The sequence below is a fragment of the Limanda limanda genome, chromosome 13 (assembly GCF_963576545.1).
Source record: "Limanda limanda chromosome 13, fLimLim1.1, whole genome shotgun sequence".
Lineage (NCBI taxonomy): Eukaryota > Metazoa > Chordata > Actinopteri > Pleuronectiformes > Pleuronectidae > Limanda > Limanda limanda.
Window position 1 is genome coordinate 9093505 of NC_083648.1, and position 288358 is coordinate 9381862.

The 288358-nt window shown below is 41.1% G+C and overlaps 13 protein-coding genes and 1 long non-coding RNA gene across 15 annotated transcripts in view; 4 read left to right on the forward strand and 10 right to left on the reverse strand.

Moving 5' to 3' along the window:
* Positions 1-13326: 13326 nt before the first annotated feature.
* LOC133018584 (chemokine XC receptor 1-like) lies at positions 13327-14597 on the reverse strand. The gene has a single exon (XM_061084980.1). The coding sequence runs from the start codon at positions 14595-14597 to the stop codon at positions 13521-13523; it is 1077 nt and encodes a 358-aa protein (XP_060940963.1). The 3' UTR covers positions 13327-13520.
* A 2306-nt stretch (positions 14598-16903) lies between these two features.
* Positions 16904-35443, forward strand: LOC133018585 (FYVE and coiled-coil domain-containing protein 1-like). The gene is made up of 17 exons (XM_061084981.1): positions 16904-16958; positions 17566-17672; positions 17909-18034; positions 21149-21255; positions 21970-22113; positions 23109-23205; positions 23840-26263; positions 26734-26826; positions 27247-27365; positions 27508-27675; positions 27870-28010; positions 29581-29789; positions 29950-30085; positions 30593-30697; positions 31681-31891; positions 32667-32776; positions 32890-35443. Exons 1-17 carry the CDS (start codon positions 16904-16906, stop codon positions 32963-32965), a joined length of 4428 nt encoding a protein of 1475 aa, XP_060940964.1. The 3' UTR covers positions 32966-35443.
* Positions 35444-59886: 24443 nt separating this feature from the next.
* adcyap1r1a (adenylate cyclase activating polypeptide 1a (pituitary) receptor type I) lies at positions 59887-76390 on the forward strand. Its single transcript, XM_061084569.1, has 13 exons — positions 59887-59932; positions 63371-63467; positions 68679-68789; positions 68898-68998; positions 69095-69192; positions 70064-70196; positions 71172-71325; positions 71704-71764; positions 72408-72477; positions 72603-72694; positions 75207-75336; positions 75788-75829; positions 76187-76390. Exons 1-13 carry the CDS (start codon positions 59891-59893, stop codon positions 76388-76390), a joined length of 1335 nt encoding a protein of 444 aa, XP_060940552.1. The 5' UTR covers positions 59887-59890.
* A 6089-nt stretch (positions 76391-82479) lies between these two features.
* On the reverse strand, positions 82480-102418 carry LOC133018280 (pituitary adenylate cyclase-activating polypeptide type I receptor-like). The gene is made up of 13 exons (XM_061084600.1): positions 102335-102418; positions 101483-101591; positions 93694-93801; positions 90799-90893; positions 90447-90544; positions 89252-89384; positions 88354-88507; positions 86166-86226; positions 86016-86085; positions 85643-85737; positions 83905-84034; positions 82773-82814; positions 82480-82626 (listed from the first exon to the last, which is right to left on the reverse strand). The coding sequence occupies exons 1-13, from the start codon at positions 102416-102418 to the stop codon at positions 82480-82482; spliced, it is 1326 nt and encodes a 441-aa protein (XP_060940583.1).
* A 5004-nt stretch (positions 102419-107422) lies between these two features.
* On the forward strand, positions 107423-114522 carry eef1da (eukaryotic translation elongation factor 1 delta a (guanine nucleotide exchange protein)). The gene is made up of 7 exons (XM_061083705.1): positions 107423-107512; positions 111459-111564; positions 113073-113148; positions 113246-113340; positions 113447-113629; positions 113806-114000; positions 114400-114522. Exons 2-7 carry the CDS (start codon positions 111466-111468, stop codon positions 114436-114438), a joined length of 687 nt encoding a protein of 228 aa, XP_060939688.1. The 5' UTR covers positions 107423-107512; positions 111459-111465; the 3' UTR covers positions 114439-114522.
* On the reverse strand, positions 114262-118316 carry LOC133017591 (tripartite motif-containing protein 16-like protein). Its single transcript, XM_061083702.1, has 7 exons — positions 117725-118316; positions 116605-116691; positions 116265-116498; positions 115532-115691; positions 115391-115441; positions 115257-115316; positions 114262-115107 (listed from the first exon to the last, which is right to left on the reverse strand). Exons 1-7 carry the CDS (start codon positions 118292-118294, stop codon positions 114581-114583), a joined length of 1689 nt encoding a protein of 562 aa, XP_060939685.1. The 5' UTR covers positions 118295-118316; the 3' UTR covers positions 114262-114580.
* An 896-nt stretch (positions 118317-119212) lies between these two features.
* Positions 119213-123796, reverse strand: ftr67 (finTRIM family, member 67). The gene is made up of 7 exons (XM_061083703.1): positions 123023-123796; positions 122159-122254; positions 121761-121994; positions 121491-121650; positions 121287-121388; positions 120568-120666; positions 119213-119969 (listed from the first exon to the last, which is right to left on the reverse strand). The coding sequence occupies exons 1-7, from the start codon at positions 123617-123619 to the stop codon at positions 119902-119904; spliced, it is 1356 nt and encodes a 451-aa protein (XP_060939686.1). The 5' UTR covers positions 123620-123796; the 3' UTR covers positions 119213-119901.
* A 1333-nt stretch (positions 123797-125129) lies between these two features.
* Positions 125130-129768, reverse strand: si:ch73-52e5.2 (protein THEM6). Its single transcript, XM_061083706.1, has 3 exons — positions 129717-129768; positions 127826-128330; positions 125130-126905 (listed from the first exon to the last, which is right to left on the reverse strand). The coding sequence occupies exons 2-3, from the start codon at positions 128324-128326 to the stop codon at positions 126798-126800; spliced, it is 609 nt and encodes a 202-aa protein (XP_060939689.1). The 5' UTR covers positions 128327-128330; positions 129717-129768; the 3' UTR covers positions 125130-126797.
* A 1014-nt stretch (positions 129769-130782) lies between these two features.
* LOC133017920 (protein THEM6-like) lies at positions 130783-133202 on the reverse strand. Its single transcript, XM_061084175.1, has 3 exons — positions 133075-133202; positions 131427-131932; positions 130783-131336 (listed from the first exon to the last, which is right to left on the reverse strand). Exons 2-3 carry the CDS (start codon positions 131928-131930, stop codon positions 131229-131231), a joined length of 612 nt encoding a protein of 203 aa, XP_060940158.1. The 5' UTR covers positions 131931-131932; positions 133075-133202; the 3' UTR covers positions 130783-131228.
* A 3579-nt stretch (positions 133203-136781) lies between these two features.
* On the reverse strand, positions 136782-173385 carry LOC133018492 (uncharacterized). 2 transcript variants are annotated; one of them, XM_061084862.1, is made up of 19 exons: positions 172807-173385; positions 150145-150274; positions 144323-144490; positions 143973-144110; positions 143434-143585; positions 142945-143048; positions 142652-142838; positions 141849-141974; positions 141584-141727; positions 141232-141367; positions 139716-139866; positions 139302-139438; positions 139100-139211; positions 138401-138464; positions 138035-138238; positions 137777-137922; positions 137363-137481; positions 136951-137074; positions 136782-136851 (listed from the first exon to the last, which is right to left on the reverse strand). In XM_061084862.1, the coding sequence occupies exons 1-19, from the start codon at positions 173314-173316 to the stop codon at positions 136842-136844; spliced, it is 2862 nt and encodes a 953-aa protein (XP_060940845.1). In that variant the 5' UTR covers positions 173317-173385; the 3' UTR covers positions 136782-136841. The 2 variants fall into 2 exon arrangements, with proteins under 2 accessions (XP_060940845.1, XP_060940846.1); XM_061084863.1 differs by lacking the exon at positions 172807-173385 and adding an exon at positions 151245-151689.
* On the reverse strand, positions 159378-165047 carry LOC133018493 (uncharacterized). Its single transcript, XM_061084864.1, has 13 exons — positions 164940-165047; positions 164068-164131; positions 163301-163504; positions 163040-163185; positions 162675-162793; positions 162360-162481; positions 162163-162260; positions 161516-161652; positions 161198-161322; positions 160870-161015; positions 160687-160789; positions 160432-160571; positions 159378-160302 (listed from the first exon to the last, which is right to left on the reverse strand). Exons 1-13 carry the CDS (start codon positions 165005-165007, stop codon positions 160188-160190), a joined length of 1587 nt encoding a protein of 528 aa, XP_060940847.1. The 5' UTR covers positions 165008-165047; the 3' UTR covers positions 159378-160187.
* LOC133018494 (uncharacterized) lies at positions 165148-170313 on the reverse strand. The gene is made up of 10 exons (XR_009682813.1): positions 170247-170313; positions 169904-170041; positions 169294-169445; positions 168809-168911; positions 168533-168719; positions 167112-167240; positions 166847-166990; positions 166495-166630; positions 165554-165704; positions 165148-165278 (listed from the first exon to the last, which is right to left on the reverse strand). It is a non-coding gene; the product is annotated as an uncharacterized LOC133018494 (long non-coding RNA).
* Positions 173386-192691: 19306 nt separating the features above from the next.
* Positions 192692-194703, forward strand: zgc:113531 (uncharacterized protein LOC541359 homolog). Its single transcript, XM_061083728.1, has 3 exons — positions 192692-193030; positions 194218-194347; positions 194513-194703. Exons 1-3 carry the CDS (start codon positions 192692-192694, stop codon positions 194701-194703), a joined length of 660 nt encoding a protein of 219 aa, XP_060939711.1.
* Positions 194704-202188: 7485 nt separating this feature from the next.
* Positions 202189-288358, reverse strand: part of b4galt2 (UDP-Gal:betaGlcNAc beta 1,4- galactosyltransferase, polypeptide 2) — a 96902-nt gene continuing 10732 nt past the window's right edge. The window contains exons 2-7 of the mRNA XM_061084828.1: positions 260210-260328; positions 257715-257831; positions 222501-222688; positions 220237-220359; positions 209140-209244; positions 202189-202339 (exon numbers count right to left, since the gene is read on the reverse strand). Of these exons, the coding sequence (XP_060940811.1) occupies positions 202189-202339; positions 209140-209244; positions 220237-220359; positions 222501-222688; positions 257715-257831; positions 260210-260328 (803 nt within the window). The remainder of the gene's footprint in view (positions 202340-209139; positions 209245-220236; positions 220360-222500; positions 222689-257714; positions 257832-260209; positions 260329-288358) is intronic.

Below are 288358 nucleotides of genomic sequence, written 5' to 3' on the forward strand. Positions count from 1 at the left end.
CTACATTCATGCAGCTCATTAAAGGGATAGTTCACCCCAAAAACGAAAATTCACTCATACTTACCGCTATGATGATGGAGGTGGCGGGTGAAGTGTTGGAGTCCACGAAACACTGCTGGAGTTTCAGGGGTAAACGGCGCAGCAGCCAAATCCAATACAATTGAAGTAACTTGAAAACACTTTTTTTTTCTTTTTTTTTTTTCTCATATATGTTTATTAGTTTTACAACAGGTAAAACAACACAAAACAAAACAAAAACAAGACAAACATTTGGCTCACACACATATTCAAATCCATACAGGCAGAAGATTCAGGGGTCACGTCCTATACAAGTAAGAAAACATTAAAAACAGATAAGTAAAATAAAAGTATACAGAAATAAAAGTAAATCGATTAAATGGTAAAACAGAGTGCCTCTTTTGAGGCAGAGCATTCTGAGAACACAACATCCCTACGTACTGCTCTTGTGGTCTCACCCAAGTGTCCATAAGCCCCGACATTCAAACAGAGTCATTTACATCATGTTTTTAGCGTAAATATCCTCGGATATTCTTCTCCGGAGCCACAGTCATGCACTGATCACGGACGACATTTAGGCTAAAAATATTGTGTAAATGACCTTGTTTCAAGTCGGATTTGAATGTCGGGGCTTACAGACACTTGGATGACACCACATGAGCAGTATGGAGGAATTTTATGTTTAATCTGATACATTTTTTACGTTCTAAGAAGTCGTTGCCATTTACTTACAACCCTCGTAGTATTTTCATATATCATTTTTGTTTCCTTTCTTACATTTCTTATATTTATACATGCACAAACACACCACAGCAAATGCCTTGTACAATATGTGTAAACCTGCTTGGCAATAAAACCTGTATCGGATTGTGATTATTTTATTGGATTGGATTTGGCTGCAAGGCTGTTTACCCCTGAAACTCCTAAAGTGGTTTGTGGACTCTTAAGTGAGTTAATGAGTGGATTTTTCATTTTTAAGGTGAACTATCACTTTAAACTGGATGGAGAGTGAGAGAGAGAGAGAGAGAGAGGGAGAGAGAGAGAGGGAGCATATGGCCCAGCGCTGTGTGGGAGGTGAAGGACAGGAGTGGAGGATACGTATCGTATAGAGGTGCATTCACGATCTGAGCTGTGGTGTCACAGTCGGTGCAAAACAAACACCTTGTTTTTCTGTGGGGAAAAGTTTCCCAGGCTCGGTAATCAGCTCGGAAGTTGAGGAGGAAGTTTTGCGCAGTCACCAATCGCAACCCAGGAGCCATCTTTATATGTATTTTACTTTGTGATATATTATGATAATTTATTGTAATCAGGAGCCTCTTTTCCCTGCGATGTCGGAGAGTCTGAGCACCAGTCAAGACCAAAAAAATGAAAATAATGTTCCCCCCACCATGCACGTCGGCAAGCCTCCTCAAATTTCGTGCCATTCCCAAACCCCAGATGGTGTGGGATGGGAAACGTTCCCCCATTAAATTCCTAATAATCATTTCTCCTGCGGAATCGGGGGTGGTGGGTGGAGGAGGGTGGGGGTGCGAGTGTGTGTGTGTGTGTGTGTATGTGTGCGTGTGTGTGTGTGTGTGAGCGTGTGTGGCTGGGAAGTGAGGATTGGGTTGGTGGGTGAGGGGAGTAGAGGGATTTGGTGTTTTAATTAGACAGATTTAAGGAGCTGAACCCCCCCTCTCAAAGTGTCTGTGTGCAAGTGTGTGTGTGTGTGTGTGTGTGTGTGTGTGTGTGTGTGTGTGTGTGTGTGTGTGTGTGTGTGTGTGTGTGTGTGTGTGTGTGTGTGTGTGTGTGTGTGTGTGTGTGTGTGTGCGTGCGTGTGTGTGTGTGTGTGTGGAGAAACTCAGTGTCATTTGTACTTGTGTTTCTCTGGGTGCATGTGTGAAAAAAATTACAAATCTGTGCGTGTGTGTGCTGCGGGTCACGACAGGGCTGATGCTGCAGTGGAGGAGGCCTGACACTCACAGTACCACGGGCCAGGATCTCATTAACGTGTCAGATTGGTGGATCAGTCTCTCTGGCAGCCGGCCCGGCCTCTCACAGGAAGTACTTTCTCTCTATCTGTGAACTTGGCACTGAAAGGTTAGTCGGGGGCGGGAGGGGGCGGTGGGTGGGGGATATATTGGCCTGGAGGAGACGGAGGCATTAATTATAATATTTGGTCAGATTGGATAAATATTGGGTGAGGGATCGCGGTTTAAGAGCTGCTCTTATCTGTCAGATAAGAGTGGAGATGAATGCGTCGGGAAGAGTGGCACTGGTGGTTTCCATGGAGCGATGGAGGCACTTCAACTCCTCCAGTTGCACTGTCTTGGAGGTGGAGATATGCTAAGTACGTGACAGGAGCATCTGTCACTACATCACCTTTGTGCTCTGTGCTCTTTGTCTGTAGAGGTGCTCCGACTGGGTGTATGCATATGTGTGTGTGTGAGTGTGTGTGTGTGTGAGTGTGTGTGGCTACATCATGAGACAGTATAGGGTGGGTTCTGGAGCAGGTGGGAAGCATAAAGGGGTGTGATCCTCTGACACCCCAGCAACACCCTATTTCAGGGGCAGACTGTGCTACTGGGTAAGGTGGTTTCAAATCCCTCGACTGTGAATGTGAGCATCTGGTCGTCATGACTGTGGCACATGAGGGACAGACAGTCAGACAGAGAGACAGACAGACAGACAGACAGACAGACAGACAGACAGACAGACAGACAGACAGACAGACAGACAGACAGACAGACAGACAGACAGACAGACAGACAGACAGACAGACAGACAGACAGACAGACAGACAGACAGACAGACAGACAGACAGACAGACAGACAGACAAACTGATAGACAGACCAACAGACAGGTATAATAGATGCATCGCACAGATGAAGAAACACTTTCAAGAGATCCAGTGATGCCTTGTGTGTGGATCTGTGGACAAAAGGAATGAAACTATACTTTTAATGAATGTAGGATTATTACATCGTCATCATGGACATGTGCAGAATTCGAAGGACCCTCAGTAGAGAAGAGCCAACTGTCAATCAAGCTTCACCAAGCTGTACACTTATAGATATCTGTTCCCTAAATATGCTTTTGCTACGGCTGGTAGATAGATAGATAGATAGATAGATAGATAGATAGATAGATAGATAGATAGATAGATAGATAGATAGATAGATAGATAGATAGATAGATAGATAGATAGATAGATAGATAGATAGATAGATAGATAGATAGATAGATAGATAGATAGATAGATAGATTGATTGATAGACAGACAGATATATAGATAGATAGATAAATAGATAGATAGATAGATAGGTAGATAGATAGATAGATAGATAGATAGATAGATAGATAGATAGATAGATAGATAGATAGATAGATAGATAGATAGATAGATAGATAGATAGATAGATAGATAGATAGATAGATAGATAGATAGATAGATAGATAGATAGATAGATAGATAGATAGATAGATAGATAGATAGATATATAGACAGACAGACAGACAGACAGACAGACAGACAGACAGACAGACAGACAGACAGACAGACAGATAGATAGATAGATAGATAGATAGATAGATAGATAGATAGATAGATAGATAGATAGATAGATAGATAGATAGATAGATAGATAGATAGATAGATAGATAGATAGATAGATAGATAGATAGATAGATAGATAGATAGATAGATAGATAGATAGATAGATAGATAGATGGATAGATAGATCAGTTTCCATATCACACCGTAGATAGATAGATAGATAGATAGATAGATAGATAGATAGATAGATAGATAGATAGATAGATAGATAGATAGATAGATAGATAGATAGATAGATAGATAGATAGATAGATAGATAGATAGATAGATAGATAGATAGATAGATAGATAGATAGATAGATAGATAGATAGATAGATAGATAGATAGATAGATAGATAGATAGATAGATAGATAGATAGATAGATAGATAGATAGATAGATAGATAGATAGATAGATAGATAGATAGATAGATAGATAGATAGATAGATGGATGGATGGATGGATGGATGGATGGACGGACGTAGGGACAAACGGACGGACGGACGGACAGACAGACAGACAGACAGACAGACAGACAGACAGACAGACAGACAGACAGACAGACAGACAGACAGATAGATAGATAGATAGATAGATAGATAGATAGATAGATAGATAGATAGATAGATAGATAGATAGATAGATAGATAGATAGATAGATAGATAGATAGATAGATAGATAGATAGATAGATAGATAGATAGATAGATAGATAGATAGATAGATAGATAGATAGATAGATAGATAGATAGATAGATATATCAGTACCTTCCTGTGGCCCCACAGAGACTAATGTTAGACCACCATCACCCACATTCCCATTTGGAAATGAGAAATCACCAACATTAAACATGTAAGAACAAGTAGGAACTTTCTCGGCTCATCTAGACTAATTATATAGCGCTTTGTGAGGAGTCATTAGGTACATAATTAACTATCTATTAGTATGGAGAAAGAATCCATTCATAATATCTATACTTAAAGGTCTCACTGCTCTTTCTTAACTTGTTTCATAATCACTCCTCCTCATGATTAATAAGAATCTTGATCGACCATCAAATATCACTTGTGCAGATCAATTCAGACGAGGTAAAGACGGCCGCGGCACCGCTCGCTGTCTGCAACAACTCATACGAATCTCATGTGGAGCTTCTTTCTCCTCCTCCTGCACAAACTGTTTGGAAAATAGAATTTGGTACACAAGCATCAGCTGGCCAAGACCATCAACAAACAACAATGTGAATCTGCAGAATCCAATTAAAATGTTTCTACGACATACTCCGAAGCTGTCGTGAGACGCAGAGGACGCACGATGGAGGGTTTTTGTGCAGGTTACGGATGTAAGAAATGTCCGGAGCTGGCAGCAGACTCATCTTATCGATGTATGAAATGTCTACTGTGGAATATCTTTGCGTTTCTTTTTAGTATTCTAGTCCATTCTGCGCCATCACCAATCTGGCCCATACTGCCTTTCAAGCTTTTCCTGTGGGACTCATACTGTGTTCACAAGGCCTCTCTCTCTCTCTCTCTCTCTCTGTCCCTCTCTCTCTCTTTCTAACACACACACACACGCACACATTGTGGTGACTGCAGAGGGAAGTGAGCTGTCTGCGGAGGGTTGGATTCTTGGTGCCGGTCCAAAAATGTGTCACTCGGGACACGCATGGCCTGCTGGAGGCAGGAATTCTGTCGCTAATGGGCCCCGCAGCCGTCGACACCACCTGGGGATATGGGAGACGGGATGGATGGATGGGGGAGGATTGAGGAGGGAGGGAGGGAGGGAGGGAGGGAGGGAGGGAGGGAGGGAGGGAGAGAAGAGGGAGTGCATGCAGCATAATGTGTTGGTTACAAACAGGGAGATATGGTGTGATATGGAAAGTGATCTATCTATCCATCTATCTATCCATTTATCTATCTATCAATCTATCTTTCTATCTATCTATCTGTATATCTGTCTATCTATCTATCTATCTATCTATCTATCTATCTATCTATCTATCTATCTATCTATCTATCTATCTATCTATCTATCTATCTATCTATCTATCTATCTATCTATCTATCTATCTATCTATCTATCTATCTATCTATCTATCTATCTATCTATCTATCTATCTATCTATCTATCTATCTATCTATCCATATATCCATCCATCCATCCATCTATCTATAATATCTGTATATGACTATCTTTCTTTCTATCTATCTATCTATCTATCTATCTATCTATCTATCTATCTATCTATCTATCTATCTATCTATCTATCTATCTATCTATCTATCTATCTATCTATCTATCTATCTATCTATCTATCTATCTATCTATCTATCTATCTATCTATCTATCTATCTATCTATCTATCTATCTATCTATCTATCTATCTATCTATCTATCTATCTATCTATCTATCTATCTATCTATCTATCTATCTATCTATCTATCTATCTATCTATCTATCTATCTATCTATCTATCTATCTGTCTGTCTATCAGTTTGTCTGTCTGTCTGTCTGTCTGTCTGTCTGTCTGTCTGTCTGTCTGTCTGTCTGTCTGTCTGTCTGTCTGTCTGTCTGTCTGTCTGTCTGTCTGTCTGTCTGTCTGTCTGTCTGTCTGTCTGTCTGTCTGTCTGTCTGTCTGTCTGTCTGTCTGTCTGTCTGTCTGTCTGTCTGTCTGTCTGTCTGTCTGTCTGTCTGTCTGTCTGTCTGTCTGTCTGTCCGTCCGTCCGTCCGTCCGTCCGTCCGTCCGTCCGTCCGTCCGTCCGTCCGTCCGTCCGTCCGTCCGTCCGTCCGTCCGTCCGTCCGTCCGTCCGTCCGTCCGTCCGTCTATCTATCTATCTATCTATCTATCTATCTATCTATCTATCTATCTATCTATCTATCTATCTATCTATCTATCTATCTATCTATCTATCTATCTATCTATCTATCTATCTATCTATCCCTTTATCTGCAAAACAACACTGTCTTGCTCGGTAAGCTGCTCCAATCCATGTATACATTTTAAAATCCAGTAATAAAGAGGAGAGTTTCCAAATTCAATTAGACATAAACCAAGTTGTCGGCGTTCAATATGTTCTTTGAACTTGTGGAATTAATGTATTTAGAAGGAAAAGTCAACATTTTCCCCTGCCATGAAAGGCAGCTTATAAAAAAAATGTGAAGGCATAAACAGGCAGGGCAGGTGTTGACGATGCAAATGAAACGGATGACAGATGGTGAGCCTTGCGATTGCTCACTGTGCAGATAATGGATGGAGGTAATCAAATTCCTCTGAGGCTCTGGGACTTTCTTCAGAACTTTCCCATCAATTGCGCCATCAAACGGTGGCGTCGTCAAATAGGGCCCCCCCGCTACCTCAAAAGAAGAGATACAAAAGAAGTAATAAGATATTTTATTTTCCAATAGACTTGGCCAAGTTCTGTGGATATAATGTGGAACATGCACGTGTCTGTTAACGTTTGTGGGAACAACAGACAGCACAGACAGAAAGACACGAGATGAACCTGGAAGACATGATCCCCATCGCTTCATGGCAAATCCAGGTGTTGTTTTATTTCCATACATGTCTCTGTGTGTGATTGTGTGTGTGTCTGTGTGTGTGTGTGGATCAGATGAAGTTTTTATAATAATGTGCTGCAGCTACTATATAAAAAAAGCAACAATCACATCAGCATGCCAACAAAACAAGTCTGCAGGGGGGAGTGTGCTGTTGTTGTTGGTTTGTTTTCATCCGTGCAAACTCTCCTTTCATGCTCTGTGATCGAGGCTTTTAAAGATTTGTTCACTCGAGCTGCGAGAGTTGCTGCCACCTCAAAAAGGGAGGACCATGAAAAACAAGCATCTAATGTTTATTTTTCATATTTTGTCACTGGAGGGAAAAGGCTGCCGTCGTGTAAATCTCCCCATCAGCGCGTTGACAGCCATTCGATTTTTTCGCACGGCCCAGTTTGAAGGTCAGTTTAATGGTCCATTTGTGTTGTGTATTCGTCTTGCTTCAGTGGAAGCTTCAAAACAAAGAGGGTCAGACAACACAATAAATGAGTTTCTTTTACGAGTAAAACATGTCGTTAAAAACGCAATAATTCTCCCGATAAGCGAGGAATTTATTTTATCACCCAACTTCTTCCCCGGAAGAATCTATCAGAGCATCTCGGGAGTGAATAATGTGAGAAGTTGGCTTCACTGCTATCGGGAAGGAACACAAACGCTCTTGTGTCAGACACGACTTGAAAATGCCAGTTCTGTGTTTGAAAGGCATTTTCCTGTCATAACACTCAAGGGCGACAGATTATTGCAACAATTCTCTTTCACACTTCCAGCTACGATAACAGCTTCAAGTGTCACACATATGTCTGCATAAAAAGCGTAGGAGAAAAGTATCACAGAGGCAAAGGGAGGAAACTATGCTGAATATCACAAGTTTGTATGTGTCAGGTGTTTTTTCTTTCCTTCATACATGTGATAATTGCTCCCGTAAAATCTCAGGACCATGCACCATATTGCTTATGTTAAAGGTGCAAAAGCATTTGCTCTGCATTCCTTTTTTTATGTTGGCAGAAAAATGTTGGTGGTGCAGCAGTTTTCTGACAGGTCGGGAAGTAGCCTGCTGGGAGGCGTCTCTTTCGAACAGTGTTTCGGTGGCATCGGAATCGGAGGAAGACTCCATGACGACGAGCAGAAGCGTGTAGTTGGAGGAAATATCCTGCCCAAGCTCCTGTAAAATAACTTTTCTCGTCGTTCCCTGCCCAATCACATCAAGGGCACACACAGCCAAGTGAGTGTAAACGACTTTTCCCAACTCATTTGGATAATCTCTCCCCCAGTTACCTCAGCTTGTGTGAAATTCCCAATTAACCATAACTCGGGGAAAAATCACAAAACAACGCCATGTGAAATTTTTCCTAATGAATTCCTTTGTCTCCGAATGCACAGATGAGGCATGAGCAAGGCACATGTACGGTGAGCGTATTAGTTAGGCGAGCCCATGTGATGGTGCCCGTTCACGGCTGACGGAGTGTTGGTATCCTCGGGCATGGCTGCCAAGCTGCCAGTCTGTGCCGTCACACCTTGCTGCCTTTAAAGATTGCCCTGCAGAGACGGGGAGGGGGTACGGAGGGCCTCACGTTTTTTAACAACGCACAGTCTGGCAACCCAGGAGGGTTTACGACTCAGGATTGGTGCCAAGAACTGCCCACCAGAGAGATGGGGGGAGGAGGGGTGGAGGTGCAAGGAGATATGGGTGTATGGCACACACGTACACTTGTTTTATGTATGTGTGTGTCTGTGTGTGTGTGTGTCCTAGTGTGCGAGAGGCTGGGTCCAATATTGGGGTGTACATCCAACAAAACAGTATGTCAAATCAATTCATCAAACTTTCTCAGTGACATGTTAAGGGAGAGAGGATAGCGTGTGCATATATGATGTACCACCAGCATCACACACACTCACACACAGACACACACTCACACACACACACACACACACTTTGCCTTTTCTCGGTAATCCACACAAATGGCAGTGGATGGCAGAATGTAAATGAGCTGGTTATTACACAGCAACGTTCATCAAGCTGAGCTGGAAAGACTTCAATGGCCCTGATGAATATGCATGCAAATTTGTTAATTAAGTTAATTATTCTGCTGAAAATTCATTTGTCTTCCCAAGGACATTTCTGCGATGATTTTAACATGTTTCTACCATTAGTCATGCACGGTGCTATTGAAAATCACTTCTGTTCACCTTTTGGAAAGTTGCGGCCAAACGGGGGGATAGAACACCTACAAACGAGGAGGAGGAGGGTCGCGGCAGGTAGAGGACAACATATCAGGGGCGTGGAGTGTGGTCGGAGGTAGACGGCAGCTGGTGCAGCCTGAGGATAAGAGATGGGAAGCCAAAAAGCAGGGTCTGGATATTAGCTCAGTGGGTAGAGCGTTAAAGAGTCGGTGCCAGGTCTGGAGGTCCAGCTCGCACTGGGACCAGCACAGCTACAAATGGTTCCAGGCATTGTAATGCAAAGCACTGTGGTCGTCAATGTACAGTATGTTGTGTTGTGTTGTGTGGTGTTTTGGGTGTGGTGTGGTGTGGTGTTATATTATGTTATGTTGTGTTTTGTTAAGTTATGTTATGTTGTTAGATGTTATTTCGTGTTATGCTTTATATCGTGTGATGTTATTTTGTGTTGTGTTTTTCTATATTGTGTGATCTTATCTTTTGTTATGTGATGTGGTGTGATGTGATGTGATGCGATATTATGTTATGTTTTGTTGTGTTATGTTATTTTGTGTTATGCTATATTATGTGATGTTATTTTGTATTATGTTATGCTATGTTAAGTTATGTTGTGTTATGTTTTGTAATGTTATGTTATTTTGTGTTAAATTATCTTATTCAAGATTTTTTATTGTCAAATGAACAGAAATAACATGAAGTGGTCAATGTTATGATATATTATGTTATGTTGTCTTATGTTATGTTATTTTGTGTTGTGTTGTGTTATTTTGTGTTATGCTGTTATGTGATTTGTCAATTGAGTCTCCTTGGCTGTTATCTGCTGTGTTTTTTCTTTCTGACAGCAGCAGGTAAGTAGAGGAGGGTGATCCAGACACATAGAGATGTGACGGTGTGGGACAGGCAGACTCAGGTTTACATTGCTCTATGTGTAACATTTGTGATGAAAAACATAATTTCAGCCCAAACAAGTTTTTCAGTGAACAAAAGAAAAGCTTAAAATGTATTAAAAGCAGTTGAAGTCTTTTGTAACTTCTTAGGCGACGACCGGGACGTACATGTCCATGTTAATTCTTTCAATGGAAAGTGCATCAGTGTATAATCAATCATGTGGCCCAGCAATAATAAAACAAACTTCATCACGCCAATACCCATGTCCCCTCTAGTGGGGAAATGTGGAATAGTTGTGTATGTAAAACATAGATGCAGCATGAGAGATGGATTATCATTAAAGTCAATGAAATTATCATTTTTTTAAGAATGGATCCCACGACACGTCACCCTCCTGCATTAAAGCAAAGACATGTGCACATGCATTAATGTGTATAGTAAGTGTGTGCTAAACAGTGGATCTAATCCCTTTTTAAAACATTTCATTCCCGTGACAAATTTGATCAGTATGAGGTGCATTAGCGAAATGTCACACATGCCAGTGTGTGTCATACCAGGATTAAGTCATCTATATTTGTTCACTAAAACAGTTGTTTGTAATGATAAGCCAGACACACTGAATCGATTTGCACACATTTCCCTGACAGTCCAGATTAACAAGAAACAAGACTTTATTAGCAATGTGCAAAAAGTACACACACACACATTTACGCGTTTCCAAGGCATCAATTAAATTCACATATGGTCCAAGCAATTATCGTTATAGATAACTGGAATCAAAGGAGCGATATCAATGTGAAAAAGGAGGGTGAGTCGCCCTGGAGAAAAGAAGCGCACCGAGTGAATGTTAGGGCCAGGGAGGGCTAGTAGCAGAGACTACATAAGAAAACAACAACAGCTGTTTAGCTTGTGGCTAAAAACAGGATTGAACAACAACATCATTTGCTAAGAAAATGATCTGGGAAGAAGAGATGGTAGTGACTCGGAGATAAGAAATGAGATGCCTGAGATTGCCTTTTCTGTTCGGGCTCTGCAGGGTGGAGATTCTTCGGATTCTTCTTTTCTCTCCTGTATTTTGTGTTATTAATTTATTACAATAAACTTCTTAAATTTAGTTGGGATGCATATTTATTCGAGTCAAATTTGAGACAAAGGTTTGACAATTTCTCTTTTTCTAGACTCTTTTCATTCTAATCAGTAGACTTTTGATGAATGAATTGCTTTCTCATGGAGAGCCAATGTGTAGAGTTGTGGGATAAACTGCCTATGTACAATGCAGGTTTAAATCTTGAATCTGTGAATAAAAATGTGAATAAGTCACTTGCAGCTCGTGTTTACCAACTGCATGAAGGTCCTTGTACATGCAACTTTTCCATTCATCCACAATATATTTATTTCGTGCCACGCTTACACACACATACCGATAATATTCGTCATAAAACCCTTTTTCCCGGTGGCTGCCAGAGAACGTGTGGGCACACCCGTGACTGCTCTGCCCTTGACTTGTATCCATTCATCCAAGCGTGCTGGATGGTTTAGTTAATTAAGCTTAATCTACCCCCAGAGACAGATATGAGTGCTGTTACAGTGGCCCACTGAGCTGTCCCTGTACACTCTTCTCTGGACCCCCCGTGGAGCCATCAGGGCCCCACTACTCAACCATGTTCGGCTATATTGACAGGGCTCTGGAGAAACACGTTATGTATGAAAGATCTGAGAGATTTGGACCAGAAAAAAAAGGGGGGGTTTGCAATATTTTAAATACTACAGCATACTGAAGGAATTTGGGACAGACATATTTTCTAACGGAAAGCGGACAAAATGTGCTTGGATGTGGTGTGAGCCGTATGTGGCTGAATGATGTTAATCAGAAATACTTTTGTGTAATTTTGTTTGTTTAGTTGTCACACACAAAGTCAGTTAACGCATTGGCCTGGGCTGATTTGTAAAGAGGCGGAGAAAGAAATAAATTATCAAGACTCAGAATTGCTTTATTTGCCGTTGCAGTGGGGCCATGTGGGAACACTACCTGGTTAATTGGTGCTTTGCACATATGAAGACAAAGAATAAACAGATGTGGACAGAAATATAACATCTGATGTGCAGGTAATAATTTTTGACAAACGGCTTGTGAGGGGGATTTTTATTTACCTTTGTGTGAAATATTGTGATGACAAAAATATACGTACACCTAAAATATGTATTAACCTAAATGTTATTTAATAAAATGGTGTGAAACATTTATAACAGGTTCATTTTGTCATATTGTCCCATCTTTGTAGAAACATCTTTAAGTGGAATAGATTTTTTTTGACAGATTTCTCCTTCATCTTCATCATTGTTAGGATGTCACTACTGTAGACGATCCCCTTTAGGCTTTGAGTCGACCTCAGCTTTTATCAAAGCGGCGTTAAAGCAAGATATAAATATTTGGCGAAATAATTAATAATCAAATAGTTTCAATATGTTTGTTTTCCTTTTTGAAATTGAAATACCGAACTGATTTATTTTTGTTGCCATCATGTGGTCTGATTTGTTCAGTGCAGTTCACTTCTCAAATAGGATCTGAATTATTTAAACCCGGTTATGACATGCTAATGCCTCACAGGGTTTTCTTTCAGTTCAACAGAAACATTGAATGTCAGTATCGGATCTATATCATTTGACTGCTTGAATAAAAATGCACCAATGGAATCTTCCAAGTCAATCAGTATTTTTTGGGGATTTTTCATCCATTGTTCTTATTTTGTCTTTCACAAGTGGCAACATTTTCAATTGATTAAATGTCATTCCTGTCACTCTTCACAACACATTCATAAAGGCAATAAAAAACATACCTGCTGTACTGTTTGTTTTTACAATTCATTTATTTGGCATCATGTATGGAATTGTGCCTATTACAAGCCTGGATTTCTTGTTATAAGCATTTTAAGTCAGATGATTTTGGAAAATTATAATAATAATAAACTCTTTTATATATCACCTTTCCAAAAATGATTTGCTTTAGAACTGAAAAATACAAAATTCGAAGGCAAGCAATAGAACACAGCTAAAAAGGAAACAATAATAAACCATTTAAAAGCAATTTGAAGATCTCACAGCAGTAGAGCACAGATACAGAAATAAAAAAGGTTGCAAAAGTAAAATACGACCAAATAAAACATGATAAAATGATTAAAAGAGAAAGCTCATCAATAAGAATGTGTTAAAATAGGTTTGTAAGAGGATGAGGAGTTTGCCAGACGGAGATGGTTCCAAAGCGGGAGCCCTGACAGAAAAGGTCCATCATCTCTTCCAGAGCTACTGCGACTACACGGAGAACTCTTCCCCACTCGTCACCGAGGTGATCGTAAGTCGGCTATGTCTACTGCGGATGTTACTCGTGTTTTGGGCCCTGCGCTTCAGCATTTTCTTCAGGTGATTCTTGAATTTAACCCCCACAAACACATAAAACACAGGGTTGAGGCAGCAGTGTGAAAAGGCCAAAATCCGGCAGACGTAAAAAGCATAGTCCAGGGGTGTCTCTGCCTCACAGGCTGCAGCCGAGACCGCTGAGACAACAGGTTGTTGCTTCCAGAGAGAAAACGACTTTAGAAATATCACTATGTTGTAAGGTGCCCATCCCACAAAGAAAACGACCATGAGGGTGAAAATGAGCTTCAAGGTTTTGTTCTTTCTTCTTCGGGCAGTTGGACGCACCAGCCTGCAGATGATCTGACAATAGCAGAAGGTGAAAACCAGAGCACTCAGTAAGAAGAGAATATTCTGCTGGTAGATTCCAACTAAGCTCCAGTAAGAACTTGCGAAGACACAGTGTTTCTCGCCCACGACTTGGGTGAAGATGAAGGCCGGACTGGCAATGATGATGCTTGCTGCCCAGATGATAACAGACGCTAAGACGCTGTAGAAGCCTGAGGTTGACACTATGTCAGACAGAGGATTCATGACAGCCACGTAGCGATGAGCGGTCATCAAGATGAGGAGGACACCGCTGCTGTAGAAGCCAACGTAGAAGACAAAGTTCACTATTTTGCAGGCAGCTTCCCCTAAATTCCATCCGTCCACGCTGTAGTAGGCCCAGAAGGGCAGACCGGCGGTGAAGAAGAGGTCCGACACAGCCAGGTTCAGGATGAAGGCGTTGGTGAGCAGTTTGAGATTCTCATACTTGGCGAGGATCACAATCACCAGGATGTTGCCGAACAGACTGAGGAGCACCACGATGGAGAGGAACACCGGAGTGAAGATCGATCCAAACAGCACGGTTTTTGTTTTGTCACAGACTTCATCTACATAGTTTTCGGAATAATAACTCGGGTCGAAGGTTGTGTCGAAGGTTGAGATGATGCCAGTGGTGTCTGTGCTCATGAAGTCTTCATCCGCAGCCATTTTCCTGCAAGAAGAAATAAATCTAAATGAAAAGGAGTAACCAATAAATAACCTATATGTTGTTATGTTTTGTTATCATGTAGGAATCCATCACAATGTTTTCGGGGAGTTTAAACATTTCGATTATAATCATCACTTTCCATAATGATTGTTTCTATTGTGCAGTCACAGGGGATTGACTGGCCAGACGTAAAGCATTTTGTTTATTAAAGATAAGATAGATTTTTCTTATTATTATTTGAATGCCTGGATAAAATTTGAAAAAAACACAACACATGCCTCTCTCTGAGTTGGAAATTATAAAAATGAATCCACATTATTATCATAAATATTATTAATAGAAAATACAAAACATTGTGCACAAAATTCTGTATCCTTAGATTCAGACTCATGAACCCCCCCAGTGAACAAACACTTAAGAAATATGGAAGCATACTTTGCCTCCACGTAATCGTGCAGCCGCCAGCGTCCTTTCTGCAAATGCCAGTGACAGCTTGTTGAACTCGGGACGGTTCCTTATGTATCGACCAAAAAGGTGAACAGAGAAACAGATCTCGTTTTCAGATCATCACGTGAATCAACCATGTAACAGGACACTGGTCAGACTTTCAGAATTACTACTTATTCCAGTTTGTGTGATTGTAAGCTGACTCCAACACTATTGATTAACTAGTTCAATCTCACTAAATTGACTGAGTCACTAAAAGAAGAAAACAAGATTCATGCCTGGTTTATGTGGTAAGATGTATTACCTGAACCATAAGGGCTAGGGAGGAAAACAAAGCAGTAATCATTTAGTACTCTTTTCTTGTAATATTGTTACTTTATTTTTGTAATTTTTTGATATTTACCACTTGTTTGCGCTAATATTACAACCTTGAACTCATTTTTATACAATTTCAACTTCATTGTTGTAATATATCACTATAATTTTGTTATATTACAACCTTATTCCTGTAATATTATGACTTCATTTGTATAATATTTAAACTTTGTTTTGTAAGATATGCCTTAATTGTTCTTGTGTAACAACCTCATCTTGTAGTAGTCTGGTTTTATTTTTGCAATATTAAAACTTTATCCTTGTTCTATTGCGACTTTATTTTGTAATACTAGAACTTAAATCTTTAGTAACATTACAAATGTATTATTTTATAACTTAACAACTTTTTTTCTTGTAATATTGAGACTTTATTCTCGTAAATTTACGACTTTATTTTGTAATACTATAACTTTAGTCTTGTAATATTATGACTTCTCTCTAGTAAAATTACAAATGTATTCTTTTAAAAGTTTACAACTCTTTTTCTTGTAATATTAATACTTTATTCTAGTAAATTTTACGACTTTTCTCTTGTAACCTCACAACCTTATCTCAGATGATGTTCAATTTGAAGTTTCCCTCTTACATTAAACTATTCTAACATAATATTTCAGTTTAAAAATCACTTTTATAAAATCCTGTTTATCTATCGTTTGTCTCTCAACCAAACTTGAAAGAATCCCACCAGAGGCGGGCGCCTATTGGTCCGTCAGACCCGTCAATCACTGACAGCCCCCGCCCCCTGGTGGTAGCAAGTTCCTGCGGGTTTCAGCCTCCAACCTGGATCCTGAACAACTGACAAGCGAACAAGTACGTTTCTCTATCGACTCTTTATTCAACATTCAGGTGGTTTCATTGGGACTTGATGTCCGGAGGAGTCCCGGGAGGGAGAAGCCCTGGGGAGGGAAGAGCCGAGGAGGGGAGAGCCGAGGAGGGGCAGGAGCAACTGGGAGCAGGTGCAGCTCCTCCTGGTTTCCATGAATCCCAGTGTTTACGTCGCAGCTCGTCGTGTCAGGAGGTTCGACCCAGATCGGAAATGTCTCCTGTGGTTGGTTGTGTGTGCAGATGAGAGTGGGTTGTGTCACTGAGCTCTGATAAGGACTCTGCTGTAAACCTGGTTCCTCACCGAGGTCTCTCCAGTCCTCTCAACACATTCATTCAGGCTCCACACATTTAGCTTCTCACTAACAGGACTGATCAGCCTTGTGTGTCACTCACTAGTCTCTTGTTTAAGTTAGATCAGCAGTATTTTAAATGTTTACCTCCCTGTGGTTGCAGCTCTGTCCCACTTTAACACTCACATGCTGTCAGGTATCATTGTTTCTGTTAATAATATGTTCTTAACATTTCAGGTACAATGTTGACATCCTGAGATCATTTCAGAAACGTGCACAAATTAAATTAAAATGTCTCTTGTTTTAATCCCATGTGCAGAAGTCCCTGACATCCATCCATCCCCCCCGCCCCCCAAACCCACCCAACAATGGCCTCCTCGGTGGGAGATAATCAACTGCAGAGGATAATCAGAGATCTGGATGGTAATTAAGACGTCCACACATAGCACCGAACATAAACAACATATGTGTGTTACAGCACGCCGTGTTGCTGCATGTGTGCCACGCAACGTGGACCCGCAATTAAAAATAGAATAAAGATGGGAGACATCGAGGCAAAACACAGGACAGAAGGAAAACAGCATTTTAATCCCGGGAATAATTATTCACTGCAACATCTGGATCGGCCATAGATCTCTGTCAGGAGGTGTTTTGCAATTGATGAGGGGATCCATGAATAATAGAAATGTGGCAAGGAGGATTTTGTGCGAGTTAGGGCTGGGCAACAAAGCAATATCAATAATGATCACAATATATTTCTCATCAGTAGCAACTGTACACTGTTTACCAGGTGTTTGACATTCTTTGTTCATATAGAAGAATTTAAAACATCAACCTTTACTCAGGAGTAAAAATCTGTCTTTAAACCTACGAGGAATAATAATGTGACATATATCCACTGATAAGAACATTTTGCTAGTGAGAGTAAAATAAAACATTCCTCAATTTTTTAGGCCTTTTGTGTGTACACAAGGATATAAGATGGTATTTGTGTGTGTGTGTTAATAACATTATGAGTATTTTTGTTTAGATGCTGTGTTGGAGTTGAGTAAAGAACACAGGGAGTGTGGTGAACCCATCACTGATGACAGCTCCAACCTGCACAAGTTCTTCTATAAACTTGAATACCTGCTACAGGTAGGGTACCCACCTACTGTATTGATTGACCTTTTAATCCCTAGTACAAAGTGAAAAGTGGCCAATCCTAAATTGACTTCAGATTGCATCTTTGATCCAATCTTTGTTTTCCTTGAATGTTCTTATTTAAGAGGCTGGAACCAATCAATGTTTTTTGTTTTTTTTTTCTGATAATTGACTGATACCACGATTCACATTGAGGACTTTCCTATAATAAGACAGTTTTTGTTTCTTAGTTCGACCAGAAAGAGAAGACAACCTTTCTCGGCCAGAGGAAAGACTACTGGGATTACTTCTGCGACTGCCTGATTAAGATCAAGGGAGCTAATGATGGCATCCGTTTTGTTAAGTCCATCCCTGAGGTAATCTTCCTGTGCAACACACACATGGCATGCAACACATATACACACACTCAAATGCGCAGTGACAGTGCAGCCATGTTGGTAATCCTCTGGCCAGTCAGGCACAGTAAGTCTCTGTGCTGCTAATTCACTGCCTCACACACTCCTGCCCTGTTTCCTCCTCTCCTTCTCTCCCGAGGATTCACAGTGGTGAGCTTCACACACTCGACTAACTGCACTTGACTTGACCCTAGTTTGTACTGTCTTTAATTTGTGGCTTGTTTCATTTTCTGTTGGCCTGATATTTACGTTTTTGTGCTTACAAACATTTAAACTGTTTACAAATGTATTGTTTTTATTAGTTTTGCCTCATGAGACATTGTTTAGTCTATAAAAATGTAGCTTTCCGAATTATTACCATTGAGATGCGTAGATTATCGACAGCAGGGCAGTGTGCGTGTGGGATGTGATTCCTCTCCTGCAGTGGGCGAGCCAAACGTTTTTAGCTTTCGTGGTCACAACAATGGCTAAAAACGGCGCTCCTGCCGGTCGTTCACAGCCTGTCGGAGAAGTAGAAGCAGAGCCGACAGCGAGGACGAGCACAGGGACTCCACATCTGTCAAAATAGCAAGAAAACAAAAGGTTCTGACAGCAGCATTGAGGATGAGAGTCAACACATGGAGGGTTAGCTAGCATGATAGCATCTCAACAACAGACTTGTTGACCTGGTTAGGGATTTTAAAGAGCGACGTGTTATTGAATGTGATCAAACATAGAACAGCCAGTGAAGTCAGTGTTTCCTATATAGTGTTTTTTGTATGCTCAATATGACTGAGCAGGGATTGATAAGTACTAAATGATGGGTAAATTCTTGGACAATATTTTAATAATTTTTCTTTTTCTTATAACCATTTAAAATGTGGTGCAACCGAGGCTTTTTGTTGTTGTTGCCGACCAAAGAGAAATATTACCAAGAGAAACACTGATTAGATATTTGCTGTCACATACCTGAGACTCTCTTAGTGTTGAGTTATCACTGGTGAGGACACAGTTCCCAGCGTCTCTTGTGTTGAACTCTAGCAACAGTGGAAATTGAGGGTCAACCCAAAATATAGCAAACCAGTCAACTTAAATGGTTTGTGTTGCACCCACCAATGATATTTTCTCGCATTCGGTGAATGGCTGTTGCTACTTTTCTCTGTTGATTTAGGGTTTTTTCTTCAACAGTAACATAGTTCAGTTGATAGAGGCTGAAGGCTATTTACTCTTTATTTGAAATATATTATCATGATATAATATAATACTAGATTATCACTCAGTAGAGTACATACCTCCGGCAAAAACCAACAATCCCCTTATAAAACCATATTTATATCTTATATATTTCGATCAGACTCAAATAGCACACACTGCTATCAGTCCCCAAAATATGTCTCATTTTATTCTCTGAGAGATCAAGGGAAGTGTTGGAAACGTTTAGAAAGTGAGTGAAAAGAGAGAAAGTGAAAATTAATTTGTGGATCCGCTCCCTCAACCAGATCTGCTCCATAATAAATATCATGGAAACGCCACTGATCCATTCTACATGCTTCCACCAAGTTTGTGTAGCTCTGCTAAATATAATATAATGTAATATAATATTTTGACTCTTCTTGTGTCTTGTTGGTTAGTCACAGACATAAGGGAGCCTCCAGCTGGTGTCCTTATGGTAGATCTGTGAGTCTGTTGTCTTACCTAAAGCCCCCATCTGTCAACGGATTCCAGAGTCTGGGCAGGAGAGTGTCTATGCTGCGATGACCCTTTAACGTCTAAACTGTTTTTGAACAAAATACACTTTCTCCAGGGTTATTTTAAAACAAAAGCGTACATGTCTGTGGAGCTGTACAACATTAAAACCAGGAGGAAACCAGCAACCGTAATTCAAGATTCTTAACACCATTGTCAAAATTTGAGGACGTTACAGCAAAGAGAAACATTTTTATCTTTTATTCGATCCTCTGTCAAATATTACTATTAAAGCCTCAATTATGTACAGTATTTATTGCATTTCTTGTTATTTTATCATGTATTCAAGCCAGCTGAATATATTAGTTTATGCTTGTGTGTATGATCTGTCTTTGTCATGTGCTTTTGGCCTTTTCCCAGTTTTGTTGCACCTGTCCAATCTCCACCTAAGTGCACAAACAAGATTTAGATACAAAGATACAATTAGTTGATTTTCAGAAAAATTAACAACTATTTAGATTTGATTTGAGTAATTTTTCAAGCCAAATTGAGCTTTCTGCTTTTCTTTTGTTTTATGTCAACATAAGCTCAAACTTTTGGGTTTCCAGTTGTCAGAAGAATCAACACATTTGAAGTAAACATTTTAGTCTCAAACAGTTTAAGCTGTTTTCTGACACTTTATAGACTAAATAGGTAACTGATATAGAAAGAAAATAATTCACTGGTGAATTGTTGTTGAAAATAATTGATAGCTGTGGGATGGCAATTTTACCATTTGGGCTTTGATTGATGGAAGGAACCTCATTGATGTATAGAAAGATGAGCTAATGGATTCCCTTACATATCAGGGTGTTGCTCAAGCAACTGATGTTATGACTTCCTCACTCACATGGTCACCTAACAATGACTTCACAGGACAGGGGATGTGAGTGGGTTGTAAAACATTGATAAGAGATCTGAAAACAGATGTTTCACTCAAGGGCTCTGAGATAGAGTAGGAGACAGGATACTGATCACATATTTCTAAAGTTTAAAGAGGTTAATCGATAACATTTGTTTCCTCTCCAGGAGGAGCTTGGAAATGTATAAAAGTGCTGTGTGTCTTGTATGTCATTGCTCATTGTATGAAATCTGTGCCATGGTTTTGTACGGTGATGCCCATCTGCAGATGTAGAATTAAACTTCCACAGAGAACAATTGTGATGACTTGTGCTTGACTATTGAGAAATTCCCATGACAGCTGCATCCTCAGTTAAAGACATAACTGAAAATGTGGTTGCATTCACTTGGCCTGAAAAGGCCAGAAAATATTCTGGTAGGGGCACCCCTATTCACTGTATGAGCCTGTAGAGTATAAATCACTATAAAAAGGTTAAGTACACTAATTTTTATATCTTTGTGCGTCCTCAGTTGAAGACGTCGCTGGGGAAAGGACGGGCCTTCATCCGCTACTCGCTCGTTCACCAGCGTCTTGCCGACACGCTGCAGCAGTGTCTTATAAACCAGAAAGTCACAAGGTCAGAGGAGACTGATCTACGCACACACATCTCTTTTTTTTTTTACCACACGTGTGCTCTCTCGAAATGAGCTCGATGCTTTGTGTTTTTTACAACACGGAAGATGGTTTGGTGGCAACGTTTCTCAAGAAGTGTGACCTTCCCTTTCGGATTTAGGTCCTGCCACACCTCTCACTCTTTCATTTAGCTGTTTATTTGACTAATATTTGACCAGATATCATTTTTCCATTGAGAAGAAATTCATTTTAGACAGCTTGTCCTTAAGTTACTCATGATAATGTGCCTATTTGTGTGTCAGCTCTGGTCTGGTAAGGCAACACTTGTTGTACAGTTTAATCAGTCACACACAATCTATAGAAACCATCTAATTAAATTAAATGGAATAATTTGACATTTTTGCGATTGTGATTTTTATTTAATGTCGTGCAGAAGGATCAATGAGACACTTATCACCACTCTCATGGCGGTACATTGTAAATATGAATCTACAGGCAATGTTAGGTTAGCGTAGCTTTGCTTGGCTAGACAACCTGTCACACGTGTCCCTGGGAGGAAGCTTTAAAGCTCTTCTCACATAAAATTAACTAATCTTAGCAGAAATTGCATGATAGGAGGTCTAAATTGTATAAATTTCATTGCTTAACATTGTTTTGCATCTATTTAAACGTGTGTGCTTACAATATTGTGGTTTATTGTTTGTTTATTCCAATGCAGTGACTGGTATTATGCCCGGAGTCCATTCCTTAAGTGTCACCTCACCGCTGACATAATCAACCATCTTTATGAGCTCAACCAGATCCAATTTGACGTGGCGGCCAGAGGTTATGACCTCGATGCGGATTGGCCATCCTTTGCAAGGTAACAATAACCTGCACTCACGACTGTTTGCTCTTTGACAATGAGCAGCTTCCTTTTGTTTTTGTACAGGAAGCACAGGTGTATTTCTCTATGTTTCAGTCATTCGTTTTGCTATGTTGTGACAGAGACACTTGGAAGGTTATAGATCCTCCTAGGGTCGGAGGTTATTAGCAAATTGATCAGAGAAAGAACTAAATTGGGACACTTTGTACTAACACACCAATTTAGTGCATTTAATGTAAGATAACGGCGCTGTGGGTATTTCGGAACGTGAAGAAACACTTAATTATCTGATCATTCTGCACCTTCACAGCCCTTTTTTTCCCGCCTGAGGGTGTGTTAATGTGTGTCTAAGAGGATGTGGGTGCCGACAGTGTGTGAACATTAGTCGCCATTGTTCGTGTCAACACCTTTGCCAAAACTTTTCACTTCCTTGTCATCAATTTTCAGTCGCTCCACAGGCAATGGCCACAATTTTCTGAAGGGTAATTTTAAATTCTGTTGTATAATGCAGTGCAATGACGCCTACAATCACATAAGCTGAGGCATGAAGAATTACTTACAAATGGTTGAAGTGACGTAAATGGAGCATTACCTCCGTCTGACAGATATTCATATTTAGTAGCATATAGCAGTGACATCTGTTCTCTAACATTTATCTTTACAAAGCTCATGTTGTTTAGTTTTCTTTGACATTGTCAGAACATTTTTGAATTAGATGTTTCTTATTGAGGTCATAGTGGAGGGTGCGGTGAATCTGTGAATATAATGCATGAACATACCTAACTATCATTAACAGTTATATTTGAGTGCATTAGATTGTACAGAATACTGTAGGTTTCTATCAGATAGATCAATATCTGTGCTTGAAAGGGATCTTCTTTAATTTTTTTAAGTTATCAGGTACACCAAGATTAAAATAAATGTTAATTAACACACATTTGGTTTAACAGGTGTTGACTGATCTTGACGTTTGTTTTTTCATTGTGCTAAAGGCGAACACTAAGCACAGCCTCACCAGCTTTCCTGTGGAAGCCTCCGACTCGCTGCTCCAGCATCAACAGTTTGGTTAGCAGCTATTCACACTCACAGGTACTTGCACATACCAACAACATACCTAAATATAGCTGCATCTAAAAGTTGGAGTAATTAATGGTTTGGACTTTAAATAAGTAAATATGACCATTGCGGCAAACACACAATGAAATGAATCTCCTCTATTGCCAATGCATTCGTAATGTGTTTCTTTTTATTTCATGATCGTGAACTCATTAGACCATAATTGACTCATTATAGTTTGTAAGGCAGGTGAAGATTTGTCAGTTGGAATGTTCAGCTGATGACATTTCCAGAGCTGACAACCATGGGTTCCTCAAAGCAGCAGACTGAGGAGCTGCCCTAAATTTCATTTGCAAATATCAGCTGTAGGGATCCGGGGAAGGCAAAACTAAATTTGGGCTGAAAAACAAAGTAAAACGCCCACATTACAGCAAAGGGGCTTCTACAAGTAGTACAATGATCCAAAGCAGACCGTATGAGAAAACACCTGACTCTACAAAAATGTTTTCAACCTGTGTAATCTGCCGAAGATCCTGAAAATACAGCTTATTTTACAGATTTTTTGCTGGAGGGATTGTATTTACTTATATTCACGTCAAAAATCTGGAAAATATATAAACTGTTTGAAGCATCTGACCACAGCTCTCTTGTTCCATCCACTTACCAGGCGCAGGAGTATCTTCCAATCCCAGACTTCAGTCACAGTCTCCTTGGGGAACTGGGAGAACTGGGGGAACCCTCTCCTTGCAGTATTGCAGAGAATCTCCGCATTGAGCTCGACCAGTCCGAGCTCAGACAGCAGGAGCTTCTGGTGCAGGTTCAGGAGTTAAGCAACGAAGCTGCAGAGCTGAAAGGTGTGGTTAAAGACCTGCAAGGAGAGCTGGCCACTCAGAAGTCGTCTGGACACTATGCAGCAGCTGAACCCGGTGATGGGGAGAAAACAAATCACCTTCACACTTGTAGGGAAGCAATAAAAAGCGATATACAAGACAGAATCACATCTGCAGAGAACAGAAATATGGAGCTTCTCTCTAAGTTGGATGAAGCACTGAATGAGAAAGGCCAACAAACAACAAGCTACTGTGACTCCGCCTGGAAAATTCAGGATCTTCTGGATAAACTTAAGACGGCAGAGGAGGAGAGACTGGTAGCAAAGAGAGAGTCCGAAGACAGGGCAAGAATCTCCGAGCGTCTAGCACAGGAACTCAAACTCAGGGAGCAAGAGTTGAGAGACAGTGAGGAGAAGCTAGCTGAAGTGAAAGCTGGGGCCCATGACGAACAGGAGGAGGCGCTGAGACGCCTGGAGGAGCTCCAAGGGGTCGTTGGTCGAATTCAAGGGGCGTTGAGTTTGAAAGAGAAGGAGACGGGGAACCTGAGAGCCCAGCTTCAGGGTCTACAAGCATCCCTGGACTGCAGGGAGCGGCAAGCAGAGGACCTGAGGAAAAGGCTGTGGGAGGAGAGGGTGGAGGTAGAGCAGATATGTAGCAGGGGTGCCAGCCAGAATGAGGAGCTCGAGAGCCTAATGCCGGATTTAAGTAAAGCCCTAAAAAGCAGAGAGAAAGAGCTAGCTGTTAGTTCAGAGAGAATAAAACACTTAGAGGAGCAGGTGGAGAAGTTAAACGTTGAGAAAGAAAGTCTGAGCTCAAGACTCACTGATGATGAAGTCAATGCCTGGGGTCAAGCCGAGAATGTTGAGGACTTCAAAACACAATGCAGCAATCTCATGGAAGGTAACACAAGGCTCCTTGAAACAGCGAAGAAGAGTGAGGACAATGTCACAGAGCTAACAGAGAGCAGGACAGCCTTGTTAGCTCAGCTTGCCACTTTGAGGGCATCGGAGAAGCACTTAAAAAGTAGAGTAGAGGCTACAAATGTGTGTGTGGAGGCCCGGGAGAAGAAGCTGCTAGATGAAAACCTGCATTTGGAAGAGACTGTTCAAAATGCACTTGTCCAGAAGGAAGTGTCAGATGCTCAGTTGAAGAAGCTTGAGGAGGAGAACAGAGACCTTCTCGAGGTTCAATCCTTGTTGAGGAAGCAGTTAGCGAGAACACAACAGGAGTTGGACTCTCTCGCCACCGAAGTTGCAAAGTTGGACAAGCACCTCACAGTTTCGCAAAGAACCCAAGCGGAGTTACTGGAAAAACTAGAGGAGACTGAGGCAAAGTTCAGAGACAAGACTGTTAAATGTGGACTTCTTCAGGCTCGAGCGGTGGAACTGGAGAGCATGAGCGGAGAGCTGCACGACGAAAAGGGAGCTGCAGAGAGTAATGAGAAAATGCATAAGCTTGATCATCAGCATCCGAGTTCCTCCATGGAAACCAAAGAGGGTTCATTCAGGCTGGTGATAGCTGAGGCTCAGCTGGAGCTCAACCTGAGGGAGGTGCACCGGCTCCGGGAGGAGGTGGTGGAGCTCAGGGCTCAGCTGCTGGCCGGATCTGAGGAGAGGGTGAAAGTTCAGGCCCTCCAGGAGGTGACGGAGTCCTCCAGGGAAGACCTCCGAGCTTTAGCAGAGCAACTCAAGGCCCAGGTGGAGGAGCTGAACCGCAAGCACGTGGACGAGATTCTCCAATCCCGAGAGCGAGAAGAATCTCTCGTCCGCGAGCGAGACGGTGAGGCCCAGGCTCGAGCCGGTCTGGCTGCAGAAGTGACCGCCTGCAGAGAGGAGCTGAACAAACTGAAGAAGCGCTACGAATCCCTGTGTGTGGAGAACAGTGATTCCAGGGAGGCGCTGCACCGAGCCAACACAGAAACAGCTGAGCTCGGCGTGCATGTTTGTATGCTCACCGCTGACAATGAAGAGGCCCGTCTGCGCTTCGAGGGCCTGTCGACAAGGCTGCAAGAGCTGGAGGACGATGCGTCTCTGGAAGCTAAGAGGCAGGAGAGCTGCCTGCAGGAATTACGGCAACAGAACCAGCAACTCCTCAATCAGCTCCATAATGAGGACGGTCTGTTGGCAACCAAGCAGAAGCTGCAGACGCTGAGCGACGCCCAGCAGGAGGCTGCATCTCTGCAGGACACGAACCAGGAGCAGATCCAGGCCCTCCGCTTCCAGCTCAGCAGCCAGACCATGAGCCACGACAGCCGGCTCCAGGTCAAATACAAACAAGATAACTGTGTTCACTGTATAAATGTTGTATTCGTCATTGTATTCAAATGCTGTTAAGTAACAATGTTAGAGAGCTAGAGGATGAGAGAAACCTGATATTTCAGAGTGTTGATTTGTTGGCCATGTATTTGCAAAATATTCTACATGTGAACACGCAGAATTTCTGGGCAAGGGCAAACATTTTGGGTCTGGAAACAAAAAGTCTGTGTTGAGAACAAAAGAAGTGCGACACATTGACCAAGATGCTTTAGCCGACAGTTTTTTAATTTATCTTGCGTTGCCATTCGGACCCCAAGCAGTGCACAGTGAACAGAAGAGTCTGGATATCCACTGTCTGCTCCGGAAGCCCCAAAATATTGGCCGCTGCCCCCAGAGGCTAATATGTCATCAAATGAGAGCTGATGAGCTTTTGAGATTGTGTATACTAATAATCTGTGATTCATATTCTCACCCAGAGTGTGAACCAAGAGCTACAGGAAGTGAAATTACATCTGACGACAGAGCAGGAGAAAGTGGTCGATCTGGGGAACAAACTCAAAGAGATAATGGTGAGAGGATTACCTGCTTCTGACAAAGTTTAGTTCCATGGTAAAATGAAACACAGGCAGCAACTCTGGCACCCGTCCACATTCCACATTTTACTTTGACATTAACTAACAACGTTGTCTAGGAGTCAGAAGCAGAGTTGATGCTTTACTGCACAAATCTTCAGTGGTTGTGGACGTGGAAATGAAACCTTGTGAAACGTGGTCTATGCTGCAGACAACACTGGGATAGAAAGCCTCTAACAGAGTGCATATACATTTATCTTTATGTAAACATGTGTGTGTCAGATTGATGGATGAAAATGCTAATCTGCAGATGAAACATTGTTTTTTTTTGCAACTGAAGTAATCAAAATGTTATGGTCACAAGCATAATTCACAAAGAACCAGAAATAACGCCTCGCTTTGCTGTGCTGATCGCAGGCTGAGAGTCAGAGATATTGCCAACAGATTGAGGAGAAAAACATCCAGATGGCCGGGTCTGAAAATCTCATGCAGCAGAAAGAAGACGAGATAATCCATCTGAAAGGGAATTTATCAAGGTGAGATACTGTATTCATAATCACACATTCTGGACCAAATTAAAGCTCTGTGAAATTAAATGTTTCCAATCCCGGGTGGTTGTTTTTTTTATTTAGTTTGCCTTTTTCTTGAGGAAATCTGCATTTTTTTTCTCTCACGCAGTTCTGAGTCAGCTCTCGAAGCCGCTCAGCGGACATGTCAGGAGATGAGTGAAAATCTACGGAGAGTCACGAAGGACAAACAGAGCTTTGATCTGAAGACAACTGCTGAGCTCGATGACCTCTACCGCACCAAAATCAATCTGGAGGAAAGACTCATAGAACTCATCAGGTATAAAACAGACTTAAAATATATAATTTAGTCTCTGATCTACTTTTGCCTACGATTTGTTATTTCTCTGATCCAATCTGAGTCGAGCTTTAGTTTGTCTCTAGATCTCATGTTTTTAAAATGGCTTCCACCAGAAACCCAATTTATATAATCTACATTAAGAGTTTAATTGTGGTGGATTTTGCTCTCTGCAGGGAGAAAGATGCACTTTGGCAGAAATCCGACGCCTTGGAGTTTGAGCAGAAGCTGCGGGATGAGGAGACGGAGAGGGACGTAAACTACTGCCTGGGCTGTCACAGTCAGTTCAGCTGGTGGCTGCGCAAGTACAACTGCAGGTCAGAAGCTACTCTGTGTAATAAACACATACACATGTCACTATGGCAACCATTTACAGTACCATCAGTGCTACTGGCTTTTTAACTAGTAGTGTAATGATAGTAGATAGTTTTTTTTGGCCTGTGGTAATGCTGGTTGCAGCTTTTATTCTGAAATGGCAAAAGTGACCTGCAGTAATAGAGCCTCCACAAATAATGACCAGCTTTGGTACTGTGGAAAACCCTGAAGCCACTGCTGCTGCAGAGCTGTTCATCTGTTTAATCAAAGTTTTGTGAAGCTCCACTCAGAACGCAGCATCCGGAACTGGAGACTCCCAGCCGCTCCTGCTACAGAGCGCTGGTCACATGTTTATCAAAAGCCCTTTCAATATTAAATACATCGCTTGTCCAACTCGCACTAAATTAAACTCTGCACTTCTTTGACCCCTTAATACACATTATACTGTGTGAACACTCAGTATTCAATCTAAAAGACTGTCTCCTATCCCCATTCTACTAATATGTCATAAGTATGGTTATGTGCCTTGTTGCCCCGTAAACAAGATTTTTTTCCTTGTCCTTGCTCATGTAAAAACACACAAGAGGAACTGAGTCCGAGACGTCCAGTGGCATTTTGTTTCTGTATTTCACTTCTCATTTTGACTTATCAACTCTACTATTATTGGGAAGTCAAACATCCCCAACAGGCGACTCCGTGGTATCCATCAAAGCTCCACATTCAGGAACCGTTATATCTCCTGCACCTCAACTAAATTAGTCAACATGTGATGGCTGTCAACAGTTCTCGTATTAAGAAGAAGGGCACTAAGTAGAGCTCATACCTCTCCATACATCCCCTTGTGAAACAACATTTAAAGTCACTACATTCACAATTTTGTGGGGATATGCGCCACCCTCATAATTATTAGTCCCCCAAACGTATCTGATTTCTTTTATCTACATGATTAGTTTTCTGAAAATGGAGAAATATTTGAAAAACGTCATTGCTATTTATACTTTAGGAGTCTATGTGAAAGCAACAAGGAAATCACACACTGTTTCAAGAAGATTAGCAGTGGATTCAACGGTGTTTAGCAAATTAACATTTAACAATAACATATCGAACATTACAATAGCAACTATTTTAACCAGAACTACCCCTCGATCAAACATTATATTTATTATATCCTGTTTCCACTGGTTTTCCTGCCTGAAAAAAATGTTGCATTCGTCTTACACAATCAGACCAGACTCTACTCACAGAGAGAGAGAGAGACTTGTTAGTCCTTAGTATCACGGAAGGGACTCAAGTTATCACTACTGACCAGTCTGAGGCTATAACTATAAATTACTGTACTTATGTAACTTCTTAGATACCTTTTAAGATGTGTCTGTGGTTTACTTATCCTCTTTTTATGTGTTTAAAGTCAAAAAATATATATTTTGGGGAATTGATTTAAAAAACGACCCAAAAAGCTTCACTTACTAACACACTAATTAATCCTCGACACTGTAATGCATTTAAAAAAGATAATGAGCCTTTCTACTCGCTCCCTTCATCTCCATCACGTTGTATCTGCTGTTTTTCTAGACTGTGTGGGCGTCCCTTCTGCTACTACTGCTGCAGCAACACGGTGAGCACCCAACAGGGCGGCAACAGAGAACGCTGCTGCACGGACTGTTACAACCAGCACAGCGCAGTGGTGGAGCGCCACCCGCAGGAGGAAGTGATGCACAGCACACCGGGGACTCCATTCAGCCGCTTGCTGCAGGCGGGGAGAGCTGTGACTGCTGGGCCAGGTGAGAGAACACACAGACAAAAAAAAACACACACACACAAATCTCTGTTAAATAATAAGGTATTGGCACGCTTGATTTAAAACTCACTCATGTGTGGATAATGGGATTCACGGCACAGTGAGAGTGCAATGAAAACACAAAGATATTGTTTGTTTTCCAGGACCGGATGAAAATGAGAAACAGGATGATGGTGTTTTTGACATCATCACAGACGAAGAAGTGAGCGTCGTCAGTGACTCCCTCTCTTTTGCCACCGCTTGCTCTTCTGAGCACGGACAGCAGGGGGCAGCACAGCTGTAAGTATCTTGCATGAAGCCACTGAGGGGGCAAAGAGATTGAGGAACATGGAGTTTACACATGACACCTTCTCCTTAGTGTGTCTCAGCTTAATTCTTGAATGTTCACAGCAACACAACCAGAAATATTTGCAGCAGTGAAGAAGAAATTCTGCAGAAAGTATCTTTAAACATTAATTTGGATTATTGTTACTCATGATTAAATTGTATATTTTCAGCTTATAGGTTTTTGTATACATTGTCTTTATCTAAGGCTTACTACTCTAACACACATCTTGCACTTTGGCATTCCCTGCACAGGTCCACAATACAAATCTGTTTATTTTATAACAAATTTTCCAATTTCAGATCTTTTAAAAAAGGTTTTCTACTCCATTTGTTTTTAATTTTCCACAGTAGATGTACTTTTCTTTGACACACTCATCATCAGAATATATATTAATGTGGAAGTGAAACCAATTCCCCACAAACAATTTAAAATGTCAAGTATCTATCTGTTGTTTCTAGAAGCAGCAGTGCCAGTGCAGGAGACATCACATCAGAGGACACTGAGGACCTCGGGGCTTCGGTGCAGGATGCAGAGATCTGCCTGCTGAAGTCTGGAGAACTCACGTGAGTTCATCACATGCAGTGAAAGTTACACTGAATCCGGCAGTTTCGAGTTAAGCTATGGATTTGATCACAAGTTACAGATAAACTCTCAGAGGAAGTTTCCTAATAATAGCAAGTCCTGGAGAAAACTGAAAGCCAAGAGCAAAAAAACAGGAAGTGATATATGAAACTACTCTACAAGCTGCATGAGAAGCTTCCCTAAATGTTACCTGGGTCATTTGTGTGACCTCTGTTCTTATATGGACTTGTTATTGACCTGGTGTCTTTTGTAGCAGTTGTAAAGTATGGATGTTGAGCTCATTTTTGCCCACTGGGATTTTAGAAAGTACTCACCTCAGCCCAGTCCTTTTCTGTTCTTGTCAAGCTTTAGTCTTTTTTCTTACTTGTGTTAGATAGTTTAATTGCATTTTTAATCAGTTAAATTAATTTCATTTCAGTATAATTCACTAAAGATACAACATCTCGTCCTCAGACAGAAACGTAGGAAATAAAACAGGATTTAATTCATAAATAATTGTCATAATTATAAAATAACCCCAGTGGCATAAAGCAATAAACAAAGCATAACATTAACTATAACAAGCACATAAGGGCTCTTCCATAGTCCTTAATCACACACCCACTACATCCCCAGTGTCATTTGCACAAAACTAGATATAATATAAACAGACAAACAAAGCAACATTATGTCAAAATAACAAATGTACTCACAGACTAAATAAATAAACTTTGACAAGTACATTTGAGGTAAACAAATAAATCTTAAAGCCCTGAAAGGAACAATAAAGCGATTGATTTATTTATTTCTGCTTCAATATTAGTTAATGAAATTTTGTTGGATTGTTGTTTGGAAGCAAGCGATATGATCAACCTGATTTCCATCTTTATATTATATATTTTATTTAGATAGTAGTGAAAATAAAGCTCTTCAACTTTATAAACTTCTCTTGTTGTGTCCTGGTATTTTTCCCCCCGCGCTTCAGACTCTCTGTCCACTTCTCGATCGATGACATCTCCGGGTTCGGGGACAGCTCCCAAGAGCTCTTCATCAAATCCAGCTGTTACAGCACCATCCCCATCACCATGAGCAGCCCTGGTCCCACTGTTTCCTGGACCTTCACCTCTGAGCCCAAGAGCATCTCCTTCAGTGTGGTGTACAGGGAGAGCGCAGAGACGCCGCTGGAGCAGGCCAAGGTGAGACTCTGGGACGGGCTCCGGTTGTTGGTTCAATTCTGTAGGCCAACAAATCCCTTCTCAAATCTTTTGCTTGTCTCTAACGTTACAGATTACAGGTTACTCTGTGACCCTCTTAGGTAAACTGATGGACTGAGCATGCCGATTTATAAAAACTATATGACAAGGCTAGGGGTCACCTGAAGTCCCGAAACACCATAGATTGCAGTTTAGCATTTGAAGAGCCAGATATTTCCTGCAGGAGTTGGTAGAGACCAGAAACAAAGCCAGAACGGTTACAAACAGGATCCAAAGGGATGCTTATTTTGCTCTGTAATGTGCTGGATGTGTATATAAACACCTGTTGGCATGTAAACTTTGAGGGTGATGATGTGTCAGTGTTGTGTTCACAGTTTCTAATCAGCACTTTGGATTATCGCACTAATGTCAGACTTGAGTCAATACCAGTATTTACAAATGCTGCATTTGTGGAAGGAGGGATTTGAGTGTCTTTAATATTCATCTACCCTCCAACTTGAGATGGACGAGTTGTCTGCCTCAGAATACAGCTGGTGTTACACTCTAATCTGTCCCCCTGTCAGATTCTGTGACCTATAGTTTAACAACGACAGCAGCTACAGATTACATTTTCTGCACCATGCATGTAGGATTCCCACGGATTCAAAGCCGGAAGCAGATTTGATAAATATGTCGTCTACCATCCCCACATTCGTCTTTCATTCGCTCATCCTTTCAGATTTGTCCTTAATGTATCGAATCCGATTCCTCTTTGCAGGTTTTGATCCCACTGACTCGCTGTAACTCCCACAAAGAGACGATCCAGGGGGAGCTGAAAGTCAGGAACCCCGGAGAATACACACTCATCTTTGACAACTCCTTCTCCAGGTGAGTCACCCCTTCCTGTCATACAGTTCTTTATCACTCGTAAAGGAAAAACTAGACCAGGAGGAGCAATTTCAAACGTAAAGCAAACATTTCTGTCTTTTACTGTGAATCAGGTTCATCTCAAAGAAAGTGCTGTATCACCTGAGTCTGGACAGGCCGGTGGTCTACGACGGCACTGACCTCCTCTGAGCAGCTGTGAAACTGACTCTGGAAACGTTCACTCTGGGTGTTTCAAGCTCATGCACATGATATCGCGGTCCCTGGGTCGGACTCCACTGACGTTCATCAGCCACACGGGAAGGTTCTGGCTTCTTTCTTGTTTTTAAACGTCTCTCTCAGCGTGCGGCTTGCTGATTATTTCTGATCACAGGAAAGCTGAACAAAGGCAAAAATCTGTGGCGTAAAACAATGTTGTTCTAGTGAGTGTGAGCATGCACTACCTTTATAAAAGCTGGTTTAAATGTAGCATTAAAGACCCTAAAAGTTACTCAATGAATAAAGGTTTGTGGCATATTTAAGTGTGAAGAACTTAACTTACGTGGCACGTTTGTGAGACGCAGGTCATGTGGCAACTTTATGACAAAGTAAGGCTGCAGTTGAGGTCGACTTGTTTGATTAAATAAGTTTTGTTCCCTTTATTTGCCTCTCATGAAGACTACTGTTGAATAGTACAATATACTGTAACCACAGGATTAATGTGCAGAGTGAGAAATGTTCCACTAGAAGTGGGTGAAATGGTTAAAGTCCTTTATTAAGGCGTTTATAATGTTATGTTAGTATATCAGCATTTATTCTGATTTAACACATTTATGGAAAATCAATAGAGAAACTGTATATAGATAAGAAGAAGCAGAGAAGAATCTACTTATACTTTATTATAATTAAGCTAGAATATAATATACCATCTCAGAACTGATTAAAGTCAGTGCTGCTCAGTGATGCTAAACAGAGAGTTACGAACCATAGTTACCAACATGTAATGTCCATGAGACATGATGGCAAACAGAGTTGATTTGTGTGTCTTTGCATGCAGGTGTGTGTGTGTGTGCAGGTGTGTTGTGGATAATGAAGTTGAGTTTCAGGTTTACTGTGTTGTCAATAGAGCCCGACTGATACGGATTTGATGAGCCACATATTAGAAAATAAAAAATTTCAGATGGCGATAGAGCTGCTGATATATATGTAAACAGAGTTTAACCATTTCTTCTAAATTTTTATTATAACTAAATAAAAACAGAAATATAACCAAATATGAAGAACTTAAATTAGAAACTTTTTTTTTTAATCCAAAATATCAAGATAAATGCACATCTCTTCTGAATTATTTTTGCTGTAAACTAAAAGTTTTCACATGTCCTGACGATCTTTATTGGCTAATATATAAATTCGTCAGGCTCTAGTTGACAACGTGAGATTAAATCCCAAGATTCTGTTGAGCAGTTTGTTTTACTTACTGATTTGACTATGGTTTTACTTTCTTAAATGTTAACAAACTATTTCAAGTAACTGTTTATTGGAGAAACACATCACAATATGCACTGTAGTCTGTAGTCTGACTGTTGCCTTTGCATTTTTGGGATTTTTGTTTTTGTTTTTGCAATGATGATAAAGAATGGGTGGAAGAAGCAGGACTCCTGCAGAACCAGCACATGGCTCAGTTTTAATTGTCTTAACTAAACAGGCTTTAATTCAGTGCAGGGTTTCTGATGATGCAGATGAAGAAGGAGAAGAATGTTGTTTCTACAGATGGAAACACTTAGAACATGCACATGTCCCCAGTCTAACCCATGAAGGGGTTTAAAAGAGGGAGCACATATCATATTGGACATTTCAGTGCTTTAAATATTTAGTGTTTAATATGAATCATCATCAATCTTTCAAATAAATAGATGATTTAGTTATCAGGATATATAGATGATACCAGTCAATAATACTTTTATATAGAGAGCTTTTCTAGATGTTTGCCGCTCAGTAGATGTTTACTGTTGCTGTGTGATGTTCTGGATGCGTTTCGCAGTGTGTCACAGAAACAGTCTTCAAATCATACAAATCCAAAAATCTGCTTTATACTTGAAGTCCGACGTGGACTTTTTCTGTTTTCAATCAATAATCCTCTTTTGAGTGTCTTAGAACTTGAAGTGTTACACTGACTCATTTCCAAGGTGTCTTCCAACATTTTGAAACCATTTTGTAACTTTAATATATATTTTCAGCACAACTGACATGAGGAAGACATTTTACTTTCTAAGAAAATTCACTTTTTATACATGTCGAAATAAGAGGAGTGATTTGTTGCCAAATATTCTGGGGGAACATATTTGTCTATTTTATTGTTCTTGAAAAGGGAGTTTGTGTTTTGAAGACATTGCGACATAACTGCCGTGTCATGCACTTTTGAAAAGGGCTTCTTTTTTTCAGTTTTTCTCGGTCTGCATCCCATGAGCCTTTGTGCCAGTCGATGAATGGTTTTCTTTTCCTGTGCATCTAGTGAGTGTTTAGAAGTTTACAGATGGATTCACCAGAGAGAAGCTCCAACTCTCTGACTTAACCTGTGAATCATTGTTGGCAATGTTTTATTTGAAATGTTATTTACCCACTAAGCATTTATGATAGAATGGATTCATGACTGTGGTCGAATAAATAAGGATTGTGTGATAACTGCTTGTGTGTGCTGGTCAGTTTTTGATTTGTTTATTAAAAAGTGTTTTTTGACACTAAGATCCTGCACAGCCTGGTGTTTGCATTAAGTTTATACAATATAGTATTTTTCATAGTGTTTTTCCAGTTAGCTAGAATTGCACTGAGTAGAGCACACACCTCTTTTCCTAAATTTAATCAAGCTGCACCCGAGTTCCCACACTCAGGAATCAGTTCCCTCAATGTCATCAAGGGCCATTAATCATTCCCTGGGAAAACTGTCCTAGCTCACAATGCTAAAGAAACTGATGAAACAAAGTCCTGGGTCTGTCCCCTGAGGCTGTCCCTCCTTCCACCACATCCTTCCATCGAATTACATCGAAATCCCCCCTGTAGATTTTGTGTAATGTTGCTTTAAACAAACATAACCAATGAACAAACAAATAGGGGGGGGGAGTTATACAGAAAATGATGCGTCACATGCAGAAATACGTGTTTCATCAAATATTTATTTTCCATAAGTTCCATATAGTGCATTGCATCATTGGACAATTATGTCCAACAACAGCACACACAGTGATTATTATGTGTATCATTTATCTTATCACTTTCCAATGCAAACACATAAAAGCCTGTGTTGTGTTAGGGACACATTTGACGTCTTTTACGGATCGAATGAGTCGACAGCGTTTCTAGTGTGTGCGTTTGCGCGGTTGTTGTGACGTGCACACCCACTTGCGTTCATTTGTTTTCCAGAGCGTCCACGAGTGTATTGTTCTCACGAGGTGTCCGTCTTAGAGATAGTGTTTATGTCACAGACGCCATTCTGTTCCTCAAGGTTAATGATCTCATTGTAAATCATGTCACATCCTCCTCCTCCTCCTCGACTCCCCCTTTCTCTCACTCTCTCCTGCTTTCTCTTCCCTCCTGCCGACCGCCTTCACTGAATCTGTGATCTGCTCTGTGGCCGTGCACATGTATGAACGTGTGTGTGTGTGTGTTGAGGGGGCTTGTTTATGAGATTGTGTCTGTGTGTGTCTGTGTGTGTCTGCGTGTGCTGAATGCTAATGCAACAAAAAATGCACCCACACATACACAGATGGGGTAATTCATACACATAAGTATGCAGAAGTAACTGCATTCTTGCATTCACAGCATAAAATACACATCATCTTCAACATCAGTTCCCACAACGTCTACACACACACACACACACGCACACACACACACACACACACACACACACACACACACACACACACACACACACACACACACACACACACACACACACACACACACACTCTTAAAGCATGATGAACTTGCCTCAACCTTTCTTTCCTCCTCAGTTCAGGATATTGTTGCAAAAGGGGAAACACTTTTATTGTCGTTGCCGTGCAGCTTGTCGAAGTCTCCCACACTTTGAACAATGGACACACAAGACGTTGTGCGACAACTTCCCACAGAGGATCGATGAACGTGCAGAGAGCTTCGTCACATTTGTCTCTTAACGGCCCGAAATGTGGCATAAATCATTCGAAGTGTTCTTGTGTGAAGTGGTGTTCTCTTCACTGATCTCAACTCTACACAGCCAATTCCACTTAATATTTTTATTGGACATACTTTTGTTGTGAATTTCAATTTTTTACATTTATGATTCATGATGTTTGTCATCTTGATTTTCCTATTACTTTGTATAATTAGTTCAATATGCAACAATGAACCTGTTGCCGGCTCAAAGAATGTGAGGACTCCAACAAAGAAGAGATTGGGAAACTTGGTTTAGATTTCAAACAAGGAACGGAAACAGGAAGTCAAACTGAACTGTCACCAGGGACCTCTGTCAAATCACAAACTGTAGAAGTGTTGTACAACCCTGACCCAAGATCTGAAACGTTGCAGTCAGGGCCAAGTCACATACACTCAGAGTCAGTGAGCTTTAAAAAACTGCAGAAATGGACCAAACCCTCGAACGGTAGATTTAAAGTTAATTCTCCGAAAGACCGAATCTCAGGCAGCGCTTTGTCGACAGTAACCCTCCCAGTGCGAGAGCTCTCATCCTCTATTTAAACTTACCCCTCAGACACCTGAACATAATCTGTGCCTGCGTGACACTGCATTATCATAACTGAATAAAGATGGGTCAGAGGGAGCCGCTCTGTGTGCGGAGGGCAGAGCGCTGATATGAACTCACCTCTGTGTCCCTGCTCTGTGAGTTTACCCTCACAGCCAGGCTGCTGTGTGTGTCTGTGTGTGTGTGTTTGTGAGTGTTTACCTCCACCTGTCCCCTCACTGTGTGTGTGTATGTGTTTTCCTCTCTCGACAATCTCTCTCTGGAGGCCTTGGGGCCCCCAGAGTGGTCATGGCGGATCCTGTCGGTCCCCTCTCAGACAGTTTGCTCCTGTCAAACATGGTTTCACCCTGATGGTTACGGCTCCTCTGCACTGGGACCCTCCATCACAAGCTGCCGGCCTGTCAGGGACTCCCCCCCCCGACAGCATGACTTGTCCCCTCCACAGGACTCCCCCACCTTTAACTATTTATTTTTAACTTCACGCTGTCTCGAGTTTTCACCTGATTCTTTGAGGGGGAGAGGGAGATGAAGATCAGTTATTTAAATGTGCCTTTTTTCACGGAGATCCTTAGATTTATTGTTATTTCTCTCTGGGAAAATTTATGAAAATGTTCAAGAAAGTAAAAAATAAAATCCTGGATCCGCCCCCTGATCCGTATCCCCACCTAAATTTGATGCTTTTCTCCCTGAGCCTTCAGCGCATCCTCCCACAAACGTTGGTTGTAATCTGTTCACAAATGTCTGCGTAACACTGGTCATAAACAAATACACCAACCAACAAACAGACGGGTGACAACATGACCTCCTTGGCCGAGGTAAACACATGTATGGAACTGTTCTCACAAAATGTGCCGAAAAGGGAACATTTCTACCTGTTGTACATGAGAAGATTGACACCTATATATATATATATATATATATATATATATATATATATATATATATATACCTACATTGTACACAAAGCTGCAGCCAGCAGGGAATTAGCTCAGCTTGTCATAAAGGCTGAAAGTAGGTCGTTGGTCTGGATCCGTCCAAAGGTAATATATGTGATGCTTAATGTTTATAATTAAAAAAGTCCCTATCCATGCAGGGTTATGCGCTGAACTTATTTCTTGGACAGGACGTGGATCTAGTTGTAATTACATACAGTTATATATTATATAACACACAGTTTGGTTTTTCCAGTGATTCACATTTTAAAGGTTGGCACTTCTCCAACGTGTCACAAGTGAAATCTGGGGGATCTTGAAATGAATAATTTGCTTGGAAAGAAGCCAAAAACAATGAGTCTGTTTGCTACTTATTGATCTTTGCTTTCTTTTTTAATATTGGACACTGTCAGGGCGGCATTGTGGACGAGCGGCACGGTCGCCTCACAGCAAGAAGGTTCTTGGTTTGAATCCTTGCTCAATGTGTGAAGTTTTCATGTTCTCCCCTGTGTCTCTGCATATCGTCCCTGTGATGCGTAGGTGACAGCAGCATGGACAGATATTCTCTGAATACTACAACCCCAAAAATGTGAGGAGTCACTGATTTAATCTAAATAACTAATATATTTAAAAGTGCATCACATGTTTTTATGTCAAATCTTTCCCTGCAGTGTAAATACAGCTGTCAAATGAATGTAGTAGAATGTCTGTTCTGTTAAATGTAGAAGAGAAGACGTATAAAGTATGAAGTATGAGTAAGTCCAGATCTCAGAGTACTTGAGTAAATGTTCTTATTCTCCACACTGAGCGACTGCTATGAGTCATGACGATGGCGACCACATCACTGTGTCTCTCTGCAGTTTCCCCCCCGACTGAAGCATCATCACTGCAGCTTTTTCTGGCAGAGCAGAGCGATCAGCTTCTCCTACATGTACATTTCTACTTTTATGTCTTTGTCACAGGCATCACATGAAGACACAATGTATTGTTTTTATCCCTGTCTAGCTCTTTTACGACTCGACGTGTCTGGAGTCCCCCCCCCCCGCAGCTCCTCAGCCAGCGACGTCAGCCTTGCTACAGCGGATGTCTTAAGAGCTGCAGATATAGATCCAGCAGCCGGCTGCTCCACACACAGAGCACATCCATGAAGAGCAGCGGCGGACGGTTAATCGGTCCCATATGTGCTGTGTGCATGTGTCTTCATGTGTCTTCATGTGTCTTCATGTGTCTTCATGTGTCTTCATGTGTTTTCATGTGTGTTCATCTAGATGTGCGAGTCTCTGCTGATGTAACGCAGCTCAGCCGTGATTATTTATTTGTTTCTCCAATCATACATTGATCCACCCACAGATCCACATGCTCTTCAGTCACATATAGAAAGGAAGCAGCAGGAGGAGGGAGAGGAGCATGGTGGGTGAGGAGGGGGGGCCGGGGGTTGGTGGGTGGGCATATTTGTTCATTATAGCCTTTCTTCTATCTGAGGTATGTAGTGAAATGGTCGCTTGATGGCCACTGTTTCCATGGCAACTCTGTTAGAGCAACCTCTGCCCACAACATTTCAAAAGATCAGAGATGTTATTTTTAAAGTATCCCTGAGACAAGATGATGTCGAAGGCTCCAGAGGAGGAAAGTCTCTGCAGGAAAACAACCACGTCTGCACATGTGAAGACGACGTGTGTCCGCATAAACAAGTTGTGTTATTTTTTGCGTGATTTGCACGTGTCGCTGCACAACAGGCAGTCAAGAGACTCAGTATTCGGGGTTTTACTTTCCCTATTTAATATTTAGGCGGCATTTGTTGTTTTGCAAGTGGGCGACTCTCGGCTCACATCCAGGCCACAGGAAGGCCAGAGGTGCTGCATCATTGCCTGAAGTGACCCACATCTGTATGCTATGTGGGATTGAGCCAGAAGACACTAGGTGGCCTCAACTGGCACAAAGTGTTAACTGTGTGTTGTGTAAGTATGATCTCATTAGAGCTTTATTACAGCTGACAAGAGGAAGGAGTATAAAGCGGGATGATTGGTTAAATGAGGGAATTTTCAGACCGATCCTTAATCCTTAAATCCAGGAGCTGCTCTGGAGCTTTTGATCGTATCACACACTTTCCCCTCAGGACACACTCGACTCCTGCTTGTCACTGAACTGCAGATGATGATTTTATATATTGCTTTTAATTGTAAACATGCTAATGAATGAACAATTCAAATCAAAATGTTTAACTGTTTGCTTGTTGTTTTCTATTGGTTGATTATAACTTTGTATGTTACTAGTCTTAATCTAGTTTAGGGCTGGATCTGTCTTTCACTTTAAGTTTTTCCTGTTTCTCCTCGTCTGAGTTCGGGTCAGGTTGTTCTTCCAATGTTCCAATCTTCTTGTGCACTTTCTTTTGTTCCCTTACATTCATCAGACGTGACTCATTCGACGTGGATCATGAATGCACCTCAGGTTTTTGTCTTTGATCCCATTTCCAGGAGGTCACACATGTCTGCAGGATGAAGCTTTGTCAAGAGTCCTCATTTCTGTGTCTGAGCCTGATAATCGCCCTCTCTCTCTCTCTCTATCCCTCTCTATCCCTCTCTCTCTCTCTATCCCTCTCTCTCTCTCTCTCTCTCTCTCTCTCTCTCTCTCTCTCTCTCTCTCTCTATCTCTCTCTGTGTGCATACAGTCATTCCAAAGTAGCGCTGCATGCTCCTCTGTGGACACACTTTCCAGCATGTGTTTCCATGGAGACACAATTTGTTCACGCGCCCCTGCAGCTTGTGTCATTGACTTCAATTAGTGCAGGAGGCCGTCTTGCCTAAGCACATACTTACACAGAGAGCCGGCCTCAAAGGGGCTGGAGAAAATTGCGGCAGGAGATCTGAGAGCGTGGGATTCGTCGCCGAGGACTTCAGGGCGGCAGGAAAGGTTGATGGTGTAACAGCATTCGTTTACACGCCGGAAGACTGTCGAAACAAATTGGAGGACATTTCAATTAAGATGGAGACCTTACTGTGATGTAATACAGACTGCAAACATTTGAGAAAGTGTCCAGTCCCTTAGATAAATAATTAATGAAATAGCTCTGTAGATACCTGTTACTCCAACTGATAATAACCAGTGATCAGTGTCAGGGTTACTAATGCATAGAGCAAGTGCATGTAGGACGTGTCCAGATCTACTTTTGTCAGTTTGATATTGGAAAGGTTGTTTTCACACCTGAAAATTCAGACCAAGGTTCATAGTTTTTGTTTCACATTGCAATTTTGGGATTGGACTTGAGACTTTTCTCTGAAATATGTAGGTCCTGTTGTCATCACCCATGTGGACTGCGTCAATCTGTACTTCACATTGATTAGTTTGCAGACAGATGTGTGCCTGACACTGGCGTGTTGTCAATTTGGATATTGTTTTAGCCTTTTTGAATAGAGTGTGTTAAACAAAGTCTTCCCGTATAAATTGAGAAATGTCTCAAATCATGCAACCCGCCCCCTTGACTCTCCACTTTGGCACAATTGCTATTTTAGCCAAATGCTAACTCTCTCAATATGATTTCATTATAAATCAAATTGTGTTAAATAAAGATTTTGACCCAGGTTATGGTGCTAAATTTAAAAAAAGACAGACAAAGCAATTGCCAAAGCCAAATGTAATTCCTATAAAATGATTTTCTCTCAGAAGTCAGAACCAAGTTTCAGGGCAAACCTGCCAATAGTTGTCATGACACATTGTAACAACCTCGCGGTGGCGCTAGAGGAAGAGGATCCCCAAAGTAATCAGGATACATTATCTGGGGAATAGATATGTCTTTGCAAAATTGAATGCCAGCCCAACATGAGTTATTGGAATTTATCCTCAATAAGGATCGAAAAACCATTTGAATTTCACGGCGTTCAAGCTGATTCACAGTTATTCTGCAGCTTTAGAATCATGTGTGTTTTCCAGAGCCTCATTCTGTTGACTCCAGTTTGCATGTAGACGGATAAAAACATTAGTGGCTGTAAGTGGTGGGAGGGGCTTTTAAAGTGATTCAACCTTGACTATCCCAACTCATTACGAGTTCACTCCCAGGCTGCATCTGTAATTACAGTGAACAGGTGCATCACTCAGCCGCATCGCAGTGGAGTTGGAGATTTAATTTAGTGATGCTGCCCGGGATATTAACCCGGCTAATTACAAACGGCGAGCTCCACGTTCAACCACAGGGACGAAGCATGGTGGACCTCAGGGTGGGGAAAAGCACACAATTACTTTGAGGGGAGTGCAGGTGGGGGGGGGGCGTGTTGTTTACACAGAGGACTTTACCAAATTGAGCTCTTGAGCGCAAATTGTGTGATCGCCGGGGATGATGGGTTCTTTTTGTGCGGATGGCTGCGTGTGAACAGGAGGTTTTTGGACTTTGAATGGAAAATCCAATCACTCGTAACCTGTGATTCACCAGCTGGAGGTTGGCAAGGCCACAGGTTTGCAATACTAGAAATTAGGATTTGGGTTCACTGGTCTGTGCATGTACTGTATATAGGCTTGTGAACACAGCAACACAATATGCAGCTGTCTTTGGTTTCTGATGATGAGCTTAGATATGTACTGTACCATATTAGAAAAACTTTGGTTGAGTAGAATACCTGGATGTGTACTTCTGTTTTTAAGTGAACCTAGCACCAGGGTATTGTGGTTTACATAATTTATGGAATCAAATGTTTGTAATCAAAATCATTTAGGAAGCTATGTTTTTAACCCACCATATTAGACTGAGTTTAAAAGGAGATTGGTTCCTTTTACTTCACAGATTTTTTGGTCTCTTCGGGGCACAACATTGACTTTTCATCACTTTTGAAGATAGTCCAGTACATTCATTTAACCACAATATGTAATTTCATTTCATTTCTGGACATCCACTAAAGAATAAAACAGTAAAGTATATGGATCAAAATTAACATAACATGTGACAGGCACTTAAACACCTCACATGACTGACACACATACACGTAAAAGAGAAAAAGGGAGTTTCAGGCTTTGTTAGGAATAAAGCAAATGAATGAACATGTTAGTCATTGAACTGAGGTGACTGGCAAAGAGCTGTGTTTATTGATGTTTGCCCACAGAAAATATCAGGTAAAATGATATGAAGCACAGCGACACTGACTGTTTACCATCTGATCTGATGACAAAGAGGCAAAAATCTAACAAAAAACGGTCATTTCAGTTCTTGTGTTACATGACCTTAAGATGCTTTGAAGAATCCTTTGAAGTATTTCTGTGTTTTTCTGAAACTGAATATTTTTCTCCTCCTGACACTCCATTCTCCTTTTTTTCTCCCACAGTCTAGGACAAGGTGACATTTTTCATTTCATGTACATCTGCACCAATATTTTTCTTTTTTCACCTACATTGGAGAACAGAATAGGCCGATCGCTAGCCTGTGATCTTTTATTCATCCATTCGTCCTCTGTTCCTCACTCGCCTCCGCACCAGGGAGCTCAGCATCTGACAGCCTTCACCGAAAGCCACCAGCTGGAGTGACAACAAGAGGAAGACAAGGAAGGAAAGAAAAGGAGAGGAAGTCCGTGTGTGTGTGTCTGTGTGTGTTTGTGTGTGTTTGTGTAAGGAGTGGAGGGCAGTCAGGGGCACAATGTACTGACAGCATCCCGGCCCTCAGAGCACAGCAGATGGTTAGGACAGGACTCTCTGTGGCTCCAGATCAAAACTTCACGTCTCCAAAGTCACAGGCTTTGAATAAAATCAAAGTCCAGGGTCCAGGTAACTTTGTCCCATTTTATTCATGACCCCCTTTTTGCTAAATCCCTCCTGAGAATCTCTGAAACACATCCTCGTTTTTCAAATCTCGCTAAACATAGGCTTAAGATGACTGGATGTTATTAGTTCACAATACTCCATAGAGTCAACAGTCATGCTAGGAGCAATGAGCAACTGTTACTGTTGATGGCGCTAAAACACCAAAATCATTCGAATTCATCCTGAAGGGAACGTGAACGTCTGCAGCAGAAATAACAACAGACAACCCATCACCATGACAGGAGGGTTTGTCATGAATGTCTGGGTAAGCCACTTTACCTCTGACTTTCTATCGGGCTGTCCATCTGTTTTTAACTTCTCAAAATAGGTCAAATAGAATTGTAGCATTAACAAATTCTGTGTGAATGTGTATTATATGTAACGTGTCCTTCTCAGAGGAGTGTTTTTCAAAAGAACAGAAACAGACTTGTTTTCAAAACAAGACTTTCTCGCGATATCCTGAAGCTGTCCTCATCACACAATAAAAATGTGTTACATAAAGTGAATTTACAATCTCTCCACTGTCTCACTTTCTTTCCCATCATCTCTCCATCCATCGTTTATTTCCTGAACTTTACAGACCAGACAGGTGACAGCTTCTCGGGTTTGTTCATCTGACATCAATGTCACTAAAATGATGAGAGCCAGTCTGTTTAGACATTTCTGACCCACACACACACACACAAACACAAACACACACACACACACACACACAAACACACACACTGAGAGCTGCAGGTTGTCATGGCATTCGGATGATAATGAGTTATGATTGAATGGCTTCACTTTAACGTAACTACAAAAGCAACACAACGGAGACACAACCACAACTGACGTGAGCGACGACAGAGTTACTTTCTGCCGTCAATTTTTTTTCTTGGGAATGAACTGTCGTGAAAGCCCTTGTTTAAAATGTGATGATTGTCTTTTAGAGGTATTACGGTAAAGTTACCTGCCTGAAGCGTCCAAAACAGCAGTTCACACCTGTACCTTAACACTTGTAATTGACGTTCGATTTTGAGCAGCAGCTGGTTTCTTAGAACGTGTAAAATGTTGGTCCAGGTTTTAATTTCACACACAAACCCACAGTAAGTAACTGGTTTCATTTTCTACATCTGTTATCACTCATTTCTGTTGTGGTTGTGCATCAATCATGTGGCTTTTGTGTTTGACTTTTGCAGTTGTGTTATGAATTTTGCAGTATTGTTGTGGCTCTTGTTGTGTTGTGAAAGAGAGCTCGCACTAAATTGTTTTGTAGGTTACAAGAAACACAACAGTTATAGGCATGAGAAAGTAGTGGAAGTGACAAGTTGTACAAAACACAACTCTCTTAATAATTTAACTGGAGAGTGTCAAAATCCTCCTGAGATAAATCAATCAATCAATCAATCAAGTTTTATTTGTATAGCCCACATTCACAAATAACAATTCGTCTCATAGGGCTTTAACATGGTGTGACATCCTCTGTCCTTAACCCTCAACAAGAGTAAGGAAAAACTACTAAAAACATTTTTGAAGGATAACTTCAATACTATATGTCAAGTAGTCCTGCTGCAATCATAGTCTCGATCTGCACTTCTCTGTTGGCTGTGATATTATCTATGACTCTATAACTGCTGGGCAAAGTTACCAAGTGTGTGTCCACACACACACACATACACACACACACACACACACACACACACACACACACACACACACACACACACGAGTGGAACAGCTGCACCACAGAGCCCTCATACACAGTGTTTATTCCTAAATATTGGCAGATTTGAACAAAGACCAGGCCAAAACACAAAATATTTAGGATAATCTTTGTGTAATGTTGAGCAACAGCAGTGAGAATGTGTCATGGTTCCTCTTTTGTTAAACAACAGCGGTGGCCAGTTCTGCAGCGTATTTAAATTTCCTAACAGGTCAAACAAGTTGATCTTCCATTTTAACAACCTCTAACGTTAGTCACTAATTCAAACCATGCACATTCTCTTATTGTTTCAAAGTACTGTGTGTACCAGAGATGCTCGTTTTTTCTGTTGTATTTATTCAAGTATAAACATCAGCATATTTTACTGCAAATTGATAAAAATAAAAACACATTCATTATTTTCCCCGGTTGCAGCCATATGCACTTAGTTGTATTTACTGCACAGACACCCTGTGACCTCGGCTGATTAAATCCTGTTTCCCCAGGAGTCTGTTACTGAAATAGCAGCATCACAGTGTGAGCGCCACATGGGTTAATGAGGCCCAAGTTTAAGATTTAATGAATTACATGTGTGCTGTGACCGTGCTTCTGAAATCCACTGGGAACAATAGAGATTTATTGGTTGATGAGGTGTATTTACACCTCATTTTTAAATCACACAACGCAAATATTAGAAGTCCCTGTTTAGCATTGACAAACTCACGCAATCTGGTGTTGATAATAAGTCCAGTTGACTTGGCTTCATGTGCGTGTAAATAGAAGGAATATGTCCTCTGATCGTAAATGTAACGTGACAACAACAATACCCCGGGAGCTGCTGTGATATGTTTTTACAGGTGAGGGCACAGTCACTGATTTCATTACGACCTCATGTCGACTAAATAATAAATGTCTGTCTGCATTATGAAGTCGGGTATACAGGGATGAGGGAAACACCAGCTCCCTGTAGTTTTGTGTTTCCCGACAGGATGTGAGTTCTGGAAATGATATGTCTGTAACACAGTGTGATCGTATGCTACAGACACTAGTTTACTTTTTGCTGGTAATATCCAAACGTTTTTAAATGACCCTTCACGTGACATCTTCATGACCTCAGTGACGTGGTAAATGCTGTTTTCTTCCGTCAGCATTTTCCTTGTGCTCCTGCACTGAACCTGATCCTGCACATTCTTCAGACTGGGTGTGCTGTACGATTCGGAGCCTTTGAGCCTTGTGATCGATTTTCTCCCATCTCCACTTTGTGTGCACTCAGACTTCGGCGCACATCGCAGCCTGCCAACATTTCATGCTCGCTCGCATCACTGAGCTTTAGAGTCGCACGGCTTTTCTTCATCTAGATCTGTGTGTGTGTTTGTGTGTGTGTGTGTGTGTGTGTGTGAGAGTCTTTTGGTACATTTCTTTGAAGAATAAGATCTTGGCATGCCTATTAGTGTCGAGCACAGATTCACATACGTTACACCACTGAGAAATGTACATGATTGTCGTTATTTGTCGGAGTAGGAGCAGAACAATCGTGATGAGCCTATTCTCAGCAGCACCCGATGCAACACTGCACACTCTGGAAAATCTGAAAATAATTGGCATGTGCAGTCCTCTTCAATGCCTGGTTTTATAATCTACCCTATGATTGTAAGAAACAGATCCTAACCATAAATTGGATATCACAGACTCGATGCTTTGAGGTCTTATTTTGTCAGAATCTACAGTCCAAGAAAAGCTGTTACGGTCGTAATAATATTTCCCCTTCACTTTTTTTTTCAATTTTGAACTTAGCGATCTACTCCTTTAAGCTTTCAAATGCTTTTACGCCTTGTGTATCCCTTTGTGTTTGAGCCTGTAAGTTTAAATTTGTAAAGCTCCATCTGCTTTCTCCTGTGCTGCCCACTTTCTTTTCCCTACTACACATCAGCCAAATTAATACAAATTACAAGATGAAGTAATGGTGTGATTTAAAGCAATGCCCCAACCACTGTGATTGGAATTGCTAAACTAGATTCAAGTGTTTACATGGGTGAGCATAACCTGATTTCCACAACAACCTGAGTTCATGTGATGTTCTTGTAATGCAAATTGTTATGTCACCAGCTTGTGCATGTGCAAAATGAAAGAAATTAGACTTATAATTTTAGATTCATGACTAACTCAGATTCGTAAACTGGACTGTGCTCGCTCCAATTTCTTACCTTAATTACACTAATGTAACCTAGTTAGGTGCAGAACGCCTGCAATAAATTGAGTATTGCCTTAATCTGGTTTAAATTCACATTATGAGCATGCGTGTAAACATGAAGGTTCACTTATTAAAGGGGCACTCCACTGATTTTACACATGAGCTGAAGAAATGTTCAGCCTGCAGCAGCGTAAAATTCAAAGACTCAAAAAACCCCTCCCTGGTGATGTCATCACCAGCAATTGGTATTGATGACGCACGACACACGCAAAACTGGAAAAAAAAACAAATTAAGACCTGGTGAAAAAAGTGGTGTCACACACATGGAAGACCCCGGCAAAGATGTCAAGCTGACGACAGTCTCCGTCTCCTGCACCCGGCTGCTCCACCTCTCGCCTGAATCACACGGAGGATTTGATGCTGTTGTGAACGCGACCGTGCAAATAACCTCCCGCTGCGTTGTGCATGTGTGGAAAGCAAACTGCAACTAAACTCCGTAGCCAATTCTCAGGATTTTACCTGGAGGGCATTTCTAAAAACGGCTTTAGTCAGTTGGGTCCTTTGATAAGTTGTTATACTCAGAAATCCCTGTTGGTTGCAAAACTTGTGAAATGAGAACATTTAAAACATATGCGAGACATGTGCACACACATGCTACCAAAATGTATTTACGTTGAATTTTGATTTTGATACTGTCAGACGTAGATCTCTCACATGTATTGTATGGTATGTCGTGTATATATATCTCATACAGATTCTCTATCTGTTGCATATGAGAAAAACAAGTTCTATCAATAAAGAGCAGCAGAGGCTTGTGAGTGTCTCCTCTTGATCATCCGTATAATGTGATTTCTCCTCATCTCTGATCTAAAAGGGGAACAGTGATCTCAATTCCGCTTATATTCAACAAATGCTATATATGTAAAGCACTGGTCTCCATGACAACAGGAACATGTCATCCCTGGATCCTTCAGATGTTGCGGAAGACGTATCCAAACTGTATGTGACTTGATGGAATCTGTGCTATTTAAAAACTGTTCACATGCAGTTTGTCTTTGTTTCCTCCCGTTCCGGTTAAAGAAGCTATATTCTTTTTTTTTTGTAACAAGCTGTGTTTTCCTTAAATGGACAATCAGAAATTATTTCTGGCTGCCAACATTGTAAAAACCTTGAAAATGTTCAATAATGCTTTTTCCTTTTAACCATATTAACATGTAGGTAACTGCTACAGCTTTTATTAATAGAATTGGAAAAATGTCCATCATCTACCCAAATCATTGGCAATTGATCAATCTTGCATATCTAACTTCTTCCTGGTTATTTAAGGAATCCTAAAGATGAGAAGGCAATTTTACTCTTGACTTTTGTTGATTTGACAATTCGATTTCCGTGCACTGACTTTAAATGGGAAAATATGGTCACGGTAAAGGACACACACACCTCAGGACTGGTGGTAATGCTTTTGGGGAATTCTCATAAAACACAGATGACAAACGATCAGTTGTTTTGGATTAAGGGAAATCATAAAACCTTTACGGTCATAAACAAATACTTCAAAAGAATTAACGAATGATGTTGTGAGATTTGTGAAAAATACCCAAGTCGGGTTTTAAATATACAAATAAGGGATAGACGAGAATATTAATATCATCTTGGAAGATAAGTACATGGATATGAATAACGGGAGACAAAAGCCTGGATAATAAGAGTGAAACAACTATGATTAGAGGGCCTGTGTGTTTGGATACAATAGAAGAGAATTGAGCGGTTATTACAGGAGACACTTGAATAACAGCATCCTCAGTCAGAAGGTGAAGATTGGAGATAAGCAGTAGAGCCACAATTAAAAAGCTTTCAAAAAATAAATAAATAAGCAAACATTAACATAACTGCATAATGTATGAGGGATTAATAAGCACAACTCGCAACAGTGACACAAGAGAGTTGCACAGTGCAGCTAAGGCAGATGTCAGGTGTGAATGAACAGTTTTCAAATAAACCTGAGGGGCATGGATCTGCTGCTGGGACTTGAGCGGTCACTGGGTCAGAGCCTCGGCTCGAGGTGACTGTTAATGGTTCTAGTGGTAAAAGTTACCAAGCTCAGTTAAAAACAAAGAGCAGCAAAAATGTACTTTATTAATTTCATGGCAAATAATACTATAGCTGCATGAAATAAAAAAAAAAGCATCATATGCCCTCGAAGAGTCATACAGAGGCTTCACAGTCTGAAATCAATCTGTTACAAACTATCTCAGGAGGATTATTATTGCAACCTAGGGTTAATATGTCAAATCACCAACAAGTAGCATTCGGTAACCATCCTGTACTCTGGCCTCAGGAGGTTCATGAGATCTCAGCCAGTGTCGCAGGCCTAATGGTCATTGTAGCGCACTGGAAACTGCAGCTGCCTGAACAAAGCCTGGAGGTCATGCAGCTGGCCTCCACTCGCCTTATAATTAGTCGTCTAAAAGCAGGATGACAGTGATTACCGTGTTTCACATGGCAACCATTAATCAACCCGGCAACTGGATAGTGGTAATTGTGGCAGATCTTCGCTCTCACACAGACCTGTTGGCCTGGGGATGTTGTGGGTAAACGTTGGAGAGTGAACGGAGATATTAAGATAAATAAAATGTAACAGTTCTTCATTGAAATGCAAAAAAATTACTAGAATTACACTGTTTTCAAAAGCGTTCAAACCCAGAGAAATGCAGAATGTTGTTCAGAGTGATATATAATATTCACTTTACTTGTGGCGGTGAAGACAATAACTCCCATGATCCCACTCTGCTTCCCAGTTTTGATTGAGTGACCCCCTAGTGGCCAAAGTTTCATATTGTATACAGTCTATGATTGTACGTTTGAATAAATCGTGACAAAAATAATAAAAGAAACTTTAAATTATTTGAAATGCACCATTTGCAAATTGTGGTGAAATCCTGCATCATCCACCTTGGAATGAAAAAAGTGACTTTCAGACTTGCTCACAGCGGCTGTCATCGGTTTAAGAACTTTTTATCTGGTGTGTTTCTTCCCTGACTGGAGGTGGAAATGAGCCCTAATCATCTCTCTTTCAACTTCAACGTGTGCAGCAGATGTGTGACTTTCCAAACAAACCATTATGTTTAGACGCAACCTGTGAAACGGCATTTGGAGGAGTTTGTAATGTCATCATTAGCGAGGCAGTGACTGGGAAGTAAGAGTCATACTGGTGAAAACAGAGACATCGATACCACACTGTTTTGGAATAAACAGAGCCACGCTGACTATAAAATTAGAGCTATCACGCAGTGTGACTTTCAGTTTCCATATCTGCTGGATATTACTCTGCTTCTCTGCGTCACAACCATTTTCGTACCAATGTCCTGTTTCAATTGGCCTGTTTTTGTTTGCTGAGAACAGATTTACTGTTTTGCAATCCGGTATGTGTTTTCAACCTCAAACTTGTCCATGGACCACAATAGAGAAAAAATTGATGGAAAACAAATGTTGTGTCTAATGTGCTGAACTTGCGTGGGTTCCTACGTCAGTATTCTGTATAATATCAGGAGCACACTCAACCGTGACCATAACTCATATCCTTGATTGTCCACATATTTTTGGAAACCACAGTGGAGAAGCAGAACTTTGGGCCAATTAGTCCCTCATGCTGCAGTTTATGTATTTTGGCTTAAACAATGAAAGATTTATTCGAGAAATTAAAGAGGCATGTAAGTATGGTAAATGTGTAAATGGACAAAAATGTAATGATTCTTATGCAAAGATTGACATAGTCATATTTTTTATTTTCCGTCAGGGTTATTTTTTTTGATGTTTGGCGGTTTCACACCATGTTTGGTCCGGACCTTCAGACTTTTCAGATTAGTTCGAACCAGAATGTGTGTGAAAGAGGCCTCAGACCACGGGCCAAGAGAGGGGTTCTCGGTCCAGATCAAACATAAAGATGGTTCCGTTTGTTTGCAGTGTGAAAAGCCTTTTTCGTATGGTTAAGACAGCAAAATTGCTGAAAGTTGAGACGGCATTAAACTATGGAGGGAGAAAAATTATTCTGCTTGTAGTCCTCCCCCCGATGCTGTTCCAATGAAGAGGACATTAATTTTGCTGACATCAGAATCACAGCAGTTTAAAAACCAATCAATGCCAAGTTAAGGTAGACGACGCCCAGATAGGTGATGACAACACAGTGCGTGTGTGTGTCACTCAAAAGTCTTCGACCTAAATCGCAATGTGAATCCAAAACTAACTGGATCAATATAAACAAAATATCCATGTATATGTGTATTATTAACAACTAAACATTTATTCTCCTTCCTCTGTCTGTATCAGCTTCTGATCGGAAACAGAGAAAATGCCCGAACATGGTAAGAAACACTCAGACTTGTGTTGCTGATGATTTGTCATCCTCCTCTCCAACTCTGGTGAAAGGACCTTGTGATGACGCGTCATCCATTACAGAACATTTCGCTCAGACGCTTTTCTCCTCCCCTGACAACCTGCAATTATATCAGCATGCTCTGGGAAGTCAATCCACCCTGCCAGCCGCACAATGAAGACAACGAACGGCTTCTGAACAGACTGTCAGGCACAAAATGGAGGTCTGAGCCCTGTGCTGTCTTTCTAACATCGACAGCTTGAGGAAAAAGCAACAAAGAGAAGTACATCAAGTCCCAATGAGTTAAACGCTCATCACAATATGCTCAAATCACTGTTAATGACTTGGGAAGTTGAATTATCCGGTAAATCAAACCATTCACGACTGTATTGACAAGAAAGAATTAGAGTTTTGAGGAGACCATGCTCAGAGAAAGTCATCTCGCAGGGTTTCCAGCTGATTGGTGCCCGTGTCTCATAATTAAGGTCCCATTACCCGTCTACCTGGGCTGCAGCCTCCGTCTAACCCACTACCGACGCTGAGCGCTCATAATAGACACGATTTTCTATCGGCTCTTTTCTCATCTCACCATCTGCCACTGCGAGAAAACGTTAGCTCCCTCTGTGCGGAGAGATCATTGCCCTTCCTCCTCCTCCTCATCCTCCTCCTCCTCATCCTTGTCATTCAGGTTTTTTTTGTGCCATAAAGCATCCGGCAGACGTCCTGTGAAATCTTACCCCAGGGGCACATTGAAAGTATGGGAGCTTCCGGTGGTCTTGGCAGTAGTCTCCTGGTTTGTGGTCATTATAAGAATCCTTCTTCATCAATGGCGGTGATTTGTTGATGAGAGAAAAAGCTTGAGTAGAAATTCCATTATAAAAATACGAGACGTCTTTTTCTTGTATTTTTTGCTGCACAGTTATAAAACTTAATTATAAGCAAATGATGTTTCTTTAAAGTCAAGGTCAGTCCCACTCATTCAATACCCTTATTAATAAACTAAAAGTCCAAGCAACTGAAAAAACAAGTTCAAAATCTGTTGATTCAAAAACACATGGCTGTATGCAATAACCAAGGGAGCAGTAATTTTTTTCATATATAACTTTAAATGGATTTTCCTTCTTCCTCCATCTGCCTTTTTTCGTGGGCATAATTGATTGATTAATCCGCTACAAGTGAGCCACTCGGTGGGAGACCGATATGTGGGAGGAGAGTGAAGAGGGGCTGCAGGGTGTGGATGAGGTCTGGCCTGGCCCCCCCCGCTGAGTCCTCTCCGTGATGGGGTGGGTTATATGAGCTTGCCACTCAACCACTTGATGCTCTCCTCCCACACTGAGTCAGAGACCAGTCTCCATGGATATCCAGCCGTCTGATTGGTGCGTGATGGCAGAGCGGAGACAGACAGAGAGGGGGGGGGGGGACGTCCTGTGGAGAGTTTCATTGAATGCGGAGCAATGAGGCAGAAACTCCTTCGAGAGATTGTGTGTTATCTATAAAGCCACAAACACACTCTTCTCTTTGTGGGAATGATCTCAGACCCGTGAAAAAACCTATGTGTATAAACAGTTTGAGGTTATGTTACTGGTGGTTTACATCATTTCACACCATCACTGAAGTGAAGTCAAGGAGAGTGAAGGCAGGGGAGAAACCATCTGATGTTTATGATCCGTTAACTGCATCACTAGAATAGTTTGAGAGCTTTACCTTCGCCGTGGCCCAACAGGCCTCTCATGAAACCAAGTCCCAAGTCCCAAGATCTCTGGTTTTTATTTGGATCTCTGAGAAAAAATAAAGAAAATGTAAAAAAAACACCCTCTCTCACATATTTAATAGAAAGTGTTATAATCTTTTAGTTCCACCCCCTGATCCTAAACCAGCACCAAATGTAATGGACTCTTTCTCAACCAATCACATCCAAGTTTCCTTGTAATCCGTCCAGTCGTATTTGCTTAATCTTACTCACAAACAAACAAACAGAACCATTCTCCATCACACAGCCAGCAGTGGAGCCAGTTTACACCTGCTCATTTGTTCTAACTTCAATGTAGCAGAGCTCTAACACAAGTGTTTACTAAAGACTGAAAGTGAAGTCAAATCATCTGGATCTCCCCCTGGTGGCTGGTTAACTCTCCATGTTACCAGATAGGGATCTTTAGGCTTTATCTTTTGGACAAGGGGAGGAAGTAACCAATCTTTATATATATCAGGTGATTACTCATTAAAACAGGCTACACCACACCAGTCAGCTCCATGTGTGAGATAGATTAAAAAAAAACATCCTCCCCCAAAACCAGCTCCGTGTCTTTCTGGGACAAAATCAGCTGTTTTGGTTGAAATGAAAACCTGCACACGCACAGGAAGCAGAGATTTGTCATGATCTCGAGGAGAAGAGGAGATTTAATGGCCAGAAGGTTGCAGCTTTGACCCTTGACACCCACAGACATTTCAATTATAGTATCCAGTGTCACCGTGTCCTTGAGCCTGTGAATCAATTATTTTATTCTCTGACCAGAATTAAGAGATGTGTCTTCGGAGAAATAGAATCCCAGGGACCGGATTTTGGTCCTTTTCCAGCAGTGTCTGACACTCATTGTCTGGTCTAAGGTTCAGGGAGAATTGGAAAAGAGCAAAACACCTCCAGTCTCTGAGATGCCGGGTTTGCCATGGAAACCAGGCCGGTGGCATTGTCTCACCTGCTATTATGCTACAAAAATGGTCCTCAGATAAATGGCTGCAACGAGAATTTTAGAATTTCTTTCAACGGGAGCGTTTCCGTTGACGTCCTTGAGGCAGATTGAGTAACAGCGGTAAAAGGTTCCGGCAGCGGCAGTAAACATGCCTGGCTGCCTCACATCCAATCAGGTGTCCTCATGGATTTTCTTTCCTCCTCATTTAATACATTGTGGTAGTGCTGGTGTATTCAAGGCAGCTATGGTGGCCTTTCCCTTTTCCTTGTTATTCTTTTCTCTGAGATTATCCACAACACGGCTCGGTTTAATACTTTTTATGCCTCATTGATTTATGGCCGACCCATTAAAGGGCTCCAGCTGGATGATCAATCACCTCCGTGTCGGGCTGAACTCAAAACACTGGTCTGCTTGTGACTGCCACTGGGAAAAGGACTGGAATAGATCCAGGGATGGATTTAGAAAATGAATTGGCTCACGTTTGAGGCTCCAGCTCCTGGCAAAGATAATCCGTACATTATCAATATTATTTATTTGGTAGAATAAATACTGGATCAACCCCTTTAAATAGTCTAAAAGAGATGAGATGCATATGTGTGAGTATTCTACATGCAGATGGCTAATGAAACAATGGGCCCTTCACCAGTTCTATACAAGGAAAAAAACACAAAACGTTTGAGAAACCATTTGCCTGAGGTCATTTTGTATCTTGTCCAGCTCTGTGGATATTTTTTTAATCACTAGCTGCTTCTTTGTTTTATTCGTTTATATGATCGTCCTGTATCTTTGCATCTCTGTAGTCATCATGTATCTCTTGATCTACATTGTCTGTATTTTTGTAATTTGTAATTTTGTTATTTTGTGTCTGTTTTTGGTCCTTTTGACTCTGTGTCGCTTGGTTTTTCCATCTTTGCATCTTTACAGACACTACATGGTCATTAGCGTCTTTTTGCATTCGTTTTGTGTCTTTCGTGTCATTTTACATCGCTTTGGTGGTTTTCTATCTTTGAGGTTTTGCATCTCATCGTTCTGATCATTTTGACTTTGTGGAATTTGCTCTTGATAATTTGACATCTCTTTTGTATCTCTGTGGTTTGTATCTCTTGGCGATCATCTTTTAGTGGTTGTTTTGCATCCCTGTGATTTCATCCTTCATCCTTATGGTAATTTGTCCTCTCTGTATGATCATTGTGTATCTCTTAGTGGTTTTACATATATCGGTGATTGGTTTTCGTCTGTGTTATCTTTACATTTCATGAGGCCCCCCCTGCGGAGCTACTCTTTACATCCATATGCAGATAACATGCATGTGATGGACTTCAGTGGAGATTTGTCTTTCAGCTCGTTAATGCCCTGGGAGGGGGGGCTGTGGGGTGTGTGGTGACTGTCCATGGTGCTGAAAGATAAACACTACATCTCACCTTCAAGAGAATCTGTTTTCTGGATTAAAAATACCTCGTGTGTCTTGACTGACGTGGACTTTTGGATTTCTCCGGATTCACATGAAACTTCTGACTACACGTGAGTCACGCACGACTCAGTGCACCGCACATTACACCCAGCGGGGAGCCGGGCCTGCTGGAGCAGGAGCAGACGTCCGGGAGCTTCATGAATAGTTTTTGGAGCAAACTCCCACGCATGAGAATACACGTGGGGAGGGTGTTTTTCATCCTGTCTGATCAGCATCCCGGTGCATGCTGAGATTGTTCTGCAAACCCTCCTCCTCTTCCTCCTCCTCCTCTTCCTCCTCCAAGCTGCATCCTTGCATTTGTAGACTAAACTGTTTCCTCACTTTGTAGCCTCTGTGTCTGAAGAGGTGCGAATCCCGAAGGAACTGACACCACCCTCCCTCTCCTCCTCCTCTTCCTCCTCCTCCTCCTCCTCCTCCGCCTCCTCCACCTCGTCGTGGTGCAGCAGCAGCAGCAGCAGCAGCAGCGGTGAGTTTGCGTCCTGCAGCAGCAGCAGTATCGGCACCTGTCATTTTCCAGGGAAGAGCTGATTCCCGCATCGTGTACGTAAAACGAGATATTCTCCAAGAAACACCAAACCCCGGAGCAGCACCGCGGAGGAATACCGATGGCCTCATGTCCAGATATTTGCGCCTGTGAAGATTACGCATCGGTAAGTTCCCGTTCTACTTGTTTCCTCGGCTGCTTGATGCGCTTTCACTCACATCTCTGGTTTTCTCTCTGCGACTGAGGCATGAAGATGAAGATTTTTTCTGTTTTGAAAAGAAAAAATCTAATTTCCTCTGTCAATGAATGAGGAATTCAGTGGGGGGGCATCTGGAGTGCAGACGCTCGTCTCTGCTTTTTGTTTTTTTTCCAACGTGCAAAGCGAAGGTCACCCGCATGCACTGGGTGAATCAAACCTTTAGTGGGAGCGGGAATAGAAAGGGGGGGGGTTGTTGAGCAAAATTAGCCCATTGATCCTGCAGCACCGATGGGGGGAACATCCTTTGTCACTGATTGATTTTAATTGATTGTTTTGTGTGTATCTTTTGCGCCACGATTTGTCCAGAAAACGTTTTTAAAAGGAGCAAAACAGCAGCAGAGATAAAGAGTCATTCCTCTAAGACCTGGTTCTGAGTGGGAGCGTCGCTGCACACTGACACATGCACGCAGCCTTTAACAGAGCTGCATTGGGGTTAATTGGAATCCTCTCATGTCTTACATGGGATCTGTTTAAACTGGGGATGAATCATTGATGCACCAGAGGAGAATTGGACACATACACACACACACACACACACACACACACACACACACACAAACACATGACGAGGCAACTGATCCAATGAGACACATCTTTACAATTCTCTTTGCCATGGAGATAAATCATTAAAGATGGTGCACAGACATGAAGAGATCCCGATGTTTTCCTCTCCATCTCTTGTTATTGTCTTTCTGCATCTGAATCTGCACACGCACACACACACACACACACACACACACACACACACACACACACACACACACACACACACACACACACACACACACACAAACACACACTCATATGTGCACATTATTGGGATGTGTATTCTCAGTGTTCTGTCACAGGTTGATTTCATTTGAAGGTATTGTGCCTCAATGCTTTTTGCTTCTGGATTAAACAACATTTTGAATTTGAGCGTCATGTATCCCGAGCTGAGAAGAGAAAACACTCTCTTTCATTTGCCCTCCAGGAGAGTTAGATGTTGCTCCTTGTGTCGTCTCTTGCACCAGTGCTTAATATCCTTATTACTGTAATTCCAAGGGCTGTTTTTCTTTTTTTACATCATGCTCAGCCTCCAGCAACATGGCTGCTGTGATATGTTGGGTTAAAGAGACAAAAGGAAACAGACCAACAGACCCCATGTCTGTCTCTGCATGTGTCGGTCTCTCTGTTTCTTCCAGACACTTTGGTTTCAGCCCTGCCTGCACACGTGTTGTTCTCCCCCTGTGTTTCTCAGGGCTTCTCCTCTGAGCTCGGTCTGTCCTATCACTTGATAAAGCATCCGAGAGATGCTTTAGAGGTAATTGGATTCGGTACTGGAGGGAAGGGACCCAGAGCGGAATTTGTCAGTGTGTGTGCATGAATTAGCTGAGTGTGTGTGTGTGTGTGTGTGTGTGTGTGTGCGTGTGTGTGTGTCTGCTGGTTCTCTCCAGTGTGTGCTCTGGGTTTGCAGTGAATCATTGTGTTTTCAGGAAGCTGTGCTGATGAGTAAGACATGAAGGCGGGGGGGTGAGGGTAGGGAGTTGTTTTTAAGTCCGACCCCCGGTACATTTTATTGTCTCAGGATTTGACTTGTTTACTTGAATTGTTTACTTACTTTATTTTGAATATTCTTTCAATTGTATATCCCTCCCCCTTTCCTTCATTTATCAACTAACCCCCCCTTGTCAATAATAATAATAATGATAGTAATATTAGTAATAATATTTGTTATTTATCTAGTAAAAGTAAAAACACATAAAATAACATAAAAACAAACAAAACACAGCCATATTATATATTAATATATTATATATTATATAAAATATTCTGAAAATGATGAATGAGGATTTGATTTATATATTACGGGGATATAAATACATATATATACACACACACACACACTGTGGCACGATTTAATTTCTACAAAAAAACATAAACACTATTTCACAATATCCAGTACAATGACTTTAATGAGGCTGCATGTGTGAAGAGTTTCATTTTACTTTTTCTGGTGAAACAAACTAACCACAGACTCGATTCACAGCCCATTAGTTCCTGTGGTTTTCCAGCCTGCACCGATGCTGTGAGACTCTGGTGTTTCCCACAATAAACCCACTGAGCTCAATTCGGTGTAAAAACAAATGTTTTGATCTGGAATCAATCCCCCGAAAGCCAGTGACTCAATATCTAAACTCTGCCGTGAGAAATCAGAGAGCTACCGGTTATGACGTCAATACTGGGATCAGAAGAGCATCTAAAAAACACAGAAGCATTCACAATACTCAGTGTTTGAAAAGTGAACTGTATTAATCTGGCCCTTGCAGAGCCACGTCGCACTCTACCTGCTGTTGTGTTGCTGTTTGTTCTCTTACAGACTTTCTTTCTGTGTGTGTGTTGTATTTCAGAGCCCTTGATGCTGAAGTGCGGTGACACTGAGGGGAGCAATTTCAGTGCATCCCTGTGAACTCACACAAACACAACACACACACAAACACACACACAGAGACACACACAGACATATCATAGAGTCTTTTGGATACAAGTCTGTCACGGGAGACAAATGAGAGGCTACCTGCTGACTGCAATCTTTCTGCTGCCCTTGGTGAGTTTTATGTGTGCATGCATCCACCGTGCCCATGTGTGTGTGTGTGTGTGTGTGTTTGTGTGTGTGTGTGTGTGTGTGTGTGTGTGTGTGTGTGTGTGTGTGTGTGTGTGCGCACAGGAATGCATATATCCATACATAAGCCTGTGAGTGTGTTTGCATGTCTCCATCACTTCACCGGCCTCCTCTCCTCTCTCTTCCTCTCTCTCCGCTCTTCCTTTGGTCTATTTTCATTCGAACACTCTGTGCCTGTGACGGGCGCTGGAAGGATGGCGATCACCATATGCCGCCTCAGCACATCAGCATACGTTCACAGCTCCTGGATCAGCTCTGTGTTTAGGGCGACTGGCCGGATGTTATAGAACAATAACAGATGGCCCCACTGACCTGGAGATCCATCTGCTCACTTCCATTTTAGCGGCGGCGTTGAAATGAACCGCAGAATGGAGGAGATGTGCGAGATGTGTGGGAGGGATTATATTCAACACACGGATGCGGCTCGGCAGCAGTTTCCTTGGTGAAGACACACATGTAAAAAAATACATGTGACGTTATGTGAATCTGACCTCCTGGTATTCACTCTCTGACTTTCATTGTGGCGCTCATTTCTTCATGCTTTCGTCATGACCGGTAGAAGCAGTAATAGTCAGAGTTGACGACGGTTGCCAGGGAGACTGAGATGAATTCCCCGTGTGTCCGTGTGCGGTCACAAATGTCTTTTCTAACCTCTAATTTAACATTGTTCCCGAACATATGTGAACTGTTCCTCCGGCTGACGTCTTTGCGCCAGGCAGTCGCACGCTGACCTTCAGCGGCTGATGTGGCAGATGCGTCTGTTGTGATGCACTTGTCGTGTGTCAAATGGGTCTGTAACCAGGGCCAGTGGTCTGCAACGTCAAATGGGAGTTTTATTATCTGTGCTGCACAGTGCAGTGGGAGCCACTCAGTTATCTGGCCCTTGAAAATACCCTGGGGGAGGGAAATTCTGCGGCTTCAAAATGGGCAGCTTATCTGGACAGACATCTGTTTGGGAGAGTAGAGGGAGAGGCAGAGGGAGAGGAGAGGAAGAGTAGGAGGAAGAGGAAAAGAGAGAGGAAGAGGAGAGGAAGGAGGAGAGGAAGAGAAGAGGAAGAGGAAGGTGGAGCGTTAGAGGAGAGGAAGAGGAGAGGAAGAGAAAGGAGGAGAATAAGAGGAGAATAAGAGGAGAGTAAGATTGAGAGGAGAGGAGAGGAGAGGAGAGGAGAGGAGAGGAGAGGAGAGGAGAGGAGAGGAGAGGAGAGGAGAGGAGAGGAGAGGAGAGGAGAGGAGGAGAAAGAGGAGTCAAGTGTGTTGATGTCTCGACAGTCACATGATTTCCTCCTTTTCTCCCATCAGAGTGAACTACAGCATCTCGAGGTCACCTTACAATGTGTGTGTGTGTGTGTGTGTGTGTGTGTGTGTGTGTGTGTGTGTGTGTGTGTGTGTGTGTGTGTGTGTGTGTGTGTGTGTGTGTGTGTGTGTGTGTGTGTGTGTGTAGATCAGAGTTAATAATCATAGTATAATAGAATAGTAAAACGGTTTCCAGTTACAGTGAAATAAAAATAGCTCCATAACATGCACACATTTCTCTCCAGGATTCCATAGAAGTCAATTAATGAGAGACATATTTCATATTGTCATCTCACAGGCCTGTCTGCACTCATGCCAAACTGGTATTCGTCATTTAGTCATCTGCATCCAATTATTTTTCATTTCTTGGAAGCTTTGCCTCGGATAGGAGCTGGCTCTTCGCTGGTTACCTGCTGCTTAGCAACATGGACGTTTGGTGCGGGTACAAAGAGTCTTTCTTTCTAACAACGCCAGTGTCGGTTTCATTAAATAATATCAAACGCCAACAACAAGGAGGAAAAAAAGTGGTGTTTGATTTCTTGTTGTTTTTGTTTGGTGAAGCAGGAAGTGTCTGCGGAATCCGATGATTCTGCACAACGCTCTGAGCAGCGCTTAAGAATTCCCTCCACGTGCAGCACGACGGAGAGAGGAAGTGAATCTTAGGACATCTTCACAGTCGGCTGATGCTCTATCTTATCAAGGCGGCGAGGCCTGAAGTGAATTCATATTAGGGCTCGGAGAGATGGAGTGAAGAGTCAGGCATGACTCAGAGGGCCGGGATATATAGCACCCATCATTTCATAGTGGGAGCGAGGAAGGAGGGTGCAGGGAAGCTGGGGATGCAAAACAGAGATTGGCCATGAGAGAGCGAGAATGAGAGTTACGGAGAAGTTGAGAGATGTTTGTTAACTCTACTACCTCGGGGAAGAGAGTTTCTCTGACTGCACCACCGACACAGATACCACTTCAAATATCAAGGTGAAGCAGAATTTGACGTGTGTTGCAAATTTGGGGGTTTTGAAGAAGAAGAAAAAAACCTCAGGGATTTGATCACTCAAAAGTGGTCATCAGCTGGCAAATCTCCGGCGAAGCACAATTTGTTGAATTAAGAGTCAGAGAACCAGATAAATATAAATTTTGGGGGCTGTTTGCCTTTAATAGGACAGTATAAGCATGAAATGAAGAGAGAGAAAGGAAGAAATCACCCAGCAAGTGGTCGAGTCACAACAGATCCTGGGGCCACTAAATATTTTGCAGAATAAATGCATGACCACTTATCTTTGACGCATGATAGCAACGATTTCGAAGCCTCTGGCCTGTTATCTAACGATGAATTAGCCTCTGAGAGCAGCAGCCAATATGTCGCTGCTTCCAGTGTAGACGGGAGATATCCAGGCCAAGACTCTATCTTCTGTTCACTGTTCACTGATTAGAGTCCAACTAAGTCTGGTCTTTTAAGGCCAAACGAAATTTTTGCTAATCCCTATTAACCGCTACATTTCTGTCAATGAGTTCAGACTCTTTTGTTCCCCACATGGAACTGTTTACCTACAGGCAACCAAAGTCTGCTCAAACGTGATTATTGGTCAAACTGGAATCAGAAAGAAGAACATTTTTCCAACCCCCCAAAATCTCACATTGTGCATATTCACATGCAGAATCTGTTCATAGTCGACCACATGTTATATTTGATTGATTACATTTTTACAACCCAAGGTTCAGTAATAGTCATCAAAAATAGGGGTAAGATGGGGGGGTAGGATAAATGAATAAATCTAATATTTATACAAACAGATTGAGAAGTTTTATGTTTAGTAGAAACTCAAATTAGAGCTAAAAGTTAAAATATATTTGATTTATATTCACCGGGTGGACAGAAACAGAACATAATTCATAATGAATCTGGGTGTGTAATGAATCAACTGTTAGTGAACAAGTTTTCAATTATAACTTGAATCATTTTAACAAACAATACTATTCCCCAAGAAGCTTATCACGTCAACTTCCGATGGCAGAGTGTCAGTGTCAGTACGTTGTGTGTCATGGTTTGTGTTTGTGTGTTTTCTCCAGGTGGCCTCAGAGTCCGAGCACTGTTTAATAAAGCGTGAACATGAGAAATGCATGGAGAGGATCGCACTCCACAACCCCGGAGAAGACATCGAGTTGGGTAAGTGTGTGTCTCTGTTCTCGCGTCCTTCTGTTTGCACAATCGGGGGGGGGGGGCGACTGACACCACCATCATTGCTCTGCTGCTGTGTGTTCAAATTGTTCACATATTGTGTTGCTCTGAAAACTCCCAAGAGCGTCATGCAACTTCCCAGCAACCGATTGAAAACAGGCTTTTTTTAGCCGAGCGATCTGGCATTTTTTTCAGTTTATCCAATCAGGCTTTGAAAAGGTCACAGGGATGAAAGATGAATGTTCCTTCATGTCATGTTCAGTTTATAAATACATCACCTGGCAGCACAGACGATCATCCGGGGATAAACAGTGAACAGACCAAATGTGTGGCTGTAATGTCACGCTGAGCCGCCTTCACATGTTTCTCCTCCAAAAGAACAGAGGAAAGTTGTCATGTGATCCCTGGAAGCAATTATTTCCCTGGCTATGGATTGTGGTTTTCATTAGCAACTGCTGCAGCCCTCCTGCGGCTCAACAGTTGCGCAGCAGACTGCATCTCCCAGACTGCACTGTGACTCACGGCTGCTCTGACAGCCACCAGAAGGAAAAAGCATGAGACATGAAAGATCGAGGGGCCGTCTCTCCATCCGCAGCTCAGAGCACGACGCAGGTGTCTTCACTCGTTTCAGACCAACACGAGTTGCCACTTTCTCATCCGTCGCCCACGTTGTTCAAACCCATTAAGAATTAAAGCACCGGAATAAAAACACACTCTCAAACCAAAGCTTTGTTTGAAAATGGTCTTCTTAAGAGCTGAGTTGCCAATGCTGCGTAAAAACTTTAGTTTCTCTGCCTCTGAAGGAGATGGAGACATTAAATAAACATTTGGCTTTTTCATTTATCATTTGAGCTAATCGAAACTTACACACACACACACACACACCTCTCCTAAGGGTCTGAATTTTCTTCATTGTTTTTTTCATCTGCTTCAAAATCTCTCCCCTGTGTTGAATCATCAGCCATTGTCTGAAATGCAAATTTAAATAGTTTTGCAGATTTAAAAAAAACTACATTTTCTATAAGAATCACATTTCCCGCGAGTATTTCAGCGGATTACGATGTATTTCATCCGTCACGTGTCTTGAAAACAGTGAGACGAGAAGCATATGTCTCATCGGGCTCTAAAGGGAGAAGCACTCAGACTTAAAGGTATATACACGCATATATAACTGCATCTGGTCTGAATGGGTTGAGTAGGAGAAACACTTGCTCCCATCCGAGCACACTCAGATATTCTTGTGCACTGCAGGAAAGCGTTCTCTTAGGTGGCACAAAAATACACCCGATTAATTAAAAGAGCTGAGTTTCCAATGCTGCATGAAAACTTTAATTTCTCGGCCTCTGAAGGAGATGGAGACATAAACATTTGGCTTTTTCATAAATCATTTGAGCTAATCAAAACTTACACACACACACACACACACACCTCTCCTAAGGGTCTGAATTTACTTCATTGTTATTTTCATCTGCTTCAAAATCTCTCCCCTGTCTTGAATCATCAGCCATTGACTGAAATGCAAATTTAAATTGATTTGCAGATTAAAAAAAATTATTTCCTATAATAACCACATTTCCCACGAGTATTTCAGCGGATTACGATGTATTTCATCAGTCACGTGTCTTGAAAACAATGAGACGAGAAGCATATGTCTCATCGGGCTCTAAAGGGAGAAGCACTCAGACTTAAAGGTATATACACGCATATGCTGAAGAAACACTTGCTCCCATCCGAGCACACTCAGTATTCTCGTGCACTGCAGGAAAGCATTCTCTCAGGTGGCACAAAAATACACCTGATTAATTAAAACAGACTAAATACAACCCTATTGACCCGTGTGTCGGCTGCCGTGATTTACACCGGTAAAAGCCAACTTCAAATGCACCTGCATCGTGCATTTAAACTGTGGCTGTGCTTAGCTTGTTAGAAACCGAGCCGCCAGTGTGAGCGATAACACGTTTAAAGAGAAGAGGTGTAAGTTCAGCTCGTTTATCATGAGCAGATCTTAAAGGTCGGCCCTGAAGTCTCTCTGCAAACTGCATGTGATCTTAGCGTGGGTTTGTATCCAAGCGTTCTGCTCTGTGGTGGGTTCCAGTGAGTGCATCATGTATTTAAAAGACTCGTTTCGGATTGGATTCAAGTTGAAAATCCATTTTATTCCTTTATTCCCCTGAAACATGGGCAGCTTGTTCGTGTTGTGTTGAGATGTCCATTTTCAGACTGTATCGTCACACTGCCTCCACTCGCTGACACACCCCCCCCCCCCCCCTCTCCTTCAAGAGGAACCAGCCAGTGTTTCTGCTGACAGCAAATCGTTGATGAGGAGATAAAAACGCCTGCTTTGCAGAAATCCGACTTCAGGCCTCCGGAAAACGTTGAGAAAGAAAAAAGAGAAATGAGGACAGGGTAACAAATAGTGAGAGGTGGCTTCTTTCAGCTGGTTTGGACCCATTTTCCATGTTGATTTACCCAGGTCCAATTCTAAACTCATTTTTCATGATTGATCTGTTATTTTATTTTTAATTGCGGTGCTCCAGCCTCAGATTGGTCTGCAGCTCATGTGAAATTGCTCCATAATGATTTGCTGTCGGTTGCTTTAATCACCAGCCAAGTGGATTTAGAAACTGCAAAAATGAATTGTTGTTACAAAATGAATTGCAGAACTGAACCATCTTCATCCTAATCTGAAAGAGAATAAATTTGAAAAGACACAAACGTCTCCCGTAGAGCCACAGTTGAGTCAGTTGACAGGAAATAAACTGGTAATTAGGTTTTCAGGTGAAAACACAAAACATTCTCTGATTTCGCTTTTCCAATGTACTGACATTTTCAGGGTTTTGTGATCACTATGAATTACATTTCTTAGATTGTTCAACATCTTTAGATATCTTAGACTGACTGACATTTTGATGATATCACTTTTGCGTCATTTGACAGTTTTCCCTATTTTCTGACATTTTATTGACAAAATGACCAATCAATTAAAAAGGAAAATATATGGCTCATTACTTGGTGATGAAGGTGATCATTATCCGCGTCCTTGCTTAATTTTTGCTGCTTTCATTATCTTCTTTAACGATTGGTTAAATGATTTAAAAGAACCAGATTCAGATTATAACAAGAGCATAGTGTTAAAAATCATGAAGGAATTCTTTTGTGGCATCTGAATCACCTCTGAATTTCTGCTCAGTATTCTGTTACAGTTGCACTTCGTGACTCGGTTACAAAACCCAAATCTCATTCAGTCCGTTTGATCAGATCAGCTTAAGAATCTATGTCCATCTCCAGGATCTCTGTTTCCGTGCATGTGCACTACATGTGTAGTTATGATTCTGTGGCTTTGCAGCTCAGTGGAGATTCAACCCGCTGTGGGATCCTGTGTGCGGCAGCCAGTGATGCAGACAGAGTGCTTTATTAAGCCGGTTACCTCCGTAGCTCAGTGCGGCTCATTTGGCTCCGATTTGCCCTTTAAAAGGTAATTGGCTTCGTGTCCGGCTCACCAGACAGAACCAAAACAGATTAGAGAGCCGGGCAGAATAGAGGAAGGTCTGAAAAACACACCCGCGTACACAACTGCATGTCCAGAGACACATTTCACAAACACACTCAAAATGCATGCGAGTGAAAACACACACACAGACCGAATGTGACCTGCCACTGCAGCGCTATAAAACCGCCCGAGCATCAACAACGTGGTTAAACCTAGAGAGCTGGTGAGAGGAGGAGGGAGGGAGGGAGGGAGGGAGGGAGGGAGGGAGGGAGGGAGGGAGGGAGGGAGGGAGGGAGGAAGGGAGGGAGGGAGGGAGGGAGGAGGTGCTGAAGATAAAGGACGTGGAAGCAGAACGAGATAGACAGAGAAATCAAAGCTGTGATATAACGGCGCTGGAAATAAGAGATGTGAGATTTTTCGTGAGCGTGAGTCAGGTAATGACGGAGGCAGATGAATGGAACCAGATCAAAACAAAACCAAAAAAAAATGGATTGAACTGGGTTGAGTAGAATTCAGCCAGTTTGGGAAATTCGACGAGTGGATTGTATCAGAAGTTTCACAAAAAACCGATGACATCTAAACATTGAAGTCATTTGAAACCCAAACGTTCAGTTCACAGTTTGTTGGATCCATTTAAAACTACCAATCTAACCTTTGTGAAAGTTGTGGTTACACTTTTCAGTTGTTTCTATTCCATTATACTGAGAGACATACTTTCTAATATTATGTCCATACAGTTTATTTGTTTATTCCTTTATTATTTGCAGGATTTGGCAAAAAAAAACAACAACTACCAAACTGATTTCACCAAACTTGCAGGGATGGGGCCTGGGTATTCATCCAGAATTTATTTATTTTTTTCAGTTTCTCCAACTGTGTTTTATGACAGATAAAATAATTTAGGTTAATAGACCTCGTTCCTTTTTCTTTTGTATTTGTTTACTATAAGAATCAGGTGTAGCTTCCCTCGGCTTTCGAGTTGTGCGTTCTACTTAATGTCATATGTTGCTCTTTCTGTAACGTTGGTGTGGATCAGCTGATAAATGAAGGAGAGTTACAACACGTTTGCATCATTCAGTCTCATGGCCTGTTCAACGCGGAGACGTGGGAGGAAAGGTGCAATAGTTTTGCATTAAATTACATCTTGATAAAGTTGTGTGGGTATGAGCTCATGGATAAATTGAGATTGGCCGGATGTCTGACGAGGTGTTTCAGGAGCTTTTGGCTTTTTAACTTTGCAGACCTGAAACATACATCTCACACACGAGAAGAAAGAGAAACTGAACAGCATCACACATGTCTCCCTCGAACTGATCCGACTGAGATAAGTGGAGAGGAGCCCAACGATCTCCAGGCAGCTTCCTCCGTGTGGGTTTCGTGAAAATGTTCGATATCTTTGGAAATGAAATGCTGTTATCTCCGATTCAATTAACCCTGAAATTCAATTCATTTCAGTTCAGTTCAATTTAATTAGTGTCAATGTCATTTGTTTAGTGTAATAACAGCACACGTGATGTGCAGTGTGAGAGCAGTGTGAACTCAATGTGCTTAAAATAAAAGCAAAAAAATAGGAAATATCATACAAGGTATATGATAATAATGATTTAGAATAATAGTGATATAAAAAAGTGTTAATTAAAAGGTTTGGATTTAGAAGGGGACACAGTTACACCGCTGAACTCATTTGTTCCTCTTCCTCTCGTCCTCAGAGTGTCCCTGGCTGTGGGACAACCTGACCTGCTGGCAGGGGGCCAACCTCGGTGAAGTCGTGGTGGTCAACTGTCCCGAGCTCTTCCATGACTTCATGGGCCCCGAGGACGGTGAGTGGAACCCGGACAGCTTACCTGTGGCCTGTCGTGTCACTTTCCACCTCTTTCATCAGCTCACTGGGTTTCTGTTGAGTTGAGAGAGAGTTTTCTTCTGTGCAGAAATGGGGAGGGTCAGTCGGAACTGCACCGAGTACGGCTGGTCCGAACCTTTCCCTCACTACGTGGACGTCTGCTTCTTCTACGACAACACCACCAAACCTGTACGTCACACACACACACACACACACACACACACACACACACACACACACACACACACACACACACTCACTCTAAACCTCTCTGTGTGACCTCAGGACATGTACTACGCGTCAGTCAAGGCCCTGTACACAGTCGGCTACAGCACATCGCTGGTTTCCCTGACGACAGCCATGGTTATCCTCTGCAGATTCAGGTGAGCATCATCATCACGTGTTTTCATTTAAGCATCTTTATTTGAATATATCCAAGATCAAATTATTGTTCCCCCATTTGGAAATGAGAACAGGAAAATTTAACAGATTATTCTTTTTTATTATTTGTGTATTTTGTAGGTTCGGTTTATGTGTAGCTGTATTTTTGTGTTTCTTTGGATTAAATAGTTGTTTTATCCTCATTGGTCAATGAACAGAAGATGATGGTTTTTTTAAGTAGAAATGCCAAATATTCCCAAATTGCAGCTTCTCAGTTGTGAGGATTTGCTGAAATTATCCGAAGTGTGTGATAGAAACCTGGAGGTTCTTCAGCTCTGGACTGTTTCATTCTTTTCAAACAAAATTGTTTTGTAGAAAATGTCAGGGAGTTATTAGTGGATTTTTTCTCATATTTCCTGAACCAAACAATTACGAGAATAAACAGAAAAGAAAATCAGAAATGTAATAGAAAAATGTAAAGGTTAATTGCAAGCCTGTCCTAGCTTTATCGACAGGTTGGTTTTGTACACGTGTTGTTGTCTAAAAGGGCAAAAACTAAACTATCTGAACCAGGTATTCAATTAAAACTGTCCTGTAACATTAAAGCACTTTACTGACGAGCTAAATCAGACTTTCTGAGTCATTTTAATCTAAAAACACATGCTGAGCTAAAGCAAACAGTATAATGACGATGACATGAACCAGTGAGCAAGGTAATGAAATTCTAGTCAAAACAGCCAAAGGTTCAAAAGGTGCAAGTTATAATTAAAATCCTGTTAATTATTCACTTTATCTGTATCTGTCTGTGCATTTTTAAACAGGTGTGTGAATAACAAGAGGAGATTTGATTTATTTCTCCTCTCTCCTCTGCAGGAAGCTCCACTGCACCAGGAACTTCATCCACATGAATCTGTTTGTGTCCTTCATCCTGAGAGCCATCTCCGTCTTCATCAAGGACGGAGTGCTGTACGCTCAGGAAGACAGCGACCACTGCTTCGTCCAGACGGTCAGTGACAGCAGCTCATTCACACGAATGTACTGCACGGCCATTTACAGGCTCTATAAAACAAACACTATCTGTGGTCGTCATCCGGAGGGAAGAAAACAGCCATGACCGCTGGTTTGGTTGTTAATGAATGTCTTTGTAATTCCACGGGCTAATTATTTCATTAATTTAGATTTGATGCAGATAATTGAAAAATGAGGCCTTTATTAATCTGAGTGATCCCTACTCGGACAAAATAATCCCTGGCAGGTTTGGAATCTGTATAGGATGTTGGACTCGATTATAAGTCGACTGTTTCCAGAGAACGTCGATATAGAGATTCATTGAAATGTAGAGAGTAAAATAAACAATTAGGCCTGATCTGCTCGAGAAGCAAAACAAGACTGAGAAACCAGCCACTGCGTCTCGGATGTTCCACCTTCTGATGGAGCTTCAATCACACGCAAATGCTAGGAACAGTAAACACACAATTAGATGACTAATGCTCCCTGATTACACATGCAGAACAGGCTCTTATAGCCTTTGTCTGGTAGCGACACGTTGCTCACTGTTGTTCGGCAGCCATGATAAATAAAGTTAATTAGCTACTCTAATGGCTTCTGCAAGGCCGGTGGAAATCTTCTACCAGAGGTCCATTAACATATCAATGGCTCGTTTGGCCTTTTTTTTTTAAACCCTCCTCTTTACCGCGGTCGCCATGGCAATCACAGGTCACTATCATGACATAGTATAACTGGAAATCACATCAGCGCTGTAATTGGTTGACCCCCCCCACTCAGAGTATGGACTCTCTTCATTAGCATGATCTCATTAGATTACAGTCCACCTGACACAGGTGGGTCTTTTCCTGCAGGCTGTGAAATATTAGAGGCACTTCTAATCGTCGCTCATAGAAAAGTGTTTGGAGGGAACCGGATTACCGTCATATTACCATATGACGGTAATCTCTGTTTACACCTGGGCTTCTCTGTGCAGGTGGCGTGTAAAGCGGTGATGGTTTTCTTCCATTACTGTGTCATGTCCAACTACTTCTGGCTGTTCATTGAAGGTCTGTATCTCTTCACCCTGCTGGTGGAGACCTTCTTCCCCGAGAGACGATACTTCTACTGGTACACCATCGTAGGCTGGGGTGAGTCTGCGTGTGACTAGCGATGAAAAGTGGTTTTCAACTTGGAAAATCTCATATTCTTGCTCCCGTCTTTGACTCAATTGGATTGTTTAGACATGATTTTTAGATATACAGTAGAACAGGCAGAGAAAAGGAGAATTCCATGGGATTTATTATTTCAGGATATTCATTCTCTAAACTGTATGTGTTTGCTAATGCAGGATGAAAACAATTAATTCCGTGTAGTGGATGCTGTAATAATTATTTTTCAGATGACAGATGCGACGTTTGAATGACCAGACAATTAGTGTTATTTCACTCTATGTCGGCTTGATATGATATTAGCAGTACTTATATGTATTGATGACATATATGTATTCTGTGTTTTTATTATCACAGGGACTCCCACTATTTGTGTGACTGTCTGGGCAGTTCTGAGGCTCCACTTCCACGACACTGGGTACGTCCCGACCTTCACTTCCTGAGATTCCCCTGGAGAATAAGAACAACTTAGTAATACTACTTACTTCCCTGCCTCAGGTTATTTACGCAAAATAGACAAATAGATGAATTGCAAATGGACAATAATCCACTTTCAAAATCAAACACCCAGATCAAAGCAGAGGAGCTTTGCAGTATTTTAGGGAAACACTTATATACCGTTGAGAGAAATAACTTTTGTCATCATTGTTGCCGCAGATACTTTTATTTACATTGTTTAAAAATCTTAAAATCTGGCATATAATTCATTTAGCAAGCTCTTATTGATTTCCATACCTTTTATTCCACCTCTGTATTTAACCATCTCCTGTAAACAATATATATTCACGTAAATAAGTGTAAGAAATAAGTTATAGTCAGATTTTAAAAATAGATTCAACATTTTAATTTCCAACTTGTCATCTTTGCTTCCATTTTAAATCCCCCCCTCCCCTCTCTCTCCCCCTCTCTCTCCCCCCCTCTCCTGTGACCCTTCCCTCTGTCACTCTGCAAATGGCCACTTGATTGATGCTCTGTTTTGCGTTGTGTATCACCACGTGTGGAGAGAAAGTGAAGTGGAGCATTCTGGATGATTATTGATTTACACTTTGCTGCTCCTCCAGATGCTGGGATACTAATGAGAACACTGCCCTCTGGTGGGTGATCAAGGGACCTGTGGTGGCCTCGATAATGGTACAACACATACTGATTTGTTCATTCACACATTCTTGTGTTTTCATTTCTACACATGGTCGGGTTTATTTTTTTGTCTAACTGGAAATTAGGTGATGACTGGTTTGTTCCTGTGTGTTCCTCAGATCAATTTCGTCCTCTTCGTCGGAATCATCATCATCCTGGTGCAGAAGCTGCAGTCGCCTGATATCGGAGGAAATGAATCAAGCATTTACCTGTAAGTCACCAAGTCACTAACACGTGTGATGTTTGTCTTCAGAAATGACAAAACTGTGAGTGTGCGTGTCTGTGTGTGTGTGTGTGTGTGTGCCTGCATATAACGATAGATTCATATTAATAGAATGTGTATGATAGAAACAATTGTAAAATAAATGTTATTCACCTTAACTTAAATATAAGTCTTGTAATGTTCTGTATTTTTTATTCTCAACAAATCCCACGATAAGACCAAAACAATGCAACAATACAACAATAATAAAACATCTAATACGAAAAACCAATAATTACTAACAAGTATTTTCTATATATCTAAAGAAGACACTTTATATATATATATATGTATGGCAGAAGGAATTAAATTTGTTAATTTGTACTTTGTAACTCTTGGTTTGCTTCATGTCTATGTTTATGAGTTATACTGCAGTCAGCCACTAGGGGGCAGACCGGGTGATTTGGCTTCACCTCTGCTCTGTCACTATTTAGAAAAGATATGTTAGTTTTGGGAGAGATGGACCGATGAACTATATAGTTTGAGATTTTTTACAGTGGATTTGTTGTCAATAAGAAGAAAACAGTCACATGTTTCCTTCAATGAGACACCAGAGGAAAGCCTGGACTTCTTCTTGACTCACACTTTAAATACTGGAAGTGTTCTTTAAAAGCAGTGGAGCTCTGTTCAGACACGAGCCATGAAGTAACAAACGGAGTGGGAAGGAGCTGTAACAGTCTCATTTAAAACGTTTCAGTAAATCTCTGAATCGTCCTCTCAGACACTTTCCACAGCAGATCTGTTTCACTACCTGTTGGCAGGAAGCTGCTGCCTCATTATGGAGTTGTTCTGTAGCCAGACATCTCTGCTGCTCCCACTGGATCGTGTCTGCTGAGGCCCTGCAGATAATGTCATTCTCATCTGTTGCTCAGACCTGTACGTGCGTGACCAAGTGTGAAGACGTGTGTGTGTGTGTGTGTGTTGTGTGAGACTGTGTGTCTGTGTCCCTAAAGACACTGTCTTTGTTGTGTTGTTGTGTTGTCTTTGTGCTGTGTAGCAGCTGTGCTCAGAAATGCTTCAGTGAGCCCACACAGGCTGTTCAGCATTCGTGCAGGATGTCAGAGTTATCCACCATCACGCTGTAAGTGTGTTTGTGTGTGTGTGTGTGTTCGTCCTCAGACATGCGTGTTTGTGTGTCTGTCGTTGCCGACCGCATGTGTGTGTGTTTCACTCCAGGAGTTCTTCGAGTTTTACTCCGACGGTCTGGACTCCCATATGTGTACTCTTTCTCACATACAGTACACATGTGTGCATGTTTGTACTTCTGTCCCTGTGAGGACCCTCATTGACCTTTTAACCTTCACCATCACAACCACGTGCCTAACACCAGTTCTTACCCAGAGTCTGACCTCAAACCAAAGAGAATCATCTCATAAGATTGGATCGTGACACGACAACTGGAGATACAATTACACTATAGCTGTTTTCAGACATGATCTCTGGAAATGATATCCTTAATATATCCTTTCCACATAGAGGATGGTCTCTGTCCGACGTGTTCACAACAACTGGAAAATATCTGGACCGTTCAAGCGAAGACCGTCTGCATGCACGAGGCAGGACATCATGTATAATATATCTCACCACAAATTTCTTCGACTCTGACGTCGACCCTTATCGTCAAACGCTCTCTAATCTTATTGTCTTTCCAAGTTGAAGTCTCTGTCTTCTGCATGTCTGACTCCTCTTCCTGACATGTTTGTATCCTTTTTTTGTTTCTTAGCTTTGCGTCTTTAGCGTGTTTGAAATGTCATCAATATGCGGAGTAGCTTGCTCGGACATTTACGTTCTCACAAGCGGCTGTCCTAGCTTTTCGCCTCCAGATTCCAACACTACAACGTTACCATGTCAACTTAATGAAAAATTAGAAAATGAAGAGCCCCTGAGCGTCATAGAACTGCACTGTGAAAACCACTGTGTTGCACAATTGTGTGTTGTTCCATTATTAAGGTATCATCTGTTGTGTGTCCATTGTGTGTTTCTGTCCATCTGTGTGACTTCGGGGATCAATTGCAAGTCAACAATAATGCTTTTACTCTGTTTTTTAAAGAAATCCCATTATTATTTTCAACAAATCCCATTAAAAGATGAAAACCAACAATTCCCTTAAACTTTAAACCACAGACAGTGAATAAAGATGGACGACATGTCTACACAGACAGTACGTGTTGGAAGAATCAAGTTTTATTGATTTTTGTGGGATTCTTTGACAATAAGAAAAATAAAATAAAAACCAACAGTTCCTTTTATTCAATCAAATGTGTGTTTGGACTAAATTGGAATCTGTTTATAAGAGAACCAGGTCACATCAATGGACAGAAAGACTTTCATCATGACATTTCATCAGTGGCTCTGTTCTTGCATCACATCCAGATGACCAGCAGCAGTGAAACATGTTCACATAAGAACCACTTTGATTTACAATCTGTGTGTGTGTGTGTGTGTGTTTGTGTGTGCACAGGCGTCTGGCTCGCTCCACCCTCCTGCTCATCCCTCTCTTTGGTATCCACTACACCGTCTTCGCCTTCTCACCTGAGGACGTCAGTAAGCGGGAGCGGCTGGTGTTCGAACTGGGACTCGGATCCTTCCAGGTACGAGAGGCAGAGACTCACACGTCCGCATTCAGTCCCAGAGAAACTCCAGGTGACGGATGAGAAGTCGTGATGATGAACCGTCCGAGTGCTCGGGATACAAAGAGGCTCTTAAGGAGACGGATGATGATGATCAAACCTTCGTCTCACGATCCACAGCAATCAACCAAAAATACACATTAGAATAACGATTGAAAGTTTTCACTGGGAGCAATGAATGTGTATGAATAACATTCTGCCCACACAAAGAATACATTTTAGAAATATATATATCGAGGACAAGACTTCTCCATTTTCTTTCACAGAAGACATTTACAATTTGGTAGACATGTCTTTAACACTTATTATAATTATTATAATATTTCCTAAAAGGGTTGCATTTATTTTGAAAGGTGAAAACATATTTCCAGCTGCTTTTGCTCTAATTTCTTTCCCTCCTCTCTCCCCTCAGGGCTTTGTGGTCGCTGTTCTCTACTGTTTCCTCAACGGAGAAGTAAGATTTTGTCCTATCTTATATTATCACATTTGATTTTCATATAGACTGATATCATAAATGCTCTTTTACTCTATTACTTTTGATGAATACACGAGTGTAAGGGTCAGGATTTGGGAATAAAAACTTTTATGAAAACACTAAAAGTAGATAATAACATTTAAATAGTATTTTGAACAGTTACAGCTTTTTTCTATAAAACAACTGTTGCTGCTTTTAATATCTACATGTCATATCTCTTATCGGATATCCAAACGTCTAATACCTTACCTGTTAGAGCGGTGTACTGTACCTTTTCATGGAGCCGGTGCAGCCTAAAGTATATTAAAAATGACCTTGTGAAGTTTCTCCCTGAAGGTGCAGTCGGAGATCAAGAGGAAATGGCGCAGCTGGACCGTGAACCGGTACTTTGCTGTGGACCTGAAGCAGCAGCGGCACCCCTCGCTGGCCAGCAGTGGGGTGAACGGCGGCACTCAGCTGTCCATCCTCAGCAAGAGCAGCTCCCAGATCCGCATGTCCAGCCCGCTGGCAGAGAACGCCAACATCAGCCTGCCGACCTGAGCGTCTGATTGGCCCGGAGTCGACTTCAAGGTGCCGTCCCACTAACGCACGTCCAGAGCAACCAGACCAGACCAAAGTGGCCCCACACACCTCTTCTATTTCTGAAAGCATTTACTGGAGATTCATTGGAGGTGCTTTGCTGGCTTCCACACTTCAAATTGTATTTATTTAAATATTTATAATCCTGTAGGTGGCAAACTTTCATGATTAAGGATGCACTTAATATTTTTTACACACAAATTCTTCTCTATGAATTAAAACATTAGGAGATATTAAGAGTTCCCTTTCTGCCAATGTGAAAATGTTCACTTCTGCCCAATTCACTGTTTTATTTACAAATAATACAAACGCAGAGTTTGTGCGGATAGAAACAAACAAGTTGTGAAACAGATCAAAAATTTTACAAGAAATTTTGGGGTCATATTTGGCCGTGTAAAATACATGTGACTCAAAGTGGTCACCAGACTGGATCTGATCTCACAACAGTCAAAAGGGAAATATCAACCAAATGTTCGCCTTGCTTGTACAAATGCTCATAGTTTAAATGTTTCATCTTGAATCTGAACATTTTTCTACAATCAGCCATAAGTACAGACTATGTCAAAAGATATATTTGAAAACAAAACAAACAACAACTCATGGACTTTGTAAATAGTTACGTTCAGTGTCTCATTTCGTTCTCTTTGCATAACACAGTGTTGCAACGACCTTTTAAAAACAAACAAAAGGAGCTGGAGCCCAGATCTGTAGACTTCATCACATCTCCTAAATCCTATTGAACAGTCTCTGTAGGAATATAGTGCCAAAATAAATGAAGAACAGTGTTTCCCAGCCCCGGAGCTGAATTAAATTAAGGAAGAACATATTTTCTGCTCCATAAAACGATTATGTTTGATTCTTTTCTTGTAGAATATAAACAAGCTGTGAAGCTAAATTCCTTATTTGCTTGATGAGGGACAGTGAATGGACTCAGACACAAAAAAGGTTGGAACCATTGCTGTAGAGGATTTAAAAGTACATGAAGGGATTTTAAAAAAGTATTTAAAAAGGAAAAATACACTGAGTAGTTTCCTCCAGTTGTTTTTTCTCTTTCGCACACTTGTCAAACGTGTTTTAATGCAGACTGTGAAAGATAAATAGTACATGTGCCATTTCGTGGATGCTTTTCTCCGAAGCTTCTCATAGTGCCATGAGTTTTTTCTGTACAGTATTTTATTGTAGCCGGTGATAATCAAACCCTCAACATGCTCTTTGCGATGTCAGGATTCCTTCAACCCATCGTGCCATATTTAAACCGCTCTTCATTTTTGACTTCTGAGATGAACCCATCTCCCACACTCATGTTCCAAAGTGCCTAGTTAGTCACAAAAAACAGCCATCGCTTTTATTTACAGTGCAACGCTCATCTGCTGGAAAGAATGTACAGGGGGATGGGGGGGGTGTGGGGGGTTATCGGTGGATTGTATTTTGCTCGTTTGTTAGTAAAACGATTTCTACAGCTTCATCGTGGAGAAAAACACGCAGTCATCACAAAATGCTTTAATGTGACAGCTCTTGACAATCGCTGCGTTTTGCTCATTTTCTCTTTTTTCAGTCTCGACAAACAATACCTGTCCGGGTGGGCAAAGCATTTGTTAGGATTAAGGGGAAAAAATCATTTGTACAGAGGGAATTTTTCACCATATTTATTCACGTTATTTATTTGGGGATTTTTTTTGTACTGTCATTTGAGTGGATTAAACGAATGTATCGACTTTAAACAATGAATCGGTGATATTGTAAGGATGTATATTTATTTCCCATCGACCAGTGCCATCTGATGTACAGATCTCAATGTACAGTGCACACGCTTCTCACTGTGTAATAACTCTTAAGACTCGTGCAATTTCATTACACGGATCCAAGTTGACTCTCCCGGTCAAAGTGCCACACGTGTACATGTTGTGCCATTCTGACTTTAAAGAAAAAACAACAACACTCACAGTAAATTGCCGTCCAAAGCTGCAGAGGATGATAGGAGAGATGTAATATTAATACAACCTGTCGAAAGATAGAAACATCCGCATGATGGGAGCAATGCGTCAGTCGAAGGCCTCTTCTCCGCGGCTTCTGGACCAAACACTCTGCTGCTGCTTACGTGTTGTATCACCAGCCGTCACTCTGAGTCCGAACCGGCTCAGATGGAAACGACCATGTCTCAAAGCTGTTACTGTCCGAGAAAAAAATCAAGAGGAGAAAACTCCAGACTTGACCATGTCAGTGCTGTATATTTATTAACCACAAGGTGGCAGCACAGCGTTGGAGTGTTACTTTGTCCGTTTAATGCGGAGGGGAAGGTTTTGACCAGCACTGATTTTGCTTTTTGAACCTTGGATTTTGGAGGGAGCCGGTGTAGAGTGAGGCTTGAAGATGCGTTTGTGACTCATTGTGAACATCCGTCACATGACATATTTGTTTATTTTTTTTCTGCACTAATCAGCAAATAAGCCATCAATGTAAATTGGAATCTGATTAAGCCCAGTGTGCGACTTTGGAGGATAAAGAGTTAGAGATTTTTGGTTGTAGCTCCCTCGTCTCAGATCCACACAGTTCAGTTTATGCTCTTTGAAAACAAAGCACCTATGAATTGTGGGGAGCTAACTTTGAAGAATTGGCAGAATTTCTGAGCACAACAGCAAAATCCACTTTTTGCTCCATTGTGGCTAAAGCAGACTCTGTCATTATTTATTATTATTTAAACATTATGCTTTATATATGTCTAAGAAAAATCTGTTGACGCATTTCCTTGGTTTGACCTTTTCGGGGAATTATGCGCTTTAATCTTTTGCTGAGAGTAACATGAGAAGGTTGATGCTGTGTGTACTGCTTTTTAGCTTAGCTCAGCACAAGGGCTGGAAACTGGGAGTTCCTATTTTCCTATTCCGAATTTGTCAGCACTTCCCAACTGTACAATATTAATAACAACATTTCCTTTTCATGGATCAACAATACAGAGTATGATGGATGAAATGATAGATGTCCAAGATACAAGCCCAGGGGAATTTCCCACTCAACTTACCGTAAAAATACCACACAGGAAAACCCATTTTAATATTCCTGCCAATGTTCAGCCACAAAAACATTAAGACATTTTTGAGTGAACTGAAATTATTACATGTTGATTCGCCTTTGTGATTTTAATCTTTTTATGTAAATCTCAGCAAAAACACTAATGAGCCTATTTCCCCAACATTTGATTCAAATGTAATAAATCTCTATGGGGTATCATCCCTGTGTTACTTTGTGCCCATTGAGCCAGTTTTATTCAGTGCTGAGTTTGAGTGCAAGTTGTTTTGACTGCAAATGAATTTTTGAATGTACCGTCGTTGCTCTGCTGCTCTTAAATGTCGCCTGCTATGAATTTGCCATAGTGTACAAATGATGTCTTTTCTTGATCATATCTACGATACACTGTATATGTATATTTTTGGCACACAGGTGAACCTCTTGATGACCTGTAATGTTTGTGACCGTGTTTTTGTAGATGTTTATGTACCAGTTTTCAGAGCCTGTGTGTGTATGACTGTGTGTGTGTGTGTGTGTGTGTGTGTGTGTGTGTGTGTGTGTGTGTCTGAGTGCGGGTGCGGGTGTGCGTCTGAGTATGTTTAAAAGTTGGATTGTATTCTGTATGCATGTGTACGTAATGGCAAGTATTCACATGGATATAAGTAGGCTAACTTAAATGTGAACGAAAATATAAAATTTCATCCAACTTTTGTTGTGTGTAAACATGTGTTTAGGTGTCAGACATTCATGTCCCAGTTTGTGTATATTTGACTGCAAAATAAATCTGTCTGTGGTTAGTTGTACCTTGTGAGGATTATATTTCATTTTTCCATTATAGTTTTAATCTTAACTTTTTATCAGAAGAGGGAATCACCCTCTGTGAAATATTTGGGGACCTATTGATATAGACGGTCAAATGTTAAATAGCTGCTCTCTTTTCATTTTTTCATCCTTTCATTGTGTATTCAAATTCAAAAATCAATATTATCATTTGTTATGATAACCTCTGATCATTTTCTCCCTCAGTCCAACTTCACCCTCTGAAAACCAAGTGGATGAGACTCAAAACAACAGAGCAGTTATCGTTTGTGAAATGAAATTCATCATTTATTTCAGTGCGCCGACTTTCACCAGCTCCACGAGAAGCACAATGACAAAGACAAAGTGTTTAATGTAAAATAAAGTGCAATATAAAAACATATTGTGCACTGACGACAGTCAAAGTGCTTAAAGTTACACAACAGTGCAATTTTCATAGTTAACGAACAAAAAAATCTAAGGAAGCAGCAATCTGAACTCTGAGAGCAATGATATTTTGTTGTTGTTGCTAAAAAGTAAAAACTTACTGTTAAACTAAACTTTTGGTAAAGATCATGTGTTCAACAAGAAACCATAAAACTATGTATACATTTTTGAATTTTGTTTTAAATCTTAATAAGGTCAATATCAGCCATTACAATGGTGCATTCCCTATAAAACAAACTTGAATGGGTTTTCCGGTGATTCCATCTAAACTACCCTAACCTTTATACATGTATCTTGACAGTACTCAATACAACACCATATAATTAGTGGCACACTCTAAATACACATTAAGACCAATCACAAGTGTATTTGGTTTTGACATAGTAAATTTGGTTATGGATTTTAGAGAAAGTACACATACTTGGTTTCTTTCTAAGTGTATGAGAAGAAAAATACCACTCAAGTATTTATGGTAAATTTGAGGCTACAGCAGTTTTTCCTGTGAAGTATAATTTAGACCTTTTTGACAAGCTAAGCTTACGTGCTGCTGTAGCTTCCTATTGCAATGTTAGCAATAATCAATTCGTCAAGGTCCGTATAGGTGTATTTTCCAAAATGTCCCATGAGTCCTTGAAAGTGTTTACAATATCACGGCAGGAATCTCGCTCCATTCACAAAAGACTGTTTGAATAAATCTCAATGTTCAAAGTAGGAATTTAAAAAAAATTAACACACAGATGCTACAACTTTTGCTATTTCTCATACCAAATAAACACTGTTAAAAAGTCCAACCTGTGTTGATAGAACTTCAATTATAAGAAAGATATTCTCAACTCTGGGCAACACAAATGTGCAGTAAATCGTGAACTTTAAAAAACAAGATAAGATGCTGTCGTTGCATCAGTGGAAAGGCTCTGTATGTCATCGGACTGTGGGAGGAGCCTGGAGGACCCGGAGGCTCCGCACAGAAAGGTCCCGTCTCTCTAGCAGGCTCAAACTCTGCACGTTCTTGCTGGGAGACAGCGGTGCTAACCACTGTACCACCGTACCACTCACCTCTAGTGCAACAAACACAAATGAAAACATATTATTAAAAAACGACAATGCCATAAATGTTCACATACACTCTTCAAAGATGGCTCAGCAAAGCAGACAACTCCTACGAATAAGAAATGTTTTAAGACACAATGTACCAACAAACTGCAGCTTCACACTTAAATACACCTGCTGAAGTTCCTCTGAATCTTTGTGATGGGAGATTTCTCTCATGCAGCTGCACAAAAATCTATTCAAATATTAGTAAAAAGAAGTCAGACACATCCTTTCATTCTCCACAAAGATAACGTAACTGCTACTGTAACAATTAAACAAGTCCATTAGGCAAGTCAAGCTCGTTTCACGTGATCCAGCCGAGCTCAAACATGCGTTGTTTCCCCAGCTATCGCTCCACATTTGTTCGTATTGTACCCATGTAGTTCAAACCGTAAACAAAACCACGTGAAAGGGTTTTTCCGTCACCTGCGTTTCCACTGTGGATTCTACAGTGACACAGTTCCAGATCAAGCACCAGTGTTCCCATTTGTTGGGTTTTTGTTGGAGAGCCCACAGTGTAGAAGCATGTGGTGTACCGTCCCCACAGCGTCAGCTGATGAAAAGCTTCCTGACACATGTCTCCAGTCACTCAGCAGTGTTTGTTATAGTCTGGTGTTCTCACAGAGGCGTTTTTGAGTTGTTGTCAACAGCAATTTTAGCTTTAGTCTCTGCCTTTCTGTATTTTTTTTCTGATGGACAGCCTGAAGTCATACAGAGGAGATGTTGCCACAGGAGGGGGGCTCCCCGAGCCCCCTCTGGGATCGGATGGTGATCTGAGTGATACTTCTCTTGGATGGGGTCAGATGATTCTGACTGTGACACTTCCACAGCCACCTCCGCAGCTCGGCCTGGACCTGAGGATGAAGAAGGGTGAAATAACAAGAGTTATATATATATTTATAAATATATATTTCTCAAATATATTTGTATAAGGTGAACTTTCTTAAAAATTAGCTATGATAAATGTTTGATTGATTATGAATCCCAAACATCCACCTACCTCTCCATTCATGAAGCAGTAAAGGAGCGCCACCACGAACCCCTGCAACACGAGAGACAGGGACGGACAAATTATGTATTCACCCAAAAGAGAAATAATAACTTTATTTCTACAGCACTTATCTAAACAAGGTTACAGCGTGCTTCACAAGATCCATGGCAAGAAATGAATTAACTAAAATAAAAGGTATTAAATTCAGCAACATTTTAAGGGTATATTAAGGTCGAGACATGAAATGTGTGGAAAATGTGTTTTATTGGAAGAACAAAAAAACTCTTGGTTGTAAATTTGTAAACAGAAACAAATAATCTAAATGGTTATTTTCACTTCTTTATGTGGTCTGTCTCATTTCTATTAGCCAGTCGGCACAGGAAGTATTGCCAGCTTAAAGGTAGAGTTGTTCAGTTCTTTCTGAGACAATTTCTCTTCCAGTCCATCAATAAATCAGGACTGTAATAAACACAACCTGTCTGCCTGGCTGAGGACCAGGGGGAGACACACATGGCTGAAAACCAGACAGGTTGTGTTTAGAAACAACCTGATGGTGCACAACTGTTCCTGGTATCTTTCCCCCCTCTCTCTCTCTTCTCTCCCCTCTTTACCACCCATCTCTCCGCTCACCCCTATGATTCTCCGCTCACCCCCACCGGTCGAGGCAGATGGCCGCCCTCACTGAGTCTGGTTCTGCCAAAGATTCTTTCCAGTTAATGAGGGAGTTTTTTCCTCTCCACAGTCGACAAAGTGCTGCTCATTGTGGAAACTGTTTGGTTTCTCTATCATTTTAAAGATCTTGCCTTGAGATAGTGTACTGTATATTATAATAATATAATAATTTTTTTCTGATGAAGACAATTATTTTCATTTCGTCCTTTCACAGGAGGAAAAGCACAGATGTGGGAGATAGAAATAATGATGGCTTATTATTGTGTGCTGGCTCAGTGTCACACCTGAACAGAACAAAGCCCCAGTCGATGTTATTTGAAAACACGTGCTTCACCTACTATGACAAGTCAAAATGCCTGCTGTGAAGAAGATGCCTATCCTGAGAGCATCCGACTGTAAGTAATACACACTCTCTGTGATTTTTGCATCTGGGCTCTTTCATTCTGCTCCTTCCTCTTTTGTGTGTTACCTGAAAGGAGCCCAGTCCCAGCTCGATGAAGAGCCTGGCAGCCACGCCGGTGTTCTCGGGCAGGAAGGCGAACACGGTGTAGTGCATCCCGAACAGAGGAATGAGGAACAGGGTGGATTTAGCCAGTCTCCTGAGGAGAGCAACAGAACAGCAGAATGGAAGAAAGAACACCGACTAGACTCCAGGTAATGATGTAACAGCTTTTAAAAGACAACACTTTGCCATTAATTATAGAAAGTAATTACAAAGTCTTAAGTGTCAGACAAAGTAAAAACACAGCAAAATGCACCATTCCTCCCTCAGGCCAGTCAGGGTAGCGGAACAAATTGTTGAAATGCACAATTGTGCTTCAGAGCTTAGTTTAAAAAAGATCAGTGATGTCCAAATATGTCGCCATTGAGGTTTTTTGGTGACATCATGTTGCCTTTCTGTATGTTCCTAGTCTTCTAGTCTCAGATTGTCTGATTCACTTAACTTATGTAGTAGATGGGTGTTCATAGGACAGGTTATTCTGTGTGTTTAAATGCAGCTATGGAGACATATATGAAGCCCTCAAAGGGATTTTAGGCAATTCTCCTTCATTTAACCCCCTTTTATATATATTTTTATGTGGAAGTAAATAAAACCTTAAACATACATCTCTGACCTTTTAAACTTGCTGAGTATAGATATCTAAATGAATTGAGAACATTAGTCAGTTTATCAAAGATCAATGAACAGCAGTAAATCTAGCTCCTGACATTTTCTTTGGTTCCCTGACGCTCAGATCAGATTCAAAGCCGCTAAGTCAATCTGCTCTTTGTAGGACTTGACGATAAACTTGTCTAGCGTCTGAGTATTCAAAAAACCAAAATAATCACTTTGATCAGAAATAACATCACAGCCTTGGCAGCTAAAGGTTTAGATATACGAAAAAACCTGAGGCTTATTTTAAAGCCTGTAATAGGATTGATCTTGTCTTTCGTCAGACCTGGGATTTGTGCTTTTGTGTTAACATCACAGATCCGCCCGAAACTGATTGAGGTCTGTAAGACACAGATGTAGTTTTTGAAAGTGTGAAACATTCATTGGACCGGTAGAATAATCCTGTCCCACGGTGACGGAGGAGACATCTATTTCTGGAATCAGCTGCTATTTTTAAGTCCCTTCGCAGTGAATTAAGTCAGCGACGCTGGGATCTGCAGCAGCCAAAGGTCAGAGATGCAGGTGGAATTCTCTTAGGAGAAGCCGGATCTCAAGGCTCAACATTGCAGATTCGTACATACAATGTTTTTCTCTTAAACTAAAAAAAAAAAAATCAGGTTACTTCCTCTCCATCGTAAACTCTGCAAATAAACTGCTGTCCATTTGCGGTGCAATAATTTCCAAATTTAATTTCTTAAATTTAATTCTGATCATTGAACTCGTTTTCCCCAATGATGGTCACCAGCAAAAAAAGTTGCATCATTTAAATAAAATAGTGTATATCGATGTTAGCTGATTCTTTCACGTCAGCATTGTGTTGCGATAGCTGATCTAAATAGATCAGAGGGTCCAATTTGAAAGAGCTGATAAATGGCCTTTTACCAACATGACAGGATAACATACTGTGAGGGTTTTATATATTACCTCTTTGTCTTCCTTTTTACTTACTCAGACTTAGTACTTACGCAGACTTGGCTTCCTTGGAAGGAGCCGTATAAATCCAAGTTATTACCTCTGCAAACTTTAATGTCCAGAAATGTTTGTTGTGACTCACATAAAATGTCCAGTGTCGCTGTTCCCAGCCATGGTTGATGATTTCAGCTTCTGGACCAGAATCCGGATCACATTGACGAATATGACTATGTTGACCTGGTAGAGATACACGCACAATTACCCAAATGATAACTACCTCCTAACACTCCTACACACACACCTACACACACACATACACACACACACACACACACACACATACCCACACACACACACACACATTCCAAGAGAAAACCTGCCAGACTCTCACTTTGGTACCGCATATGTTAAAATGATTTGAATTTATGTATAAGAGTAATATTAGCATTGATTAACTCATATCTTGGGGTTGATGTAACAAGTCTGTCAGTCAAGTAGAATATTTAATAACTCACCAGCAGCGAAGCTGTTATTGGTCCTTTAATAATCCACCAAATACCAACACTGTCGTTGTCATCCCAGCAGCTGCAATTTAAGGCAGATGAGACTTTCATTTAAAATTATGCAATTATGTTTTTTTTTATATCGTATATCATATATCGTACCCTCTGTCGTCATAGAAGAATCTGGTCAACACCCAAAGTATGAGAACGATCGACGGAAGCCCTGCAACGTAAGAGCAAAGATACATTATTCATCCGTTCTGCATTTGTCGAGTAAAATTAATCTTAACAACAACCCGGCCCACCCACATGAGTATTGCATATTTTACGAAAATGTTGTGAGGCACGTATACAACTGTGTGAATCAAATATATCCGTGTCCCACTTGCATCTCGAAGCCGAAAGAAGAAACAGACACAGGATAAAAGCAGGAGAGGAGAGAGAGAGAGAGAGAGAGAGAGAGAGAGAGAGAGAGAGAGAGAGAGAGAGAGAGAGAGAGAGAGAGAGACGCTGATAAGAAACATCAGAGCAGATCTGGATACTGAGTGAACTCCACTGATATATCCACACACTCACAGACAATGTCAGGTTGAAACAAAGAGAGATATTCAGCACAGCAGTGTTTATTTACAGATTTATCTCAATTATGTGTTTGCACAAGAATGACACTCAATAGAGTCAAACAGTTCTCACGTGAAACCACAAGTAATCTGGAATCTTTATTTGTCTCTACACAAAATTGCATTAATTAATTTATAAATAATCCCGAATTATTCCCTGAGAAATTAAGATCATTGTTGACGACTCACTCTGCAGAACCCTGATGCTGCTGATCATCTGTTTATTCAAAGTTCGATGAAGCTGAACTCAGTACACATAACTCCAAACTGTAGTTTAATGATTTTCTAGATATGGGAGCTACATACGGACAGACACACAGACGGAGACTTCTAGAATTATTAGATGGATACACAAAACTCCCACACCTCTTTACTGGAAGGATCATGTCAGCCCCAATGCTGAGGAACCAGCTATTCTCTAATGAGACTGCTGCTTCTTACCCTCCAGGTTCGGTTGTGTGATACAATCTGATTCAAGCTGACGTCCTGCTGTCACATCTCATTTGAGATCCAACTATCTCCTGATTATAAATCCTGATGTTTTTACGTTTGCTCGTGAATGCAGCCGTTGCCTCAGAAATGGCAGTGAACTCGAGGATCTTTTTGATTCTTACGCCCTGACCTCAGCTTGTAGAGACCTTTACTGCAGCTTTGTAAACTACACATGTCCCGACTTCACAACATCACAACGGTTGTGGCACCGCTTCTCACCTACACTGCTGCACTCAACAGAGCTGGTAGGTGTCACCTCGGGCCTCAGTGGCTCAACCAGGAGAACACGTCACAGACAGGAAAAAGTAAACGGGATGTGAATAGGAAGCCGGTGGAAAACTGAGCAACACTTAATAGAACACAAATAAAAAACACTTGAAACATCCGCGGACAACTCAGTGGAACAAAAGACATCAGGAAAAACAAAGGAAGCGATGAGGAAACAAGAGAAGTTTAGTCTAGAAACAGATCCTCAACACGCATTTGACGATAATCTATCAACGAGAGACAAGACAATGGTACGAGAACACGTGAATTTACTGAAATACAACAATCGGGGAACATGTGACTAAGGCACTAAAGGACAAAACCAGGAGTATTCATCTTGATTTCCAAAATGCAATGCATCACTGTGTCTGCTGGGTGAACGAACTTAAACGCTAACACAACACAATCCCCAACTGGCCGTCAAGTTGCATTGTGGGCAATGTAGGCACCGGGTTTGGACAGGGGAGAAAAGCATTGTGCCATAAAAATGACTGGTTCTGTTACATCATCTTTTTTTGTGAATGTGCGTTGCTAAATCAGTGTTCAACAAAACCTTTATATAACTGAGACAACAATAAAAAAATGTCTTATGTTGAAAGCTGCATTCAATTCAATTCATCTGGCTCCCAGACTTAGCTTTTTGATGTCAATGAAAAAAAAATCTTTTGCTGAATGAATGGCTCACAAGAAATATTTAAAAAAGAATACCGGGTGTTTAATATCCCCCCTTATAACAGAGATTATTTGTTGTGTTAACCTGCATTTTAGTGAACAGCCAACTTTACCAAAAGACAACAGAACATATTTTGTTTTCTAGGTCATGAGGCTACTTTCTTGTAAAAAAGTTTATCGAACTTTTGATGGATGTTTTTCTTTTCTTTTATTTCGTTACTTTTTCACACATCCGACATTGCACTTCTTGGGAAGCCTGCTGGGAGCCTGCCACCCAGAGCGCCCCCCCCTTCACTCACCCCATCCAATCAGAATGTACCACCAGAAGTATTTCCTCTGGGAGACGAAGGTCAGGGCGAGCAGGGTCTGCAGATACATGCCCTCCACCAGCAGCCAGAAGTAATTGGCCAGGATGCTAAACTGGAAGAAGGCCACGGCTGACTTGCACGCGACCTGGAGAGGACACGGAGGAAACAAATTTACTTGTACGATGAGACAATCTGTGCAGGAACAGAGTCATTACACAGTCTGGCAGGTGAAAAATTACACAACTTGTTCTCTTATGAAGAGGACAATGACAAGTAGAGACAAAAGTAGTTTCATTTTTATTTAAATTGAGATTTCCTTTAAATTCTGTTATAAAAAGACAAAGAACATATGGACTGGTGGAATGAGCTCCCACTCGACATCCGGACATCTGAAAGTTTACACATCTTCCGCCGAAAACTAAAAACACACCTCTTCCGACTGTACCTTGAATAAAAAACAAAAAAAAACAAAAAAAAACTAATCACTTTTGAAACTAACACTTTGGTAGCACTAAAATGGCACTTACTTATAGCACTTTGTATTTTTGCTTTATTTCGAAGAAATTGTACTGTCTTGATTCTTGTTGTTCTTGGTCTGTACCCTCGGGGTTGAATGCACTTATTGTAAGTCGCTTTGGATAAAAGCGTCAGCTAAATGAAATGTAATGTAATGACTGATAATATTTTATCCACATGATCACACCCTGAACATGTATTTTCTCTTCCACTTTGTGAAACATCTTTATCTCTTTATCAGTCTTGTCCACTAACGAGGTGATTTCGCAGACAGGGGCAGTCCCTCTCTTTCACTCCTCTGTTTCCACCGATAACTCAATCACGCTCCCGATGTGGAAGTCTCCCTCGTGACGGAAACAAATAATCAGCTCACCGTGGACATGGAGCAGTGGTCCAGCGTCTCGTCGGCGAACAGCACCGTGTCTTTAATGAAGACGGCGCTGGCTCTCAGAACGAAGGAGGAGAAGAGGTTGATGTGGATGTAGTTTCTGGTGCAGCGGAACTTTCTGAAAAGAGGTCACATACAGGAACACTTAACAATCAGCCTCTTTAAGATTCACTATGGATGCCTCAATGGATGTGTACAGCCACATTAATATAATAATTTAGGATCTTTGAGCTCAACTACTACAACTAGAATATCACTCAATAGAGCTCATACATCCTCCAAGGACAATCCCCTTATGAAACCACGTGTAAATGCATTTAATCTGGATTTTTATTTGGATCCTTCATTGAAATTCTGTACTTTCTTCTCCCTCATCCAAAATCTGGAGAAACAGCAGTAATGATTTTCTCCTCCGCAGACTGAACTTCTGGATCCGCTGCTGCTTCACTTTTCCGGTCGCTGCAGAGCCTGCAGCCAAGTTCTGCTCTCATTTATATGAAGTTACAAGTTTCTTCGACTTTTGTCTCATCTCGTTCTTTGCGCCAGCTGTCAGAGACTTGTCAGCTGGAACAGGAGCAAACTTCACGTCTCCTCGATTTTTACCGATAAGCAAATCTCCATTTCTATTTATAATATCGGGACATTTTTCAATAGATTGTGCGCAAGGCTCGGAGATGCACACTAATCCTGAGGTTGCTGCACAGCTTCTTTCACGACATTCCCTCCTAAACGCTTTTCATTCTTACCTTTTCTGTTTGTTGTATGGTTGGTTTGTGTGTTTGTTTGTAAACAAGATTACACAAAAGCTGCCTGAGGGACTATCATGAAACTTAGTGGAAGTGTCAGGAAAGAACAAATACAATGTGGACAGTTGGGCCTTGGTGGAGGTTTGCACTTTACTGAGTGACATTCTAGTTTGTTGTAGATCAATATTTCCCGAGACAATCACAAGATGAAGGTGGATTAATAAACCTAAATCTTTCTTTATTGATTTAAAATGTCTACAACAGAATATATGGGTTTTTACATTAAGTGTAAGATACAGTTTCCACCACAGTAAACACACATGCTTTGGAGCATAGTTGCATTAATGCAGGACGAGGGAGCGTTCTAGTTGTTTAGCCTATTTCTTGTGCTCTGATTGTGTATCTAGGACAGTGTGTGCTTGTTCTGGTCTCACCTGAAGGCCGTCAACACCACTATGGCCGTGATGAGGGAGATGAGGGACGTGGCGTAGCCCACAGTGTAAACCTGTCTGAACGTCGAGAGGTAACTCATCTGGAGACAGAGAAACGGAGAGAGACATTTTAGGAGATCAAAAATATACTTACATGACGCTATCAAATATATTCTAGGACTGTGTAACTTCTCCTGTATCATTTCTTTTTCGTCTTGAAACAAAACAAAAGCATCCCGATTGTTTTGTCCTTCCAACAATCCTCCAAATGGGTTGTGCAGAAAGGGAAGCAGCTCGGGAGGAAGAGCGGAGAGGAAGCAGAAACAATATGAATAAGCTTAACTGATTGGCGTACCTCAGATTCGGGCTCTTCAGTGAACGCGCAGGCCTCCTCGTAGGGTGGATACATCTCTGACCAGCCGTCCGCAGTGCAGTTCCTGTAAACATACCCTGGTGTGGGAGCAGACAGGGAGGAGACGGTGAGACCTTCACACGATCTCACTGCTCTGCAGAGAGTTTCCTTCTACAGCGTGCAGTCTAATTAGAGGGGCAATCAATCTGCTTTTCTTCAGACAAGGTGCAATTTCAGTTTTTACATATGCACGTATTTTTTTAACATTCAAGCAGTACAGTTCTTTGACTAAATATTCCAAAAAATGTCTTCAACCTCTTGAACTTTATCTGAGTTTCAGAAAAAGGATGACGGAGGCCGACAGATCACAAAGACACGTTTAAAGTAGATGTTAAAGAGATGTTAAATTACCAGAAAAAACGGCTAATAAATGTCCTTGTCAGTAAGACTTCCTTCTCAACTTCCTGCAATCCATCCAAAAATCTAAACTATCCCAAAAGAAAGTGTTTTTACACTGCAAACGCACTGGTCCATGGCTCCTGTTAGATCTGGATCAAGACCTCTTTTGGTCGGACTAAATGTAGGTCCATCGGTGTTGACCTGTTATTTTGGTTCAGACTAAACTGAGAAGTCTAAAGGTCCGGACCAAATGAGGAAGGTGGGAAAGCGCCCCCTTAACAGAGGCATTAAATGACTTGACATTGTTTGATCTCATTGTCTCATAGTTCTCCTGTGTTTAATCTCCTCTGTGGGAAATGCTGCTGGAAATCCTGGTGATAAAAAGCTCTGAATGAAAGAATGAAGGCTGCAGTTCATTTGGTCAAAGTTGAGTTCCTAAAGGTTTCCTGGATTCCTAAAAAGTGGGATGAATGGTAAAAGCTCAATAAATCTTTCAGGTTATTAGCTCAATAAAGAATATAAAGTCCCTGTGTGGCCTCGCTTTAGGAAACAGGAGTCACAGTCTGATAGAAACCCTGAACCCTCTTTACAAAACCTATTTGTGATCTTAAAAACACACAAACAAGCTCATGTCACTGCTTCAAGCTGCCTTATGTACCGTCTTAAAGGATCGTATTACATTTATCTTCTCATCTATAAGACAGATTTCCCCATCATATACTTTCCTTTCACACACCACGGCTACGCTGAAATGGAAAGTTGTAATTTCTGTGCACTTGAATATTCACCTCACTGACATTTCCTCTCTTGGACCATTTCACTCCATTAGTGCTCTCAGTCAGAAAACCTTTGAGGATTTCATGTCCTTGTTCACGTCTACTGACATTTACTCCTGGTTAACGTCCCCTTGGAAGCAGCAGGTGTCAGGAGGCATGTGCCCTGCTCTGTCTATGGGCATTGTGACATCGTACAGGCTAAGAAGGCCACCGCCGAGAAATGTCTGATAACAACCCAGCCCACATGTTTGTTAGAATCTCCTCAATTTCTATGATCATAGTACAAGAGACTGCGATGACAAAAATGATTAGAGACGCCCTAACAACGCCCCGTGCCAAAACTTCATAATCTAATCCTGTGTTCACACCAAACGGGAGGCAAATTTTCCACGAACATTTACATCTACAATCCACTAACATTCGCCTATTCTCCTCCGGAAAAGAGGAGAAGGGTTACTCCTTAAAGTGACGACAAACTCTACGTTGTACATGTTTTGGAAACGCAGAAGGAGCCAAAGCAGAGAAGCCTTGTGTGGAATGGAGCCGTTTCCGGTGCTAGTTTGATGATGTGCTTGCTTGGGTCGGTGCCAGAACCGGTTTCCTTCTCAACGCTAATTGGCTTTCGCAACATTGCCTCCCACATCTCTGTGTCTATCGTGTCTGTTGAGATTTATGTCTATCTGTATTTTTGCATTGATTTTGAGTTTTGCGTTTGGTGTGAGTGCTTCATTAGAGGTTTGGTTAAAGGCTAGAATAAATCAAATAAGTGTGTGTGTATGATGTGCCTGGGATGGTGGTGGGGGTTTGCACTTAACAAGCAGGGAGGGTCGATTTGGTTACATGTCGGAGCCCCAGGACCCTTTTGCCTAAAGCCTCTAAAGTCCCTTGAAACGATATCTAACCAATGCAGGCATAAGCAGGAACAAATGCACAGCAGTGGTCTTTTTGTGTTTGCTATGAACTGAGCAAACAGAAATGTGCAGAGTTCAGACTCTGTTGTGTTTGAGTTGATCTGCCATTCACATCATAATGAGCCAGGATTTCCATCAGGAGGAAAGAACATTATTCCTTAATGATCCCGACCAATCCTCCCTTAATGATCCTGTTACAATGACAATCCTGTTAGGGTCATACAGCACAAACTACAATTTATTTAATGTATTTATAATGTCTGCATGTCTTGAAAAGGTGGGGAAGACAGAGGTTTTCCATATTTTGAAAATGTACCTCCTATGAACACAATTAAAACCATAGCTAAAGAATATATACACAAAATGTACATGTTCCCTTAAGCCGCCTGTTTTAAAAAAGATGTTGAATCTAAATATAAAATACTTCTCATGACTCTATTATTGCAACTTTGAGAAGAATGTCTCTCTTGGTGTCAACAGCACTTTATCTCTGGGAACAGCAGCGTAACAGGTCGTCAAATTGAGACGTGTGAATCCTGCGGAAAAGATTTCAAACAATTTTGTCTGCCAGAAATCCCCCAGAGCGCATATAGGCGACTGTATTCTATCGCCAAGAAACATACATGAAAAATTCATGCTCCCTCATTAGAGAGTCTGCATCCGTGCTGAAGATGTCACAGAACATATAATTGTACTTTGTCGTGGAGCAAAAAAGTATATTTCTGTATATTAACGACCAGATTGATTGAATACTTGGGAACTAGATGTTATTTTCTGTGTTTCCATGTCAACTCAGTCTCAGCAAGACAAACCTTGACTGCTGGAAAAGTGTTGAAAAACTTCCGAGCAGGAAACGTTGACCACCTGCCCGACGTCAGCTCTCAGCCAACATCCGATCATGTCCCACTCTGTTTTACACCCTACGGACACAGACAGAGGAAGCAGCATGTCAATTAAATGTCTCTATATAGTATCACAATGGATGAGTATCTCACAGCCTCCCATACGTCCTGCTGTTAAATCTATAGAGATCAATCTGCAGCCTTTCAAACCAGTGGAGAGAAGCACATTTACTCCACCACTGCATACAGGCGACCTGGTTACCTTCTTCTTCTCCTCTAACCACATGAGGATATTTATATTAATCCTGGCATAATAAATCTATTCAAGTGCATGAAACCAGCTGACAGGTTTTATCCAGGGTCCAGCAGCGCTGCCTTCGCCTTGTCATGTTCCTGTAGATGGATTACGGTAAAAGCTTTTTTGCTTAATGTCCCACACACCAGATATTTCCGTCTTCTGTCCCACATTTTTTCAGATTCTGTAATTTGCATATCAGCGTTGTTGCTTTGTGTCTCGGACGTGGTCTCAGGAGATAAGGTGGCAGTAGGGACTCACATCTGAAACTCATTAATCATGGTGATAAACGTGTCAGTGCAAATATCTGGAACCATCTTCAGCCAGGCTGCACGGATGTAAACAGGAGTGATGAGGTGAATCAGAAAAAGCACTGCTAGGAAGTTTTTTTTTTTATACTTTTCATTTATCCTCAAGGCTGAAGTGAGACCAAAATAAATGTAAAATCATTCTTTTAAAAGAAATAAAAATGAAAAGTGGAAAAATCCTCAGGCACTATAAGTTTCCAGGAATTTTAAAAATAGTTTCAAAGAACCAGGAGAGATTTCTGAGTAAAAACATCAGTGCAGTCGGTCTCCAGCTGAAACCAGGATCCCTGCTCTTAACTCAGCAGGGTGCCGCTCTGTGCCGAGGCTGTCGTATATTTTATCACATTTGTTCATGCATTATTCTCAATCAGTGTGTGGGAAAAGAAGCATGCAGGGTTTATCATGCAGTTTTCAAAAGTCTAACACATTGATTTTCATTTTTCTTTTTAAAGGTCGGTGTCACTTGTTGTCCACCATACGGTCATTTCCCAGAGGTCTTCATGCCAAGGTGGCTCGAGCCGAGAGAAAAGCCAGTTTGTAAACGCTCTTAACCCACATTAAAACTTGCATTTGGGTTATTGACTGTTTACCATTCAAATACGCTCTTCATCTCGGGCTTACTGTGTCACACCCGCCTCCCCCGCAATGTTTTCCCCTTCAGATCTCCACTGCTCTCATGAAAAGCCTCTCCGGAATCCAACTGATTAAAATCCTGATCACATTTTTTTCTACATCCTTAATGTTTGATGTGAGCATTAAACTCCTGACCTGCATCTGCATGATTTTGTGCCCTTACGGGATTGGCTGTTGGCATGAAAAGCAGGTGCTCAGGTGTCCCTAATGATGTGCTTATTGAGCGTACATATAGAATACATGTTTAAATACACAGTCCCTAGTTGATTTGTATAATTTATAGTTTTTCTCGATATAAAAAATGCTAATGAGGTTGACATTGTTTTAACTAATGATAATGAGGTCGGGTGATGATTCCTGGATGTTCTCCAGTGTTTATTCCATTACTTGATGCAAATTGTGTTACGTAAGCTTGCATGGTTGTCTTTTATTTGATTATTTATATACATGTCATTGTGTTTAATGTTGAGTGACCCCAGTAGCTCTAACCAGCTACAATAACTAATATCACCAGTACTTGTTTTGCCCAAAAAACAATCGAAAAAACTTGTTTCGATCTGCACAAAACCACAACCTGTGAAATTGCATTTCTGTATCATACAGGTCAAATATAAATTATTTGATTTGGGGAACCAGAGCAGTGTGAAATTAAATCATGAAATATTTACAGATATATATTTGCCGGGCCACAATACATTTTAGTAAAGGCAAATCTAGGATCCTGGAAAGCTTGGACCCTCAGAGAAAATGACTTTCAGACACGGAAAATCCCATTTGTATTTAATAACATAAATAATGGCTCATAAATCATATTAGGCAAATCAGTCCCAGGACAAGTTTCATGTCATTTTAAAAATCCTCATGAGTGCGTGTCCACAATAAACTGCCTGGTTTTATAAAACACATCTTCCCTCTGTGTTGTGGGCTTCAATCCACGCTAAACTCGAATTTATCACACCCTAAAAAACAATGCTTTCAAACCGCCCTTGGTCAAGTGCATCTTCGTGTGAGGGGAGGAAACTCATTCACGACAATTAAATCTGGCAGTGAAGTACCACGCTCAAAATAAAGGGTAAGGTCAGTTAACTGTGTGGTCTGTTAGGGATTAGCAGATTATTTTACAGTATCTTCTCACAAGGACTAAATGGCTCTGCTAACACACTTGGCACCAGGGATTAAGGGATGTTGTGCTTATTCCACTGTGGTTAATGCCGAACAGATGTTGTTCTCTCTAAACTGCACATTTTGTGAGAAGCATCTTAGCGTACTGTGTGTGGGAGGTTTCGAGATGCGGCTCCGATCTTAATTTAATAAAATCCTAACAGAAAGAAAAAAAGAAGAGGCAGCTTCCAAGTAGTATTTCAGATTTCACAGCAGAGACAGTGGAACATTTATGGGCACTTTGCCGGGGATGAACAAACAAAACCAATTGCACACAGACCCTGCTGCATTAATGACATGACGAACAGGAGGGCTGATGGTCGACCTGATTTAATTAGAGAACTTCACATGCGTCTCTATAAATTTCATGTGGCAGGCTGTTAGGATGCATTAAGTCATGGTGGAGTAAAGGGCAACGGAGAATGAGTGAATCTATCAAAGTTGTAGCATCGTTAGAAATGTATAAAAGGTAAGTAGCATTTTCTAGAGCTGATGCACATCTACACGACTCACATAGAAAACGGATGGTTGTTGTTTTGAGGCAGGTTTTGTATAGTTGTACAATGTTGACCTTGTGGTCTGAGGGGCTGCTGCTCCTCAACTTTAGAATCTACAGGATGGAGTGTTGAGACGTCAAATAGAAGACATTCCTGATTCCCAGAAGATACGCAACTATTCCTGTGACACCTCAGTGGTTTTGGGAGAAATATAAACATGAATGGAAGAAATTTGGTTGACGTTCATGTTCCTCCACAGGAGCATTTTTAATTGGTGATCCCTTCAAAGTTATATGTAAGTTTCTGCTCTTGCTACATATGCTGAAATACGCTGCTACCTTCAAACGAAGTCCTACCATGTATCCTCTTGTGACATCAGTCATCTGAAATTTCAGAAAACCCCAAACGTACCAGTTGCTACTTGTTCGCTAATGTTTAAAAAAAAAAAAAAATGATGCTCCATATTCATTAAATGACTGTAACTACACATGTTCTTTGTTGATGAGCAGTTGCATTTAAAAGCAGTAAGTAGGGGAAAAACTTGAGTATATAGGTGTGTCTGTTGTAGACATTCTCCTACATGCCACATTTCTGTTTTATGATGTTTATAGTCTTTTCTTTGTATTCATCACATTAAGGCTACACACAATGTTGTAATATTTGTTATATGAATTAGTTTGTTTTGAGGTAAGTAGGATTTAGTGTTTTGTTTGATTATTTGCCGTGTTATCGAATTGAGTATCGAGAATCGTGGACATTTCATGGTATCGCTATCGACTTGTTTGTTCAGTGGTGGAACAATATTCTCATCAGGGAGTTCCCACCTCCAGATGCTTTAATTCAGATTTATTGGAGTCATTCACTCAACTGAGGGTGACGTGAAAACCTTGATGTCCCGCTTATGCAAAGATTTCCTTGTTAGTTTGATATTAGAGGCATCAAAGAAAGAGGCAAAATCATTTGATCTGTGTCCTCATTCATCCATATAACAAAAGTGACAATGAATGCATGAATTATGGAAACGTGCACGGTTTCACTGAGATCGACATCTTTGTATATGTGTTAATCACGTGGGGGGGAAACCCATAATGTTGTATTCCCTGGTGTGTTTGCCACTGTTCGCAATTGACAGTCGTGTCAAAGGCTGATGATTAATTTCAAGCGTTTCTTTTTATTCAAAAGTTTTTTGCCACCCATCAACAGGACCCTATTCCCAGGCTTTTATTAAAAGGCAGCTCGTGAGGAAGCCATTTAAATGTCAGATCATCCTGGATTAACGCTGAGGTTCCAAATGACTGTGGACACCGAGTGAGTGCTTCCAGAGCCCGAGTGAGGAAGGAAGTGGATGATCATTTATTAAGCGACACTCGTTCACTTTTGTGGCTTCTAAGGTTTTAATGGGATTCCATTTTTTATGCTTAATGTTCATTTAGAATGGGGGGGGGGTTTCAGTACCAGGAAAACTGTAATTTGATTGGCTTAATACAATTTGTCTATTGACATGCGTCGATAAAGGAATATTGATCTGTTGCAACCGTACAACAGTAACTGGTTTAATTCTCTGCTGTCTTTTTGTTCAATGGATACACATTAAAACCTACAATGGCACCCAGTAGAAAGCATATATCAACCAGCAGTCCCATTAAATTCAATCAAGCTGCACCAAATTGATCTTCTAAATATGTCAGATTTGTCTTTTTCATCAAGATTAATGAAATTGTTGCTGGGAAATGCTGAAAATGATGAGAAACAACTATCGTGCCATGTTAAAGAAATGAAAAGTGAAAATTCCTGAATCCAAACAAAAATTGAACGGGTTCTTCACTGATCGATTCCCCATCCTTTCAAAAAATGTTGTGGAAATCTGTTTTTTTGTGTAATCTTGCTCACAAACAAACTAACCAACCAACAAAGGGACGAGGGTGAACACATTCCCCTTAGTGGTAGCCAGATAACAACGTATACGTCTTGTGCTTCTCTGCATGATTCTCCAACCCTGCGTGATTACATGTCACATGTTTGCATCACACTGCTGGAAGCACCAACACACCCAGTTCCACAGTGGTATCCATCAGAGGGCGAGTATCTGTGCAATAAGCAGCGAATGACAGCCTCGCACCAAAGTGTCACTCCAGCATTCAAAGTCATCAGGGCTAATTAAGATCAAATCTTAATGAGAGGGGAGGGGGGGGGGGGGAGTGCTGGTATTCCGGAGTGGTTTCTGATGAAGTGGCGAGCGGAGCGGCGTCACAGGTATGGAGAGATGGTATGGAGAGACGTCATATTAGTTAGAGTTTAATGAGGTCAATGAGTCAGATTGGGAGGACGAGCAGGTGAAACCAGGAGGGAGAACAGGTGTCAGTGTGTGTACGATGAAGATAACATGGTGTACCATCCCTGTGGCCGTGCACACACTCAGTCAGATAAGAAACGATATAAAAAAAACACTTTAATTGTCACGCACGTGGACTTAAGTAAATGATCGAAGTACAATATCAGAATACTCAGTCAGTAAAGTTCCAGTGTAGTACTGGCCACAAAATCTAGTAACCAAAGTGAAAGTACTCGGCCTGTCAGTGTTGTATTATTTATTACTGGATGATTAGGTATGCACTCACATGATGATTAGGTATGCACTCACACCCCTTAAATTTAATATTTTGTGTTTGATAACTTCCCCCAAGAAGCTGTTTACCCTGTCTGTATGTTTGTTAGTTTCTTTGATTTCAAGTAAGATTAACCAAAAACTACTGGATGGATTATCATGAAAGTTTGTGGACAAATTATAAAATAAAAACACTCGAGGAGTTAAAAAATGTCTGCACACTGGCATGGTAAATTCTGGATTTTTATGTGCAAACAAAACCATTTAAAACAGGGGTTTTTTTTATGTCTTATAACAGAAATATCCTCCAAATATGGCCACTTGTACAGTGTCTGTATTTAAATTATTCTTTCTTATTGTCTCTATGTTCATACACCAGATCTTTTCTGTTGCTGTTACCATCTCTTGTACACATGCACTGACTGCTACTGTTATGAAAAGTTACATTACATGAATATAAACATGTATTGTGTGTATTTATAGATTCAGATTCCAAAACAGAAAAGCTGCCTCGGAGCTGAACTTATTTGTCACTAAGTCAATATCTCAGTTGACAGGAAAATAATCTGCAACTGCTTTGATAATCCAATCATCTTTTCAAAAAAAAAAATTAAGTATTAATGTCACATTTTCACTGGCTCTCGCTGCTCTGTGGTGTTTGGTATCTGCTGCTGTTCTTTGTTATATTGGAAAATAAACTGACTATTGTGGGATTAAGGAGGTTTGGCTTAACAACAGAAGAACATTCCCCCTCGGGATCGGGGGAATTTTGATGGTCGTTGCATTTTATATAGTATACAAATCAACGGAGTGATTAAATGAGAAAATAATTGGCAGACCAGTACACAATGTCAGGGTGAAGGAAGTGTTCCCCAAACCACAGAGAACATATACTCAATAACAAGTCATGCATTTAAAATTATATTCAAATAAAAGTAGTATTACTAAAAGCTAGTAGACAGCATTTTACTGCTGTATTTACAGTTTTGAAGTTCAATATGGTTGTTTCCAAAACTTCAAATGGATCAAGAGATAAACCTGAAGTGTCGTGAGATCATTTGAGAGCGAGGAAAGAAAAAAGAAACGAGTTCTTTAGTAGCTCTACTTTTTTTGGTGAAAATGATGGAAAATTCTACCTCTTTGAGCCTGAAACTGTTTAATTGAAACAGTTTGAAAGGTTCACAGTCATAAGATTATCTGAAAGGTTCACACTGTGTTTTGGTTAGACTGACAACTTAGACGCTGTTTTCAAGCGTGCACTGAACTCCTGACGTCTTCCTGATTTTATCCAGAGGGGTGACAACAATGTATGTGACAACCCAAATGTCGGAGTCAGATGCTCCAGATCTAACCCTAACCCTATTTTCCTGAACTTTTCACCTGTCAAAGTGAGCCAATGTGAGAATGCAACCAGAATCCAGCTATGCAAAGCTGAGATAGAGGAGCCATACACGTAAAGATGAAGATGTCACCTTGGAAAGACAACTACATTCGAGAGCTTTTTGGTGAAAAGTGCCATTTCGTTTAAATGTCAAAGTCTGAAATTCATCTGGACTCAATATTCTATATATTTTCTGGAGTTCACGTCTGACAACGGCTTCAGAAGTACAACAAGGTTCCGGCTCTGGTTTCTTGTTAGATATTAAAAGGCACCTAGATTGGAAATCACAGTTTTTTGTTGTTTTTTAACAGTGGTTTTGGTTATTTTAACGTATCATATGTTTTATGTTCAACTTTTTTATCTGAAATGTTACAAGTAACCATACCCTCAAACACTCAAGTGAAGTATTTACAAATTGGAAATAAAGTACAATATGTTACATCCTATATAATGAAAGTCAAATTCTCTAGCAAATGTGATTTAAACACAATTTTATTCTGTCAAATGGAGTCTTCAACATTGTGACTGCGTTTTAACAGCGTTCAGCCTCTCACATGAAGCCACATGCATCACATGCATCAGTGGATCATCAAATGAACTAAGTTTAACATGAGGTCTTCCCATGCAAATATTATTCCACGAAGAAGAAACCACCATAATAAATGAGGTGAAAGGTCAGAACAGAAACTTTAAGACACATCATTCGGCCCCCCTGGGTGAAATGTATCGTCTGAACCCTCTGTGGGTATAACAACAATTTTGCAGACACACACACACACACACGCACACACGCACACACACACACACACACACACACACACACACACACTCACACACACTCACACCCAGCAGCAGCAGCAGCATCACACATGAACCCACCGCTGTGGTCGCTCTGGTTCTGCACCTCGCTCCTCCTCATCTGGCTGCAGATCTCTTGAGCCCTCAGGTGCTGCTGGATGATGGCGCAGTCCGGGTGAATCGCTTCAGCCTGAGAAAACACGACACACACCAGAGTTATCTACAGTGAAGCCCGCACACACACACACACACACACACACACACAGACACACACACACACACACACACACACACACACACACACACACACACACACACACACACACACACACACACACTCACTCTCTCTCTCTCTCTGGGGAGCAATGACGCGTGAGTGGGCGACGGAATATTTAAAAACGTACATCAGTCAAATAAACAAACATCACAAACAGACACGCGTCATTTCCCACAGATTGGCTCCTCGGGTCATAAATAAAAAGTATCAGAAGACGCCTGGAAATGCTGAAAGTCGAAAACAAATAAAATAGTCTTTGAATTCCTCCACAAATTGAATTCAAGTCGGATATTTTGCCTCTTGCAAATCCACATGAAAAGGGGGATGGTGCAGGTCAACATCTGGAGCATGCAGACATTTATATTTCTCTTATTTCTATTGATAGATTGATTGATTGATTAGTTGGTAGCAGGAGGAGGGAGGTGATGGAAAAATGAAGGACATTGGAGTGAGCGTCAAAAAGCGCACGAACATAGCACCTTAATGATATTTGTATGGCGACCCTATTCCCGTGCGCGTCGCCATACAAATATCATTACGGTAGAACAAAGCGCACGGTTTCTTACTAGGTTTCTACTCATGTGATCTACAACTTTTGGCCGCACTTTGAGTCGCTTCCTCGGGGAATGACAGTGACATGACGCCGTGCCACTCACCATGGGCCTGGGCCACAGCTGCAGACAGAGGATGAGGAGCAGGACTTTCTCCTGTCGTCCCGGCAGCCTCCTCTCACTCTGCATTGCTCCTCTTATCCTGTCGGTAAAAAAAAAATCCCTCCTCGGCTGCGGAGTGATCAGATCCTGGAGCTTCTGTTCCTCCGGCTCCGAGACTCGCTCCTTGTTTCTGAACCTCCTCGGTATGGAAATACACTCGGTCTGCCCAAAATAGACGAGTCCCTATTCCCCCCACTGCGAGCTGCAAACTTGCATGACTGATGATGATGATGATGTCTGCTGGTTGCTTTCGTGCATCTCTCTCTCTCTCTCTCTCTCTCTCTCTCTCTCTCTCTCTCTCTCTCTCTCTCTCTCTCTCTCTCTCTCTCCTCTGCCTCTCTCTCTCTACTTCTCTCTCTCTCTCTCTCTCTCTCTCTCTCAACGCAGACCAAAAATCAGGTGAATGAACATCACTCTCTCCTTTCTCAGTGAGGGAGATAAAACATAGAGTGAGTGGCCTAGTTTCCCACTTTCAAGTCACTAAAGCTTTGCAATCGTGAACATCTGCTTGTTTTCCCCATTGTCACTGCTGTAGTTTGATTCATTGGAAGTTCGTCGATCAATAGAGACACACTTGATCAACAATGTGAGAGGTTGCTGCTCTGATATCTTACATTATATCACAGTGGATTAAAAAAGGAAAAAAGGAACAGATGAAGATGCTCTCATCTCTTTTCATCATTATTAGAACAGCGGCTGGATGGGAAGAACAAACACACGAAAACCATATGTTTGTGGCCCAGAACAAATGGAGGTTTTTCATTTAATTCTCCCACACTGGCCGTCTGGGTAACGAGCAGTCAGAGGACACGGAGGACACAACAGCCTGGAGGCTGCCGAACAGGCTTGTGACTTGAAGGACAGCTGACCTTCCATGTCCTGGAGAATGTTTATGACTGACACAAACCCTCATCTGCTATCATTGTATTGCCTTTGACAAGGAAAGTATTTCCATGTTGTTCAACTGGTGGTGGTTTGTTATAGGTCAGGGAAGAATATCTCAAATGTTGATGCAGCTCTAAATCAGGGAGCTGATCCAGGGACTTTTATTTGTATTTCTTTAACATTGCGGAGATATGGCATTTTCACACATTTGTCAACATGACATGTGTGTGTGTGGGCAAATTGGTGCAGATCCAAATAAAGATCTGGAGCTATGGGGAATTGAAATGTGATTTTATAACTGTTGGTGGAGATATGCACTCTGACATTGTAATTGAAAATGTGGACATATCAGACTGTTTCCAAGTGTGAATGTAGCAGCTCCTACAAGAGCAAGAACATGGGATTCAACCTTCAGCCACTCTTTAATGTACGGGGAACATTTTACTTCAGGTGCAAACAGCAGCAGACTGTTGAAGTGCTGGTCAATCCCCGAGGACGTGAACCTGTGTCCCTGTGGCTTATAATAATTAAAAACAAACCTTACTGTAACAGGTGGCATGTTATCAGCCCACTGTCATTACTTCCTCATTTGGTTCCTATCAATATAATAATAAAACACTGTTACACTATTACAAACATCCGTTGCTGAAATGTCTGCAGGATACGAATAATGCAAGCTGGCAGTGGTCCTATTTTATTTTATTATTATATTATTATTATATTGTCCTGCTTTATCATATATTATATTAAACTTTCCTATATTTCAAACACTGGTTTCAGTTTCGTGCAGCAGTCCGGGTCATGTATCTGCTAGAGGGAGGCTGAAGACAGTGTTTGATCCCCACAGCAGATAATGTGTCAAATTCAAACATCTTCACAAGCCAGAGCTATGTGAGCATCTTTTGAATAAGATATGCTTAAAATGTCAATATGTCAGCTGAAGTTGGGAGGGACACGGAACAGATGAAGCCAGTGGTTGAGAATACAAGTTGTTTTCCTTTTTCAGTTAATTATTTTCCTGATTAGCAACACATAAGTTCATCACAAGTTTCTAGGGCCCTTATAGCGACATCCTCAGGTTTCCTGTTTTGTCTACAAAAATGAACAACTTCATTTGATATTTTTCTTCATAAAAGGCGCATTGTGTCAAATTCTTCAACGGTTAATCTGCATCAAGCACTCTTCAAAGTTATGTTTAACAAGACAGACGTATGATTCGTCCATCATAAAATCTGTAAAACATTAAGATAGTCACACAAAAACCAGAAAAAAGCTAAATTTTCAATATTTTGTTATTTTTCTTCTTAATTATATTTATTCTAATGATCTTTATTTTAAGATTACCGAAATTACCATGGATTACTATCAAAATATTGCAGAAGTTTTGATCTTTATTCTTGCGGAAAATAGTAATTTCACACCTCTGGAGCTTCAACCAGACTCAAAAATACTTTTGTGTCTGGAATGTCAACAAGCAGCTGTCTAATGGCTGTAAAGTGCATGAGGATGCTAATGTTTACCAGCTCACATGACTGGTTTGTTTTAATTTATGAAAGACAAACAAAGGGGAGAGGGTGAACAAGATCCGAAGCTGAAGAGTTTGAGTTTGTTCTGTTTGTTGATAAGTTTCATTCATGACTTCCCCTTTATAAAAAGTGAATGGCTTTTAAATCTTAAATCAAAGCTTTGTATCTGCCTTACCTACACTTCAACCACACTTCACCCCCATAGATTTGAGGATTGACACAAACCTCGATGGCCCGACACCTGCAGCACTGGGCTCTGATAACTATTAACATAATTAGACAAAAGGGAAATGAAAACAACTGAAAGCCAACTCCTGCATTTACTTCTGGCCCTTTAAATGCCTTCATGGATCAAAATCACACACAGGCACATGACAGTGAGTTATAGGATCGACAGAGAGAGGCGAGCACATGCAACAGTCCTGGCCTGGTTAAATCCTGGGATGATGCAGCTCGTGATTGGTCCTTAAATCCTGAGGGCCGTCAGCCTGACCAGACAAACCCCCGAGCAGCCCTGGAGCAAAACAGATTCGACTGACCTCAGAGTACACTGCAATATTTAAAAATTCCCCAGTCAGTGACACAAACCAGCACTTAAAAGCTGATGTAATCGGTTGATTTATTGATCAACAGACAACTTTTTGGCAATCATTTTTACCGGAATATCCCCGGCACTAATTTCTCATGAAAAACATTTTCCAGTTTTTCCACAAACATAACATCTTTCATGTTTTCAACCAAAAAAAGAAGCAGCCTGAATATCTTAGCTATTTGTACAAAAAATACCAGTCAGTGTTTGTTGGAGCCTTTTAAGTACTTTGTCCAGGCTTTTCTCTGTTAATATTACTTGACAGAAAATGTTAAAACAATTTGATAAAACAAATGTCTTTAATATGGAATAAACGGTCTAGGTCTTCTAACTAGATTTGGAGTGCCTATAAAAGGACCACACGATGTAGGAGTCAAATAAAGTGGTTTGCATATGTGATTAATCAAATTATGTTGATCCACATGATGAGGAGTAAACATTTGAGACCTCTGGAGGTCTGAAATCCACATGGATTATATTTAATGCTGAGACACAAGGCTCAAGTGTTAACAATTAATTTTCCATGTCCGTGGAGTGTTATATCAGCCTCTGCTCACTTTACTGACCCATAAAATGCCTTGTATTTAATTTCTTGGGGCCAAATTATGTTTACACCCTGGCTCAGACCTGTTAGCGACACTAGAATGTGAACGTTATCTGGTTTGACAACTCAACTTAGCAAGGGAGGCTCCAAAACGTGAGCGCTCCAACCTACGTCAGCGGGGCAGATCATTTTAGAGCCTAAAAGCTTCAAGGTTTTTTTTCTCCTGTTCTTAAAAGTGCACAGACTGAACTGTGATGAGCCTTCTGCTAATAATTCACTATTGATGTCTAGACAAAGAATTTTAGACCAGATATTGTTAAGGTAAGATGGACACTAATCCTCAAGTCTACATCTACTCTTATTGAGCTGAAATGCCTGAGGCAAGAGGTTAGAATTGTTTAGATTCAGTATTTAGACTCGTATTGTCTAACCGTGGACAAACTTGATTACAATTGATTATTTATTCATGACCTTTTAGACGTTTGACTTTTGGAGAAATTAGCTGTAGTAGTCTTATGACAGTCCAACATAATGAAAATGTATTATTCAAAAATAGCAAAAGAGTAAAAAATAGAAAATATAAATAAGGTTAAATCAATACTCTAGTCTGTCCTCTTGTTTATACAAAATATTATTGATAATACACAGGAGACTTAAAGGCTGTAGTTTATATACAGGACTAATGTTCTGTTTAAATTGACTAGACTGCCCTCTGCAGGAGATAAAAGATAAAAGTAGCCCATGTTTATTTGGCTACACAGGAAACCTAACCTGACCTAAACTAAATTTTAATCACAAACATTTTTGGTCTGTGCATCATCTGCAGTTTTTTTATTTTATATAAGATTGTTGTAAGTATAAGTGTGTGATTGGTAACCTTTCATCAAGGTTTTATGTGATGAAGTGACGGTGGTGATTTAATTAGAAAGACAAAATCAACAGTGTAATGTAATGTTAATGTAATTAAATTAAATTAAACTAAAATAGCCGGACTTGTCAGGACAGGGAATGTAAACCCACATTCAATTAGAACTGGAGGTGAAACAAAGATGTCACATGTTATTATAACCTTTTGTTCTTTTATATTTTTACGTCGGTTATTTTTTTAATGTTTTTTTTATTGCTGGTTGTGTTAAAAGAAAATGTCTGTCTTATGGTTTGATTTGTCTTTCTTTTTTTCACATCAAGGTAAATCCTGTGTACAGCTGCCCGTCAACTGCCGTTCCCCTTAGGATTATGGGAAATGTAGTCTTTGGTAAAGTGGATCATACCAATCTTAAAGTCCAACGCAAATATCAAGGCAAAGGCAGATTAATTCTTTATTTTAAGAATGTATAGACTACAACTTTGTTTTAGTGAGTTTCATATCATTAGGGTTTTGAAAAAAGGTTAAATAAAAGTGTAAATACTTGTTGAATGAAGTAGTCGAACAGCCAACCTCCGCCCCCCCTCCCCACCACCCCTCTCCGTCACCGGTGAATACTCGCGTCCCCGGCCCCGCGAGTTCTCTTCTTCCGTCGGATCCCAGCAAGCGACAGCACCGACCCCGAGCCGCCGAACCTCGAACAAAACCCACAGTAAGTCCCGACAAGTTCCATTGTTTTATATACACTGTCCCGGAGCCGCAGCTGTTTGTAACGAGCCGGACATGTTGTGCACATGGGACTTTTCTCAGCGCCACGTGGTCAAGAGAACTACGAGTTGCAGGCGGCTGTCAAAAAAAAAAAAAAAGAGAAAAGTTGGCGAGTAAACTTGTAGGATTGTCACGAAGCTGGAATATCAAACTCGGTAGCGTTACTAAACATTATAACACATGCTGTTAGTAAAGATAAGAACATTAACACCGCCAACATCACTGTTTAGGTGCAGTTGTGGGTTTTCTCAGCTTCAGTCTGAGAGAAACAATGTAACTGTTAGCTAGTTAAATGTTATCTTGTTACCGTCTTGAGCTCAATTATAACTTAATACACTATGAATGTGGCTAAACTGGTTTAATACTTCTGTGTTGGTTGGAACTGGAGCTTTACTGGTCCCACAAAGGCCCGGGTGGGACGTCTGTCTTCATCATCATCCTCAGTCGCTCCCTGGTTCTTTGCTTCACATGCAACTCGCTGCCAAAGTCCAAGATATCAAACAAGTTTGTATCTTGGACTAAAACTGGTCGTGAACCTGCTTCATCAGCTGTAGCAGAAGCTCAGTGTTGTTATAGGTCCAGTGTGTACGATTTAGGTGAAAGGGATTTATTGGTCAGAAATTTAATATAAAATAGCCCTAGTGATGTTTAAACACTGGTGTGTCTCATCTAAAGTGTACAAATTGTTCTTTCCTTTATTCTAGAATGGGCCCTTTATGTTTGAATACTTTATATTTACATCGGGAGCAGGTCCTCTCCACGGAGGGGTATTCACCTGCAACCTGCAAGTTCACCACTAGATGTCACTAGATTCTACACACTGAACCTTTAACTCTGTGTTCAGCTGCCAGCGAGGGAAGGGGCTGTCTGGTGAAGGCGCCTCAGTTGGTATCGATTCTGCTGCAAATAAGCATCTATTTTAGTATCTGAGTTTTTTTTTGACAACCCTAGTAACTTGAAGCAACAAGACACATATTAAACATGAAATGCACACTTCTCAGAGCTAACATTTAAAGTCACCAGCTGTTTGGAATTGTTCCGCGTTCATTTTTATCTTCAGCACTTGTTGCTTCCACGATGGACTGTGAAGGGTTTGAGTTTTGCATTTCCTATCTATTCTCTGTTTGCGTATCAGCTTCTCATTCCAGTTACCAAAGGTGAGTTTTAATGTTGGGGCTGCTCCTCACCACATACTCTGGATTACTGCAGTTTTGAAGATGTTGGAACTTGTTGCACCAGGTACATCCAGCACAACAGCTCTGCAACTAGTCCTCCACAAAGACAAATGTCTGGTGTTTTTCTCGTCTTTCAACTTCTTGATGAGTTTTCGAGGGGGCAGTTTGTGCGATCCTTTAATTGCATGGAAAGGTATGGCTAGTATGTGGCTATCATACTAACTTGTATACAAAATGAAAGCTTGTCTTTCCATTGATTAATCTGCTTTCGATTAATCAACCTACGTTCTCAATTAATCAAGGAGTAATTATTATTAAAAAGAATACAAAATGATCGTCAATGTTGTAATTAAATGGATTGCAATATACAAAAAAAGTACTCAATCACATTTGGAATCAACAAACGTTTGGCAATTTTTGCTACGAGAAACAGGACCGCAATTGATCCTCAAACTGGTTTCATGTAAATCTAGTGACGATCAATAAAGTAATTGCTCAATTAACTTACTTGTCTATTAAAACTAACCCTTTCAGATCAGATAACCCTTAAATAGAGAAATGGATCAGTCTTCGCCCGACAGTCAGCAGTGCAGGCAGGCAGAAGCTAATTGGTACAACCGCAGTACCTATGAGCAGGCGGAGAGCAACCACTATCGCCGACTGGCCTCCAATGGCAACGGACCTATGGCGTCCTCTCCACGGAGCCCAGGCACCAAAGGCCCCTTGACCTTCCGCTCCAGAAACCACAGCAATAAGCAGCAGGACGCTGTGCCCGTGGTGAAGGCGTCCGGTACCCCTCACCGTCAGTCCAGTAGAGGCCGCCACCGCACCAACTCTGAGAACGAGCAGGGCGGCAAAGGAAGCAGGGGGCCGTACCACAGGAAGAGGCTCCACTCGGAGACGCAGAGCCGACCCAAATGGGACAAGTATGACCCCTCACATAAGGAATGGGAGAGACTTGCTGTGTGTTTTCAGTTGTTGTTTTTAACCATGATGAGGGTTTTCAGTTGTTGTCCGTCTGCATTTTTGTTATGCTAACTTATGTATTGTGTTGGTCTTCAGTTTTTCCAAAATTCAAGTTAACAAATTTGGCGTGAAACATAATTTGTTCGGATGTATTAGTATATCGAAAGACGAACCATTACAGACGATCTGATGCTTTTTTCTAGACGCTTTTCTGTATATATGGAATTTGAAACGTTATTTGTCTTAATGACAAACAAATAAGTCTGAACTTGTCCTTGGGCTTTCATTAGATCAACTTCAACTTCTGTGAATGTCATCTCAACAAGATAGAGGTATAAACTACCCGGTGTATATGATTTCATCACACGGTGTGACCGTGGTGTGACATTTTGATGATTCGCTGAAAGAGGGATTTATTATAACTCCTATGTCCATTGTTCTTTCAGCCTCAAACCTCATTCACACATTCAAAGTCCCGCCCTGATCAGATCTATATCAATAGTGACTCATCAATACAGCGCCACCTGCTGGCGACAGGAAGTGACATGTTTTAAACTTTGATGAACTGCTCTTGGCTGCTTTACAATATACAGGTGAAAGAACACTTCAAAGGATTCATTAAGCAAATACTTTGCTTTATGAGTTTGTTTTAATGTCACAGTGTCAGTGGTGTCAGATTCCTATGATGTCTAAGATGAAAAGATGAAAGATTTATATGATCTGAAGAGAGAAGAGTGTTTTTGACCTGAATAGATCTATTAGTCTAGTATAGTGATAGCGATAGCACCACCTACTGCCAAAAGGAGGTAAGCCTCGTTTTAAAACTAAATTTGATTTAGATAAAGTTTTCACTACGGGGTCTAACTTGATGGAGTGGACCGTAATACGTGATTAGTGAGCGTGATCCAGCGGTGCATGACGGAGGCAGGAAGTGAAGAGTTATCAAACGCATACAATGTAGAGACGGGCGCTTGGTCATTGATCGCTCTCTCCACCTGCCGCAACAGGCTTCAAACTGGGTGTGCTCGGGCTCGTCAGTGCTACAACGTAGCTCTAGTTTGGGTTGTTGCAGGAATCGGATCCAGCTCAGATCGAGTGAAATATACATGAAGTTTAAACACCCACAAAGACTAACCACGTATCAATGTTGCATGAGAATCAATGTACAACTTATAGTGATATTCAGTCATGTGTAGTAAATTGCCTCTGTGTTTTGATGAGTAGGTTTCTGCTACAACTAAGGGGGGCTTGTTGATTTGGCGGTGAGCAGTGTTTTGTTCTATAATCCAGACTCTGCAGAGCAGGCAACTCTGTCGCTGGCTGAGGAATGTGCAGACACCAGTCTGCTGCTTTAAACCCACCAGTTCAATTTCGAACTGGAGGTGAAACAAAGAAGTCACAAGTTATTATAACGCTTTGTTCTTTTATATTTTTGTGTCTGTTATTTCACAGAATGGGATGCCACCGTTTTTTTATATGTCTGCTTGCTGGTTGTGTTAAAAGAAAATGTCTGTCTTGTGGTTTGATTTGTCTCCCTGGTCCACCTTAGTGTCATCTGTGACTCTGCATGTTGTCCTAACATGGAAACCAGCGTCTTCATAACCTGTTTTCTGTTGCTCCTTCCCTGTTTCTGATTGGGCCGACTGCAGCGCTTTAACACCCGGTCACAACTTCTCGATGAATTGTCCGAAGTTCTAAGGAATGTTTTCTGTCTGAATTTATCCTGAATTTCTCACCTTCCCTCCTCAGTACCAAGATGAGTGGACTCCAGTGCCTCGCCTCAGAGAACGTCTGGTTCGACAAGCAGCGCTACGATGAGGCCGAGACGCGCTTCTACGAGGGATCCAACGGGCAGGTACCACAAACACTTTATTTCCTTCCACAGACCCAAAAACTGTCATCAGGGCTGTATGTTCTACATACGTGTCCTTTTTTTAGACACCTTTTGAGTGTCAAACCTGCACCTGTGGCACTTTCTCTCTTCCTGTCTTCCTCCTGCACAGCTCTCTGTCAGTCTGTTGGTTTAAAGCACCAGTTGCATCATCGTCCGTAATGGCGCTCGGCAACTCGGAGCAGCCGCGTGCATGCGGGTTAAGCCCCTCGATTTAGAAGTGACTCGTCCTTCAGAGGGGGGTCAGGTGGTTTGGCAGCTGTCCCTGCCTGTCGGGCTGCAGCTCCTAAGTGTTCTCACTCCACAGGCCCTGTAACAATAGAGAGTATAGTGTGATCGCTTCTAGTTCTTCAAGGCTAATTTCACATAATTGGAAAATGGCACATCTTCTCATGTACTCTGGGATTTCTAATAATACAGAGATTTAGTGATATGCCTTTTTTTCTTTTTTAAATACATGCCACAGAAAAGTCTTTTAAAAGTTGATTCAAAAAGTTCATGAATAGAGTTTGAAAAAAACGTTTCGAAGCATTCACATCCGTTTCTCTCATGTGACTCTTGATGGCTCTGATGATCCGTGTGTAGCAGCCGACTCTCTCCTTCAGCCAACGCCTGTTTTTCTTCTTGTCTTTTCTTCGTTTCCTCCCTTTCTTTTAACGCTGTACGTCAGCGGGTGCAGGTGAAAACGGCCCCGCCGGCCAAAGGGCGCCACCCGAAACGGCAGCACAGAAATGTAAGTGGTGCACGTTGAGCTTTGCTGTGTTCAGCCCTGAGAACGCTGCGAGCCGGAGACGGACCGCTGGGTGTGTTGAATGCGTCTTTATCAAAGCACGAAGATGTGTGACCCTGTATCAGCACCTCACCAAACATACTGCACGAACACTAACTGGTTTCATTTTGCATCATTTCATGTTTATTTTGGAGGATATTGGGGTAATTTTCAAATATAAGTAAAATGCTAATTTGTTGTGGTTGTAACTAATCTTTACTCACAAAGGATATTTCATATACTGTCTTAATTAGATGGTTATTCATTGATAAAACTTACAGGAATAGTCTGACAAATGGGAAATTTGTACCACTGCCAAGAGTTGCACCAAAAGATCAACACTACAGTCGTATCATTTTGTGCTTAGCTCAGCACATCAACTGGAAACATCTAACCTGGAACTGGAAAAAAGAACATCCACCCACTAAAGCCTGTGAAGATCTCACTGCTTAACAACTAGATTTATTTTGGTTGTTTTATACCCTTTAGTTGAAGGCAGGTCCCACCTCCCCAGCTCACGTTTGATTTAACCTGCACGTCTTTGTTTAAACATCATAATTGATTTTTGTGGCTTGCTGCTTCACACCAGACTTGGATTGGATCTCAGCCTGGATGATAATGCACCTGCTTTTCTGCGTTTCAATTTCAACCCTGATCTGCAACATGACACCTGGATAATTGATCTGTGTTTATCTTTCCACAGTCATCCTCAGGAGCAGACCAGGAGCTGGTTACACGCATGAAGAGCCTTGAGCTGGAGAACCAGACGCTGCACAAAGGTGTGTTTGTGTTTGACCGCTTTTACTTACATGTTATGGTTTCACAGTATTAATAGCATTAACAGAATTGACGTTTGTTGTGTTTCTGCTTCTTCAGTGGTGGAGCACATGAAAGCAACCATGCTGAAGTTAGAGTCCAGAGTAGCTTTGCTGGAAAAGACCCCTGCAACAGCTGCTGTCCCAGCTGCTAAGGTAGATGACTTAATTAGAATTTATTGGTGCTGGAAAAGAAAAAAGTTAACAATCTTGTTGGAAAAACCAAACGGCTCAAATGTACGACTGTTTTGTATTTTCCAAGGCTGCTCCAGCCAAGGTGGAAGATAGTGATGACGAAGATGATGACATGGACTTGTTCGGCAGTGATGAGGATGATGAGGAGGCAGATCGCATCAAGCAGGAGCGCCTGGATGCCTACGCAGCCAAGAAGGCCAAGAAACCCACGCTCATTGCCAAGTCATCGATCCTGTTGGACGTCAAACCTGTGAGTATCACAGGGTTTATATTAGATAAAGGAAATAAAGGTCTTAAATTAGGTCTAGAGGCGGTACATTTAAGTGTGATGGGAAAATTGTCAAGCAGAGTCCTGTCATAGAAATTGTGTCTTTACAACTTAAAATCAAATTTAACGTTGATGTCTTTCCTCCCATTTCCCCTCAGTGGGATGATGAGACGGACATGGCGAAGCTGGAGGAGTGTGTGCGCACGGTGCAGATAGACGGGCTCCTGTGGGGAGCATCCAAACTGGTGCCGGTGGGCTACGGCATCAAGAAGCTGCAGATCGGGTGTGTGGTCGAGGACGACAAGGTCGGAACAGACATCCTCGAGGAGGAGATCACCAAGTTTGAGGACTACGTAAGTAACGGTCAACTTTCATTTGTGTGTCTCCCTTAAAAGAAACTCTGATGTTGAAGGGTTTAATCCACCGGATGTCTTAACATGCAGGCTACTAAAGCATCAGGAGATAAAATGGACAGTGGTGAGTGGTACAGACGTGTTTCCCAATAGTTATTGAAACTTTGTTCATCCTGTATATCCTCTAATCTTCTAGAAAATAAGGGATACTATCTTTCATTTGTATTAAACGTTGAGGAGAAAAAATACACTCAAAAAACCTTAGTGTATATCACACTTGATGCTTTATTTGTTTTTAAATTAAACAACTTGGATGTACAACAGATAGCTATAAAACATAAATACCTTCAAACACACACATTGACCTGTTTGTTTTTCTTGTTTTTTCTTCTTCTACAGGTCCAGAGTGTAGATGTAGCTGCCTTCAATAAGATCTAAGCCCCACCTGCTCTTCCTTTGCTCCACCAACGTGTTGCTGCTGCTGCTCCTAGCTGACAGTTATTAAAGCTTTGAGCACAAACATCTCTGTGTTTGGTTTTTATTCTCTGTGAAATGTTAAGGTCATTTCCACTGTTCAAGTTTAAGGAGAACACAGCTTGAGAGTTGACCCTAATCCCACCCAGAATCCTGGGTACACAGGCTGAGTGAATGTCGTCTTGACTTTATGAAGCAACCCCATAGTTTCAGACACATTGTAGAAACACAAAGTCCCGGCCCTGAGGTCCAGGTACACTCCGATCCTGCTGCAGCCGAGAGCCGCGATGGTCACGCTCTCCTTGTTGTGCTGAAACGAACAGACGGAGCTGGAGCAGTCCAGGCTCCAGGATTTGGAGTTGTGCCCCAGCTTGCTGTCGCTCCCTCCTCCACCTCGGCTCATGTTCTTGTAGCAGACGCCGACGGAAACCCCTCCCTTCCCAGACCACTCCACCTCCCAGTAGCAGCGTCCGGCCATTCCGGCTCTGCACAGCACCTGGGCCCAGTTGGTGAAGCGGTCCGGGTGCTCGGGGTACGGCTGCGGCTCCGGACGTGTGGTCAGCACTCTCCGACCATCAGAGAAGCATAAATAAGGATTGGCTGTGTTTGGATCCAGGGTTAAATCATTGTAATCTGGACAGGGAAGAAAAAGAATAAATGTAGTTATGATACAAAATTTCTGGCTAAATGTAAAATCTTATGGTATTCTAACCAGTATTGATTATATTTGGGTCCACAATGAACTTTAATTTCATAAGCAAAAAATAAATAATGGTAGTCACATTGTAGGAAATCAGCCCTTGTCTTCGGTTCCGAGTTGAACGATACTTCTGCATGTTTCACTGTTGGAAGATCAGAGTTAAACATGGAATTACTGAATAACTTAATTTCACCATAAAAAGAAAAAAACATGTACCTTTAGTTTTCTCTGAGGTGACATGATTGCTGGTTTCCTTCAGTGAAATCACTAAATGCAGAGAAAAAAAGACCTTAGAAAATGTGCTTCGTAATTTCCTAAAACAATTCTTATTGGATGTTTGTTGAAACAAAGACGAACCTTTCTCAGAGATTCTGCTTAATTCTTTTTCGAATGTTTCATCCAGACTGCCCTTCAGATCAGCCAGGGCTACTCTCGTGGTTTTGTACATTGAATATTGAAGTGCATCAGTGCTGGGCATCTCCACCGTCTTGGTAGGGAAATGAAAAGACTTGGACCTCTGCAGTTAAACAAATTTGAGAACAGCAAAGGATAAGTATTGTTTGAAAAGTAGAAGAAGTGCTTCACAAAGAAAAGATCCATTACAAATGTTTATTATCAGGTTCCTGCATAAAAGTCAATTTCACCACTAACATTTTCACTGAAATATCGATATACAAAATAACAAAATATAATTCTCTGATTTAGTCAAATCTTCTTCTCGAAATTTACTTTATTCTTGATATGCAAATTACAAGTACATCTTTCTTTTTCCTGGCCCCTCTTGCATCAGACTGATCAAAATAACTAGAAGGCCGAGGCCCAACATTCTCCTTAACGTCCATCAAGCTGCATGTGCAACATGTGCCTGATATTGGTTATTTCCAGAGAAAACTGAAATGTAGCATCTTATATGTGCACCAGTTTTTCCATCACCAACACTGCATCCCTCCAAGTTTTGCTATAATCCTGCTTAAAAACCAACAGGGTGAAAACATAACCTCCTTGGCGGAGGTGATAATAATTCCTGAGGTTGACAGGTGTAACAAGGTTTCAGGAAATGAAAGCACAAGCCTCTGCTTTAGTTTCCTACCTGCAGGAAGTGGACGTGATCGTCGGAGCGACAGAGCTTCTCCAGCTCGGCCTCGGTTCTCCTCAGCTCCATTATCTCCCTCTGCAACTTCTCCAGCAGCTCCGCAGCCTGAGTGACAGCCGCTCTCTCCTGGCCTCGGATCAGCTCCTTCACCTCCAGGCCTTGTTTCTCTATGGAGCGGATCAGCCTGGAGAAAATCCTCTCGCTCTCATCCACCGCTGCCTCGGTGGAGTGCTGCGGAGGATCAACTCTTACTGGCTTGGTCTCCAGGAGTCACACACACACCAAACATTTCTTTAAATTCTACAGTTTGTACACATGGGTAAATCTCCTCACTCACCTTAATGTATCCGATTATATATCGAAGTTCTTTCTCCGTGTCCTTCAATTTCTGCACAGACTTCAAACCGGTTTCTTGGAGTTTTTTCTGGGAGAAAGCAGTAGATGAATATCACACAGTGCCCCTCTCTCCCTCCTCCCCTCAGGCTGCTCGCTCAGATGTACTTTCCACGCTTGACTTTCAAGATGGATGTTTTGATTTTTACAATCAAAGCTTTGGACTCACAACATGTGGCTGCAGGACCAGAGCACATCTCACTCTCCCTCTGTTCAATGTTTGAAACGCTTAAGCTTCATTTCAGACTCTAGATTTACAAATTAAAGGTCTTTTCATCAATTTGTCTTTACGTTTAGCTAAGTAAGGTCTTATTTAGAGATCCACATCCAGATGATTGGTGGAGGTGCTGCAAACAAATAGTCTATTGCAGAGGTGAGGGAGGAAAGAGGCGCGAGTTATTGTAAAAATTTTAAAAGGAGGGATATACTTTCAAATTACCAAAGTGTGGTTGCGGTTTCTGTCAACAAACATTTTTTTCCAGAGTCATATAAGGTCACTGAAGTTCCTCCGTGAGTCAAAGTGAATGTTAGCGCCAAATTTGAAAGAGCTGGCTTGTGGATATTACATTCACAAAGGAAACGTGTTGACCTTTGAACAACAAATCCTATTCAGTTCAATCATGAGTGCAAATATTGTCACATTGACCTTTAACCTCCGGGCTCCAACATCGAATCAGTTCATCTGAGTCTGAGTGAAAGTTCCCTGAAGTTCCAATAATGAGTGAATGTAAGCGCCAAATTTGAAAGAGCTGGCTTGTGGTGATATTACATTCACAAAGCAAAATGTGTTGACCTTTGAACACCAAATCCTATTCAGTTCATTCATGAGTGCAAATATTGTCACATTGACCTTTAACCTCCGGACTCCAACATCGAATCAGTTCATCTGAGTCCGTGTGAAAGTTCCCTGAAGTTCCAATAATGATTAATACACTGTATGAATGAAGTGAATAAAGTGTTCGAAAAAATCTAATACTAATCTCAGTTGTATAACAGTAAATGCTTGTGTTTATAAACATATTTGACAGATTGCTACATCCTGAGTGTTGGAACCTGGAACCCACCTGTTGTGCAGATCTCTCCTCCGCCACTGGGACGGTGTCGTGGCCCTTGTGTCTGTCTCTCACGCACTGGGAGCACACCCCGTGTTGGTCCGTGCGACAGAACAGCTTCAGTGGTTTGTCGTGCTGCGGACACAGCTTCTCCCTCAGCTGCTCGGAAGCTGGAACCACTTTATGAACCTTTCCGTGGACGCGTTCCTCCTGGACCCTCAGGTGAGCCGAGCAACCCGGGCAGGACTTCCCAGCTTTGCTCTTCCTCCCCGAGCAAGCGCTGCACTTCACGTCATCCGGTTTGGCCGAAGTTTGGGCTGAAGCTTCGAATCCGCTTCGCTTGAACTGCTCCACCACTTCCCCCAGAACCGTGTTCCGGCTCAGCAGGGGTCTGGGGTTGAACACCTGCCGGCACTGGGGGCAGCTGAACTGGCCCTTCTGCCGGGTCCTGCTCCAGTAGTCCTCGATGCAGGCCAGGCAGTAGCTGTGTCCGCAGGGGATCGTCACCGGGTCCCTCAGAACCTCCAGGCACACGGAACAGCAGAACTGGTCCTGCTCTATAGAAATAGTTGCTGCTGCCATTTCCCCCCCCTCCCCTCGCACTCCCAACAGAAACTGGAAAGGGACAAAGATGGGCGTGGTCCCCAGGTGAGATGACGGCAGCTTCTCGGGTTTCACTCAATGAGGCCGTGACGCCTCCAATCACAGCTGCACACCAGGAACCAGCTGCAGGACACATATTGACTATAGATTTGGAGATTTTTCAAAGTAAAGTCCTACATGTGAACAATCAAATCAGTTAATTTCTGGATATTTCAAAGTTCTATAAAAACACTTTGCTCAATAAGTTCAGAGAGACTGATATGCCTGTGTTCAGGACCTCTCTGATGACCTACATACTGACTATTAGACATTTTTACCATATAGATTAAGAGATTTTTCAAGGTAAAGTCCAACATTTTCACTGTGGAATAGATCATTCCTGTATATTTCAAAGTACTGTAAAAACACTTTGCTCAACAAGTTCAGAGAGAGACTGATATGCCTGTGTTCAGGACCTCACATACTGAATATCAAACATTTTTTCTGTATAGATTTGGAGATTTTTCAAAGTAAAGTCCTACATGTGTACAATCAAATCAGTTCATTTCTGGATATTTCAAAGTTCTATAAAAACACTTTGCTCAATAAGTTCAGAGAGAGACTGATTTTCACACGCTGGGAACGTACTACTCCAATCACAGCTGCACACCAGCAACCAGAGCAAAAAAACAACCTGCTGAACCAACAGCCGCTGAGTTTACATACGGAGGTAAATTCACATAAAATGCTTAGACATATGAAATTGGACACAAAACCTTTTGCTTTAAAGACCTGTGGTGTTTTTGTGTGCACAGTAAAACCTGTTATTCCACTTCAACCTTGTGGACACACACTATGCTAAGAATATGCTGACAATACAATTAAATAAATAAACCAGCCCATGTGGAAATAAACATCACCTTGATAAAACAAGCGTGTTTGTTTTTTTAATGTCAGCACATCATCATACATCACAATATATTATTACATGTATATTATGTAAAGCAGAATTTTTAGTGTTAGCAGAGCTTTCAGTCAAAAATGAAAAATGAGTTTATAAAATCAGAAATTAATAAAAACTGGACTAAATTTCCAGGCATTTTTCATGCAAATGATGAAATAAGACAGTGACTTCAGTTCTGCTTCTTGTTGCTTAAAAAGGTCCAGTGTGGGAGATTTAGGTGAGAGGGATAAAATAATCATAGTGATATTTTCACTAGTGAATAATCATCTAAAATGTACAAATTGTTGTTTTCTCTACCCCGAGAAAGAGCCCTTTATATTTTAAATACTTTATATTTACATCAGGAGGGTGAGGTGAGGGGTATTCTTCTCTATTACTTGATTTTTGTTGTCACTAGGCGTCACTAAATTCTACACAAAACCTTTAATACTAAAGCGGTAGATGTATCGTCTGTGTGGTTTTCAGCAGCTCTTCCTTCCTCATCGCTTTCCCACCTGCACTTAACTGCGAGATGCAAGTACAGCTGATTGATCAAAACGAAACAATCAGCTTTACAATTCGTACATGGCGGTAACTGTTTGTGAGAGGAGAGGGAGGGCAGTCAAGTCCAGGGGCTTTCAGGCCGTGAAATGCTGATAGAAGTCTATTTCCTCCTGGGGTGAGCGCGTCTCTGAAGGTGCCTCGGTCTGGATCCGGAGGACAGTTTGGTTCCTGAGCAGAGAGACGGGTAATTATTAGTCAACAGTAGCACAAGGCCACAGACATAACGTCAGGAATGTGGTGAACTGATAAGAGCAGAGCTCACACATATGCTCCTGTGCTGGACTATAAGGACAGCTGGTGAACACAATATGCCATGTGAGAAGTTGCTATTTCAGTACTTAATATTAATAATGCCGTTATTGATAAAACTCATACTCTACATACTGTGACGGAGTATTGGGGCCATTTAAAGAAAAAAGACAAGAATAATGTCGTAATATTGTGACTTTTTTTGAAAATGTACTACTTTCTTCTCATGTTACCACTTTCTTTTACAATTACGATTTTATACTTGTGATGTAACATCTTAAGACATACATTTACAAGAATGGAGTTGTAAATTGAAGGGTTTTTCTTGGAATATTAAGACTTTTTTTTAATTTACAACTTTAATAGTTTTCCTACCACTACAGAAAAGAAACATTAGATAGACTGAATGTTTTCCCTCTTTCTGTCACTAAAATTATATTTGTGACATAATTTGCATCATGTACTAAATTAGCACTTTTCACTGAAACACGTTTCTTCTGATAATGTCTCTATTTACCAAATGGTGAGAGGGCGAACGTGGGCACAGCGGATCCCTGAGGGAGGAAGGGGTTGGAAGGACTCACAGGACTTTGGTCCAGCCCAGGCGAAGAGATCGCTGCAAACACAAAAAGAACAAAGACAGTTGTCTCAGCTGTCCAAAGTGTCAGGTTACAACAGGAACACGACTCTTGTCCTCTACCAGTGCAGATTCAGCAAATACCCAAACAAACAACCAGCTGAATAAGGTCTTTGTACAGCATGATAATGTGGTTAGAGGTGAAAACACAAGCAAATAGTTTCGACAAAGGTACATATATGACCAAGTCTACCAATAATTTAAAGACATTTATAAAACATTATATTCATTTAATAACCATAATTACCTCTGAAGGACGTTATGTTTATGTCTGTATTTGTCTTTCTGTACATTACTTAGCAGGATTATGCAAAAACTACAGAACAGATTACCTCAAAACTTTGTGGAAGGATAAAAATCATAAATTTGCCTAAATTGTTTTACAATTTGTATAATATAAAACACCTGACATCCAAAAACCAACAACAGTAAGAATGACATGTATGTCATAAAAAAATCAAACAGACATTCTTTAAAGATGCTTTTACATTGACACTGTGTTGTTTTGTTGATGAATTCATTCCTGACAGCGAAGTCTTTTATTAATTGATGTGTCCAATGCATTGTAAATATGAGCATGAACTGGTTTATTGACTCACCTGCTGCTGCTTCCATTAGCACGTTAAACACAGCACCATTAGATTCTGTGGTGTCTGTCTGTGCAGCCGGATTTGAAGAACCTACGATCACCACTTCTCTCACTACAAATCACAGAAACACAAAATCACATGAACAGAGATGATAACAGGAACAATATGTCTCAGATAACAACACAGGTCTGGCACAAGCCTTTTTGCATCTACCTCTCTCGTAGATGCTGACGAATCCTCCCTGGCAGACCTCCTGCAGCAGTCCTTTAAAATCGGACACAGCCGTCATCACTGGGCCGAAGGTGATGTTGGGGTCGGTGGTGACTGGAGGCAAAGCCGACAGAACAGGGGGAGCGTGAAGAGACTGACAGCTCTGCGATCACAAACACAGAGAGCAGGAGGGAAATGAAGTCTGACGTGTGGGTTTAAGTCACAGAGTTCCTGTCCTGAGGATCTGAAGGAGAGAAAGGAGAGTGCAGTTACCTGGAGGAAGTGGATGTGGTCGTCGGCGTGGGAAAGCTTGTCCAGCTCAGCCTCGCTCTTCTTCAGCTCGGCGATCTCCTTCTGGATCTTGTCCAGCAGCTGCTCGGCCTGACTGACGGCCGTCTTCTCCTGGGCGTTGATCAGCTCCCTCACCTCGAAGCGCTTCAGCTCGATCGACCGGATCAGCTCGGTGAAGAGGGCGTCGCTGTCTTCAGCTGTGGCCCGAGCAGAGCGCTGGAGGGAGACGCAGAAAGCAAAATCTCTCACGTGATTAATTTGCCACAAAAGACTGGTGCTTCACAATACAAATATATGAATAAATAATTAAGTTTTTACGCAATAAAGAAGAATAGAGACATTTTAACATCTTTTTAACCAAACTGGGACTTAGCTCTTACCGAGAGAGAGCAGATGGCCTGTCTCAGCTCCTGAACCTCCATCTCTCTGAGCTGAATCCGCAGCTGTGAGCTCTGCTTCATGTCGCCGACCTGCCTCTGAGGAAAAAACACATGAATCTTAAGTCACACCTTTAAGTTGTGGGTGCTTTGGTGGCCCAGAGGCACCGACACAAACACCACAACACACATTCTTTGTGTTTGGCGACAGTTTCAGGTATTTTCAAGTACTTTCCGCCCTGTTTGGATCAGATGCTTTGATAATAACACAGCTTTGAGTTTCTATTCTGTAATAATAATAAAATGCCCGTAAACAATTCAACTGTTCTCTGTTTGACTCATTTAACTTTTGAAGAATCACTGATAACAGGTTTTAAAGTCCAAGTCTGCAGATGAGTGGTCAAACATTTCCATATTAAATCAAAGAACTGATTGAAAGAACAGATAAGTACTGGAGGAGGAGTATCCACAATCAATCAATAACCAGTAAAACATGTATTCACCGTTAATAAACAGTGTATAAACTCTTAAGAAACTGGCACCATAGGTTTGTATCCTTAAGCTCGTGAAGAAGAGTACAAGTGAAGGATCTTTACTGTTTTTTTATAACTATTAGAAGTTTGATCAGAGCACCAGTCTAAACCATAGACTGTATATATAAGGTCTAAACAAGTGATCAGATCAGCATGTGATTGGTGTGTCAGGTCAGCTCTGATTCGATCACTGGTTATCTATCAATCACTGGTTACCTGTTGATCACTGGTTACCTATCGGTCACTGGTTACTTATCGATCACTGGTTATCTATCGATCACTGGTTACCACTGGTTATCTATCGATCACTGGTTACCTATCGATCACTGGTTACCTGTCGGTCCTGGACCTCCACCTCCGCCAGCACCGTGTCGTGTCCCTTGTGCTCGTCCGTCAGACACAGGTAGCAGATGCACTGCTTGTCGGTGCGGCAGAACACCTCCAGCAGCTTGTCGTGCCGGGGACAGATGGTCTCCTGCAGCTTCCTGGAGGCCCACACCAGCCGGTGCTTCTTGAAGGCGGCGGACTCGTAGTGGGGTCGGACGTGGACGTCGCAGTAGGAGGCCAGACACACCAGACACGACCGGACAGCCCGGTTCTTCCTCCCGGTGCACACGTCGCACTCCACGTCGTCGCCCTCCGCCAGGCTCTGGCTCTCGGGCGGCGCGGCCTCCTGGAGTCCGGTCTTACGGAACTTCTCCACCACGTCGGCCAGCATCGTGTTCCGGGCCAGGGACGGCCTGGGGTTGAAGTTGTGTCGGCACTGCGGACACATGAAGACCCCCAGGTAGTCCTCCTGGTCCCAGTAGTCCCGGATGCACCTGGAGCAGTAGCTGTGTCCGCAGGGGATCGTCACCGGGTCCTTCAGCACGTCCAGACATATGGAGCAGTTGAACTGGTCCCGATCCAGCACCACCCCGGCCTGAGCCATCGAGCAGCACCGAGAGTAATCACAAGGAAGAGGGGGAGACCCCGGAGAAACCACAGGAGGGCCGGGGGACACAGCTGGACGAGAGAGAAACCCGGAGAACACGAGGGAAGAGAGCGAAACCCGGAGAAAACACAGGACGAGAGAGAAACCTGGAGAAGACAGAGGCTGACGCTTTGTTTACAGGAAGTCCAGGAATAAAGGGGCGTGGCCGGAAGCGGAAATAAGGGGGTTTAATTTTTAAAACCACAACATTTAAATATAACTTATATAACTAATGTAATTAGATGTATTATTATTATGATTATTATTATTATTATAAACAAAAATAGTATCTAGAAAATTCCTGCCTAGAAATGTTGAATGTGTGCAGCGTGCTTCCTGCCAGGTCCAGACTGTTTCAGTTTGAGAGAGAGAGACAGAGAGAGCGAGAGAGAGGCTCTCTTGACAAAGGTCAAATCTTTCACCTTTTCAACTGTCTAAGTCAAAGACATCAAATGTTCCTTTGATCTATGTACACTAACACTGTCACTCGCTCCTTCAATGAAGTTGCCCATTGACTCCCATTCAATTTTTCAATATTGTCCTGTTTAAAATAGCATTAGACCGAATGGAGGCATGGGGAAAAGCCAAAACTGTAGGTCTGATAGATTCTGTGAAGCTAACAAGTTTTCCTGAGAGTTTTTCCTAAGAGAGAGACAGACTGGCTGTTTAAAGGAAGAGGGAGACAATGGGATACTGGCCTGCTTGAAAAAGGTGTAATCTTGACCACTGCACTCTAGAGCAGCCCTTGAACAACAATCAATTGTACAAAAACAATAAGCTCTATCTCTGAAATAGAAACACCATGAGATCAGCATTTTAGAGAAAACTTATTTAGTGAAGTACAAGTATTAAGTAGCATAAAATAACCCTAACCAAAGTAAACAAATGACTGGAAATAGTAGCTGAGTAGAAGCTTTATTTTGAACTAACACAAAATATCAAAATAATATATAATAATAAAACGTTTCATTAATAATAATATGATATAAAGACACAGTAAACGAAAATGGTAAATACAACTGATTGGAGTGAAAAGTAATGTAGTCAATTATAAAAGTAGCTAGTAGCAGTTTCTTTCCAGCAGTGTGTATTTGTTGTAATAGCAGCTGATAAATTAGTAAGTTTCTAAAGGTTGACGGTAACATCCTCAAATGTCTTGTTTTATCCGACCAACTGTAAAAAAATACTTTACATTAATATTTAACATGTTAAAGTTGTATATCTTCATTATGAGGGACAGAAAACCTTTCTGCTTGAAAAATCACCTAATTAAATATCAAAATAGTAATTTTCCTGCAGACCAATTTTCAATAGGACCAAAAATCAACAATACATCAGTAGCTCAGGTGAATGCAAACAAAAAAACTTAGACTAAAGCAAACCCACACAGTATAATGGTTTCCAATGCATTTTTTATTAAAAATGCTATTAAATAAATGACAAACACAATAAATGTATTCTGGTACAGTGAATCCATTTCAGTAAATCATAAATAATGATGAGTGGAAAACAAAAAGGACAACACTAAATCTAAAGGAATTAAATATAAGTATTGTGCATGGGCAACATAAATAAAAGGTTAGACAGTGCATCTTTAAACATGAATTCAGTTTCCTCTTCATACAGAACAATACATTACATTGGTCACAAACTTAAGCTTTGATGCGTTAAAGGAAAAGGTTCCAGATTGTCATAAGGCTGCCTCAATAAAAACCAAGCATCATCCAAACATCAGTGTGTTTATTGTGCGTCGCAAGTTTGGAAAAGTTGGCAGCAACCTCGTACAATATCAACAATAGTTTGTCACGCCTGTCAATCTGGATCACACACATTCTTCTAAAATCAAACAGAACTCAAAATTCAAGAATCCCGCTCTTTAAATGCATGGACTACAAATTTGGTCAAGGAACAAAAATGAACTGGTAAAAGGATCCCTCAAAAAATAAAATAGAACAAGATTCCCTCTCAAGTCATTCTGTGTCAAATCGTCACACTTCAGGGCTGCTTCATCACACGTGTGCCTGAGCATGCACGGATCATTAACTGCTGGTCCAACACATTGAATGTGTTGGTAATGGGATGCAACTTTAGAGAAGTAACGATATCTTTGCAACAACTCATAATTCAACTTTACGGAGGTCAGGATGACTTTATACATTTGTTTACTATTCAACTTGAATTGTTATAATCACTCATAATACTGAGAGTTTCTATATTGTGGACATGTTAAGATAAATATGGAGCTGGAAAAGAGCCATGAAACGATATGAGAACCAAACCTATGACCTATTTTAAGGGAGATATGACCTAGGAAAGTTCACTCAAAGATGAAAATTCAAATTCATGATGCAGGTGCGAATGAAAAAAGTTTGGAATCCGTTAGCTCATATCTTTCTTAATTAAGATCTGAAAAAGATCCATACGTTTCTATGATCGGCCCAGAAGTGTGACGATTTGACACGGAAAGAGACAGTTTGTTTACTCACTTATATCATCTTGTGCAAAGTGCTGATGGGTAGATTAAAACTAGTTGCTGTTACATTATGTCTATTCAAGCATTTCTTCACGCATACTGTACGCTTTTCATAAAAAGTTATAATTCTCTGAAATCATAACTGCAGACTACGACTAATGGAGAGGAACAGGCACAAAAAATATATTCTGTTTTTTTCGAAACATGCATCTATGTCAGTGGAAGATTAACTTTTCCTCTACATGCTTTATCTGACGTTAGAGGAGTTTGCTAAATGAGAACGACGATTTCTAAAGCCAGTCTACTCACAGTCCACTACTGAATAAGCTGCAAGGATAAAGCTATTGTTTCCCTTTTCTCAGAGAGAAACTTCAATTATGATCCCAGTGCGTACGTGCATTTTAAAACATGTAAAACCTACAGTTCAAGTTTTCGTATTCAGCAGTTTCATTTTCGGTTCAACTCCTACAAAAATACACAGCAGGATAGGTAGGATTGATCCAGAACAAAAATCAGTGGAGTCTTATAAGTCAAGTAAAACTGTCTATGATGTTTAACTGTGTGTGTGCATGTGTGTATGGATGTTTACTGTATATGTGTGCGTGCAATGCAAATGATATGTGTGTCTACACTCATGATGCGTGATGGTTTCATGGTGTGGCTTCACTTGTTCTTGTCCTCCAGTCCGCTCTCCGCTCTCAGGGCCTGGCTGCTGGCTGTAATGAAGCTGATCCAGTGTTGGAGGTCCTCTGGAAACTTGGGACACTCGATCTGCGCACACACACACAGAAACGTTAGCCGAGTGCTGATCGAGACTGAAGACAAAGTCTATCGTTTGCACACTTCATGGAAACAATTCGATTTCTGTGGAGAGATGCAGAGCCTTTTCAGTTTTAAGGATGTTTTACTTAATCTTCAGCAATCGTAAATCAAACGGCACATTTACAGTAGTCTGCCCCATATATTAGCCCATCACAGACATATCGGTATCCATGTTTATGTTTACTGATATGAAAAAGGTAATTTTATAGGATAAACTCTTCGGAACAGAACTGCATTTATGTTTACATGCTGATTTAAACAAATCATGTTTATTTTCTTCATCAAAATGTGAAATAGCAAGCCTTAGTTACGTTTCTTTGTCTTATAATAGGAATAGGAAAAATTGTCTATTTTTAAAAAAAATAAATATATATCAGCAAACGTATCAGTATTGGAAAATCTTTACTTTCTAATATTGGTACTGTATCAGCTTTCTATCTGGGTCAGCTTTTGGCTTAATGAAGAAACATTTTGTTGACCGAACTAGAGCTGAATTGATTTTTCAAGTAAAAATTCTAAATATTTAAGTCCTGGGTTCCTAAATGTGAAAAATGCATCAGACTACACACCAAATACATAAAGTCTGTCCTCAGGCCTTTAATTGTTTCTGACTTTGTGAAAGTGGGAAAAATTGTAAATTTCTAAATGACTGTTGTCTTCTTTTACTAACTAATTACATAACTACAGTAATTTTTCACTTCCATTCATTGAACCTTCCCTGCATGTGACTGGAGCCCCATATGAAGGCCCACTATCTATTTTAAAAAACATCTATAAAAGACCAAACAAAAGTATTGAAGAAAAATATTGTAAGTTGCAGAACGACAGCTATTTATTGATACTCTACTCCATCTTCTGCCTTTACTCACCTTCCTCTTGCATACAAATTCGATAACGCTCTCTGGGCTGCAGCGCACCACATTCTGTCTGCAGAGCATGACCGCAGACACAAAGCCGTCTTTCTTGGACACAAAGCGCTGCTCCAAGTAAAAGGCCTTCTCGTCCCATCCCAACACTTTGGTCCGAATCTCAAAAGCCTCGCGGAAGGCCAAGGAGCGCCGGTACCGGATGGTGGAAGCCCCTACCACCATTTTGGCCCCCATCCTGCACGAGGCCATGAACAGCCCGTTTCGCATGTAATGGTGAAAGCGAGCAAAGTCGCACTCCCTCAGGTATCGAGAGTTGTTCATGTGGCCCATGTAGTCCAGGTCATGCGGGAGGACCATGCCATCGATGCTTTGCTCTGCTAGAATGTCCCATATTCTGGGCTGGAACCATGCCTGGATAAAGACCTTGACCCCTCGCAGGAAGTACCAAACATCCAGAGTACAGAAGAGCAGGAGGAGGGCTCCAAACACCAGCAGCATCATCTCTCTGAAACAAGACAGATATAAACTATAAACACACCTAAGGGTCATCATGTAAACTTTGACAAATCAATGATTTATAACAGCATATATAACTTAATAGACTTATTGATATGCTTTTGATTTTCTTTATCCTCTGATGCTGAGGACCTAGACTATGTTCTACATGATCAAGCTGGATTGTGGGTGTGTCCTGGAATCCAGCTCTGATGAATGGAGAAGGCTCCTTTGATTACATAGGGGTTTGCATAGCTTGTGAATCAAAGGGTTCAAATAGGATCACATTACATTACGCTGTATTTGCATCTTTTGTCTGTAGAGTCGATGAGGCTGCGACTGCTGCTGGAGGTTTTGCGGCCAAAATAAGTAAGAAAACGTATGTTTGCTAAACTGCCTCAGAGCTTTTGACCCAGCTGCCGTCTACCGGCAAGACGGGATGGACGGCTGGATTTCTGTTCCCACAGTCGAAACTAAAGCAATCATATATGTGTAGGAAACTTCTAGAAAACAAGAGGTCTGAGCTACTGAGAATTGACAGATTTTACAGTTTAATATGTCAGAACCTATTTTATCTTATTTGTTTGCCTATTATGATATAATGAAGCCGTCAGGTTCCTGGAGCAGGACACAGGGACTACAAACAGTGCAGCCATGTTGTTTGTAGTTGTTTTGTTTCTCCTGGTGAGATCTTGTTCTTGTATCTCTCTCTGTAATCATTGTCTCTCTCTCTTAAGGACATTTCCTGCTTCACTGTGACCTAATGGTGTCCATCTTTAGAGTCCTGTGTCTGTCTCTTCATGTTATGCATCTCTTAATAGTCGTGTGTGTGTGTGTGTGTGTGTGTGTGTGTGTGTGTGTGTGTGTGTGTGTGTGGTTGTATTACAAACTTTTACTTTGTGTGCCATTACAACTGAGGCCCATTCATTAATCCATCCATTATGTTAATACCATGTACATCTGATGTAGATCACTTTACATCACCTTGTTATCCTAAATAAACTTTACTTTGCCTTGTCATATGAACTCCTCGCTTAGAGCACTTATGTTTCTAAATTCACGACCTAAAAATATAAAAATCAATAAATCAATGATGATGTGGATGCGAATAAAATCACGACGACTCGCTCCCAAACCGATTATTATGGGTGAAAAACCCGGAAGCATCCGCCTTGTGTACGGCTTCACTTCAACCTTGAGGACCGTGAAGCTAACGCTTCTCCATTCAACCTGCTGTCACAGGCAAATCTGCTAGCTTAGCCGCTAGCTGCGAGCGGACCGGGGCCTCGGAGAGACCACTTCCGGGTTCCCGTGGTCCTGCTTCTACCGACGGGGGGGTTCGGGTTCAGGCCACGGACACGACCGGGTGTGTGGTGGATGTGTCGGTGGAACCTACCGTGCGCCCCGGACTCACAGCGACCATGAGATGCTGCTGCTGCAACTTGAAGGAACCGGTAGAATGAGTGAGCACGACTTCCGGGTGGTCGGTGACGACCTGAAATCTCATTGGTTGCCGTGTCGGCATGGTTACGAAGTCATCATCATCCTCAGCCTCATCTGAATTATAACTGTTGTTATTACTGTTTGGTATATTTTCAGTTGCTGGTATTTATTAAATAGTTGTTATGTACGTATTAAATATTAATATATATATATACTCGCAAAATTCTAAAGGTCTTATTTTATTTTGTTTCCCTGCATTTTGTCAGCCACTGGGTGGCAGTGTAGGCATACAGGCAGATAGATAGATAGACAGACACACAGACAGATGGATAGAGACAGAGAGACAGATAGATGGACAGATGGATAGACAGACATACAGACACACAGACAGACAGACAGACAGACAGACAGGCAGGCAGACAGACAGACAGACAGACAGACAGACAGACAGACAGACAGACAGACAGACAGACAGACAGACAGACAGACAGACAGACGATATATTTTTATCGTCTGTCCAAAAGTGACAGATATTCTCCTTTTGACAGGGCTCAACAAAACAAATTATTCACAGAATCTATAAAAAAAAATTAATAAGAATCAGCTGGATAGATTTTGTCCATTCTGTATTTGATTATTTGCAATGAATGAATGAACGTCAGTGTGGGTGATGGATTTGATTTCACTGAATACATCACATCCCCATGATGCATCAGTGTCAGCTTGAGTTTGGTCAAATAGCAACTGGGATAGTTACACAAAGGCCCAATGAAAGTACATTTTTATACACTTAACTTAACAGCTCAGTCTGTAGTATTCATCCTGCCGGCGGTTGAAAGTGTCAACCTTTCTTTATACCAGTTAGCAGGAACATGCTGATAGCTATATTCAACCTAATTCACTGCCAATGTAATATTATAGCTCACTGTTAATTTACTCTTAAGCTACTGTTAATGTGATTTTTGAAATTCCTGTACACCTGGTTTCTACATGGCACATTCCATTAGAGTGACACCAACTTTGATTTTATTGTACTAAACAACTTTATTTTGTACAAATTCACAACGGTTGTATTGCATCAATTTCAGATTTCGTACCAACTGCTATTTATTTTACTGTACAGAAAAAACTTCAAGCTAAACCCCCGGCTTGTTTCTCACTGGAAGTGGGAGAGGATGTCTGCACCTAAATGTATAGTGAGGTCATAAACGTGCATCAGTAGGAGTTCTAAATAGTGTTAATGCTTGTATGGCTTTTAATGCTAATATGGTAAACTAAAACATATAATCATGTTACTTCTCTTTAGAGTCAACTCGTTTCTTTTAGTGTTGTCAAGCTCTATATCCAGAGTGAAGTAGGCACAAGCGTGTTACAGTCAAGTAGCCAACAGCAGCAAATATTTCTCTCGGAAGACTTTGAATCCTGTTTACAAGCTGCCCCACAAAACACCAATCTGTTCACAGCTTTATTTGTTCTTCTCCTCCAGTCCGCTCTCTGCCCTGAGGGCCTGGCTGCTGGCTGAGATGAAGTTGACCCAGTGTTGAAGGTCCTCTGGAAACTCAGGGCACTGCACCTGCAACGAGCAAACATCCTTCAATGAGATTTGAGGATTAAAACATTACCGGTGTTCAATTTGCATGTGTACTGAGGCCTCCTCTCCTACCTTCCTCTTGCAAAGATGCTGCATGATCTTGTCCGGGCTGCAGCGGATCACAGTCTGCTTGCAGTACATGACGGCACACACCAGGCCGTCTTTATTTGACACAAATCTCTGCTCCAGGAAAAAGGCTTTGTCGTCCCAAGTAACGATCCGACTCCGCAGCTCGTATCCCTCACCGATACACAGAGCTCTTCGGTAGCGAACAGTGGTGGCCCCCACCACCATCGAAGCTCGGAGGGCTCGCACGGCCTTGAACACGCCGTTGCGCGTGTAGAGAGAGAAGCGGGCGAAGTCGCACTCGCGGAGGTAACGAGCATTGTTCATGTGGCACATGTCGATGTCATTGGAAGTGACCCGGCCTGTCATCACTTGCTCAGCTGTGACGTCCCAGATCGTCGGCTGGAACCAGGCCCGGGCGATCACCGCCGCCGCCCGGAGGAAGTACCAGACATCCAGGCTGCAGAAGAGAGCCAGCAAGGCGCCGAGCACCCACAGCAACCACCACATCCCTGTGAGAGGACACGAACCAGCAGAGGAAGCAGTGGGGTTACTGGGATGTGTGGGAGCAACATCATCTATGTGCAAGTCTCATGATATTCCATCCTATTGATGGGTAGAAGCACACAGACATATTGGAACCCGAGTTTTTGTCTTTATGTGCCGATGTGAAAACTTTTTTTGTAGAATGAATAATGCAGAAAATGTGTGTATTCATATTACATTAAAAAATATATATTCTTAATTCAAGGTTTTTTGTATTTGTAGTGATTTGTTTTCCATTTCTTCAATCAAAAGAAATTAGCACCTGAAACGCCTTCTCCTCTTTCAGCTCTCTCTTATAGTCTCATTTTTATAGGTGCGCTTTCTCCTAGTTCAGCTCTTATCGTCTATTTTAATCATTTAATGATTTTTTATTATATTTCCTCATGGAAACTTTTTTAATCTTTATCTGTGCTCTATTGCTTCTTTCTCTTCAACTTGCTATGAGAAGGGTTTCTTATTTTTTCATTTTCACATTGTAAAGCACGTTGTGACTTTCTTCTGAGCGGTGCTGCATAAATAAAGTGTAGTATTATTACTATTATTATTAATAAATTCAGAGGTAACAGCTTTAAAGCAGCCTATAAGACAGTGGTAGCAAAATGAAACCATCGTGATGGTTTGTAGTCAGGTTTGTCTTGTTTCACCCAAACCAGAGACACTCGTCAGGTGTATTGTTGTTTTGTGTATTTAAATCAGTATTTCTGACAGAAAGTAAGAAGTAGTTTTGAACCACTTGAATCCTGCGGTTCTTTCTGGAGCTGATTCTTTCAAACATGAAGTGAAGCTACAGACCAACCTGATGAGGATCAGTGACTTTTCAGGATCTATTTAAAACCCACGTGAAGGAGTGAACAGGTTCTACAGGATCATCAGGCTCTGGTTCAAACTCTGATTTAACTTCTTTAACCTCTGAACAAAGTTTGAGAGTTTAACAACAACTAAAAGGTATTTGACAACAGTCGATGCCTCGTCATTTTATTTCAGACGTAAGTTACTCGCAGGTCTGAAGTGAAGTCACCTGTTGAAGCAGCAGTTTCCGCTCTGACTTTACGTAACGGACGTAAACAAGCTGCAATAAGAGTGAATACTTAAAACCACGAACACTCACCTGCGGCTTCCTGCTGTTTCTACTCGAACCTGCGGAGTCTGTCCACACACACACACACACAGACACACACTCAGACACACACATACAATCCCCAAAACAATCAGCTACACACACCTGAAAAACACTCCTACCCACACTCTCCAAACCGGGGTAAAGTTTAACCAGATTTCTTCCGGATACGGTTTTCAAAATAAACATGTATTCCATTATATTTATGAAGAACTGGCGTTTTTGACATCCAATAAATTACAAAATTTAATAAGTAGGATTATTATTAAATTAAACTTTATTCCAACATCACGAGTGAGTCTACTGAGTTTTCTTTTTTAATTGTTAAATGTGAGGACACTTATTTTGAAGCCGACTGAGTCTCTTCTTGTTATCAGGACGTGACGTTGAACAGAATCTTTGGCTATGATTGGTTGGTTACTCATCCATTATAATATAGCAGTCAAAATCATGACATTTCTAAAACTCCATTATTTCAAAGCTTATTGCAGGAAACATTTTAATGCACAGATGAAATGATACAACATTGGTTTTATAAGTAAAGGTTAAATTGTCTCTATTTTGTCTTTGCTTTAAAAGTATAATTATTAGATGTATTGTAAAAAAAACAATTTCTCTACTAAGATCAGTCAGGACTGAAAATATTCAAAAGTAAGCTTCATGTATCTACACAAATATTACAATAATAGTATTAAAACTAGATATTGATGGTCAAACAGTAAAAGTTTTTCAGTTCATATTAGTTCAGCTGAGTTGACGCTACACGTATGAAAATAAATCCTGGTTGTGAGTACCATTAGTCGCATGTTAAAATGTCTTATCTCTATATAGAAGTTAATTGAAAATATTCTTTACTGTAAAATAGAAGAAAGGCTGTGTCCTTTTTATGTGGTTTATTGTTGTGTAATCACCATCAAGACAAACTTAACAAACTTTTATTCACCACTCTAAAAGGTAACATTTTCAGCGATGTCACAGAGTATAGGAGGAACTACCAAACTGGAGAACAATCATCAGACAGCAGAGGAAGTAACATGACTTTGATTGTCCATACAATGCTTAGTTAGGACAACATTACTATAACTGCAACAACTGAAGATTCACTTTATACCCACTAAAAAACACTTAGAAGCTACATGACATTTATTAGACTGGTATATACGTTTCTAAAACTTAACCAATTATGTCAATTCAAACTATGGAAAACTTTTTATAAGGAATAAAACACTTGACAAACTTTTATTCACCACTCTAAAAGGTAACATTTTCAGCAATGTCACAGAGTATAGGAGGAACTAACAAACTGGAGAACAATCATCAGACAGTAGAGGAACTAACATGACTATGATTGTCCATACAATGCTTACTTAGGACATTACTATAACTGCAACAACTGAAGATTCAATTAGCCAATTATGTCAATTCAAACTATGGACACTTTTTAGAAGGAATAAAACACTGACAGGCTTTCTGTCAGGTCATTTTCAGAGATTATCTTGTGCAAACATACTAAACATTTTTCCTTTTAAGTCCCTGAAAATTTGAGGGAAAATCTATCATCAATAATGTCTCATGTACATTAAACACAGGTCGATCCACTGTGGTAATGATGATCGACACATTCACTGAATTTGACGAGATCGATGATCCGTCACCATTTTCTTCATGTCCCAGTCGGCTCTTAAGTAGCAAAGATCAAGGTCGTGACCTGGGCCAGCCATCGGGTCATACTGGTGTCTGCAAGAGTGTGTACAATCAACTGTGAAAATACAGTACATGGCAATGGAGCAGATGAGATGTAGAGTTGAGATTTACTGTGGGGAGATGGTAGTTATGCAGGTAATTATTGCCATCAATAGTAGATTAACTCACTGTTTGAGGTGTTCTTCGATGGCTATGCGTTCATACACGGTGCCATACACCGTTTTCACGGGATCAATAAACATCTTATTGGTGAGTGGACAGATTAGATGTTGGGGTATGAACTGCTGCACATGATCCACCAATTTCTTTCAAATAAAAGAAAGAGACAAGACATTAAAGAGTGTGTCAAGACACCACGTATGTTGATGTTATATGAAAAGTAGGAATACGCCACAACTTTGAATATTTTAGTTCACTCACCTTCTCCATGTCATCCAGCGACTTTCCTGCATTTTGCTCAGTGTATTTCTTTGCTTCCAGCAGATACTTCTCACGGTTCGTCAGGAACTCTTCAGCCAAAATGCTTCAAAAAGAAGTTTGATATCACATCAGATACCTCAAATCTCCGAGCACCTTTCTAGTTAATCAATCTCCATAACTCACCTGTCTAGTGGATCATCAGGCTCAGGGATGATGAGCAGTCCATACACAGCATCAAAGATGTCTCTGATGGTAATGTGAGCATTGTAGCTGCGGTCAAAAATGCTGTGGCAGATGCGGCCCACGCTGTTGATGTTGCAGTGGTACACCTGTCATCCTGTTAAGGAACTCTTGCAAGCAAAACGTGTACAGTGTATACAATCACTTCAATCGCCGTCATAAAATTAGACACACGCACGCACGCACGCACGCACGCACGCACGCACACACACACACACACACACACACACACACACAGCTGAAGGCAGCTGAAGGCAGCTTTGCAATGGAAGCCTGTAATCCCTTTTCAGTTTTGGCAGGATACTCGTGTGACAAATCGAACAAGTGGAGGCGTCACTGGGTATTCAGGACCAAACTGGCAGTACAGCTCAAACACGCCTTTCTCATAGGGCGTGTGAGGAGGGCCCTGCATGAGAATCCTCCAGAATGCTGAGGAGATAAAAACAATGACAGAAAAAGACTACACTTTACATTGGAATCTTAGGTTGTCCCTTTATGACTATACAGACTGAAATTTATCCTTTTCAGCAATTAAGATGTTAGCTTTCATGAGCACAATGAGGGTCAACCACAACACAAGATATCCCAGTTTAATATCCAGCTTTGTGATAACAAACAAGAGACAGCGCCACCTACTGAAGTCTGACTCTGATGTGAAGACTCTGAAGAAGGGATGAGGGTCACAGTGCAGGCTCTTCAGCTCCTCCAGGACACGTCTGTCCTTTTCCATGAAGCGCTCATCCTTTGCCTCCCGAAGCTTCTTTTTCAAAGAACTGTTTTGAAGAATTAATACTTCAAATGTAATGCTTTTATCTTAAAAGGTCTTACATCAATGTTAATATTAACATATCACAAGGTTCAGATGGGCATGTTACGCTTGGGGGTGTGAAATGCTTTGGTTTACATTCTGTCTGCAAATGATCAACAACACAGTGTGTCTGTGCAAGTTTGATACTTAGTAAATCATTTGATTTCAGTTGACAAAAATATAAATGTACATATGTCAAAATATTAATCTTAATCGGAGAAAACAAGTTATTTGCAGAATTTTGTTTCAGCTCTAGGAAATTGTGGTAAGGATTTTTTACTGTTCTAGGATTGTAGCAGAAAATACGCAAAATGAACTGATGAAAACTTCCAAGACATACACAGTGGATGGTAAAGACAAAGACAATTTAATAAAGACCAAATTGTGGTCAATCTATTAGTTTTTTTTACTTATTATACTTATCAAGAAAGGTCACAATATCTTCACTTGATCAGGTTTATTATCAGTATCCGGATGATGCTTGTGTCTATCTCTCACCTCTCTGTCCCAGTCACTTTGTTGCTTAGCTGGGTTGGCAAGGATGGATCTGGATACTCATCATATCCGGTAGTTGCAAAGATACTCATTAAAGTATGCTATAACAAGGAATAACAGGTATAAAATAAATGAACACACGATGACAAGTTGTAAGGTTGATTTGTTTAATTTAGAGTATTTTTCATATTGCCACTGACCTTACTGACAGACGACGAGTCAAGTTTTTTTTCTTTGGTTTCCTCTGCTCCAAAGACAGGACTGTCTCGATCTCGAAGAGCTTCAAACCCTCTTTGATTGTCTGTGGTTTGAAACAGCAGCCGCCTGGAGGCAAAATGCACGTGTGGTATAAAGATACAGTGACTATCTGAGTGAGTGTTAAAGTTAGGGCTGGCAGTTGTGTGCGGTTTAGAATATGTGACTATTAATTATAGTTCGCTGCACTGAGGAGGTGATGACTGTCTGTAGGGTTAGTGTTAGGGTTTCCTCAGGCCCTCAAGCGTGAAGCTGATAGTTTGAATGATTCTGGAGAAGTGGGAGCCACAGGCTGACCGATTTTTGTAATTTGTAGATAGATTTGACAACAATACTCAGCTGAGAATGAAAGCCTACCTGTTGCATTGCTGATTCCATGCAGCATATTGTTCTTCACATTTCCAAGAAGGATTGAATCCACAACGATGTCAGATTTTAACAGCTTGGCTGTAATGGCAACTGGCTTCATTGAGGATCTGTGGGAAGCAGAAAACGTTCAGTATACAGAATGAGACAATATGAACCGATGACAATTTATAAACAGCTTTACTTAAAGTTATTCTATGAAATACGTGTATTAGAATGGTTGATCCTTGCCCCTAACCATTTAGAAACAATGAGAGATTACAGAATCAACAATCTCATTAGCTGGCTGGCAATTGAAAATTAGCGTCAGTCAATATCTGCTCAACTAAAGCTATGATAAGCATTTTTTGTAGTAATATGTAAAAGATGGTAGTGTATCACATTAGAACATAGAAGGACTTTTACCCCAAATCATTTCCATCAGTGAGGCAGATGATGCGAAGTCGACAATCTGGAAACTTCGGTTTGACCTTTTCCAACTCAGACAAGCCCCATTGTAGGGCATCATACAGCCGAGTGCATCCATTCGGTTGAAGGATACGGATGACCTCCTACAAATGAAATGAAAAACTCTTAATCTTTGAACATTGTTACTGGGTACACAACAAAATGAGATGCAACAATTCCCAGAAAGAACACTCCTTTGCCTCTGATTTTTTTTACCTTGAACTTTTCCAGGTTTTCAGTAAATGTGTGTAGAGTTTTCACCATTGAGTCAAAATTCACGAGGCCAATGATATGATGGAAATCATAAGCCATGCTTCTTGATGCAAAGTTGTCAAAGAGCTCCTTCACAGCATTCATTTTCTTTATCCCTTCATTTCCATAGCACTCCTCATCCATGGATGAGCTTGTATCTATCAGGACCTGATGAAAATAAAAAAACAAATTCACAGAATAAACAGATATTGACAGTGTGTTTTGTATTGTCTCAAGTGAATTTGGATTTTTCTTTGTTCAAGTTTAAAAGTGTGTTTTTAAAATGCGAAAGTGAGCTTTAAGCCAAGACTTAGCCAGGCAGTTTTATACCAGAATGGCTTCCTTTGGAGTCCTAGTTGTGACAAATGATCCATCTTCTCTATGGTCACCAGTGCTGTGTTGGATGTCCAAAAAAAAAAAAAGAGTTAATCAATGTTTATTACCAGTGTAGTTTCTGAGTATATTTTTTACATACTCTTTTTACAGATTCATATAAAGGTCACAATAGACTTTGCCTTTGACAACTGAAACATAATCACTTCATCATTGAGTCCAAGTGACAACTGATCAAAAGTTGAAGACATTCCAAGTAGTGTTGAGATATCTCATTCAAGAGGAAAACATTTTTTTGAGGTCACTGTGACCTTGACCGTTGACCTCCAGGCACCAAAATTGAATCTGTTCATCTTGGAGTGAATGTTTGAGGAAATTCCCTCAAGGCATTCTTGACTAATTGAGTTCACAGGAAAAGGACAGACAGATAACCGGAAAAACATAACTATACCTTGAATAAAATTTTGAAATAACAATTTAGTAGCACTTAAATGGCACTTACTTAAAGCCCTTTTAGTTTTGCTCTTTTGAAGAAATTGTACTTTTTTGATTCTTGTTGTTCTGGGTTTGTACCCTCATGGTTGAATGCACTTATTGTAAGTCGCTTTGGAAAAAAGCGTCAGCTAAAGGTAATGTAATGATTTATACTGATTTCATTTTGGTTGTTTATATGCACGCTGTAATTCGGATGCTTACTTGGCCGCCAGTACATTCACATCCACTTCAAAGCTCTTGCCATCCAGACAGTTGTGCACCAAGATCATATCTGTGGCTCCTTTGCTTTTATGCAGATAAACACCAAGGTTATCTGCAAAGAGAAAAGAAGCACATCAAGAGCACAACACCTTTTTGAAACATGTTAAAAGGGAGGGTTATAAAGACTGATTTAATTGGGTACCTTCACTCAGCAGAACAAGGCAGACCTCATTCTCTCCAAGCTTCTTCAGATGTAGGGGTGGGGTCACATTGAGATGAGGGAAAGACTTCAATCTTTCAACCATTTCTCCAAAAGTCAACTGTTCATGGACCTGAAAGCTGTCATGTGATTGCTTATTGTAGACATTAAAGGATGAAGCATAACCATATGTCGAAAACAAAACATTTGTTAAATGTATTTTGAAAACAAAGCACTGAAATACTTAATAAGAGGCTTTTAAAGTTTGTATTTATATGCATTTTTTCGTACAGTATAGTTAAAAGAACTGCAACTAATTTGTGGCTGATAACCATCTTTAAATCACATACTGAATAAAACAAAATAAATGTTTAATTTCAGTAGTTTAATGGAAAGTAAAAAGTTGATGGTACATACTTCTGACCGGTTGTCTTTTCACTATTAATCCAGAGACGATAGGTCTTAATGAAGGGAGGCAAGCTGAGCAGGATTTTCTCAATGTCAGTGGCTCTCTGTAATGAGGTCTCTCGCAAAATCTTTTCTGTGCAGTTTGGAATTTTCACCCCATCTAATAAACAAATACAGAACATGAAATAAAGCAAAAAATAAAACACCATTCACTACAAAAACACACATTTTCACAAAAGTAAATACAAATGCTTGTGCAAAATTCATGCCAAACTATTCAAGACTTTTAAAAACTACAAATAAAGCTTTCAATAAACACGTTTTTTGAATCCACCATGACCGTGACCTTGACCACTGAAATCTATTTAGGTCATCCTTGATCTAAGTGAATGTTTGTGCCAGATTTGATGACATTCCCTCAAACTGATCTTAAGATAATCAGGTTCAACAAAAACCTAAACATACTTTGTGATTGTGCATCAGAGGTCGCAATGGTGGATCCAGTTTGGTGGATTCTGTATCGTGCCGGCTGATCGCAGTGATAATGGAGGATCCTTTGTCGCGTTGGCATCGGATGGTGGTGGACAACGACCGAGGCGGCGGCTGATGATGGATCCTAACTGGCGCCAGTGGACAATGACTGTGGACTATAGTGGATCCCATCTTGATGCTGGATCGTGATCTTGCTGGCTGCTGACCAGAGACTATGATTGCAGCAGGACTGCTTGACATATAGTATTAAAAAATGTTTACCCTCATCGATGCTGCTAAAAACTTTAATCCTGATGATGTTTTCCTACACTTGACATCTATTGCACTTCTGTCCGTCCTGGGAGAGGGATCCCTCACATGTGGCTCTCTCTGAGGTTTCTACTTATTTTTACCTGTTAAAAGGGTTTTTAGTAGTTTTTCCTTACTCTTGCTGAGGGTTAAGGACAGAGGATGTCACACCATGTTAAAGCCCTATGAGATGAATTGTGATATATGGGCTATACAAATAAAATTTGATTGATTGATTGATTGATTGAAGCCAACGTGACCTTGGCATTTGGCTACCAAATTTAAGTAAGTTGAATCATTGACTCAAAGTGAGGATTTGTGCCAAGTGTCAAAGGATTCCTTGATGGCGTTCCAGAGATATCACCTTTACAATGCAAACATTTATTTGAGGAAATTCCCTCAAGGCATTCTTGAGATATGGGACGGAATGGGACGGACAAACAAAAACTAGTAAAAACGTACTCAGTTAGAATAGTTTGGTGGTATTATGATTTTTCATTGTTTTTAATGTTTTCACCCCGGACTGTTTGTTGTCAGCAGGATGAGGCAAAAACCACATAACAGATTTCCACAAGACTTAATGAAAAGATAAAATGACCAATAAATGATGGCACTTGAGTGTTTTATTATCCCCAGTTTCCCAAGGAATAATGTATATATCTTGATGGAAAAGAAAAAGGGAGACTGATATCAATTAGTCAGTGCAATTTTGTGTTGCTTGATTTGTTTGTTTTTCCAGTTTTACCTTTGATTCTCTGGAGAATGAATGCTCGTTCAAAGGCACCTGGCACTCCAGGCACTCTCACTGGTTCACAGAAACGGTTGCTGTCTTGAGATGTGAGCAAGACTTCTGCGTAGTTCTCAAAGTCTGATGTTTGTTGCTATTCAAATAGGAAAACACATTAGTGAATACTTGGGAATCCGATTTAGGACACATTGATGAATACAATCAAGTACAGTACAGTAACAACCAAATGCTCAGAATAATCTCAACCTCCACGATTGTATTAAGAGATATTGATATCTACACAAAATATATAAAGTTGCAATTATAAATTACAGAAGCCCAGTTACCTCATACCCCACAATCATCATACCTCTGCTCTTGAGATGAGATGTGCCCAGCAGTACAATGAATTCTCAAAGACATGCACGTCCTTGATGACTGTCTCCCCTCGGTCTGAGCCAAGTTGGGGCAAAAGCTCTCTGAAGAGCACGTACAAGCCTTCAACTATTGAAATCTGCAGCAATGCAACAAGAATGTTTGAAGTAATCAGGATTACATTAAAAAATATTGACTCTAGGTACAAAACCAAGTACAATTTTGTTATTGCTAAAACAATACTGCCTCATATTGTTTACCTTTTGATTCCTTGTCATCCTTTCATTCCTGCTGAGTAGCTGATTCAAACTTTGGGCAAGAGGGTTACATCCAGTCAGTCTTCGGATGTAACCAATTAATTTTTGTATTTCTGAATGACGCTCTTTCTAAAAGTAAAGAAACAGATGCACTTAAAATCAGTGTGAAGAACATTGGAGAAGGAACCTACAAAACGAACCTTCTGTGTTGTAAGATAAGCCAACCTTTCAGATTAGTTGGAGATAATTTAGGACAAAGGCACCGTGCCAAACCTAGGGCAACTTCCTGATTTGATTATCAGCTGTTTTTTATGGACTATTCAGGGTCAGCCAATAGCACTTGTTGTAGAAGGAGGTGTGTGTGTGTGTGTACCAAAATGAGATCATCAACATCCATCTTGTTGGGGTTAGTAGTACAGGTCTGAACACACATGTCCTGAATGAGTCCCAAAATCTGGTTGCTTAGTCCACATTTTGAAGTGGTTTTGTGACTGGTTCTTTTTTGCTGTTTGCACACATTTATTGACATACAGACACATCTGTAAACTCAGACCGCATAAAAAAATTAAATAATTTACTTTTGTGAACACAAATGTTGTAGTTGTGAGTTCTGATCCCAAACAGTCAAAGGACACATTCAAGATCTATTTGGATGTCAGGTGTGGACACACGCACTAAGAGATGCAACTTGTGATCAGATCCCTCAAGATGGATGTTAATACCAAGACTGAACAGGGGAATCAATACTAAAGTAAAGAGGGTCATGAGATAGAGAATGGAAACAATATAATATCAACACTGCTTACAACAACGTAAAGTGAGGACAGGAACACACTGCTTCCTTTCTGGGTTTGCTGGACTGAAGGCACAACATCATTAATGAAGAACGCATCATTGAATAAAATTCCATCATCTGTGTATAAAGAGAAGGCAACTGTTGACCCCTCAGAGATTCCACAGCTTTCCAGTTTGTCACATCCATCACGTTGACCTCTGCAAGTAAAATAAGCACACCAGAGAACAGAGATAGTGCCTGAGTACCAAGGACTTCACAGAAAAAAGAAACACTTCAATGGTTATGGAGGTAATTCTGAATTACTTGTATTGAAGGACGTGTGCTGGAATTCCACTTGCATTTGCCAACTTGAGTCTAAGACTGGTTATGGTGTCGCTTTTTAAGTTCACCATCACGTCGAAGTCTCCCTAAACAAATCAACAAAACATATTCAAAATACAGATTCAACTCCATTCAATTTATAAACTATGTGTTAAAAAACCAGAACCAAAACACCAAATCCACTTTATGTTAATAATTACATGTACACACAAACTTGTTGACATCCTCACCATGTCCTATTCTGGAGTGTTAATTACAACAGAAGTAATTTTCCATTTTCAAGAAAAAATATGGAACCTGTTGTATTTCTTTGGTTGTCCCCTCAGGCACCAGCCCATCTGGCACCAGTAATTATAACCTTAAACTAAGCTATGGATAGTGTTTGAGCTTGCTAGTGTTTCATTATTACATCACTTAGTAATTTCGTTAAGAATATCACTTAAAATTACTTGTATCACAAGCAAGACGCACCCTGAGCATGATGTGGCATCGGATAACCTCCTCTCCAGGTGTTTCGACAAACTCAACTTTGAGCGTCTTAGGAGCATATTTCAGGTTTTCCTTTGGTGTAAAAATGGCATAGATCATATCTCCACTTTGAATGTATCTCTCTTTCAGGGACCCTGTAAGAAGAGACAATAAAAAGATACATGTCCTTGTACTGAAGCACATTAAAAAAAAGTGCAGCTACAGAGCAATACATTTTCTTCTTAAGTGTTATATATCACAATGAGTTTTCTTGTGGCCTGCACTGTGGTTCTACTTGTTTGACCCCAAATGAGAGAGAGAGAGAGAGAGAGAGAGAGAGAGAGAGAGAGAGAAAGAAAAGTAGTGTGTATGTGCATGCGCAATGTTATTTCCCCATTAGCTCAAAAACATGATCACTGTAAGCAGCTTCCACACTGTATGTATGTACACAGAACTTAATAGAACGTTTTCAAACTGCTCAAAAGAACTTGAGGTACACCCCCCTGTCACCTAGCAACTTCAACTGTAAAAGGGCTGCTCACACGTGTTGAAGAAAGAATCATCTGTCAAGGGCATCCCGTCAATTGTGTAGAGACAGACACCTGTGGTGCTGCCCACGTTTTCAAGCTGACAGATCCTCAACATCAGATCTTCAACAGTGTTTTGAGTTGGATCCATATCTGAATAAAAAAAAGAAAAGAAAAAGACTATTCATTTGTGCTTCTTTTATTTGGCCTATGCAGGACTAGGCTTGGAAGCAGCTCTCTGCTCAAAATCACAAAACAGATGTACGTAATCTGCGCCTATACTGTACACTGTAGATAAGTAAATGGAATTAACAAGATAAATAATAAAAATAATAAAAATGCATTACAAGGTTTGTTCCTCTTACCTGTAATATGTTTTGGTTGAGGACATTTAGGGTACTTGTACTGCAGGAAGAATGCCTCCCTTGATTTTTGCACAGATGCCACAGTTCGAACTTGGCGATTTGAACCTTGGGGTAGTTGAATGGAGTTTTTCAACGCCACAAAACGATTCTTTTCCACGCGACTCAAACCTGTAAAAATAGAGACATGATTGCCCCCGATTCTTTCAAAAAGTCTTACACATGATACAATATTTATCTTACACAGCTGTCTGAGGCTTTCTTACATTTCCAACTTGTCACACCGCGGTGAGATCATGTCTTGTTTTGTGTTTTTTGTCACGTCATTTCCGGTTTTATTTTGAAAAGTAACTCTCCTCTCGTTTCAGGTCACTTGCCCTTCCTCATGTGTCACCGGTCTGATCGTCTCCCCTGATTCCTGATTGTGTCCACCTGTTCCCTTTTCCCCCATGTGTTCATATAGTCTGCGTCTCCCTTTGTCTTGTGCCAGTGTGTCGTCGTAAGTCGTCATCCCAGCCCGTGCCAGAGTCATAGTCGTCGTTTTTGCTTAGCCTCGTGCTTATTGATTTACCTCATTGAGTGATTATTCTTTGTAGCCCTTTTTTCAGTGTTAAGTCTTAGTTAGGTTATAGAATGAAGCTTTGATTTTCCTCCTTTTGGAGCGCTTTTGTTTCATTGCTATTTTGTATTTTCAATATTAAGAAAGCGTTTTCCTCTTTTTGAGCGACTTTATTTTTGTACTTTAGTTTCCTCTGTGTGGAGGTGTGAATAAAACATTCTCCGAACACATCCGCTCTGCGTCTGAGTCCTGCCTTTCGCCCGGCCTGACACAACTACAACTATTTTTTTTCCTTGTTTGGGCCATATACATGGGATCCACATAAGTCTATTGCTGCAGCCAACCAAGGTTATTGTGCATGAGGTTTGATCTAAGTGCAGTGGTGATGATTATTGATATAATTTGCCCAGCCCAAGAAGATACTAATGTTTACAAAGTGTCAATAAACAATTTTGCTTTAAATGACTGTTTACTTATTTCTTATTTCTAAAAAATAATTGTTTCTCTTTATGCAATTGTAATGTAATGCAGGGCAACATACAGCATTTCATTATTACTGAGAAGAGTTTAATTGGTTGTGACTGTGAGGCTGTACATTATGGTGTTGCTCTTCTTCTATTGTGTACATGGAAAAACACATCACGAGATTCAAGATTTTTATTGTCAAATGAACAGAGATAACATGAAGTAGTCACTGTCAATGAAATGCTTGGATCACACACTCTCTTTAAGCAATGCTCAGTAATTTCAACCCAAAAAAATAAAATAGAAATAGAAATAGTATAAAATAGAATAAAAAAGAATAAAATAGAATAACAATGAAATAGAATATCAAAAATTTAAAATAGAAAATAAAATATATACATCTGAATATATATATCTTTACAGATGAATGTTCAATTTGTGCAGTAGTGCAAATATTCAAATATGGTTGTTATGGTGCTGGTGCAAATATGCAAATATCCCAGGGTGCTGGTTTGGTGGAGTTACGGCAGTTCAGAGGAGTTTAAAAGTCTATGGCCTGGGGGATGAAACTGTCTCTGTGCCTGGAGGTGCGGGCTCGGATGCTGCGGTACCGTCGGCCAGACGGCAGCAGGCAGAAATGTTTATTGCTGGGATGAAGGGGGTCTTTTATAATCCGGTTGCTCTTCCTCCTGCACCGCTGGGTGTAGAGGTCCTCCATGGATGGCAGCTCCGTCCTGGTGATGTGTTGAGCAGACTTCACCACCCTCTGTAGAGCCTTACGGTTCAGGGCGGTGCAGCTGCCGTACCAGGCGGTGATGCAGCCAGTCAGGATGCTCTCTATGGTGCACCTGTAGAAGTTGCACAGGATCCTGGAGTCCATGTGGAGCCTCCGCAGCCTGCGGAGGAAGAAGAGCCGCTGCCTGGCCGTCTTCCTGATGGAGTCTGTGTGATGGTTCCAGGTCAGATCATCACTGATGTGGACCCCGAGGAACCTGAAGGTGCTGATTCGCTCCACCGGGGTCCCGTTGATGAAGAGGGGGGCGTGTTCCACTCCTTGTCCCTTCCTGTAATCCACGATCAGCTCCTTAGTTTTGCCGACGTTGAGAAGGAGGTTGTTGTCCTGGCACCAAGATGTCAGGGCTCTGACCTCCTCTCTGTAGGCCTTCTCATCGTCGCCGGTGATCAGGCCTATGACAGTGGTGTCGTCAGCAAACTTAATGATGGTGTTGGAGCTGTGGGTGGCCACGCAGTCATGCGTGAACAGGGAGTACAGGAGAGGACTGAGCACACAGCCCTGGGGGGCACCGGTGTTGAGAGTCAGGGTGGAGGATGTGGAGCTGCCGATCCGCACCGCCTGTGGCCTGCCCGTCAGGAAGTTCAGGATCCACTCACGGAGGGCGATGTTGAGCCCAAGGTCTCTGAGCTTGGTGACGAGCTTCAGGGGCACAATGGTGTTGAATGCTGAACTGTAGTCGACGAACAGCATTCTCACATATGTGTCCCTCTGGTCCAGGTGGGAGAGGGCAGTGTGGAGGGTGAGGGAGATGGCATCTGCAGTCGACCTATTTGGCTTATAGGCAAACTGCAGAGGGTCCAGAGTGACAGGGAGGGAGGAGGTGATGAAGGGTTGGACCAGCCGCTCAAAGCACTTCATTATGATGGAAGTAAGTGCTACTGGGGGGTAGTCATTCAGGCAGAGGGTTTTAGTTTTCTTGGGAACAGGGACAATGATGGTCTTCTTGAAACATGCGGGGACTACAGACTGGAGCAGAGACTTGTTGAAGATGTCTGTGAACACATCTGCCAGCTGATCTGCACACAACTTTGAGAGCTCGGCCAGGGATGCCATCAGGTCCAGGTGCCTTGCGTGTGTTGATCTGGTTGAGAGATCTCCACACGTCTGCTCTGGATATGACGGGGGGGCAACGGTCCTCCTGTGCCTCTTCGATCTCCCCAGCCGGGGGGCTGCTCTCAAAGCGGGAGTAAAAAGTGTTCAGATCCTCTGGGAGAGATGCAGACACATCATCAGCACTGCTGGTCTTAGCTTTGTAGTCTGTGATGTATCTCAGTCCGGCCCACATGTTCCTAGTGTTGGAGCCCTTGTAGTGAGACTCCACTCTGTCCCTGTACAGTCTCTTAGCACTGCTTATAGCACTCCGGAGCGCGTACCTGGACTTCCTGTATTCCTCCAGATCCCCTGAGATGTAGGCAACGTTCCTTGCTTTGAGTTTAGCATGTATGTCACAATTAATCCAGGGCTTCTGATTTGGAAATGTTCGTACAGAAATCCTGGGTACGACGTCATCGATGCATTTGCTGATGTAGCAGATGACCGCGTCCGTGTACGTGTTGATGTCATCATCCTGGAACACGCACCACTTCGTCGTGCTGAAGCAGTCCTGAAGAGCCGAGTCTGATTGGTCGGACCGCCGCTGAATGGTCCGAGTCACCGGTCTGTCACGCTTGAGTTTCTGCCTATAGGAAGGCAGCAGCAGAACTGAAACGTGATCTGATTTGCCGAATGGGGGGCGGGGGAGGGCCTTATACGCACCCCGGAAGGGAGTGTAAACATGGTCCAGCGTGTTCACGCCGCACGTCGAACAGCTGATGTGCTGGTAGTATCTCGGCAGGACTTTTCTCATCTTGGCGTTGTTAAAATCCCCGGCCACAATAAACGCAGCCTCGGGCCGTGATGTCTCTGTCCTGTCGATAACCGCATGCAGCTCGTCCAGTGCCAGGTTGGTGTTGGCGTGTGGCGGAATGTAAACAGCTGTTATGACGACCGATGTAAACTCCCGCGGGATGTAATAAGCCGGCATCTGATCATGAGGTGCTCCAGGTCCGGAGAATAGCCCGAAGAAATAATATCCACATCCGAGCACCACAGATTGTTCACCATGAAGCAGACACCTTTTCCCTTTTCCAGAGTTAATTGTCCGATCCTGGCGGTGAATGGAGACCCCCCTCGGGAACATTGGCGGAGTCCGGGATCGATGAGTCGAGCCATGTCTCCGTGAAAACCATCACGTAACAAAACTTGATGTCCCGTTGAAAAGCCATCCTGCTACGAAGTTCATCCAGCTTGTTATCCAGGGACTGAACATTAGCCAGAAGAATGGTTGGTAGAGGAGGCCGGTTCTCACGTTTCCTCAGCCGGACCAGGACGCCTGCTCGGGACCCTCATTTCCTTCGTCGCCTTCGTGTTCCAGGTATCGCAGGTAACCAGCGCCATGGGTAGTCTCCTTTGTTTGTTGTTGGTGGCGGTGAAAAGGTGTTTTTTATCGTTAACCCGATGGACAGAAGTTGTTCTCTATCATATGTGATGATAGGGCTAGCTTTACTGGATTGCACAATGCAAAATAAAGTAGAATAAATAACAATAAGATAGAAAAAAGAGCAAAGCTGTGGGTGAGCGCGAGACTCGGCAGCCATCCTCGGCGCCATCGTCTGCAGCTCAGCGACTTACTCTTCTTACTTATCTTCCTCTTAATTTGGTGTAGTTTGGGTATTGGCAGTAAAATACAAATTAGGACAGGAAACACAATTTAACTAAACTCATTTTCCATTGACTGGTGACAACATGTCTTTAACAGCTCATCAGTGGTTGTATGATGAAGTCAGACAAGAAAGACAAGTCAGATGAGTACTTAAGTGTTCCAGGAGGCTACAGTTCCCCTTTCACGCCAACATATAATCACATAGGTTTGCATATTTTCAATTGTCTGCCAACTTTCATTTTCTAACCAAGTATCATATGAAACGACAAACTTACCCCTTTCAACTAGGGGTGCAACGATTAGTCGACGTTGTCGACAAAAATCGATGACCAAAATAGTCGCCGACGAATTTACTCGTCGATGATTCGTTGGTTACGTCATAGCACGTGTTTTTTTCGTGCCGTGCAGTTGAACTAAACGTCGTTTTACCGGAGGTGCTGATGAAAGTCGCGCATGTGCAATAGCGACAAACATGGACCAATGTCGGCGTCCGCTGCCGCGCGCACCAGGAAGTAAAAAGTTCGGGAGAACTTCACTCTTAACAGCCCGAGAAAAATGACCTGCAATATCTGTACAGCGGACCTGCTCTCCATGGAAGCAGGACACGCGCGTGTGAGGAGGAGGCACGTGTGACATCGTAACGGAGACGATGCGGACTCGCCTCTGTCAGATGTTATATATTCACGTATATACCTGCGCGCAGGAATCTAGCATCCATTACAAAAATATGGTTTAAACTTTTTATTAACGAGTTTAAAAGCGAAATGTTATCCTATTGCCTGACAAACGTCTTTTTTTAAATCACAATTATTTAGTCAGAAGAAGACTTAGTTTCGTTTGTTGATGTTTTTATTAATGTTATTTTCCCTGTCCTTTTTTGTTAACACGAAAAATGGATACTTGATTTTTAATTTATTTTTTGTACCAGCACTTGGCCTGTTCTTGGTTCACAGTAAAAAGGGAAACTTAAATTTAAATTAATTTTTTTTATTAGCACTTTGCCTGTCCTTGGTTTTTAATGGACAAAAACTTGATTTTTCTTTGCTTTTGTAACAGTACCCTTATATGCAGCAAAGTTTATTAAGACATTTTTTATAATGAAGTATCTATCTTTATTGTCTTTATTTTCAGTCATCACATGCCTCGAACAACCTCAAGCTAAATTTAAAAGCTGCTTGCTAAATAATAGCAATTGAGAATTTGTGTCATTCATAATCCGATTAGTCGATTAATTTTTCAATAATCGGTGACTAATCGACTATCAGAATAGTCGATAGTTGCAGCCTTACTTTCAACACTCTTACCTAAGTTATGTAGATCTTCATCTGTCACACTATCCAGCAAATCTCTGACATCTTTTACACCCAGCTGAAGGAACTGATTGTAGAATGACTCAAGCCTGCACTGCTCCAGTAGGTTGAATATTTTATCCATCTAAAAAAAGACATTGGGAGAATAAGAATTTATTTGGTTGCAGTCTGAAATAACAATATGGCAAATTAAATAAATATATACAGTTAATATCATATAAATCGATATATTATAAAATTCTATCTACAATGCTGCCCTCATTGGAAACTGGAGATAATGCCAGTATCCAGTGGAGTACAAAATAATAATCACATAATGGGAAACATTTTATAAATATGATATAAATCATACTCTATGAGCTACCAAGTGAGAAATGAAATGCGTTTGACTGGAACAGTCAATTCAGAGGTAGTGTATGACTGAAGGACAACCAGCATTAATCAACATTCTAGTATATCTGCCAGTGTTGAAAGGTTCTGGCTTATTCTCAACTGCAGTCTACAGACAAAATGATCCCGTTATTAAGCAGCACATAGGATCACAGCGTGGCACAACTGTCTCTCAGTTATGAAAGATTGTCTCCACTGTTAAACATGTGTCTAAAAACGTGACTACAAATTTCAAATTTTTGCTAACCATTTAAAGGAACACAATATTATGTATGCAGCCAGTAACCAAGCACAACAGCTGTGATCACTTAGATTCTGTTTACTCATTCTCTTACAGGGCACGGTTTATAAGGAAATGAAACCTATGAAAGTGAAACCCAACAGAATAGGTTATTGATGGAAACTGTAGAAAAGGAGTAATGGAAAGTAGATTAAATGTCCACAGTGTCTTACAGAGGTCTAAATAAGGTTTGATAAGGCTTCATATTCAATTAAGATAGTTTTATACTGACTTTTAAGAATGAAAGGAATGTCCCTTTAAAATGAATAAGCTTTCTATCTGACTTTTGCAGCACAGTTCTATTAGAATACTAATAAATTATTAGAATAAAGTGAATTCTGATCTTAACAGTAAAATTAAGCTTAATAAACGTATTCTAACTCCCTTAAATGAAAATGGATGACGAAGTAAATTCAGAACACACCTGTGGTTTTGTTTTTTCATCTTCCACCAACACAGCCTCCTTCTCAGCTGGTGGGAGCATCTTCTCATCACCTGGTTTGGCCAAAGTTTGGGCTGAAGCTTCAGATCTGCTATGCTGAAACTGTTCCACCACTACCCCCAGAACCGTGTTCCTGCTCAGCAGAGGTCTGGCATTCAACACATGCCGGCACTGAGGGCAGCTGAACTTGCTTTTCTGCTGGGTCGTGTTCCAGTGCTTATCAATACAGTCCAGACAATAGCTGTGTCCACAGGGGATCGTCACCGGGTCTTTCAAAACGTCCAGGCACACGGAACAACAGAACTGGTCGCGTTCCACGGAAGCTGTTGCTGCTGCCATTTCCTCCACGCTCCAACAGAAACTGGAAAGGGAATAAGATTGGCGTAGTTAACGGTTGTGTTGATCACAGCTTCTCAGGTTTCATCTGCTGCACCCTGACGTCTCCAGACACCCGGACACCAGGAAATGGGCTGTCCCATAAACATCATCTGATCTCAAAAAGAACCAAAAAAACTTATACTGAAATTGCACTAACAACATTTATACAAACATACACAAAAACTCTGTACGCCATTTTTCAGGACCAGAAGAGACATGGTGCAGAAACAAAGAGAGAGAGAGACAAACAGCTTTTACTCCAAGAAAGAGTAATAATTAACTTTTACATTACCTCAAATCAAAGGGTAGAAATATGAACTATAATCCACTGGAGAGGAGGATTTATAGAATGAATTTAATTATGAATGTATTGATATAGGTAAGTGTTTTAGGGCTGGACCAGCAATGTTGCTTCTCCCTTCTCCTTTTAAGACATAATTTGTGAATCTGTTTCTCATTGGAAGTCTGTTAATCATTCATTGTTGTTTCTACAAATATATTTCATGTTTGGTTTTTCTACAAAATATTTTTTAAATAACTTAACACATTAAACCAAATCTATAATGAATCACTAACCACAGCTGAATGAAACACACGCACACACACATTCATGTGCTAACAGCAATATGCAGCCACAGTGTAGGTGAGGCTGCAAAACCATGACATTTCTACAAAATATTTTTTAAATAACTAAACACATCAAATCAAATCTATAATGAATCACTAACTACAGCTGAATGAAACACACACATGTGCTAAAAGCAATATGCAGCCACAGTGTAAGTAGAATCCAAACCATGACATTAACTTTAGCTAACATTAGCTTGAATGAGTTTCCAAACATTATTAAAGTTTCTTTCAAAGGCTTTAAAAGAAACACAGTATTCATGATTGCATTTTAAGATGAGCACACTGACCTTGTGGCCATGTTAACGTGGACTTTTCCTACAGGTAGCTCACATTTAATGGTAATGCTAATAGACTGGCTCAGTTTAGCATAGCTAGCTTTGCTAACTGTGTCGGCTAGCTTAGCTAAAACTAGCCTGGGACAGGTATACTAATGTTTACGGGTGTTATTTTTTCCATTTTTTCCTTCTAAAACAAGATGACGGCAAAGTAGAAATTCCCTCATTAATCAGTAAAGTCAGTTTGAGACCGGGCAGGAGACGTTAGAACAAAGATGGCGAACGTGGACCCGACAGGTTGTTGCTTCCAACATTAACATCTGCACAGCTGGTGTTGAGAAGAAGAACATGATGTAGAATCACGATTTAAATGGGAACTTTCTTCCTTCTTACCTTCATCCATCGAACAGGAAGCTGTGAAATGGCGCCTCTTCCCCTCCTGAGGATTTCCCACCTAAAAGGAAATCAATTCGATCAGCACGTCACACTTCCTGGATCCACTTCACAGTAAAAACCATTAGTTTAATATTGATTCAAATAAATTAATCCGAAAACACATCATCACTACATGTGTCGTTTTGCCTCTGACTTACTTGATTAACCTTCATAATTATAATTGGTAAATTTCATATTCATTATCCAAGGTTTTCTAAATTATTTATTTTTATCTTTTTTAAATTATGTTCATGACCGATTGTCTACATTCTTCAAGCTTAATTTAGAGAAAATTCTATTCACTGCAGATTTCACTTTTTTTGAATAACTAATGACTTGACAGTGACAGACAGTGACACCTGAATAAATGATGTTGAAGCATGGACTCCATTATGGTCTGTTTTTTAATTGAATTAATCAATGTTTTATTTTTATTGCACCACATTTCACATGTTTATCACAATAATAAGCTATGTCAACAGGTTCATTAAAATTGCCTCTGATAAAGTGCTGACAACAGGCCATGGGTACAAAAGACATTTGGACGTGTCAAAGTAGGAAAAGAACACGTGTAAAAAAAAAAATAAAACTCAAAATTGTTAGCTACACCAGCAGTTTTACTCCTCTCTCAATATCAATATAAATATGTCCTGTGAAACAGTATTTTTGCACTTTTCCCTGTTTTAACAACACATGTTTTTCCATCAAATACTTGGACACAACAATTGCAAGAACTGAAATCAAACCTTGCCCTAAACTGAAACCTTTGCCCTAAAAACAAGTTTTCAATTCATGTCTGATAGAAAAAAAATTAAAATAAATAACATGTACAACTGAGAAACTATTCCATTTCTTTTCCCCCACTTTTACCAAGTATGCAAATCAACATCAACACATCATGCTTCCAAATATTTATGTTATGAAAGACAACGCTAAACACTTTCTCTTTGGTCTTGTTGACTTCATGTTGACACTCTTGAAGGAGGAGCTGGCTTGTGGAACCTGTTGATAACAGTCTCTGTCTGTGGCTCCTCCACACTCGCTGGTTGACTTCTGGCGCCTCCGGGTGGTCTTTTTGGGAAAGTAAAGATTTTTCCCTCTAACTGTACAGATGCCGGCTGAAAGGTTGCTCTGATCTGTCTTTGTTCACAATTGCTTTCGGTATGAATTGAGGAGAGAGCTGTCAAATGATGCTTACCAAGGGTGATGCCCTTCTCAAGATTACTGATTTTATATCTATCAATTCGACTGTTGCTCTTTCTGTCGCCGTTTCTTGCCGGACGGCTCCCAGTTTCAGACATGACTGAAGAATAAAAACTCCCAGCAGTCCTCTCCCTTCTCTCTTCATCATCTGCTGACACTGCACCACCCCCACAGGTACCTTTCCTTTGCCCATTTGAAGTCTCTGATTTCCCTCATGTTGACCGGGCCTGGTCAGTCCTGCTGTTGTGGTGACGGCCTGCATCACTCACAGGGCTGAGTGCTGGAATGTGTGAGGGGGTAACACTGATGTGTCTTGAGCTGCTCTTCCTCTCCTTCTGTGGTAAATCATCTTCTCTGCTCAGGCTGCGATGGGATGGAAGTTGGGCTTCATGCACAGGGGAGTTCCTCTCAGCTTTTATTCTGAAACTAGGACTAGAAGTCGGGGGCGGCAGTGGACACCAGCACTGTGCTGCTCTGGAGAAAGATGGGGGTGGTGGTCGCTCCTAATTGTTGTCACGGTGCTGGTGATGTGACTGTTCACGTGATTGGAAGTCGTGAGTTTGTGGCAGATAGCAGGCCTGCTTGACACATTGGAGGCTGATGAGCTTCCATGAGTCCTGGACGCAGAAGTCTTGGTGGGAGGAGGTCCGGCTGGGGGCCTGGGCTGGCACAGTGAGGCAGGTGGATGTGGTCTTGGGACTGATGCAGTGTGGAACGCTTGTAGAGTCTCATCAGAGGCCTTATGTCCTGTTGTCCGTCTGGAGGAGAGGAATCAGAATGGAAATTAGAGTTATTCATTTGTTTGGGCTGATTAAACCGGCCTTTTCCAGGCTTTCATTCTAATTTTGTTTTTGGTTAGGCCTGCATGAATTCCCTTCCTTTTATTTCATTCTAATAAATTTAGAGGTTGTATTCAATTTGTTTTAAATTGCTTTTTCTCTGCTATACTCCACAAGACTAACATCCCCTAAAAAGATCTGAACTTTGAAAACAAAATAGTTTGGGTTTTCCTCTGTACTTATGAAATAAGAACCATCTCTGAAATCAATTTGTCTGCTGCTGACTTAGAAAAGGTTATTCATGCCTTAATTTGATCCTGACCTAATTCATGCGTACATCTGTGACCTGCTGAGCCGATACGTACAAATGAGCACACTTGGGTCTGTAGAAGAAGCTCTTCTCAGAGTTCTGACTTATTTGCATGCAAGACTGTGTATTTGGTGTAATGTCATTTTTTACAATCTGCACAATTTGAACAAGAGCTAGAAATGTAGCAATTCAAAGAGTCTTTTCATGGACTTGTTTGATTGTATCTCCTGGACAATCTTTTATTTATCATATTTATGTGAATTAGCTTTTTTTACTGAATCCGGTTGGCTTTTGACAAAGACTATGTTACCATGTTTAGAAAGGTGCTAACAAGTTTTTCTTATTAAACTGAGCCTTTTCTGAGCGGTGGTTAACAACAAAACCTATAAACCTGAACCTGGTTTTCAGTTCCTTCCCAGGGAGAGAAGGCGAGGCCGGGGATGAAGCGCCAAGTGAAGAGGGGTAAAGCTCCAAGTCCATTTGGATTTCACCTCTTAAGTCTCTCAACTCTGCACACACACACACACACACACACACACACACATACACACACAACATGACAAGAGACTATTAGCATACATTTTACATTTGTAAATCTATTTGCTGATCAACATGTTAAACCCTAATGTGCCGCCAGATGGCAGCAAACACCAACATGTCATTATCTGGACTCACCTGTGAGGGAAGGTTCGGATTTCTCAAATTCACTTTTACTCCTGACTTTTTGATTAATATTTTTCTGCAAGACACAGGGACAGAGAAAGAGTTTCTGTTAATCAGGAGTGCATGGGGTCAATGTTTTAAACATGTTCGCGAAAACACTAAAATAGCAAATAAGGAAAAATTATAAAAATAACAGTGGGTGAAAGAGGAAAGGAATGTTTGGTTTGTGTGTGTGTGTGTGTGTGTGTGTGTGTGTGTGTGTGTGTGTGTGTGTGTGTGTGTGTGTGTGTGTGCGTGTGTGTGTGTGTGACCACTAAACGATTGAGCAGCAGTGTTCCATCATATTTTGGCCTAAAAAATCTACATCCAGAGCAACAAAAACCATAGCTCACTCTCTTGCGCTCTTTCTTTTTCATGTGTTTGTGTGTGTGTGTCCATCGCTTGCAAAACCAAAGACCTGATTGTAAAGTCAGTCACATGTGTGTTGATTGTGAATAACTGCCAGCCTCCTCTCCTCATTTTACACTTGTATAAATGCTAATTGAGAGTCTTTATAGCAACTGCAGACTAAATAATACATTACACAAACAAAAACACACAAGCATGTGCGCGCACACACACACACAAACACACACACACACACACACACCCGCACACTCACACGCCTGTAGGCCTGTAGACTGACAGATAAAATATATATTTTTGGTCTATTTTCCCGATGGGATTCAAACCCAAACCTCCTGGTGCTGTCTTTCAGAGCAGCAGTTGAAGTATGTGTGGTGTCTCTGACAGCAAAGTGACTGAAATCCCAAACAGCTGTAAAACACACTCTCACACACACACACACACACACACACACACACACACACACACACACACACACACACACACACACACACACACACACACACACACACACACACACACACACACACACACACACACACACACACACACACACACACACACACACACACACACACACACACTTACACAAACATACATACATACATACACAGTGTTGGGAAGGATACTTTCAAAACGTATTCCGTTACAGAATACAGAATACATGCCCAAAAATGTAATCTGTAACGTATTCCATTACATTAACTAATCTGAGTAACGTATTCTGAATACTTGGAATACTTCCGGTTTGTATTGCATTTTTTAAGTGTATGATTGCGGCGTTGTTCTCTCTCTCCGCCGATGCGGCGATCGCTTCGGCGTCGAGTCTATTTTTTGCGCTTGACGCGAGCGTATCGCTCTAGGAAACACACTGAAAAATGATTTTAAACGATATTGATGACATTTTATATGATATAAATGATAAAGTATGCATCCCATAGTTTGTATTCCCCTTCTGAGTTTTAATTTTAATATTTTAACGATCACATTATTAAATGCCCCCCTCTGCCCATCCACTACAGACACACAAGCAGTCATAAAGATAAAAAGAGAGGGGGGGGGGGCGGAGAATACGTCATTTACCCTCGACACCCGACATTGAACGGAGCAAACAGCGGAGAAGTTCTTGAAGATAGATGACATTAAATTGGGACGCTGTTGCAGTTAATGTTGGAGAAACAAGTGACTATATGCTTTTATACTACTGGGTCAACGGGTGATATTATTAGCGCTGCCCGGCGCTTCAGCGTCCGGTGTGAACCCGGCGTGCCTCGCTGGCCTCCTGCAGAGCCATGACAGCGGAGCTCTGGAAGCGCAGGTCGGTCTTCTCTCACCAGGCGCTGGAAGGGCAGCTTGCCGATCAGCAGCTCCGTAGATTTCTGGTAGCGACGGAACTCTCTCAGAGCCTCGGTCCCGGGCCTGTGTCCCGAGCCGGTAGCGGTGAGGCTCTTTCACGCCGCCGGGGGCCCGGGCGCTCTTACGGCAGCCCTGGTCTCCAGCTGCTTCCTGGGGGCTTTGCCGCCGGTGGATTTACGAGAGAGTGAATAAACTCGAGAAGTACCATCATGTAATCCACTGATTTCAACAATGTAACTGTATTCTGAATACCATCTATTTATTTTGTAACTGTAACGGAATACAGTTACTCATAATTTGTATTCTAAATACGTAACGCCGTTACATGTATTCCGTTACTCCCCAACACTGTACATACACAACATGGAAATAGGCTTTGTGGTCCATGTGGGGTTTGAATCCATTACCAAGGCACTGACTTTCTGATATTTTAGAAAAGATTGTATATTGCTGTCATTTCTCCCTTACATGAGATTCTAAAACCAGAATCCGCCCACGACACAGCGTACACACACAGAACTTCCCCCTTCAGCTCATGCAAAACCAGAAATCCTGCTTGCCAATCCTGCTACATAATCCATCTGAAACTGGCTGCTGGTGGTGGAGGCCATGTTTTTATCATCTTAGGTTAAAATCTTCTGTTGTATCCTGGGAACATGCTTGCTCTAGGCTGGTTTCTTCACATGGATATGCAAGTTGCAACAGCTCGATTATTGAAGATTATAGGTCGACATCTGCGGCGTCTTGTGTAAAGGTCGGTATAATGAAGTTACCTGGGAGATGCAGTGTCTCTAAACCAGCAAAAGCTAAACGATATCACAATGTTGGAATAATACAGTAAAAACTGAGAGCAAGAATATCACAATAGAAATACAATGGCACTCAATAGAGCCCACACCTCTGCCAACTCCCAACAGTCCTTTTAAATTCAATCAAGCCGCACTAAATAAAACACACTTTTAGATATCAGTTCCCTAAATGTGCCTGGTTTTCTTTTTCATCGAGACACATGAATTATCCACTGAAAATGGTTAAAATCTCGCAAAAAAATTCCTGGATCCTTCCCTTATTGTGTAATCTTTCTTACAAACAAACAAACCAACAGATTTATTAAATTGTTAAATGTGAGGACACTTATTTTGAAGCCGACTGAGTCTCTTCTTGTTATCAGGACGTGACGTTGAACAGAATCTTTGGCTATGATTGGTTGGTTACTCACCCATTATAATATAGCAGTCAAAATCATGACATTTCTAAAACTCCATTATTTCAGAGCTTATTGCAGGAAACATTTTAAGGCACAGATGAAATGATACAACATTGGTTTTATAAGTAAAGGTTAAATTGTCTCTATTTTGTCTTTGCTTTAAAAGTATAATTATTAGATGTATTGTAAAAAATCCAATTTCTCATCTAAGATCAGTCATGACTGAAAATATTCAAAAGTAAGCTTCATGTGTCTACACAACTATTACAATTATAGTATTAAAACTAGATATTGATGGTCAAACAGTAAAAGTTTTTCAGTTCATATTAGTTCAGCTGAGTTGACGCTACATGTATGAAAATAAATCCTGGTTGTGAGTACCATTAGTCGCATGTTAAAATGTCTTATCTCTATATAAAAGTTAAGTGAAAATATTCTTTACTGTAAAATAGAAGAAAGGCCGTGTCCTTTTTATATGGTTTATTGTTGTGTAATCACCATCAAGACAAACTTAACAAACTTTTATTCACCACTCTAAAAGGTAACATTTTCAGCAATGTCACAGAGTATAGGAGGAACTACCAAACTGGAGAACAATCATCAGTCAGCAGAGGAACTAACATGACTTTGATTGTCCAAACAATGCTTACTTAGGACATTACTATAACTGCAACAACTGAAGATTCACTTTATACCCACTAAGAAGCTACATGACATTTATTAGACTGGTATATAATTTTCTAGAACTGCATCCACTTAACCAATTATGTCAATTCAAACTATGGAAAACTTTTTAGATTGAATAAAACACTTAACAAACTTTTATTCACCACTCCAAAAGGTAACATTTTCAGCAATGTCACAGAGTATAGGAGGAACTAATAAACTGGAGAACAATCATCAGACAGCAGAGGAACTAACATGACTATGATTGTCCATACAATGCTTACTTAGGACATTACTATAACTGCAACAACTGAAGATTCACTTTATACCCACTAAGAAACACTTAGAAGCTACATGACATTCATTAGACTGGTATATAAGTTTCTAGAACTGCATCCACTTAACCAATTATGTAAATTCAAACTATGGAAAACTTTTTAGAAGGAATAAAACACTGACAGGCTTTTGGTCAGGTCCTTTACAGAGATTATATTGTGCAAACATACTAAACATTTTTCCTTTTAAGTCCCTGAAAATTTGAGGGAAAATCTATCATCAATAAGGTCTCATGTACATTAAACACAGGTCGAACAACCGTGATAATGATGATTGACACATTCACTGAATTTGACGAGATCGATGATCCGTCACCATTTTCTTCATGTCCCAGTCGGCTCTTAAGTAGCAAAGATCAAGGTCGTGTCCTGGGCCAGCCATCGGGTCATACTGGTGTCTGCAAGAGTGTTTACAATCAACTGTGAAAATACAATATATGGCAATGGAGCAGATGAGATGAAGTTGAGATTTACTGTGGGGAGATGGTAGTTATGCAGGTAATTATTGCCATCAGTAGTAGATTAACTTGAGTTTGAGGTGTTCTTCGATGGCTATGCGTTCATACACAGTGCCGTACACCGTTTTCACGGGATCAATAAACATCTTATTGGTGAGTGGACAGATTAGATGTTGGGGTATGAACTGCTGCACATGATCCACCAAATTCTTTCAAATAAAAGAAAGAGACAAGACATTAAAGAGTGTGTCAAGACACCACATATGTTGATGTTATATGAAAAGTAGGAATACTCCACAACTTTGAATATCTTAGTTCACTCACCTTCTCCATGTCATCCAGTGACTTTCCTGCATTTAGCTCAGTGTATTTCTTTGCTTCCAGCAGATACTTCTGACGGTTTGTCAGGAACTCTTCAGCCAAAATGCTTCAAAAAGAAGTTTGATATCACATCAGATATCTCAAATCTCCAAGCACCTTTCTAGTTTCTCAATCTGCATAACTCACCTGTCCAGTGGATCATCAGGCTCAGGGATGATGAGCAGTCCATACACAGCATCAAAGATGTCTCTGATGGTAATGTGAGCATTGTAGCTGCGGTCAAAAATGCTGTGGCAGATGCGGCCCACGCTGTTGATGTTGCAATGATACACCTGCCATCCTGTTAAGGAAATCTTGCAAGCAAAACGTGTACAGTCTATACAATCACTTCAATTGCCGTCATAAAATGAGACACACACACACGCACACATACACAGACCCACAGCTGAAGGCAGCTTTGCTGTGGAAGCCTGTAATCCCTTTTCAGGGATGTGTTCGTGTTTTGGCAGGATACTCGTGTGACAAATCGAACAAGTGGAGGCTTCACTGGGTATTCAGGACCAAACTGGCAGTACAGCTCAAACACTCCTTTCTCATAGGGCGTGTCAGGAGGGCCCTGCATGAGAATCCTCCAAAATGCTGAAGAGATAAAAAAGATTATAGAAAAAGACTACACTTTACATTTGAATCATAGGTGGTCCCTTCATGACTATACAGACTGAACACTATCCTGTTCAGCAATTCACATGTTAGCTGTCATGAGCACAATGAGGGTCAACCACAAGTTAAATATCCAGCTTTGTGGAAACAAACAAGAGACAGCGCCACCTACTGAAGTCTGACTCTGATGTGAAGACTCTGAAGAAGGGATGAGGGTCACAGTGCAGGCTCTTCAGCTCCTCCAGGACACGTCTGTCCTTTTCCATGAAGCGCTTATCCTTCGCCTCCCGAAGCTTCTTTTTCAAAGCACTGTTTTGAAGAATTAATATATCAAATGTAATGCTTTCATCTTAAAAGGTCTTACATCATTGTTAATGTTAACATATCACAAGGTTCAGAGGGGCATGTTTGGCTTGGGGGTGTGAAATGCTTTGGTTTACATTTTGTCTGCAAACAATCAACAACAAAGTGTGTCTGTGCAAGTTTGATACTTCGTTAATCATTTGATTTCAGTTGACAAAAATATATATGTATATATGTAAAAATATTAATCTTAATCGGAGAAAACAAGTTATTTGCAGAATTTTTTTTCAGTTCTAGGAAATTGTGGTAAGGATATTTCACCGTTCTAGGATTGTAGCAGCAAAACTTCCAAGACATCCACAGTCGATGGTAAAGACAAAGACAATTTAATAAAGACCAAATTGTTGTCAATCTTTTTGTTTTTTTACTTATTATACTTATCAAGAAAGGTCACAATATCTTTACTTGATCAGGTTTATTATCAGTATCCAGAGGATGTTTGTTTCTATCTCTCACCTCTCTGTCCCGGTCACTTTGTTGCTTAGCTGGGTTGGCAAGGATGTATCTGGATACTCATCATATCCGGTGGTTGCAAAGATACTCTTTAAAGTATGCTATAACAGGGATTAACAGGTATACAATCAATGAAGATACGATGACAAGTTGTAAGGTTGATTTGTTTAATTTAGAGTATTTTTCATACGGCCACTGACCTCACTGACAGACGACGCGTCAAGTTTTTTCTTTGGTTTCCTCTGCTCCAAAGACAGGACTGTCTCGATCTCGAAGAGTTTCAAACCCTCTTTGATTGTCTGTGGTTTGAAACAGCAGCCGCCTGGAGGCAAAATGCACGTGTGGTATAAAGATGCATTGAATAGCTGAGTGAGTGTTAAAGTCAGGGCTGGCAGTGGTGGTTTAGAAAATGTGACTATTAATTATTGTTGGCTTCACTGAGGAGGTGATGACTGTCTGTCTGTAGGGTTAGGGTTTCCTCAACCCTCAATACTCAGCTGAGTATGAAAGCCTACCTGTTGCATTGCTGATTCCATGCAGCATATTGTTCTCCACATTTCCAAGAAGGATTGAATCCACAACGATGTCAGATTTTAACAGCTTGGCTGTAATGGCAACTGGCTCCATTGAGGATCTGTGGAAAGAGGAAAACGTTCAGTATACAGTATAAGACAATAAAATGAACCGATGACAACATTTATTAACAAATTTACTTAAAGTTATTCTGTGAAATATGTGTATTAGTATGGTTGATCCTAGCCCCTAACCATTTAGAAACAATGAGAGATTACAGAATCAACAATGTTATAGCTGGCTGGCAATTACAAATTAGCATCAGTCAACGCCTGCTCATCACATTAGAACATAGAAGGACTTTTACCCAGAATCATTTCCATCAGTAAGGCAGATGATGCGAAGTCGACAATCTGGAAACTTCGTCTTGACCTTTTCCAACTCGGACAAGCCCCGTCGTAGGGCATCATACAGCAGAGTGCATCCATTCGGTTGAAGGATACGGATGAACTCCTACAAATGAAAAGAAAAACTCTTAATATTTGAACATTTGTTACTGGGTACACAACATTAAAAATGAGATGCAACTATTCCTAGAAAGAACCCTCCTTTGCCTCTGATTTTTTACCTTGAACTTTTCCAGGTTTTCAGTAAATGTGTGTAGAGTTTTCACCATTGAGTCAAAATTCACGAGACCAATGACATGATGGAAATCATAAGCCATGCTTCTTGATGCAAAGTTGTCAAAAAGCTCCTTCACAGCATTTATTTTCTTTATCCCTGCATTTCCATAGCACTCTTCATCCATGGATGAGCTTGTATCTATCAGGACCTGATGAAAATAAAAAAACATTAACAATATTTTCAAATCGAGATACTTTAGCATGCCTGTACACTGTTTACACTACACTCAGTGACGTAGAGATCTAATACCAACAGACCAGAAATGGTGATCACATGCGACTACAACTGTCAAAAGATGTTATACAGTCTTGTGTGTGCATGAACAATTACACCACCGTTTGTGATAACAACCCCTCCTCCGTCACTAGCTGCCGTTTTCATAAATTTGTGTGGGAGGTCCCTCCCATTCGGCCACATAGCCTAAATGCAGACCATCGAGGTGAGTAGTGCTGATTATTTTTTTCACACTCAACTTTTTTACAGTTTTACAAAAGAACTGATGCCCTCAAAAGAGCAAGGATGACGATGGACGTTTGCAAAAGGAGACACAGCAAAAATTAAATTAACAAATATAAAATAAGGGTGCAAACAAATTCACATAATAAACAAAAGATATTGATAGGGTGTTTTGTATTGTCTCAAGTGAATTTGGATTTTTTCTCTGTTCATGCTTAAAAGTGTTTTCTAAATTTTAAAAAGGCAGTGTTTTACCAGTATGGCTTCCTTTGGAGTCCTAGTTGTGACAAATGACCCATCTTCTCTATGGTCACCAGTGCTGTGTTGGATGTCAAAATAAATAAAAATAAAAAAGGGGTTAAACATTTTTCTATGTAGTTTTACATTTAGATTGCCAGTTTCATACAGGACAGACAGAAATACTAATACTTTTGATGACAGTTGGTTTAATTATACAGCAATGAAGTGTTGTGAAAGATTGTGGAAGCTGCACTGTATAAGACAATTAGGAACTCATGTTGTATTATCTTAAAGGAATAGAAGTACTGCAAGTATTCCTCCACCAACCAGTGTAGTTCCTTCGTATATTTTTACAGATTCATAAAAGGTCCCAATAGACTTTGCCTTTGACAACTGAAACATAATCGCTTCATCATTGAGTCCAAGTGACAACTGATAAAAAGTTGAAGACATTCCCTCAAGTAGTGTTGATATCAAATTTCAAGAGGCAAACATTTTTTGAGGCCACTGTGACCTTGACCGTTGACCTCCAGGCACCAAAATCTAATCTGTTCATCTTTGAGGAAATTCCCTCAAGGCATTCTTGACATATTGAATTCACAGGAATGGGGTGGACAGATAACCTGAAAAACATAACTATACCTTGAATAAAATTTTAAACTAATAATTTAGTAGCACTTAAATAGCACTTACTTAAAGCACTTTTAGTTTTGCTTTTTGGAAGATATTGTACTTTCAAGATTATTGTTGTTCTGGGTTTGTGCCCTCATGGTTGAATGCACTTATTGTAAGTCACTTTGGATAAAAGCGTCAGCTAAATGCAATGTAATAATTTATACTTATTTCATTTTGGTTGTTTATATGCACGCTGTAATTCGGATGCTTACATGGCCGCCAGTACATTCACATCCACTTCAAAGCTCTTGCCATCCAGACAGTTGTGAACCATGATCATATCTGTGGATCCTTTGCTTTTATACAGATAAACACCAAGGTTATCTGCAAAGAGAAAAGAAGCACATCAAGAGCATGACACCTTTTTGAAACATGTTAAAAGGGAGGGTTATAAAGACTGATTTAATTGGCTACCTTCACTCAGCAGAACAAGGGAGACCTCATTCTCTCCAAGCTTCTTCAGATGCAGGGGTGGGGTCACATTGAGATGAGGGAAAGACTTCAATCTTTCAACCATTTCTCCAAAAGTCAACTGTTCATTGACCTGAAAGCTGTCATGTGATTGCTTATTGTAGACATTAATCGATGAAGCATAACCATATGTCTCAAACAAAACATTTGTTAAATGTATTTTGAAAACAAAGCACTGAAATACTTAATAAGAGGCTTTCAAGTTTGTATTTATATGCATTTTTTCGTACAGTATAGAAAAAGAACTGCAACTAATTCATGGCTGATAACCATCTTTAAATCACATACAGAATAAAACAAAATAAATGTTTAATTTCAGTAGTTTAATGGAAAGTAAAAAGTTGATGGTACATACTTCTGACCGGTTGTCTTTTCACTACTAATCCAGAGACTATAGGTCTTAATGAAAGGAGGCAAGCTGAGCAGGATTTTCTCAATGTCAGTGGCTCTCTGTAATGAGGTCTCTCGCAAAATCTTTTCTGTGCAGTTTGGAATTTTCACCCCATCTAATAACAAATACAGAACATGAAATCAAGCAAAAAAATAACACCATTCACTACAAAAACACACATTTTCACAAAAGTAAATACAAATGCTTGTGCAAAGTTCATGCCAAACTATTCAAGACTTTTAAAAACTACAAATAAAGCTTTCAATAAACACGTTTTTTGAAGCCACCATGACCGATGCCTTGACCACTGAAATCTATTTAGGTCATCCTTGATCTAAGTGAATGTTTGTGCCAGATTTGACGACCTTCCCCTCAAACTGATCTTAAGATAATTAGGTTCAAGAAAAATCTAAACATACTTTGTGAAGCCAACGTGACCTTAGCCTTTGGCTACCAAAATTAAGTGAGTTAAATCATTGACTCAAAGTGAGTGTTTGTGCCAAGTGTCAAAGGATTCCTTGATGGTGTTCCAGAGATATCACCTTCACAATGCAAACATTTATTTGAGGAAATTCGCTCAAGGCATTCTTGAGATATCGCATTCATGAGAATGGGACGGACAAACAAAAACTAAATAGTTTGGTAGTATTATGATTTTTCATTTTTTTTAATGTTTTCACCCCGGACTGTTTGTTGTCAGCAGGATGAGGCACAAACCACATAACAGATTTCCACAAGACTTAATGAAAAGATAAAATGACCAATAAATGATGGCACTTGAGTGCTTTAAACTGTTTTATTATCACCAGTTTCCCAAGGAATAATGTATATATCTTGATGGAAAAGAAAAAGGGAGACTGATATCAATTATGTGTTGCTTGATTTGTTTGTTTTTCCAGTTTTACCTTTGATTCTCTGGAGAATGTATGCTCGTTCAAAGGCACCTGGCACTCCAGGCACTCTCACTGGTTCACAGAAACGGCTGCTGTCTTGAGATGTGAGAGAGACTTCTGCGTAGTTCTCAAAGTCTGATGTTTGTTGCTATTCAAATAGGAAAACACATTAGTGAATACTTGGGAATCAGATTCAGGACACATTGATGAATACAATCAAGTACAGTACAGTAACAACCAAATGCTCAGAATAATCTCAACCTCCACGATTGTATTAAGAGATATTGATATCTACACAAAATATATAAAGTTGCAATTATAAATTACAGAAGCCCAATTACCTCATACCCCACAATCATCATACCTGTGCTGTTGAGATGAGATGTGCCCAGCAGTACAATGAATTCTCAAAGACATGCACGTCCTTGATGACTTTCTCCTTTCGTTCTGAGCCAAGTTGGGGCAAAAGCTCTCTGAAGAGCACGTACAAGCCTTCAACTATTGAAATCTGCAGCAATGCAACAAGAATGTTTGAAGTAATCAGGATTACATTAAAAAATATTGACTTTAGGTACAAAACCAAGTATAATTTTGTTATTGCTAAAACAATACCGCCTCATATTGTTTACCTTTTGATTCCTTGTCATGCTTTCATTCCTGCTGAGTAGCTGATGCAAACTTTGGGCAAGAGGGTTACATCCAGTCAGTCTTCGGATGTAGCCAATCAATTTCTTTTGTATTTCTGAATGATGCTCTTTCTAAAAGTAAAGAAACAGATGCACTTAAAATCAGTGTGAAGAACATTGGAGAAGGAACCTACAAAATGAACCTTCTGTGTTGTGAGATAAGCCAACATTTCAGAATAGTTGGAATTAATTTAACAAAACGCACCTTGCCAAACCTAGAGCAACTTCCTGATTTGATTATCAGCTGTTTTTTATGGACTATTCAGGGTCAGCCAATAGCACTTGTTGTAGAAGGTGTGTGTGTGTGTACCAAAATAAGATCATCAACATCCATCTTGTTGGGGTTAGTGGTACAGGTCTGAACACACATGTCCTAAATGAGTCCCAAAATCTGGTTGCTTAGTCCACATTTGGAAGTGGTTTGTGACTGGTCCTTTTTTGCTGTTTGCACACATTTGTAAACTCAGACCGCATAAAAAAATGAAATAATTTACTCTTCGTGAACACAAATGTTGTAGTTGTGAGTTCTGATCCCAAACGGTCAAAGGACACATTCAAGATCTATTTGGATGTCAGGTGTGGACACACGTACTAAGACATGCAACTTGTGATCAGATCCCTCAGGATGGATGTTAATACCAAGTCTGAACAGAGCAAGCGTTACTTAAGTAAAGAGGGTCATGAGATAGAGAAACAATATAATATCAACACTGCTTATTGGAAAGGATGTGTCTCCCAATGCCTTAACTGTCCTGTTTGGTGTATGGCCTTTCCCACTTACTCTTTCCCCAGCTGATAAGGACTTGATAGCATTCACAACTCTGCTGGCCAGGAGGTTGATATTGCTAAAATGGAAATCCCCAGTCCCACCCACCTATACTCACTGGGTTAAGGAGGTGCTTTATTTTCTCAAACTAGAAAAAATTAGACTGACTTTGATTGGTAAGGCTGTTTCTTTTGAGAAGTCTTGGAATCCCTTTTTGTCTTATGTCAATAGCACAAGCTGTCGGATCGCTGTGAGCTAAGTAGTGCCTTGCTGAACTTTTATTTTTTTAGTATTGATCATATGTACCTATTTATTTATTCATTCATTTATTTTTAGTATTACTATGATATTGTTATTGTTATTATTATGTTTTATGTCATCTATTCTTTTCAATTCTTTATTTTTCAACTATATTTGCTCATCTGTTGGGGCTAGGTGCCGGAGGGAGGGGGATGGGGTTGTTGGTATCTGTTCTGTGGTATGTTTAAATTACATCTGTAATTGTTATTGATGGAACAGTATTGTGTGTTTGTTAATTATGTAAAAAATTCAATAAACAGATTGTTAAAAAATATAAATATATATCAACACTGCTTACAACAACGTAAAGTGAGGACAGGAACACACTGCTTCCTTTCTGGGTTTGCTGGACTGAAGGCACAACATCATTAATGAAGAACTCATCATTGAATGAAATATCATCATCTGTGTATAAAGAGAAGGCAACTGTTGACCCCTCAGAGATTCCACAGCTTTCCAGTTTGTCACATCCATCACGTTGACCTCTGCAAGTAAACAGAGATAGTGCCTGAGTACCAAGGACTTCACAGAAAAAAGAAACACTTCAATGGTTATGGAGGTAATTCTGAATTACTTGTATTGAAGGACGTGTGCTGGAATTCCACTTGCATTACCAACTTGAGTCTAAGACTGGTTATGGTGTCGCTTTTTAAGTTCACCATCACGTCGAAGTCTCCCTAAACAAATCAACAAAACATATTCAAAATACAGATTCAACTCCAACTATGTGTTAAAAAAGCTAAAAAGCTAACCAAATCTACTTTAAGTTAATAATTACATGTACACACACACTTGTTTACATCATCACCATGTCCTATTCTGGAGTGTTGATTACAACAGAAGTAATTTTCCATTTTTCAGAAAAAATATGGAACCTGTTGTATTTCTTTGTGTTTTTTTGGTTGTCCTCTCAGGCACCAGCCCATCTGGCACCAGTAATTATAACATTAAACTAAGCTATGGATACTGTTTGAGCTTGCTCGTGTTTCATTATTACATCACTTAGTAATTTCGTTAAGAATATCACTTAAAATTACTTGTATCACAAGCAAGACGCACCCTGAGCATGATGTGGCATCGGATAACCTCCTCTCCAGGTGTTTCGACAAACTCAACTTTGAGCGTCTTGGGAGCATATTTCAGGTTTTCCTTTGGTGTAAAAATGGCATAGATCATATCTCCACTTTGAATGTATCTCTCTTTCAGAGACCCTGTAAGAAGAGACAATAAAAAGTTTAGTGTTATGTATGCAATCATGATGAGTTTTCTCGTGGCCTGCACTGTGGTTCTACTTGTTTGATCCCAAATGACATAAAGAGACATCAGCTGAGTCGGTGGATGTGTATGTGTCTCAATATGTATCAAGTCAGCGAGAGAGAGAGAAAAATTGTGTGTATGTGCATGCGCAATGTAATATCACCATTAGCTCCAAAAACATTGTTAGCTTACCCTCAAGTTCTGGGACTGTCATACAGATGCTTCGCAATTCGGGTAGAGTAATCAACCCCTTATAGTGATCAGTTTGGCGTGTACGAGCGTGATCACTGTAACAGCTTCCACACTGTATGTATATACACAGAACTTAATAGAACGTTTTCAAACTGCTCAAAAGAACTTGAGGTACACCCCCCTGTCGCCAAGCAACTTCAACTGTAAAAGGGCTGCTCACACGTGTTGAAGAAAGAATCATCTGTCCAGGGCATCCCGTCAATTGTGTAGAGACAGACTCCTGTGGTGCTGCCCACGTTTTCAAGCTGACAGATCCTCAACATCAGATCTTCAACAGTGTTTTGAGCTGGATCCATATCTGGAAAAAAAAAAAAAAAAAAATTAAATTGTGCTTCTTTTATGAGACCTATTCAGGACTAGGCTTGGAAGCAGCTCTCTGCTCAAAATCACATAACAGATGTAAGCAAGCTGCGCCTATACTGTACACTGTAGATAAGTAAATAGAATTAACAAAATAAATAATGAAAATAATGAAAATGCATGACAAGGTTTGTTCCTCTTACCTGTAATACGTTTTGGTTGAGGACATTTAGGGTACTTGTACTGCAGGAAAAATGCCTCCCCTGATTTTTGCACAGATGCCACAGCTCGACCTCTGCGCTTTGAAGCTAGGGGTCTTTTAATGGAGTCTTTCAACGCCACAAAACGATTCTTTTCCACACGACTCAAACCTGTAAAAATAGATAAAATAAAGAGATAAAATTTCCCCCGCATCTTTCGAAAAGTCTTACACAGGTTACAGTATTTATCTTACACAGCTGTCTGAGGCATTCTTACATTTCCAACTATGTGTTTTCTTTCCTTGTTTGGGCCATATACATGTGATCTACATAAGTCTATTGCTGCAGCCAACCAAGGTTATTGTGTGCATGAGGTTTGACCTAAGTGCAGTGGTAATGATTATTAATATAATTTTGCCCGGCCCTAGAAGATACTGATGTTTACATAGCATCAATAGGTTTGCATATTTTCAATTGTTTGACAACTTTCACTTTCTAACCAAGCGTCATATGAAGCTGAAAACTTACCCCTTTCAACACTCTTACCTAAATTTTGTAGATCTTCATATGTCACACTATCCAGCAAATCTCTGACATCTTTTACACCCAGCTGAAGGAACTGATTGTAGTATGACTCGAGTCGGCCTTGCTTCAGTAGGTTGAATATTTTATCCATCTAAAAAAAGACATTGGGAGAATTAGAATTTATTTACTTTCAGTATGAAGTTAAATTACGGCAAATTAAATAAATATATACAGCCAATATCAGATAAATCGATATATTATAAAATTCCATCTACAATGCTGCCCTCACTAGAAACTGAAGATAATGCCAGTATCCAGTGGGATAAAAAATAATAATCACATAATGGAAAAACGTTTTATAAATATGATATAATTCATACTCTATGAACTACCAAGTGAGAAATGAAATGCGTTTGACTGGAACAGTCAATTCAGAGGGAGTATATTACTGAAGGACAACCAGCATTAATCAGCATCCCAGTATATCTGCCAGTGTTGAAAGGTGGCTTATATGGCTTATTTCAACTGCAACCTTCTGACAAAATGATCCCGTTATTAAGCAGCACATAGGATCACAGCGTGGCACAACTGTCTCTCAGTTATGAAAGATTGTCTCCACTGTTAAAAATGCGTCTAAAAACGTGACAACAAATTTCAAGCAAATTAAAATGGGGAGGGGATTTTGACTATCAGCATTACTTCAGATCACTTATTTTAAAGAAAGATAATGAGTTGTTTCTGCTAATGATGTGTTGTGTAAGAGAGTTATTGTTGCATCATATTTTTTGCTAATCATTTAAAGGAACACAATATTATGTATGCAGCCAGTAACCAAGCACAACAGCTGTGATCACTTAGATTCTGTTTACTCATTCTCTTACAGGGCACGGTTTATAAGGAAATGAAACCTATGAAAGTGAAACCCAACAGAATTAGTTATTGATGGAAACTGTAGAAAAGGAGTAATGGAAATTGTAGATTAAATGTCCACAGTGTAATACAGAGGTCTAAGTAAGGTTTGATAAGGCTTCATGTTCAATTAAGATACAGTTTTATACTGACTTTGACATAAGAATGCAGGGTTTCCCCCAGAAAACTTGCTAAGCCTGGTGGTAGGGCTGCTAGAAGGCACCCGCGGGGGGGGGGGGGGGGGGGGGGGGTTGAGGGTGATTTTGAGCTGGACACCATTGTTTCTTATACTCTAAACATGTTGCACTTTGTTTAATATGCACACCTAACTTTTTTATTTTGATAAGGGGTTAAATAGATACTTTGATATCTTTTTGAGTTGGACTGCTGACTTAACTTATAAGCACTCTTTTTTATTTATTTTTATCACGTTGGAGTTGCTAGTTTAAACCTACAGTTTTGCACTTTAATATTTGAGCCTTTGTTTACATTTTATTTTGTGCTGCATTATATGGTGACATACAGTTTGTTGTTGAAATAAATTAAACACAGAACTTTGTAGGGCTATTTGAGTCCTCATATTTGTGGAAAATGTATGAAATAAGAAGTACCCTATTTTTAAATAAATAAAACCTGCAGCCTAAATAGCTGCAGCCTAAACGTGTAACGGACTGGGTTTATGTTTATGTTCGGTTTTGACTTATGTTCAGTAAAACACTGTGTTGAAGGAGCGTTCTGATGTCCGAGGGTCAGTGAAGGCGTCTGGGTGGGACATGTGACTGTTTGGACCAATAGGATGGTTGCTTGGGGATCGGGGCTCAATGAGGAAGTGAAGTGTTGTTGATGTGCGCGAGTGACAAAAAAAACATGCGACGCTTAGCCTGGCGGGGGGGGAGTAAGGCCTGGCGGCCTGCCAGGCCTATACAGCACTGGGGGAAACCCTGGAATGAGAGGAATGACCCTTTAAAATGAATAAGCTTTCTATCTGACTTTTGAAGCACAGTTTTATTAGAATACTAATAAATTATAACAATAAAGTGAATTCTGATCTTAACAGTAAATTAAGCTTAATAAACGTATTCTTACTCCCTTAAATGAAAATGGATGACGAAGTAATTTCAGAACACACCTGTGGTTTTGTTTTCTCATCTGCCACCAACACAGCCTCCTTCTCAGCTGGTGGGAGCATCTTCTCCCTCGGCTGACCTGAAGCTGGGACCACTTTATGAGCCTTTCCATGGAAGCGTTCCTCGTGGACTCTCAGGTGAGCCGCACAGTACGACTGCGAGCAAACCAGGCAGGACTTCACAGCTTTGCTCTTTCCGCCCGTACAAACGCTGCATTTCACATCACCTGGTTTGGACAAAGTTTGGGCTGAAGCTTCAGATCCGCTTCGCTGAAACTGTTCCACCAGTGCAGTCAGAACGGTGTTCCTGCTCAGCAGAGGTCTGGGATTAAACAGCTGCCGGCACTGAGGGCAGCTGTACGGGCCCTTCTGCTTGGTCGTGTTCCAGTGACCATCAATACAGTCCAGACAATAGCTGTGTCCACAGGGGATCGTCACCGGGTCTTTCAAAACGTCCAGGCACACGCAACAACAGAACTGGTCGTGTTCCACGGAAACTGTTGCTGCTGCCATTTCCTCCACGCTCCAACAGAAAATGGAAATGGAATAAGATTTGCGGAGTTAACGGTTGTGTTGATCACAGCTTCTTAGGTTTTATCTGCTGCACCCTGACGCCTCCACAGCCTGCAAACCAGGGAATGGGCTGTCCCATAAACAGTATCTGATCTCAAAACAAAACAAAACAACTTATACTGAAATTGCACCAACAACATTTATACAAACATACACACAAAAAGCCTGTACGCCATTTTTCAGGACCAAAAGAGACATGGTGCAGAAACAAAGAGCGAGAGAGAGAGAGACATACAGCTTTTACTCCAAGAGAGAGTAATAATTAACTGTTGCATTACCTCAAATCAAAGGGTAGAAATATGAACTATAATCCACTGGAGAGGAGGATTTATAGGATGAATTTAATTATGAATGTATTGATAGAGATTAGTGGTTTTGGGCTGGACCAGCAGTGTTGCTTCTCCCTTCTCCTTTTAAGACATCATTTGTGAATTTATGTTTCGCATTGAAAGTCTGTTTATTATTCATATGTTTTATGTTTGTTTTTTCTACAAAATATTCGAAATAACTAAACAAATCAAATCCAATCTATAATGAATCACACATGTGCCAACAGCAATATGCAGCCACAGTGTAAGTAGCATCCAAACCATGACATTAACTTTAGCTAACATTAGCTTGAATGAGTTTCCAAACATTTTTTAAGTTTCTTTCAAAGGCTTTAAAAGAAACACAGTATTTTTAATTAGATTTTAAGATGATTGTGGCCTTGTTAACGTGGACTTTTCCTACAGCTAGCTAACATTTAATGTTAATGCTAAAAGACTGGCACCATTTAGCATAGCTAGCTTTGCTAACTGTGTCGGCTAGCTTAGCTAAAAAGCTAGCCTGGGACAGTTATACTAATGTTTATAAGTGTAATTTTTTCTTTCTAAGACAAGATGGCGGCAAAGTAGAAATTCCCTCATTAATCTGGTGTTGAGAAGAAGAAAATGATGGAGAATCACAGTTTAAATGGGATCTTTCTTCCTTCTTACCTTCATCCATCGAACAGGAAGCTGTGTAATGGCGCCTTCCCATCGTGAGGATTTCCCACCTGAAAAAAAATCAATTCAATCAGCAGGTCAACACTTCCTGGATCCACTTCGCAGTAAAAACCATTTGTTTTATATTGATTAAAATAAATTAATCCGAAAAATACATCATCACTACATGTGACAATTTGCCTCTGACTAACGTTCATAATTATAACTGGTACATTTTACATTCATTATCCAAGGTTTTCATCTTTTTTTAAATTATGTTCATGGCCGATTGTCTACATTCTTCAAGCTTTATTTACAGATAATTCTATTCACTGCAGATTTCACCTTAAGTTGATTAGAACATGCTCCGTACGTGACTTCAGAAAAGACAGTGACACCTGAATAAATGATGTTGAAGCAGGATTCCATTATGGTCTGTTTTTTAATTGAATTAATCAATGTTTTATTTTTATTGCACCACATTTCACATATTTATCACAGTAATAATCTATGTCAACACGTTCATTAAAATTGCCTCTGATAAAGCGCTGACAACAGGCCGTGGGTACAAAAGACATTTGGACGTATCAAAGTAGGAAAAGAACATGTGTCAATAAAAACTAAAACTCAAAATTGTTAGCTACACCTGCAGTTTTCCTACTCTCTCAATATCAATATCAATATGTCCTGTGAAACAGTATTTTTGTACTTTTCCCTGTTTTAACAACATATGTTTTTCCATCACATACTTGGACACAACAATTACAAGAAGTGAAACCAAACCTTTCCTTAAACTGAAACCTTTGCCCTAAAAACAAGTTTTCAATTCATGTCTGATAGAAAAAAAATTAAATAAATAACAGGTACACCTGAGAAATTATTCCATTTCTTTTCCCCCACTTTTACCAAGTATGCAAATCAACATCAACACATCATGCTTCCATATATGTATGTTATTAAAGACAACACTAAACACTTTCTCTTTGGTCTTGTTGACTTCATGTTGACACTCTTGAAGGAGGAGCTGGCTGGTGAAACCTGTTGATAACAGTCTCTGTCTGTGGCTCCTCCACACTCGCTGGTTGACTTCTGGCGCCTCCGAGTGGTCTTTTGGGGAAAGTAAAGATTTTTCCCTCTAACTGTACAGATGCCGGCTGAATGGCTGCTCTGATCTGTCCTTGTTCACAATTGCTTTCTGAATGACTTGAGGAGAGAGCTGTCAAATGATGCTTACCAAGGGTGATTCCCTTCTCCAGATTACTGATTTTATATCTATCAATTCGACTGTTGCTCTTTCTGTCGCCGTTTCTTGCCGGACGGCTCCCAGTTTCAGACATGACTGAAGAATAAAAACTCCCAGCAGTCCTCTCCCTTCTCTCTTCATCATCTGCTGACACTACACCACCCCCACAGGTACTTTTCCTTTGCCCATTTGAAGTCTCTGATTTCCCCCATGTTGACCGGGCCTGGTCAGTCCTGCTGTTGTGGTGACTGTCTGCATCACTCACATGGCTGAGTGCTGGAATGTGTGAGGGGGTAACACTGATGTGTCTTGAGCTGCTCTTCCTCTCCTTCTGTGGTAAATCATCTTCTCTGCTCAGGCTGCGATGGGATGGAAGTTGGGCTTCATGCACAGGGGAGTTCCTCTCAGCTTTTATTCTGAAACTAGGACTAGAAGTCGGGGGCCGGCAGTGGACACCAGCACTGTGCTGCTCTGGAGAAAGATGGGGGTGGTGGTCGCTCCTAATTGTTGTCATGTCGCTGGTGAAGTGACTGTGCTTGGAAGTCGTGAGTTTGTGGCAGATAGCAGGCCTGCTTGACACATTGGAGGCTAATGAGCTTCCATGAGTCCTGGATGCAGAAGTCTTGGTGGGAGGAGGTCCGGCTGGGGGCCTGGGCTGGCACAGTGAGGCAGGTGGATGTGGTCTCGGGACTGATGCAGAGTGGAAAGCCTGTAGAGTCTCATCAGAGGCCTTATGTCCTGTTGACCGTCTGGAGGAGAGGAATCAGATTGGAAATTAGAGTTATTCATTTGCTTGGGCTGATTAAACCGGCCTTTTCCAGGCTTTCATTCTAATTTTGTTTTTGGTTAGGCCTGCATGAATTCCCTTCCTTTTTATTTCATTCGAATGAATTTAGAGGTTGTATTCAATTTGTTTTAAACTGCTTTTTCTCTGCTATGCTCTAAAAAGACTAACGCCCCTAAAAAGATCTGAACTTTGAAAACAAAATAGTTTGGGTTTTCCTCTGTACTTATGAAATAAAAAGCATCTCTTAAATCAAGCTATTTGTCTGCTGCTGACTTAGAAAAGGTTATTCATGCCTTAATTTGATCCTGACCTAAATCATGCGTACATCTGTGATCTGCTGAGCTGATACGTACAAATGAGCACACTTGGGTCAGTAGAAGAAGCTATTCTAACAGTTCTGACTTATTTGCACGCAAAACTGTGTATTTAGTGTTATCTTCACAAGTTAAACAAGAGCTAGAAATGTTGCTATTTAAAGTGCTTTTTCATGGACCTTTTTGATTGTATTTCCTGGATAATCTTTTATTTATCCTTTTAATGTGAATTAGTTTTTTACTGATATGGTTACATTGTCAAAGACTATGTAAACGTGTAAGAAAGGTGCTTACAAGTTTTTCTTATTAAACTGAGCCTTTTCTGAGCGGTGGCTAACAACAAAACCTACAAACCTGAACCTGGTTTTCAGTTCCTTCACAGGGAGAGAGGGCGAGGCCGGGGATGAAGCGCCAAGTGAAGAGGGGAAAAGCTCCAAGTCCATTTGGATTTCACCTCTTAACTCTCTCAACTCTGCACACACACACACACACACACACATACACACACAACATGGCAAGAGGGTGAGTAAAACAGCATTCATTTTACATCTGTAAATCTATTTGCTTATCAACATGTTAAACACTACTGTGCCACCAGATGGCAGCAAACAACAACATGTCATTATCTGGACTCACCTGTGAGTGAAGGTTCTGATTTCCCGAATTCACTTTTACTCCTGACTTTTTGTTTAATATTTTTCTGCAAGACACAGGGACAGAGAAAGAGTTAATGTTAATAAGGAGTGAATGGGGTCAATGTTTTAAACATGTTCGCGAGACACATAAATAGCGAATAAGTAAAAATTATAAAAATAACAGTGGAAGAAAGAGGAAAGGAATGTTTGGTTTGTGTGTGTGTGCGTGTGTGTGTGTGTGTGTGTGCGTGTGTGTGTGTGTGTGTGTGTGTGTGACCACTAAACGATTGAGCAGCAGTGTTCCATCATAATTTGGCCTAAAAAATCTACATCCAGAGCAACGAAAACCATAGCTCACTCTCTTGCTCTCTTTCTTTTTTGTCTCTCTCTGTGTGTGTGTGTGTGTGTGTGTGTGTGTGTGTGTGTCCATCGCTTGAAAAACCAAAGACCTGATTGTAAAGTCAGTCTCACATGTGTGTTGATTGTGAATAACTGCCAGCCTCCTCTCCTCATTTTACACTTGCATAAATGCTAAGAGAGTCTTTATAGCAACTGCAGACTGAATAATACATTACACAAACCAACACACACAAGCATGTGCGCGCACACACACACACACACACTCACACACCCATGCACACGCCTGTAGGCCTGTAGACTGACAAAATATATATTTTTGGTCTATTTTCCCGATGGGATTCAAACCCAAACCTCCTGGTGCTGTCTTTCTGAGCAGCAGTTGAAGTATGTGTGGTGTCTCTGACAGCAAAGTGACTGAAATCCCAAACAGCTGTAAAACACACTCTCTCTCTCTCACACACACACACACGCGCATACACATACATACATACACAAAATGGAAATAGGCTTTGTGGTCCATGTGGGATTTGAATCCATTACCAAGGCACTGACTTGCTGATATTTTAGGAAAGATTGTATGTTCCTGTCATTTCTCCCTTACATTCTTAGATTCTTAAACCAGAATCCACCCACGACACAGCGTACACACACAGAACTTCCCCCTTCAGCTCATGCAAAACCAGAAACAGAAGAACACGGATTGCCACTACTGCTACAAAATCCATCTGAAACTGGCTGCTGGTGGTGGAGGCCATGTTTTTATCATCTTAGGTTAAAATCTTCTGTTGTATCCTGGGAACATGCTTGCTCTAGGCTGGTTTCCTCACATGGATATGCAAGTTGCAACAGCTCGATTATTGAAGATTATAGGTCGACATCTGCGGCGTCTGGTGTAAAGGTCGGTATAATGAAGTTACCTGGGAGATGCAGTGTCTCTAGACCAGCAAAAGCTAAACGATATCACAATGTTGGAATAATACAGTAAAAATGAGAGCAAGAATATCATAATAGAAATACAATGGCACTCAATAGAGCCCACACCTCTGCCAACTCCCAACAGTCCTTTTAAATTTAATCAAGCCGCACTAAATAAAACCCACTTATAGATATCAGTTCCCTAAATGTGCCTGGTTTCCTTTTTCATTGAGACACATGAATTATTCACTGAAAATGTTTAAAATCTCGCAAAAAAATTCCTGGATCCTTCCCTTATTGTGTAATCTTTCTTACAAACAAACAAACCAACCAACAGATAAATGGACAGAGGTAAAAACAAAACCACGTAATAAGGCCACCATAACTTTGGCGGTACAGGTTTTCTGAATAGTTTCCAGATGGTTTTACATTCAATGGGCACTATAAACACTCCTTAACTACCATAGTTGTCAAGACTTGGTTTAATAAGTCTTGTTGTCTAAGAAACAATGAGTCATCACTGTTGTTTTCAGAAACAGTTGCTGTTACGTGACGCACTAAAAAGACAATTTGATCGTATAAAAAATAGATAATTTAACTTCATGCAATAACACAACATCGATAGCAATCTGTGATCTAACACGATGGGGGTGGATGAGAAGCTGCTGGCGCTCATCAGACACGGCATTTATCTCCATTCAATCAGGTGCCTTGTTTACAGCTCACTGACAAACACCGACAGAATTATTTTAGACCTTTAACACATTTTCTTCTCATTTCCAGTTAATTACCAGCACAGACAATACAAAACGATCCGGCTAATCGTGACAGGCCTTGGAAAACACAAACCAGATGTTCACAATCATGCTCTGAGATTTGAGTTGGAAAAGTTCAAACCTCTTCCTGCTTGGCTCTTCACATGTGTGAAATCTTCACGTTTGGACCAGACACCAGATTCCTTTTCTCCTTCCAACACTTTCACGCGCTGAGAATTTGAATCAGGTTCTTTGACTAAAGGAATATTTTTGACATTTTTGTTTGGTAACTAAAGCAAAAAATCAAGTAAGAACGAGAATGCCTCTTGTTTGACTTGTTTTTTGCAGTAGAAAAAGAAAAAAGGTAAGAAAAGTGAGAATTGCAAAAACCACTATTTTAATGCTCACTAGCTCCTCTACAGCTTCCACTTCCTGTATCAAAGTCTCAGCAGGTGTGGCTTAATGAAGCCTTGAACTGGGGACAATACATAAATGAACATATTTATTAACAATAAGACGTTTTTTTGGATTAGAAAAAAAATTATTATTTTGCTTATGGTATAAAATCCCGATGACGTATTCTAGCAACATCATCTGTGCTGCTTGGTTCATCTTCATGTACTTCTGCCTGCTTCCAGACAGTCACACACATGTGGGAGAACTCCACACTTCACATCTGCTCTGCAGAAAAGTCTGACATCTGGCCTGGAACTATCTCCCTCCCTGTTTCTTTCATAACGCCAAACACGCATGACAGTGTAACCAGATTGAAGGCACGCATGCATGTGTGTGTCTACATGTATGTATATGTATGCAGTTACCCAGTTAAGTGACTGGAAGGAGACTGATCTTACTCAGCACTGCAAAGCTCTTGGCCAGACAGATGGAAAAACAAGCTTTTAGACTGAGCCCTTGCAGGCCTCAAGTGTGTGTGTGCAAGTTTGTCTTTGTGTTTTTGTGTGCGTGTGTGTTTTTGTGTGTGTGTGTGTGTGTGTGTGTGTGTGTGTGTGTGTGTGTGTGTGTGTGTGTGTGTGTGTCTGCTACATGTGGGAGTCCAGGGAGTGATTCAAACTTTAGAGTTTAAAGTTTTAATTTGTGGAAAGGAGTGCCCCTGGTTGAGGAAATCAATACATCTTTAATGGAAATAATCACCATAGTAATACAGTCAGTGTCTCCCATTAGGAATGTAGACTGTGGCGACCCGCCATATTCTAATTTGGCCTGCCACAGTTTCATAACAAACCCAAAAAATGTACACTTTCCTTGTAAGATCAGTCAGCTGCACTATTTGCCTCATGCTCACTTGGTCTCTCCTTCTCACACACTTGCACTACTGTTCATAAAGTTTTTACTGTCCACGCAGACAGCCACACCTCAGTTTCAGCTGCAGCTGTGTGTGTAGCTGCCAGTGGCATTCAATGCAGTTCTCTCACCACAACTTCTACTCTCTGGTCTGTTACCTGTCGCTCTTGCTCTGTTGCACATGAGAATGAAAGGTGTGTGCGATCAGCTGCAACCGCAATACTGCCAGAGACTGAATAAATTCTGTAGGACACTCAGTAATGATTTTATATTTACGTATAAATTAATCATTTAGCAAATTGCATCAAACTAATAAAACTGGATAAACATTGATCAAATCCTAAAACTGTGCCACAGTTAGTAAAATTTCACAGTAAAATTGCAAGGGAATCAGAGATGTCTGAAGAATGATCATAATGTACATATAGTGGAATATGAATAGGCTGTAGAATTACAAGGTCAAGGATAGCTTCATAAATCAGGATCCTTTCAAGGTTGTAATTCTGAAATGAATCGTCTAACAACAGCACATCAGTCAGTTCTTTGACTGCGGCCTGGTTTCCTATAAATACTTTTAGAATTTTTATCACTTATTGTTCTGGCAGCTGAAAGATAAAGATGAATTTAGTTTCCCATCATGTTCGTCTTACCTTCAAATCCTGCACCAGTCTCTTCAACACTTCACATTCCTCCATTAGCACAGACCTACACAGACAGACAGAGACATAGATAAAAAGAAAAATAGTGCTGACGTGTATCATCAGCACAGTTGCTTCTCATTAAATAAACAGCTGAGGCCAAAATTAAAAACTGCGTCAAAGGGGAAACTATGTGTTTCATTGTCACAAACCCTAAAGCACTAACCATCACTGAATGAGGTAACACAATAAAACAATAACAACATATCTGTCCTGCATAATTACACCACATTTGCGAAAGGTGTCACCAACCCAACCAGGACTTAAATGATTAAGATAGCTTAACATTTATTAAACAAATTAAACTTATGTTATGAACAGTTTTATGTATATATATTTATAAGCAGAAAGGCACAGACCTGATGTCTGTCCAGAGTAAAGCCTCTGTGGTTTTCTTTCTGTTCCGAGGAAACAGTGTCCTATCTTTCTTTTCCATCCCTCTCTCCCCAATTTCCCCTGTCTCTAGTTACATAACCATAGACTTTATTCAGTACTTTTAAATGAAAAAGAATTTGCACGCTCATGTCCTGTCTGGGATCCATTTTCTGACAATGGGGCCTTTTGTTCTGGTTCCTCAGGAAATGGTCGATGGTCGAGGGAGAAAGAGAAAGAGAGTGAGAGAGAGAGAGAGAGAGAGAGCGAGAGAGAGAGAGAGAGAGAGAGAGAGAGAGAGAGAGAGAGAGAGAGAGGCTCCAGCGACTGCCCTGCCCCGTGGGCCTCAAAGAAAGGGACGTAGAGGAAGGGAAGTAGGGATGGAGTGTAATGGAGGGCACAGAGGAGAGCTGGGGGGGAGGAGGGGAAAGGAGAGGGCTCAGATGGGACTCACTTACTGAGCACATGTGAATGTCATTTATGAAAAACTCATATCACAAAGAAAAAGATACAGTAAACACAAGTGATGTGTGTCTTTTCATTAGTGTTGCAAATCAAAGAAGTCCATAATGTTCATTTAGTTACGTGATGTTTACTGGCGTCTGTCTGGATCCTCTAACCCAGTGGTTCCTAACCTACGGGCTGGGACCATGGACTGTATATGAAGATGGACGACATGACAGCTCCCATAAAAGTGAAGCCAAAGTGTTTTGGACCCGCTGCTGTGTGCTACTTACCTGAGGCGGTCCACCACTCGGTCAATGTCAGTGACGTTCAGCTTGTCTCTCACTGCCTCTATCTCGTCCTCAGCGCTGGACTGGACTGAACAGCAGGAGCTGGGTCTGAGGGAGAAGAGGGGATTTCAAGAGATTTTCTACACGATGAGAATCACTGTATCACATCAGTAAAGTCTTTTTAAGCGAGTGTGACAAACCTGCTTCCCTTCTCAGTATCTCCAGGGCTCATACAGTCACTGAAACGTCTGTCGAGGTGACCAAGGGCGTAGTTTACAGTCTCAGGTCTGTACCGAAACAGGAGCTCCTCGCCGTCTCTATAGCAACGACAGCACGGACAGAGATGAAACCTCAATCCGTTAACTTTATCTGCTCTTTCTCTGTGTGCTGAAGAATGTGCATGACCTGAGAGTGTTGCCATCTTGAAACTTGATGTTTTACTGTAGATAATTCAAATCTATTTTTATTGCCGTACATACATTTTATTGGTTTAATTATTTCACGTTTATGATCTCTTTTTTTCATTTGAAACAGTCTGTAGTTTTGTCTTTTTATCAGCTTGTCTTTCACTTGTAAAGCACTAAATTGAGTAGCTGAACCGAGTCTGAATAAAAGTCCCACTGTTGCTCTATGCAGGTTGATCTGTTGGTGCTTTAAGCTGAATAAAAGCTATTCAACATGTGTATTTACAAGATTCCATGGGTAGAAAGTAAAGACATGAATTTTCAGAATGATCTCTGATGATGGGAGAAAAAGAAACCAACTCCTGGTGCAGGCAGCTGCTTCTGCTTCATTTCATAGCCTTTGACTGAGGGGAAATGCCTTCTCCCCAGCTGCTCAGACAATGACATTAAGGTGTGGGTGGATGGCTGGGGCATCATGGCCACACAGGAGGAGGCCAATAAGATAAATCAGTTGACTTTTACAAGGTACACACCCACACCCTCAAACAAATGATTCAAATCACAGGAGAAATGTGTGTGGGTCCTAATGTCGTCCTCCTCGGCACTCGACTGCTTCTGTTTATGTGAATCCAAACAGATAAGTTGCATTAGGTCTTTGCTGCAAATCCAGTTCAGTGACGTTGGTTTGCAGGTCTGATGAATTAGGTTAAATAATAATTTCTCTGCTGATGCTTTGGAAATACTTTCTCAAATTGTCATGCCAACAAGGCATAATAAACTCAAATAAAAGGATAGACAAACTTGGTTGAGGAGCAATATTAAGTGAAAGTGCGATTAAAGTGTCAACAGTCTTAGCCCTGATATACACGTGGGACTTAGCCTAATTAATCGTGCGATCAAAGGCCTGAAACACACAGTTACACACAGTTACACACACACACACACACACACACACACACACACACACACACACACACACACACACACACACACACACACACACACACACACACACACACACACACACACACACACACACACACACACACACAGTACCATGCCTCAAAATCAACAAGTATACTAAAGCCAACTTCAAAGAGCAAAAGCGGTTTGTGCTGGCGCTGCCTTGTGCGGCACCAATACTTTTCTGGCGTTGTTCCCATGCAGCCAATAACAAAGGGCTACATTTCTCCCTCTGAATGGCACTTATCATAATCCATTTACATCCGAGCCGCAGCACTTTACAACAGTGACTTGTGATGTGTGAGCGGATCCGGCTTCGGTCCGTGTCTTGCTCAGTGGCACTTTAATAAGTCACGGTGCCTCAGTGGCCTCATGGTGACTTGATGGTCAACTTAAACATCAGGCCGTGCTGCTGTCCCTCTGAACAGAGCTGCCACAACAAGCACCAGGGTCACGGTTTATATTCCAAAATTCTTCTTATTGTGCAGGAGATTAAAATGAGGGAATATATTTGTCAGCGTTTGTTACCTACGCCCAGGTTTTAATCTGCGTTTGCTGTCTGTCTGTGAGTTTGCAGGATTACGTAAAAAATACAGAACTTGGTGGAAAGATGTGGTATGAGTCAGGATAGAATCTATTTCATTTTAACTAAAATTTTTGCAACATTTTCATTAATTTCTGAGAGAATATCTCATGAATCATGATGACGTTTATGTTATTTAATGTCTTTATACTCTGTGTATTGTCCATCTTTTGTGTTCAGCTGAGGTTTGTCTGGCTACCGTTGTCTGAAATACAAATGATCCCACTGGGACAATAGACAGGTCATTGAATTTTTTAAGTCAACCTGGCACAAACCTGTTAACACACACACACACACAAAGACAAAACCCCACATCGCCGAAGAGTCTCCTGCTGCCTTCAGCTTAAAACCACATCATATATGGACACAGACAAAATCACAATAAAAAGGAAGGCGACAAATTGACAAGCAATAAATGGTTTGTCACAAAAACGGAGAACAGTCCATCTGTGCTTTTCATAAAAGGCCTCAGTGAAACCAGAGAGGTGTCATGGGGCAACATTCCTGGCAGCAGCGAGCCAGTTGCTGGGATAGTTACCAGCTCACACGACTGCACACACTCACACACACACTCACACACACACACATTGTGACACATCGTTTAGGCCATTAAACTGTAATGTGAGGGTGTGTTGGGCAAGGCAGTTTTACTAACTGATATTATCCTGCCAAAAGTTTTTACGACATTCTTCCGGATATTTTAACACAAGTCATTAAATTAGAAATTGCTACAAGCTCATCTCTGATCTGAGTTGTGTGATTAGCTGCAGCAATTAGAAAGTTTTATTACCACACTTCTTATACCTGACGGGCGACACACAAAGTACCAGGCTTCCCAAATGTAAGGTTTAAACATGCCTTCAATCCAATCAAGCTCTGAAATCTAGTATTTGTTGGCGTGGAATGCATGGATGTCTCCCTCCTATAATTGTCTTATTGTTCCACTGTTCCCAAATTAGTTTGCAGCATTTCTACACGAAAACCTCCCTTTGTTCCACTGGTTTCCCATCCCATTCGTTACTGACAAGGGAACACAATATAGTATTTTATGGCTGTCTTTGTTTGGGCAAAAATGACATAGAGTGTGAGAGCAGGGTCTTAACCTACTCGCCGGGTCCCATCGCACTGCTTGAGAAAAAGCCATAAATAAGCGCCTGCGTTTCCAGTTTTAGAAAAGTCTCTCACACTGACAAATTAGACCAAGAGAGAAATTCCGTTTATTGAATGTTAGAGAAACAGATCAAGGAAAAGTACACTTTAAGGGCTGTTTTGTACGTCTGGACCTAAACTGCTCTAAAAAAGTGTGTATCAAATTTTCCATCTGAATTCTCCTATAAAAAGTAAATAAAAGCCCAATTCCTGCCATTTTTGTCAGACTTCATAAAGCTCAATTAATGGCTGAGAAATAAATGATTGTCTCGTAATATGAATGTTTTATGCTGTGCTGTTAAACTGGGGACATGTGGAGTAAATTAAAGCTACGGCTGTACTTTCTGTCATCTGTCGAAGTGTCTGAAGCATTTTCCCAGTATAAATATATTTCCAGTTTAAATATAACTCCCAAGGCTTTCATCCCTGTCTGTTTGTTTCTTGGTTGGTTTGTTTTTAAGCAAGGTTACTCTTCTACTGGATGGATTTCTACAAAACTTGCAGGAAGGATGTAGTGTGTTTCTTCTAATTTACATAAAACTCCTACTGTTATCATCCCTGGATTTAGTAGTACTGACCTACAAGTACAAATTCATTTAACCCTTTATATTTTTTGGAGAATATGTCCAAAGGAAAAAATTATAAATAACATTTCCGTACACTTGACTCATTATGTACAGTCGATTTAAGTGTGGGAGAACATACCTTCCCTCCCTGCCGGCTCTTTCTCTGAGCATCTGCAGTAACATCTTGACCTCGGCCCTCAGCAGCTCTTTGACAGCGGGGGGGTCAGCCAGGGGGGGGCCCTGCTGACGTGGGAGTGGGGTCCCTGCCCTGCTGCCATGGCCTCCGCCTCGCTGGCTCTCCTGCCACATCGCGTACCAAGTCTCCGCCTTCAAGAAGTACCACAGTTAGTGAGGACAACCAGAGGTTTTACACAAACACCTTTTCAACATGTGTTTTACAGATCCAGGAGATCTTTTCTGTCAATAGTAAGAAAGTGTTTTAATTGTGGTGCGTTATCCATAAGATGAAACTGTTACGTATGATTTTAAAAATAATAAACACATTATGACTAAAAACTACTTCGCCATGTGAGTATTATCTTACTCCCTATGAGTATAAGTGAGTCAAAAATATGACTTTCTTTGAATGAGTGTAACAATATTTAGTGTTGCAGGTAATTTCCCTGTTGTGTAATTAATAATTACTAAAAATAAGCTAAACTTTTAAATGTGTTTCATAGAAGGTATATTGTTTATTTCAATTTTCTCGTGAATAAACCTTTTTGTCAATTTTAATCTTACTAAATTTCAAAAGTCAGAGCTTTTTCTTCACCGTCTCCTTGACCCTGTTTACTGTCAACTGTTGTGAACACAGTGTTCTTGAAACGGGAGACAATACGACTTTTTAAACTTTCTTAAAACAGTGTCACACATTATTAAACTGCTTTCACACTATATTATGTCTGCAAGCGAGGAACACTAACTGCATGTGGCTGAGCGCAGTCATTTTGCGGTCGGCCCTTTCACCAGACACACAGTCTGGTGTGCTGCAGGACCATACCGTTTTTCACTCTGTGTATTTTTACTCGGATTACTGCAGATGAAGGATTTGTAGGAAAAGAGTGAAAAAGTTAGTCTTTGTGCGTGACTTCCTGCTAAGCTGGGAGAAGGGCTGAGTGCCCAGAATCAGACTTTGCAGTTTATATTCTGCATCCGAACACACACCTTTAATGTAGAACAATTTTACCATATTTCATCATAATGCCTAAGGAAATAAAAAGAAAAGAAAATGTTTCATAAAAGAGAAAATGTGAAATATCTTTGTGAAAATGAAGGATTCAATACCTGCTGGCTGTCAATCAATTCGGTCAAGTTTTAAAACACCACTTGAAAGAAATACACTGGAGGACACTGAAACCACCCCTACACACACACACACACACACATATACACACACGCATAAACACACACACACACACACACACACACACACACACACAGCCCTTTCCACTCACACTTTCTTCTGCGTGTGTCTCTGGGTGTCGAGGTGTTTATGTTTCAGGATTCGAGGCCCCACTAGCTAACGAGTTGTTCCTGGAATTCCCCCCCTCCCTCCCGCTGCTATGATACTGTTGATCTCATCCAGGAGCTATTTTAAGGGAAGCCTTCTGAAACCTGTCAGTTAGAAGAAGAAAAAAACTACCGAGAGCTACTAATCTAAATTATTGAAATTTAATTTTTAGAGAACATTTACCCAAAACATCTCATTTTCATTCAGTGGAGAGAGGCAGAGTTTAGGGGCAGGTACGGGAGCATGACCCCGTGGGCAGACTTGCAAAGGGAGGCAAATATTCCTTTGATCTCACCGCCGGAGACAATGGTGACCTTGATGGAGAGAGGAATGGCCGTGCCAAGGAATGAAGGAGTAGCCGGCAAATCCAATATTACTTTTCACAGGGGCTTACTGAGGGATGGATTTCATTACATGGGACGGAGGAGAGGAAAAAAAGGAGAAAAAAGGAGGAACGGAGATAGATAGACAAGGACAGGGGGAAAAAAAGAGAGAGGGCAATGGTCCACCTCACAGTAAATGTTAACTCACCCACTGCTGTATTAAGAGTACCTGAACAACGTCTTATTCATACAATACCCAAACCAGCCAATCATGTCGCGGCAGTGCAATGTACACACTCATGCAGATACAGGTCAGGAGCTTCATTAAACGTCCACATCAAACATTAAAGTGGGGCCGAACTCCTCCTGACCACATTGGAGCAGAACCACCACTCCTGAGTTGAGGCTATGGTTCCCTGCCAGAGAACAATGGATGCTCTGTCCAGGTGAAGGAGTTTCAGGGTCTTTTTAACAGGTGAGGGGAAGATGGAGCTGGTGATAGAGAGAAGGATCAGTGCAGCGGTGGTTGAACTGGACCATAGATGTGAAGAAGGAGAAGAACCTTAACACAAAGCTTTTCATTTACCAATTAATGTAGGTTCTAACCATCCAACTGTGGTCATAGGCTACCCAAGTGGGTATCTCAGTAGGACAGCGGGCTCAGCCTCAGCTAGAGGGTGAGGAGTTCGGCTATATGAAGAAAGGTCAAAGAGGAGGTGTTGCTTCTTTTGTAAGGGAAAGTGGGGGTTGGTCCGGGTATCTTATCATGATACCTCCTTCCATAGAGGATTTTCCGGGCATGCCCAACTGTGAGGGAGCCCCAAGGTAAACCTAGAACCCGCTGGAGGGATTACATACAACGGACCTCAGATGAGGAAAAGAAAATGGATGGATGGAAAAATGTGATCTCAGTTACTATTTTCAGTAATTTCTGATACTGCTGATCTCTTGGGATTTTCATGCAAAACAGTCTTTAGAGAATAGTGCCAAAAAAACAAAAAAGAAACACCGGATCTGAATCCATTAGCACACATTTGGAATGTGGCTGAGCAGCCTGGCTAGGCAGCATGGATGATGTGCATCTGACCAATCTGCAGAGAGGATGTGATTAAATCACATCAACATGAGATAGAATCTCAACGGAACATTTCCAACAGCTTCCTGAATTCATGCCACTAAGAACTGAGGCTATTCTGAGAGCAGGAGGAGGAACTAGCCAGTAGATCTGATAAAGTGCTTTGTGAGTGTATTCACTTTTCCCTGGAAATGTCTCAAATGGCTAAAACTTTCCTTCCATCCAGGGTTTAAACAGTCAGCCACCACATGCTGCACTCACAGCTGTATGTGGATATATGTTGTGCTTCTATCTTAGTGAAGACATCCATTGGCATAATTTCTCCCTTACTCTAACCTTTAGTCCTAATTCTAACCTTAGCCCTATAAGCAAATCTTGACCCTCAAAGATCCCATTGAAAGTGAGGAGCAGCAAATATGTCCTCAAGTTCTAGGCTCAAAGTGGTCCTCACAAAGATCCCTGTACAAGAAACACACACACACACACACACACACACACACACACACACACACACACACACACACGCTGATGCACACTCCCTCTATCTATCTCACTGTTACACACATGCACACACACTTGATACGTGTTATGTGCTAACAGTCTTATCAACAGTTGAGGATTAGCCTCTTTAACCCTGTTATACCGACCCCCTGACTCATATAGCTTAGTGGGCGTCTCTCTCTCTCTCTCTGTATGTGTGTCATTAAAAAAGAGAGTGTCTATATATGAGTTGAATGTTTCTGTGATATTTTTCTTTGATGCTCCTTTGAATTCTGCTTTAAACGCTGTTTTGTGATGTAAATTTGACCTAAAATGTGATTATCTAATTGTGACTTGAACCTGATTGAGCCCTGAGGATGTATGTGCAGGACAGTGTGTATGTTAATTTGAGGGAATCTTGCATGTTTCTATGTGAAAAAGCAGACTTTCTGTTCTGTAGCTCCCACATGTGGCCTTTACACGTTAACTGCCACTAAAACAACATGTGGTCATGTGTGTACAGGGAACAGTTCGAGAGCTGAGACGGACTGAGTGTTTTTTTCCGGCCTGTTGGTGCACTGCGGGGAGAGAGTTGATAATATCTACAGATGGAGGGATTTAAGAAGAAAGAAAAATCAAAAGAGAGAGGTTGGCAGACATGAAAGAGGGATCGGTGTCAAAATGTGGGGTTTGTGCACCATGTGAGAAAAAGAAGACAGTTTGACGACATGACTCAGGGCTGTTGGGAACCTGTGATGAACATACTTTCTGACATAGCTAAATATTAAAAAGCCATCTCTAAAAATACTTCTCTCTTCTCTCAGTGTAGAACCTCAGGCTTTACCTCGATGTGGCCTTAGTGAGATGTGTGCCACTCCACCTTGGCCATGTGTACTTTTGTCTTTTATTGAGAGTGCATGTATCTAGAGTGAGGTCACTTAGCCAGAGCTGAGTACTTCGGGCTTTTTGGGGGCACATAGTTTACTTGGCCTTGCGTAAATATTGATGTCTGCCTGGCTCCCACTTGAACTTCACTGAGGCATCCCGCCAGTTAACCCACATTTCACTTTTATTGGGGAGACTGGTCGTTGTAATAAATGAGCGTATGCAGCCAAACTAACCTACTTACAAAACCCTAAATGACTTTTCTTGAGCTATTTGGCCAGGATTGCTTAGCTGAGCAAATTTTTTGATGACACCGGCTCAAGTGGAAATTCCTGCAGATGTTGTGGTGGTATTTCTCCAGCGATTCTACTCGAAACAGACCCAGCGTCTGGAGTCTTTGAAGGGATAAAGTGTGAAAAAACACATGAATGATGGATCTGCCAAAGAGAAATGTTACAGCTTTAAAAAGCCAAGCGCTACCGAGCTACAGACTGGCAGGAGAAGTAAAAACAATTCAGTTGTTAAAAAAAAAAAAAAAAAAACTCTCACCTCAGTGTGCACTTCTGTGTACATGTCCACCAGGAAGTGGCCCAGTGCCATGCGGATCTTTGACAATTCCGACCCGGGAACATGTTCAGAGATCAGGCTCCACAGGGACGGGCCACGGCACCAGAGCTGGCTTTCATCAGGGGACTGCATGCAAGTGGCCGTCTAACCATGAGGGAACAGACAGTAAAGTTAAATACAGAGAAATAAAGAAGCAACATATGGTGCATTTACTGTAATACTGCATTTAGTTTGGAGAGACGTCAAATTCTAAGGATATATACTTATATATAAGGATCTCCTCTGGCAAGTGGTAAAGCTATAAATATAAAGAAATATGGTTGGTTGGGAGCAGTGGGGAAATGCAACAAAGTACATCTCATGCATCTGTACCCAAGTCCTTTAATCCTCTACATCAGCAAATATCTTTACTTTTTACTCTGCTACATTTTAACGATGCACTATTTAACATCTCAACTTATATTTCTTGAAGTTATCAATAACAAGAGGGTAATTCAAGCAGTTATACAATAGGGAGCAGCAACATTAGACACTTCTGGATCCAGCCATTAATTAAATTGACAATTCAAGTGTTTTCAGTTTCTTCATCGGCAGCTTGTTAATATGAGTCTCTACTGTTCTTACAATCCACAGTGGGCACAGATAATGATGCAGTAAATCAACAGCCTCCACTCAAGTACTTTTAAGTGTATTTAAAAGCAGGTACTTACTCACTCTGACTTGAGCAGAAAGGGGAATGTGGTACTTTTACTGGGTCTATTTATTTGTACTTTCACTTTAGGAAGGTTTCTAACTTCATCAGCTTTGTCCCCCATTCACTGTCTGCTGGTAGCTGACGTTAGCTGGATAAGCTACAGCCTCTGCCCAGGACAAGCCAGGAGGCGAGTTAAACAACATGGAGACTTCACGGAGCGTTTATTTAACACTTTAAAGATGTAAAAGTGAAACTAACTTTGTAAAAGCTTCGGTAAAATTAATAAAAAATGCTAAGGAACAGCCACTTACCTCAGCTTGTGTCTTGTTGTTAGCAGGTAGCAAGAGGGTGGTAACCAGGGTAAACATTCCGGTTGCTAAGGGGGAGATATCGCGAGCTTATTGAATTTCTCTCGAGTTTAAATCTTCTTTTCACAGCGATCTACGGTTTTAATGTTGTGTTCAAATCAATATTACTACGTGCATTTTGAAAATGAGTAATATTCATATAAACACTTGCAATGCACGTTTATGTTTATGTTTTAATCCGCTTCCATCACACCTGTGCTCCTGTAGAGGTCTATTTCTAACAATTTTTGAAACTAACAATTTAGTAGCACTTAAATGGCACTTACTTATAGCACTTTGTAGTTTTGCTTTATTTTTGAAGAAATTGTACTTTCTTGATTCTTGTTGTTCTTGGTTTGTACCCTCGGGGTTGAATGTACTTATTGCAAGTCGCTTTGGATAAAAGCGTCAGCAAAATGAAATGTAATAATGTAAAGTAATGCAATGTTTTGACGGTGAGGAACAGACATGAGACCATTGAACTCTGAGTGATGATGACTCTTCCTCTTCATCCCTCAGACCTCCCCCCCTCCGGGTCCTCCCTCCAGCAGCGCTGTGCCCGGGACGCACGGACCGAGCTTCATCCAACAATGGAAGAAACTTCTCCCCACTGATCCTCAGCTGCTGTGGAGGTTTCCCTTCGCTCCCTCGTTGACTTCTGCCTGGTTCTGGAATAAGTGAGATCCATCATGGTGCTGGTTTCCAGTGAGGGTCTCTCCCTGGTGCTGGTGGCTCTGGTGCTGTGCGCGCAGGCCGGGTTCGGGTTCTCCGTGGCCGGGCAGCAGGACAGCACCTGCGAGGCCAACGGGAGCCTGTACTACGTGGGTGAGTGGTTCTTCCTGGACTCGGACCACTGCACCCAGTGCGAGTGCACCGCCGAGGGGTCTGCGTGCGCCCGCACCGAGTGCACCACCCTGCCGGCGGCGTGCATCCACGTCAGCCACTACCCCACCGACTGTTGCCCCCGGTGCGAGAAGATCGGCTGCGAGTACCGAGCTGTGGTGTACGAGCTGGGGCAGACCTTCCAGGTAGTGATGACACATGATCCCCATTCAATACACCACTGTGACCAAAGGGCATTAAGGAAGTCCACACTGGATATACTTGTTTCATTAAATTCATATTTTTCTATATTTATATATATTCCTTACACCTAAATATTGCAGTAAGTTTCTTTTTTATCTTGCTGATGTCTTTTTGACTGTTGCTGCTGTAATACTGCAAATGTCCCCATTGTGGGACCAATTAAGGATTATATTACACATATGTACATTATACATATAGATATATACTAGTTTTTGTAAAGGCCTTTTCCAGCATAAACGCTGACCTTGTGGGGACCTCACAGGGACCAAAGCTGAAGTTACTTTCTGAGAGTCACATGGGAATGTGGTTTGGTTGATGTTGCATTAGGCCTGAATCAGCCATGGTTCAAATTAGGGATAAGGTTTTGGTTAAACCTGTTGGATGGAAGTCAATGCAAAGATGAGATAAGATGAGATGAGATAAGATAAGATGATCCTCATTAGTTCCACAATGGGGAAGCAGCTTCATGTTGTGTGTAAAATACACACAGAAAAAGTAATAAATAAGTAAACATGCACTACAAACACAAGTAAATATATATAAGTATTTTTAAATAGAAATAATATATGCAGTGTAATCAGAATATGGAATTTAAACAGAATATTGTGAGCGGAACAGTGTAACAGGATTGTATGTTAAACATTGTTAAACAGCACAGTCCTAATGATATCTGTGCAAATGTGAGTGTATGTGAATGGGAACTGAATTAAAGGAGTTTGCCAAGTCCAACACTCTAAAGTAAAAATGTTTTTAAAATATTTGTTTTAAAGATATATAATAATTTGTTAGAAATATTTTCACTAAGCTAAAAATGTAGCTACTGTAACCACTGTTCCTTGTGATTCAAATATATACGTATCTATAATTTTACTAAACATCTGTGTTAGAAATAAATGAGGACACGATAGTAATTCCTTCCAAAAAACACTGAACCACATGATTTCTATTTGGGTCTAACTTGAGTGCATAGAGCAGGGAATTGGAGGTAAATGGCGCCCCCTATCGAGAAGGCTTGAGGAGTGCCTGGGGAACAAACTGTGTCAGCTCACTAATTATTAAATCTCATTTACATCCTGAGGAGATTGTAAACCAACGCATGCTGAGTCTCACTGAGTTTGTTCTCTCGCAGCCGTCAGAATGTGAGCAGTGCACTTGTGACAGTGATGGCATCGCCCGCTGTCTGGTTGCAGACTGTGCCCCCCCGCCGTGCATCAACCCCGTCTACGAGCCTGGGAAATGCTGCCCTGAATGCAAGGACGGTAAGCTGGAGAAAGACTGTGTTAAAAAGCGCTGAAAGCTTCTCATAGATGTAGCAGACCTTTATACTACCTTCAGTTTGCATGCAGAGGTGGGTGCGGACTACGCCCAACACCATCCACCCAAGCAGTCCAACACACTTACCTTGCTGTTGCTCGTCTCCCCAGGTCCCAACTGCTACACTGACGCCTCCCGCGCTCAGGTGATTCCTGCAGGAGAGCCCGTGTGGGTCGACTCCTGCACCAAGTGCCGCTGCCATGACGGCCAGGACGCCGGCTACTGGGAGGGAAACCGTCTCGCCACCTGTTCTCGCCTCAAGAACTGCACACCTGAACAACCGTCTGCCCAGCACAACTGATCCGGGCCTGCCAGCAGAGAGTCAGCTGTCGTCTTAAAAGACACATTCCTCGACGGCCGATCAGCTGCAAACCTGCCGTGTCTAAGACGATGCTGAACCCGTCTCCGCAGCTAAAACAAAATGTCATCTTAAATGTCAGACTTAACGGATCATCGGCAGCCACAGAAATCTTTGGGAACAGCAACCAAAAGACTTTAAGCTCAGCTGCTGTGTCAAGGATAATCCATCCAACATTTTTATATCACTGACGAGACCCCATGAATTTGTCATTTTGGTGGACAAGAGTGGATCCTTGTGTTTCCTTATCTGTTCTGCACAAACAAGGCTGGAATTCAAGGCCGGAGGTCCAGGACTATCATCTGAAGTTGTGACCCTGTTGTGTTGCTGTTATTCTACGTTATTCTGTGCGTTTTAATTAGTTACCAAAACCGAACTGACCCAGAGAAACCTCAGGGCAACCCCAGGCGAACTGGTTCCATCAATATGAGCCCAACGGCTAATTGTTTCACCTCTTGGCCTCTGCCAGCCTCATGCTTCCACCGCACTGTTATGTAAAGACGGGCAGATTCGATTTCATAGTTCTAAACTAGACGCCAGATGCAGGAAAACAGGAATAAATGTCTTCATTAAAATACTAGACAACCTCTGCCAAGGCCCAACAACACTCCCCTTAAACTGACAGTTTTTTTAATCAAGATCCTTGAATGATTCCCTGGGAAATCAGTGAAAAAAAGCCATATCTCACTATATTAAATAAAATAACATAATAAAATCCTGGTTCTGCCCTCACATCCAGATCTGCACCGAAGGTTGACGGGTACTACTTGACTTATACCACATCCCTCCACCAAGCTTTTTGTTAATCCGTTTAATAGTTTTTGTGTAATCTTGCTTACAAACAAACTAACCCACCGACAAATGAACAGGGGTGACAACATGGGACAGTGTTGTAAAAAATAAAGCAAGAATAAGGGATCTCAGACACCAGCAACCCTTGTGCAACATTTGGGGTTCTACTGAAAGTTTAAAGTTTAAAGATTTAATGAAATCTGATAGGAACTAGTAAAACTGACTCCAGTTTTCTGCCTTTAGATTTCAAAAAGATTGACTCCAGTGGATCAATATGTTTTTTTTATAATTTTTAAGGTAAAAACCCAGATGATGTTTATTTTGTAAATTTCCAGACGTACTATGGTAAACTACAGCCAAATAACAAATGCAATGAGATTACTGGATGAACAGGATTTGTAATTGACCTGTCACGACTTGATGCAGCACTAAAAACGTTTGCACAGCTGTGATGCAATTTAGACGAGTTAATGGCTCACTGAGGCGATAGACTATTTGAAACTGTTCTATAAATTTCAAAGTTTAATTTCCATTCTAACTGAAACACAATGGATGAGACTGTGTCCTGAGACATTGTAAGAGACGTATGAGAGACTTTGCTATAGCCTAACAAAACCGTACAGTAGTCGTAGACAACAGGGTTTCATTTGATGGACTTTGATTTGTGCATGTAAACTGTAGAGCAGGAAAAGAAAAGATAATTTAGTGCTTTAGTCCTTGTTATTAACATGTCAGGTTAAAACGATCATCTACTGTCCTCAGTGTCTGATGAAATGTAGCATGAAGTATATATATATTGTCATTTTATAGTTTTGTACGCAGCCCGTCGTTCTACAAGGATTTTGCAATTATTTTAATCAAGAGGGACATTTAAATGAAAACCAAAAACAACCATATGTGCAGTGTTGGAGCCTGTTTTTTATATCTAAGACACCAAAAGAGCTTCTCTATTAAGTGTAATGTTACGACTGAGGAGTTCCTCAGCCTTAAATCTCCATTGTTTTAAAGCAAGGTTTGGAATGAAGTGCACACTTTTAGGATTGTGAACATCTTCTAAATGATAACTTGTCAGAAATGTTTAAGAATGAGACATAGGAGCTGTTCTACCATAGCATCATGATCATTTATGGGTAAAGGAAGAGTTGAACATTCAGGAAAATACACAAAATCCGCCTTCTTGCTTAGATGAGAAGATCAACACCACTGTACCTTCACACCAAACTAAGCTAACAGGCCTATTGACATGTTTACTGTGTATATCCCTTTCCTTTAAGTGCAGGTTTCAATCCATCGCCTGAAACCTAAGGGACCTGACCCCCTCCCCAGACCATGTAATGTGTCCTCTTGGTAATATGCCTACATCCTGTAAAATATTTCAAATTAAAACACCTTTCCATTAATTACCGCTCACTTTGTGTTTTCTCTTCAGTCCAGAATTCCTACACTATAAATAACAATTTGCCGTTTTGAAAAAAATTTAACATATAATAAACAATAAAAAAATATATGTAAAGATTTAGAAAATAAAAGAGAGAAAGACAGAGGTTTACAGATATGTTGATACTGCAAGATGGAGGAGAAAATAAAAACTAAAGAAGCTAGATGTACGCCTCAGGGTGGTATGTAGCATTTTAGCTCCCAGTCGGTGCCGACCACACACGAACACCAGTAACAGACTTATGAAGGTTGTCATGGCAACAGGAAATATGATTTGCCAAAAACTGCGGATATCACAGCTCCAGGGTAACCTTGGTCTGCAGGTGAAGTTTCTGTGTAACCTGAGAAAAAAAAGCAGGCCCATTAACACCCACACAATAAAAAGACAACACCATCCTACAATCTTTAACATCAGATTTATTGATTGTATAGAAAAAGTAGGTTTGTTATGACATAATGCATTCTATATAAGATATAACATTTTCAACATTCAATGTACAAAAAAGACCCATAGCTAGAGATACAGTAAATTTTTAAAAACGCCCAAAGGCCTGAAAGTTCCGTCTGCTCTCTGTGGCAGAAAAAGAAGAAGTGTTTTAAGAAGCGTTTCGAGTACTTGAACACCTGAGGCGTGCTCGACAAGTGGAACGGCTTTAAAAATCTAACGTCCATCAGGAAACATCAAGCGCCCCTCGTGGTTCTTATTCTCGAGTAACAGGAAACGTTTCAAACATGAGTTTTGCTCAGGTTTCTGTCGCTTACATCTAAATATCCATGTTCCTGTTTCTACACACTGTGGCCACGTCTGTCTCGCTAGCTCCTTCACTTTCTCAGCTCGCACTCTCTTTGTTTAACTGACCTCATAAATGTTTTTCCAGTAGTTTATCAGAGAAGCCTCGATGTAGCTCGGGACACTTCATCCATTTTATACAACTCAGTCTGTGTGATCAGGTGGGAGGATTGAAAGAAGTGGGTATTTGGGTGTTGTGAGGTGGGAAGCATCAACCATATTTCTATTTTAGAAACTTCAGGTGTATGTTATGGCCACCAGTAGAGAAAATTCAACACGATTTACACAATTGTTGGTTCATTCACCTGCAACTGACCTAAAATCCAAAAGTGAATGAATCAAAACCAGAGTTGTTTCAGAATAGTGTAATTTGTATTTTTACTATCAGCACTGCACATAACTAAGTTTTAAGGCAAACGATGGATGTTTCTTCTTCACAAACATTTTCTCGTCGTTATTATCACAGCACAAATATCAACAGAATGTCTTTAGTTTTAAAGTTTTTCTTAGTTTTTAACGTATTTTAGAACCCGTCTGTTTTCAAATGTGTCACTGATCTGTGGAGCACTTCATTACGCTCCTATGATTCTGATTAGCCAAACAGGCTTTTAATTTGAAAATGAAGAAGCAAATATTTTCTAATACTCCAGCGAGTTTCACATCAGTCCAAGCTGCTGCTCGAATATAGATTTTACTTTGTTCTTGTTTTTTCTTTCAAGTCATCAAACTCTCAGGACTTGAATTGCTGCCACATTAACGTTTTAAAATCAAATCAAAGCAATAGCTGTGACTGTCGGTTGTGTGCTGATAATACGTTTTTTCAAATTAAAAAGGTGAATAAGCGGTAAAAACGTGAAGACATGTTTTGGACATAAAGTAGAACAAAAATACCCCCGGGTTAGAAACCGAATGAAAACCAAACCTCATCACAAACAATGATTTAAAGCAGGATATAAGGAGATGAATAAAACAAGAATATTGCACAGGGTGAGCTGTGAACAGCAAAGAGGAGGGACTGCATTGACCTCTCCATGTGTTGTCTGTCTACCAAGGACACTGGAACTCACCAGGAGAGCAAACTGCACTCTGACCAAAAAAGATGAAAAGACAGAAAAGCGTGAGGGTTGAATTAGGAGTGGAAGAAAGTGGAAGAAAGGATGATGATAAAAGGGGGAGAGACAGAAGGGAATAAGTACAGAGAGAGAGAGAGAGAGAGTATAGATCAAATGAAGATACAGCAAGTGGCACTGATTCAGAGACACAAAGAGGAGCCCTGTCGATATCTGCTGAAAGAGGAAGAAGAGATCCTGTGAGACGCAGCAGAGTCTGGAGTGGACTCGCCAGAAAGCACAACACTGTGCCGTTGACACACGGAGCCTGGACTGGCAGAGGAAGAAAGAGAACTCAAAGAAAGAGTAGAGACGATGCAGAGAAGAAAGAGGGGAGGAGGGTGTGGATCCATGTGTGAATGCTGAAGAGAGATCCAATCATATCTTTTCACAGGAATTAAGCTGCAACAAATATGTATTAAAATCAGTATCAGCCGTCTTACAACGCACATTTATACACATTTTCCTTTAGTGATACAGTATTACCCCTAAAATAATGACCTTCAATGCCTCTTTGTGTCATTTCCGAAGGCATCAGTTTGGTGTTCAGGCGTCAACAGTAGAGATGAGGAGAAACAAACAAACAACAAAAAGGATAAGAGCAACGCGTCAAAGTATAAAACAGTCAAAGGCTTTCGATATGATGATGTAGGAAACCAGTTTCGTTTGTTCATCTGTCAGAATTAAAATGAAAACCGCTTCAGTAGTAAAAGTGTACGTTTGTTTCATTTAGGTCATCACGTCTGTGATCTGACAGCGTGATGAAATGGATTCAAATAAAGAACTGACGGCGATTAAATCTGAAGTAGAAATAGAGACGTCAGTCAAACGGCTAAAACGATAAACATTACTGCTTTAAAATTCACAATTTCCAACAGCGGAAGACTAGGACCTTATAATTTCCTCTGTCCGGATATGATTCCCTTTTTTTCTTAATGATAAAAAGAAAAAATATAGTAGAGAGAGAAAATGGCATAGTAATAGTAGGGATAGAGTTCGAATGATTTGCAATAATTAAAAGAAATTCTGACTTCCAGGTTACATGAAGGCCAAAAATGAAAAAATAAGTCGATCATATCTCAGTTAATCTCTAGTCTGTGGAGCCGGAGTAAAAAGGACAACAGTCACCATGATGTTTCCTGTCGAACATGACTATATCCTGACAGCTCATTTCTGATATTAAAACCCAAATATGTTTAGGAAAGTTGACCGAATTAAATCTGTATTTAAACAAATATAGACCATATCCCCAGGGTGGACATTTGCCTGTGACGTCATGCTCCGGGTGGGAAGCGTTCATCAACAGAATCATGTTGTATTGCTGTGATCCAGGCTGATAAATCATATAAACACACAGGATCTGACAGATTTTCAAACTGGAGGGATACGGGATCCTCAGACAACAGCTATGTAGCATTCAGCTATTTCCTCCCCATGACGGCCATTTCTATTCTGAAATATCGAAGCACCTCATGGCCACAATTATTTAAGACTGTGGGAAACTGAACAGGAAGTAAGGTTAACTGTCGTTGTGTCTTTTTCTCCTGACCTCTGAAATATTCTGGTGAAGTCAGTAATTTCACTGGAACATATTCCTAACCCTTAGACTGTATATGTCCTAACCCTAAACCTTTCTTCTGGATGGAGGATTCAGCATTTAGAGCTTGATTCCAGTCCATTTGACAGCGATGTTAGCCAGGAAGTGGTTGAATACTTACATAAGCTGTTGTCTAATAAACAAACAGCTATGTGGTTTAACCTTGAAACATGGTCCCATGTCCCTGTAGATGTTTGTCTATTGACTTTTCAGTAGCTGATTAATTAGAAAGCAGAGTTTGTCATATTCTTTGTTTTAATAAACCTGGATCACAGCAGATCGACATTATTCTGTTCACGACAGCATTTGAGTTTCATAGAAAAATAGCCATCATGTGAATATGGACTATTGATGTTCCTCGAATTAATTCCTTCTTAAAGAGACAAATTTTTTTTTTAACTTTTAATGAGCAAATTACTCAAATAAATCTGAAAAGATCTCCAGTATGGGGCTTTAGGGGTTAAGATCCTAACTGAGCTGTCAGTATATATATATATATATATATTTCTGCCCTGTTCCTCGATTTTATTTCACAATGCCTTCTCATGGTAGTTTCACCATGTTGCCTTCAGAACCAAGAGAAAACATCCACATCTTAAATGTTTTCACTTTCGTTGCAAAACCTCCAATAAGTCAGAGTCGGTTTATATATAAAAAAAAACCCCAATGAGAACAGAAAGATAGTTCTCTGGTGTTTGTCGCTGATGACAAACATGTTGTTTCAGCTCCAGTTCTGAGTCTTCTGCTGTAGATGCAGGCACAATACACATTCAATAATTGATAGTGGAGGGTTCGAGTGAGTTATTAGATCCAAACAGGACACTCCCTGATGAAAAATGTCAATATGAAACTGTCCCGTGTCCAGTGAGCGTCAGCCGATACCTCTGATATGCAAACAGTCATGATGCAGTTCCATTGTCCAACACTGCACGTGGTCACATCATGTTAACTTAACAGCTTCCTCCAGGGGGCGCTCTTGCTCCTTTGTCACTGTTAATGCTGAGGAAGTGAATTCTTAGCCAGGTTTATTTTTCCTAAAATGTCCCAACCAGCAGGCAGCACATTTTGTATCCTTCAATTTCTCGGTCCGATTTAGTTTCCATGTTAACGGCCTGTTTTTCAATCATTGGTTAATATCACCTCAATCAATATATTCCAAGAAGTCCCTCTGGAAGCTGTCCATCATTTCCAGAACATGTCATGAAAACTTTCCAAAGCGTTCCACGATACTAGTGTGTCATCTTTTAATCAACCAACCACTGCTCCTCTGCAGATATGCCATTGGATTCCCTCCAGTTTGCAAAGGTTGTGAACAGAAAGACATTGAGTTTTGATGCCAACCTCCAGCCTGCCACCGATACTTTGGTCCACTATCATGAAGTCACTGATTGGTAAATGTAGGAGGTGTGAAGCCACTGGCTGCTTGAAAAAAAAAAAAAAACACATCGGGAAGAGCCTGAGTCCTGGAAACAGACACGACAAGCTGAAATCTCAAAAAACAGACAGAGGGTGAGGAGAGATCAAGAGACTGTGATGTGCTTCTGACACAGTTCCCCCCAACTCCCCAGGTTCTTTCCACATACAGTGTGTGTTCTCTTCACATCCCTCAGTTAATCTCTCCTCTTTCCACCTTTTCCCCTCCCGTTAAATTGCATCACCCCCTCATCTTCCTCTCGTCCCAGCGTCTCTCTCTCTCTTTCTCTCTAGCCCTTGATAGGCCGAGGTGGTGCCTTGCCGATCTCCACGGAGATGTCTGTGTAGAGGGGAAACTTCCTGACCTGTACCACTCTGTAGGTCAGCGAGCTGATGCCATCCTTCTTCATCGTGTTCTTTGTGTTCTGGATTTTATTGAATCTGACAGAGAGAGAGAGAGAAATAATTTGATTAGTTAAAGAACATAATAGTGTTTCAAGGTGAAATGAAATAAAAACTACAAATGGCATTGTTTAAAAAAAAAAAAAAATGCTCACTTAACATTCAAGGCCAAGAGCTCGCAACACAATAACATAAGACACTATTAATACATCACAAAACCTGAGAGTTAACCAACCAAACACAATATAATGTCAATTATTTCGTAAATTATAGGTTAGAGATAATAAGGGATAAAATGCTGTTATCAAAAACATTGAAACTTATTTTACAGCATAGACTTCAAAGGTAAGATGATAATCATTCTGCTAAATTGTTTAAACTGAGGTGGAGTGGTTTTCTTTTGCAATGTTCATCATGACCAACAGGTGGTGCTATGGCCTCATTCTAGTTCCCAGGGAACAGCATCATCCATCATGTCTGCCTCGGTTTGCCTGAGCTATGCTGGTGTATCCTTCCCCATTGGCTGAGCTTCAGCAGTTACATCAGAGTCTGCTCTGATTTCAGTGTTTTCTTATTAAAGATGGAAAAACAATTCACACACTGTCAGACGGTAACACACTGAACTGTGTGTGTGTGTGTCTGTGTATGTGATTCAACCTCTGGCCCCACAACAGATTCCTAACACAAACCCTCCCTCCACCCTAAATAATAGCAGGGAGATTGGAAATTAGGCCAGAGTGTGTGTACAATCTTAAATAGCCTTTTTTATGTCTGAGCACAGTGAAGGAGCTCACGTGTGCACATTCACCCTTTTAAAAAACAAACAGTGATGGACTCCAACATGACACGTCGTCCTAATGATATGCGTGGACGTACAACTGGAGTTGACACTTCCATCCGACATAGACCACTGAGTCTACGAGTCCTTGTCAAAAGTGACTCGTGAGCGTCTCTCTCGTCTTTCTGCATCGCCTCCTTCTTCTGTCGCTCTCAAATCGAATCAAAAAGAGCTTTGCTACCATCAATGGAAGCTGGAAGAATGTCGAGCATCTTTTCCCTTGAACGTTATAATACAACAAGGTATAAATAGAATTACGTGTACTGACGTCCACTAAGGAATGATGCTTCGATCTCAGAGGGGAGGGAGTGAGTGTAAGAGGCAGAGTGCAAACGAGAGGAGAAACATCAGGCGGCTTCAAGTGAAATGACGGCTGGAGGACAGATAGGCAGGGAGATAAATATAAATCACAGAGAGAGAGAGACAGTGACAGATGGAGACAGCGAGATATACTGATATTAAAAATAAAGTGAATCAGAACGGAGGGAGAGAGAAAATTCTTTGGATCAATCTGTAACAGCCGAGATTATAAGGAATAAACTAATCCCTGTATAAATAGAGAGATTCAAACACATGTGCACTTCTGTATGTGCAGTATCACCTCAAACCCGTTCATCTTTCTCGTTTCAGTTTTATTTTAGAGTTAGAGGACAAGACAAAGGCAGCCCTCCTTTTATATTCATTAGTCTGATTTCCTAACTGGGCTAAGAAAAGCTCTATTTTAAAATCCACTGTGGGTCTCACAGGAAAACATTTCTGGTTTAGGATCTCAACAATAGCTTGTCAAGCCAGCGTCTGGGGTTATTTTGCCCCAGTGGCATATATTTCATCACTGTTGTGTAGAGAAAAATCTCAGGGGATATGTTTGACATTTAAGGAAATATGCTTATTTGCTTCGTCTGCTTTAATATCTAACGTGAGTCCATCCAGAGAAAGAGAAAGAAAATAAACCTGAGACTACATAAGTCTCTAAAAAAGACAAAGTTAGGATTTTTAAATGAGACCAGATGTTGTTAAGCATTGAAACAATCAGGCTAGCCGTTTCCCCTTGTTTTCAGTCTTGATGCTAAGCTAAGCTTGTCTCTATCTTTTTTTTTAGCATGCAGACATGAGAGAGGGATCTTTTCATCATACTCTTGGAAAGAAAGTAATTAAGCATATTTTTCCAAAAATTATAATTATTTTTTGTTAAGTTTCAAGTCGATTTGGCAAAAACCATCATCACTACCATCTGACATCAGGCGCTTCACCAAGGAGAAGCAAATCCAGGCATCAATTAAAATACACAATTAAAAACAATATTAAAAACAGTAAAGAGTCAAATTAAAAGCAGTAATAAAATCTGATGAGGACAGAGACGAAACAAACCAGTACAAATTATAATATTTGTTTTCAATAATTTAGTATGGCCCACAAAGGATGTTGTAAAAATTGAAATGGCCCTCGACAGATTCTACAAAAGACAGTCTAACACACACACACACACACACACACACATACTCTAACTGCATGGCTTTGTGCATCTCAGATGAATGAGTTGCACAATAACACTGTTCAATATTCCATTCATATGTTACCGTCTTTGGACTGTGTGTGTTGGTGTGTGTCTGTGTGTGTGTGTGTGTGTGTGTGTGTGTGTGTGTGTGTGTGTGTGTGTCTGTGTGTGCATGCTAACTGATACGCACTGCTGGTGATGAATGTCTCGTTCTTCCTTCTGCTGGCCCAGTATCTCATTTCTATGCTTAACCACCACCACAAAGGGCTGAGAGAATGGACTCCTGTGTGAGAGTGTGTGCATATTTGAGGAAACGTGTGTGTGTGTGTGTGTGTGTGTGTGTGTGTGTGTAGGGGGAGACGGTAAACATTAATCAAGCAGTCGAGACGACGCTTCACTTAAACGCTGGACATTACGCAGGTACTCCAGAAAAACTCTCCCGAAAGGCTCTATCATTAATCTGAATCAAAACAGAGGTAACTCCGCACCTGAAGACTAAGAGCGGAGACAGACGCTCGGCTTATCGGTGTAATTGAATGACAGACCTTTGCGTGTACAGCCTCGGGGTTTTAAGATATTTCTGAAAGACAAATTGATGTTGGAGGTTGTTGGTGTTGTAAGTGAACGTGACGTTTCCAGGAACCTATGACTCTACACGTATCTGCTCTGTCATAGTGATCATCTTGAAAGACAAAAATATCGTTGAGTATCCAGGCAAAACACAGACCTGTGTGTGTAAAGCTCCTTGAGGAAAAGAAAGTGGTTGAAATAGATTTTCTAGTTGGAAATGCATTTTTCAGGAATCGGGAAATCATAATAAAAACCCCAAAGGTCCTGGAAGATATACTTTATGTTATACTTACTTACTATAGAACTGTCTGTTGTCTAATGATTTAATAGTAAACTATGTCAACACCAATTGGGGTTGATTGCAATAAATCTGGTACAAACCTTCCTGACCCTCAGAGAATGAACTGTAATAACTTTGATTAGCTTTAAATCAGGTGTTATCGTCAGGTTAATTTTCTATTTGCCCAATATTTTAGTGTCAATGCCTTAATTTGTGTTTAGTGCTGATTTAAGGAAATATCTTCATTGACTTGATTAAGGTTATGAAAGAAGTAAACACTTCAAAAAGCTCAACCGTTTCCTACAAGTTTGTCAGTCAAAGAAAATTCCAGATGGTTGATGGACTGCGATATTAACACTCTGCTGCAAATAAAAACTTAAATCTTTATCTCATCTTCAGGAGATAAAAAGAGATGAATACAATTTCAGGCCAGAATAGAGACACAGCGAGAGCAACTGAGAAAAAAAAAACTAAAAACCATCCTTCCTCGCCTACACTGCCTGAACACTGCCATGAGATGGTCATCCCTCCTCTAACACTGTCCTGATTCTTCCGAGCCACTGTGCAGTATTCAAGTCTAAATCCCACATCTTTTCAAAAGTATCCTTTAAGCCGAAATTTCCGAGACTGTATAATGAGTGTCCAGAAGGGCTGCAGAAATGAGGTTTGTGCCGACTAATAGGTCCGTTACTTTCTGCCCCTCGCTACCGTTATGAATAATGTATCGGCTTCAGATAAATAGTGTCCCTGATGGTGTCACCTCTTGTTGAGGAAGTCTGGTCCACAGAGCAGAGAGGGAGAGAAGAGCGCCGGGCGAGAGGAGGAGGAAAACGGGGAGTATCAAGCACACACACATTGCAAGCAGGCACGCGCACACGCACACGCACTGACACACACATGATTTATTGACTTTGATGAAGGCAACTAGACTGGTCTGACCTAGCCGGCTCCCATCTCTTTGGTGTCCATTCAGCGGGCAATTACAGCAGGATCGTTGAATCTCTCTCTCTCTCTCTCTCCCGTTAAAACTAATGATGGATGACATATTGTGCAGGTCTGGCTATTTCAGACTTCTTCGTATTGAAGATATTGTGGCCATTTTACAGTATTGATTGTTAGTTTGAAAGTTAATCCCCTTCTAGATGAAGTTCTGACGTTTCACTTATTTCAGCAGCAAAACATCTTAATGTCGCCTAGAGAGTGTCATTTCTCTTCTGTTGATGCTGCAGACTTGACCTTTGGCTAAGTTGCAGTTCTCACAGACATCAGATTCTGCTGAAGGGTAAGATACATGGAAATTTGACAAAATACCAAAACAATAAACTGCCAATAAACGGTATACACATGTGAAGCCAGAGGGAGTGTAAAGTTTTTTATGTTAAATCTAATCTAATGGTTTGTTACAAAACAAATTTTCCTTAATGAGTCATTGGCTACTTGTTTGTCATAAGCATTGAGTAAATCTATCTATGGATATCTTAAAAGAAGGTTTGATATTTTCAGTAATTTTTTGTGTGTCAATTTCACCTAAAACATTTTCAGTATTTTTTAAATTCTAACTCAGTAGATCCTGTCTTTTTAAGGGACTGTTTTCAGTCAATGTGAGAATCAAATTTTACTTTATAAAAGAAGTTTTATTCCCACAGTCAAAAGTTCAGTTTTAACTACTGAAAAAAGCTCATGATTAATTTAGCTGTAAAATGTGTAATGCCATTAAAACAGCAAAAACAAATTATGTGAAAAATACAGTGAGATCTCTGGATGCAACTCTCCATATGATTTGGTGCTCTCCAGTACTTTGTACCGTATAGATGCAATTATTAATGTATGAATAATAATCAACTTTTAATTCCTTTTTTTAACTGCGAATATGAAATTAAAAGTAAACGTGTCACAATTTGTTTATCTGGGTTTACTGCATGAGAAAAAACTGTCACTTCTCTTTCACATGACTTTCGCTGCCAGCAATTTTTTAATCATCTTATAAACCAATTTAAGAGCCACAGCTAAAACCACGAGGGGGTGCAGTCCTGTCAAAACACTGTGACACAATAATTTCACAAGAAATCTAACTAAAACAATATTGGAGGAAAGAACAGGGTTCACTATGTCTTCATTGTGCCTGAGCTGCAGCAGCTATCGATTCTTGTGTTGAGAGGCATCGCTGCACCGGCCAATTCAGGCATGAAAACAGGGCTTTCTAAAGGAGAATTAACAGCGATAATCCATGTTTAAGCAGCTTAATATGAGGTGCTATACTCCTGGTGATAAATGGGTCTAGAAGGGCTCATCTCAGCATATTGGTTCTCATTCATCAAACCCTAACACATTTATATGGGAAAGCAGTTTTCCACATTTGTCAGAACAGCAATTCGAAGGGACGAAGCCAGAAGAGCAACATTTGAACCCCCGCGGCCATATCTCTGAAAAGCAATTTTTGTTTTATTGGAAATGTTTTGCAAAATCTTCAAATCTGTCACTGACAAGAAAGGCCAAGTCCAAGTCTGCAGAGGAAGTTTTTTACTTTTATTTAGCTTCATCATTTGGTGCTTAGTCTATCTGATGACCCCATCTGAGGATGCAGCTGTTTCCACCGCACTGGCTTTGCAGAACCTTAGACTCTACAGTCAGCTTTAGTGTTTATGAATTTAAAGAACCAGAAATCTTTCAATTCCACAAATGTTATTTAATCAGCATATGTCCACACCTCAGTGGCTTCTTGCATCTTTAAGCATCCTGTTAGGAGTGATGATGTTTTATCATTGAAGAAGAATGTCTCTAAAATCCTTAACCTGATGCAGAACCATCTGAAGAAGCTTTGCTGGAAGCCAATAGAGGAATAGGCTTTTTTCAAAAAATCCTCAGCAGGTGATTGAATAAACCATCTGTCTGTGTTTGCAGAAGCCAGTTGGAAAAAGACATAAACCATCAAGAAGAGTCTTCCGTGTTATTTTCTTTGCTCTTTTTTCATTGAATATATTCTTTCCTATTCTGATATAACTGATGCACATGAGACTTGCCCTGAGCGGCCAGTAGTTCCTCCTCCATCGAATGCTGATTGGTCTGAAACGCTATGGTTCAGAATAGATTCTTAACTGCAAAGAACCAAGCAGCATTGAAACGTTAACAACTCCTCAAACATTTAAAAATGTCCGATTAAAGTCTAATTTTATGTTTTGTTTTTTTAGCATTATACTTCCATTTTATCCATCTAGGTTGTAGAAATACAGAACTGTAGCAGCAGAAGAGGCAGCCATAGTGTTGTTGTGGTAACGTGAATTACAATTTAAGTGCAAAACAAAAGGAAAGTCTTCTCGTTTAAAGCATCTCAGATAAACTAGGAAAAATGGACAGAATGAAATCAGATACAACATTGAACCGAGGAGTCGTGATAGTGTGTTATCATCTCTCACAGCTGGACCCCTATTGTTTCTTGTGCTCATGTGTTCCGAGCAGTGATATTGCTTTGTAGCTAACACTAATTATCAGGACATGTTATTGATAGTTTGCCATTTGCAGCGCCACACATTCCTAATTCTCTCAAACAGATGTGAGAAAGTTTGCGGCGTGCAGAGTGTGTAGCTGTGGAACATAAGCGGCAGTGGGATCGATCCCGATGTAAAGCCGTAGAAGGAGTTTGGACAGTGATGCAGTACCTCTGTGGGTTGGGCTCGTTGTGTTTGTCTCTCTCGTGTTTAATCATTCTGTAGCGGCCGATGCGAACGTCTGGCCTGGACACCTTCATCCCGTTCAGAGTGATCCTGCAACACACACAGAGACCACAACTATTAGAGGGAGAGAGAGGGAAACAAACACAGAGGCAAAGAGGGAGGCTAGAAAATAAATAAAAAGTACCGCCCTGTGGTTGTATGCCTCCGTCCATGTGTTCCTGACATTCTGCATTCACAATAATATGGAAATTATGTGACCTTTAACCTTTGACCACTGAAATCTGACGAGTTCATCTTTGTGTTCACGTGATTTTGAAGAAATTCCCTAAAGGCAGACTTGAGGTGAAAATCAAACCAATAAATCCATAACTCCATTTAGGAATTAATCCATACGTGAACATTCGTGCCAAGGATCCTCTTTAGGCATCTTAAGATATAAAGAGATATATAAATTGAATCAGTTCATCCCTGAGTCAAACTGAACCTTTGTACCAAATTAGAAGCAAGAAAGAAAGAAAGAATGAAAGAAAGAAAGAAAGAAAGAAAGAAAGAAAGGCATTCTTGAGATATTAGTGTTCACAAGAAGACAAACGGACAGATGGTCAAACGGATGGACAAACTGAAAACATAATGCCACTGTCTGTCACAGGCGTAGAAAGAGCGGAGAGAAAATGATAAGATCTTTCCTACACAGTTTGCTTGTGGAAACTTTATTGTTTTTACAAAACACCAGTAAAACAAGCCCCACTGATACCTGCCAGGACAGATACCCCATTGATTTGTTTAACTATGGAAGCCTCTTAAATAGCTGAACTTTCAAACATATATTTTTTTCACAGCATCAAAGTTTGATTTATCTCGTGTCAAAGCCATTACTTTCCACAAAGAGAAAAGAGATCTCTTTGTCGACTCAGACCAAAGCCATTACTTCTCATAATGACAGTGGCTGCAGTCGCTCGGTCAGCTGAGGGAGTCAGAACAACCAGTGCTACACTGATTTTCAAGTTCAACTTATTAATCTTTGACCCCAAACATGCCGACCTCCACAATGTGCACATACGTATCTGCACTGCAATAACAATGACAGAGAGGTGGACAGACTATAGCGAGCCATAACTATATCTATAGTGTTTAAACATAGATATAAATTCAAACCTATTCCTTAGTTGCTACCACTCTTTCTTGAGCCATTTTCAGACATAAACTCTGGAAAATGTCCAGAAAATTGGGTCTTACCGCTAAAGCCCTCGAATCTTATTGTCTTTCCAAGTTGACATCTTCATTGGCATTGTCTATTCGTAGTGTACGGCTCCTCCTTTTCATCAGGGGGATATTCGTATTCTTCCAGTTTCTTGTCTGTCGTATGTTTGAAAATACATCAACACCACCACTCGCTTGCTGTACATTTTCTAGAATAACTCCCGCTGTATTCTCACGTGGGCTCACTCGGACATTTTACAGACATTTTACTGAAGGGCTTGCAGGAAAAGTTCCAAAAACAGTCCATCATCGTTCTCACTTACAGCCCCTCGAGAAAATTGCAGCCATATTGCAAACATTGTCAACCACAAACAAACAAAACCGACAGCGACAGCTTTTACTGTAAAAGCTAAAAAGAAAGAACAGGAGCAGTGAACTTGACGGCCACCAGCTGGGAGAGAAGCCGGGGATTTACAGCGAGTTTCAGTTAAAACAAAGCGTGAGACTTTGAGACACAGAGTGGTTGTGTTGCATTACCGCCGAGATGCAATACAAGGGCAAACCTGCACAGAGATTTGTATCTAATGCAACAACAAATGGAGAACGGGGCTAACACAAACAACAGATCTGTTCCACACAAAGCCTGGTTTAAACCCAGGGGCTGACGGAGACATTGATATTCATACCTGCAATCATATCGAGGATTGTGTGTGTGTACGGAATGAGGAATTCTCATCCGCCGCCCGCGACGCTCCGATGCAGAGTCAGTCTCAGAAAGCATTCAGGCCTGATATTGCTCCTCAGCAACTCTTAGTCTTCTCTACCGTTCAAATGCCTTCTCTTGCGTCGGAATGCCTGACCCTCTTCTGCCTTATTTCACATCCTCTCTTCTTCCCAGAGCTTACATTTCTTGTGTCCTTGCTTCCTTTTCTACCACCTTGTTTAATTGTTCCCCCCTTCCCCCTCCCAATTTCGTTTCATCTCTCTTTTGTATCAATGGGTTTTTGAGGCTGAAGCCACATGTTTGTACAGTATATTAAAGGTTCAGAGAGGTGGCTAACAATCAGCTATACGTCAAGCAGAAAAAAAATATGATTTTCAGATTTTATTTTGTCGAAGAATGACTAATTTCTTTCGATAATGAAAGGAACATTGGGGGAATTGTTTGTTTTTGTGCAAGAAGATTGCACGAGAAGATTGAAATATGAAGCTAGAGTCAGGAATGCTATGTTTATCTGAGTGAAAATAGTGGAAAGAGAGGGAAACGAGCTGACTCCATTGCCAGAAACACATGTAACACAATTTTTATGTGACATGCAAGGTGGTGCACTGGTTAGAAGATTCTGGGTTCGAACATGTGAGCTGGACAGAGTCATTCTGTGGAGTTCACATGTTCTTCCTGTGTCTGTTTCCTCCGGGTTCACTCACAGTCCAAAGACATGCAGCTTAGCAGAGCTGGACACTCGAATGGCCTAAGAGGGTTAATGAGAGCAGGTTGTTTGTCTCTGTGTGTCGGCGCTGCAGTGAGCTGGCGACCGGTCGAGGTTGTACCCCACCTCTCACCCATCGTTAGCTGGGATTGGTTCCAGCTCCCCTGCCACCCTCAAAGGATAAGTGGTATAGATAACGGATGGATGGAAGCGAAGAGTAATTAATGAGTTTTCGAGGCGAGGGTGTAAATACTTTTGAACCTTGGACAGAGCCACCATACGCCAGCTGTTTCTTCCTGCCGTTAGTGTTTATGTTAAACTAGGCTGTATAGTTTATTGCTGCACTGTCCTTTCCTCCCCCCCTCCTCCTTCTCAGCCCATCTCTTCCTCTATTCCTTCCCTGCATCCTCTCCTCTCCTCTGTTCTTTCCACCTCTTTCATCCTGCTACAAGCTTTCCTCTTCAAGGCTTTGCTTATTTCCCCTTCCTTCTCCTCCTGTCCTCTCAAAAGCACAGTAACCAGCGAGAGATGCAAAACTCAAACTCCAATAAAACAACCCTCGCGTAAATAAATTCACTGAGAAACTAAATAACGAATCTTCTTCCTCTCTCTCCTTCTCTTTGCTGACTTGGCACGACTGCATAGATGACTGCCTTTGTCTGTGTGTGTGTGTGTTTGTGAATGCACATGTGAGCATGCATGCATTTGCATAATTTACAGATTTATTATGCTGCAAATAATGTGAGAGTGAGGAAGACTCCACTTCTTTAGCTTTTCAGTGAGCTTAGTTATACATAAAGTTATTTGCAGTTCTGTATCTTTAAAATTATCTTCTTTTTGCCCATTGCTCTGCACAGAGTGAGATAGAAATATTACTTGATTGCTCTTCATCTGCCAGAAGTACTCAGATCCTTAAATACTTAATACTGAATACTCAAATAAAAGTGTAACTCCTGCATATAAGAAAGAGTACAAACGTATTATCAGATCAATTTAGTTATCGTTTAAAGTGAAAGTACTTGTATTTGAAGAAAATCAACAGTTTGACTAATGTATAAATACAGTATTTTATTATTAGAGCTGGTCAAAGCTTTTACAAACAAGTCCTGTGGTTGCCAAACTCTCAAAGGTCACAAGATGAAGCTGCAGGGTCAAGAGATGATTCTGTAACACACATTTTGGAATCATTTCACAGACTTATTCTTAATCTTTTAGCCTTTTGTAAAATATCGTAGAGTTTGAGATTATTTAAATTAAACCGTCTGTGGAGTTTAGAGTGGAAATTAAACCATCTGACACCTTGACAACCCCAATAAGATACTGAGGTCACAAGCCAAAAAGAAAAACTGCAGTTCTGATGATAAGTTCTGTGACTCAAAGTATAAATAAAGTTCTCAGCTTCACATACAGCAGATATTACATGAGAGCCAACAGCCACATCAAATCATTCTGTTGGTGGCAGTGATTCTAAGAGACTCTGTAAAAGATTGTTAAATATATCTTAACTGGGGTCTGTGAGTGATTTTTTAATTTGGCGATGTGCGGTAGTGCGTTTATATCTAAAACATCACTCTCAGGAAATGTGAAAGTGTCCAGACGTTTGAAGAAAATTACAGATCTACGGAGGACACGACTTATGATGTGTGGAAGCTTCTGAAAAGTGAGGTCGCACAAGCACTTGAAGTTTGCAGCTGCCTTCAACACTCCAGAGTCATTGTTTTGGTTTTTGGGTCGAAAACTTTAACGGTTCATACTCTCATCAAACTTTCATAAGCAGCAGCAGCAAACAAGCAGAAATAAAAGAAGAAATTAGACTGAAATTCATCACACAGACAGAAACACGACTCGAAAGGAGCGATGCTGTTGTTGTGTATCTGCTGAATGGACAAAACAAATTAATCAGCGCAGGTTTAAACCATGAGGCCCAACAAATTCACCAAATGTTTCATCTGCTTGTGTTTTGGCATAATTAGTAGGAGTAGAACTCATTGTGCTCAGTTCTTGTGGGATGTGGGAAATGTTCAAGCTTTGGAGGCGATAGTTAACTGGACTGTGAGATACTGAAGCATCCTCTCTGTTTGTCCAACGTGGGCAACAGCAAAATAAAAATAATCCTCAGAGAAAATAGAGGCCGTTTGTTTGGGGCTTCTCGAACACAGGTTGGTTGGTCAGAGTGTGTTTGCCTGAGGATAATATTACCAGTGCCTCTTTGAAATCTGTAACTTTTGTTTCATCCTATATCTCATAACTTCTCTTGCAGTGTTCAGAAACCTCTGAGTCTCATACAGAGCGTGGGGCGCCTCTGTCGATAGGAATATTTCTTTGATAAATAAATGCTGGTCTGAGACACTTGGTAAGAAAAGATACACACACACAATCACACACACACACACACAGGATTGGGAAGTAGGGTTTGTGTGGTTTCAGAGGTAATGTATGAAGTCAGTGCAAAAATAAAGTGTGAAATCCACTTCAGCTGTGACCTTCCAGGGTCTTGTGTTTTAGTGTGGATGCATGCGTGTGTTGCAATGTGCTGTGTAGAAACTAATCAACTATCTTCTCCTCCTCCTTGTCGACAGCAGAGATTTCTGCCCTTGACCAAAACAAAACTTCAACTGGAGCAGAAGCGAGCACACACACACGCACAAGCACACGCACACACACACTCCAACGCCACACCACATCGGTGGAGTGATTATTTCTCACTGCTGTGACAGGAGTAGGCAGTAACATGGCGTGACAGCATAGTGTGATTATTATGTAACGGACAGGGCGCTGAGGACACAGTGAAGAAGCCGGATGGGATTCTTCAGTGTCTCCTGAGCCGAACCATTCGACAGCCACCTCCACAGAAACACAGCGGGTGGCTGGCGGCTGTAAAACTCCTCGCAGTCGGGGGGGGCCTCTGTGCACTTTTTTGAGGAGACAGGTGGAAATTACGAGAGCTTTGGTGGAGAAAATAAAACGGAGAACACTGTTTTTCCAAAGACTGGATCAGTAAGAACATTTGTGCCACAGTAAGAGTAAAGCAACAGCCTCTGACTGATACATATATTTCTAAAACAAGGTTGTCCGCCTGCGCTAACCAGTAAAGTTACACTTTTCACCAATGTCTGTCCAGACTGCACATAAAGAAGCTTCTCCACTTCCTCCCACTATCCCACTATCCCACTATTAAGCTAACATATCTATAGCTATAAAACTAATTAAAAACAAACCTACATAAGTGTGAAGATCTACATACAATGAGAGACAACATCCATCATGTTTGAGCTGTTACCCTGGTTATTAAAGGCTCTATATAAGGGCAGTGGGGAGTGAATCCATTCATAGTTAAAACAGCGTAACTAACAGCAGCACCTTGTCCGTTTGAAAAGCTCCTAATCTTGTGAAGCAGAGTGAAGAGTCCAGCGCTTCTCTCTCCTTGGAGAAATCTCTGCCTGATTATATGATCCACCATGAAAAGTTTTATTTGCAGCCTAAGGCAAAGAAGGACTGCATGTGTTTGCATGTGTTTGTGTGTCTTCTGGGTAAGTGGTCCAGACAAACACACACACACTCCCACAAACACCCCCACACACACACCGAGGATCTACTTGATTGAATTAATCAGGAATTTCTCAGGCTCTCCTCTCTCGTTCCCACCAGTGGAGTTAATTGCATTAGAGCAATGGAGTGAAGGAAAATTGGGAGTTAAGTCTGACGTCCTGCCTCGGTTCCCTCTTCCTCCACAAATGAGATGAGAGAGGACGAGGGGGAGGAGGAGGAGGAAGAGGAGGTTTTGTGGGTTGAAGGATGCACAGCAGAGAGAAAGTAATGGAAAAGTGCTGCATGTGGGAGTGAATAGGAGAGAGAGGGAAGATTCGGAACCTTCTGCGTGTTGTCTTTTTTTACACAAAATCAAAGATTGCACACTTTCCAAGTAGCGATATTTAATAATGTAGTCGCCAATCTAAATTAATTAAAGGAAATGATTTGTCAGAGATCTGAGCAGCGATGTAAGGTTGATAAGCTACCACCTCTAAATCAGCCTGAGAAGCTAATAAAATATATAGATCAGAAAAGTACAGAGACCCAGAGGGGAAACTGGGGGGAAGAATTTTGGTAGGGAGTATAAATTCAAGGGCTAAACTTATGGTCTCTTGCACAAATATGCTGTGTTTTATGATCGCTGTAATTCCAGCCAATTTTCTGCAAAATTCTCCTCATGATTTCTGGAACATTAGCTGCAAGAATATTTCCGAGAAAGGACCAGGCAGCTTGGCACTCCGTTGTGTTATGAGCGAAATGAAGAATGTGTGAGTACAACTCTACAGCTACAAGCCAAGCAGTGTATTGGGTTCACGTTTTAAATAAAGAGAAACTAAGAGAGTCATTTCACAAGAGTTAAACCATCAATAAAATACAAAGGGAGAGATAAGTGCAGCAGTATGGTGGTGATGCACCTTGATGTTAGTTGCCACCCATCAATAGACCAAAAGAAGAAGAAGAAGAAGAAGAAGAAGAAGAAGAAGAAGAAGAAGAAGAAGAAGAAGAAGAAGAAGAAGAAGAAGAAGAAGAAGAAGAAGAAGAAGAAGAAGAAGAAGAAGCATCAATCTGCAATTATCAATATTAAAAATATCGTGGGAAAACAATGTAAGGGGATTGTGGGACCATGTAACACTAAAATTTCTATATGAAAAGGGGAAAATTAAATAAAGTTTTCACATTTTTCGTCTCTATTTTTCCATATAGAAAGTTTAACTGATAAGCGCTGACACTTCAAAGGTCACCTCCTGAGTCTCTGCTCAAGTTTCATTTATATAATCTGTTAGAATTCCTTCATCTGGCATGTAAAGCCTATACATTCCTATTACGTAACAGATTATATAGGTCAGAGATGTCGAGAAAGAATGAATATAAAGTGTCTAGCTAGCAGACGTGGAGTCATCATATATCATCTCTTAGGATGAACTGGATGTTCTAGACTTAGCTGGAGTCTGGGGGACAAAAATAGGTTTGTTCTATTTGAATGAAGGAATCCATATTCATTAGTTTATTAATACAATAACAAGGATCTCTGGGTTTCTGGCAGATACATCTATAAAACTAAAACGTGTTTGTCAAGGGCTTGACATGCAAGTGTTAATACAGAAAATATCCTGACACGTACATCACTGTCGAGGCGTCGTGGGAACATGTGCCGTCCTTGTGGCTGCGTGTGTGCATGATGCTGGCTCAGGCTTATGTTGGAAGCCACTGCTGGGAGGGCTAGTGGGAGGAGGGCGAGGACAGAAGGGAGTGTGCGTGGAAGGCTAGTCAGCGGGGGAAGCCCTGGGGGGGGGGGGGGGGGTGCAGCCTCTACCCAAGGCTACTGCGTGTTCAGGGAGGTGAGAACAGAGCGAGGAAGAAAAGCCTTCCCCTCTCCTCTACGCTCTCTTTAATATCGTTTTAGATTTAGACGGGGAATGGGTCATGGGTAAGTGGCAGTGGGAGTCATCTAAGTGGAATGTGTCCTCTCCACCGCAGGCCCGGGCAGCGGGAACAGCTCGTCCCCTCGGGCGGCCAGTAAGCTAGCAGGACCCATTTCAGGCAGTGGCCATGTCATGGTCTGTGGCATCAAAACCAGCATAAAAAGGGAAATCGCTGGAGGGGAGGGAGCAAGAGTGGGAAGCACGCAGAGGCACGGAGGGTTGCAGGGAGCGGGTGCTTTGGTGGAGTATGAAAGAGCGATATAGTTGATGCTCCTTTTTTCTTGAGAGGTTATCAGAAAAGTCATTAGATGGGGGGGTTCAACTTCAGGTTCAGGGAGGCTTCTGGACATCAGGCTGGACGCAGGGTTCAAACCTGTGACCCTGGTGCCTTTTAACAACAGAGGGCAGATTTCACGGGAGCCAATTCACTGTGATCTCAACCGCGGCTCTTTTATCTCTCGGCTCCTGCTCTCTTCTCCTCTGGTCATTTCACCAGGTCCTGAGAGACGGAGCCGACTCAAGTGTAAGTTCACTCAGCTGGAGACTCCGAGCTCCTCTCTGCTCTCTACTGGAGCCCAATGGTCTGAACTCTTTCAGCTACAGATCACACAAGTTCGTGGCCTCGGGGGCAAGCTAGCATGTTGCCAAGGAGCACTAAACTAAAAAGAAACGTTAACGCTCATAGTTCTGCAAGTGTTTGCCCATAAAGCAAAGTACTGGACCAGACGATGTTCTATAGAGGAGGTTAAGAGATGATAAAACCTCACAATCGATCCTGAAGGGGAAATGAATGTCCATCAAATTATATGGCGATTCCATCTAAGAGTTGCTGAGACAATTTACTTACAACCACAGATATCAACTCTAATGGTGGAACTAGATGAGACATAATGACATCACCCGAGTCGTTAGAATTCATCGTCTGGGAATCAGAAACATCCATTAGAGAGTTGTTAAATTAATAATAATAATGTTGTAAACAGATAATGCATTAATAAATCAAACCCATAAATATATCACAGTGTATTCCATTTGCAGAATGTCATCATTGCTAATCTTTCAATCGTATCAGCACGGAGATATTTATAGCAATTAAAGTTTTGAAGGTGACGCATTCAAATGATCAGATTCAAGACGTTTTAAACCTCCACTCCACCGATTTCCTCACTTATATTATCAAAGCAATCGACAGTAGACAAAATGAAAAATCTTAAAAGATTCATAAAATTTGCCATCATCCTGTTGTTGTTGATGTTAAGTAAAAGTTCTATTACACTGTCTTTAAGTTTAAAATATTAAAACGGAAGGTAAATACCACAAAGAAGCTTATTTATTCAAGTGTCTCCTTTGATATCTACAGTTTCTGTCTGAGGAGGAATTTTGAAAGTTATGGTAAATTTGATTTTTTTCTTTTAATACTGGGATTTTAATGATGTTCCTGTGTGTCACTTCACATTTCATGGCAGTCGGAGAGGAGGAAGTATCTTGAGGGAAACTCTCAGCATCTAATGGCCGAGCGCAGCCATCACCCAAATGAAAAGATGAGGTTTAACTTTATCTGGCACGTAATTGCTCTCACACACACGCACACACACACACACACACGAAACACGACTGCTACACACAGATCTTTCCGATCGTATCTTTCCCGACGCTGCCAAACAAGTGTAATCTCTCCTGAATACTGTGTTGACAGTCCATTCTCAAAAGCAGCAATTTTCAAATGTTGTTTTTCCCCGTGTTGTACAGTTTAACTTTTTCTTATATTGCTATTACACTGAGAGGAGGAAGATAAGCTTCACAGTGTGAGAGTGACAGCGGGACACACACAGAGAATAACTGAAAGTGAATAAAAGAGATAGAATACAAAGATGGAGGTCGCATTTTGTCCTGCTTGAGTGTGTGTAGCTGAGTGTGTGCACTCAAAATTGATCCAGTCAGGCCTCAGTCTCTGAATAATAATTCATCGGTTCATGTGACTGAGATACATTTACTTTCAAAACTAATTTCTTCAATCCTGAAAATCTTTATGCAATTTTGGAATTTGATATAATCAGCGAATATCAATGAATATAAATGGAACTGAGAAAAATCCACTTCCATCATCATCCTGGTATTTAGAAACTAGAAGTAACCATATTTGACAGAAGTGACCATATCTAACAAAATGAACCTCATTCTGTATTAAAGAAGATTCTTGAAACTCATTTGGAAAATGTAATTTCCTCAAACCTCTATAGAAACGTACTTATTTTTACAACCAATGGAGTCGGCCTCCGGTGGTCATTCAAGAGAATGCAAGTTTCCGGCCCTTCTGTGTTGGCTTCACTCTCCACACCTGGAGTCCTTGTACATGTTTATATACAATCTATAGCTGCTGTATTTACATGCTTTTCCATGGCACAGCTGAATGACTGTGCATTGTTGCAGTCATTTGTTTAATAGTCGGAGGATAAGTCCACCAGAAAATTAAACAATCTTCAATCCAGACAAACATCATAGAAGAAACGATAAAGTAAAGTAATGACTCTGAAATGCATTTAACGGTCTGAAGTCATCTTTCCCTCTTCCCGTCATGCAGGCAGTGTTCTCCCAGGTCGGGTGCTGGCACACTTCCAGAGTAATATCATTATAGCAAAGTCGAGCGAGTCATTCAAAGCCGACTCAAACGCTTCAAATGGTTAATTTATTTGCGAGTCATTCTCCTTCTCTGAGCAATTATACTAAATCACCTCCCCACACGAAGAACGTCAGCGTCACTTACAGTTCAGGGACCTGATTTCCCCACGTAAACAGACTCTACTTGAAGCTATATAATGATGATGTGTTTTCCAGCTTTATCATGGAACACGGCCCGACAGAAGGTATCATATTAAATATTCTGTGAGCTGTATTCACTGGGAAATGCTGCTTTTGACAAGTGTCTAGTTTAGTTTTTTGGTTTTTCCAACTTTACCGCCTTAATGGAGAAATCTGTTAGCTCATGTTTCCACTCTTACCTGTTGTAAATGTCGTCGTCCTCCCCTCCCCAGCCCCAGTACTCGTTGGGGAAGCCGTTGATCTTCAGGAACTGTTTTTTACTGAGGCCGGAAACTCCTCCAAAGTAGCCTGCGTACGGCAGCCTGCAAAGGGGGGGGAAGGAAGGAGGGATGGGATGGATGGAGGGAGAGAGGGGGGACAAGTTATAAGGGAGCAGTTGAGGACAAATGATCATATATTATTATAATTGAATAAAAGAACTGCATTTTCTTTTCTTAATTAATTCTACCTTTGATCGCAATTGATTAAATACCATGAGAGGTTCTGTCTTTTTGTTTGTACATTTTCCCTCCACCTACGACAAGCAGGTTAAAACTGTTTCCATTCCTCCTGAGGTCTCAATATTCAAAGTTGACTCGTGTAATAACATTCAGAGCCTACAGACACACACTATCCGCTTTTCTTCCATTGTGCATTATCTGGCAGGCTGGAAGCTTTGTTTCTATTGGACACACGTGACTGTCCTTGTAGGGCGCAGGTCATTGAAATGAATGGGTTTGAGGGCACAGCGGTGCCTTTTTCATTTTGTATCTGAAACGGCCTTAGAGTGAAATCCTAAACTAGAAAACCTCTTTAAATGTTTTAGTCCAGTTCTTCTCTGAATGTTTCTTCTGGGTGCAGTTTTACATTAAGTGTATAATCAATAACCATAAAAAATCCACTTATGACACATAAAATGACCAGGTAAACATAAACATTGACCATAGCAGACAAAAGACAAACACAGTCTCCATCCAGGTTGTGTTCTCCGGAACACGGAGCCACATTAGTCTCAACACATCAAATCATAACTTTATCAATCATCATAAATGAACCTGTAAAACTTTCCTCTGCAGTCTTTAATGACTCGCGTTTAAATTAATTTAAGTACTTAAGTACCCCTTGATGAGTAAGTTGAGAAAACAAATCAGACAATAGATTTGAGAGGAGAATGAACTCATAATAAGAGGAACGAGATATAAAAGAGAGGAGTAGAGGAGATCAAATACAGAAAGGAAGGAAAACTAAAATGAACATGAGGGACGAGAGATGGTGATAAAGAATAATAAAATAATGGGAGAGGGTCAGGGTCCTCTTTGAGAAAGTATCCACCATATAATATTCACATAATAATATTTTGATATTTATTCTTCCCTCAACAGTTGTGAGACTAGTGGAGCGGGAGAGACGTCAGCTGGGAGAGTTAGTGAACCAACTGGAGACGAACCTGAGGGTGTGTGTGTGTGTGTGTGTGTGTGTGTGTGTGTGTGTGTGTGTGTGTGTGTGTGTGTGTGTGTGTGTGTGTGTGTGTGTGTGTGTGTGTGTGTGTGTGTGTGTGTGTGTGTGTGTGTGTGTGTGTGTGTGTGTGTGTGTGTGTGTGTGTGTCTGTTTGGTACAATGTGTTGTCAAATGTATGGCAGCTTCCTGACAAGAAGAAATTAATGAGACCGTATGTTTCTGCACAACTTTTCCCAGCAACAATATGGTGAAGTGTGTCTTTATGTATATGAATGTGTAAGTGTGTGTGTGTGTGTGTGTGTGCTTATGGACATATATATATATATATATCAATTAATAGACTTTCTGTTCTCTCTTTTTCCGCATCGATTAATTTAACAACAAAACATGCACATTGCAAACTAAGCCGTGACAAATTGTCTTGGCTCCAACCTGCTACACACACACTTCACTTCAGAGTTAATAAGGGTCTTTTCACCTCTGTAGTCCAAACTCGTTAGTTACGCTTTGTGTCATCTGCTCTTGTTAGGACTACTGAAATATGACCAAATCAGAATTGGCAGCAGTGGACTGTGATGCATTTTCATGCCAATTTACGCCACAGACAAGGATTTCAAAGTATAATACGGTTTAGTCAAATTAAATACTGCTCTGTCAACTGCCTGTCACAACAAAGACTGGGGGGCCATTTCTTAAATGTTGAGTTGGGAAGCCAGTTGCATATTTAAATTTGATACATTTCCATTTTACAAACTAAGTGTGGTAAAGTGTGAAAGGGATCTACAGTAATGATTTGAACAGGCAAGGAGGTGGAGAGCCAATCAGCAAACACATCCTTTAAGCTTGGAAATGTAAACTGCACCATTCTCCCTAGTCCAAGTCAGTGTATTATACAAATCCTTTTAAAGCTGTTGTTTCAAGGGAGAACAAGTTGTACGGTGTTGCTTTAAGATGGTGGGTGCCAAACTTAATAAGGGGCAAGCCGAGTCGAACGCTGTCACCTCACCTGAAGCCAAACTTGTCCATGGCGATGGCAAAGTGCCTCGGCTGGTCGTAGCAGTGGTAGAGGTTGCGGTCGTCCATCGGGATCAGGTCCACGTCGCTGAAGATGAAGCAGTCGTACTCGGCCTCCTTCAGGGTCTCCGTGTAGCCCACGTTCAACAGCTTGGCACGGTTGAAAGTTTCCTCACCCAACTGCAGGTAAAAAAACACAAGAAAGATCATGATTTCATTGTTTACATATAGATGAGGAGAGCTGATATAAGAGCTCGAGCACCAAATATTAATCAGTTCTTCCTTGCATCTAATTCGCATGTGGCGTTCTTGAGATGTTGTGTTCACAAGAATGGGATATAAGGACGTTCAAGCCCTGAACATGAGGTCTCCAGCCACTGGCGATCACTGGTAAAAAGGCATGAAAATGTAGTAGTTTGTACTTAATGTAGAAATGTGTGTGTGTAGTGCTGCTGTGTGTTTATCTCTGCATGCAGTATGAGCTGATGTGTTGTGTATTGACCTCCAGAGAGCTGACCGCAGCAGTGAGCTGCATCTATTTTTCAGCCGGTGCATGGCCCGGGTTCAACACTTTGGCTAAAGATAAATGGAGTCTTCCCAAGCAGCACATTATAAATTCAATAACGTTTGTGTACTGTATATCTCTTTTTGCGGGCGTTCTTGTGCAACAGCCTGGTGTTGGAGTCCTTGTCGAGCTGCAGAGAGACGGTGTGACCCGACTCTCTTTGGGAGGAACCTTTCTGTCACATAATCACAGTTGATTCTCCCTGAATATTTTCTGAATTCATTCCAACTTCAGTGACACTGATGAAGCCCAGGAGGGGGATAGAGAGGCAGTGATATGGTGTCCGGTGCCCAGAGCCTTTGCACTCGCAGAGCCTGGTGCTAACAGACAGTCGTAAGGATGTCTCTCCTCAGGGAATAACTTCGATCACTAATGGTTCAACTACTCCATTTGTTCAGGTACAAATAGCCTCAAGTCCCTCAGAGAGTTCAATCATCATAGTATCAGCTAATGTCTCAGCTGAAGCCCGACAGTTGGGTCACTGAGTTCCTCTTTGCACTGTGTGACAGGTTTCTTCACTTGGGTCCTCCAGCTTCACGGTTGTGTCTGATTCAAAGCCAAAATATTTCCGATCTAAAAAAATATTTTGTATTCTTCTATCTTGCATTTTGCTGATATTGATGCATGGCACACACTCACACACACACTCACACATACATACACTTACATGCACCCACCGGAATAACTATATCGTCAGCCGCTGGTTATTGACCTGACCGTGGCCAACGGAGTATTTTTCAAAAATGTGAAAATCATAATATAGTATTAAAATAATCAGTTTATCAATTTATAATAACATTTATTTGTGTGATTTGTCACATATCAGATTATAAATTTAAGAATCAAGCAACAAAGACAAAACATGAAATGACTGCTATGTTTTAATTAACGGCTTCGGCACATTTGATGAAACGATATCTCATCGAGAGAAACATTTAAATTGAAGCAGAACAACTACCAACAAATATGTGAGGCACACCAACATTAAAATTGAAAACATCTGATTGAAAATTGCTATTTATCTTTTGAGGTTTTCATCATTGGCTGATGTCACGTTTTTCCCTTTATCATTGTCAGCTTTGCTTTCCTTGTGACACAAAAAGAAAAACTTCCATTCATTCAATGTAATCTGTGCATGTTACAGCTCCTGATATACCCTCACAATACACAGCCTCGGTTCAGCTGCAAAGAGTCGGACTGTTTACTCTGGGTAATGAGCTTTCTGAATTATCATGACTATTATAGTTTCATGAGAATCTGACTGGTGTAGCCCAGTTAAGTCCTATTGGCAGAGTGTGTAAGATGTGAGGGGGCCCCACATGACAAGATTACACGTTTATGGTAATGAGACTGGGTCCCAGTGCGGAGCTTCATTTCTCACATCATAGAAAAGGACTTCCCAGTTGGAAGAATTCATCAGTATCTCCAGTACGAGACAAGAAAAGCGAACTACTGTTACAGATTTGCCGCAGTCACATATTCCTATAGGCCATTAGAGAAAAGCACTCATTCTTGACAGCACAAGAGAATCTCCATGATAATTAATGCATCTGCTGCTCATTTTTCTGTTCAGGACACTTTTCCTTTCCTTTTTTCATTCACACTTGCTTCCATACTGGTGCATTATCAGTTCAGAGTGACCGTGAATCAAGTACAATGTGTAATCCCTCTGGTAAACCCGCTAATACCTGAGATTTGAGAGCGTAATCCCCTGTGCAGGTAACAAAGAAATCTATTGTCACGAATCCACCGGGCCTCAAATATCAGCTTCTACCCTTTTTTTAAATAACGCTGGGTTCAGTAGGTTGGAGCAGCATCATGGGGGGTGAGGGGAGTGAAACATCACTGATGCAGGCCAAATCTACAAAAACATTCTAGATTTAACATTACAATATTCTGTCATGAGGTTTAACACGATTTGTAGCAGCTCTCTTTTTCCACAAATGTTTTATTTAAACCAAGATTGTCTGGACAGAGGGGAACATATCTGTTCGACAAAATATGTGTAGTACAAGGCCGTAAAGAGCTCAACTTCTAAATCCACACTGGCAAAAACAATGATTTAATACCAAATTTCCAACCCATAATATCATGATATATAACAGAATTTTCCAAATTTGAATTCTAATGCATCCAAGGGTGAAATGATTGTCCAGAACATTAAAATCTGAGGTGTCTCTTATGTTTTCTCCCCACGTGTTCACAATCAAGAGGGAGTGAAGAATTAGGAACACTTATTCATGCGATTATCTATTGGACCAATCATGTGGCAGCAGAGCGGAGCGTGAAATCAGAATGTGGTGAAACACGTGATGTCAGTGAGTGAGGCGATGGAATGACCGTTGGTGCCAGACAGGCTGTTGTGTGTATTTAGGAATTTGACGATCTCCTGGGATTTCCATGCACAACAGCTACAACAACATGTGAAGTCAGAATGGTGACAAAAAAAACATCCTGTGAGTGCCAGTTCTGTCTCGTTGATGAAAGACGGGTTGAAGCTCGACAGAGAGAATACGGCAACTAGTGCAACCACACGTCTCTAGTGTTGTGTTCAGGAAAGAATTTGAAAAGGCACAACAAACTCAAACTTTGAGGCAGATGGGATGGAACAGACGACCACGCAGAGTTTCGCCGCAGTGGGCAAAAACGTAGCCTGATCGGATGAATGTGGATTTGTGCTGAGGCCGCAGATGGTCGGGTCAGAATCTGTTATCAACAGCATGAATCCATGGACCCAACGAGCCGGGTGTCAACAGTCCAGGCTGCTGCTGCTGCTGCTGGTGTAATGATGTGGGGAATGATTTCTCTGGCAACACTTTAGGCCACTTAATACCAATCAATCCTGGTTTGAATGCCGCGGCTTATCTGAGTGTTGCTGCTGCCCATGTGCGTCTCTTTATGGCCCCAATTTACCTTCTTCTAATGGCTCCTTCCAGCGTGATAATGAACACAAAGCAGAAGTCGTCTCTCAAACTGGTTTTAGGGGACATGCCGGCGATTTAAGTGAACTTCCGAGGCCTCCATGGTCCTCTGATCTGAATCTAGAAGTAGAAACACTGATGGGATGTGACAGAGCGAGACGTCGGCCCCTTCACAACCCGCATAGGATGAGTGGTGTGGATGCATGGTTAAATACGGGACTTCTGTTGTATTGGTGTTACAGTTCAGTGGTGTCTCATGTTTCTTTCCATCTTCTCATCAATTCATCCCGCGCCTGCACTATTTAAATCCTCATCCTTCTCTCCACACTTCACCTGGTTGTAGAAACACTACGATCAGCTCAGTCGGTTCTCAGTATCTTCCTCTTGTTTGGTGCCGCTCTGTCTAATCCTTTGTTTTCCGTGTGCTTCAGGTCCATAGTGGTGATCTGTGGTTTGCCTTCCACGCTCAGCACCTCACCCCTTGGCTGGGTTGACTGAGGTATCGGAGCAACGCCTGCTTCACTCCATTGCTCGCCCGGGCTCAGTTTTCCTGTATTTTGCAATCGCCGCGCTCCAGCGATTGGGATGCACATCACAGACTCTGCAATAAACTGCCTTTGTTTGAACTTTTAAATACGCCTCCGAGTCTCGGTTCCACTCCTGTAAGTATTCATTACATTCATCACTTAGACTCTGGTGGCCCGCCTCAGTCTAATTTGTCCTGTCACCGTTTCATAATCATCCGAGGATGTATTGACACTTATCATTATAACATAAAAGATTTAAAATCCTTTTTGCACCAGTGCTCGTCGCGGTGCTGCTGCTCTCTCGCTCTCTCTCACAAACACCTCATCAACCCTTATCACCCTGGCCCCCCCCCGCCAACTAGTGCTGCAGATAGAATCTAATTCAGTGTTGCACCTAATAATTGAATCGTATATCTGCAAATCGCCCGTCTTTGTATGGATCTAACATCATTTATAGAATTTATAAATGTTTTACGAAATCTTTCTACCTCCGATTATATTACACAGTCTAATTTCTGTATCAGTGTAAGTCAGAGACAACAGATCCTCTGTCGTGTTGCTGTCTTGCAGCAGATGAGCACAAGTGTCTCTTTTCGAGCCCCTTACCTCATGAAGCAATATTCTGGTCATTGTTTATTGTTCTAATAAGACATCTGTGTGTGAACCTCTGGGGCGTCTCGGCTTTATGACGCTCTACATCTTTTCCTAATCACTTCCTGCCATAAGCGAGTTGACATCAAGCTGACACCCATTATAGTTGACAGGCCATTTACTGTAAGTAGTGGGGATATCTCAGCGACACGGACACAGCGGTTTCCAGGCTGTCATGAGCGTGCACATCCTTTTTCTGATGCCTCGATTGAAATTCTGATATAGATTCATGTTTTTACAGTATTTCTTTGAATCAAACAATTTATCCAACAACCTGACAAGACACCGAATGGAAGAGGAGAACAGATTCTTCCTCCGTGTTCAAACTCATTCCAACCACTCTATTGTGGTGTTTTTTCCTCAGCATGAGTTATTTCATTTTGTTGGCACAGTGTTTTCTGTGGACTCTGCATTTCCCTCTGCTGCCAGCTGCAGTTTTCCTTTTCTCCCTCTCTATTACTTCAGGCTGTTGTTTCCAGACCAAAAGCCGCCTCCATTTTCTTCTCACCCAGAATGCAGTGGAACAAACTGCTCGGCCACAGTTTGCCGACAGGGGCCCAAAGGGACTGGTCAAGCTGTTCAAGTGCGAATATTTGACAAATCTCGGAATTAGATGTGGACCCGGTGGAGAGAGGGTGCTTCAATTTAACAGAGGACACTTTTTGGCTCCTTAATTTTCAATTTCACAGGCATATTTTTGACTTTCTAGGACATTTCTGCTCCATTCATTTTTGATCAGGCTAGACATAATGCAGCATGCATGTGTATGCGTGTGCGCACTCTCAACATTGTGCAAATGAGTTTACAGACGACAACAACTTATGTGTGTGTCACAAATATTGTTTTCCTCAGTTCAGCCAAGACCTCTTGAGGCTCACACAGTTATTAAGAGGAAACATAATGAAAACTAGACACCATCTTGATATGGGACCAAAGTGAAAACATTATTACACCTTCACCGGTGGTAATAATTAGATCAAATGATCTTGAGAGACATTCTCACGGCGCCAGCTCTACATGTTTGAAAAGATCCGACACCTCATCCTTCAGATGAGTTTCCTGCGTGGCTTCTTTCTCTCTCCAGCTGCTCGCCTGCATTTGTCACACAACTAATTTAAAAACCTGAGCAGGTACATCACAGTGACGGATCCTGCATCGCCGAGCCGTCTCTCCCTGTAGGGGTTCTCTTCAAATTAAATGGGCCACGACTGATTCAATACAGACAACAGTCTACAAACCACAGACTAGTTGATTATGCAGCAACTGGCATTTATAAATAATAACGCTGATATTTATTTTTACATGAAATTACACTGGCAGAAGCTTTTGTCTGGCGTGGCCTGGAAATCATGATAGAAAAGACAATATATTATTATTAATAGTATATAAGTATATTATTTAAGTGTGTCCTTTTACTTACAACTTGCTTTAGAATGAATCTATTCTCTCTTTTCAAGAACACACCAACTTTTGCCCCAGAGCAGATGGTTGATAACTGGGATGAAGCGTGGGCAGCGGCTGGGAGTTCAGACCTCTGACTGGAAAACCGCTCAGATAAATCACCGCCTTCTTGTCTGGGAAAATATGGGAGTGGTAATTGAATGGAAAAGGCTCATCATCTGCCATCGAGGTGTCCAGTGGCTCCACTGCAGCGGCTCAGTGACTGACAGCAGGAAACTGGGGTTGTAATGCTCCTTGTTGTGGTTGTTGGCAGCAGCTGCCTGTATTGTGTGCAACCATTGTGTATATGTTTGTGCGTGTGTATGTGTGTGTGTGTGGCAGTCAATCCTGATGGGAAAAATGATACAAACATTGATAAATAATGAGAGAAGGTGCAACCGACCCTCTTCAGGATTGTATCGGAGCCTTTAGTGATAAGATCTGATCCACGTGGAGTTAAGCAACTTTAATGAAATTGATAATTAACAATCTACGATAAAGCTGTGAACAAATCTCTAACCACCGAGTATCTGTTGAAAGCTAAATGTGCTCTTGAAACTTTTTCCTCATCAGCGTTTACTCTCAGCATTTTCGCAGCCAAGCAAAGACGTGTACATGTTGGTTAAATAGTTGCATTTGTGTTCTGTTGATCCAGATCGGACTAGATTTCCTTTCGGTGGTGAAGACAACTTTCACTCCTGGTAATTCGGTTCAGACTTAAGTGAAACTTTTGAAGGACAAGACCAAACCAGACCAAAAATGTTCTTGCACAAGGGCCGATGCATCACTCAGGCTCTAATTCAGAACCTTTACATCCACACTTGATTAATTGTGGACTGAATTCATGCTGTCAGAGTGGGGGGCCTATTTGACCCCTAACCCTCCTGTATATACAATATAAAAACAAAGCAAAGCAAGACATTTCACTCTATGAAGCCGGCTCATCTCTGGAAGTAGAAGGTAAATCCTCCTCTGCACTTGCTTCACCTGTTTTTCTTCTGCTCCTCTTGTGCCTCCTGCTCTTTCTGTGCCTGGCGGTTCTCTCTGCAGGAATCTGCTCAGTGTCTCTCTCCCTCTACATGCCCTATGAAAACCAATTAACCCTATCAGCCGTATCTGAGCATCACCAGATAAATCCATTGCTGCTCCCACTAAGAGTGTGTGTGTGTGTGTGTGTGTGTGTGTGATGAGGCGCGGCATATAACTTTCTACAAAGTGTGGTCACCACGTACACACACACATACACAAACACACAGAACACCTGGAGAGTTGCCATGGAGACAGATTAAGGACCAGCCTGTACTCTGCCTGACTGACTGTCACCAAACAGAGAGTCAGTGTGTGCATTTGAATGCAATGTGTGTGTGTGTTTGTGTGGGTCTGTGTGTTGGTCTGTGCACAAATTTTGAGTGTCCATGTTTGTGTGACGGGATTTATCAGTCTCCTGCAGACAGACGGCGGTGAGGTTTCCCATCCTATCATCTGGCCGGCCGGTCAGAGCAGGGGAAGCGAGACAGCAGGAGACATAGAGAGATTTCACCTTATCTCTCCTAATGGAGACCGAGTCGAATACGTGCCTGTGTGTTTGTGTGTGTGTGTGTGTGTGTGTGTGTGTGTGTTTGTGAGCTCATGTGCAAGGAAGAAAAATGAGCTGACCTCTCCCAAGTCCAGTCATAGCTTAGCAACTGTAACCAGCCACGGCAGGTGCATCAACCCCACGGTGTCTATGACCCTAGACTATATATAAAGATGGACCAACGATGCTTGTCCTGAATAGTTGGTTAGATTAGTTATTTGATTCTATAGAAACAGGGTGAGACGTCATGATTGACATGAGAGATTGCACAGTCTGTGGAATACTAGAAAAATACGGAGATGTTTGGATTTTAGAAGCTGATACCAAGGAAATTTTGAATTCTGCTTTAAAATGAAAATGCCAATTCATTTTTCTGTCCATCATTAGGTGACTGAGTGAGGTTCTTTGTCTTAATTGTGTTTACCCGTGTTTCTACATGTGTCTCCTCCCCTGTCTGTGTCTCTCCTGGCTCATCTCTCTGCACCTGCCTCACACCTCATCCAGCTCAGCTCAAGTACCATCATCGCCAGATTGTCACGCCTGCTCAGCGGTATCCAGTCCCCTGTCCACTTGTTAATTTCCTTGTGTTCTCTCCCCTGCCGCTCGCTGGTTATTTCCGGTGCCTTTGGACTCCGGTGCCAGATCTCCTGCCAGGCCGCTCCTCTCATGACGCCGCACACCCACTCACCTGCCACAACACGCCAGAGCATCCGGCCAACTACTCCTTCCATCCACCTCACACTCTGCCTCCTCTCTCTACCTTCATCCCTTAACAACTCATTATTTATTCACTTTTAATGACTGTGTCCGTGTCTGCCTTTGTATCGAGAAAAACAAGAATCGCACTCATTGTTTGAGCTCCAGCGCCGCTTGGTTCCACGGCGTCAGGGGAAATAGTGAAACGTTCATGTACAGTGGAGGGGGGTCAATACAGGGGCCTAATAACAAATGCTTGCCCCAGGTGGTAAATCTGGCCGTCAACACAAAGGTCGACTCGCTGCAATGTTCTGAAATGTTTCTCTATTTTCGCCCCTTTCCACAGCAGCTTGGCTTCAAATCACATCTGCTGAAAACATTCAAAACGCTGGAAAGCACAGACTCACGGAGCTTAATTAACAAGCTAACAATAAACAGCGTATGTAAACGATCCAGCAGCTTTAAATTCTATAACAACCATTCACAGCACCGCACACTGCATTTCACATTCACCCTTTCAAACAGAACCACGACACAGCCATCAGAGGTAATATAGGTTTCCTGCCCGAGGCGCTGGAGGAGCCGGGGATCGAACCGCCGACGTTCTGGTTAAGCTGACCCCCTCCACCTCCTCAGCCACCACCATGTGAAATCAGAACTTTGCCTTGATAAGCGGCCGGAGCTGAAGCAAGAGCGAGTGCATGAGATCGAAAAAAGGGGACGGAGAGCTGCTGTGTTCATTAGAGCCTCGATGAGCATTTGTGACTCAATGCACTCGGCCATGCGTTCTTAATAAAAGATGATGATCCCTTCATTCCCCGGCCACCTGGGAAACAGGAGGCTCATCAAAGCTTGATTAGATACCGCAGTCAAGCATGCACACACACACACACACACACACACGCACGCACGCACGCACGCACGCACGCACGCACGCACGCACACACGCTGGTCTGTGTATATCTAATTCATAACCTTACAGTCTTCAATCATAGTCACAGCAGCTTGTCTGCAGCTTTAGAGCCTGGCACCGAGGAGTGAGGAGTGTGACGGAGTTGGCGTGGGGCCAGAGTAACTAATTTGCTGTAATGACTTCCTGGCAGTCTGGACACAGAGGAGCTCCCACATAAAGCGAAAGGCCAGACCACGACAGGCAATTCAATTACTATTCCTCTCTCCGTGTTGTCGCTACAGACCCAGATCAAGGCAACACCGACACCACAACAACCGGTGATGATGTGCTCCGCCGCTGCGCCCAAAACAACAGAGCAAGTAATTTGTTGTTGGTAAATAAAAAAACGGGACACCTCTCAAATGGAAACAGGAACTTGTGCTTTATTGCAGGAATTTGGACCGAGACGTCCCCCTGGAAATAACAAGTGAAGCTGCAGAACAGTTCAGTCTCTCTCTGAGATATTGTGTGGAGGACTCAAAATGTGAGATACATTTAATTCTATGTGAAAAAGGAGTTAAGGAAATCACAATAGTTCTGCCCTCTATATGATAGTCTGACACACACTCTAAATGTAATGGTTTTATTCCTAATTAACGGTTATACAGATTTGAAAGGTTCTTCCAAAAGGCCAAATATTCTCAAGGGGCCCAAAGCTGACAAGGCATTGGAAATTAAAATCCCAGCATGATTCATTGGGCAGCCAGATTAAACCAGCAGCAGAAAATAATTATAGCGTTTAAATACATTTTATTCCATGTGGGAAAGTCTCATTTCTGCAATATTTGAACAACTGCACAAATTATATTTTTCATTTTTTATTCTCATCCTAATCAGGACATTCGTAAAAACCATGTGAATGTTTGTGTCAAATGTAATGAAACTCCCTCTGGGGGTTCTTGATATATCACATTCACTAGAATATGAGCTAAAAAAAAAATCGAATCAGTAAATACAAATCAATTTCTTCAAGTTATCCCTGACAAATTGCGTTTGTTGGGCAAACAAATTGTTTTGTGAAGACCTTTGTCCTTTCACCACCAAACAAAATATTTAGAAATCCCCCTGAGGCCTTCTTGAAATATTGCATTCACAAGAATGGACAGACGAATAAACAACCTGAAAATAAAAAGGCCTTCAGCTACTGGCTGTCACCGTGTTCACCACTCTCTGCGGATATCGCATATGCTGCATCAGCTTCTTACACATTTCACTACAGATCAGCATCACACGTTCAGTATTCTGGGTATTTTCGGGACCTTAAAAGCTGCAAAAAACCTTGAATATATCGGCTGCGAAGTCCCGACATCATGTGGATTGGCCAGAGATGGATGTAACTGATGCATGAAAACAGACTCTGTGGTGCTGGAACACAGGGTGACACAGCAGAGTTCAGTTAGCAGCACGCTGACATGACAGCACACGTCAGAGAGAGCAGGAGAAAAGAGGAGTGACTCGCATCGAGGCAGATGCATCAACGTGACACGGTGAGCCACAGAGGAGGAGGAGGGTCAGAGAGAGAGAGGAAGACAGACGGATGGAGAGAGCGAGAGACAGAGAGAGAGAGAGAGACTGATGGACAAAAACAAAAGGGAGGTGAAGAGAGAAAGACAAAAAGAAAGGTGACGATCATGATAATGACAGAGTAGCTGCCAGGAATGAAATGACAGGAAAGGTTAGAGCTGCCCTGCAGGATGTGGCCGGCATGTGTCACTCAGAAACAGCAAATTCATACAGCACACACACACACACACACACACACACACACACACACACACACACACACAGCCACCTGACATGTGCAGACAGAGGGACCGACGTGCCAAAGGGAAGTGGCAGGGAGGTGAAGGGCAGCGAATCCAACCCACCTGACATTCTGATAAATGTGGAGCCAGATGGCTGTGGAGCTCGTTTCTCTGACCCGACCTGCTCTCACAGACATATGGGGCTCTGGATGTGACAACAACAACAACAACTGTGATGCCATGAAACCCCAAAAGAGGGGTTTGCTCTCCGCAGAGACAGGATTCTCGTTCCCTCGCTCTCTATCTGGCAAAGCAGCCGTAGCGTGCCTCCTCACATCTAACCTCTCCAGCATCAAGGACACTCCAACACACGCTAACTCCAACACTCTCGGCTGGAAACTATATTCCTGCACAGTAAGCCGCCGCTGCTGCTGCCGTGTTAGACATCGGGCTCCGAGCAGCACTGACTCATTTCTCACACCGAGCTCACAGCGGCCAATAAAAAGTCCAGATAAAAATACCAAAAAGAAAAAGCATCCGAAAAGAAAACACCTTCCACAAAAGGGAATGCCGACAAGATGGAGCAGCCTGGAGTTTTATTATGAACAAAGTTATATTTAAGAAAGTGACGGCAGCACTACGGCCACATGAAGAAGGAAAGGTAGGCCATGGGACAGAAACAATCTTATACCATCAATTCATACTATTTCTACATCATAAAGGAAACTTGAAAAGCCAGGAATTATTCAGGATAATTCAGAAATATTTTTTGGGCAGCGGCAGGAAACGTTGGCCAATCAAAACCGAGACGAGGCCATTAAAGCTGGAAGAAAGAGGCTTTTTGAACACTTGAATCTGTAGTACCTGCATTTTCAACCTCAAAGCATTCACATCAAGACTATTTTTGGCACCAGTTCCTCCCCCAGTGCGATGCTAGCTCCCATTGAACTGTTTCTCAAACACCTGAATGAGACCCTACGGTGGAGAACTGAAGTAATGCAGCCAATCAGCAAAACCATCTAGTAGGAAATCGCTGTGGGGGTTTATCAACATGCTGTGGAAGCATGTCATTAGGGTAGACTGAGTGTAAATGTCAAGAAAATGTCAGAATCTCTACGATTCGCTTGGAACACGGGCGTCTCTTCCAGATCTCGATATCACGACAGCATCATCAGCCGTAACATCCCGCCTCTCCTCTGCTGTGTCGTCTTGGTTCCGCCTCCTCTCTGTGTTTCTGAACGAACACACAGCTACACACAGCACGTCAAACCTACAGCTCCATAGTCAGATGACTCATCCGTGCCCGTTTCCCATCAGGACCAATATGGGACACCATCTGCCTCGCCCTAATAATGATGGAGCCGTCTCCAATTTCCCCCCCATCACTATGAGATATTGCTCGACCTGCGTGTGTGTGTGTGTGTGTGTGTGTGTGTGTGTGTGTGTGCAAGAGCGTGCGTGTGAGTTCGAACTCAAGCAAATTACCAATGAGTTATTCCCCAATCTTGCTGGAGTCATTCCTCATATATGGTGTGTATATGTAATAAGATGACAAGCTAATAATGACATCATGATTCTTTCCCTGACAGTTTCAGCAGCATCGTCACCTGATTCACAAAAGTTTCCCTCAGTTCAATGCAGATGAACACAGAAAGGAAATTAGAGTTTGAGTGTATCTGCGGATGGATCTCTAAAGGATCATTAGTCACTACGCCTATATTACGTCGAACCACCTTTAGATATAAGGCACATCCATGCTCAACATTAGATTTGCATAGGGACATGAATGGGGGGGCAGTGTAGCCAATAGTTCCATAGAGACAACCGTAAAACACGAGAAAGAAATGTTATAATAGGAAGAGCTTTCGGAGTTGTTCAGAAACTACAGGCATCTCTACGTGATTCTATATGATTCACCTGAGAATGAGGAGAAACATGTTTTAACCTTTTTCTTTAGATTCTACTGACAAGTGTGAGGAACTCCTAAAAACACAAGGAATCAAAACAGATAAACACCAAATGGCAATTACATTATGTGAGAGAGAGAGATATTCTACAAATTATTTTCCTTTCTTTGTCGGTTCAATCCCCACTCTTCCCCATCTGCATGCCGAAGTGTCATTGGCAAGATACTGAACCCCTAAAAATGGCCCCTCATAAATGTTGAGTGTACTAAAAAAAATGTAAGTCGCTTTGGACAAAAGCGTCAGCTAAATGACATGTAATGTAATGCTTCCTTCTATTGTTTCCTATGTTTTTACTTCCTATCTTTCTTCTTGCCTTATTTCCTGACATCATATTTTCATATCTCTCTATTTCTTTCAGTACCTGCTTTCCATATTTCTTTTCCATCCTTCTTTGCTTCTTCCTTTGTCTCTTAAAACTTCCCTAATACAGATTTGTCAACGATAATAATAACAATGCTTCATCAGATACATTTGTCCTGTCTGTGCCTCGTTGATTACACTGCAGAAAATCACATGTATTTTTTATTGCAGTCGTTTCTTTGTCCCTCGCTGCAGTTTTCAGTCTAACAGACTTAAACTGTTTGTCATTCCCGTCAGCTTCTAAGTCTCAGCCAACCTTTGACATCTTTCAAAAACAATTAAGTTAAGTATTTTGTTTCTAAACTTGAGGCCGGTGCAAGTCGCTGCACTTAAAATTAAATCAAGCTTACACGGGCTGTTTTTCCATCATGAGGGTGTAAGGACAACGACGAAGATCTAATCAGAGCCGATAGCCGCCCTGAGAGGATTTATTAATTAGTATGTTGGTGTGAAAGGAAGGAAGCGTGGGAAGTCGGGGAGTTGTCAAGGTTTCTTGGTAACATGACCGCACTGTAATATGAATACCAATCAGCCCTAATTAAAATAATTGAAGTCACCGCAGCCATCAGGAGCTTCATCGCACGCTGGTTTCCTTCTCCTCCTCCAGATCCAGGGTTTCCACTCACGTCGCTGACAAGCTGCACGTCGCTGAATTGCAGATAAACTCCTCAAGAGGAGCAGAGACATAAATCAGACTTTTAAAACAAATGTGCAGTAGCTGTTCTCCGGGGAGATAGGCCGTGTGATCTATTGGGATGTTAAAGCTGGTCCATATGATTCATCGCCATGTATAACTGTGGTCAGCAGCGTGGACATTCACACAGTAAGAAGAGCTGTATCACTCTCGATGAATTCTTGAGGCCCTCCGTCTTAAAAAGACTTCTCTGGTACGGATCTGTAAGCCTGGCCGGAGGACACTGCTCGGCTATGTATTGCTTATGAGTGGAGGATGCATGCTGGACGATGAATATTTTAGATTACACACGAGTATAAAGCTACTGTAGTTTGTGTTATTCTAGTCTTTGAAGTCCCATCCTCAGAGAAACTCTCCAATGGTTCATACCACAACTTCGCTGGAGATGTACTTTTTGTAGGACAAACATATTTTGAACTTCAACAAATCATCTTTATTTTTTGAAAAATCCCCAGACAAGAAAGTGCATGATAAATTTTGATGCGGACCGAGAGAAAGAGAGATTCACCAAAGTCTGTATGCTTCATCTTCTGGGGACCACGACTGTCTGAGCAGAACTTTACTACAACTATTTCAGTCTGGACCAAGGTGATGTGAATTTCATCAGAGCACTCAAAGGGTTTCAAGGTTAACCGCCTGGCGCTGAATGTACAAACCGGAAAGGGCACTTGAAGAACACACACCTCCGCCAAGGCTGATTGTCCACTTCATCACCATATAGCATAAGTTGAGAAGGAGGATGCAATGAAAGTGTAGTCTCCTCGAGTGGAGTGGAGGTAAATGTCATCGTCGTTACAGACATAACAGACTTCGGACTCAACCTTGACATGTGGCTCCACTCTGTACAGAATTCTTTCTTTACTCACAGTGAACTAACAAGCTTCTTTTCACATTTACAGAAAACACGACGGTTGCATTTAGAGTGAAAAGAAAGCGGTGAGGCGTAATCTGGTTTGATGTGTTGTAGTGAATCACAGGCCACAACCTTTGACTCATAACTGGATGGAGGCATGTTGTTCTGCCGTCCAATAAAAGAATATGCCCACGATTTGCCCTTGTCATAAGCCAGCACAGCGCTGAGAGAGGAGAGTGAGCGGAGATGAGGAGTTTTCAGTCTGAGCTCTGCAAGGGTACAGAGCCCCATTGGGTCTGTATAAGCCCAGAATGTGGCCAGTCAGCTTACTGCACAGCATGGTGTGTGTGTGTGTGTGTGTGTGTGTGTGTGTGTGTGTGTGTGTGTGTGTGTGTGTGTGTGTGTGTGTGTGTTGTGAATGATGCAGTGAAAATAATCTGAGCAGGCTTCAATCATTTTAGAATAAGAGTAATAACACACCAGAAACCACAACATTGACACTAGGGGAGAAAATCCTAAATGAAAAAGGATAAGAATAGTTATATAGTCTTTTAGATAAAAGATGATGTTGTGAATTCAGTTGTGACACAGATATGCTAAAATATTCATCGGACACAAGAGGCGTTTAAATAATATGCACACATTAAAAATTCCTTCCTCATTATAAAGAATACAAAAAGCAAATCAATTTATTGTGCTAATTAGAAACCCCGGGGCTCACATCTCACCGGACAATAATTAGTGTCTCATGCTATTTGTATCTCTAGGCTTTTATTTGTGTGATCGATTTCAATTGAATTTGGATAAAAACAAACTATCTGGGAACAGCAAGGAACAAGTCATTATTCTCTGTTCAGAATCTGGACACAAAAAAAACCATCTCCATGTGGGTAATGAGCAGTTGCTCTCAAATCTCTGTGATTCAGAAAGAGAATTATTATTTCGAGTCTTTGGTTTGAAGTGAATCTTTGAGAGAATGCCAAACAAATTTCAGCCGGAAAACACTGAAATCACTCCTGTTATATTTAATCTCTGATTTTTAGTTACAAAAAACAAACAGACCACCTCCACCTCATCTAACCTGCATGTCTTTGGACTGAATGAGAAAACCGAAGAACCAAGAGCAAACCAACACATGCACGAGGTTGGTTTGCTCCTATAAAACACTCACGTTCCTGGCTTCTACCAAATATGGTTTTCTCATGTCTCAGGAAAGCAACAAATATCTCCAGTCTGTCTCAAATGCTGCAATGGACCGTTTACAACTTCAAGCTTTATTCGTAATTCAATTCCCATGCACAATAAACATTCTTTGTCTTTGTGCCTGAAGGGTCTTGCAGATTTGAGTGTCTTCCTAGAAATCAGAACCAAGACCACTATAAAAAAAAATATATATACAAACACTTGTTCCAGCAATTACACAAAGGGAAAAGAGAGAGACAAATATTACTCGCAGCACTAAAAACTTTAGCGGTTTAATTCAAAAATACTTCCTCCAGAGCCTCTTTAGTTTTTACACCTGGCATAAAGCTGGGGGAAGAATAACTGTCTGAAAAATATACAAAATCTTTACTGACGCAACCCGAGCGTCTGAATACAGCAACATCAAAGCGACTCCGACACCTCATACGCTTTTCTCCTGCAAAACAGAGAAGTTGTTTCAAGTAGAACTGTACTTTCTGCTAAACATGTCAGAAGAGCAAAACATTCATGCGATATAACAATATTACATGATCATAATATATGTGTCAAACATGCATCAGGGTAAAAACTGGTGTCTATCAGCCACAAGGTTTTTTTCTACAGGTGACTCTTTGTAATATAATCCTCGTGCCCTCTAAATATCAACCTAGGTCACTTAATAATCACGCACAACCTCAATTCTAACCTCAAAACACCCCCTGCAGTTACAACATTTGCTTTAATTGAATTTCCGCTTTTCCGCGTGCTCAAGAGAATTACCACACTTTTATTTTCAACCTTATATAATCAGCTTATATCATCTGCCGATTTAGAGAGCGAGCGATTTAACGGCAGCGATGATGGAAATCAACTTTTATGATTGGCACACGATCAAACAAAATGAGGGATAGAGATAGAAGGGAGGGGGAGAGAGAGATAGAAGGGAGGGGGAGAGAGAGATTATACTTCACATCCTGTGAAATGCAAATAACCAGTAGATGTAAAAATTAATTGCTTCATCAGTTTAAAAGATCCTTTTACTACAAATGATCACAGAATATTGACCAGATTTCCTTAAAGATGTTTTTTCATGATGGTGAAGCAGATGTTCAAAGACGGAAGCGGACGGAGGAATTAAATCTTCAAAGAGGTTTTGATGGTTTGAACACGCGACTGAGGTTGAAACGCGCTTCGGCGGCAACTTCAACTCCGATAAAACGGGAATCGAGAGTAGAATATACTCGACTCGGAGCTGAAAGGGAGGAGAAGCCGGGTTTGAGAGGAGAGTTGGTTCAAGGACGACGTCTGGGATGAGAAACCACTGGTTCAGAGGCTGTTTTACATGAGAGGAAATAAATATTAAAATCAATTGAAACGGCCTGTGGAGCTAATGTGTGGATGTCATGTGAGGTCATTTCAAGTGATGTAATTCAGCTGGTTATTACACTAATGGTATTATCAAGGCACTAGCTGTTAACAAAACCACTCTATGTTTAAGAGGACCTCATGTCATTAAGGTTAAGGAGGCGCCGCCGTCCATCTCCAATGCTTCTGTGTAATGCAATGATCCGATTGGCTCGCAGCTTCACTTTCACTCAGCTGAAGGATTTGAAGACAATATCCACATGCTGTCGTCATTCCTACTGGGATTACTTCGAGAAATTCAACTAAGACACAAGGCATTTTCAAAACCCTGGTGGTACGCACAACAAATGGCTGGTTTGTCTCTGTGTTTATATTGTTTTATACGTAATAAATAGGTAGACAAATGTTTTTTTATGAAGCTACAGGATGCTGAATAAACCTCCTCCTTCTCCTCCTGCAATTTGTGAAGAATCAAGTCACTCCTAGAAAATTTCCTGTATTTTTTTTGTCTTTCTGTTTTCTCAAGGGAAAAGTGAAGAAATTGGCCAAAGTATACGTTTTTCCTTTTTCTCTTTCCGTTGGCATTGATGCAACTTTCCCACGAGCACATTATTTACTGCACTATCTCATCCTATTCTTTCAGCGACGTGCTGCTCAGTAAAGCAATAACTTGATCTTACTTGACATATAAAGTCTCTAGTTTCTCAGAATTTCTTGAGTTTTGAACACAACTCCCTGATTACACTTTATAAATCACAGAAATTGCACATCAGTTTCATTCCGTTCGACACTGGAGCACTAAGGCTTGATTGCAAAGTCTATAATGATACACTGACAATTTAAAACGCAGCTGAGACAACATCATAATCCGACGGAAAGACAAACACAGGAGGCGTACAGCACAAACACAAACACTGACGATCATCACATTCGGAGTATTTCCAGGCTAAATGCTATTATGAAAGATGAAAATCATTATTTATTTTTTTTTTATCATAGAGACAAACTACAACAGGAAACGAGGAGCAAATGCATTCGATCAAACTATCTACCGCGTTCAATTAACACTTCTCTGCCACCGTCTCGGCACAAAGTCATTATTGCAGGGCGGTTGTGTCTGTGCATGTTCAATTGAGCAGGTGTCATTGTCCCCCCCCCCACACACACACACACACTGTCAAGGCACATTCATACAGCAGGATGGAAATATAATCAACCCACAGGAGGGTTTAATCCTAAATAGGTCTGCTGAACCGTGAACCACTACAGCAAAATGTATTTTAGTCCATGACAGGCGAGCACATCTCTCCTGCCTTGGAGTGACGTGATGCTGTTGTAAAGGGAGTGGCCCTTCCCTCTCATCCGGGCCGTCAGCAGTGACTCACTGTACTTCAATGTTCTGTGTTTCTGCAACGACTCCACGTGAGAGGATGAAATGGTTCACATTTGTCTGTCGGAACCGTCCTGGAGGACCGATCAGTCAAGTGCCTCAGCTGGAGGTTGAACTCCAGCTGCTAGCACCAGCATACCAAGCCAGTGCAGGAGACTGAGGTGGAAACAAATGGTAAAGGCCGGCGCATGCTTCTGCGTTTTCACAGGCCCGGAAGTGTAAGAGCCCTTCCAGGCCCCTTAAGTACTTATGTATCCATTCTTACGTGCTTACGTGCGTCTCCCAATTTTTCTAACTAGACGGCAAAGCTCCGCAAGCGTCACATAGCCAGCAAGGCTGTGATTGGTCTGCTAACTACATCATTTCCGGAGTCGCATTTCCGGTTCATGCCCGATAACATCTGGAATAACGAATATGAACCAAATAGAAGAGCACTTGGCAGAAGAGATCCGAAACTATGACCACTAGTATAACCCGTCACTGACCGGCGGATTTGTCCGCCAGAAAAAGGCTCTGAGGAGCATCCGTGGCGATGTAAATAAACTTCGACAAAAAACATTACTCCGCCTATTGTTCTGGCGGGGAATTGCATGGCAACACGCGCAACGCTTGTAAAACCATGAATGACAACGAGTCCTGCGTCACAACTGCGTGAAAAGCCGCAGACGCCGTTGCAGAAGCATGCGCCGGCCTTAAGATATAGGAAACATAGAGCTTAGCTGGAGGAAGGAGTTAAGGTACAAAATAAAAAAATGAAGAAAGGAGTAAGACAAGAAAATAAGGGAGCAAAGCTTAGAGAGCTCATTATCTATTACGTTTTTAATCCGCATAATTTGTGGCTAAGAATACACAACCAAGTCATGGATATGTCAAGTTCAAGGAAAAACAGCATATGATGTTCCAAGCTGCTTGTCACAATTCAGTAGGATGTAAATCTGTCACTGTATTTTGGAAAAATGTATGGTGCTTTAAATTCACAGAGGAAATTGGTTTAGACATTGATTAATAGTTTGGATACAGCAAAGTGATATCTCATTTTATTATGAGAAACCACCCTTTCTCCTTGCACCCATCCTGCTTTGCCTTTGTCATAAACAGAGAGCGGCTGCTTGAAAGCCACTGGTGTATTGTGTGGTTTTTAAACCCCCCTGCACGATAAGCTGAACAGCACCGATCCACCGCTGTGAGATGCTGACGACCGTCTGACTAAAAGGTTATTTCAAAAGTCACTCTACTTCCTGTTGATTAGAGACTTGTGGTCTACATTACCTGGTCTAATGGCACCAAGAGGAAACAGGCAGGAAGCTGCCATGCTGTATACAGTACTGTAAATAGAGTTTTACTATCTAGCTGTAAGTACCCAGCAGGGAAGTATTAAATAGAACATAACTGATGTAACTGGCTAGGAATCTAATCTGGAAAGTAATCAATAAAAAAGCTCTGATTGAAATACTGCTTGCTGCCTCAAAGTCCTCGATACATTCCTGAGCTCTGCAGTTTCATATGTAAATGCACCAAACACGTTGTGCAGTTAATAATTTACAGGGATGTCATTAGGGTCGGTCGCCCCCATGTTTTCCAGCTAGTTTTACACCTGATAAGTGGTTGTTGAGGAGGCTCGTGTTATTAGACTCGATGTAGGAAATTAGAGCACCGGTTCCACTGGGGGTTCCAGTCTTGGAATAATATCAGGACGCCATGAGAAATTAGTTTACGACCATCTGCCTGCTCGTGTCTCAATATGTTCAAAAATGTGTAAGGAGGAAACTCAACTCGCGGAAAGGAATCCCAAACAGTAACAGACCGATGAGTACAACATGAACAGGAAGTGAGCAATAAACTAAATGTCATATATCACACAGGGATTATAGGTTCAAATCATTTATTCTATATATACCTTGTATGAAATGTATTGAATGTTCTCAGATAAACAGCATTGTAAAAGACAACATTTTACATTGTGCTTTATCACTGCAGAAACTTCTGAAACTCTAAATGAAAAATCCAATTAACTTTACCCAAGATAATCATAATGAAAACCAATCTCTCGATGAAATTCATCCCAACTGAGTTGAAACCTCTTTTAAAACAGACACTGACGTGCTGTTTGCAGAAAGTTCACCACAGTGGATTATAATGGATTTGATTTAATATCTTTGTTTTGGATTTAGAGGATCAGAATTGGTTTGATCATAAGAGGATTAGAGAGAATTACTTCTTCTTTGTAGTAGAACCTTCTATGGATTTCAATATTGCCCACAGGTTTAAAGCGGTAATTCTCCTCAACACATTATCACATTTGTTGCACTGGTCCAAACTGAAGGACTTTAGACCAAAATTCAATTCTCTGTCCTTTTTCGTCTTTGCTGTTTTGCTTTGTCATCTGTCTTCTGGCAGTAACCTGGCAACAGGGCGTCATTGGACTAAAATCCTTTAATAATATGCGGGAGCCCTCTGCGGTATGATATGACCTCGGGTCAGTTTATAATTACACCCTGACAACGGCTGCCCTCCATTCTGCAACGCTTTAAAGGTCAAACATATGATTGGAGTGGAGGTCGAGGGAATAAAATGAAACTATCCAGTGCATATTTACCTTGAATTAAGATCGTTCAGGGGAAAGTGAAGTGTGTGGCAGGGACAGCTCGGGGAAATAAGCAACACCAAGCAGTTCTCCTCTTATATTAAGTTCTCACTGATCTCACTTCGGACAAGTGCTTGTATTCCTTTTTTCACATATATTGCAAAAGCTGGATTTAAACCCCAAGACTGTAAGAAACTACAGACATGAAACAAATACTACAGTTAACCTCTGTGTAGCCACAGTTTTGACCAGAACTGTTTGATAGGTATAAACTGGGACAGTATGCTTGCATGGAAAAACATTGACATACCATGAGACTGGTAAAGGTGTTGTTACAGTCACAGTTTCACAGTGGTTATAGGTTGTCCCAGTGGTAATTAGCACAGAGGACCTATGGTGACCTGCAGGTTGTGCTGACCGCAGTGTTACAACCAGGAAAATGTTGAGGCATGAAAGACAAATGTGTTCTTTTTGCTCGACTTAATTTCTGCTCACGTGGCACGAGAGCTGAGGACCGGATAACTTGTATCACAAACCTTATTTCTGTGGGATAATGCGACATTTAAGTCACAAATGAAGCACAAACACACACACTCTCTCTCTCCTCCTGTGGGAGATGCCATGTGGTGGAGAGAGTGAGGTGAAAGACGAGGGGAGGAAGGAGGAAGGAGGACAGGAAACAGGGAGAGTGTATGAGACAGAGTATGGAGAGAAATGTACAGGAAGAAAAGACGAGGGGCAGGAGGAACAGGGGAAACAAGGTCAGACAGAGACACACTAACCTATCACACACTAGTCAGGGCTGAACGCCTGCTTCCTCAGCAACAGACGAACTGTTTAAAAAATTGCTGCAGCTCCCTGGAATAAACAGCCTCTTTCACATGCACCCTCACACACAAACACAATAGAGCTAACCCGTCTTATGCATAAAGATGTTTCTTTTTCTTTGCCGATACAATGGTCTCGGGGAACATCTCCTTCCAGTCGGCAGCGCTCCTTTGTGATTGGGCAGGTGAATGAAACGGTGTCGGCGAGGTCCAGATGTTGACTCTGATTGAATCCCCATTAGTCCTCACACACTTCCACTCCTTTTATTGGTCTGTCAAATGTCAACTGTATCTCGTGACACCAGGATGCTTTTGGTCGTATTGTCCACTAAGTTTTAAAGGTTATTCTTACATGTATGAAAGAAAGCCATTGGGTGAGTGATAGCCAATGAGAGCGAGCTCAGCGAGAAGCCAACCGGATGTTGTTTACTTTTGTTTTGAACTGAAATATGGCTTCCTACAGGTGGAAACCAGGCAGAAGACAGATTGGACAACTGGAGATTGTTCCAAAAAAATACACAAACAAACAGCTTTTGATGCCGTTATTCTGTTCTTATTCTGATGTCATATTTGACCATGCACGTTTGTTTGTGTTCCAAGGTCTCTGGAATCATCACTCAGAAATTGTTGAAAGTCCAAATATGTGTCCAGCGTCTAAACTGGATCACCTAGTGGGTGCATGTCTTTGGTCTCCATTGATTTAAAATTTATCTCATACAATCTTGTCTTAGCTGAATTATGCTTCTCTATCATAACAAATCCCAACACACACTCTCTCTGTTCATATACAGTATGTTTGCCACTTGAACCGTGTTTCACACCAATGGTGTCACTGGTGTGTGCAAGGTAGAGGTGAGGACGAGGAGCGTTGTTGAAAAAATTCCCATCTTACAAAGCCGCCAACAAGGACTCTGCAAAGTGAACAAGCTTACTTTAACAATAGCCAATTAGAGAAAACATAAAAATGATTGCGAAAACGGTGATATAACACTATCAAGTGCAAGTTAACGCCAATAGGTTAGCAGCAAAATCTGCTCCAATACTTAAAAACATGTTTCATGTATTCATCTCAGGTGAACTATGGCCCTGTTTAAACCACTAATAGCCAGAATGAAGCTACTCTATACATTTGTTCATGCACTGACCTACAACCTAAAGGAGAATAAAAAAACATATTTTAGTCTGTACTCGACAGTCCTAAATTTGTCCTTCCCGGTTTTCATCTCTAACATTTCTTCTCCAACCCTGTTTATTAAAAACCAAACCACTAAGAGAACCCAGGATGCAGAATAGCTGCAAAGAAAGAGACATAATGGCCTCTTCCACAGAACCGAGGCCATGTCAGATATCTCTTCTCTCCCCACATGCGGTACAATGCCTCTCTTTGTCTGATTTTCAAAGAGGAAGCTTTGGCTTTGCCGCCGCCGCTCTGACTATAACAGCCCTCTCCCGCTGAGACCTTGAGGAGAACAATATCTGATCCATTTTGGAAAATCAATATGCATTACTTTCAAAGATGTGTCAGCTGCTATTGACAGATAACTTTCTTTTCTTTCTCCTTCCCAGATTTAATACGGGGCCTTATCCTCGCTCATATCCTCCTGAGTTCCCTCATCAAGGTGTCGAATACCTTTTCTCATTCCGCAGAGATAAACAAGTTGAAGGTCAGTCCGCTCAGAGGGATGGCTCGATATATACGCCACGATGACACCTGCCATCACAGCACATCCCATCATGCAAACGCTACATCACTGACCATCATCAACACTGGGAACAGCCCTGTCCTTGATAATGAAACCTTTTTTTCAAGAGGAATGACAATTTAAAATGTACACTAAGTCGTAAAGGATGAACTCACTGGAGTTACGTTGAAACCGACACTTGGAATAGCTTGGAAAAACTCTCATGTATTAATCTGAGGGCTTGTCTACACTCCTGTAAATATGTTTTTGAATGGATGTTTTCCCCTTCATCCGCACGACCTTCGCTTTACAAAGTATCTCTGTCCAGGTGAGAACACCAAAATAACAACAAAGAATTCTAAACTGCCCTTTTCTAGTCTTGACGACCCTGGAAGCGCTTTACAATGCAGTTTACCATTTACCCATTCACACACACCTTCATACTGAGCATATGGTTATTCCTGGCTCAGTACTTGCCCGAGGACATGGGAAAGACTGGGATCGAAAACACCAAGGACGAACTCCCGCTCTCCCCCTGAGACACAGCTGCTCGAACAGTGTGGTGATGAATGCAGGTAATACAGGGATCCGGAAATTCAGCTGCCGTGAGACCAAGCAGTTCTAACCAAACAGAAGAACCAATATATTACCGCCATTGTTGATGTTGTTTATGTTCCAAACAAAAGGCAACAGTGCAAAGTGTGGCACCATTAAATCTCTGCTTTGTGAATTAAATTGTGTTTGCATGAGGACGAGAGAGAAACGTCGATGAGAACGTTTGTTTTGCTAAATATCTCCGAGTGACTCACAACAAAAAGATGGAAGTTCTTCATTTACTTCATCTGGGCAGTAATATGTTTACTTCTGTGCAAACATATTCATATGCAGACGACTCCGAGAGTGGAGTGAATAAATATCACATTGTTGCGAGTTCTCATAATCGCACGTTTCTTTATAGAGGAGGCAGATTAAACTTATATAAACGTATTCATGATAAATAGCCACATGTGTTATCTATACACGTGTCATCATAACTCGGTCTTATGAAGCCTCATCTCGCACAACAAAGCACAAGACTATCGTAGAGATGAGACGCTGTGGTTTGCAGAACTTACAGTGCTTCAGAGGTGGGATCTCACCCACGCACACACACACACACAGACACACACCCACACGGAAACAGAGACAGTGCTGACAAAGGTTTGTTTTGAAACAAGAGGTAACAAACAACAAGGCGGCCCTCAGAGAGCGTTGGAAGTTACAGGACGTCTCAGTTATTCCCTTCTGGCTTTGAGTTCCTCTCTGCAGCCATTAGTAGGAAACGACGATAAATGAGAAGCAATTTGGGGGCAATTTTCTCAACAATTACGACTAACAGTATTTTATCCGTCCCACTTTTGTGCTTTAAAGCTCACCACAGTCGGCTCGACACAATGATCCCATCCCTGCTGATAATCTCTAATACTGCTGACATTATTATAACCCATCTTCAGCTCTTCTGGTCTTGCCAGTAGGAGACTCAAGTGACGGAATTTAGGAGCAGAGAAGAATGAAACACAAATGAAAGAGAGCGATAACATAAAAGTGTTGTTTGCCTTTATGACAAAGTGAATCAGATGGCATGGGATGCAGAATATTAAAAACACGTGGGATGTTTACAATGAGTCTTTCTTTAGAAATGCAAAGCTCAATTCTCACCGAAGGATTTTCTCTGTTTCCATCTGTTCACTTTCATCCCCCCCCACCATCTCAGGACACCTACCTTATATCAGCATGTGTGCCATGGTCTGTCAAGCTATTATAATATTCATACTCCACACTAACATTGATTTCCTGTGTCCAGACTGAAATCTGATTGCTTCTAATGTCTCCACCACAACAGCAGTATCGTTTAAACTCTTCAGAGACGACCTGCACTCAGGAAATGGAGCTGCTGTATAAAGTTCATGAAATAAAAGTCGGTGACACGGAGGATTACATTACTGCAGGATGTTATTATAAAAGGCACAATGAAAGGAATAATAGCTTTTTAAAATGAAGGCGTTGTTCAGACGGACGGTTAATAACCGATCATTCACTTCAATGAGGCTAAAGCAGTGCAGGGCTGAGGATCATCTCCAAAAAAAAGTTTAACTGAGCTCAACTTTTGCTGGTCAATCAAATAAAAAGCTACAAATATGTTTGTATAGATTAGCAACTTGGTGCGAGCGGGGTAAATCTCATGCTTACCTTGCAGCCCTGATGATATAGAGTCTAAACATGATTACGGCTGTGACTACTTCCAGGAGCTGTAAAATCTTGTTTCATTGCATTGTAAACCACGGCAGAGCGTCCTGGCATCTGATAAACCTTCAGGATCAAGGATTACTCAAAGCTGCCTTGGATCTTGAATCTTCTTGGATTAATTGTCCCATTGGGTTCTGAAGCAACAACGAAGACACTTTTTTCTTTACATGCATTCTATTAAGCTTTATTTTCAGCCTGAACAGCCAGTTAGAAGCCAAATCTTCCATGATCCCCTCCTCTTACACCTAGAATCATATTATGATTTGTGTTTAGTTTAAAGCACAGGAAGACTGTTTTGATTATGCATCACATTTTTGTTGATACCATTGTCTGCAAAATCCTTGGTCATCTAAAGTTCAAAATTTGTATATATGACTATATCCATCCATTAATGCTTATCTCTGCTGTGGAAGTTGCATATTCGGCTGCACACTGGGTAAGTTGGGCTCCATCATGGTTTCCCAGTCTGTTGCAGGACTGAAGGACCTGCATGACCTTCGAAAAACATGCAAACTCCCCAAGAAAAAAAACATCTTTGAACCTGTCAACACTGCAATAGTTCAAGTATGAAACTGTCAATATTTCAAAAATATCTGCAACTGCAACATCTGCAGTAATCTTTCAGTGCGAATGTGATTTTCTGCTGATTATCAGCAATATTAAACCGACCACGCAAGGCTACAGGCTACCGCGCTGAGATCTATTCAATCATCAATAAAGTAGGAGAGCGCCCTCATAATTAATCTTCTCCTGTAATCTCTGAGAGCAGGAGGGAAAGAACATATTTATTTGTCTGGTCTTTTCTGCCGGATCAGCGAGGAGGAGGAAAACAGCCGAGCTTCGCAGAGAGAGTGGAGGAGGTGAGTGCTGGGGGAGGAGGGGGTGGGGGTGGGTAGGCAGCCACGGAACGAATGGGTTTGAATCAGAGTGACATTTCCAGGCCGGTTTAATGAGAGGTTGTCGAGCTGGTTAGAAGGTTTCATACACACACGATGCAGCCCTGTGAATAGCGAGGTCATCAAGTTTGGCTGTTTGGCTGAAAGCACAGGAGCGAAACATCAAGAGTGAGTGGCTGCTGTCCAAACATCCCAGCGCCGCGGCCCTGAGTGGAGGCACGGCAGAGGAAGTAAGATCAACATTCCAATATTTCCAGGCAAAAACTTTCTAACTCCTTCATGTTGCATCACCTTGACTATACAACTATAACCTAACCTGATAAAAGATTTAGTCACCGGATGTCTGGATCTGAAGTTGTGGAGAAACAAGCTCCTTGTGTGCTGTGTTGGCTAAGGAGTGTCAGATTAAACACTGATTTTATAAATTGAAACTACTTTATCCAGTGTTTTTACCGGTTTTAATTAACTGGTCTGCTTGTTTTGCAGAGAAGGAAATACAAATTAATTAATAAAATCCTGCAGAGCCATGAACAATGAAGAAATCCACCTAATAATAACATGGCAATGAGTCATTTACCACTGAAGCCTCTCATGAATGAAATATTACAAATGTAAAGAAGATTCAATCTAGTATGTTGCCTTCTGTATCGTGGACTAAATTCATCATTTATAAGGCTTTTATATATATATATTCTTTGCAATATTTATTCCACATTTAGACAAAATCATCCCTCCATCCTTGATTGTCACTGATAAATATTCGGAACAGCTTGAATGGCTGGTCCTTCTAAATGTGCATCCACCACCAGATGTTGTGTGAGTCGACTCCACAGTCGTCACTGTGGAGTTTTAATTAACGTTTCAGTTTGTCAGATTAGAATCGTTCAGTGTTGACAGCAGCGGAACAGCTTGTCCGTTTACACCTCCTGTGGAGTGTGTACCTTTACACAATCGTGACCTGCCTCAGAAAAGTTGTTCCATGCACTAAATATTGATTTGTGCCAGTTCCTCCCGGTTTGATGTTTGAACATCTTGTACCCGTTCACTCTCGGGTCCGTGCGGAGCGCTGCGCATTTATTTTTTATGCTCGCCGCAGCTCCCGTTGCCCATTTAAGACAATAAAGTTGACTAGAACCTGAAGCGTGTAAGAAAGTGAGACAAACCATCAGAAGTAGAATACCAGCCGACCAAAGCGCGCTGTGCTATTCATTCGTGAAATGTGCGAAACAGGGAGCGTCTCTGTCTCTCATCCTGCTGCCTCAACAGATCGGCCATAATGGACGCTTGATTGAAAGGGAAGTTGAGAGGAAAAACAAGGAACGTTCAATTATGCATCACTAAAAAGCTGAAATGTCAATTCTCCATTGCGCCGTGCTTTAAATCATGTTGGTGCTCTTTATCTGCAGTAAACAGGCAGCTTATGGTTTGTAGTTTAATGCAAATAGCAGCAGCTTATTAAGATTATGCGTGTGTGTGTTTGACGTCTCTTATGCGGTTCAGTGATTAATAACACACAACTGATCAGCTGATAAAATAACAGTTTACATTTTCAATGAAAAGAAAAGCTCAAGAAAACCGTGAAATATTCTGGTATAGAAATTTAGAAACACATTAAAATGGTTGCTTGATGTTGATGCTTTTAAGTTTGCTAACATAATTTAAATATTTAATTTGTCCTTTTTATTTATCTGAATTTAAACATTTTAGCCAGTGATTTAAGATAAGATACGATTTCAAAAAGAGATATATTCCTAAAATATCATGTTCATAAAACCTTAACTTGAGATAAGACGGAAGGACGACGCGATACACATGCAGGTATAAAATGAGGACGGGTCGTGATTGAGCTGCATGTTAATTAATGTGTTAATCAATATCTACTTGACTTTACACTGAGAATCAAATGACCAGTCACACAGTGGGTGGTCTTTTGATGATCCCTATACAAGAGGACTGCCTCTTCTGCAGTGACATATATCACAAAAATGTCTCAATTAAGTATAGATTACAATTTTAGTAATGAATTGTAAACTACTACTTCATTCATCATACAGTTTACTGGTCTTTTCTGCTTTTTTGCTCAGGTGTCATGATCTTCATTGAAACTAATGTCAACTGATCATGCAGCTCTCTTAATTTTTTGATGGAAAAGGTCAAACTGTTTGTGGTGTTAATGGATATGTAGACAGAGAAGGGGAGAGGAGAGATGAGAGGAGGGGAGGAGGAGGGGAGAGGAGAGGAGAGACGAGAGACGAGAGGAGATGATGTTAGAGGAAAAGAGGAGAGAATGGGAGAGACTAAATTAGATAAATCTATCATCCTTCACAGCTCAGACTGGTGCAATCACATCAAGCACCTTTCACCCGGGACTGAACGGGGTTTATGAGTGTGTAGAAAATGAGAACATCATTTTACTGTACTTCAGAAAACAGTAACGAGGCTGCAGCACAACACTAGAGCATGGAAGAGGAGAAGAAGGAGGAAGGAAGCAACGTGAAGCTCATCAGATCAATATCCTATTCCACAGTCAACTGCACAAAATGTCCCTCATCTTCAGCCCTTTCTTTAACATTTTCAATTTCTAGCAGAGGAAGATAGAAAGAGCATTAACCATGCATTACGTAGAGTGGTGGAGGGAGGGAGAGAGAGAGAGGGAGAGGGAGAGGAGAGAGAGAGAGAGAGAGAGAGAGAGAGAGAGAGAGAGAGAGAGAGAGAGAGAGAGAGAGAGAGAGAGAGAGAGAGAGAGAGATCTGGAAAAGGCTTTTCTTTATTCTAAGAGGTTTAAGTCTAAATATCTCGCCCAGGCCTGCACCCTTTCCAAGCAGATAAGAGAATAATGAATGTTATAATTCAATAGGTTTTGTTCCGTCTATCAACTGAATTATAAATGCTAATGCTAACTAGAGATAAAGAGAAGCGTGGACTGAATATTCTATGCTCGTGCCGTCACAGTTTCCATACATCGAGCTGTAACTGCACACAGACGACCAGTGGTGTGGCTGTGAGGTCATTTGGTTTATGACACCTAGCAGAAGCCTCACTTCCTCTGTTACGCTTATACTTACTGGTATTTCAATTTTGACCAATACTATTATCATATTGTTGTGACATGATCATTCTGTGTTGTAATTATCTTTATATCTGGTTTACACATGAATCATTTTAAGCAAACAGGGACTAAAAATCAACACGAGTTGATCAAATGGTTCAATTAGTGGTTGCGTTTGATGTCACAATCATGTCAATGCACTGATTACTGCTGGTTTAATTTCATTTAAAAAGAAGGTACAATATAATAACGTCATTTTTCTGCGTTGCATCCTTTTGAAGTGTTCAAAACCGATCTTTGGCTTTAGTTTGATTAGTATGATTTAGCTCATGTTGCTCAGCATTCTGATCCAACACTGACCAACTTGAGTTTTCTTTGCTTACACACAACACACACACACAACACACTCTCTGTCTGGATGTTGGTGGACCGATGAACCGCCTGGGCCACCTTGACGTGACCTTCACCATAAACCCCAAACAAATGCCAGCAGAGACACACAGAGCTTAATCCCTCCTGATCCTCTGGTGTCCACTCAGTGCCGGACACTGCTGGAGCTCCACTGCCGACGTGAATAAGAAACAAGAGTGGTGTGAAGGCCGACTGTGGATTCATTCCTCTACAACACAACCTGAGACTCTGGACAGATGCAGAGGAGTTACTGGCTGAGTGTGTGTATGTTTGTGTGTGTGTGTGAGAGTGAGAGAGGTGGCAGAGGGAGAAAGGAGGTGGCAGAGGGAGAAAGGAGGTGCAGGGTCATATCTTGGTGGATTAGTGGAGCAAGGCGCCCGGCAGAAGCTTAGCACAGTGTTGTGTGTGCTGAGGCCAGATGTCAGCATGTCGCGTTTTATCCCGCTTTCCTTTGTGTCTTCTCGATTTTCCACTGGTGCTAAAATGGCACCAGAATTGAGATTAGAAGACTCAAAAAGCATCTCAGAACATTTGAGGTACATCTTAAGGAGTACATTTTTTAAAGAAGCTACTTAGGATGAAAGAGGGGGGGGAATCGGTGTGGACGCTTGTGCAAAGGATCAAATATACCCAGGGCTTTCAGAATCTCAAGAACTTGTCTACCTCTTTACACAGAAATTAGCGATTATACGTCGGCCTTTTAAATGTCACACAACTATCACTTAACACTTCTACTATAATACTTCAAATAAAAGTATTTTACTTGACCACACTTATATAACAACTGTAATAACTCTAGATAGAATTTGAATGAAAGCAGACTCTCATGTAGTTTGTTTCATTATAACACCTTGAATACAATGTGTCAAGCTCAACTTTGTGTTTTGTTATTTCTCATCCTTCTCCTCAGAGAGACCTTTGCCCCCCAAACGGTATAAATTTATCTCTAGCTCGGATCGACCTGAAGCTTCCATAAACAGCAGATGGCTCTTCTTTCTCCTTTCTGTCAGTCACCCCACCTCCTCCACACTCTCTTTCTCACCTGCTTTTTTCTTTGTTCTGTTCCTCTCTCTGTCCCTTTCTCTCTCTCTCTCTCTGGGCCCCTGTCCAGTTTTACATGATGAGCTTATGGCCAACAAACAAACATTGGCCCCGGTCCTCGGTCGGCAAGCGAGGACACGGAGCAGCAGGGCAGAACAGCGAGGTTGAAATATCACTTTCTGCGTGATCCCTCTGCAACGCCTCCTTACCGTACCTCCTCACCAGCAGCAGCAGAGCTTTCTCACAGCCAGACGACGGCTGCTTCAAAATGTCCGTCCGAGGTGAAAACAAGGGTGGAATTATGTTGCAGCCGAAAGATAAACTGAACTTCCACCTGAAGTAATGTTCACAGGAATTCATGCAGGTTTGCCAGTAACTGAGGAGCCGTCTCTGAGACTGAAGGATATATAGTTTAGACACTATGACTGTTGAGCTAAAGAAGTATTAGAGTTCAAAGCTCCAGAGAAACTTGAATGTGAACTTTTTCTTTAGAACAATTGAATCAAAGAAATGTGTCTTTAGTCAAGGATGAATCAGAGAGTAATTTATTTTTCTCAGTCAAACTCAAATCTTGAACAACTTCAGTAACTCATGCGCAGTTACAGTATTCAGAATCACTATATACTTTACTAGATATAAATATATATTCTTTGCAGCTGCTCTCCGAAGATATATTCTAAATATATTGTATATTACAGCAAGCGCACAGAGCCATTTTCTTTTATTGTATTAACGCCATCGATATTCATATATCAGCTTAAGGTCCTTTGCAATGCAGATACTTTTAGAAAATATTTTGAAAATGCAAAACCTAACATTGTTTGACATCTTCACTCTGACATCACTTATGAGTTAATATAATATAAAATGATTGAATCTTTTAACCTGTATATATATAAAAGACTGCAGAAACACTGACCTTCCCTTGTACATGTTAGTGTGTGTGTTCATGTGTGTGTGTCCTTGCGTGCCTCAGTCTGAAGTGCAGGTGCACCTTGGGCTTTCTCTTTTATCTCCAGGGGCCACTTCTTTCCACAAAACGCCTGTTTTTCTGCTCTGAGGACATGACAGCCATTATCTGTTAGCAAGGAGACTGCAGGGGTGAAATTATCAGCACTACCTCCCCCCCCCCCCCTTCCTCCAGTGGCTCAGTGTTAAAAGGTTCCAGACTTTCACTCATTTAACACTCGAGCGAGCACGATAGCAAAGTGCTCTCCACCACGCGACCGGAGAGCGGCGTCGGGTGTAAAGGTTTCATCGCCCCGTCGTGTCAGATACATCAGGACGTCTTGTCGTCAAAATGCCACCTCTGTCGGTTCGGCTCCGGTTTCTCTCCATCTGCCTACACTTCATGTCAGGTTGTCTGGCAACAAGAGAATCCACGTGTCCGCAGTGACCTCTCTAAACGAAACTCACACACGTTTAAGGATTCACTTTGAAATGCAGGTATCAGGGAATAAGAGCAGAAGAACAGCTACGATCATACAAAGTCTACAAAGAAAGTGATACTTTTAACAGGGTTATTAAAGAAAATATATTTTGGCACCAGTTCTTTGGGGGAAACTTTTTATGTTTCCTTAAACTTAAATACTAATTCTCCAGCTGCAGAATAAAAATGTAGTTTTACAAAAATAAGAAAAGTTACCCTTTAGCAGTTGCTGATGATGAATGATAACAGTTTTTAGGAGAGACCAACTCATTATTACTTGCTTAACTTTAATTCAATTTCAAACAAATTCAGAAACAAGAGGGAAAAATCTTGCCGGCTGCACATTAAAGTGTCTCCATAGGTTTAAATGTATTTGAAAAAAAATGCAAGTGGGTAATTTTCATCTCATACAAACCTTAGTCTGAAATTCTAACACATGGAGCAGAGTAAACCTGACAGTTTTGCTGAGAGTGTGGGTGAGAAGATGAGTGGGTGTTTGAAGTGCAGGTGAATGGTTTGAAGCCGCAGCTGCAGCTCGAGAAATTTATGACACAGGATTCAGTGTCTGGATTCAACTTTTACAATGAGAGGGTTCAGCGTCCTGTGCAACTGTCCTTGAGCAAGGCACTAGATCTCCTTGTGTGATGCATCTGAGCGAAACCGGACCTTGTGTTACTAGGATCGATTCAAGTTAATACAATTAATGAATTTCAATATGTTCTATGTATTGCATGTTTACTTAACAGTTTTTAATCCTCTCTCATTTTATTTTTATTTCATTCTCTGCATTTTAATTTGCTTGAGCTTAATTACAACACAAAATTGTGTTTTTTACAATTTAAAACACTATTATTTTACAGTCAGATTATTACTGCCTCAGGATAAAATAATAGTATTGTAGAGAAATGGATCAAAAACCCCATGCTAAAAATAAATGAAAGAAGAGACAGTCAGGTTGAGAGCTGCTCTGAATGCCGTGGCCTCTCTCACAGCTCGACTCCCCCTTGGCCTCTGTAGCTGCTTCTTATTTGAGTCAGGAATGATTCGGCTGCTTTGAGAATATGTGTGTTTATGAGTGTGAGGGAGAGGAGCGAGCGCACGACACTGGAACCGTCACCATATCAAGAGCGGAGCACGGCAGGGCATGCGGAACCAAAGGTCTGTTCCACATGGGGAGTGATTAAGGTGTCGCGCGAGGCCCACGGGGGAGAGAGGGCAGAAAGGAGAGCTCATTACCCATAATATGGGAGGGGAAGATCTCCCACCCAACCACACTGTGGGAAACACCGTCTCACAAGATCGCTCAGAAATGTCTATAAATATATCGTCACCAGAGATGTGAAGCAGCAGTGTTACGTGATTAAATAAATTCAAATTGACATGTTCTTAATTTTCCATCATATGAGTGAATACCTGACGATGGCCTTAGTGTTCTAGTTATTCCTGTGCAGAGCTACTAACCTGACATAAGCTGACAGATCTAGCTCATGTCAACTCTATGTCATAATTTTAAGTTGGAATAAAATGATCCTGCAGCTTCTTACCTGGCCTTTAACTCTGTTTATTACAAGATAGAAGATGCAGATGTTATTCTTTTTAAACCCACGACCAAGTTAAAACCCCAACTCTGACCACAGAGTTTTCTTTAAATTGAATTCAGAGGATTACGACTTTGAATGGAGGCGTCGTGACATTAAAAAATTCTACTGAGGATAAGAACCTGTTTTTGACAACGGTTTTGTGATTGATTGATGCGTAGCAGTATCAGGGTGTCGACTTTGTTGAGCTTCACATGAAGTGAGAAAGAGTCGACACCAGTTTGTCTACGTGTCTGTAACTGGAACATGTTAAAGTTTTGGATCAGACAAAAAAATTAAACGATATCGTCTTTCAACGAATTCCACTGAACTCCACCGCTGAGGTCATAAATCACTCCGACAACTTGAGCCAGTCAGCCTTCGTTTTTCTTTTGTTTCAAACAAACGCACAAGCTGTATGCTAACAAGTGACAACCGCCTCGATACTAATAATTACACGACTGTCAGTCATTTTGCAACAGTTAATTGAAAAAACAATCCTTGGATTAGTCGTTAATCCAACAACCTCAGCTGACCGACCTGGTTGATGATGTAGATGCCGTAGTCGATCTTCTGCCGTCTGAGGATGGGGTGGAGATAGTGGAGCCAGTACTTCAGGTGGTTTTCTCTGTGACGGAACGGGATGATGATGGCCACCTACGCAAAACAATAATAGTTCCAGCTATTTTTAAACACAATTGACGTCTTTTCTATACGAGCTGCAGCGATTGGCCAGTGATTAGTCAATATACAATTTAACGAGACTATTCTGCTCATTCAAACATCAATACACTCATTGATGCTGCCAGGACAAAACTAAATAAATGATTAAAAATGAATTCCCCCTGGTAAATAACCATTGGCATTCACAAGTATTTTTCATTACTGGTTTATATGTTATTAAGACCAACTGATTAATCAAGAAAACTATTGGCAGATGCTGTAATCAATGGTTTCAACTTTTTAATCAGTGCTGGTTGAGTTGACAAACGAGACACGAGCATAATCTGCATATCTGCCGTATCTGAAACGGTTGTGTAGGTATAAACAGAGAGAATAAGAGTGTGTTTCTCTGTCAGAGGACTGAGCGCTGTATGTTTGACTGATTATTTTAAAATGAGCTTTGTTTCATCAGACACTGAAATGTTCTCCAACCACAAAATCATTTCAGTAGAAAATCCTCCTCCTGGTTAATGTCCCTGCGTCTGTGGAGTGGCTTCATGTTCATTATGAACGACAGTGAGTCACTCTCAGCTGTCCAAACAGTTCAAGGTTGAACTGTAATTGTAGGTTCATGGTAATTTTGTGCTCTGATGAAGATTGGCAGCAAATTGACCTTGGTTTCTTTATATACTCACCATGACTGTCTGCCAGCTTCAGTGACCGCTCATTTATTTACACTGAGAACATAATTAATAATATTAGAAAAAGAAACTGAATGTAGACCTACTGTATTTATTAATCGTCTACTCTTCTAAATTATTGGGGTAGGTACTATAAATACCTAATGTTTCCTGATGCTGGGGATGTTTTTACATTCTGAGCAGTGACACACAGACATGATCCACTGGAAAATTTCAAAGGTCATGAGATAAATGCAGAATTTATAATCCTATTTAGGCAGAGGGATTAGGTTTGGGATACATTTTTGGAAGATGAGGGAAAATGCTGATTGGGAAACATAGAAGAAACTAAAAATACACCATGACCCACACGGCCAAATCGAATCATTAGGACAAAATGTCTTTCTAGTAATTTAAAAAATCCCAAAGCATTTTGGAAAAGTAGAATTTTTACATCAAATTTCATATATACATGTTTTGTTATTCAAATTACACTGGTAATATTATAATTCACGACTCAAATACATAACGTTCTTCATTCCCATATTGTCACTCTCCTAAACACTATGTATGTCCTTACACGTCCACTTTGTACGACCAAGCTGAAAATCCTTTTCCAAAATGTAAATTATTCATCCCTTTTTAAGTTCTATAAATTTCTATATAGATTCGGAATAAATGTGCAAATCCCCTTAAAGCAGGTGACATCAAAATCACTGGGAACTCACACCATGTGAATATTGGAGATCTGTATCACCAAAGCCTCGGTATATTATACGAGAACGACAAAGTGATTTTGCATATTTTGGCCATTTTCATTTTGAATGTCTGGTAACTAGTGAGAATATAAATATATCGGGGAACTTTAAGCACTTCCTTGCCACCAATCTGTGAATAATGAAATGTACTTTTCATCATATGTAATTAATTGTGTCTAATTTGCCACACTGCACATCATTTTCAACAGTCTCTTTTTTATTGAATCACTCCATTGAATACAGCATCTATCAGCGTTAATGCCCTTTTCTGTGATGAGGCCTTAATGGGGGAGAATAAAGCTTGTTTTAATGACCCGAGATGAGCCTGTAGAAAATATGTATTTGACTCCAATCAATATTTCAGAGTGTGGGGCACAAATAAGTAAAGATAATAAGGGAAGTAATTCACATTTTTTCCCCAAAAGAAATGCCTTTAACTGTGTGTCAGGAAATTGCCACTTTATACACCATCTATTTGTGTTTGCCTATTATTAAACCAGGAAGCTCCCACTGGGATATAACATCTCTTCTGCCAGGGAGCACTGGTCATGATGGGAAATGACTACATTAAGCTACTTCGGAGCTACAGTTCAGCACTGCTGTTGAAGTTGCTGGGCCCAAATGTGGTCAATAAAGTGGTGATGACTATCAGTCAGTTACAAACTCTAGTTACAAACTTTTCGCGATTGTACGCGCTCACTAAAGTTACAAAGAGCAAGAGCAGATCCTCAGGGCGAGTGGTGGTCTGATCTTTATATCGATAGACCTCAAAGAATGCAAATAAATTCAGAGAAGGTTTTATTTTAAAAAGATGGATAATGGCACCATTGGTAATAGTAGACATATACTCTTTAATGGGTTTGTCCTGGAATAAGTGCCCTTTAAATAAAACTGATGTGTGAAGAATGTGTGTGTGTGTGTGTGTGTTACCGACCTTCCATCTAGGCCGACAGTCGGGAGGGGTGTAGCGGCCTCCCTCCGTCACGTTGGGGTTTTCTTTCTGCACTCGCTCCATCGTCATCTGGGAGCTGAACTCGATCAGCAGGCGGCCCACTGAGGAGAGGAGGACAGAGGGAAGAACAGTTAGCATCGTTGAGAGGATAACGGAAAAAAGACAGGATAGAAAAAGAAAAAGAGAAATAGACGATGGGAACGAGGGATGTTGGGAGCGAGGGACAGGGAGAGCTTTTAGCTTCAAAGCAATTCTGTACGTGGATCAAAGCAATATGTGCAGAAATAATGGTTTCAAGGGAGCCGCTCTGCATAATGCAGCATTTAATAAGATGCATAGGCTTCAGAAAACATATATTTCTTAAAAAATCAACAAAGACTTTGAAGTCAGTCAGTGTAAACACAACATGAAGGGTAATTACGCTGCTCAGTGATCAAGCCACGCCATATGTTATATCATCTCAAATCTATCTATCCTCCCCTTGAGTACCGAGGGATCAAATGCATCAAATCATATCTAAATGTGTATGTGCGGGTGTGTGTGTGTGTGTTCGTGTGGATGAAAGTGCCGGCTCAGACTAATTTAAAAGAACGTTTGGTTTTAAATCTCTTGCCCCGGACGATAAATACAACCCTGTCGTCCTGGGAGCCGGGATCATTAAAGCACAGGAGCAGGCTTCGCTGTTCGGGCTCAAACAGAACAACCCTGCAACCACAACCTCCTTTTAAAACAAGTTGGAGTTTGAGAGCCCTCGCTGTAGGAAAATCCAAATTGTCATTCATTAGTGAACGTTCTCCCTCAGTGAACAATGTCAGTGTCATACCAAGAAATTGCGAGTGTCACGTGTTTAAAAGAAAGAAAACCCCTATTGTTTCATATTTATCATTAATAACTCTAAACAGGATCATGTCTGTGAAAGCGTCATTGAGTCAATTTCACATACATGAAACTATGTATTTCCTCCTCTCCCCCACAGAACAAAACCTCTTCTGTAATCTGGCCAATACTTCATCACCCTGATGTCAACATGACACGATGACCCACATTTGCATGATGAACGGCGGCTTGTCGGCCTTAAAGAGACAGAAGCTAAAACCAAGTGTTTCAGACACAGGCTGAAGGGAGGAGCAGCAGCAGTGGACAGTGTGAGGAAAGTGATGCGTTTTCCAAACATTAGAGCATGGAACCTTTCCAAGTAATAACCCAACTAAAAATGATGAACCTTCACATGAGCAGAATATATTATTTTCTCATAAACATTAGTCGCCTCTGCGGTACATTTTAATTCACATGGGAATATGTGAGGAAATACATTAGGACCAGAAAAAGGCAAAGTGGGGAAACAGCACAAATTCCCTACAGTCTCCTCAGAGGCATTCATGGCGTCTGTAACTTACAATAATAAACTTCGGATAAACGAAAATGAGCGTTAAAAAGATGTTGAAACCCTGCTTCCTTTTTCAGCCCCACACATCTGGACGATTATCGCATGTTTGCTCGTCGTTTTGCAAAGTTACAAAAAATGTCAAAGAGAAGTGATCCCAGTTCTTAGAGACATGGTTTTGGAAATCTTGAAAAGTTTGGTGCTACACATGTGTATGAACTCAGTACATCTGCTTAGGGGACAAGAGGACATGAAGACGGAGAGATGAGGCCCCATGCAGGTACATGAGCTAATAATCCACTTAGCATTGACGGGGGTTCTGTGTTAAGAGGTCTCCTCAAATCAACACCACACAGGCAAAGTAGCGTGATCGATCCCAACAAGGTTTTGTGTTCATCACGCACCTCTTTACCATCGCACACCAGCTGAATGCAAATAGTCCCCACAGCCCTGTCCTCCTGACCACCGCTGCCCATCATCCTCTCCACTCCCATCCGCACTCGCCCCTCCCGTTTCACTTCCTCCTCGCTCACACTAATGAGACAGTGAGTGGAACATGGTGTTTTCATTTCGTCTCAGCGAGCTGCTACTTAGCTCTTGGGCGATACATGAAAGACACAATAACAAAAGAAATAGGACGAGAAAAAAAGCTCTAGCACAAAGATATATGTGTTTTTTTTATATCACAAGTTGTGTTTTTTTATACCAAAACTCGTATAATTTAATTAGTTCAGATGCCTTTGAGTGATGTCATTATTAAAGCCACATATTAAATATATATTAATGCCCATCTCCTTTAAATTTAAACATTTATAGCCATGTCAGAGTCCTTGATATATTAGGCTTTGTTGAACGGAAAATAAAATAGATAAACTATAATGTTACTGTGTAATTCATTAGCAATGTGCGACACGTTAGGATTTCTGGAACCACAAAGATCTGTGTTCATTCAAATTTTGATTCTGTTGAAATTACTAGTTTGATGATTTGAGTAGATAGATGCAAATGATAGAAGAAAGTGTGAGTGTGAGGAAACATAAATAATGAACATGTGAGAAAAAAAAGCTAGAATGCGGTTTAGAGCCAATGCTGGTAGAGAGAGAAATGATAAATGAGAGTTGTAATGTGTTGTTGATGGCTGCACAATTATCACACACGTAATATCTCTTGCTTATGTGCTGATATTAGAGGCATACATTATAATCATGCTGCTTGATCGCTCTATCTGGGACACCCACTGCACTTTGGGGAATACATCACTGCTTTGGCTGCAAATAGACACCACACACACACACACACACACACACACACACACACACACACACACACACACACACACACACACACACACACACACACACACACACACACACACACACACACACACACACACACACACACACACACACACACACACACACACACACACACACACACACACACACACACACAAATTTCCCCACAATAATGAACCAAATCTCAGAGCTATTAGAATAGCAGCACGTGTACACAACACACTGAAAGAGCTGAAGTAGTTAATATGAGTGCACATCACACACACACTCACAGACACACACAGACACACACACACACTCACAGACACACACACAGAGCGAGTGGGCCTATCTGAGACTGTGATTCAGACTGGGTCCGACTTGATAACAAACATGGGATGAAAAATGGGAGCACTCGTGTGTTGTGTTGGTTCTGAGGGTTTTTGTGTGACATGTCGTTCATTCACAGATTGTGGGAGTTCTTTTCTCCTTCGTTTCCTGTCTCGTGCTGTTTCCCTTCTCACCACATGACTCGTGAATCAAAGCTGAACAAAAGAAATGCTTCACAGATTGAACATGAGATTCATTCGGTTTTAATGGAGCCAACTGGAAACCAAGACTTGACCCGATACATAAATGGGATCACTTGGGGGGGTCTGTGTGTGTCAATATCTCCGTCAGATCTGATTACACACTGCGTCAATCACCTCAGGAGAATTACATGCTCTTTTTAGGAGATTAGATTCTTTAAGGGCAGAAGGTCGTATTGATCCACAGCCCAAATCATTTCTGCTCTTATCATAAAAAAAATAACATTCACTTCACTGACAAATCTGTGTTGCAGTGCTGTGACTTGTGAGTAGTCGTGTATTTCATTTTGTTTACTGATCAGCTAATATATCAATTCATTTATCATGTGACAAAGTTGTCAAAAGGAAGCAAATCAACACATTTAGAAATGCTAAACCAACAATAGTAAAATACTATATTCACGGCTTTGTCTGAAAATGTTATGCACAGATCTAAGCATAACAAAAAGTACAAATTCTGAAGTTATATTAAAAAGAAAATGTTCTGCGGTTTGAGTTGCTGATTTTATGACATAACTTTCCAACTTTCTTCTTCCTGTGAAGTCTAGCTCCGTGTTCACTTCCCCATGATTTGCTTTGTCCTAGCAGAGCCACTGGTCAGGCCATCTGAGCACAGACACCACACGACAGGCTGGTTGTGAACCGGCCGTCCTGTTCCCAGACACCTCCTTCCTTCGTGTCACTTAAGTGACTCGTGAAGCAGTGCCACGGTCGGATTTCACCTCATGATGGAGTTTGGCTCCTCTGCCTCAGGATGAGGGGAGAGATGAGTCGGAGAAAGTGAATGCATGGACAGAAAAAAGTGGTGAATGGAGAGTGAAAGGATGGAGAAAGAAAGAGAGAAAGAAGAGATAGCTCCTCTCCTCCCGCCTTCAACTGACAGACTCGGTGACAATAGAGACTTTCAGCTCTGAAACGTATTTCCCTGTCTACCCTCTTCTTCTCCTCTCATTCTATCATTTACAAGTGCCTCTGGGGAGAAGGAGAGAGATGGAGGAAGAGAAAAGACAGCGAGGGCTGGGGAGGAAAAAGATGTGACGGAAGGAGGAGATGAGAGGGAGGGAAACGTGTGTGAGATGAAGAGAGGGGGAGAAAGTGGAGGAAGAAAGGCTTCAAGTGAAGAGAGGACACTTTGAAAACTTCTGCTTATACACTTATCTTTTATTTTGTTATTTCTTTTTTTCCTTATATTGTCACAACCCCTTTTAAAGAGTCTCCAGTGTGGAGCTACACTGAAAATCGTTAGCCGCAAAGACCATGTTCCACTGTGCGAATCCCTGTTAGTGAGAATTTGTGTGTGTGAGATTGTGTTTTTCCATCTGCATGTAAGTATGTGTGTTTCCGTGTGAATTTACTGGATCAGAGGATTATCTGTATCTAAGAATCTCCTCGACATGCAAAACACCCAGTCATCTGCTCACATGGGTGGGTATTTATGCTCAACAGCCAGTGTGTGTGTGTGTGTGTGTGTGTCTGCGTGCTGAGAAGATGAGGAGTTAACAATTGTGTGTGCGCAGCAATCACAAGCAGCAACATCCACAAACAGAAAGCTTTGTTGTCGCAGGCCATTTTACTGGAAAATGAAATCCTGATGACAAAAAGGAAACACGACTTTTACGAAAAGGATTAATGTGAAAAACTGCAGCCGTCTCTTCAAACACCACAAGCCACTTTACGTGAGAGCATAGATATATATATAAAACAGATATATATTCAAAAAATAGTCCCATGATGATTGAATTCTCAAGGAAGGTTATACTTGATAAAAATGTGCATTGAAATGGACAGAAATCCTGAAAGATAAAGAAAAAGTCATGGTGTGCTTGAAAAGGTTTTGGACAGAAGATAAAAGGCACAGAGTTTGAAGTTAAGGAGCTTTGGCGAGCGAACGTAAGGTTTTGTCGGAGAAAGTTTCAGGTGAAGCCCTTCGATGGGCTGGAACCTCTCCACATTGAACTATCAAGATTCAAAAGTTTGAAAATATCTTGTTCTTTGATAAGTCAAAGAGGCAAAACTGCGAACTTATAGATTTAAGAGGTATTACGTCTCCCAAGGTGCCTTTCTGTAAGAAACACACAGCTCGATGTACGGTTGCATGAGCCGCTAACGCTGAGAAGTCGAGCATAACTCACACTTTGTAAACATGCAGTAAATATCAGCTGTTTAAATCAATTCACGTTTGAAATCTGCTTTGATTTCTTCCTTCTTTGATGCAGAAACAGCGGTTGAGGCTCTCGGGTGATGTAGTGTGTATACAGTCATTTGCCAAGCTGACAAAGAAACGCAGCCGTCTCCAAAATTAAGCTTAAATATTCCACTTATAACGGGCAAAACATGAATAATAAATTGTGTTACATCACATGAACGACTGAGACGATAAAATATGAGGATCCCCCTTCGAGAAAACTAAACTTTTCATCTCTGTGAAGGAAGAAAGATAATGGGATTAAAGTGAAAGTAAAGTAAATATTGAGACCTGTTTGAATGGGACTAATGGAGAATAGACCCACATGGATCAGCTGAATTGTGTTAGCATTAGTGTTTTGTGAGAAATGCTTCATATGTATACATTACTGAGTGTGGCTACTGGGATAGACCCAGTGGCAGACTGGGTTGAAGTTAAGACAATCAAATGACTACAAAGAGATATGAGTTGTGACAAAGGGAAGTTATACAACCAAAAATAGATCTAAAACATTACAAAAAGCAACTCTAAGCAACAACAAAACAAAAGCAAAAAAACAGAGACCCAACAACCACAAAAAGGGGCAAAACAATAACAAAGTGATGCAAAACAACCATGAAGAGAAACACAACAACTACAAAGAGACCAAACTGCCCAAACAAAAAGAGGCAAAACAACAACAGAAACTGAAAGACTATAAAGTTAGGTCTTTCCAGCAAGAGATCACAAAGAGATGTTGTAATAAAAAAATGTAATTAAAGTATAATTAAATACATTTTTCGCATCAGTGTGACTTTATTTAATCATATCACATTCAATTTATTTGATATATTCAAATGAAAGAAACCTGTTCATTAAATGTGATCCTTAATGTACTAAAGAAACATGAACATTTGATATCTAATTTAAATACATAAAGTTTGCAATTCAGGCCAAACTCTTTTGTGAGTGAACACTCCTGGGAGAGTTGATGTGGAGCTTTTTCTCATCTGTGTCAATGGGCCTATTGTTTTTTTAAAATCCCTCCAGTGGATAAACTTACTTCATAAAATGATTTTACTTGTGGTGTTTGTTTTGCTTCCCATCAAAAAAATCCACTTTAAGTTTATTGTATTTTTTAAAATGAAAGACTCCAACTCTGCCACTGGCATTTTCCCTTGGATTTGTTCTGTTCCCAGGTTCAGACGGGTTCGCAGGCAGGAAAACGGCGAATTACAACAAACAACGAATCTCATCAATGAGCATGAATTTATAAGCAGGCTGATGAAAGTGATTGTCGTCTTTCGTTGTCGTGCTTTCCTCGCACCAAGTACCAGTACTTCTGTCAGCATTTATTGACGTACTGCTCAATGCTCTATTCAAAACAGTGTTGCGGATCATTACCCAAACAAGCAAGGCAAAAAGCACTCAGTGGCTCCGATCCATGTGCGCAGTATGTTCACCGGTGTGTTTCTGTGTTGAGACGGAAGAGGTTGGAAGTAGAGGGCGAGAAACAGATGGAGGAAGGAGCGGAACACAACAATGTATCCTGGCAAAGACAAACAACTGAGCGTGTGAAGATGGTGGACGAAGACGATATCAGAAATATCGACAGAGAGGAAGAGAAAGCCAGTGCGCGAGAGAGAGAGAGAGAGAGAGAGAGAGAGAGAGAGAGAGAGAGAGAGAGAGAGAGAGAGAGAGAGAGAGAGAGAGAGAGAGAGAGAGAGAGAGAGAGAACAAAAGAGCTGAGGAAACAGGAAGAAAACAATGGAAAGACAAAGTGAAGCTGGTGACAGATGGGGGGAGTTTGTGAGCCAAATTCCATGGCAACATAACTCCGCAGAAATGAAAGTGCTGTTTCACTACGCTGCAGAGCTCTTTACTGTAATTATCAGGTTTTCTTTTATTACAGGCTGTCATCCATATAACTAGCCAGAGAGTTAATGTGGATGTGACAGATACACGCACACAGACACACACACACACACACACCGAGCAGAACTAATGATAAAAGAGTGGATTTGTCTCAATTCCCACTTGAATTTAACACAGTGGTTCACACCAGCTGTGTTAACTGTATCAATAAAGTACTTACCAGGTTTGGGTCAAGGGTCTGTTATTTGAACAGTTATTAAGTTTATACCTGTTTCAAGGCTATGCCGAGCAGAGTTTGAAAGAATGATGCAAAACCAGTGAAGATAATAAAGCCTCAAATGTTTTATTATTGAATCAGATATTCTTTCCTGCACTTGAGCTGTACGTGACCCGGACCATGGTAGAGAGAACATTCATAGATGGATGAGCCACTCACAGAATGAAGTCATCTACTTTATGCTTAGATTTCCTCACGTATTGTGTTAATTTTTATTTTGATCTGCCGTGTTGTGTTGTGTTCAAGGACCGGAACACACAAAGAATGCAGGTAAGTGAGAGTTTCATGTTCAGGTTGATAGATTTTACATAAACTTTAAATAAAGATGGACAACATGGCTGCATCCCAAAAGTGAAGCAATACTTGCTTAATCTCCGCCTGCCGTCATGTGCATTTGAGGTCGTAACCCCCCCCTCTTCCAGGGGTTGGGACATGGAAAAAAAACTAAACAAGTTAAAGTTAAATAAAGTTTTCTCAAAGGTTTCTTTTACTTCAGGTTTGTGTCTATATATCTCTGGCTCAACATGACGTCATCAGCGCAAGTTCAAATTCATGTCAGGATATTTTGTGAAGTATAATTCAAGTGGTGAATAATGTCGGATTTTTATTTATTATTAAACAGGTTATCATAATCATGATTATGATCGAAAAATGTGTGATTAAAGGACAAAAATATAAATTTAAAGGTTCATTACCATGGCAACAGCTGCAGCAATTGTGTCAGCCCCATCATAAATACATGACATGAGGAGGAGGAAGAGGCAGGGAAAATAATCCAGTGTTGTTTTTAATCCCATGAACTGTTGTCCAATTTAGAGAAAACAGACAATTATGTGAACGTAATCCCAGATTATCATCATCCTATTAATCTGGAATTAACCTATCCCAAGTAATCGAGGGACATCAGCCACAGAGAGGCTGAGTTGTGATCTGGCTCCACCAACAATTCAAATGTGTGTGATTCCCTAGATGCATTTTTTGTTGGTGTGATGTGGACTGTGAACTCCCTCTTACATGATATCAAATCTGCCCGATTGGCAGAAGAAGCAGCCCTGGCACGACAGCATGTGAGTGTGTCCGCATGTTTGTGTGTCCGCATGTTTGGCTGCACAGCTACAGGTCTCACTCCCACTGTCCAGCTGGCATACAGATGTGGTGGTTGGCACGTATGCTGCCTTCCACACCAAAAAAATAAATAAATAATACTATTCGCAGAAGAATCAGTATCCTGAAATAACTGCAGCCAAGCACGTTCCGGCTCCAAGGTCACGATGCTGCCAGGGCTCCACGAGGATGTTGTGGTCAGAGATGAAATGATGCAGGGAGCTGCCAGAGGATTAGCATGAATATCATCAGAGTTTAATAAATCGGAACTGAAGTGAAAATCGTCTTGATTTGTCTAGAGCCAAGCCAGACAGACCGAGAAAGAAATACTGTCTATCGAATGGGTTCATGTTAAGATCAAACTGCATCTCAGTTATGTTCACTCAAGCTAACTTTGTTCATGATGAAGGCAAAGTGTGAAATAAAATAAAATGTCAGTTATGTTGACAAAAGTTAAGATAATAAGAACTCTAAGCTCTTGATTTTAAAAGCTGAAGCCAAGCTGAGTTACACTCATCTTAGCTGCTTAGTTGATATTTAAAAAAATACTTTCAGGCCTCAGATTTGCCTCAGGCAGAACTCATCGAATCAGCGTCAAATTAACAGTATCATACGTCTGCTGGCAATCCGGTCTGACCCCCATAATATGAGCCCACTCATTTCAATAGCTGTTTTCAGCAATATGAACACAAACTGTGAATTATTCTCATAAAACCTTAAGAACAGAACTTGAAATCCTAATAAGATTTGCAGGCGGCTACTTGTGGGTCAATCCCGATGATTGGATCAACTATAAATACGACAAACATGAATTTACCAGCTTGTGGATATTTAACGGATATTTTTTAGCAGCTGTTTAAATGAAGAAAAAAAAATACTGTTCAAGTTGAGCATATGTTTTTTTTCTGAAAACATATGCTCAGATATGACATTTAGAAATGGTCCAAATGCTTGTTTGTATTTGCATGTGTTTGCACACACATACACACATACTCTACACTCACGCAAAGTCACCTTCACACACAGAGTATCAGTGTCCCTCTGTTCACATCTGTATTGATCTTCCTCTGCTTTAATCTCCTCTCTTTCTCTTCTCCCTGCAATATATTTTTTCTCTGGTCGTCACCACTGGAAGTCGTTCACATACGTCCAACTGTGTGTTTGAACACCGATACCAAACACACACATGGACACCAGAGACACACCCTGGTGAAAGAAACTCATACAAATGAATTGGAATCTAAAAAGCATCCACAGAGTGAGAGGATTGAACCTAAGTGAAGTTTAGTGGCTGCTGATGAATCCTGGACGTGGAAACAGGAAGGAGCTTTTGGTTAGAGGATCTGAAGTTGATGATGTCAGGCGTTTAGAAACGCCATGGATGCATTTAGTGATTTAGAACAGGAAAGAAAAAAGTATGTGGCTACTGCAAAAACCAGCCTAATAGGATCTTGTCTTTTGAGCTCATTAAAAGCCTTGCATCATGTTTCTGGACAAGCTGGAGACGGGATGGAGCAAGATGAGTGATGCAAAAACATAAGGAGATGGAAATGGACGAGTGAGTCAGCTCATTCAGGGACACAGAGATGAAGATGTACTTTACTACTTTGGAAGAACCGAATAAGTCTACGTCTCACACACAGATCCTCATAAAAACACTGCAGCCGAATCCTCAAATTGAACATAATCCTCCATTAAATCATCACTGAAACAAAAAAAGTCTTCTGAGCGGTTCCTCTCCTGCAAATAGCTTAATTTAACCTCGGAGAGCGTTTGCACTGCGGCTCGTTGTCTAATGATTTTTCACTCTATTGCAATTAGACTGGGTGTAAAATGACTTAATGACTGTGAGGGTAAAAGCAGGCTATGTGTTTTAATTTGAGTGCCTTGCAGCTACAAGATATGAACAGAACAGCGACAGTTTGAAAGCGCTTCAACAAACGGCTTCTTATTGTTTTTCTTTCTTTGACTTAGCTCAATTAGGGGAAATAAGCACAGAAAAACTACGAGTGAAGTCATCCGTGCCCGTCTCCAGACTCTACAGCCACTGTAGCGGCGAGGGCGGCACAATGAATCAAAAGCTGCCCGATAAGTCAGACCCTCATTTACTCCACAGTGCATCACTTTAATTAGGAGCCACACAGAGTCACGGATGAGTCCTCACAGAAAAATATATAAAAAAAGGAATATGGTTTAAATGTGCTGTGTAAATAGTAGAAATAAGTAGAGTGGTGGGAGGTCCATCGTGACCAATTAACTGATATTCATGCACAAGAGAAGTCCTATCAACAGAAGGAGATGGAAACTGTCTTGCTGCGTTTTCATTATATGAAACATTTTGAATTTCCTGATTTTTATTTATAAAGTATTATCACATTGACCACAGCATCACGGTCTTCATGGTGATCTGGTGAAGCTGAACAGGCAGACGTTTTTGTGGTGGCAACAGCTGCTGTGAGGGGAAAAAAAGTACCAGTAAGCCACAGGTGGTAGAGTAATAGAATCTCGTATACAACTGTTTTTAATTCCCACTCTTTGTTGTGAGAGGTCAGTAGAAATAAGATAAGAGCATGAGGTGGTTAAAAAGAAAATATGGATGTGATGGGAAACAAGTTCATTATGATGAACACAGAATAATGAACTGAGTCATCGCTCCCCTGAGGAGAAATGTTGTTTCAGTGGCTCTGCAGGTAGAAGACAGACAGGAAGTCTCCTGCTCCGTCTGTGGCTTCAGGCTGAAAACAACCTCAATTATGAAGAGACGGCCGGAGCATCACCGACACAGAGCAGAGGAGGGATGGGAATGTTTTCAGTCTGTCCAGCCGCTTGGTGTTTACTCAGCCAGAGGCCCTGACAGGCTCCTACTCTCCTCTCTCCATTTAGAAAGCTGACTTCAAAGATAAGACCTGGTCCACAGCCCAGGCGAAAAAACATAAAGGTAAATTTCTCTTATTCAGTAACCTGCGCTGCAGCGAACCTGCACAGGTTAATGATTTATGCTGCGAGCTGTGGCTTGAAGCAGCAGCTGTTGTTAAAAGCCGATTTTTCACCGTGCCAGCACAATCACATTCTTTGTTTGTTGCAGCGACTCTGGATTTATATATTGTTTTCAATCGCTGCTGCTGTAAAGTCTTCTGCTAAGTTTTCCAAACAAAAAGAACCAAAGTAAATCAAAATAATATTTGTCTTTAAACCTTTTCACTTCAGAAACAGTTTTTTTTTGCAGGAACCATTACACAACATACACACACACACACACACACACACACACACGAGGATATCCAACTTGAGCCCATCGGTACCCGATGATTCAGGACGAGTTTGGACACAAATTTTGAAATGATATTCCCGCCATGTTATTGGATGGGACGTGCATTGGATGGTTTCTGTTATTTTAGGTTGTTTTTAATCACATTGATGTTTGTCCAAGCGTTTTGTTTTCCAGTAAGTTAAGTTTTCATTATTTGTTTGATGCTGTACAACTAAGTAAGTTGGCATGATTGACGACTGAGACCGACTCGTGATTGGTCGAGCTTGTGAATCGACTCCATCTCTCAAACTCTGGCTTGAAATGCACAAGATGGCAGCGATCATACATGGGAACTTTCTGGCTTTGTTTCTGGATGGTAGGAAAAGTAGATACGCGCTGTCCGTCTTTATTTACAGTCTCTGGCAAAGAAACGGCCCAACCATAATCACCACTTTATGTCCCCACTACATGAGTAATACGAGCTCACACACACACACAAACATGATTTGTGTGTGTGGGTGTTAGTGTGTGCTGACAGCAGCTGACAATGATATCTATCTGTAGGAATGGGAACAGACAGTTAACCACGATTCCATTCAAGGTTTGGCAATACACAATAAACACACCTTTGCCAATTCAATTACACACTACACACTGCACTGCCACAGCAGGCTCAATAAACAATAAATCATTGCCTTCATAACAAATCAGATCTTTTCACCTCTGGTTCTTTTCATGTTGTGCCCTGAACAGCAGCCGTCACCGAATTAAGAACTAAATACAGAAATGAAAACATGAGGACGATTTGAAACGACCACCAACCTCATCGGCTTCTCCGCCGTGTGAGGGAGAAATACTACAATAATAAGTTAATGAATGTAGAAACAGGCATTGATGCAAAATAAGGGGGAAAGCAAGATATTTGTGCAGCAACATTTGAAGTGTAACAACAATTATAATGTGAAAGCCACATTTCATTAATCTCCCAGCTCTGAAGTAAAAAAAATTGTCTTCTTTAATTAATTCTAAAAAAAAGTATTTTGAGAACTAATTATTTAGCCATTATGAAACTGAGTAACTGATTATTAGTGTGGCAACTGTTGTACTGTGTCAGCTAATGGTGGACACACTTCATGCAATTATGGTATCTCAAAATTAACCTTTTTACACCCAGTCTATTCCTCCTTAATTAAAACTAATGGGCTTTTTCTCGATTATCAGTTTCTTGTTTAGGTTCAAGAAAAAACTTCAAGTCTGCAGAGAATGAATCCTGTTGACTTCTCTCGTGGATCTATTGCCGACGTTAGGGACACATGAAAATGTGTGGGCAGTGACAATTACATTTGTAGCTTAAATGAGCTTTACATTTTGAGTCTTTACCATCATCGAGTCAAACTTTTATTTGTCAAAAACTTAGGTTTTGGACCCAATACCAAAAAATGGCAGTCCAACAAACCTCAAGTGTATTTTGTGCTAGATCTAGTAGGCTATAATACAGTATTGGGATGTAAAGCCATCCATGGACGAACACACACACACACACACACACACACACACACACACACACACACACACACACACACACACACACACACACACACACACACACACACACACACACACACACACACACACACACACACACACACACACACACACACACACACACACACACACACACACACACACACACACACACACACACACACACACACTTCAAGTTCAGAGTTTGGCTCTGGCTCTAACAGGAGCCAATTTAACTGATGTAACCACAGTTTTGCTTTTCTTCTGGGTTGAAACCCTTGGCAACGCTATCTGTCTCCAGAGACAAGGTGACAGATCTGATTTCAACACCGTGCTCTGAAAGAAGAGAGGGATGAGGAGAACTCTGCAGGGGGGAGGTGGGAAAGGTGGAGAGGTGAAAGGAGGAGAAATAGAAAGCTTTCCCGAAAGTGGGAGAGAACAATGAGCTGAGGGAGAGATGTCCAGTAAAGGAGAGGGAGAACGTAAAGTACAGAGCTGCAGAGAGAGAGAGAGAGAGAGAAAGAATTGAATGAATGGACGAGGGAGAGGCCGCGCTATGGTGACAGAGATAGAGGGAGATGGGGAATGCATGCACAGAGGAGGAGGAAGAGAAGGACAGAGGAAGGACAGAAGGCTTCTTTTGTTTCCTCCTCATCAACATGCTCTTTCATCTCCAGCGATGCAGAGAGGGAGGAGAGGAAGCTATCCCTCATCCATTGAAACTCTTATGGTCACCATTTGAATGAAGCACATGTTGTACCCAATGTTCCTGTGTTTAATGCAACAACATAAGATACTGGCAGGGACATTGAAATGAGGCCAGGCAGGTAATAGCCTAGGGGGGGGTGTAGGGCCCCTTACACCCCTTTGGCCAGGAGGCCCCAAAGTCCATTGAAACGTCCCTGCTCACTGAAATGCATTGTGTTAAGAAAATGCTTGTGTATACAGGATAAAAGGAACAAGGATGAAATGACGTTTTTATCTTCTTGCATTAAAATAGAAGCAGATATTATCTGAAGAGTTCCTGCTACTCCCATAATGCAAAGCAATGTTACTTTTAGACAATTTCAGATATTCATATCCACAAATGTCCAGATCTGTGGAGTTAGAATCAGCTCCTCTGCAGCCGCTCTGTGTTTCAGGCTGATAAACTGGGTGTATTTCTGCAAAAGAAATTTCAGCAATGAATTAAAAAATAACCAAAATCTGCAACAAGCAAGAAATCGCTCCGAATATACGTCTAAAACATTTATCATCTCTGCGCTGCCGCTTTGCGGAGAGAGAGAGACGGAAGGCGGGGCGAGGAGGAGAGATGAAAGATTTGAGAAACAGTTAAATATTGAGAGGGGAGGAGAGGAGGAGGGCGATCTAACTAGCATCACATCTCGATGTAAACCGATCTTCCTGCCCCCTGACGCCGGCTACAGTGGCTCCTCTCATCCGCTACAGAAGCCTGCAGGTCTCGGCCTCTCTTGTTTGAACAAAACTTTGGCGCCCAATACACGACGTGACGGTTTGTTTATCCCAGACTTTACTCCTCTGGTTTCTTCTTTCCTCCTCCCATGATTTGGATGAATTATTAATATTGTTTCTTGTACTTTCCTCCGTCTAATACTTCTCTCAGCGAATGCATTCAGCATTTTTGAGGCAACATGATGCAGCATTTGCCACAGAAATGACAGAGAAGCTGTGCAAGACAGGAGACTGGAAATCTTCTGAATAAACCAGGGCCCGACTGCAAAGGGAGAAGAAAGCCAGAAGCAAAAACTACAGTAAAAACACAAATAAGTGTAATCTTGACAGCTTATTCTCATTATGCCAACTGGTCTGCGAGAAAAATGAGTTTCCGTTGCTGTATGAAACATGTCAGGCAGCTGCATGAAAGCAATATGAGGAAAAGGACACTTTGAACTTGATGTATTGGCAGACATTAGCTGATGTAGGTGTTTTGAGCCGATATTCAAATGCCAGTCTATCACATATCCCCCACCGCTGCTGGAATTCATCACTGCAAAATGTTGTAGTGTGTTTTTTCTTTAACAGTTCGGCTGCTGTGTAACTTGCCGTTTTTTCCAGTGTGGCCTCATGTTGAACGGGAGTCGGCTGAAGCACAATACATGAAAATCCAGTGGAGCAGGTTTTAGACACAGATATGAAACACTGTATCTGGAGCCGCTACAAAAGCACAGCAAACACACCGGGGAGGGTTTCATCACTTTGGAAACAATAAGCAGCGAAACGTCTGCGTGTGGGATGGAAATGTAAACAAACAAACAACAACAACAAAAACCCAGAGCCGGAGGTTTGAGGAGAACAGATGCCAGACAAGTGCAGGGGTTGGTAAAGGGGCATCAGTCTTTGTCTGCTAAGCCATGCAAACAGGGAACACAGACTGTTTATGTCAGCACAAGCACCACATTAGCATAGTTGGAGCTCTGCGAGACCCGATAAGCCGCGTGGCAGACACACACGATGGATGGACGGATGGGAGGAAAGTGAAACTGACAGGGAGGGAAATAATGGTAAAGGGTGAATGGAAGGAGGGAAACGTGGGAACACGGAGAAAACGAGATTACGAGTGTCAACGAACCTGAATAGCTCGATACATAAACTGATTAGAGGTCTTATTTTAGCTTTGTGAAGTAATAGTAGTAAGATTTCCCACTTCCATCTAACTAGTCGCTGAACCACCCAGGGTCGCAGGGGGCAGGAGCCAATCGCAGCTCACGAAACCGCTCTCACTCGCATTTGGAAACGCCAATCCACCCAACATATCTGTGGACTGTGAGGAGGAAGCTGGAACAACCACACGCAGGTACAGGAAGAACATGAAACTTTACTTTATTTTTAAATTACACAAATTGCTAATTAAATATTAAACAGTTGCCGATTGATTCTCCTTTCATGGACTTATTATAGCAGCTCCATTTCATTGCTTCAGTAGTTGCAGCACTAAGTCAAATTAAATCAAAGCAAACAAGTGCTGGTGCCGGAGATGAGATGATTTTAATAATTTGAGACTAAATGCGACAAGTGATGTGAAGGAGGAACTTGTAAGAACTCGATTAAAGCTCTGTGTGTTCTGGATTGTGGGAGAACACAGGGAAACCCCAAAACACAATACAGCCGAGCCGACAGCACCATGCAGAATAAAGTGGTGGCACGGGAACAACGGAGCTGAACACACAGATGGCCGAGTCCCACTCCAAATGCTGTGAGGCTGATCCAGTATCTCTGCCTAATTGGAGCAGAGGAAAGAAGGATCATTTCCAAACCAGACGGTTTTAGCCCGAGTGTGGACCAGAACCAAAAGTCTGGTCCTCAGCCTCTTAATGTCCCCAGCTAAATATCATTAATTAAAACAAACTTAATTCAGTTATAACTTAATTGCTCTTCGTGTTAATCTCTTGCCACTAATAGATTCACTGGACCACATGGAAGAGGCTGCACGGACGAACCAGTCTGACATTATTCTTACATTTTATTATGTCAAAATACACTATTCTAAATAACAAGGTATGGCTGGGCAAGAATTCATTATTGCGATATAATTTTCATGAACAGAGATCAATATATTGTTTAAGTATCGTGCCAGCACATTGAGGAGGTACAACAAATTATTAATTGATCTCAGATGTGAAATGTTTTGTTGTTTATCAACTGTTTGTCAGTCTTCCATCGAAGTTCACTCGGGAGAGAAACAATCAGTCTTTAAACTTGAAAGAAATAATAATGTGTAATTTATAATTTTTGGCCAAATCTCACATTCCTATTGAGTCTTTAAACTCTGATAATCTCTTGGAGAAGGGGAGAAACACAGATTTTTTTATATGCTGTTTGCTGCAATTTCCTACAACAGCTGGGTTCTGCAGCTTTATCAACTCAACGAGGAGTAGATTGGTTATTTTTGTGAACTATTTTCAGAAGCAGATGAATACACATTTGTAGGGTTTGCAGCAAATTACCATTTTCATTATAGTGTAAGAAAATGTCACTCATGGCAACAATAATCACTTAGTTTTGAGTATTTACAATACTGAAATATATGGCAAAGAAGAATAAAATAATGTAAGTCCCGCTTTGGTTATTCAGACAATTCTTGCAAATGTGAAAAAATATACATTGACTAACTCTATTTCTAAACTGTAGTTCATGAAGGCTCAACAGGAACCAACAGCAAAACACTGAAGAAGAAGTCATTGTGCTGTTGCAGGTTTTGAATGTGATGGATACACTTTCAACAGCTTCATACAGCTTCCTCCTCATGTCTGCTGCTACTGATTACTGCAACTGCTAATTGTTCAGGAGTTTTCCCCCTGTGGCGTGGACCCAATACATGTGTAAGCGTATGCATACTTTGCATTTGTGCAGGGTAGGTATGCACAAGCGAGTGTGTCTGTGTATGTGTGAGTGTGGAAGAGGAAAAGATAAAGGCATTCTACAGTTCAAAGCGGTGACCTAAATTCAGGTACCATGGTAATGTACCATACTGGCTCTCCTCTCAGTAGCCTGAAAAACAGCCATTGAAATAAACCACATTTCCTTTCTTCCCTTCACTCTTGTATGTCTCCTGGTTTACTTTGCACTCGCTGCCTCTTCTCCACACACACTAAACTGTACAATGTTCTACACTTTGCAGAATTTCTATTCAGAAATGAAAGCAGAAAAGAATATTCATTTAGTTCAAATGATTAAAAATATCTTATGTAAATATTACAGCCAAATATCCTGAATTACAACATGTTGTTTGTCAGCACTGCATCTGCCGGCCCCTCTGTCAATAAACAGATATATAGAACACAAAGCAGAGAGGATGAGGTGATTAACCACCACTTAGGCTTCTGCTGTCGGCCCACACAGCACAACGAGGAAAACATGGCCACATACAGGAAAAACATTGAATTTTATCTGCAGGTAAAACTGCCATAAGCATGACATATCATTTAAAAATAACTGTAAGTGTCAGTGGATTTATTCCTGCAGATCTGTCCATTCAATTCCATCTTTCCCTTTGTTGTGAAAAATATCACAAGAAAGCCAATTGGACATAAACCGTCCTCTATTTTAGACCATGAGGAAAATCAAGTGTCCAAATAATGTACTAATAGAGAACCAATTGATGCTGTGTGATATTGTGTGATTAGTATCAAATAATTAAATTAACACTTTAGGAACATTTTATTTAAGTGTACTTTGACTTTTAAGTTTACTCCATGTCCCATTCACTAATATGGAATTTATTTGGCTTCAATTTTGAGGGGCAGTAATGTCGTCCATCTTTATTTACAGTCTGTGATCAGATCGCACACCGTCCAATGTCTCCAAAGAGAGAGTTTAATTTAGATTAATGAATTAGTAAAAAACTTAGAGATTTTGCAGGCCTGGTCGCTCACTTTCGGTTTCAAGCTTAAACTCAACCATGAGACTTTCTGAACCTCAACCAAGTAATTTTTGCACCTAAACCCAATTAAATCTTCACCATTGTAGGGTTATTATACACCCCCACCAACGTATTAACTCTGCTTCCTAGTGGAGTGACAAGCAATCGAGCAAATTTACACACTGTAGAAGGAGAAGAAGTTACTACAAGCACACATACAGAAGAGAAACCTCACCAGTGGAGCCCTTTAACTATAAATAATTACCTCATGACTGGTGAGCTGGAGATGAAATTAACCAGATGTGGCAAGGCACAGCTACGAGGCACCGCACATCCTCTCTGTGTGCATGTGTGTGTCTTTTTCAATCTCTGCTCCACTTTGAATTAGATGAAAGTGAAAAGGAAGGTGGCCGTTTACCCAAAATGTTGTTTTGCAGCATCCGCATCTCAAACAAATGTGCAAATAAACACAAACGCTCCTGGTCTTTGTGCTGAGAGAATGTAAGCGGGGGGGAAAATAGATGAACAAAGCAACGTATGAAAATCTCATATTTTTCTGTCAGTTATTTTGTTTGTGAATTCCAGTCCTCTTTTTTTAGAACCGCTTTCTCAGATAAAACGATGAGTCCACAGTTTTAGATGTTTTGATGTCCCGCAAGAAGAAATTGTTGTTCAAATGCAATAATTAAACACCAAAGATATTGGAATATAAAGAAACGCGATGATTAAACCGTTAGTCCTCAAGATCTCTGATGAATCGCTGACAAAGCCGTTTCCTCACTTTGTTCCTCTGACCCACACAAACACACACTCATCCATCAGTCAGCTGAATTTCAAAGGGCTCATGAAAAGAGACGGGATGCCTGGAGGGTGCCAACAAATCCTTTAAATTTGCTTAGTTTAACAGATGCCCAGTGCATTGGCAGCATTTAAATATATATATTTAATTAAAGGGTCTTAATCAATGAGCTCCTCTGTCTGTGGAGGGATGATGAGAAGAACCACCTCACACAAACATCCCTGCCTCCTCGTTGTCCAGGTAACAACAGCAGACACTTTCTAATCCTTCCCTGATCCAGGCATGATGTGAGATAACCCAGGCTGGATTACACACCAGAGAAAGTGGGCCACTCCCAGGGAGCCCCAGACCTTTCGAGGCCACAGTACACACAAACCTTCATATTTAATCGCACAACCTTTTACACACTTTGTCTCGCTTATCTGCGGTCGGGTTTGCAGAAGCAGCAGGTCAAGCAAACGAGTCCAGTGGTCTGTCTCCACAGCAACCTTTTCCAGCGCCGAGCACCTGCAGCATTCTGAGGCATCTCCAGGCCAAATGAAATATATATGATCTCTCCAGCGTGTTCTGGGTCGACCCCCTCCGGGTGTTCGACCAGTGGGATGTGCCTAGACGTCCTTCTCACCCATCACTTCAGACATGAAGAAGGAGCAGCTCTACTCCAGCAGCAGAAGGCTTAGCCAAGTTAACCTTCTAAGCTAAATGTCAAATATTTTCAGTTTTCTTTTGTATATATGGTTGATGTCAGTAAACTGGGAAACTATGGGTTTTTGTAGGAAAAAGCAAATGATTTAAAGATGTCTGCTGAAGGTCTGGCTGGTTTTGATGGACACATTTCACCTTTTTCACATTATAAACAAGGAAATTCATTATTTGGCTAATATTGGTTGGATGGATGGAAGGCAGGAAGGATGAGTTGGCAACCCTGTAGACTGAGGTGAAGATTAAATATGTACAGCTCTGTACTGGCTCAAGTGGTAGAGTGGGTCATCCACTACCCAGAAGGTCATTGGTTCGATCCTAGGCTCTTACAGTGTGCATCCCAAGGTTTCCTGTTTTGAATGAATGTGTGCCTTGTATTGTTAAGCACTTTGAGTTTCCTATCTGCCTGTGGATTTCTCTGTGGATGTTGCTGCCTCATTACTCATCAAATATTTGTCCCTTTCCAAAATCCTGCACACTAAATACATCAAATTAAAAATAAATTAAATTAAAGTCCAATTTCTGCTGTCATCGAAGACTTGTAAATGCTGTTTCCACGTCGCACGCTTTAAGCTGCATCAGTTCTAATCAGCTCAAATGCCAGGCTGACTGGACCTGCTGCCTCACACACACCAGAGCTGCTCCGCTCCCCGTGCTGAACATCTCAAAATGACAAAAACAACCCCCGGCTGTCAAGCATGTTGCAGGCTAATTTCAGATTAAATAATGTTGCACATGTCAGAGGCTACTGTCAAGAGACAGCGGCTGATCATCCACAGGGAACGTGAAGGCTTTACAACATAAACTAGACAGGGGGCACAGCGGGGGGGGGGGGGGGGACTGAACTCTACCAGCAGGGGGACAGGAGGCATAAGAGGTTTAGGAGACAGTTGGGACACAATCCCTCTAGATAGCTATTTTCTGACAGCTGGCAGAGGACTGCGAGCTGGCCACATAAGCAACACAAGAACTTTAAAGCATGCATTAATGTGCATGCACTGCAATCGCATCTTAAATGTGGATGAAACATAAAACATCACTGCACGTGACAGCTGCTCGCACTGACAGACGACTGATCAAAGATTCCATCTCGGAGATCACTGGTTGGTTCCGTGAGCTTTAATTGACTCTGACACATTCAAACCCGAGCGCGGTCAGATGATGCCACGATGATGAAATGCTCCCGATGCAAATCGTCTTCCCGAACCAAAGCCTGAAGAAAGGGCGAAGGCAGCTTAGAATTCCACCGCGAGGAGATCTTAGGATGAGATGACAGCGAGAGAAATGGTTCTTTAACATCCACCCGAAGTTAATAAAAGACCACGTTGCTGCTGGGTTTTTTTCTTTGGTGGCGTTTCTTTTCACGTCAAGGTACGATCAATCAAATCGATGGAGAGCACCTTGATGTGTAAAGTCGGAGAAAAGTCCCAGAGTAGCTGAAAGGAAGTAAATAAATAAAGAAATGACGGAAAACATGATGCTTTTTATGATCAAGAGGCCGAACCTTTAAATAACATCAACCTGAACTGACAGCCTACACTAACTCAAGGGAAGTACCAGGATTGTTCAGCGCATTGATTTCTTACTGTCTGAGGGAGTCTGTGTGTGTGTGTGTGTGAGTGTGTTAGAGAGTTAGTCAGGCAAAGACACACACAGACACACACACACACACACACAGAGACAGAGGGTTAAAGGGTAAAAGTCTCAGTTGGGACTTTTGCTTTTGTCTAGCAATTGAACAGCACAAAAATACCTCAACTCTATATTTAGGTGAACTGACATAAAACCTTGTGTGTGTGTCTGTCTGTGTGCGTGTGTGAGTGTGTGCATGTGTGTGTGTGTGTGTGTCTATGCCTGACTGACAGTGAGGTCAGTGAGCCTCCGGTCTCCAGAGGAAGCAGCGACTCTGCACTTACATGAAGTACTTCTTTGTGGAGACTGTGCAGTGAAAGGCACTTGTGCCGAATTCTATCAGTGACAATGATCCCTGTTGACTACGTAAAGCTTGACATGGAATAGAAGAAGCCGAACCCGACAGTTTTAAATATTGAGAGGGAGCGTGGGATAAGAAGTGGCAGCCACAGTGAACAGGTGACGTGAACAGCGGCAGGTCACAGGTGCCGACTTCGGTTTGAGTCGAGTCAGAAACAGTCGAGCAGCATCTCTCATGTTGCTGTTGGATCGAAACCCTCTTTGGCTGCAGCAGCATCGTATTCTCTGCACATGGATGGTTTCAGTACACTTAACTAGACGTATGACCTTTTCAGTAAACATGAACGCACATCTTTTCTTTATCGTTTTCATATCAGCAAACGCAGATACCAATATATGTGTGAAAGAGTCACCTGGGCTTCTTTAACCACAGAGACTGACGTTCACGGAAGCACAATAGGAATCTTTTCAGTATGAGCATGAAAATCTGAGTGAAAACTAAAAAAGCAAATGGAAAAAACAAACCTCAAGCCAGCAGTACTAAAAGTTTTATGCTGGGTTGAGGTGACAAATGTTGATCGATTAAAACAACAACAAAGTGTAATGAAAACAGACTAAATAACCAAATGAATAAATCAGGACAAAACGGTTCAGCCTTTTTTTCGCATTTTTTCTGAAACTTAGGTAAAATTTTAGCCAAATTTTTCGGGGGGATATTGTTGAGGAGCATTTTGCCTTTATTGGAAGAAAGAGACGCAATAAAGGTTGTTTTTTCTCCAGGCGTATATTTCTTTGTTCAGAATATGAAACAGATCTCTTCCTATGTATCAAGGTAGCCAGATCTCTGACCCTCTCTCTGTCTGTTTCAATACTTTTTAATATGCACTTCATTAATCATTACAGTGTTACTAATCTCCTTACATTACGATGAGTCATTACTGCAAAGCAAACGTACAATACGTTTGATCAATCAGTTAAATATTGACCTGAATGAGTCCAACCCCGACACGTGTCATCTCGCTGGCGATAAAGATGACAGTTTAAATAATTGCCTCCCTCATTAGACATTAAATATAAGATTAATATTTCTTAAATGAACGGCAATTTCGTCCACGGCACACGGACCTTTAACGTGTCTTCTCCCAGCAGCACGGAGCCTGGGAGCAAGTTCGATGAATCTCACACTGACGTATTTAACATTACCTCAACTAATCACTCCCCAACAATAATTTAGCACCACAGGGAGTCGCGGATGAAGCCTGATGAAGAAATACTCTGGCTGGAGGAGGAAATTGAGAGATAAGCGGAGGTATGAGGAGGGAAGTGGTGTTTATCGGTTGTTTGCAGGTCACTGCACAGTCAGAGTTCTTCACATATTTTAATAACTTCTACCTGCGCCTACAATTTCCTTCTCATCTAAATACATTTGGCCGTCAGTGAATGAGGGGCTGTGAATGAGAAGAAAGGGGAAAATATCACTCTTTAAATGAAACATGCACTTTAACTGAGCGGTGTCATTTCAAATGAAGGAGTAAAATGTGTCATTAACTTTATGCAACTGACTGTTTGTCAGTTTTATCATCACGACATAACCGTTTATTGTCAATCTGTGGTATCGCCCCCTTACTGCCGCTGCGTCGTTTGCTTTTTACACCGACACATAAATTCATACAATATGCAACACACTCCTCCAGCAGAGTGAAAAAATGCTAAAACTGCTTCCGACTACGAATGCACCGACCCGACGGTTTTCTCTCTGGAAAACAGTTCCAGCCGTTACCTTGACTCAGCGTATTTGTGGATAGAGCAACACGAGGTCAGGGGATCGCTGTGACACTAGGAACTGAGTCAGCAGCTCGGGAGAAAAAATGGTACCGATGGCAGAAATACAGATTTTTTGTTATGACACTGACAGAGAAACTGTATTTAAAGTGGACGCCTCGAAAATATGCAAACATCGTTAAAAAGGTCAGTTACAGAGTTGATATCAATCCAGCAGACTGATCGTCTCATCAATGCAGAAATGATAAGTGATTAATTGATCAATCAATCAACAACAGAAAATGTATCGGAGGCTAATTTTAAGTAAACATTATTTCTGCTGGTTTCAACAAGTGACGAATATGCCAAGATTGTCAAGATTGACTCACTTAAAAGCTCTTTGCAAGAGTAAGAAAATGGATTGTGTCTGATGTGTGACCGGTCAAATAACAGCCACTGTCAAAACGAGGATCAATAGCTTTTAAGAATTGATTTAGATTTCATTGGCTTCACCTCATAAAAAAATCTCATCCTGCTTCTGAGATGATTGACAACCTGCCGGATCAGAGCTGATGACATATCCTCCAGGATCAGCCTGGCTATCAGTCATCGCTTAAGTACACCAGCAAATTATAATCGTTTGAAAAAAAGAAAAAAGAATAGACATTTTGTGCATTTTACAGCTCGTACCTGAGACCCGCTGCGATAAACTCCAACCTGACCTGATTTACTAAATGGAATCTAGTCTTTAAAGTAGGGATGGGCATAATTAATCAACGATCGATTAATTGATCATTAAGAATTTCGTCGATGAAATTATTTTGTCATCGACGAAATTATGTTGCGTTCACTGCCAACACTGCGAAGATATACGTCTCCATGAGCGCATGAGGAGTCCACTGCTCTTCTTCAAGTAGGAGGCCGGGATATCCGAGTTGCCTGAACGCAGCACAGTGACGATGTTAACAGCTGTAGGAAGCAGCCCGGAGCTATACTCTACAAGCCCCGCTGAGAGAGCAGCAGCTGGCCGCTGAGAGCTAGATGGATTTGACGGTTCTCGACATCTCAGTCCAGTTGTTGTCACGTCATCAATCCCGGAACCCCTCACCTAGACCGGGTCTGTACGGGTTCCCTTCTCCTTAGACTGAGGGTCCGTGTGCAGACATGAAGCCGAGCTCCGCAGCTAGCCCCCGGAGCTAGTGGAGGCTAGCCCCTTCGGACCCGGAAAAAAGCCGGGTCTGGTGGAGGGGTTCCGGGAGTGAGGACGTGACAACCACTGGACTGAGAGGTCGAGAACCGTCAGATCGAGCTAGCTCTCAGCGGCTAGCTGCTCTCTCGGCGGGGCTGAAAAGTACAGCAGCGCATATTTTCAAGTGTAACCATTGAACGGATCCCGTTTAACTGCCACAAGAACTGTTCATCTTGTAATAAAGACATCAATGAGGAAACACGCTGTGTTTTTTCTATTTTCACTGCATTTTAACAGCCTATAAATAGTGAATTTTAATATAAAAATATTAATGATTAATCGAAAATTCGTCATTAACTTAAGAAATTTTTTATACGAATGCCCATCCCTACTTTAAAGACAAATTAATCGTTTAGCCTTCAACTGCTAGAAATGTAGGTGATAGGTGTATTTGGGTTTATGTTCTAATTGCAACTGATAAAAAGAATCAGAACCAATTGAAAAAGTAAATTGTCTGTATTTATATAGAGCTTTTTAGCCTTGACGACCACTCAAACTCTAAATGAAACCTATTACTTTGATACTTTAAATTGGATAACAGAAGTCCAGCTCCTGTTTCCTCCCTTTTCCATTTTTATCTTTCAAACTTATTGCTGGGTACTTAACTGAATTAAGGGCAAAGGCAACAGCCCTCGACGAGGCCCATTGGTTCATGAGCAGCTGTTTGAAGCCTCGAGTTTTAAACTTTGTTCAGCGCCTTTTTTTTGCTTTTTTGACTCTTGCAGCCACTTTGTCTGCTATTCAACTAATTTACCAGACGTCTGTTGACCTGTTGAGTGCTTTTCAAACCCTCAAACCGTGGAGATGACACACCAAACTAGGTCCTGCAACTCAGAATAATTTGAATAGTGAAATAAATCAACTTTCACACTCTTCCCCCTCACTTGGACATTTGTGTGAGTCACCTAAAAGCCTGAATAGAGGTGTTAGCTAATGCATTCAACGGCTCTATTAAGATGATTCATCAGATGACATAACAGGTAAAATACTGAAGTACTCCAAACATGGGAAAAGGTAACTGAAACTTTTAAACTAAAAACTCAAGAAGAGGATTAGATGAGCTGCAAAATGAATGTCTATATGTTAAACGATGTTCTTATTATGATGTCAAAGATTCTTCTCCATACAGGATGGATTATGCAAATTTTAGTATGTAATATCCTCACCATGTGTGGGTGTGTGTTTGTGTGTGTGTGTGTATGTGTGTGTCCACCGAACCCACTAAATGGATCTATTCACCCCAGAGAGGATGTGGCTTCTCCCCAGCGCCGCTGCCTCTGGCATACTAAACTCTTCTTCTTCAATCCACCCCGATTCTTCATCTTTTCCGCCTTCTTCTCACAACCCCCACCCTTTCTCGTCCTCCACACCAACTCCTCTATTTATCTTTTATCTCTTCATCATCAGCTCATCTTTCTCTTCCAGCCCTCCCTCTACTTATCTTTTCATTTCCCAGCTCATTTTCTGCTCCCCATTCTCATTTGTTCTGTCTCTTCCTCCTCCTTTGCCCATTATTAACCTGGAAGACTTCCTCGCACCTCACATGAAACATGAAGCACCAAAAGATATGATGTAGTATCTGATCTCATATATCACGTCCTGTTATTGTGTAGATTCACTGCAGCTCAAGACTAAATATGGCTGTAACACATTTACAAATGGTCGAGTCGTAAAAAGTGGAAATAAGTTTTTGTTTCTTCAACTTATGACTTTTATATTTTCAAAAGTATCCATTGATATCTCTATGGTGAGAATAACTTTGAAATATGCTAATGTATTACTTTTGTCATACAGGTGATCATTGCAATTATGGTAACACAATGGAAGGTTCTTCAAAGTTAAGCCAAAACGTCTGGATCACCCCTGGTGGCTGACGGAAGTATAGCCAACCACATAACTCACCTACCAACATGCCCTCTCCTTGTTAGTAGATGGGACATTGACAAAAGTTAAAATATCAAAGTACACGCCAAAAGACTAATATTTTACGCAGTAGTAGTGAAGCCAAAGTGTCTTAATCGCCACCTGGTGGTTAACTTCAGAATAGGTAATAAATCCCACTTTCTTAATGTTAGTGGATGGGGCATGGAGCAAACAAAAAATTCAAAGTACACCATTTTTCTCAGAGGGTTAATTCTTCCTGAAAGTTTGGAGTCCATCTTTATTTACAGTCACTTGGTAACTCCAGTAAAACAAAGTCATAGAGGCCAATAAAACAAGTAGTAAGACAATTAATCAGATAATCTAACATCTTAGTCTGAAAATCAAAACGTTATTTGAAGGAGAAACCAAAAGTCATAGCACAACAAGTGTGAGTATCGAACTTTAAACTTGCTGCAGGGCCTATAAACTGTAATGAATGTTCCAAACAGTTCGAAGAGTAGCTGTGTCCAAATGAGTTTGACTAACCTGGGGGTTTGTTCTCATTTTATGGCTATATGCAAAACTGCAATCTGGTTTGGACTGACAGTCATAACTACAGAAACAAAAGCAAAAGTTCCAGAAGAGTCTGCAGGGATGCTAGCAGCGAGGTAATCAAATCAAAGCTAAACACAAAATACAGCTGAGGCTACTGGGATTGAAGTTATTTGGACACAAAAGTGTTGGACAATGAAGGGAGGAACACAAACATAACAACAAAGAGACGATTCGCTCACCAAAGACGTCAACCTCATGGTGGCGCTACAGGACGTAAGGGGATGTCTGTACAGAATGGCCAATTGAGCGAATAACAGCCGACAGATTTGAGCCTTTGTGCCAGATTTCAGTCGTCTCATGAGACTTATTCAAACCACTTTATAGTTCATTTTAAAGACATGTTTAACGAAATTAGAAGAGAAGGTAGTAAATGTCCAGAAGGAATTTC

What these genes read in the sequence shown, in the direction of transcription:
- LOC133018492 (XM_061084862.1), bottom strand. Translation starts at nt 173,316, where the DNA reads ATGGCAGCAGCAACAGTTTCCGTGGAACACGACCAGTTCTGTTGTTGC. An exon ending in GATGCCACATCATGCTCAGG is followed by an intron (nt 143,049 to 143,433) that starts GTGCGTCTTGCT and finishes TGATTTGTTTAG; the next exon opens with GGAGACTTCGACGTGATGGT. An exon ending in TGGAATCAGCAATGCAACAG is followed by an intron (nt 137,075 to 137,362) that starts GTAGGCTTTCAT and finishes TTTTGCCTCCAG; the next exon opens with GCGGCTGCTGTTTCAAACCA.
- ftr67 (XM_061083703.1), bottom strand. Translation starts at nt 123,619, where the DNA reads ATGGCTCAGGCCGGGGTGGTGCTGGATCGGGACCAGTTCAACTGCTCC. An exon ending in AGGCCATCTGCTCTCTCTCG is followed by an intron (nt 121,995 to 122,158) that starts GTAAGAGCTAAG and finishes GTCTCCCTCCAG; the next exon opens with CGCTCTGCTCGGGCCACAGC. An exon ending in GTTCGCCCTCTCACCATTTG is followed by an intron (nt 119,970 to 120,567) that starts GTAAATAGAGAC and finishes CTCTCTGCTCAG; the next exon opens with GAACCAAACTGTCCTCCGGA.
- LOC133017920 (XM_061084175.1), bottom strand. Translation starts at nt 131,930, where the DNA reads ATGTGGTGGTTGCTGTGGGTGCTCGGCGCCTTGCTGGCTCTCTTCTGC. An exon ending in AGCATCTTTGCAAGAGGAAG is followed by an intron (nt 131,337 to 131,426) that starts GTAGGAGAGGAG and finishes TGCTCGTTGCAG; the next exon opens with GTGCAGTGCCCTGAGTTTCC.
- LOC133018584 (XM_061084980.1), bottom strand. Translation starts at nt 14,597, where the DNA reads ATGGCTGCGGATGAAGACTTCATGAGCACAGACACCACTGGCATCATC.
- LOC133018585 (XM_061084981.1), top strand. Translation starts at nt 16,904, where the DNA reads ATGGCCTCCTCGGTGGGAGATAATCAACTGCAGAGGATAATCAGAGAT. An exon ending in TTGTTAAGTCCATCCCTGAG is followed by an intron (nt 18,035 to 21,148) that starts GTAATCTTCCTG and finishes GTGCGTCCTCAG; the next exon opens with TTGAAGACGTCGCTGGGGAA. An exon ending in AGACTCATAGAACTCATCAG is followed by an intron (nt 27,676 to 27,869) that starts GTATAAAACAGA and finishes TGCTCTCTGCAG; the next exon opens with GGAGAAAGATGCACTTTGGC.
- LOC133017591 (XM_061083702.1), bottom strand. Translation starts at nt 118,294, where the DNA reads ATGGCAGCAGCAACTATTTCTATAGAGCAGGACCAGTTCTGCTGTTCC. An exon ending in AGGAGAGATCTGCACAACAG is followed by an intron (nt 116,692 to 117,724) that starts GTGGGTTCCAGG and finishes GCTTTCTCCCAG; the next exon opens with AAAAAACTCCAAGAAACCGG. An exon ending in ATCACGTCCACTTCCTGCAG is followed by an intron (nt 115,692 to 116,264) that starts GTAGGAAACTAA and finishes GTTTAACTGCAG; the next exon opens with AGGTCCAAGTCTTTTCATTT.
- LOC133018493 (XM_061084864.1), bottom strand. Translation starts at nt 165,007, where the DNA reads ATGATCATGGTTCACAACTGTCTGGATGGCAAGAGCTTTGAAGTGGAT. An exon ending in AAAGTGACCGGGACAGAGAG is followed by an intron (nt 161,653 to 162,162) that starts GTGAGAGATAGA and finishes TCTTCAAAACAG; the next exon opens with TGCTTTGAAAAAGAAGCTTC. An exon ending in TTGTTCGATTTGTCACACGA is followed by an intron (nt 161,016 to 161,197) that starts GTATCCTGCCAA and finishes ACAGGATGGCAG; the next exon opens with GTGTATCATTGCAACATCAA.
- adcyap1r1a (XM_061084569.1), top strand. Translation starts at nt 59,891, where the DNA reads ATGAGAGGCTACCTGCTGACTGCAATCTTTCTGCTGCCCTTG. An exon ending in CGGAGAAGACATCGAGTTGG is followed by an intron (nt 63,468 to 68,678) that starts GTAAGTGTGTGT and finishes TCTCGTCCTCAG; the next exon opens with AGTGTCCCTGGCTGTGGGAC. An exon ending in CTGTGGTGGCCTCGATAATG is followed by an intron (nt 72,478 to 72,602) that starts GTACAACACATA and finishes TGTGTTCCTCAG; the next exon opens with ATCAATTTCGTCCTCTTCGT.
- si:ch73-52e5.2 (XM_061083706.1), bottom strand. Translation starts at nt 128,326, where the DNA reads ATGATGCTGCTGGTGTTTGGAGCCCTCCTCCTGCTCTTCTGTACTCTG. An exon ending in AATTTGTATGCAAGAGGAAG is followed by an intron (nt 126,906 to 127,825) that starts GTGAGTAAAGGC and finishes GTGTGTGCGCAG; the next exon opens with ATCGAGTGTCCCAAGTTTCC.
- LOC133018280 (XM_061084600.1), bottom strand. Translation starts at nt 102,418, where the DNA reads ATGCAGAGTGAGAGGAGGCTGCCGGGACGACAGGAGAAAGTCCTGCTC. An exon ending in AGCTGTGGCCCAGGCCCATG is followed by an intron (nt 101,592 to 102,334) that starts GTGAGTGGCACG and finishes GTGTTTTCTCAG; the next exon opens with GCTGAAGCGATTCACCCGGA. An exon ending in ACTGCTTCATGAATGGAGAG is followed by an intron (nt 82,627 to 82,772) that starts GTAGGTGGATGT and finishes CTTCATCCTCAG; the next exon opens with GTCCAGGCCGAGCTGCGGAG.
- zgc:113531 (XM_061083728.1), top strand. Translation starts at nt 192,692, where the DNA reads ATGGTGCTGGTTTCCAGTGAGGGTCTCTCCCTGGTGCTGGTGGCTCTG. An exon ending in AGCTGGGGCAGACCTTCCAG is followed by an intron (nt 193,031 to 194,217) that starts GTAGTGATGACA and finishes GTTCTCTCGCAG; the next exon opens with CCGTCAGAATGTGAGCAGTG. An exon ending in CTGCCCTGAATGCAAGGACG is followed by an intron (nt 194,348 to 194,512) that starts GTAAGCTGGAGA and finishes TCGTCTCCCCAG; the next exon opens with GTCCCAACTGCTACACTGAC.
- eef1da (XM_061083705.1), top strand. Translation starts at nt 111,466, where the DNA reads ATGAGTGGACTCCAGTGCCTCGCCTCAGAGAACGTCTGGTTCGACAAG. An exon ending in ACGAGGGATCCAACGGGCAG is followed by an intron (nt 111,565 to 113,072) that starts GTACCACAAACA and finishes ATCTTTCCACAG; the next exon opens with TCATCCTCAGGAGCAGACCA. An exon ending in TCCTGTTGGACGTCAAACCT is followed by an intron (nt 113,630 to 113,805) that starts GTGAGTATCACA and finishes ATTTCCCCTCAG; the next exon opens with TGGGATGATGAGACGGACAT.